This window comes from Ovis aries, chromosome 21 (assembly GCF_016772045.2).
Source record: "Ovis aries strain OAR_USU_Benz2616 breed Rambouillet chromosome 21, ARS-UI_Ramb_v3.0, whole genome shotgun sequence".
Lineage (NCBI taxonomy): Eukaryota > Metazoa > Chordata > Mammalia > Artiodactyla > Bovidae > Ovis > Ovis aries.
In genome coordinates this window covers 5,834,183-6,068,221 of record NC_056074.1, presented here as the reverse complement: position 1 = coordinate 6,068,221, position 234,039 = coordinate 5,834,183, and the positions used below count along the sequence as shown (strand labels likewise).

The 234,039-nt window shown below is 39.0% G+C and overlaps 2 protein-coding genes across 2 annotated transcripts; one reads left to right on the top strand and one right to left on the bottom strand.

Moving 5' to 3' along the window:
• Positions 1-13,544: 13,544 nt before the first annotated feature.
• On the bottom strand, positions 13,545-15,269 carry LOC114110050 (poly(A) RNA polymerase GLD2). The gene has a single exon (XM_042237713.1). The coding sequence runs from the start codon at positions 15,027-15,029 to the stop codon at positions 13,587-13,589; it is 1,443 nt and encodes a 480-aa protein (XP_042093647.1). The 5' UTR covers positions 15,030-15,269; the 3' UTR covers positions 13,545-13,586.
• Positions 15,270-107,028: 91,759 nt separating this feature from the next.
• On the top strand, positions 107,029-223,388 carry TYR (tyrosinase). The gene is given in 5 exon segments (NM_001130027.1): positions 107,029-107,872; positions 117,798-118,014; positions 158,245-158,392; positions 209,360-209,541; positions 223,140-223,388. Coding segments are annotated over 5 exon segments (1,593 nt in total). The 5' UTR covers positions 107,029-107,053; the 3' UTR covers positions 223,367-223,388.
• The last annotated feature ends 10,651 nt before the right edge of the window (positions 223,389-234,039 follow it).

Below are 234,039 nucleotides of genomic sequence, written 5' to 3'. Positions count from 1 at the left end.
TTACTATATACCTGAAACTAGGACAATATTGTAAATCAACTATACTTCAATAAATAAAATATAAAATTTACTTTTTTTGATTTTTTGTGAAATGGGGATATTTCAGTATATTTTCTTTGTGCACTTTGTTTTAAACTAATTGGTTTTGGAAAATTAACTTTCAGCTTAGTACATTCTCTTATCCTTTGTAAGTACCTTTTTAGACAGCATTAGAGTTTAATGTGCTCAGTCATGCCCGCCAGGCTCCTCTGTCTATGGGATTTTCCAGGCAAGAATACTGCAGTAGTTTACCATTTCCTCTTCCAGGGGATATTCCCAACCCAGGGATAGAACCCTTGTGAGTACCTTTATTTGACTTTAAAAATTTCTGAAAAAGTGATTAGTTTTTATAGTAAACAATCATACGAAGTACAAAGAATAAGAATTTTATATACTTCTTAATGTGTATGACTTTTTCCATTCTTTGTCCGATTGCACTGTTCAGGACTCACAAACGATGCTACATAATAGTGGCAGTAAAGTGAAGTCGCTCAGTCGCATCCAACTCGTTGTGACCCCATGGTCCGTAGCCCACCAGGCTCCCCCTGTCCATGGGATTTTTCAGGCAAGAATACTGGAGTGGGTTGCCATTTCCTTCTCCAGGGGATCTTCCAAACCCAGGGATCAAACCCGGGTCTCTCACATTGCGGGCAGATGCTTTACCGTCTGAGCCACCTGGTTTTAGTAAGACTACTCTTTTCTAATACACACGACACAACTCTATCTATCGCTACTTTGTGAGAAACAGATGCTTAACTCTGATCCTTTTTGTAACATTTTTGGAGATTTGTCACTTACCAAATAATCTTGATAAAATTATGAATAGATTACCCAATAATAAAATATTCTTTCATTCTGGACTAGGTTTCATTTGATGATAGTTTATCATGCTTTAATTATCTAATTAGATTATATTTATTAATTGTTTATTTAAAATTTTTGCATCAATACTATATTGTATTTGAGCAAACACTTTAAACTATTATATTATCAACTGTAGAATCACTTTTTGTATTGTGACAAATATATATAACATAAAATGCATTATTTTAACCACTCTAAAGTTAGTTGGCATTAAGTATTAGGTAAGCATTTTAATCCCACAACTCATAATTTTGATGTAATCCTCAAAGTTATCTATTGCTAATTTAAAAAATAATTATGTGGAGGCTTTTCTTCTTCCTTTTATGTTTTCTTCTGTTCTTCTTAACTTTGTTCTTTCATTAAAACAATCTCATGAACCATTGCTAAGTTCTCGTATTTGTACATTGAAATAACTGGGAGGGTGGAAAAGAATGTCGCAAATATAGCATGTGTCCTTCACCTTGTATTTCATCCCTCTTCATATCTCTTTCATGTTAATTTTCTTATTTGAATCTCAAAACAGTCCCTATACAGGTAGGATGCCTGTTGTAAACACTGGTTCATTTTTGTCAATGTGATATAATGGTTACAATGCATATGGTCATATTTGGACAATGTGAAATTAAAATGAAACTTAACTGTTTAAAATTTTTTAAAAACTGAATTCATCTACTTAACTTGAAGACAAGCACAGCAGAGCCAAAAAAGTGTAGTGCTGACGTGGACATTGCTATGTTCTCCCTTATATTCACTAGAAAAAGGACTGAACATGTAATCACACGTAGTCTGGTTGAAAGCTCTTTGGAAAGAATAAGATATTTAGAATCCTTACGTTATGTTCCTGCATAGTATTCTAGTTTTCATCCCTGGCTTTTTAAATTAAAAACTTTTTTAAGTTAAAAACTATCTGATGCCCTACAGAGGTTTATAAAAAAATGTAAATGAAAGCAAATAATTTGAATCGCATTTAGCAATTTGGTCATTAATACTGAAGCCAAGTAAAATAATTTCTGACTCACTTCTATTCACCCTTCAGGTCTCAACTTAAAGAATTACTTCAGCAGGGAAACCATTCATAACTCTTCCAGCCAGGTCAGGCACCCCTATTATATACTCTGTATGCTCTATTCATTACTTTTAAAACCCTTTTTACAAAGAAACTAAATAAGCTTTTGTTTTGTTATCTATTTATGTGTGTTTCTCCTGCTAGAGTAAACTCCATGAGGACAAATAGTGTGACTCCAGTTAATACATTGTGCTATGTATTATTATATAGCTGCATTATTAGTTGTATATATTATTAGTACATAATCCTTATTCTAGATCTAGTACAGAAATTAAATAAGTGAAGTGTCCACAGTCCATAAGCTCCCAGCCCAAGGCAGTGCGACAAGACAAGACAAGGTACACAGATACAGCTTTTAGTGTGCAGTCTTCACAATCAGGGATGTAGAAGACGTTCCTGTGAAGCAGATTTGAAGTCACTCAATAAGCATGTATTACACATATTCTGAACAACACTACCATCTCGGTTCTGTGAGAAAGGCAGAAGCATTCAAATGGTACAGAGATAAAGTGAATCTTAGAGAAATGGTATAGAGAGCCAGTGAATACAACAGAGTGACATGATATTTTTCAAAAATACTTTTACCTTCTGAAGGAGCGGCAAAATGTGACTTGGAAAGGACAGGGTGATAATGGGATGTGTATAAGGGAAGAAGCAACAAATTCTTTGAAGCAGAAGGAAAAAATATCACTTGGCTGGCTCAGTTTCCCTAGTAGGAAAAATGAGAAATGGAATTAGTCAGCTTTGCTCCTTCAACAATGTGTGTGATTTTTAACAAGAATGGAAAAAGAGCTCTGGAGAATTTAAATAAAAACAGAAAAAACTTGATCTTATTATATTTCCATGACATATATCACATACAACACAAACACACCTAAACTGCCTTAAAGTCTGGGGAATGAGCATATTATAGAATCTTCAAGGGTTCCTTTGCTTCTCAGAACCATAAATGATTATGAAAGTTTGCAGGCTTCATCTAGCTTTACCAGGATCAATCAACTACAACTATAGGTGTAGTTCCTGGAAGCAAGGTTTTTTTTTTTTTTTTTTAATAATCTAAAAGGTAACCCTGAGGAGCAGTGGTAGGCACCACAGATGACAAGGGATGAGTAATAAGGGCTTATTAACCTCGTGCTTTAGCCAGGACATGGAAACAACCTAGATGTCCATCAGCAGATGAATGGATAAGAAAGCTGTGGTACATATACACAATGGAGTATTACTCAGCCATTAAAAAGAATTCATTTGAATCAGTTCTGATGAGATGGATGAAACTGGAGCCGATTATACAGAGTGAAGTAAGCCAGAAAGAAAAACACCAATACAGTATACTAACACATATATATGGAATTTAGGAAGATGGCAATGACGACCCTGTATGCAAGACAGGGAAAGAGACACAGATGTGTATAACGGACCTTTGGACTCAGAGGGAGAGGAGAGGGTGGGATGATTTGGGAGAATGACATTCTAACATGTATACTATCATGTAAGAATTGAATCACCAGTCTATGTCTGACGCAGGATGCAGCATGCTTGGGGCTGGTGCATGGGGATGACCCACAGAGATGTTATGGGGAGGGAGGTGGGAGGCGGGTCATGTTTGGGAACGCATGTAAGAATTAAAGATATTAAAATTTAAAAAATAAAAACTAAAAAAAAAATCTAATAGGCGATTCTTTGTAGTGTTTTCCACAAGTATGCTTGTTACGCTAGCTAAAACAGAAAACAGACCTTTAAATAGCTCAAACCCCAATAACTAAGAAAGTGTCCACAAAATTAAACACACAAATATATGATACAAAACTACTATATACATGACTCCATGCTGACCAGTCAGTTTGTGAGTTAGAGAGAGATAGTGTTAGCAGAGACATTACTTTGCCAACATAAGTCTGTGTAGTCAAAGCTACAGTTTCCAGTTCAGTTCAGTCGCTCAGTCGTGTCTGACTCTTTGCGACCCCATGAATTGCAGCACACCAGGGCTCCCTGTCCATCACCAACTACTGGAGTTCACCCAGACCTACGTCCTTTGAGTTGGTGATGCCATCCAGCCATCTCATCCTCTGTCGTCCGCTTTTCCTCCTGCCCCCAATCCTTCCCAGCATCAGAGTCTTTTCCAATGAGTCAACTCTTTGCATGAGGTGGCCCAAGTACTGGAGCTTCAGCTTTAGTGTCATTCCTTCCAATGAACACCCAGGACTGATCTCCTTTAGGATGGAGTGGTTGGATCTCCTTGCAATCCATGGGACTCTCAAGAGTCTTCTCCAACATCACAGTTCAAAAGCATCAATTCTTCGGTGCTCAGCTGTCTTCACAGTCCAACTCTCACATCCATACATGACCACTGGAAAAACCATAGCCTTGAGTAGATGGACCTTTGTTGGCAAAGTAATGCTTCTGCTTTTGAATATGCTCTCCAGGTTGATAATAACTTTCCTTCCAAGGAGTAAGCGTCTTTTAATTTCATGGTATGTACAGACGTGAGAATTGTACCATAAAGAAGGCTAAGTACTGAAGAATTAATGCTTTTGAACTGTGGTGCTGAAGAAGGCTCTTGAGAGTCCCTTGGGCTGCAAGGTGATCAAATCAGTTAATCCTAAAGAAAATCAACCATGAATATTCATTGCAAGGACTGATGCTGAAGCTCCAATGCTTTGGCCACCTGATGCGAAGAACTGACTCACTGGAAAAGACCCTGATACAGGGAAAGACTGAAGGCGGGAGAAGGGGATGCCAGAAGACAAGACGGCTAGATGGCATCACCAGCTCAATGGAGAGCAGTTTAAGCAAACTCCAGGAGATGGTGAAGGACAGGGAAGCCTGGTGGTCTGGAGTCCATGGGGTCACAAAGAATCAGACACAACTGAGTGACTGAACAACAACAGCAAACGTTGGCATAGAGTGGAAAATTAAAAAGAAAAAGACAACAACAACGACAAAAACCTCCTGCCTTCTAGACGCTACTAATCTAAAGCGCAGGAAAACCTTTCCTATATCTCAAGAATTCCTATCTCACAGTGACTTTTGCAAAACCAAGGAATTATCATTGAGAACAGTAACAAGGGAGAAAATGCAAGCTCCCTAAACACTGAGAAAATTTTTGTTTCATTGTGCTGTGTAGAAATGTTACAGTGTTAGTGTCATATCTTACTAGCATCATAATTTATACACTACAAGATCTGAACTATAAGATTTCCTGTCTAACAATGTCACTGTCCTGAAAACGACCAAGCATCCATAGGCAAGTTAACAGAAAAGTCCTTAAACTTCAAAAAGACTTGTTGGTTGCTTATGTTAGCTGTGACAGCAAGACATTTGGGGATTGATTTCTTTTCTGCTGGAAATGGTGTCTTTTCTGCTACACATTAATTTAGGACCCAAATTACTTTCTAATTGTGCCACTTACTTTCAATATATAATCTCCAAATATCTATGAGGTTGAAAGGGGGAAGGTGAGGGTTTTATGATCAGATCTGAATGTGTTCTCAATTCTACCTTCAATTCGTTCACCAGAATTAAGTCAAATGGACCGGCTTAATTATAAGGGAATTTGGAGTTCCCTCCTTCATACCCAGGAGGAAAATGAAATGAATGGTTGAACAGCTCTCAGGGAATCTCTATCTAACCCACAAGGAAAGAGAAGGATCTGAGCGTGCATACATGCTCGGTCACTGTCGTGTCCGACTCTTTTCGACTCCATCGACTGTAGCCCGTCCGGCTCCTCTGTCCACGGGATTTCCCAGGCAAAAATACTGGAGTGTGTTACCATTTCCTTCTCCAGAGGATGTTCCTGACCCAGGGATTGAACCCGCGTCCCCTGCACTGCAGATGGACTCTTAACCACTGCGCCACCGGGGAAGCCCTGGGTCACTGTGTACCTGCCCTAATTGTCCCAAGACCAGGTATCAGACAACCAGGGGCAGCGCCTATGACTGAAAGTCAGCTGAAATTATTCAAAGTAGCTAATCCTAAACTTGCTTACCCATGGAAACCACAGCAAAGACACCAAGCCCCGCTCCCCGCTCTCCTGCCTCATGACGGACCCAGGGGCTTCCCCTGAGTGGCGCTGGGTGTCACGCTGCGTTCCCCTCAGGGGACTGTGAGTGACGGAATTATAAACCACGCTCTGGCTTCCCTCTCTTGATCAGTGGCTGACCACACTATACCTCGCCCACAGTAATGTGGTTAAAACACTGTTAAAAGGATATATAAATGTTTGATCCATTTCCACAAAAGCATATTCTGTTTCAGAGCCTAATCAGCTGACACCTCTCAGAGCATCATATTGTCAATACTGAGCTAATAGTCTGGATCCAAACTGACAAAGGAAACAAAAACATTCTCATCTGTTAGCCAAGGGAGAGAGCTGGAAACACTGAACCAGGTGAACGTCTCCATCCAAGCCAGCCCATAAATGAACCCAATGCAATGTCATCAGCCTACAGGAGGACTGCACTCAACTCTGGAAAAGAGAGGAAAATGTGTTTTTAACTGACGAGAACATTTATGTTTTGTTTGTTTGAAAAATACACCAAGAAGACTTCCCTGACATTTGTTGTAAGCTATTCCCTCTAAAATGTGTGAGTATAAGTGTGTCAAAATAAGAAAATCTATGACAGAGAATGAGGTGGTTGGATGGCATCACCAACTCGATGGACATGAGTTTCAGCAAGCTCCAGAAGTTGGTGATAAACAGGGAAGCCTGGCGTGCTGCAGTCTATGAGGTCGCAAGGAGTCGGACACGACTGAGTGAGTGAACTGAATACAAGTTAAATGAAATAAAAGTTTTGCAGTTTATAAAACTAGCTGAAGGTTGGGTGCCAGTTCATTGAATGGGTTCATTTGTGTCTTATTTCAATGCACTCTTTTCTGAGGTTTATTTTTGAAGTGACTTAAGATGAGGGAATAAAAAGGGACAGGATGTGTTTCTATCCCAGAGTTTGCCATTAACCTATTCTGTAGCAGTTGTGTTTCTAAGGCATCTGTATGAACCCAGGGAGGTTTCAGGTTTGATATAATAACACTATGAATTACTGTGAAATATACTTATTATTGTGTAATTAACCTAGTTTTAAAGAATGTTCTCTGGTGGGAAAGTACTACCAAAATAATTTATAATTTTGATTTGTATCCTACTTGTAGCCTGGAGTATTAGGTAGTGTGTACTGACTCACTACTCTACTAGATAAGCCGTACATGATTTGTCTAGGACCATTTTGTTAAATATTATTTAGCTAGTTCTAATTTATGAAAACGCCCTATCAATTTTCCTAGAAAAAGGACAAAAGAAAGGGCCTGTAGGTTAGTGTGCAGCTGGACATCAAGGAGCTGACCTGAGACTGAATTCTAGAAACTAGACTTAAACAGATCTTGCAAGCTTGATCTGATCACTTAAAATCTCTGAGCATCTCTTTCATGCCTTTAAAGTATTAACAGTGATATGCTTATTCTCTAGGAGTGTCAGAGTTTAAAGAGTTAATGCATACAAAATATTTCTTGTAAAGTCTTCTAGATAGGAGGTCTAAATAGTTGGACGAATTGGGATGAAATGCATCCAGACTCCAAATCTTTCTATCTTAATGTCAATTTAAGTCGAAAAGGACAGATTTGCCTTGCCAGTCTGTCGATGCCTAGAGCCAAACATATCATACCATCTCAGATACAATGCAGGCCATGTTTCTGGATGCTTTTAACACTCGAGTGCTTGCCCAAGTTTTTCGCTTGGAAACAATTGTTTTTAGTTTAACAAGATGAAAAATGACAATGTCTACATTTACTGAGCGTATGCGTCTAGTCCCATGAAGAACCTTTTGTTTTAATCTTCAAAACAATCCCATAGATATGCATTAGTAAGGTCTCCCTCTCTCCCCAACTCCTTGTCCTTCTCTCTGCTTTCTTCTGTTCTTCCTTCTGTCCTTACACCCTACCCCACCGGTATCTGCCACGTAGTGTTTACACAGAAAAGGACACCCGGCCCTTGTGCATGCGTTAGAACTTGATCAGAGTTTAGCTGCTTAATTTAATAAGCCATGTCTGCTAAAGCATTTGGTTGTTGATTGTTCCTTTAAAAAGTGAGCACATTAGGATAGTAAATAGTAAATTTTACCATTTAAGACACTTTTGGAGGAAAACTATGTATTTTCCATGAAATTGTTTCCTAGGAAACAGTGATTTCATCTTATTTTTGGCATAGAACTGTAGGTGTCTAAAAGCTCTGAATCAGTCTGCACACAGCACGAACGCTGATATTTATGAAGCCAGCAAGACAATAAGGGCATTTCTACCTTGAGGTCTCCAAAGATGAAATTTTGTCTAAGAATTTTCTGAGTGATCAGCTGGATGAGAACATCCCTTCAAGTTACCAGGAGAAGGTAAGAAGGACTGAAGTAGCTATTTCTTTAAAGGAGATATAAAAATGGCCATCAAATATATTAAAGGTACCACGAGGAGCTGGGGTGAAGGCAGTCACAGAGGCATCACCAGAGTCGGGATTCAGTATGTTGTTCCAACTGAGTGCTGGACCCCCAGTAGGCTGAAAGACATTAAAAACATTTTTTAATGCTCAGCATCACTAATCATCAGAGAAATGCAAATCAAAACCATAATGAAATATTGCACAATGCCAGTTTGGTTAGCCACTACAAAAAAAAAATAAATAAATGACAGCAGCATAAAATAACAAATGCTGGCAAAGATGTGGAGAAATCAGAACCCTTGTGCACTATTGATGGGAGTGTAAAATGGTGCAGATGGTCTAGAAACCACTATATAAAGTACTTTAAAAATTAAAAATAACCATATAATTCAGTAATCCCACTTCTGGGCATCCAGAAGAATAAAAATAAAATGAATTCTCAAAGAGATATTTGCATATCCGTGTCTGTTGCAGCATTATTTAAAATAGCCAAGACATGGAAACATCCTAAGTGTCTATAAATTGATGAATGAATAAAGAAAATATAATGTAATAAATATATATATATACATACACACATACACACATATATATGAACACACACATACACAATGGAATACTATTCAGCTTTCAAAAGGGAAATCCTGTCATACCACAACACAGATGAACCTTAAGGACATTATGGTGAGTTACATAATCCCATGGCTAAAAGACAAAAATTTCATGATTCCATTATATGAGATACCTAAATTAGTCAGCAATCAATGCAAAGAAATAGAGGAAAACAATAGAATGGGAAAGACTAGAGATCTCTTCAAGAAAATTAGAGATACCTGGGGAACATTTCATGCAAAGACGGGCTCAATAAAAAACAGAAATGGTATGGACCTAACAGAAGCAGAAGATATTAGGAAGAGGTGGCAAGAATACACAGAAGAACTGTACAAAAAAGATCTGGATGACCCACATAGTCATGATGATGTGATCACTCACCTAGAGCCAGACATCCTGGAATGTGAAGTCAAGTGGGCCTTAGAAAGCATCACTATGAACAAAGCTAGTGGAGGTGATGGAAATCCAGTTGAGCTATTCCAAATCCTGATAGATGATGCTGTGAAAGTGCTGCACTCAATATGCCAGCAAATTTGGAAATCTCAGCAGTGGCCACAGGACTGGCAAAGATCAGTTTTCCTTCCAATCCCAAAGAAAGGCAACTCCAAAGAATGCTCAAACTACCGCACAATTGCACTCATCTCACATGCTGGCAAAGTAATGCTCAAAATTCTCCAAGCCAGGCTTCAGCAATACATGAACCATGAACTTCCAGATGTTCAAGCTGGTTTTAGAAAAGGCAGAGGAACCAGAGATCAAATTTCCAACATCTGCTGGATCATCAAAAAAGCAAGAGTTCCAGAAAAACATCTATTTCTGCTTTATTGACTATGCCAAAGCCTTTGACTGTGTGGATCACAATAAACTGTGGAAAACTCTGAAAGAGATAGGAATACCAGACCACCTGACCTGCCTCTTGGGAAACCTATATGCAGGTCAGGAAGCAACAGGTAGAACTGGACATGGAACAACAGACTGGTTCCAAATAGGAAAACGAGTACATCAAGGCTGTGTATTGTCACCCTGCTTATTTAACTTCTATGCAGAGTACATCATGAGAAACACTGGCTGGAGGAAGCACAAGCTGGAATCAAGATTGCCGGGAGAAATATCAATAACCTCAGATATGCAGATGACCCCACCCTTATGGCAGAAAGTGAAGAGGAACTAAAAAGCCTCTTGATGAAAGTGAAAGTGGAGAGTGAAAAAGTTGGCTTAAAGCTCAACATTCAGAAAACGAAGATCACGGCATCTGGTCCCATCACTTCATGGGAAATAGATGGGGAAACAGGGGAAACGTGTCAGAATTTATTTTGGGGGGCTCCAAAATCACTGCAGATGGTGATTGCAGCCATGAAATTAAAAGACGCTTACCCCTTGGAAGAGAAATTATGACCAACCTAGATAGCATATTCAAAAGCAGAGACATTACTTTCCAACAAATGCCCTTTTAGTCAAGGCTATGATTTTTCCAGTGGTCATGTACGGATGTGAGAGTTGGACTGTGAAGAAAGCTGAGCACCGAAAAACTGATGCTTTTGAACTGTGGTGTTGGAGAAGACTCTTGAGAGTCCCTTGGACTGCAAGGAGATCCAACCAGTCCATTCTAAAAATCAGTCCTGGGTGTTCATTGGAAGGAATGATGCTAAAGCTGAAACTCCAGTACTTTTGCCACCTCATGCAAAGAGTTGACTCATTGGAAAAGACTCTGATGCTGGGAGGGATTGGGGGCAGGAGGAAAAGGGGATGACAGAGGATGAGATGGCTGGATGGCATCACCGACTCCATGGACATGAGTTTGAGTGAATTCCGGGAGTTGGTGATGGACAGGAAGGCCTGGCGTGCTGCGATTCATGGGGTCGCAAAGAGTCAGACACGACTGAGTGACTGAACTGAACTGAAATTAGTCACACTCAGAAACAGAAAATAGAAAGGTGGTTGCCAGTGAGGGGAGAAGGGGAATAATTGCAGAATGGTGCCAGGGCATCTTCTGGGGTGGTGGTCAGATTCTATATCTTGACTGTAGCAGGGTTTACACAACTGCATGTGTGCTTGTGTGCTAAGTCGCTTCAACCCTCTCCTACTCTGTGTGACCCCATGGACTGTGTATAGCCTGCCAGGCTCCTATGTGCACGGGATTCTCTAGTTGAGGACCCTGGGGTGGGTTGCCGTGCCCTCCTCCAGGGGATCTTCCTGACCCAGGGATCAAACCTGCATCTCTTGCATCTCCTGCATTGGCAGGTGGGTGCTTTTCTTCTAGCACCACCTGGGAAGCCCACACAACTATACAGAGTTGGCCAGACTGTATAAGTGCTGCAAGATGATCACTGTGAATACCAGATTAGTCTAACAGCAGCAAAAGGGCCATAGCTGGTGAATTCAAGAATTCTTTTATCCAAGTCAAAGGTCACCTCTTTCCTATCAATGTGACCACAGGGTCTTATATCATGTGTAGTTCTAGTGTTTCTCACCTGTAAAATGATGGTCGTAATATTTTCCTCTGTGTAAAGCTCTTTTGTAACAGTACCTGACATCAGCAAGTATTTTTTTTTTCAAATTGCCCTTTTCTTCCTTTCATCCCAGTATTTTTCAAAGTATGACTTTTGGACTCCTAGCATCAAAATCACCACTGAATATTAAAATGCAACTCTTGAGAATAAGATCTCAGAAAGCACATTTTAGCAAGGGCTAAAATCAAGCTTGCAGTGATGCTCTGATACACTCAGGCCCCATTGATCCCCAGTCTCCATCACCATTTTATTCCATAAGCAAAATTCCCACTTGAATGATCTTCCTCAATGTCTACTGCCGCCGCTGCTGCTAAGTCGCTTCAGTCATGTCCGACTCTGCAACCCCCTAGAAGGCAGTCCACCAGGCTCCCCCGTCCCTGGGATTCTCCAGGCGAGAACACTGGAGTGGGTTGCCATTTCCTTCTCCAATGCATGAAAGTGAAAAGTGAAAGTGAAGTCGCTCAGTCGTGTTCAACTCTTAGCGACCCAGGACTGCAGCCCACCAGGCTCCTCCATCCATGGGATTTTCCAGGCAAGGGTACTGGAGTAGAGTGCCATTGCCTTCTCCGCCTCAATCTCTAAGAATGACTTTAATCTTGAATCATGAGACTCACTTTTATGTTTTGGTTTTTTTTGTTGTTTGTTTCCATTTAAATGTCATGAATGGACTTCCTGCATTAGAATATCTTGGTGGTGCTTGTTTATTTATTTATTATTTTTTTTTTTCATATATAAACTTTATTCCATTTGATCATACAAAATTTTAAACTTAAAGAAAAAAATGAAAATATGCACCTTTTACAAGTCAAAAAGCAAGTCTTAGCATTTGAATTGGTCTGCAAAAAATCCAAATACATTAGAGGTAACAAACTGTGCCACAGCAGGTCTAAAAAAAGTTGTACACAGTCCTTTTGAAAAAGTTAGAACTGTTTTTTAAGATTATTTATATTTAAATTTACAGGCACTGACCAATTTACAAATATTTACACCAAAAACAACCTTAATAAACACTGTAGCTTTTTTAGCAGCCACCACTATTTCTTCTTGTGGAAAAGAAATACTAAAAAAGAAACCTTTACAAATGCTATGCTTTTATTTATAATAATTTTATGTCTTATCTAGAACATTTTATAGTGGCTTACTACTAAAACTTCCAGTTTAGATTACAATCCTATAATTATACACAGATAAAACTCTGAATCTATCAATAGGATATAATCTCAATTTTGATCTTTCAGTTTCTGTTGCTTCATATCAGAGGAAAAATAAAAGCAGGAAAATGGGAAGTAAAGCAAAGGGCATATTGCACTAAGCTATCATAAAGCACAGACAACTTAATCTTTTGAAATGTCTACACTGAACCAATTCTTCAAAACAATTCCTAACTGCTGTATAATACAGAGTTAGCGCTCATATTACTAGTGCAAAATGTACTGTTGCTCAACACAAAATTTAAAGCAATCTTGAGTCCACCAAAGGCATGTGAGGTACTAATGAAATACTATTATGTACACAACCAGAGCCTCAGTCTTTCCTGATCAGTCAAGTGAGGGCTTAGGGCAACTGTCCAGTATTTCCTGCCTCTGTAGTTCTTTCAGTGAAATCAGAGATGTCATTTTGCTTCAAGTAACTGAATAATTGACTCAAACCTTCACTTCACTAGAACAGACTTAGGCAACAAACCATCTACTGAAGGTCCTACTTTAAGGATGTAGGAATCAGACCCTTTCCAAAAAAGTCCACATGTCTCTTCAGTGTTAGCATGTGGTACAATTAATTAAAGTTATAGCAAAAACCTTTTATTTGTTCAGATAATTCCCCAAAAAATATTTTATCTGATCTCCTGAAAATTCATGCCATAATATTACTAATCATCAATGTAAACATTTTCAAAAATACATCTTTAAATCAAAGGGTTTTATTAGGAAACATCATAATAAAATATGTACTCTTTATATAAGTATGTCTTCTTAAGAATAAAACATGAAAACAAGAACAATTAAAAAGAAACCACGATGAAGGTAGACAAAACGTATTATGATGTTACTACTGTTCTTTATTAAGAAATAGAGGCCAGTTATCTTTTCAGTATAGCAGCTCTTAAAGGTAGTATACTGTTCAAATCTTTTCTGTTTTTCAATCTGTGCCATGACTTTAAAAACTGATCCTTGATCATATCAAACTTCTGTTTTTCATGCACAGCTCTTGCTGTATTTGTTCCATCAAAAGGTTCTTCTACACAGATGTATTTATTTCTCCATTCAATACCATCAGGCCTGGGAATGGCTTTGGCTTCACGAACTGAAATCATCTGACTATTCCAGTCAAATTCTGTAGCATAATACTTAAGAAAGCCCAGTAAGAGGTCCCCAAGGTTTGAGTCATTCTTTGAGAGGTAAGGAGGAACATTACATGGCGCTTGATGTACAAGGTGCAACTGTATAGAAGGACTGAAAGATTCTGGGTAAATTTTTTGGATGGATGGAAGGATGGGTTCAGGTAAGGTTTGTAAATAGTGCAAAACCATCAGTACAAGACTATAGCTGCTTAAAGTACCTCGACTGGCGTCATTTATATCATGGTGACTGGCCCACTTCTTAATCACCAGTACTAACGGACGAACTCGATTTTCAAGGTATGCATAAGTTCTAAGAAGGAATGTGTTTCTTATTCCAACAATATTGTTTACATTCAAGTCGAACTCCACACAACTGACTTTATCCCTGAACTTCACAATTGGCACTTTTGCTTGAATCAACTGAGGTCTCTCAATGTAACCAGAAAGTCTAGTACAGAAGTGTTTGTGGACTAAGGTGAGTATATGCCGTGCTTCAGTCTTCTGATTTACTGGTTCCTCTTTAACAACTAGACATAAGTCACCATCACTGCTCCGAGTACCAAATCCATTTAAAGAAGACCCAACTAGAAAAAGTCTGCTTTGTGGAAATAACAGTTGAATTTCTCTCTGCAGCTCTGTTCGACAGAGTTCTTTCTTCTTTAAATCACTTACTTGCTGCTGACATGCTTCAAATAACTCCAGTATCTGCTGACTCAACTTATCTTTGGCCTCAGGCAGTGTGATTTCTCTAGGTTCTAAAATTGATATTTCTCGAAAAGGTGGAACACATCTGACTATATCTGGTACATAGTGTGTATGAAACAATGGTGATATTGAGTATCTTCTTTCATCTGATAAAGGCACTATGTGGTTAACTATAGTTGGCTCTTGGTGGGGTGAATGAAAACGCTGCCGTTTACCATCAAGAGGAAGATTCTTTTCATCGCTTAATCTCTTCCTTCCTCGAAATAATGGGGAAGTTGAGGTCTGTATTGGACTGACATTTCCATATGTCAACTGCTGTAATGACACAGCTCTAGACAAGTCTGCATTGTGAAAGCTGAACTGTGCATCTATAAGCTGCTGGTGTGAATAAAGACTTGGTGACAAGGCAAAGAAGTTATTATGTTGTTGATGGTTTGGAGTGAAAGGCGGACGACCCAAAATTGAGTTTGGGAACATGCTCTTGTTCACTAAAAGACCACATGTATTCTTCTACCTTAGCTCTTCACCACCCTTTGAAGCCCCATGCAGAGTCTCGAGACACTCTTCCTCGTTTGGTCCTAGACTTGAGGACGGGACGCGAGGAAGACAAATGAGTGAAGAACGTCACAGTTCCTAAGATTCTTCAGCAAGTACGGGGGCAGCCCAGACCTCTGGGATATTGAGGAGATACCGCCGGAACCTCCCACACAAAACACTAGTTTTCGAAAAAGTTTCCGGCGCGCCGCGGCGCCCCGCCCCGCGCCCCCCAAACGGGCCTACACGGAGGCTCCCCTCTCTTAAACCCGCTAACTCACAAGCCGGTGCTTGTTTAAAATCCGAATGTTTTAACCACAATCCAATCCCTCTGAATTATAATTTCTAGGGTTGGGATTCAGGAATCTATATTTAAACAAGCCTTCTGGGTAATTCTTACAAACTTTGAGAATGATAGCCAAACCCACCAATCACACTAACTGAAAGTGAGACTAATCTTGGGCCTAATTTTGATAATTCAGTTCATATCTACAGTCCTTACCTGGTTCTCACTTCTAAGCAGCAGGAATGAAGGATTTCATTGCATTTGTAATGGAAGATTCTGGTCCCAACCTATAATCTAGTGATCAGATTCTGATTCCTAGTGATATTTCTTTATTCTGAAAGTGTTTACGGAGCAAATAATAGGTGTTGGACCCCAATCTAAGTGTTACAGATAGAACAGTGACACACACACAAAAGGCCATGACCTCCTGTTTTTCTAGCAGCATATACAGACAATTAATAAAACTAATCTATTAAATATAATCTGTTAGATAACTAAATGTTATAGAGAAAAATTAAACATGAAAAGAAATAGAAATGGGAAGATTATCATTTTAAATCAAATGACCAGGAAAGGTATCATGGAAGATGCTTCCTAACATGATCTAATGGAAAATAATCTTTTGTTCCTCATGTACTGTCTACCCTCTTGAGGGGAGCACGCCAGTAATGGAATGGGTCACTGTATGACTGTTTGTCTGAGCCCACCACCTGAAGTCTCTCACCATCGCCTTCAGATGTCAAATTCTCGGGTTGGGCTCTTTTTCCTAAATCCTGGAGCTGGATCTGGCTATGAAGTCCTGCCCTATGTCATTTTCCCCAATTTGGCCCTTACCAACCACACCTAGAGATGACAGACTGGCCCGGATTTAAGGGCTAGTCGCAGTGATAGACTCTCACCAGAAGAGGGTAGCAGAGGGTTGCAGAGTAAACGCGGCTGCGGGCGTAGGTCTTCCCCCAAGGAGATCAGTTCAAACACAGCATTAAGGTAGTCCAAGAGGTGAGTCCACTGGGGAAAGGGTTGGCCTCAGCAACAGCTTTTATAAGAGCTGGGACTAGTATGGAATTGACATGCCCTGGAAGGAAGGGAGAGTGTAGCATATTGAAGTGACAATTTGAGAGCATTTTTCTAATAAACTCTCTTGTTGTTTAGTTGCTAAGTCGTGTCTGACTCTTTTGTGATCCCATGGACTAGAGCCCGCCAGGCTCCTCTGTCCATGGGATTTCCCAGTCAAGGACACTGTCGTCAGTTGCCATTGCTTCTCGAGGGGATCTTCCTTACTCAGGGATTGAACGCTGTCTCCTGCTCTGCAAATGGATCCTTCACCACTGAGCCACCTGAGAAGCCCCACAAAGCTCCCTTACCTATTAACAAGCAGCCCATTTCTTGCTAAATAACATGACAAGTGTCTATGACTACGGTGGCCCCTCTTTACTCTATCCCTGTGAAATTCCACCCCGTTAGCAACACAATGGCTCCTGAGTGTTCTGAGAGACCTTAAGACCCAAACCTTTTATTTTTCCTTCTCTGGTAAACATTTGTTCATCTTTAGTCCCCAGCTTAAGCTGAGCCTATACAGAATTAAAACTTGAGTCTCAGAGCCTCCCCTAATTTGAGAACTACATGAAGGCAGGAACAAGATCACCGTGTGGAATTTTTCTCTGCAATCCCAGCAACGAGCCCAGTGCCTGGTACCTTATAGATACTCATTGCCATTTATTGTAAGACTTCATATTATCGCAAAAAGCATTTAACCCAGATGGTAATTTTTAAAGTTCGTCTTCCTAAAAAGGGGCAGTGGTGTGACAAATTTCGTTTCTATCTTATGCTCAGCAGAAACCAGACATAACTCTTCCTTTGTCAGCAGCGCCAAGAAGGAAGCCTCTCAGCTACTAATCTCTTAAGGCAGCAAGCTGACAGTGACACCAGATGAATGAAGCCAAACTGCATTAAAGGAAAGCAGAATGGCCTTAAGGTGGTCATCCCCCGACCCGCAGTCCAAACAAGGCCTAAAGTCTGTACTCTCTACTGTGCTTTTCATGGACAGGATCCTGCTGCCTGTCAGCCACAGCTCATTTACCATTCTGTCTCCCTCAAGCAGAGCTAACAGAATTCTGGGCAAGAAGAAAGATAATATTCTTGACTCCCAGAGCCAAATATATGAGAAAGGAGTACAAATAGAATTAATTGAGTCTATTGTTTTCATGCTGTTAAAAAAAAAGAAAGAAACTAATTCAAAGCTTTGTTTCTGTTAATTTTTAAAACAGATCTGTAGAAAAGTATTATTATTTTCTTCTTTTTCAGGAAAAATGACAAACTTAGATGTGTATTAAAAAGCAGAGACATCACTTTACAGACAAAGATCTGTACAGTCAAAGCCATGGTTTTTCCAGTAGTCATGTATGGATGTGAGAGTTGGACCATAAAGAAGGCTGAGCACCAAAGAATTGATGCTTTGAACTGTGGTGTTGGAGAAGACTCTTGAGAGTCCCTTGGACAGCAAGGAGGTCAAACCAGACAATCATAGAGGAAATCAACCCTGGATATTCATTGGTAGGACTGATGTTGAAGCTGAAGCTCCAGTACTTTGGCCACCTGATGAGAAGAGCCGACTCACTGGGAAAGATCCTGATGTTGGGAAAGCTCCTGATGCTGGGAAAGATTTAGGGCAGGAGGAGAAGGGGACGACAGAAGAGGAGACGGTTGGATGGCATCACCAACTCAATGGACATGAATCTGAGCAAACTCAGGGAGATAGCAGAAGACAGAGGTGCCTTGCATGCTATAGTCCATGGGGTCACAAAGAGTCATACAGGACTTAGCAACTGAACAACAACAGCAATGTTTTTAGGAGTCAGTGAAGTAAAAGTCAGGTCAAAAGATTCATTTAAGGTCACTTAACAGGTCTATTAATGTTAGGGTCCATGTTTTGTTTATTGTGCCATGTTTCAATTCAGTTTTGCCCATGTATTATATTTTAAATTTTGCGAAATATATCAATACTGATTTTCTAATTTACTCATCACAAGCACCATATTGCACAGATAAAATATTAGTTCTCTCTTCAGACAGATGAGGATATTAAGGCCAGAATGACAGTATATACACTTTGCAAATAAATCCTATCTTCCTTTAAAAAATGGCCTGCCCTTGTAAAGTAGGTCAGGCTGTTCAACTTAAAACTAAGATCAAACAGGCGGTCAAGACAAGATGTGTCCTTTCAGTCTTAGATGGATTCTTAAGAGCAACTCAAGTTGCCCATTCATTAGGTAATTAAAAACATACAGAACTACATTTCCTTTACTCAAAATGCTGAAAAGACATAAAAAACAAACAAAATAATCCTGTGTGTGGCAAGGATGGGGAGGTAAGTGGCGGTGACATAAATACTCTCAGATGGGAAAGTGAGAAAGAGAAACTGAGGGCTGAGGCAGTCCAGTTGTTTGGCAGAGTACATTAATGGATGTTTAGTGGTATGATTATACAAACCCGAGGTATAGAGCAGAGTGTGGCAGTAGGGTCTAGTAAGAACTAAAGTTTTACAGAAGAAAATCAGGAGGATGTGCTTTGCTTTGTTTGAATTGACACTGAACAGCAACAAAGAGAAAATCCTGAAACTCACACAGAGAACAGTATTGAACAGAAATGAAGGCCAAGATGAAATGTGACTGTGAGAACTGACCTGCCTCAGGATTTCAGAAATACTGGAGAGAAAATATGGTATGCAACAGGGCCACTCAAGCTGATCCAACCCAAGTATCGAGAAGAAAGGAGAGTCTGATGTCTAGATTATACCTGTAATCCGTGGGTGACTTTCAGTGCATTTTTCCATACATGGTTTTATCCAATTCTCACAACTCTATTCAGTGAATATAATGATCATTAGCATTTTACAAATGAACAGTGAGGCTTGGAGATACTACTTAATTTTTCTCAAAATCCCATGGGAAATAGAATTGGTATAGGATCAGATAGGTCACTTGAAGTTTTTAAGGTGTCTCTGACCTTAAAAACTGTTCTACTCCATAATTTCAAGAACTTGCAAATATAATTGTAGTTAGAGCAGAAACTTTTTATCTCTAAATTATTCACTAATTTAGATTCAACCCTGTCACATAGCGCTAACATGACTTCCAAGAAATATGCTAATAGAGCCATTAGTTAGGATGCTTCCTTATTATCACCATTTAAAACATAATCAAAATGAGCTATTCTAATGAAACTCTCACACAGTTTGCAAACTTCTCTTCATTATGCCCAGGAAGTAAATATATATTTCAAAGAAAATCTTAGGTTCCTATTTAACTTTTAGAAATTTTAACCTTCAAGGATAATTAGTATGATATAATCACTTAACAAAAACTCCAAGGAGTCTTGCATTTATATCATGAGAGCAGCCTCAAATATGTAAAGGAATAGTGATGCTTTTGTGAAAGAAAAAGTGATAGTCGTGTCTCTTTGTGACCCCATGGACTGTAGCCTACCAGGCCACTCCATCCATGAAATTATCCAAGCAAGAATAGTGGAGCGGGTAGCGATTCCCTTCTACAGGGCATCTTCTTGACTTAGGGATTGAACCTGGGTCTCTTGCCCTGCAGGCGGATTCTTTACCATATACCTAAAGGTACTTTGGAAATGTTCAGTTCAATAAACTGGCCTTTAAGCTGGGCTCTGACTGGTTGGCAGGTAGGATTGGGGATAAGAGAAACAGATCAAAAATAAGAATAGTTGGGATATGGACCAGGAGGAATTTATAATGATACTTCAAATTAGGAGCCTAGTTGCTTACATATTACATACTTGGGGAATTTTTCAAGAAAATCCATTAGGAAATGATAATATGATGCTATGAAAACATAAATAACTACAAGTTGATGATGATTTCTATTGCCAGGAACTATGGAAGAAAACTTTCATATGTTATTGTATCTATTCCTCATGACAGCTTGATAAAGTCTTCATTATTTATTTCCATTCTGCCAATGAGGAAACTCAGATTCTGACATGGGCACAGAGATAATGTGAAGAGGAAGGAAGGGCCTGCGGTCTGAATCCAGGAGGCAGCGGTCCTCTTTTACTCCCAACCTGGAATCTAGTGAGACTTTGTACGATAGTACTGCTTTTTAGAACAAAGGGGCCTACTTTCACCTACCAGCATCATCACGCTATGTAGTGTCTCCCATATCGTAATCATTCTAGAAGGGCTTTGCTGGATGGTTAATAGATCAGCCAGCAGTGTTTGGGGATACAAACAAAATTTATTAACTAGTGACTTAAAATACATGAATTACGACTCTCCTATAACAAGCACCTTACAATAAGACGCTGATGTTGGGGACTTCGCTGCTGGCTCAGTAGTAAAGAATACACCTGGCAGTGTAGAAGATGCGGGTTCGATCCCTGGGTTGGGAGGATCCCGTACACTGCAGAGGAGCTAAGCCTGTGAGCCACAGCTTCTGAACCTGTGCTCGAGAGCCCAGGAGCCACGAGGACTGAAGCCCACGTGCCTGGAGCCCTGGTCCACGGCAAGAGAAGCCACCGCAGTGAGGAGCAGATGCCTCACAGTTAGAGAGCTACCCGGCTCTCCACAGCCAGAGGAAAGCCCATGGGGCAACCAAGGCCCAGTACAGTCAGAAATAAATACATAAAACAAAGATGCCAATGGCATGATCCAAAGGCCCAATGAAAACAGTGTCAACATTTCTACCGCTGTATCATGCTCTTGACCTTTTCTCATCATCACATGGAGATTGCTCCAACTTCAGGCATCATATCAGCATCCATCACAGCAGTATGAAGGAGAAAGGGACAAGCTCACCTTTGTGGCTCTCCAGGTAGCTACAAAACTAATAATATTAATATTAATAGCTATAATAAGAGCAGTAAAAATTATTTTAGTGTGTTTGTAACTGCACATATGCTAGGTTGTATAATTTTTTTTTCTATAGATTGCCTTACATAATCTTTCTGACTATTCTAGGTACAGTTATATTTATCCTCATTTTACATGCAATAAAGTGGAGACCCAGAAAGGTAAGTTCGTATATTCAATGTCATATAATTAGCAAGAAGGAAAAGCACAATTTCAGATCTGTTCTCTCTGGCTCTCCCTGTGATGCTCTCAATCCTTTGTTGTGCTGTTTCTTAGAATCACTGAGTGAGTGACAGAACATACTGGTGTGTGACTATACTTCAGAACCTCTTTCGGATCCACATTCTCCATCATGCCCTTTTAGATCCACCATTCTTTCAACATTCCTGTCCCCTCTTTTCAATTTCTGTTTGTTTCATCTCTTATGGTGTCTTATCCATCATTCTATGAGTCATTTGCCACATTTCCTTATTTTTTGTATTCTGTTGTAAGAAGTTAATGGGCAGGGTCCATGCCCACTCTTAAGCTCAAGCATGTGCTAGGTGTTTAAACATGTCCCTAGGTCAACGGAAAACTCTCTCACTAACCCTATGGCCTGCTGTTTTATAAAGGGTGCTGGAATCTGCGGTTCAATTTGACCGAATCCAATTGCTTGGCATCTCTTTTACCGTTGCTAGATGTGCCAGTCTTGAAACATAATTTATGATCTCTGGGAATATAAGCTGGATATAGCTGTTTTATGTGCTTCCCAGGTGGTGCAGTGGTAAAGAATCTGCCTGCCGATGCAGGAGAGACAACAGACTCAGGTTTGATCCCTGGGTTGGGAAGATCCCCTTGGAGAAGGAAACAGCGATCCATTCCAGTATTTGCACCTGGAAAATTCCATGAACAGAGGAGCCTGATAGGCTATAGCCCATGGGGTTGCAAAGAGTCAGACATGACTGTGTGTGCACACACATAGAGTTTTATAACTATCATATTCAACTAGTCCAGTCATTCATCTCCAGAGTAGAAAACACAGCTTTTTTTCCTACAAGAATTAAAATTCGCTTCTTTATTAAATCAAGGTATTTGTCTTGGTGATATGTTAGATATTTCTATTTTAAAGTAAAAATACATGTAGGAACACTAAATAAAATTGTCACTTCTTAATTGCATATTACATCTCTTTATTCTAGAACTTAAGTTTATTTTTTATTTTGTATTTCCTATTCAACAGGTCTCCTGAGAGTGATTTCTCATCTTTTCATTCTTTCCTTAAGCAAGGGAATATTTGTTAATAACACCTATTTCATGTATGGCACTCTAAGAAGCACTGGAAATAAAGAGATATTGTAGTATTATAGACATCAGCAAGAATTATATTCAAGGTGCATTAACAGGCAAAAGAATGAGCCAATTTTCTTTAAAGCATTATGGAAGGCATTACAGAAAAGGACATACTTGAGGAGGGATGAGAAGGAGTTTGTTAGCTGGACAAGAAGACAATAGGACAAAGGGAAAATCCGATACAAGTATATAAAAAAATACGACACACTGGGGAAATATAAGTCATTCTGTGTGGGTGAAGTATGGGCTGTAACACAAGAGTGATGGAAACAGAGCTGACTTACCAAGTGGGCAATACATCGCAGTACATCTCGCTTACTCTGTTAAGGTTCCTGCAATCCTATCAGGAATAACTGAGTACAAACCATACAGAAAAGCCATGTTTCGCTCTACGGTTGCTCAGTGGTTATAATGGAACCCGCCGTCTTCTGCTTTATTTTTTATCTGGTGAAATAATAAAACAGCTTGATGCTCAGACCAGCTGTCCTGCACATCATTGTTCTGCATAAGTGGTGTATTATTTATCTCTGTCTAATAAAGTACTCCCAAGTTATCCACCTAAATCAACATTGTTTTTTACCTGAAGTTTCTGAGAAGCACAGATCCTGGAGCAGGTTAAGTGAATATTTTTGATCCATGGTGTGTCATGAGATTCAGTCAAGCTATCAGGTAGGACTGCAGTCATGTAGAGGCTTGGCATGGACTAGAGAATCTCATTCAAATACCGATTCCATAGCGTTGCTCATAACATCATAGGTGGTTTCCCATAGTGGAAACAGAGAAAGAGAGAGAGGGGAAGGAAGAGAGAGAATACATAGTCAATTTTTCTGACCTATAGTGTCCAGAGTTTCACAGTCCCTCTTCTGTTGTATTCTATTGTACACACAGAGTATCCACAATATAAAGTAGGTATGGAATAAACAAGGACATGAGTACTAGGAGGCGGGGATCAGTAAAGGCTATGTTATAAATATGTTTCTGTCTGGATCCAGTGATTCATATCACTCCTATATCAAAACACACGTACATATTCAAGGTCCCTCAAAGCTTCATTCCATTATAGTGTCTGCTTTAAGTACATAATCTGGTCATCTAACTGAAGTCCAGTTGTCAATAAGGATCCTCAGATATAATTTCATGTTAAAATCCTGAAGTTTAGTTCCTTTCCATTTGAAGTCATAAACTGATGAAACTAGTTATCTGCCCTCATACAGCCAACACAAACATACAGGATTGTCTACCTATACTGCTGCTGCTGCTAAGTCGCTTCAGTCGTGTCCGACTCTGTGCGACCCCATAGACGGCACCCCACCAGGCTCCCTCATCCCTGGGATTCTCCAGGCAAGAACGCTGGAGTGGGTTACCATTTCCTTCTCCAATGTATGAAAGGGAAAAGTGAAAGTGAAGTCACTCAGTCATGTCCGACTCTTCACAACCCCATGGACTGCAGCTTACCAGGCTCCTCCATCCATGGGATTTTCCAGGCAAGAGTACTGGAGTGGGTTCTACCTATACCTTATATCCTTTTTCAAAAAGGAAGACATGAGTGGCACATAGGAGTCATGGTTCCTGGAAGCTCCCAGATGCTGCTGAGAAAATATTGAAAGTTTTTTTTTTTTTTTTTTAGTATAAATCAGTCAGTCCTGCTCCTCTTCAGGAGTTATATTCCATGGCTTTTGCGTTTGCCTTCCAGGCTCTTGGTTACACCAAACCACTCTTCCTTTTCCATGAGAAACAGTGCGTATTAACTAGGTAAGCTGTCTTATCAGCCTATTTCCTCCTAGTGGAGTCTGAGAATACGAAGGTGTTTCACTTTGTCCTCTTTCTGTCCCTTTTGCTCCAAGCTGACATTGTTTCTACTGATATAATTCTCTTAGAAACTTTTTGGGTCCCCTGTGAATCTTCATGGAGTTCATTAGACAAAATCTACAGTAACAAATGCCTTTGTTATAAACCTTTCTCTTCGGTGGGTCTCTGTCCAATGCTGGGTGATGCTGATGTACAGCACCCTTAATTATCCAGAAACCCTATCTCTCTGGAGAGTTTTCTGCCTCCAGATATACATGGAGGCATCACCTTCAATCTATCTGAAATCTTATCAAAATATTTTTCAGTTACAGTATTTGTTACATCTTTTTCTTGGAAGTAGCCTGGATTGCTTAATATCTTTTAAAGGTTTTCTTTCGTGTGGACCAGTTTTAAAGTCTTTATTGAATTTTTTTATGTTTTATGTTTTGGTTTATTGGCTGCCAGGCATGTGGGATCTCAGCTCCTTGACCAAAGATGGAACCTGTACCCCCTGCATTGGAAGGTGAAGACCTAAGCAATGGACCCCGAGGGAAATCCCAAGGAATGTTTAATTTTTTAATTAAGAAATAACTTCTTAATTTTAACATCCATTGCTATCTTCAGAGGCTTAATAATCTTAAAACAATCAAATCCTAGCCTTTTCACATATAACAGTTTTTGCTTTTGTTTACCACTTTTTTTTTTTCATTTACTATAAGCAACAAGGAGAAAAACATCTTGTCCAAGAATCTCCCTACTGGGTCATTTAGTTCAATAAGCATGTTTACTACTTTTCACATTCAGTTTGGTTCAGTTCAGTCATTCAGTCATGTCCAGCTCTTTGCGACCCCATGGACTGCAGCACGCCAGGCTTCCCTGTCTATCACCAACTCCTGGAGCTTACTCAAACCCATGTCCATTGAGTTGGTGATACCATCCAGCCATCTCATCCTCTGTTGTCCCCTTCTCCTCCTGCCTTCAATCTTTCCCAACATCTGGGTCTTTTCCAGTGCATCAGTTCTTCACATCAGGTGGCCATAGTATTGGAGTTTCAGCTTCATCATCAGTCCTTTCAATGGATATTCAGGACATTACTGTAGATGAAAATTTTGCTAATTTTTTTAGCTACCACATAACTAGGATCTTCCTTTCTGTTTTCCAGTACTATCCTCATGCCCCTTTATCCCATCATAGGAAGCCTTCTCAAAATCCATGATGTCTGGCAGACAGTGTCCTCACTAAAACGCTTCATATCATTCCAGCTTCTAACATTTCCTGGTTCCAAAGCCACTACCAATTTTTTAGATATTTATTACAGCACTCCCACATCCAAATACCAACATCAATATTAGTTGTTCAGTCTGTATAAAAAATTACTCCAAAACTTGGCAACTTAAAACATTAAACATTTAATATCTAGCACAATTTCTGGAGATCAGGACTCCAGGAGCAGGCTACCTGGGTGGTTCTAGTTTAGGAGCACTTGTGAGGTTTCAATCAAGTTTTTGCTGAAGTTGCAGTCATCTGGAAACCTCACTGGGGCAGAAGGCTTCACTTCCAAGTCACTCATATAGCTGTTGGCAGGAGGTCCCTGTGACAGGGACCTCTCCATATGACTTCTCAAACAGTTGTAGGTGACTTCCCTCCAGAGTGAATAATTTGAGAAAGAGAGTGAGCAAGAAAGCAGGAAACTTCAGTGGCTTTTTTGATCTATGGTCTTCAGAGTCAGAAGCTGTCATTTCTTTATTTCTGTTGTATTCCATTTGGCATGCAGACCGTACCTGATATATTGCTGGAGGCAGGTAAACAAGGTTTTCAGTATCTGGAGGGAGGATCCTTGGGGTCCATCTTAGAGACTGGCTACTACATAGTCTTGTCTTCCCCGGTGGCTCAGTGGTAAAGAATCTGCGTGTCAGTGCAGAAGGTGTAATAGACACGAGTTCCATCCCTGGGTTGGGAAGATCCCTTGGAGTAGGAAAAGGCAACCTGCTCTAGTATTCTTGCCTGGGAAATCCCATGGAGGAGTCTGGCAGGCTACAGTTCATGGGGTCCCAAAGAGTCAGACACACCTGAGCACACAGACATGCACACACATACTACATAGTCACAAAGCTCTCTATGTGAAAGCAGCCCATTTACTTGTGACGTATAGAGTGTAGATAAGCAATTAGCCACTTTCATTCTGTTTAATCTCTGTGCAGCGTGGGGAGAAGGGTGGAAGCTGTGAGTCTAATCCAGCAAAGCACAGTGGGAAGTATGTCTTACTGCTATACTTTTAAGAAAACGCTTGTAAGCAGGTGAATTGTCATCTAGCCATTCCTTCTAAAAATACTGTTACCCCGTTGACTAAAGTGCAAACTCAAATTAGCCTCATTTATTCTTGAGTAAGGAGAAAGAATAAAGGACAGAAAGTAACATTTGGTAACCCCTTGATGGGTAGGGACATTATACCTTATCTATATCATGGTCAATCTCATTCAGTCATCACAAAACCCCAGTCAGGTAATGATAATACCCTTTATTTCACACTTGCAGCTGCAATTTTGGAGGCAGGTACCAGAACAAGGAAAGCTGCCCGGAGTGGAAGAAACTACATAGAGAGGCGAAAAATCCCTTTGCAGAGGGCTTCCTCCGAATCTTTGGCTGAGTGCAGAACTGTGCGTGAGAGTGAGACACTACTCACGGCCAAGGCAAGGACCGTCAAACAGGGGCACATGGAAGACTCTGGCTAGAAACAGTTTTCCTTCCCACTAGCCAGAGTGGAAAACATTATGTGTTATGACGCATCAGGTCGAGGACTCAGGTTATTAATGTTACCTGAATATTATGGGAAAACTTTACCTTGCTCTAGACCAACATTACAAAGCTAAAAAGCAAGCCTCAGAGGTTGTAACATGTATACTATCATGTAAGAATTGAATCGCCAGTCTATGTCTGACGCAGGATGCAGCATGCTTGTGGCTGGTGCATGGGGATGACCCAGAGAGATGTTATGGGGAGGGAGATGGGAGGGGGGTTCATGTTTGGGAACGAATGTAAGAATTAAAGATTTTAAAATTTAAAAAATAAAAAACTAAAAAAAAAAAAAGAAAATAAACTGCACCACAGATTAAAAACTCAGGAATATTTAAAGAATCTATTATCCAGTACTCAACAAGGTAAAATACACCATATCTGCCATTTAATTAAAAAAAAAATTAGCAAGTATACAAGAAGCAGGAAAATATAGCCTCTAATAAGAAGGAAAATTGAGTAATGGAAATGAAAAAGGCACGGATAACAGCACAAGTAAATAAGGACATAACAGAGAGTATATCTCATATGTTCAAGAAAGTAGGCAAAACCATGACCATGTTAAGGAGAGACATTAAAAATAGAAATATGCAAAACTGAATTTCTAGGGATAAAAAATATGTATTATCTGAAGTGAAAACTGTATTACATTATATTTGGTTAAGAGAAGAGTACACACTTGGGTTGGGGCAGAATATTAGTGAATTAAGGCACAGAAAAGAAACAATCCAAAATTTAACCAAAAGGAGAGGCCAAGTGGTTTGGCCTTCTCACTTTATATACTTACAGGACTAAAGTAGTTCAAGGAAGATAAAGATGCATAATATGAACACTAAAAGAACCACTGAATATTCAAATAAATAGGTAAAACTAGTAAGTTAGCAAAGAAGATAAAATGGAATAATGACTAAAAATATTCAGTTAATCCAAAATAAATAAATTACGGGAAAATGTGATAACCACAAAGAGGATCAATTGAAACAGAAAACAAGACAGGAGATTTAATCCAAACCATATCAATAATTCTGTTGAATGTAAATTATGTAAACAAGAATTCAAAAAGTATAAAAGGCATACTGAATTTTATAAAAAGATCCAGCTATATGTTGACTAAAAGAAATTCACTTTAATTGTAAGAATATACATCAGATGAAAGGATGAAAAAAGACATGTCAGGTTAATGTGATCAAAAGGAAGGTAGAATGGCAAATTTAATATCGGAAAATGTGTATTTCAGAGTAAAGATTATAACCATGAATAAAATGTTCATTTTATAATGATAAAGGAGCTAAATCATCAAGAAGACATAGCAGTTTAAAATGCTTCTGCACTGAATAATAAAACTTCAAAACACACGAAGCATAGACTTATACAAATAAAGAAGTCCACAAATTTGGTTGAGGATATCTCAGTATTTTAGAGAACAAGGAGACAGCAAGTCAGTAGAGATATAGATTTTCACTTCATTATCAACTAACATGACCTGTTTGACATTTACATAACATCCCATCCAAAAATATCAGAATACATACATTTTATAAGTGCACATGAAATATTACTAAGATAGACTATCTTCTGGTTCATAAAACAAGTCTTATAAATATGTTTGATCACAATTAAATTTCAATAAAAATCAATAAAAATAGTGGAAAGATATCTAGAAAATCACCAAATATTTGGAAACTAAATGTCACACTTGAAAATGGTTCAAAGAAGACATCAAAATAGAAAACATTTTAAACTGAATGGAAGTGAAAACGTGGCATATTAAAATTTGTGGATGCACCTAATGCAATAATCAGAGTAAAATTAGAGCATAAAAGCCTATGTTAGATAAGAAGGAAGGTCTCAGATAACGACTTTAACTTTTCACTTTAAGACACTTGGAAAGGTTGAGCAAATCAAATCCAAGATAAACAGAGGAAAGGAAATAGAAAATAATTGATTGTACCATTTACGTTTCTGTCAGCGGTGTCTTAGAGTTCCAGTTGCTCACCTACACTTGGCATGTTCATCTCTAAAGTTGTAAGCATTACAGCAGCTCTGTAGTGTTGACTCATTGTGGTTTAAATTTGCATTTTCCTTACAATTGATATTAAGGGTCTTGTTTTGGATTTTTTTTTATTGGAAGGTAATTACTTATAATATTGTGTTGCTCTCTGCCATATATCAACACGGTTCAGCCGAAAGTTTACGCACGTCCCCTCCTTCCTGAACCTCCCTGCTCATCCCCTCTACCCCTCTAGGTGGTCACAGGGCACTAGGTTGAACTTCCTGTGTCACACAGCAAATTCCTGCTTGCTATCTATTTTACATACGGTAATTTACATGTTTCCATGCTATTCTCTCAATTTGTCCCACCCTCTCCTTCCGCCACTGTGTCCAAAAGTCTGTTCTCTATGTCTGCGTCTCCACTGCTGCCCTGCCAATAGGTTCATCAGGACCATTCTCTTATTTTCCATCTTTTATGAAGTGTCTATTAGAATCTTTTGCCTATTTGAAAATTGGTTTGTTTATTATTGAGTTGAAATGTTGTTTATATATTCTATATACATATTTCTTTTGTCAAATCAATGTTTTGCAAATATTTTCTCCCAGCCATAGCTTAATTTTTTTCATTTATCAATGAGTCTTCTAAAGAGTAAAACTTCTCAATTTTGATAAAGTTGAATTCATCCTTTGATATCTCATTTCCTTTTGTACTATTAAAATATCTGAATTCAAGACCTTCTATGTTTTCTTCTAGATATTAGTTTTTAGCTCTTAAATTTCAGGTCTGTAATCCATTTTGAGTTAATTTTTACACGTGGTAAAAAGATTTATTCTTCTAGTACTAGTTTGGTCTGATTTTGCTCTAATACTGCTTAACTCATTTAGACATTTTTGTGTGTAGGGTAAAGGATTGGTCATAGTTTATACTTTTTTTTTTCAAATGGTTCACCAATTGCTCCAACATTTATTGAAAAGCTTATCTGTGACAGATTTGAGATGCCACTTTTATCATTCCACATTATTCAGGATCTACTTTTCCTTTTGTTATATTTCACAGTCCTCTCTATTCTTGTTCCACTACCACACATTCTGTCAGTTTACATTAATGCACGATTTTATGCTTCATATATGAAAAAATTGACCTTTTTTCCCCTGACCTATGAAAATGTCTTTACTGAGTTTGCTGCTATAAAATTAAATCCAAAATTTAACACTTTAATTGTTCCCTTTCCTTTCTTTTCCAAGTGAGTCACTGAAATACCAAAAAAAAAAAAAAAAAAGACAATCCAATTATTTCACTACTTTACAGTAAAACCACTTAACACAGAAGGAATTCTTTTCTCAGGTGAGGTGGTCCTGTTACCATTTAAGTGTCTCCTGGATACTGTTCTCTTCTCAGCGTCATTGCATAGCTCTCGGTGGTTCATCTTTTATCCGGCAAGGATTTCTAGCACATGAAATTCAGGGCTAGTGGTTTGATTCTGAAATGAAATTTGGAGTGGTGACCTCATCAATTTTCTCTTTTGAGTTGTACAAATGTAAAGGGTCTGAAAATCTGGACACTTAACTCAAAATGACTTTTTTTCACTTATTCTTTGATAGGTGATGCAACTACTTCTTCAGTTGTTAGCAAGCAAAAAGGGAGTAACCAGTTTAGCAAGACATTAAGCAACAGAGAAAATCTAGATGTACATTCCCTTCTGCATTCTTGGTTGGCTTCATAAGTACCATGGAAGACACAGAGATTGTTTAGATAAGGTGTTAAGTATTTTTTATTTTGTTCTTCCGTGTCTAAGAACACACACATTAATTCAATGTCAGGAAAAATATTTGTTCTTTCCAAGACTAGATGCATTATATATAAACAGATTACTTCACAAGCTATATCAAAAGTTTTTGGAGGGGTGGGGAGCAGGGAATATGGCATATAAAACAACAAACCAAATAGACAAATGCATAATCATATGCTATTTGGAAACAGGAAAGTACTTCCTTATTTAACACTAATCACTGAGGGGAGTAGAATGGTAGCAGATTAAGGACAGATACCTTTCAAGAGAAAATTAAAGAGACCATGAAAGGTAAAATTAAGCAAATTGATTATTCAGATAAGACAAAAGTCAAACATATCCAAAAGACAACATCACTGTGTAAGAAAAATTTTCTCATAAAACAAACTTGCTTTAGGTTTTGAATACACTGGCAAAGAATTAGTCAAAATATTAAATGATAAGTATATTAAATTTCTTGTCTCTGCTCCCCACATAGCAGAGGACAGATTTTTCAGACTGTTGTATACTGTATGAAGATTATTAAAAGCACATGAACTCAAATGAGTGATTATGTAGACTTGCTACTTTAGGACTAGATATATCACTTGATAATTAAAGTGTCAATGAAATCGAGATTTCAAAGTCTTATGTGATGAAATTATTACCTGAGAGTTGTTGATTTTCCATGTAAATGGTGTCTCAAAAATGACGTGTGCAATTGCCACATATGACCACACTCATGCTTACACTCTCAGTATGCTGGATGACTTCAGGATTAAACCTTTAAAACAGAGAAGATGGACACTTTAAGAAATGTTACATTACCCTGTCAAAAACAGGGGGGGAAAAACTCCAAGATTCTAGCATCACATATCTTTTTCCCTATCCCCTTTACCTGGGAAAGCTCATACACTTAATATTATGTCTATCCTATTTTCCAAAGAGATATATTTAGCCTTCATATTTTTGTGAACTATCAACACCAACTTTTAGCTGTCTGATGGATAGCTTCACTTGTGTACAAAGCAAGGCCATCAGATTTCACTAAGGCAACTTCCAGTTTCTGATCTAGTATGTAAGGAGCTTGGAAATGGTCACTTCATCGTAACAACATATAAAAAGCTGAACAAACTGAAAACCTATAACTCCTTTTATATCCATAAGAAAAGTGAGGTCATAGGGAAAACTGCTGTCCCCAGACCTGGAGAGACAGACAATCACAACTTACCCGAGCAGAAACCTAAGAGCAGGAACCTCTGAGGGAACAAGCACTGGGGTAGGAAAACCTACTGTCATTGGTGAATTATCGGAGTCTCAGTGTGAGAGAGTTTGAGGGCTGAAAACTCCAGGAGCACCAGCCACGGAGAAGGGGGACGGTCTACTCTTTTATAAACTCAGGAGCTCAACCAGGTTTTCACAGTAAACATGGGAGAGAAATCCCCTACCCCTTTCTGTAGAGGAAGGGGAACAAGTGCCAATCTAAACACTCTGTTTTTCTTAGCACATTCTGCCCTCAGTTCAGTTCAGTCACTCAGTTGTGTTTGACTCTGCGACCCCATGAATTGCAGCACGCCAGGCCTCCCTGTCCATCACCAGCCCCCAGAGTTTACCCAAACTCATGTCCTTTGAATCTGTGATGCCATCCAACCATCTCATCCTCTGTCATCCCCCTCTCCCCTAGTAGAACCTATTTAACTAGAGACTAATGTGCTGGGGTTTTCCCCAGAGCCAAGCCTAACAGACCTGGAAAAAAAGAAATACCCAACTCCAGAAGTTCTAGCTTCCACAGGAAGGACATTCGATTCTTCCACGTGGGAGACAGGAACTATCCACTTCCAACCCACTTTGGCAATCTTTTCCCATCTGAGAGCAGGGAGAACTCAGAAGTGCTTGTGAAATCAACACTCCAGAGGCACAGACTCATTAAAAGCTCAAGATCTGGTCATAGGACCCTAGACTGTTTCCCATCCCCTGACACCTCATCACCACGGTGTGGCTGTTGTTCAGTCACTGAGTCATGTCTGATTTTTTGTGACCCCATGGACTGAAGCACGCCAAGCTCCTCTGTCCTTCACTAACTACCAGAGTTTGCTCAAATTCATGTCCATTCATGTCCATTCTATCTATCACCACATTACACAGAAGTTCTCTAACCCAATACATTGCGTCCAGGTAACCAGAAAAAAATATAAAACATACAAAAGGGTGGAAAATACAGTTTTAATTTTAAGAGACCAAGTAAGCAACACAACCAGATTCTGATACAGCTGGTATGTTAGAATGATCAGACTGTGAAAATTCAAAACAACTATGATTAATATAAACTCCAATATGATTATAAACTCCAATACGATTATAAACTCCAATAAAGTAGACAGTGTACAAGAAGAGATGGGATTTGTAAAATAGATAGCTAATGGGAAATTGCTATATTTCACAGGGAACTCAACCTGGTCCTCTATGATGACCTAGGGGGGTGGGGGGGGGTGGGAAGTGGGAGGTAGATTTCAGAGGGAGAGAACACATGTGTCCTTAGGGCTGATTCATGCTTTTGTAAGGCAGAAAGCAACATGTCACTGTGAAGCAGTGATCCTCCAATTAAAAACAAGTTTAAAAGAAAAGCATAGATGGGGTAATGTAAGCAGAGAGATGGAAATTCGAAGTAACAATAAAAAAGACATGCTAGAGATGGAAACAAACTACAGAATGTCTTTAATGGGCTAACACAGTGGACCCCTCAAGAAAGAATCTCTGAGCCTGAGGACATCTAAACAGAAACCTGAAAAGCAAAAAGAAAAGAAGACTGAAACAAGAAACAAACCCAGAATAACCAGAAATGTGGGACAGTTATAAAAGATGCAACAGGGACTTTCTTGGTTGTCCAGTGGTTAAGACTCTATGCTCCCAATACAGGGGACCCAGGTTCAACCCCCAGTCAGGGAACTATATCCCACATCCCACAGTTAAGATCCAACTCAGCCAAATAAATAAAGGTGCAACATACTTGTAATGGGGAATATCAGAAGGAGAAGAAAGCTAAAAAGGAATATTAAAAATATTTGAGGCAATAATGACTGAGAATTTCCCCAGTCTAATGTCAGACATCAAATCACAGATCCAGAAACTCAGAGAACATCAAATAGGATAAATGCCAAAAAAAAAAAAAATCATCTCTACAGCCATATATAAATTGCAGAAAAGTCACAGATGAAAAGAAGTCCCTAAAGAAGCCAGAAAAAAGACGATTACATCGAACTTCTCCTCAGAAACTAGGCAAGCAAGAAGAAAATAGAGTGAATAAAGTGTTGAGGGACAAAAATGACTAACTTAGAACTCTTTACCCTGCAAATGATCCTTGAAAAACAGACTCTTGTTTCGCTCAGCAGGATGAGTAAGGCAGAGAACAGTGAGAGACAATGCTAGTGAGGTGAATAAAATGCAGACTAAAGGCTGTTAGGTGAGTCAGGTGAAAAATTAATCAAGCCTATAGTCAACAGTAACAGCCAGTATTTACTGAATGTTTACCATTTTCTGAACACTGTGGTATTTTTAACATATTTAATTGACTATGCTAAAGCCTTTGACTGTGTGGATCACAACAAACTGTGGAAAATTCAGAAAGAGACGGGAATACCGGACCACGTTACCTTACCTGCCTCCTGAGAAACCTGTATGCAAATCAAGAAGCAAGTTAGAACCAGACATGAAATAATGGACTGTTTCCAAATCAGGAAAGGAGTATGTCAAGGCTGTATATTGTCACCTTGCTTAGTTAACTCATATACAGAGTACATCACGCAAAATACTAGGTTGGATGAAACATGAGCTTCCAGGAGAAATATCAATAACCTCAGATATGCAGATGACTTAAAACTCAACATTCAAAACACTATGATCATGGTATCCAGCCCCATCCTTCATGGCAAATAACTTGGGGAAACAATGGACAGATTCTATTTTCTTGGGCTCCAAAATCACTGCAGTTGGGAACTGCAGCCATAAGATTAAAAGACACTTGCTCCTTGGAAGTAAGGCTATGACAAACTGACATAGCATATTAAAAAGCAGAGAGATTACTTTGCCACCAAAGATCTGTACAGTCAGAGCTATGGTTTTTCCAGCAGTCATGTATGGATGTGAGAGTTGGACTGTGAAGAAAGCTGAGTGCCAAAAAATTGAAGCATTTGAACTGTGGTGTTGGAGAAGACTCTTGAGAGTCCCTCAGACAGCAAGGAGATGAAACCAATCAATCCTAAAGGAAATCAACCCTCAATATTGATTGGAAGGACTGATGCTGAAGCTGAAGCTCCAGTACTTTGGCCACCTGATGCAAAGAACTGACCCACTGAAAAAGACCCTGAGTGAAGGCAGTAGAAGAGGGTGACAGTGGATGAGACGGTTGGATGGTATCACCGACTCAACAGACATGAGTTTGAGCAAACTCTGGGAGTTGGTGACAGACAGGGAAGCCCGGCGTGCTACAGTCCATGGGGTCACAAAGAGTTGGACATGACTGAACTGAACCGAATTGAATCTTACTTAAATCCTCACAACAACCCAAGTAAGAAAATTGGGATAGAGAGAAATTAAACAATTTTTAAACTACAATGCTATATCATAATGGGGAGTCATTGAAAGTTTTTAAGCAAGAAAATGATGCTTCTGTGTAAATATTATTTGTCTTCTATTACTGACTGCTTACTAGGTTCAAGCTGAAATGGACCTTGGAGACCACCTAGCTCAACTATTTTAATTTACACACTAAGGAACTGAAGCTCAGAGAGGACCATCAAGCTCATCAGGCTATAGAGATTTGGTGGTAGGGTACAATTAGAATCTAGAACTCCAGACTCATTCTACACTTTCATGTTGTATTCCTTTTGCAAACAGTTTCTTCCTAGGTTTTTCAGTCAGTTCAGTTCAGTTCAGTCACTCTATCATGTCTGACTCTTTGCAAATGAATCACAGCACGCCAGGCCTCCCTGTCCATTACCAACTCCCAGAGTTCACGCAAACTCATGTCCATCGAGTCGGTGATGTCATCCAGCCATCTCATCCTCTGTCATCCCCTTCTCCTCCTGCCCCCAATCCTTCCCAGCATCAGTCTTTTCCAATGAGTCAACTCTTCACCTGGGTTTTTATTATTATTATTATTTTTTTTTTACTTAAAAAAATTTTACTTTGTTTTACTTTACAATACTGTATTGGTTTTGCCATACATCAACATGAATCCACCACGGGTGTACATGTGTTCCCAATCCTGAAACCCCTCCCACCTCCCTCCCCATACCATCTCTCTGAGTCATCCCAGTGCACCAGCCCCAAACATCCTGTATCCAGCCTAGACTGGCAATTCGTTTCTTACATGATAGTATACATGTTTCAATGCCATTCTCCCAAATCATCCCCCGCTCTCCCTCTCCCACAGAGTCCAAAAGTCTGTTCTATACATCTGTGTCTCTTTTGCTGTCTCACATACAGGGTTATCATTGCCATCTTTCTAAATTCCATATATATGTGTTAGTATACTGTATTGGTGTTTTTCTTTCTGGCTTACTTCACTCTGTATAATCAGCTCCAATTTCATCCACCTCGTTAGAACTGATTCAAATGTAGTCTTTTTAATGGCTGAGTAATACTCCATTGTGTATATGTACACAGCTTTCTTATCCGTTCATGTGCTGATGGACATCTAGGTTGCTTCCACGTCCTGGCTATTATAAACAGTGCTGCGATGAACATTGGGGTATACGTGTCTCTTTCAATTCTGATTTCCTCAGTGTGTATGCCCAGAAGTGGGATTGCTGGGTCATAAGGCAATTCTATTTCCAGTTTTTTAAGGAATCTCCACACTGTTCTCCATAGTGGCTGTACTAGTTTGCATTCCCACCAACAGTGGAAGAGGGTTCCCTTTTCTCCACACCTCTCCAGCATTTATTGCTTGTAGACTTTTGGATTGCAGCCATTCTGACTGGTGTGAAATGGTACCTCATTGTGGTCTTGATTTGCATTTCTCTGATAATGAGTGATGTTGAGCATCTTTTCATGTGTTTGTTAGCCATCTGTATGTCTTCTTTGGAGAAATGTCTCTTTAGTTCTTTGGCCCATTTTTTGATTGGGTCGTTTATTTTTCTGGAATTGAGCTGCATGAGTTGCTTATATATTTTTGAGATTAGTTGTTTGTCAGTTGCTTCATTTGCTATTATTTTCTCCCATTCTGAAGACTGTCTTTTCACCTTAAGAAATCAAAATATGCATAGAAATGAATGAAAATTAAAACACAACAACCCAAAACCTGTGGGACACTATAAAAGGAGTGCTAAGGGGAAAGTTCAGAGCAATACAGGCATACCTCAAGAAACAAGAAAAAAGTCAAATAAATAACCTAACTCTACACCTAAAGCAATAGAAAAGGAAGAAATGGAGAACCCCAGGGTTAGTAGAAGGAAAGAAATCTTAAAAAGTAGGGCATAAATAAATGCAAAAGAAACAAAAGAGAGAAACCATAGCAAAAATCAACAAAGCCAAAAGCTGGTTCTTTGAAAGGATAAATAAAATTGACAAACCATTAGCCAGACTCATCAAGAAACAAAGGGAGAAAAATCAAATCAATAAAATTAGAAATGAAAATGGAGAGATCACAACAGACAACACAGAAATACAAAGGATCATAAGAGACTACTATCAGCAATTATATGCCAATAAAATGGACAACGTGGAAGAAATGGACAAATTCTTAGAAAAGTACAACTTTCCAAAACTGAACCAGGAAGAAATAGAAAATCTTAACAGACCCATCACAAGCACGGAAATTGAAACTGCAATCAGAAATCTTCCAGCAAACAAAAGCCCAGGTCCAGACAGCTTCACAGCTGAATTCTACCAAAAATTTTGAGAAGAGCTAACACCTATCCTACTCAAACTCTTCCAGAAAATTGCAGAGGAAGGTAAACTTCCAAACTCATTCTATGAGGCCACCATCACCCTAATACCAAAACCTGACAAAGATGCCACAAAAAAAGAAAACTACAGGCCAATATCACTGATGAACATAGATGCAAAAATCCACAACAAAATTCTAGCAATCAGAATCCAACAACATATTAAAAAGATCATACACCATGACCAAGTGGGCGTTATCCCAGGGATGCAAGGATTCTTCAATATCCGCAAATCACCTGGATCTTTAAAAATCATCAGCTCAAGCCAGTAGCAATCAGTGTAATTCTATCCCTAATGACATCACCTTCTGCCCTTCTTTATCCACATTTATCATATCTGACATCCAGTGTGAGACAGAAAAGAAGTAGACATTGGTTTTTAATTATGTGGAATTAGAATAGTTGACATTCTTTAATGCTCATTTAGCCATTTCAAACAAAATTGCTTTTATCCTATTAGAGCTTTTAGGCTAAACTCTTGATAATCACCTCATTAAATTTCACTCTTCCAACAAGCCCCTTGCAAATTGTTGAGAAGTCATCTCTGAGATGACATTGGAAAAAGATTGAGGGCTTATGATCTCAATCCACTACTTATAAGTCAAGTGATCTTGGACCAATTACTTACATATTTTGATGAATTAGTGACAAATTAATACCAACCTTGCCAAACTGTTTTGAGGATTAATCTCCTCTCATGATAAATAGGCATATTTTTTATGTTCAACAAATGTTTTCAAGTAATCTGTTAATTTTTTGTTGTTCATTAACTTGTTGAAAGAGAAGTGATAGTATAAGTAGATACTGAGAAAGTTTAAGGCCTTGATTTATTTTACTACTAATAATTAACATATATCTGGGTGACTGGTAATACAAAATTTTTTAAATTATATTTAAGTGAGAGAATTTGCCATTTTAAAAATCGATTTCCTTCCAAAAGCTATTATTTATGCAGAATATAACTTTAGAGTAATTAAGATAAAATGATTCAAAATATAGAAATAGCACAAAAAGATTATTTCATATTTTTAAATGTCACATTGTCTAACAGATCCAGCCAAGAATTCAAAGAGTATTTGAGAAGTGAAGATTCAGTAGGGAAAAGTAAAGATTCAGTAAGGAAAAGAGTGCAGAAATAAGTTTGCTAAATTAGACACAAAACCCATGATTATCTTATTTCCTAGGTGAATGTATATTTGACTTACTATTTACTGTTGATTAGGGCACTTTTCTGGAGAAGGAAATGACAATCTACTGCATTTCCTTGGCAAGTATTCTACTTTTCCAGGCAAGATACTTGCCTGGGAAATCCCATGGACAGAGGAGCCTGGAGGGCTGTAGTACAAAGGGTGGCAAAGAGTTGGACACGACTGGGCAACTAAGCACACAGGCATCTGTTCATAGATTCTGTAAAATACTGTAAAGTAGAGTTGCAAACTTTTTAAACCTTCAGAAATTTCCTAAATTGAAAATATTTTAGTCCATGTAAATATAAAATAACTGTTGCCCAATAGAAAAGATAGCCCCAAACATTATAGTATTATTTACATGTAGGCTATCAGACAGGTTTTTTTAAATCTAATTTAGCAAATGCATTTACACATTTATCTTTTAGCTTAATAAATAAATGTGTTCCACAAATTTTCTTTGTTTTTGGGGGATAGGAATGTTAAGAATAAGTGTCAGTTCAATGAATTTTCAAAAATTGAACTCGCCCAATGTAACTCATGGGGTTGCAAAGAGTCGGGCAAGACTGAGCGACTGAACTGAACTGAACTGAATGTAACCAGCACTCAAATCAGGATGCAGACTGTGGCAATCATCAGAGAAGCCTCTACAAACTCAGTTTGTACACAAAGTGATAGCCACCACTTGACTTCTAGTCATGATTATTTTTGCATCATACATAAAATGAATATATATGTACACATATAAAGTACAAGTTATATGTATGCAAAGCTTCTCTATATCACATATATCATATATCATTATTTTACATATATATATAGTCATAAAGGATGTGCTCTTTCCTATCTGACTGCTTCAATTCAACGTTAAATTTGTGAAATTCACCCAAGTTATGTCTTTCCTCATTGCTCTAAGGGAATCCATTGTATGAATCTTTTTTATTGAGGTATAATTGACATATAACATATAAATATTAGTTTTATATGTACAACATAATGATTAAATATTTGTATACATTGTGAAATGATCACTATATTAATGTATCCATCACCATACATAGTTACAGTTCTTTTCTTGTGATGAGAACTTTTAAGAACTATTCTCTTAGCAACATTCAAATATGTTGCTGCTGCTGCTGCTAAGTCATTTCAGTCGTGTCCGACTCTGTGCAACCCCATAGAGGGCAGCCCACCAGGCTCCCCCGTCCCTGGGATTCTCCAGGCAAGAACACTGGAGTGGTTTGCCATTTCCCTCTCCAATGCATGAAAGTGAAAAGTGAAAGTGAAGTCACTCAGTCGTGCCGGACTCTTAGCGACCCTGTGGACTGCAGCCTACCAGGCTCCTCCATCCGTGGGAGTTTCCAGGCAAGAGTACTGGAGTGGGGTGCCATCACCTTCTCTGTCAAATATGCAGTAGAGTATTATTAAATATAGTTGCTTTGCTACTGGTTATATTGTTATGACTTACTTTTCTACAACTGGAAGTTTGTTCCTTTTGATCTCCCTCACCCATTTCAACCACCCTGCACCCTTTACTTATGGCAACAACCAATCTATTGTTTGTGTCTATGAGATGTAAAGAACAAATGTATTTTGAACCAGATTTACCACTCTATTGGCTCCCTCAAAGAATTAAATTTTTGAAATGTGTTTGATACATATTTGTATAAGAATTACTAACTTTTGACTTAAAAACATTTATTTTGACAGAGTGGGCCTTTCTGATGTCATTGTTGCTATAGGAATAATTTCTTAAATTTTCTCTTCTAGCTAAGATCACAAAAGGGAAAATCACTCTAACTAAAAAAAGTGGACTAAGTCATTACTGGTAAGTTGTGGTTTAACTGATAACATCTATTTCATATCACTGATAAATGGGTTAAAAAATATCTACATAGAGGCAAGGAGCCTCAGAGAGAAAAACGTAAGCTAGAGTTTATACTCAATCCCTCTCCTTCCTTAGGCTCAGTTTTATTAAAATTTCTCTGGTCTCATGGCATGAAATCAACCAGGTTGGGAATGCTGGGTGAAAGGAAATCAAGGTCATCCAAGGGCTACTCACTCGGAATTGTCCAGGCAAGTGAATCAGGCTCACTTCCAAGACTGAGTGTTTATGGGAGAAAAGGATGTCACAAAGAAAAAAAAAAATATGGATAAGGCTGAAAACCTTCCACTCCCACCCCTGACATCCCAAATACTTTGGTCCAGAGGGAGTACTGGCACTCAGCATACCAGGTCAAATAAAAACCAGTAATTCTGGAGACCACAAGGCAGACTGATTCTGGCTGTTCTCCAACTAAGAGTCACTACAGACTGTAAAGGGATCTACATCCTCCTGGGTTATTCAAGCACAGTCAGCCTGACAGCCCCAGCTGTCCATATGGCCATAACTGCCAAGCGTAATACCATTTCTTTCCCATCTTATAGCTTTAGAAACTCCCGTCTGACCAGTGAAGGAGCCACTGGAGTAGTGGGTGACTGAGAACATCCTTACTATCTGGGGTCTCCCTAAAACAGTGACATCAGGTGTCAGCGAAAGAACAAAGGCAGGGGGGCAGGGGGGGGGGGACACTGCTACACTGATCAAAACCTTTAAGTTTCTTGCAGTGAATACTTTCCAACAGACTGGCTCCCAGGACTGAATAAATTGTGGGATTATTAAACAATGTAACTCAAGGGAGGAAGCTACACTAAAAGAGATCATATATTTTCTACTAACATAGGAAAGGTAAAAGCAAAATGAATTACTGAAGAGATGTGATCTTTATGTATCTTTAAATAAAGTTTTAAATATGGACCTATTCTAGTTATGGGTTGACCCATAACCCTCAGAAAGTCTTATGTTGAAGACCTAACCCCTAATAATTTGGAGATAGGATTTTACAGAGATGATGAAGTTAGGTCATTGGGTGAAGCTTAATCCAATATAACTGGTGTCATAAAAAGGAAATATTGGGGCATAAACATGTATATAGAGAGAATTCCACATGAATATGAAGGCCACCTACAAGCCAAAGCATCTAATACTCTTACTTCTCTGGTTATAAACCAGCCACTCTATTGCAAGCACAAAGGTGGACATATGCCAAGGCTTGCCAATTATATTATCCTCTGAACCTAGCCATTCTGATTCATCTGGTCATGGAATATTTTCAAAGATAAATGCTCCCATTGCTTCCTAAGAAATCGTTCTTCCACCTATTTTATTAATTTATTTAAAAATGTTTCTTTATTTGCAAAAAAAATTACAAGTTTCCATCAATAGGTTCCTTTAAAGATTTTTCTCCCAAGTTAATACTCTTAATGGCTAAATTTAGATTATAAATCTTAGATATTTTTTGAAGTGGGTCATTTGGCCTTATAGAATTGGAAATTTGGATGACTTACCTATAATTGCACAGTTAGGAGATGAATCAGAATTAGAATCTAGGTCTCATAATTGATAAAATAACAAATTAATGAGTTTTGGAGCTGAAAGGAGCAGTAAAACTCACCTATTCTAATTCCCAATGTAACACTTGAATGCTTTTGATAAAATCCCTAACATATATCAAATTAATGTTTCATGATTATAGTTATTGGGAATTGTTTTTCATAATTATCGAGAATAATAAATCATATTTAATTCTCTGTATATTAAATAACTCAACATTCAAAAAACTAAGATCATGGCATCCAGTCCCAACACTTCATGGTAAATAGATGGTGAAACAATGGAAACAGTGACAGACTTTATTTCCTTGGGCTCCAAAATCACTGCAGATGGTGACTGCAGCCATGAAATTAAAAGACACTTGCTCCTTGGAAGAAAAGGTAGGATAAACCTAGACAGTGTATTAAAAAGCAGAGACATTACTTTGCCAACAAAGGACTATCTATTCAAAGCTATGGTTTTTTCAGTAGTCATGTATGGATGTGACAGTTGGACCATAAGGAAGGCTGAATGCCAAAAAAATGATGCTTTCGAACTGTGGTTTTGGAGAAGACTCTTGCAAGTCACATGGACAGCAAGGAGATCAAACCAGTCCACCCTAAAGGAAACCAACCCTGAACATTCATTGGAAGGACTGATGCTGAAACTGAAGCTCCAATACTTTGGCCACCTGATGCAAAGAGCCAACTTATTAGAAAAGACCATGATACTGGGAAAGACTGAAGGGAGGAGGAGAAGGGGACAACAGAGGATGAGATGGTTCCATGACATCACCGACTCAATGGACAGGAGTTTGAGCAATCTCTGAGAGATGGTGATGGACAGAGAAGCCTGGCATGCTGTGGTCCATGGGGTCACAAGAGTTGGACACAACTGAGCAACCGGACAACAACAAATACTAAATAAGGGAATAGTAATGTTATTTGATGTCAAACATATGGTATTATAGTTTATAAAGTAATGGGTCTGATTAGTTATCAGTTCAGTTCAGTTCAGTTCAGTCACTCAGTCATGTCCGACTCTTTGACACCCCATGAATCGAGCACACCAGGCCTCCCTGTCCATCACCATCTCCTGGAGTTCACCCAGACTCACGTCCATCGATTCCGTGATGCCATCCAGCCATCTCTTCCTCTGTCATCCCCTTCTCGTTCTGCCCCTAATCCCTCCCAGCATCAGAGGCTTTTCTAATGAGTCAACTCTTCGCATGAGGTGGCCAAAGGACTGGAGCTTCAGCTTTAGCATCATTCCTTCCAAAGAAATCCCAGGGTTGATCTCCTTCAGAATGGACTGGTTGGATCTCCTTGCAGTCCAAGGGACTCTCAAGAGTCTTATTCAACACCACAGTTCAAAAGCATCAATCCTTCGGCGCTCAGCCTTCTTCACAGTCCAACTCTCACATCCATACATGACCACAGGAAAAACCATAGCCTTGACTAGACGGACCTTAGCCGGCAAAGTAATGTCTCTGCTTTTGAATATACTAACTTTTCTTCCAAGGAGTAAGTGTCTTTTAATTTCATGGCTGCAATCACCATCTGCAGTGATTTTGGAGCCCCAAAAAATAAAGTCTGACACTGTTTCTACTGTTTCCCCATCTATTTCCCATGAAGTGATGGGACCGGATGCTATAATCTTCGTTTTCTGAATGTTGAGCTTCAAGCCAACTTTTTCACTCTCCTCTTTCGCTTTCATCAAGAGGCTTTTTAGTTCCTCTTCACTTTCTGCCAGAAGGGTGGTGTCATCTGCATATCTGAGGTTATTGATATTTCTCCCAGCAATCTTGATTCCAGCTTGTGTTTCTTCCCGTCCAGCATTTCTCATGATATACTCTGCATAGAAGTTAAATAAGCAGGGTGACAATATACAGCCTTGACGTACTCCTTTTCCTATTCGGAACCAGTCTGTTGTTCCATGTCCAGGTTCAAACTGTTGCTTCCTGACCTGCACACAGATTTCTCAAGAGGCAGGTTAGGTGGTCTGGTATTCCCATCTCTCGAAGAATGTTCCACAGTTTATTGTGATCCACACAGTCAAAGGCTTTGGCATAGTCAATAAAGCAGAAATAGATGTTTTTCTGGAACTCTCTTGCTTTTTTCATGATCCAGCGGATGTTGGCAATTTGATCTCTGGTTCCTCTGCCTTTTCTAAAACCAGCTTGAACATCAGGGAGTTCACGGTTCACGTATTGCTGAAGTCTGGCTTGGAGAATTTTGAGCATTACTTTACTAGCATTTAAGATGAGTGCAATTGTGTGGTAGTTTGAGCATTCTTTGGCATTGCCTTTCTTTGGGATTGGAAGGAAAACTGACCTTTTCCAGTCCTGTGGCCACTGCTGAGTTTTCCAAATCTGTTGGCATATTGAGTGCAGCATTTTCACAGCATCGTCTATCAGGATTTGAAAGAGCTCAACTGGAATTCCATCACCTCCACTAGCTTTGTTCGTAGTGATGCTTTCTAAGGCCCACTTGACTTCACATTCCAAGATGTCTGGCTCTAGATTAGTGATCACATCATCATGATTATCCGTGTCATGAAGATCTCTTTTATACAATTCTTCCGTGTATTCTTGTCACCTCTTCTTAATATCTTCTGCTTCTGTTAGGTCCATACCTTTTCCGTCCTTTATCAAGCCCATCTTTGCATGAAATGTTCCCTTGGTGTCTCTAATTTTGTTGAAGAGATCTCTAGTCTTTCCCATTCTGTTGTTTTCCTCTATTTCTTTGCATTGATCGCTGAAGAAGGCTTTCTTATCTCTTCTTGCTATTCTTTGGAACTCTGCATTCAAATGCTTATATCTTTCCTTTTCTCCTCTGCTTTTCACTTCTCTTCTTTTCACAGCAATTTATAAGGCCTCCCCAGACAGCCATTTTGCTTTTTCGCATTTCTTTTCCATGGGGATGGTCTTGATCCCTGTCTCCTGTACAATGTCACGAACCTCATTCCATAGTTCATCAGACACTCTATCTATCAGATGTAGGCCCTTAAATCTATTTCTCACTTCCACTGTATAATCATAAGGGATTAGATTTAGGTCATACCTGAATGGTCTAGGAGTTTTCCCTACTTTCTTCAATTTGAGTCTGAATTTGGCAATAAGGAGTTCATGATCTGAGTCACAGTCAGCTCCTGGTCTTGTTTTGTTGACTGTATAGAGCTTCTCCATCTTTGGCTGGTAAGAATATAATCAATCTGATTTTGGTGTTGACCATCTGGTGATGTCCATGTGTAGAGTCTTCTCTTGTGTTGTTGGAAGAGGGTGTTTGCTATGACCAGTGCATTTTCTTGGCAAAACTCTATTAGTCTTTGCCCTGCTTCATTCCAAATTTGCCTGCTACTCCAGGTGTTTCTTAACTTCCTACTTTTGCATTCCAGTCCCCTATAATGAAAAGGACATCTTTATTGGGTGTTAGTTCCAAAAGATATTGTAGGTCTTCATAAAACCGTTCAACTTCAGTTTCTTCAGCGTTACTGGTTGGGGCATAGACTTGGATAACTGTGATACTGAATGGTTTGCCTTGGAGACGAACAGAGATCATTCTGTCATTTTTAGATTGCATCCAAGTACTGCATTTTGGACTCTTTTGTTGACCATGATGGCTACTCCATTTCTTCTGAGGGATTCCTGCCTTTAGTAGTAGATATAATGGTCATCTGAGTTCAATTCACCCATTCCAGTCCATTTTAGTTCGCTGATTCCTAGAATGTCGATGTTCACCCTTGCCATCTCTTGTTTGACCACTTCCAATTTGCCTTGATTCATGGACCTGACATTCCAGGGGCCTATGTAATATTGCTCTTTACAGCATCTGACCTTGCTTCTATCACCAGTCACATCCACAAGTGGGTATTGTTCTTGCTTTGGCTCCATCCCTTCATTCTTTCTGGAGTTATTTCTCCACTGATCTCCAGTAGCATATTGGGCACCTACTGACCTGGGGAGTTCCTCTTTTGGTATCCTATCATTTTGCCTTTTCATACTGTTCATGGGGTTCTCAAGGCAAGAATACTGAAGTGGTTTGCCATTCCCTTCTCCAGTGGACCACATTCTCTCAGACCTCTCCACCATGACCGCCTGTCTTGGTTTGCCCCGCAGGCATGGCTTGGTTTCATTGAGTTAGACAAGGCTGTGGTCCTAGTGTGATTAGATTGACTAGTTTTCTGTGAGTATGGTTTCAATGTGTCTGCCCTCTGATGCTCTCTTGCCACATCTATCATCTTACTTGGGTCTCTCTTACCTTGGACAAGGGGTATCTCCTTACCGCCGCCATTCCTGACCTCGGACGCGGGGTGTCTCCTCTTGGCTGCTGCCCCTGACCTCAGACGTGGGGTACCTCCTCCCGGCCACCACTGATCTCGGATGCAGGGTAGCTCCTCTCAGCCACTGCCCCTGACCTCCAATGCAGGGTAGCTCCTCTCAGCTGCGCTTAAGTGTGCCGGCTCGCAGCCACCTGCGCTCACTTAAGTGCACCAGCTCGCAGCCGCCTGCGCTGACATTCAGAATCTCCAAAGATGTGCCATCTTCTTGATTAATCATCAAGCTCCTCATGGAGAAATAATTTTAATATCAGTAATGATGATGATAATAATAATACTTACATAATAATTTTATAAGATAGTTTAGAAATATATATATATATATATATATATATATATATGCCATATATCTTGTTTGAGATATACAAAGTTGTATTTCTTCAGTCTGGAGAAATTAAAAAAAAAAATTAATCCTGACTCTTGCATCAAATAAAACAATGTGGTTGGCATAAAATAATCCTGTAGAGCCATTATTTCTTTAGTGCAAGTCTAGAATATCTATTTCCATGTAGCAGAGGATAAACAATATCTAGGGCTGAAGCCTCACACCTGACAGAATGCTTTTCAATGATCGCAAACTGAAGTTAGCACTCTGGAATTCTGTCAATGAGCAAGTCCTCTTGTGCATTGCTAGAACTGTGGAAGAAACAGTTTTGGATCCCACTGTAGTAGATCGTTCTTACTAAGGCAGAATTCAATAAATTATATATAAGATGAAAAAGGCAATACTACTTGGAATAATTTATAAATCATATTACCTTGACTCTTCTGCTTCTACTTTCTCTCCGTCCTGGATAAGACAGAACTCTTCAAAAGAATCCATGATTAAAAGAACTATATTTATTTATTACACATTTTTTGTGTACCAAGTATCATTCTAAGCATGAACAGTGTATGGTTATGTCAGAGACTACTGATTCTACCTAGTAACCACTCTCTTCCTCCTTTAAGGTAACAGAATATTTAATATTTGCCTAGATACATGCAACCCAAAATGCGGACTTCAAGTTTTAATTAATAGGGTACTTATTGAAAACATGCTACAATTTTCAGGTTTAGTTTTAAAGGGAAGATGTCTCTTTATTGGCTCAAACTCTAATCTATTTATGATCATCTGGAAATAAATATAGAATGGTGGAACAAAGGATGAAAGGATCCTGGGTCTTTGACCATTTCAAAATGTAATGTCACCATATCAGCCTGGAATTTTAAGTGAGGAAGAAATACATTTCTGTCATATTAAGATTTCAAAACATTCTTTCTTTCTCATATTCAGCCTTACAAACATCCTATGAACCAGTATAATCTAGCTTGCTTCTATGGAATTATAGACCCTCTCTACAGAAAAGTGTATATCCATGGGAATTTTGCTCAGATTTTAGGTATTCTTGGATAAGCTGAAGTCTGTCCATCTGCACTTGGATCTCAGGTTATGGATTATTGGGATAATGAATGAATTTCCTTTTAACCAAATATTTCCTGAAAAAAAAAAATAATCCTGACTACCCTTAGCTTTCAAGACTGGATAGTTGATACTGAAAGAAGTAGGTCATTAAAACAAACTGTTTTCAAATAAATTAATTAAATTGCTTTGTTAGTGATGGTGCCAAAAATAGTTTGTGGAGGGCTTTAGTACTCGCACTTAAATAATCTCCAGAAACACCCAAATCACAACACCAAAAACTAATTTATAAAGACAATGGATATTTCCTCAACTTTATGTAAAACTGAAAAACATCATTTTTAGAAAGTGTATGTACCCTTTTTGTATATTTGCATATATATTTTGGCCACCTGATGCAAAGAGCTGACTCATTTGAAAAGACCCTGATGTTGGAGAACATTGAAGGCAGGAGGAGAAGGGGACAACAGAGGATGAGATGATTGGATGGCATCACCAACTCAGTGGACATGAGTTTGGGTAAACTCCAGGAGTTGGTGATGGACAGGGAAGCCTAGTGTGCTGTGGTTCATGGGGTCACAAAGAGTCAGACATGACTGAGCAACTGAAATGAACTGAATACAATATTTATACAAATAATATTTGTAAATAAAAACTGTGTGCATTCCATGTCCATGCAGATTTAAGACCACCTTGGTGCACACTTCCACTGTATTGCTGCTCCAAAAACCAAGCTGTGTGGGAATTTTGAGCTGCTGCTAGGGAGAGCCTGGTAAAATTTATCAAAGCAAAGACAAGTTGGCAGGAGTAATATGAATTCTTGGCATAGTGGAAGTCTAAATTCTATTTCCTTTCCTTTTCTGTCTGTTTTCTTAGTGCAGAATACAGAGAAAGTAACAGTTCTCTGAGGGCAGTGGGGCAGAAAAGTGAATTAAACCCTCCCGTATCAGGCCAGACAACTCAGGATGGGTGGACAGAGCCTGTGGCCAAGTCAGAGAATACCTGACTGCTTCAAAGATAAGTGGCTCTGGCCCTTTGATGTTCAGCAAGAGCTTCCAGCTCTGAAATTCTAAAATTCTTTCATAAAACCAAAGGTTAAAGTCAAACCAATCAAAAAGATTCCAATCAAAGACTCAGAGTAAGATGAGAAATAAAAAGTGAAAATGCATGAGAATAACAAACTTTTAAAATACTCAGTACTATTTTTTTAAGTGCTCTTATGATGATGGTTGATTTAAGGCATACTTTAGATTACATATGTTTCATAATAAATCATCCTATAATAAGATGAGGTGTATATAGTATATATAGTATAATATATTATCTATATACAATTCCTGAAAATAAAAATGTATATATATGTCAGAGAAGGCAATGGCACCCCACTCCAGTACTCTGGCCTGAAAAATCCCATGGATGGAGGAGCCTGGTGGGCCACAGTCCATGGGGTCACTAAGAGTCAGACACAACTGAGCATCTTCACTTTCACTTTTCACTTTCATGCATTGGAGAAGGAAATGCAGCCCACTCCACTGTTCTTGCCTGGAGAATCCCAGGGACGGGGGAGCCTGGTGGGCTGCCGTCTATGAGGCCGCACAAAGTTGGACACGACTGAAGCGACTTAGCAGCGGTAGCAGCATATACACTTAGACACATATAAACACTCAATGCACATACACATACAGATATATACTCTATCAATTATGTTTGAGTTGAAAACTATGCACAAAGACTCTAAATAGCATATGACTTATATTGTAAACCATTTCCTAAACTATAATCTGATTATATATATCAGTCAGTTCAGTTGCTCAGTCGTGTCAGACTCTTTGCGACCCCATGAATCGCAGCACGCCAGGCCTCCCTATCCATCACCAACTCCCGGAGTTCACTCAGACTCACGTCCATTGAGTCCATGATGCCATCCAGCCATCTCATCCTCTGTCATCCCCTTCTCCTCCTGCCCCCAATTCCTCCCAGCATCAGAGTCTTTTCCAATAAGTCAACTCTTCACATGAGGTGGCCAAAGTACTGGAGCTTCAGCTTCAGCATCATTCCTTCCAAAGAAATCCCAGGGTTGATCTCCTTCAGAATGGATTGGTTGGATTTCCTTGCAGTCCAAGGGACTCTCAAGAGTCTTATTCAACACCACAGATCAAAAGCATCAATTCTTCAGCACTCAGCCTTCTTCACAGTCCAACTCTCACATCCATACATGACTACTGGAAAACCATAGCCTTGACTAGATGGATCTTAGTCTCTGCTTTTTAATATGCTATCTAGGTTGGTCATAACTTTTCTTCCAAGGAGTAAGCGTCTTTTAATTTCATGGCTGCAATCACCATCTGCAGTGATTTTGGAGCCCGCCAAAATAAAGTCTGATACTGTTTCTACTGTTTCCCCATCTATTTCCCATGAAGTGATGGGACCAGATGCCATGATCTTCGTTTTCTGAATGTTGAGCTTTAAGCCAACTTTTTCACTCTCCTATTTCACTTTCATCAACAGGCTTTTTAGTTCCTCTTCACTTTCTGCCATAAGGGTGGTGTCATCTGCATATCTGAGGTTATTGATATTTCTCCCGGCAATCTTGATTCCAGCTTGTGTTTCTTCCAGTCCAGCGTTTCTCATGATGTACTCTGCATAGAAGTTAAATAAGCAGGGTGACAATATACAGCCTTGACGTACTCCTTTTCCTATTTGGAACCAGTCTGTTGTTCCATGTCCAGTTCTAACTGTTGCTTCCTGACCTGCATACAGATTTCTCAAGAGACAGGTCAGGTGGCCTGGTATTCCCATCTCATACATACATGCACACACACATTATAAAATCTGTTGAAAGTTAGAGTTAGTGCTGTCAGTAATTACTAGTAACTGAAACTCTTAGCATTACCTATTTAAGGTCCTTGAACACATTCTCAACTCAAGCCTGATTGGTTATATGTGCATGTGTGCATTTGGTAAGGAGCAGCGGCTGTGCTTGGCTGGAGCAGCCGTGAAGAGATACTCCATGTCCAAGGTAAGAGAAACCCAAGTAAAATGGTAGGTGTTGCGAGAGGGCACCAGAGGGCAGACACGCTGAAACCATAATCACAGAAAACTAGCCAGTCTGAACACATGGACCACAGCCTTATCTAACTCAGTGAAACTAACACATGCCATGTGGGGCTTCCCAAGACGGAAGGCTCATGGTGGAGAGGTCAGACAGAATGTGGTCCACTGGAGAAGGGAATGGCAAACCACTTCAGTATTCTTGCCTTGAGAACCCCATGAACAGGATGAAAAGGCAAAATGATAGGATACTGAAAGGAACTCCCCAGGTCAGTAGGTGCCCAATATGCTACTGGAGACCAGTGGAGAAATAACTCCAGAAAGAATGAAGGGATGGAGCCAAAGCAAGAACAATACCCACTTGTGGATGTAACTGGTGATAGAGGCAAGGTCTGATGTGGTAAAGAGCAATATCGCGTAGGAACCTGGAATGTCAGGTCCATGAATCAGGGCAAATTGGAAGTGGTCAAACAAGAGATGGCAAGGGTGAATGTCGACATTCTAGGAATCAGCGAACTAAAAGGGACTGGAATGGGTGAATTTAACTCAGATGACCATTATATCTACTACTGCGGGCAGATATCCCTTAGAAGAAATCGGTTAGCCATCATGGTCGACAAAAGAGTCTAAAATGCAGTACTCGATGCGATCTCATAAATGACAGAATGATCTCTGTTCATTTCCAAGCAAACCATTCAGTATCAAGGTGATCCAAGCCTATGCCCCAACCATTAACACTAAAGAAGCTGAAGTTTAACAGTTCTATGAAGACCTACAAGACCTTTTAGAACTAACACCCCCAAAAGATGTCCTTTTCATTATAGGGGACTGGAATGAAAAAGTAGGAAGTCAAGAAACACCTGCAGTAACAGGTAGATTTGGCCTTGGAATATGGAATGAAGCAGGGTAAAGGCTAATAGAGTTTTGCTAAGAGAGCTTACTGGTAATAGCAAACAGCCTCTTCCAACAACACAAGAGAAGACTCTACACATGGACATCACCAGATGGTCAACACCAAAATCAGATTGATTATATTCTTTGCAGCCAAAGATTGAGAAGCTCTATACAGTTAGCAAAAACGAGACTGGGAGCTGACTGTGGCTCAGATCTTGAACACCTTATTGCCAAATTCAGACTCAAATTGAAGAAAGGAGGGAAAACGATTAGACCATTCAGGTATGACCTAAATCAATTCCCTTATGATTATACAGTGGAAGTGAGAAATAAATGTAAGGGACTAGATCTGATAGACAGAGTGCCTGATGAACTATGGATGGAGGTTCGTGACACTGTACAGGAGAATGGGATCAATAACATCCCCATGGAAAAGAAATGAAAAAAGCAAAATGGCTGTCTGAGGAGGGCTTACAAATAGCTATGATAAGAAGAGAAGTGAAAGCAAAAGAGAAAAGGAAAGATATTCCCATTTGAATACAGAGTTCCAAAGAATAGCAAGGAGAGATAAGAAAGCATTCCTTGGCCATCAATGCAAAGAAATAGAGGAAAACAACAGAATGGGAAAGACTAGAGATCTCTTCAAGAAAATTAGAGACACCAAGAGAACATTTGATGCAAAGATGGGCTCGATAAAGGACAGAACTGGTATGGACCTAACAGAAGCAGAAGATATTAACAAGAGGTGGCAAGAATACACAGAAGAACTGTACCAAAAAGATCTTCATGACCCAGATAATCACGATGGTGTGATCACTCACCTCGAGCCAGACATTCTGGAATGTGAAGTCAAGTGGGCCTTAGAAAGCATCACTATGAACAAAGCTAGTGGAGGTGATGGAATTCCAATGGAGCTCTTTCAAATCCTGATAGACGATGCTGTGAAAATGCTGCACTCAATATGCCAGCAAATTCGGAAAAGTCAACAGTGGCCACAGGACTGGAAAAGGTCAGTTTTCATTCTAATCCCAAAGAAAGGCAATTCCAAAGAATGCTCAAACTACTGCATAATAACACTTATCTCACACGCTGGTAAAGCAGTGCTCAAAATTCTCCAAGCCAGGCTTCAGCAATACGTGAATCGAGAAATTCCAGATGTTCATGCTGGATTTTGAAAAGGCAGAGGAACCAGAAATCAAATTGCCAACATCTGCTGGATCACCGAAAAAGCAAGAGAGTTCCAGAAAGACATCTATTTCTGCTTTATTGACTATGCCAAAGCCTTTGACTGTGTGGATCACAATAAACTGTGGAAAATTTTGAAAGAGATGGGAATACCATACCACCTGATCTGCCTCTTGAAAAACCTATATGTAGGTCAGGAAGCAACAGTTAGAACTGGACATGGAATAACAGAATGATTCCAAATAGGAAAAGGAGTACATCAAGGCTGTATATTGTCACCCTGCTTATTTAACTTATATGCAGAGTACATTGTGAGAAATGCTGAGCTGGAAGAAGCACAAGCTAGAATCAAGATTGCTGGGAGAAATATCAATGACCCCAGATATACAGATGACATCACCCTTATGGCAGAAAGTGAAGAGGAGCTAAAAAGCCTCTTGATGAAAGCGAAAGTGGAGAGTGAAAAAGTTGGCTTAAAGCTCAACATTCAGAAAATGAAGATCATGGTATCTGGTCCCATCACTTCATGGGAAATAGATGGGGAAACAATGGAAACAGTGTCAGATTTCATTTTGGGGGGCTCCAAAATCACTGCAGATGGTGATTGAAGCCATGAAATTAAAAGATACTTACTCCTTAGAAGGAAAGTTATGACCAACCTAGATAGCATATTCAAAAGCAGAGACATTACTTTGCCAACAAAGATCCTTCTAGTCAAGTCTATGGTTTTTCCAGTAGTCATGTATGGATATGAGAGTTGGACTGTGAAGAAAGCTGAGTGCTGAAGAATTGATGCTTTTGAACTGTGGTGTTGGAGAAGACTCTTGAGAGTCCCTTGGACTGCAAGGAGATGCAACCAGTCCATTTTAAAGGAGATCAGTCCTGGGTGTTCACTGGAAGGACTGATGCTGAGGCTGAAACTCCAGTAATTTGGCCACCTTGTGCAGAGAGTTGACTCATTGGAAAAGTCTCTGATTCTGAAAGGGATTGGGGGCAGGAGGAGAAGGGGACGACAGAGAATGAGATGGCTGGATGTCAATATCGACTCGATGCACGAGTTTGGGTGAACTCTGGAAGTTTGTGGTGGACAAGGAGGCCTGGCGTGCTGCGATTCATGGGGTTGCAAAGAGTCGGACACGACTGAGAGACTGAACTGAACTGACTGATGTGTGTGTAAAGGAAATGAACCCTGAGTATTCATTGAAAACACCAATGCTGAAGCTCCAATACGTTGGCAGCCTGATGTGAAGAGCTACCTCTTTAGGAAAGCCCCTGCTGCTGGTAAAGATTGAGAGCAGGAGAAGAAGGGAATTAGAGGATGAGATGGTCGGATGGCATCACCAACTCAGTGCACGTGAGTTTCAGCAAACTCCAGGAGATAGTGAAGAACAGGAGGCCTGGTGTGCACGGCCCATGGGGTCACAGAGAGTAGGACGCTACTTAGTGACTAAACACCAGCACTGTATGTGTATGATAATTTCTTTTCAGGTATTACCTATTACATAATTATATACCTTTTGTTGCGAGCAAAATGACTCAAAGACAAAACGCACGAGACACACAAGAGGCAGACAATACACACTCCGGCCGGAGGAACAGAACTGCACAAACAATTTGCGGCTTATTATTATAAAGCCCCCTAGGCAGAATTCCAGACTGCATGAATAAGCCTTTTCAGTACAGCGCAGGTGCATACATGTTATCGTACAGCAAGGGGAGTGAAATCCCTGTCTACTGCAGAGTCCGTCCAGGGCCCTTTTTTTCCTTCTTATCACAAGAAGGGAATGCTCCCTTGTTTGCAAGGGACCATTAAACTCAAGGCTGTGTCCAGACTCCTTGGCAGAACGCCTCGTTGGCAAGCACGTTCAGCCCGGGCAGAGAGACCCATTTGCAGGCACATCTTCGCTACCCTGTTGTGGCTGTATTAACCTTTCACCTTTAGTATAAATTTACTTATATAATATTTTATAGAGTTAAATTGCAACAAAAATTAAGGAAAATGTCACAACATGGTTATACAAAATTGACTAATTAATCAAAGTTAGAACAAAAGAAGAGGCCAAAGCAAGACAAACATGTGAATTTAGACAGTATTGTCAGATGAAGGTATTCTGAAAAGGGGACCTTTGAACAGAGAACAGAATGAAAAAATTGATTAAGTTGAGTAGCTATCTAGGACACAAGCATTTCAGAGAGAGAGAACAAGAGCTGTCTTCAGTCCTCCTTTTATCCAACTTTCAAGTAATAGAGGAATGATAGAAATAATAAACATAGAGGCAGTCTAAATGAAAACCAAAGAACACAATTATTAACAGAGAAGTTCAGTCAGTTCAATTCAGTTGCTCAGTCGTGTCCAATTCTTATGACCCCATAGACTGCAGCACACCAGGCTTCCTTGTCTGTCACCAACTCCTGGAGCTTGCTCAAACTCATGTCCATTGAGTGGGTGATGCCATCCAATCAAATCATCCTCTATTATCCCCTTTTCCTCCCACCTTCAATCTTTCTTACCATCAGAGTCTTTTCCAAAGAGTCAGTTCCTTGCATCAGGTGGCCAAAGTATTGGAGTTTCAGCTGCAGCATCAGTCCTTCAGATGAATATTCAGGACTGATTTCCTTTAGGATTGACTGGTTGTATCTCCTTGCAGTCCAAGGGACTCTCAAGAGTCTTCTCCAACACCACAGTTCAAAAGCATCAATTCTTAAGTGCTCAGCTTTCTTTTTGGTACAACTCTCACATCCATACATGACTACTGGAAAAACCATAGCTCTGACTATACAGACCTTTGTCGGCAAAGTAAGAACTTTGCTTTTTAATATGCTCTGCTTTTTAATAGGTTTGTCGTAACTTTTTTCCCAAGGAACAAGTGTCTTTTAATCTCATGGCTGCAGTCACCATTTGCAGTGATTTTGGAGCCCAAGAAAATAAAGTGTGTCAGTGTTTCCATTGTTTCCTCATCTATCTGCCATGAAGCGATGGGACTGGAGCCCATGGTCTGTTTTTGAATGTTGAGTTTTGAGCCAGCATTTTCACTCTCCTCTTGTACTTTCATCAAGAGGCTCTTTAGTTCCTCTTCACTTTCTGCCATAAGGGTGGTGTCACCTTCCTGTCTGAGGTTATTGATATTTCTTCCGGCAGTCTTGATTCCCAGCAGAGATGTTAATGTTCAGCTATTCTCAGATGTAGGATTTCTGGAATACTGGGTCAGAGTGTATGGATTTAAATTGGTATTATAATGGGCCAGCTCACCACCTCCTGGAAACTAAACCTCGGGGCACAGTGATGAGAATCAGATTTGTAGCGCAAGCTTTATCCACTTTGTGTGACATTTGCTCTTGTATCAAATTGCCTGCAAAAGCAGAAAGTGAAAGAATGGCTGGCCAAATTCTACAGGACAAATATTAAAATCAGGAGATGGATCTGCCCTTGTCTGATTGAGTGGAAACAGTGTGTGTTTGAGAAGAAATGGGAATACAGTTCAGTTCAGTTGCTCAGTCGTGTCCGACTCTTTGCGACCTCATGAATCAAGTGCCCACCAAATAACAGACCATTGCTTACATGGGAAGTGAATTTGAATGCAGAGCACCAACTTATAGAGGAGAATATAGCTTATTGAAGGAAAAATTCTCACCAGTCCAATTACATTTTCTTATTGATACTGGTAAGAATGAGTGTGAAGGAAAGGAGGTGGGGTTATAAGACAGAATTTTTCCTACAGCACTTCTCCAATAAGGCTAAAGTAGAATATCAAAGAAAGAAAGGTTTCCCTCCACATTCTTCAGATTTTGTTTTTTTTATCCAGATAGTCAATAGTGTTATCTGTGGTCAACCAGTAGTATTTGTAAGCCATCAAAAAAAAAGACAAGTGATAAATCACGCTTGGTCTGCACTCACCTTCCTCATGTTTTTTTCCTAATCTCTGCTCTCCTAGAACAAGTTGCCTGTGGTCCAGTGTTTATATATTCAGAAGACTCTAAAATGGATGAAAAATTTTATATTAATTACATTTTATTCCAATGTAATTTCGATCTTAAGTTTTCCTTGTCATGTAGTCAAGTGGGTCTCACAGGACATGTTAGACAGTGAGTACTGTGAGCCAACATATTTGAAATAATACAGTTGTTGCCATATAAAAAATTCATGTTTGAAGATTATTAATTCTCTCCTCTTAGGAAGAAAACTTAAATCCAAAAAGTAAAATCACCCACGCTTTCTGGCTTAAAGAAATTCAAATCAGAAATTTCCAACAACTTGATATCTTAATACATTCAGTCTCAATTCAAAGAATTTCTCTCAAATAATATCTGGGTTCCTCAGCATAGCTGTAACTCTTCCAGCATCTTTGGAATTATATTAATCCTACTCTATGTCTCTTGTAAGTTCCACTTTTCAAAAGACTTGAGAAAAGGCAATAGGACTCAAAGAATATCACATAATCAGCTCTACAACTAGACATGCATTTTCTCTCTGAAACATTGCAAAGACAATATAGCACTTTAAAAAATTATACTGGGCAAAATTTTGCTTCTAGCAACTAAGACTAAGAACAGTTTAGACTGTCATTACAAAAAAAATAACAAAGATATATAAGCGATATTTGGGGAGTTGCAAATTTGAAAGGAAAACCATTTGAGGAATCTTAAATGCTCTTGTACTCTTTCAAAACTTAAAAATGTTGCAATAGTGTCATATTTAGACACCAAACATCTTACTGAATCGACCCTATGGTGTCTTCCTACATCAAGTCCAAATGTGTTCCAGCATCAGTATCTTAGTTTTCCTAGTCTTATCTAAGGAGGTCTTATTTAAATGGAACATGGTTTCCTTTATAACAGTTACCTTCTGAAAACCCAACTTTGCTTATTTATTATGCAATTTCAAAGAATCAGGATTAATTTAGCCACCATAGAGTAACTGCCACCCTCTTTCCCAGAACTCCCTATGACCAATACACCAACATGCTGGAGATCAAGTGGGGCTGGGGGTGGGGTTTTCCATAAGTTCTATCAGGGAAATTGAAACAAGACTCAAGAAAATCAGACCAAGTGAAAACTTTTAATCAGTCAAGCAATGTCTCTGATAGCCCCAGAGAACAAGTCTCTCAAAAGTATACTAAAGAAACTGGCTTAGGTATAAGTCAAATTGGGTCTTTTCATAATCTACCCTTATTAATAGCCTGGAACACCCACCTATGTTATGGGCTTCCCAGGTGGCTCAGTGGTAAAAAATCTGCTTGTCAATGCAGGAGATGCAAGAGATGCTGATTTGATCTCAGGGTTGGGAAGATCTCCTGGAGAAGGAAATGGCAACCCACTCCAGTGTTCTTGCCTGGAAAATTCCATGGACAGATGAACCTGGCCAGCTACTGTCCAGTGGGGTTGCAGAGTCAGACACGACTGTGCAGGTACATACACATACAAGCATGTGCACACAGACACAAACACACACACACGCATAACTAAGGCAAGGAGTTCACTTTACCAGCTTCAGATAATTCAGGCCTTTCACAATTAAGAGTCAGGGAAAAGAGGGAGGAAGACATAGAGACAGAGAATACACAAAAACAGGCAAGGAGAAAGAGGAGGCAATGAGAGTCACACACACACACACACACACACAAAGATGAAGACAGACAGAGACTAAGGCTACTCCTTCAGAAGGCAGTTTTAAGACTCTGACCCTAGATTGTTACCGCATGGAGTAAACTTATTCCATGGAGCTTCCTTCTCATCTGTGAGACAAGCAGTGCAAAGGAAAGCAAAGAGTCTTTCCTAAGGGTCTTTCCTAATATGTAGGCAAAGGACTCCTAACAGCTAGTAGAACAGTGTTGCTCATTATGAGCCAGAGTCTCACATAGTAGGTAAACTACTCTTTCTCTTCTGAGCGAGACAAGTACGGCCATTCACAGATGATGGAAGCTGCCATCTCAGCGTGATGTCAGAGGACACGTGATCTATGGGAGTGCCCTCCTCTAACAGCCCAGACTGGAATGAGGGGAAGGAAAAAAGATATTTCCTACTTTGGGGGAGCTTCTAACCTAAACCGCCCGCCCACTTGTGCCATGAATGATAATAAGTGCTTGTTTGAGCAAGTGCTTATCGCAACAGCAAGTTGCGATAAGAAACACTGTGCCACTGTGGATAACTAACGTGGAGAATTCAGGAGGGGCCACCAGCCCATAATATGCCTTGCCAACCTCTCAGAAATAGTCATGCTGGAATCCATCTTGGCTGGGAGATGCACATACCACTAGGAAGGGCTCTGAGTCAGACCAGAAATGGGGACAAGGAAGATGGAGACAGAGACAACCTGGAAAAACTAACCTCATTGCCATAAAACCCGACCGTGAGTCACATGGCAAAGATGTTCTCCTGGGTTCCCTTAGGCTGCTATACTCTGCTAGAGTGCCCCTTCCCAATAAAGTCCTTTGCTTTGTCAGTACATGTGTCTCCTCAGAAAATTTCTTTTCTGAGTGATAGACAAGAGCTCACTCTTGGGCCCTGAAATGAGTCCACCTTCTGGCAACAAGGCAATATCCACCATGTATTATAATTCCATGTGGATCACTGCCATGAGTGGTATGAGTCTGAAGCCATGAGCAGAAAGAAATGACTGGTCCATATTAGTGCTGCAGATTTTTTTTTTTTTTTTTTTTGCAGAGGAGATACAATCTGACATTTGACATTTCAAAGATGAGATTTTTATTAGACTGTCAAGTTGAAAAAGGCATTCCAAGTCACAGGAGCAAAAGCTTAGCAATGTAGAGTATATGTCATTTGGCAAATAGTAAAAATTCAGTCAGAAAAGGCTCAAATTACTGGAATTGGCTCAGTGGTAAAGAATCCATCTGCCAATGCAGGAACCGTGGGAGACATAGGTTCAATACACATGGGTCAGGAAGATCCCTTGGAATAGGAAAGGGCAACCCACTCCAGTATTCTTGCCTGGAAAGTCCCACAGACAGAGGGGACTAGGTGATTACAGTCCATGGAATTGCAAAGAGTTAGACATGAGTTAGCGAATGAGCATGTGCACATTGGAACTGACAGAGAAGTGGAGAGGGAGAGAGGGTGTGTGGGTGTATGGGTGTGTATGAATATGCGTGAAAAAGGCAACTTATTCACATATTATGGCACTTTTTTAAATGTCACACTAAGGATCTAGATTTTTATCTTTAGCAAATGGAAACCAATAAAGTATCTTTAAGTAGAATGACACAATCTGATTAGTGATTTAGGAAAAAAAAAATATTTGGAAGTTAAGGATGGATGGCTAGAGATGATGTGATCGCAGCATAACTGTGATCAGGCCCAGGTAATGCCATTGGCATCGTTGTTGTAATGTTCCCCATCAGCTGTAAACTTTTGTGATCTTTTCATAGGGCAAAACCTCTCTGAGAAACCTGAGCCTCTATAGCTTTTGGAAATGCTCTGAGGACTCAAAATTCTAGATATGGTGCTAGCAGGGATCACTGATTTACATAATGGATCAAAACAAAGACAAGAAAGATATGGATCAATGCTAACAAGACTCAGAGATCTGCAGTGAGAATAACTCCCAACTGATGGACTTAACCTCCTCTATTCTTTGGGACTAATGACCAACTAGCTATATGATAGCTCTAAACTTGGGGTTAATACCACATCCCTGAGAGTGACTGGCAATTTATTGGGATATTTTAAATTACCAAAATCACTAGGGCATGCTGCTGACTGTTAGCGAACATGTTAATGCAAGCTCATGTGCGCTATGCACAGTGAGGCCAAACAATCCGAAACACAGGAGGTTGGAGCAGAGAAAGGATCATGCAAGTTGATGAGGTGGCACATGTCTCTAAAATCCTCAAGTTTCCTGAAGGGTTTCAGCAAAGCATTTTAAAATGCCAGATAAGGGAGAGGGTATCAGACGGTATGTGGTCAGATCATGCTGTTGTTGTTCAGTCTCTAAGTCCTGCCCAACTCTTTGTGACCCCATGAACTGCAGCACGCCAGGCTTCCTTGTCCTTCACTATCTCCCGAAGTTTGCTTAAACTCATGTCCATCGAGTTGGTGACGCCATCCAAACATCTCATCCTCTGCCATCCCCTTCTCCTCCTGCTCTCAGTCTTCTCCAGCATAAAGGTATTTTCCAGTGAGTTGGTTCTTCATATCAGGTGGCCAAAGTATTGGAGCTTCAGCTTCAACATCAGTCCTTTCCATGAATATTCAGGGTTAATTTACTTTAGGATGGACTGATTTGACCTCCTTGCATCCATGAGACTCTCAAGAGTCATCTCCAACACCACAATTCAAAAGCATCAATTTCTTCACCACTCAGCCTTCTTTAGGGCCAACTCTCATAACCGTACATTACTAATGGAAAAACCATAGCTTTGACTATATGGGTCTTTGTCCTTATAGAACATGCACAGTTCTCCGAGTGATGATGAAGGAACAGGGTGATGTCATAGGGGTTAACTTAATCAGTCCTTAGGCTCCAGGATGCCTGAGGTTATGTGTTCAGGGTCATCAAGTAGTTAACACTTCCATTTGGTGGGGAGAGGGGGTCTTCATATCTGCCAAACAATTCAGGAAATGTGGATTGAATCCTATTATCTACGTACTTCAGAGAGGAGCTAAAGCAGAGGATATGGGGGGAAACAGGGATCAGGGAGGCAAAATCTTCTGAAATATGTCAGACAGGCCTTTAATAATAACTGCCATTATAACTATACCACCAAAAGTACAGTAGTTCTCCATCAGAAGCATTGCTATACCAATATTTGCTAAAGTGTCTCGGGCTCCAAAATCAAACTGCAGCCATGAAATTAAAAGATGCTTGTTCCTTGGAAGAAAAGCTATGATAAAACCTAGACAGTGTACTAAAAAAGCAGAGACATCACTTTGCCAACAAAGATTCCTATAGTCAAAGCTATGGTTTTTCCATTAGTCATGTATGCATGTGAAAGTTGGACCATAAAGAAGGCTGAGTGCCAAAGAATTGATGCTTTCTAATTTCAGTGTTGGAGATGACTCTCAAGAATCCTGGAACAGCAAATGGATCAAACCTGTCAATCCTAAAGGAAATCAACCCTGAATATTCATTGAAAGGACTGATGCTGAAGCTGAAGCTCCAAAACTTTGACCCCCTGATACAAAGAACCGACTCATGAAAAAAGACTCTGATGCTGGGAAAGATTGAAGGCAGGAGAAGGGGACGACAGAAGATGAAATGATTGGATGGCATCACCAACTCAATGGACATATGTTTGAGCAAACTTCGGGAGATAGTGAAGGATAAGGAAGCCTGGTATGCTGCAGTTCATGGGGTCACAAATAATCGTGAATGACTTAGCGATTAAACAACAACAACGAAGTGTCTTCTTTGGAATATTTTGGTCTGAGGAAACTCTATGAAAAACAATGCCTAAAACAAAATAATAGTGTTCTGTAATAAGTTTGTTTGTTTTGTTTAGTTCTGTAGTGTTTGTTTAGTTCTAAACAACATATCATTTCTTAAAGAGGCATTTCATATATTTGGATATTAAGAATAATAAACAGTTCTGTTTAATTTTGTATAATTCAATTTCAAATATATTTCTCTGTAACGTCCCCTGACCACTTTCAGAAATTACTTCAGAAATACAGAATCACAGACCATAGTACAGATTTTGCATGCCTCACTAGCTCTGAGGGTAACTGAAACCAAGCAGGACCCTGTGGGGCCTCCTACAAATTCTATCCACGTCCCTGTTTCTTATTTGTAGGATAAACTGGCATGGTGGTAAAGAACCTGCCTATCAATTCAGGAGATTCAGGAGCCACAGGTACAATCTCTGGGTCAGGAAAATCCCCTTGAGTAGGAAATGGCAACCCACTCCAGTATTCTTCCCTGGAAAAATCCATGGATAGGGGAGTCTGGTGGGTTAAACCCTCTGGTGGGTTACAATCCATGGGATTGCAAAGAGTTGGACAGGACTGAGTGACTTAGCATGCACACACAGACTTGACTCGGCCTCCTAGACCTTCCCTGAGTTCCAAAGGGCAGATTCAAACAGGTGCTAATCAAGAAAGTGAGGGAATGAAGACACAAAAGAGGAGCAGTCAAGAAACAATAGTGTCACAATGGTGCAAAGTCCTGGTTCCTTCTGACAAAATGTGCATACGAAACATTGTGAGTTCTTCTGCTGAACTAAGGCCCCCACCCAGGTGGAGGAGGGTAACTTCAAGCTGAGCACAAGATTTCTGGAGCAGTCCTCTTACCCCACCACAAATCAATCTGAAGAAAATTACACACTCTGAAGTCCTCATCCCAAATTTTGCCTCTAAAAACTTCTCTCCCCAAACTATTGGGAGTTTGAGCCACCCATTCTCTTTGCTTGCTACTGCTAAGTCACTTCAGTCGTGTCCAACTCTGTGCGACCCCATGGACGGCAGCCCACCAGGCTCCCCCGTCCCTGGGATTCTCCAGGCAAGAACACTGGAGTGGGTTGCCATTTCCTTCTCCAATGCATGAAAATGAAAAGTCAAAGTGAAGTCGCTCAGTCGTGTCTGACTCTTCGCGATCCCATGGACTGTGGCCTCCCAGGCTCCTCCGTCCATGGGATTTTCCAGGCAAGAGTACTGGAGTGGGGTGCCATTGCTTTTTAATAACCCTTTATTTGCTCTAAATTCCAGCATTTGATTTGTTTGGCTTCATTGGGGATTGGACAAAGGAACTTGCATTTGGTAACATTACTACTGGTGAAAGAATCACTTTAACTCACAAAGGATACTGTTGATTCTCAACCTTGTCTGTGATTAGAATCAACTGGGAGTCTTAGAATACCTGTCTGTGTGTGTGTGTGTGTGTGTGTGTGTGTGTGTGAACAAATGCACACTCCCCACCTCTGAAGATTCTGGTGAGGCTTATGTATCAACAGTAAGAAAACAAGCTTCCTAGGTGATTTTAATATCCAGCCAGATGGACATCCATTTTTTAAAATGATTACTGCTTCTTATTTAACGAGTAACCCACTTATAATATCATGACAAATACCAATGCGATTTACTCTTTTTTTTTTTTTGCGTGTGTTTATTTATTTAGAAGCGGTCTGAGTTTGAATAAGAATAACTGATCAGCATTTTAGAAAAAAAATTGAAATCTGTATTATAATCATGAGGCAGGAAGTAGGTGGGCCCCTCAGTAAAGCAACTGGAGCTTCATTCCCTACAGACCAAAATCTAAGACAAGAATAGCAGGACAATTAAGAGAGAAGCCTGGGCCCTGTGCAGACCACATATTTCTTGTTCTAAAAGTCAGGAGACCTCCCTGACCACACATGTGCAGAAAAGGCTCCTTGGAGGTCAAAGAGGAAGGTATGTTAATGGATTTTCTCTACCTATATGCCTTTTTGGTAAAATCCTTCTTGGCTAAGAGATGTGTGTGCACACATGGGCAGTCCTGAGGTACACTAAATGTAGACTGTGAACCAGGCAAATCAAAATGACTCACCAAAGGAAACCTGGAACAAATACCCCACAAAAGTAATTCAAACTGCCACGAGGGCATGACTCAGTGACTCTCTCTCCCTGAATCTGCCCGAGTGTCTATCCACATGCACTGTACTTTTTCCTCTTCAGTTCAGTTCAGTCGCTTAGTCATGTCCAACTCTTTGCGACCCCATGAATTGCAGCATGCCAGGTCTCCCTGCCATCACCAACTCCTGGAGTTCACTCAGACTCACATCCATCGAGTCGGTGATGCCATCCAGCCATCTCATCCTCTGTCGTCCCCTTCTCCTCCTGCCCCCAATCCCTCCCAGCATCAGAGTCTTTTCCAATGAGTCAACACTTCACATGAGGTGGCCAAAGTACTGAAGTTTCAGCTTTAGCATCATTCCTTCCAAAGAACACCCAGGGCTGATCTCCTTTAGAATGGACTGTTTGCATCTCCTTGCAGTCCAAGGGACTCTCAAGAGTCTTCTCCAACACCACAGCTTAAAAGCATCAATTTTTCGGCACTCAGTTGTCTTCACAGTCCAACCCTCACATCCATACATGAATAAATACTTCACTTGTGTACTACCTTTTGTCTTTGTGAGAATTCTTTTCTGCAAAGTCAAAGAGCCAGGGCCCTTGACACTGACCACTGGTCTAGTGTCTAAGATCTAGTGTTCTCACTGCCAAGATCCAATCTCAATCTCCAGATTGGAACCCAACCTCCACTCCAACTAATTTCAGGCTGAGACCACCCAAGATCAATTATATTTTCTGATCTATTTTCAGATCTCAGAGCAACCTCAGGCTTGTATCTGTGAATTTTCTTTTTTTTCCCCCCATTGGAGAAATGACAAAATAAGCAGGCACTGATTTATCACATTATGATAATAATTGAAAGAGAAATAAACTTTACATTTGTTTGCTGGAGCATACTATTAAGAGCCACTGCCAAAACTCTACAAGTAAAAACAGACAGGTTTAGGCATATTTTTAGGGAGAATACTCTAGCAAAGTATCGGCTAGAGAAACAGACGCAGGATCAGAAAGTAAAGGTGTGGAGAAGAGTTGGGTGATGGTTTCACATGTCCAGACAAGAAATGATGACTTTTTAAAGAGGAAGCAGTGCACTCAGGATGAAGGAAATGAGTCAAGGAGTAGTATTTTTGAGGTAGCATCTTGATTAGATGTTGTAAGAGAGGAAAAGTAGCCTTCCCTTCTAGTTCTTGGATAAGACAATCTCTTCCCTCACTCCCCATAATACAAAGATTAACAGGAAAAAAGAAAAAGAGCAGCGGTTTAATAACATGAATACTTCCTGTATGCATGAGAGATACCCAGGAAAACTAAGTAACTGAAATGGCCCAGTTCAGTTCAGTTCAGTTCAGTCACTCAGTCATGCCTGACTCTGTGACCCCATGGACTGCAGCACGCCAGGCTTCCCAGTCCATCACCAACTCCTTGAGTTTACTCAAACTCATGTCCATTGAGTTGGTGATGCCATTCAGCCATCTCATCCTCTGTCATCCCCTTCTCCTCCTGCCTTCAGTCTTTCCCAGCATCAGGGTCTTTTCCAACGAGTCAGTTTTTCGCATCAGGTGGCCAAATTCTCTCCCATTAGGGAGTTTCCATAAGCTTCTTATCTTTCTCCATCAGAGGGCAGACAAACTGAAAACCACAATCACAGAAAACTAACCAATCTGATCACATGGACCACAGTCTTCTCTAACTCAATGAAACTATGAGCCATGCCATGTAGGGCCACCTAAGACAGATGGGTCATGGTGGAGAGTTCTGATAAAACGTGGTCCACTGCAGAAGGGAATGGCAAACCACTTCAGTATTCTTGCCTTGAGAACCCCATGAACCGTATGAAATGGCCCAAGTCACCACCTTAAACACAATCTCCAGTTAAACACAAAAAAGGATTTTGAGGGGTCGGGAAGAGTGAGTTATGGAGGGCTGTCAGGAAAATCCAGTTAACAAGGGTATGGTTACTAATGTAGGTTTAATTCCTTCCCTTTGCCATCACCATCGATAAGAGTTTCTAGGTAATTTGTCACCCTCCTCCCTCCAGAGACAGTCGTCCTTAAGATGGAGATTTCCCTTATAACATGTGTCTTTTACAAAAGGATAACTTCTACTTGGTTTTCAGAGCTTTTCTGTATCTGCTATTTCAAAAAGTAATAATAATAACCAGCTTAAGACAATCTTTATGCACAGAGGCATATTTTGGGGGTGGCAAGTTCTGCTCCCCTTCATGGCTTATTGGTCTAAATAGAAAGATAAAAAAAAAAATTCTACAAGTAGCTGCTAGATTTTTCTGCTTAGGAAGTTAAAATACAAGAGACAATTTAGGAGTTATAGATTTGGAAATACTTTTTAAAAGAATATTTAAAACTATTCAAGTTAAGATAGGACTTCCCTGGTGGCTCAGAGGTTAAAGTGTCTGCCTCCAATGCAGGAAATCTGGGTTCAATCCCTGGGTCAGGAAGATCCCCTGGAGAAGGAAATGGTAACCCACTCCGGTATTCTTGCCTGGAGAATCCCATGGGCGGAGAAGCCTGGTAGCCTTCAGTCCATGGGGTCACGAGAGTCAGACATGACTGAGCGACTTCACCTTCACCTTCCTTCAAGTTAAGATATCCTCCCAGGGAAAGAAAATAAGTATATTAAAGAGAGTGAGAATAGAACCTTGAGAAATCTATTCATAAGTGACAATAATAGGAAGAAAAGCAAGTGAAGGAGCAGGTAGAATGATCAGGGAAGGAAGAAACTATGGATAAACAAAGTGGGGAGATTTTCAGTAGAGAGGAGGAAGACAAGAACTAAATGCAACTCATTGCTGCAGCTCTAGGGATCTGCCACTGACCGGTGAAAGAGGTATCTAGTACCTTGAAGGAAACTGTCGTCAGATTAGAAGATGAAGGGAAGGAGGCAGTGAAATGAAGGCAGGGAAAAGCCATCCTGAGAGAGCCAAGAGAAAGTTTTTCTTTGAAACTCATCAAGCTAGGAAAAAAGATTTGATTTGATGAGTTCAGGGCAGAAATCAAAGTCTGTCACAGCATTACAATATAGGCATGGGGGCAGGACTTGAGAAGAGGTACAAAAGAGCAAAAGTGCATGGTGCAAGAGAAATGAAAGGATGGGATGGGACTTCCTTGGTGGTCCAGTGGTTAAGAATCTGCCTTGCAATGTGGGAGATGCAGGTTTGACCCCTAGTCAAGGAACTAAGATCCTTCATGTCCTACATGTTGTGGAGCAACTAAGCTCTCTTGCTATAACTACTGAGCCCACAACTAGAGAGTCTCTGCACCACAGGAAAGATCCCATGTGACACAACAATCTTGCATGCCACAACCAAGATCCAACAGAACCAAATAAACACTGAAAAAAGAAAAAAAAGAATAAATGAAATAATGGAAAGAAGGGTACAAATGCTTCTTCCTCTGAAAAAGGGATAAATTTTCTACCTAAGGTAAAAGATCAGGTCCTCTCCCAGGAAGAGTGTGTGTGTGTGTGTGTTTAAAGTTTGGAGTATTTGTAGGAAAGATAAAAAGGTGCGCTCAAGGTCCAGTTGAAGTTAAATAAATTTAATTTGTATTTGACTGGAGAGTCACAGAACTGTGATTTTTTTCCCTAATGATGTCACTCTGGGAATCTAGGAGAAAACATTATTAATGAAACTTACTGGATTTTGAGTAGAAAAAGATAGGGAGGAAGTGTAAGGTACAGTTCGGGCCAAGGCAGAAAGAGGAAATATGACCTCAACAGAAGTAGGTTACCTTTATTCAGGCAAGGAGGGGCGACAGTTGGCCTAATGACCAGGCTGAGCACAGAGAGGGATCAGGGAGGCTCCATATTTGTAGGGAGGCTTGTGGAAGTGATAAGGGAAACGTTAATTAGGAGGGATGTTTTGGGTATTTTTTAGTTGGGATGGCATTTGTATTTGGGCAGGGGGTGATATATCTTCTGGGCAGGTGTAGGGGGTGGAAGGTTTCTGGACAGGGGATGATAAGTCCCAGATAAATGGAACCAGCCTGGAGCATCAGGGCGGGACCTAAAGTTCTATTTTGTTTTCTCCGAAGTTGGATGATTCAGCAAGGGCCTTTGAGACTGTGGTTTTCTTTTCTAGGCCCAAAAGACTCCTTCAGAAATTACTTAGGAGATTAATAAGAATGCTTTCTCTATGTATTAAAAGATATGAAAAAAATCACATCAGTGCTTTCAGCACTCCGCCTTCTTCATGATCACAAATCAGATGGCAAGAAATAATCATAAGCATTTGATTGGAATTGGATCATTAGTTCAGTAACCATTCTAAAATTGGTGTGAGTGTGAAAGTTCTCACCTCAGGGGAAAAATAATCCCTGTCATCAATTTGCTTTAAAAGTGATTTTGACACCTCCTCAAATACAAGTAATTATTCAGGGTGATTTATTATCTATCATAACAGATTCAGGCTCAAACTCTGGATACACCTTACTCAATGTCAATCTGATCTGTAGAAGATAAACAGGGCTCTCGAGGTTTCATGGTCAGGGAGGGAGAAAATCAGGAAGGGGGGAGTTAACTGTAAATATTGCAAAATTTATTTCTCATTGCTCCAGTGCCTACTGCCATAGCATGCTTGAATAGAAGTTCAGAAAGTAGTATGACTAAGAGCATCACAGTAAGTGAGGGAAAAAAATACATACACAGGGTCCTCTCTGACAGATTTGGGGCACATCAGTCTTTAAACTCTCCGAGATTTCATTCTGAAATCTTTAGAAGCTTACTTCTTTCACCTGATGAGGCTTTACTAAAAATAAGATGAAGAATTAAAGTTGATTCTAAGAATATTGATGCCTATAGTGACCCTAGAGTGGTTACAGAAATAATCACCTGTTTTTCCCACTAACTAGGAACCAAGAGTGTTCTGTTACAAGTATCCACTCCATCAGTTCCCTTTTTTTTGTAGATATAGCCCTTTTGAGGGGAAGGGGACATTTTAAAATGGGAAAATAATCTAGAAAGAAATGAAAGTCATTTGCCTGGCAGATCTTCGGGATTTTTCCTGATATGTGGCCTTGCTTAATTAGGCTAAGCCTATTTGAGAAAGAGGGGATTTTACAAGGGCTTCCCTGGTGGCTCAGGTGGTAAAGAATCTGTCTGCAATCCAGGAGATTCAAGTACAAAGATTTTGTATGTTAAAATAGCTAAAGAATACCACCAGAATCCCCCTCTTCAATTCTTTCATTGTCTCATTATTATAGAAATCCATATAATGCAAAGGATTAAGAGCAAAGATTTGCAATCTTAACTTTTCCAATGGCCTCCCCTCATCTTTCCAAGACTTACTCCAGCTCAGTTCAATTCAGTCGCTCAGTCATCTTCGACTCTTTGTAACCCATGGACTGCAGCATGCCAGGCCTCCCTGTCCATTACCAATACCCAGAGTTTACTCAAACTCATGCCCATTGAGTCGGTGATGCCATCCAACCATCTCATCCTCTGTCGTCCCCTTCTCCTCCTGCCTTCAATCTTTCCCAGCATCAGGGTCTTTTCCAATGAGTCAGTTCTTCAGATCAGGTGGCCAAAGTATTGGAGTTTCAGCTTCAACATCAGTCCTTTCAATGAACACTCAGGACTGATCTCGTGTTTCTTTAATATTCTTTAAAATGTATTTGGAAAACATGGAGAAAACACAAAAAGTGAAAATATATTATGATCACAACATGTAAATTTTAGTTCTATAGAGACATTAAGAATTTCCAATACTTTATAGCCAGCTTCAATCACAATTAACACGCCAAAGTGTTAGTAAGAACATAGGAAGAAGGTTAACACTGATTCAAATTTAGAAATGTTATATTCCAAATGCTAGCTATATTAGAGTTCAGTCCCCTAATTACTAATGAAACTAATAAATTGTAAGCACTTGAGCTTATATCACCTTTTCTCAGATTTCAGCTACTTTATCTGAAAAATGAAAAACTATTCCTCCACAGGGTTATTTTGAAAGTCTTATGAAATAATGCTTATGAGAGAAATATTAAAGTGTACATGTATGATAAAAGCAAGAGATTTATATTAATATTGTTTAGATGAACAGTGATGGCTTAGAATGAATAAGATCCCATATTCTCAGCCAGAATTTAGCTTAGAACTTGTTATTCTTATTTTATAACATTTAACCCATGAACTCTACTATCATATTTATATAACAAGAATGCAAAGATTCCCAAAAAAATATAAGTATATCAACACAGTAACATATAAACAGTAAAATACATTAAGTGGAATTTATCCCAGGAATATGAGGTTTAATCAGTACAGCAAGTGAAGGAGATAAAAACACAGATTGGAAAAGAAGGCATAAAAGCTGTTGCTTTTTCCACAAGTGATATGACTGAATATACAGAAAATCTCAAAGAGGCACCAAGATATTTATTGAATATTTATATAGTAGCAATAACTATTTGAAAAAAATGAAATTAGATAAATAGTACCAGTTACAATTGTATCAAAATGCATAAAATACTCATGGATAAATCCAACAGAATATGTGCAATGATGTGCGAAAGTTGTGTGCCCCAAACTGCAAAATACTGTTGAGCTTAATCAAATCTGGCTTCATATTAGCATATTCTGGGGATGTTTAAACTTTAATCTTAACTTCAAAATTAAAGTTTCCTGACTTCTGCCTGGTTCTCTTGAATGAATGGAGCCTGGGAATCTTCATTTTGCCGGAGTTTGCAGGTGATCCTCCTGCAGTCAGGTCTGTATTCAGATACTGCATTCAGGTACATTTCTGAACTAAGGTGAAGTTATTTTTTCTACGAGATTGAAAGAGGCTTTTACTTCCTCTTTCTTCTCATGAAGTACCTCTTCAATATGCTTCTTATTCTCCAAAGCATCTAGCAGACACCTTTATCCAATAAGTAAATATTGATTTGAACAGAATGTTTCCACAGTAAGCACCAGTGAAAGGGTAGGAACTAAGAGAGTATTTGGAAGATCCTGGTTTTCAATAGGGCTATATTTTTTTATCATGCTAAAATTATACTCTGGAGTGAATCCGAGTCTCACAAACTTGTTGGGAGTGGCAATGTGAAAGCTACTGTACATAGCATCAGATTGTTACCAGACCAGCCTCTGGTGGTGACTAGAGGGGTGTCTGGGAATAGGTAAAATACTGCATGCATGGCAGTCTCACCGAGTTAATCATCATTAATGGTTTGAGGGAAGAATAAACGGGAGTGGGAGAAAAGTCTCACAGTGGAAAGGGCTCTGAAGGGGCCTCGTAAGAAAACACACATGGGAAACCTGCTTTTGGTTTATAGATATGGTAGACAGACAATTTTCAAAGGCTTAATATCTTTTTTTTTTTTGGTTTTTATTTTTTTAATTTTAAAATCTTTAATTCTTACATGTCTTTCAAGTTTGTCACAACAGGTAGGGATGAAGGGTTTAAAGGGCATTAAAAAAGGGTCAAGAAAACGACTCTATTCCTTGTTCTGCTCCTATCTGATTGTAATTTTGACTATTTTATTACATCTATTTCCCCCTTATTTTCCTGCTCTAGAGAATGAATGGAATTATTAACACATCATCTTTAAGTTCCTTTATTTCCACCACTGCCCCCCACACACACACACATACACAAACCTATGCTTCAAAAAATTGGTACATGAAACAGATTCAGGTGAATAAGAAATGTGTCACTAAGTTTTAGAAAATGGACACCAAACTCTTAAGGAATTCTTTTAACTTCAATAAGCATAAACATTTCTGAGAGGGAGAGAGAGAAACAGAGAGAATACACAGAAAGACAAAGGGCACAGAAGGGGTGAAGGGAGAAAGGGAGAGAGAGGACAGAGCCCAAGAGAGAAAGATGCCAAGTGAGACAAAATTCAACTCTGGATCATGTGCCAAAAATGATCTACCATAATACTGATGGCATCATCATGGTAGCAATTATCTGTACTGTGGCACCAAGAAAGACATCAGTTCAGTTCAATTCAGTTCAGTCACTCATTCGTTTTCAACTCTTTGCGACCCCATGAATCACAGCACACCAGGGCTCCTTGTCCATCAGCATCTCACGGAGTTCACTCAGACTCACGTCCATCGAGTCAGTGATGCCATCCAGCAATCTCATCCTCTGTCATCCCCTTCTCCTGCCCCCAATCCCTCTCAGCATCAGAGTCTTTTCCAATGAGTCAACTCTTTGCATGAGGGGGCCAAAGGACTGGAGTTTCAGCTTTAGCATCATTCCTTCCAAAGAAATCCCAGGGCTAATCTCCTTCAGAATGGACTGGTTGGATCTCCTTGCAGTCCAAGGGACTCTCAAGAGTCTTCTCCAACACCACAGTTCAAAAGCATCAATTCTTTGACGCTCAGCCTTTGTCACAGTCCAACTCTCACATCCATACATGACCACAAGAAAAACCATAGCCTTGACTAGACGGACCTTAGTCAGCAAAGTAATGTCTCTACTTTTGAATATGTTATCTAGGTTGGTCATAACTTTTCTTCCAAGGAGTAAGTGTCTTTTAATTTCATGGCTGCAATCACCATCTGCAGTGATTTTGGGGCCCCCCATAATAAAGTCTGATACTGTTTCCACTGTTTCCCCATCTATCTCCCATGAAGTGATGGGACCAGATGCCGTGATCTTCATTTTCTGAATGTTGAGCTTTAAGCCAACTTTTTCACTCTCCTCTTTCACTTTCATCAAGAGGCTTTTTAGTTCCTCTTCACTTTCTGCCATAAGGGTGGTGTCATCTGCATATCTGGGGTCATTGATATTTTTCCCAGCAATCTTGATTCCAGCTTGTGTTTCTTCCAGTCCAGCGTTTCTCATGATGTACTCTGCATAGAAGTTAAATAAGCATGATGACAATATACAGCCTTGACATACTCCTTTTCCTATTTGGAACCAGTCTGTTGTTTCATGTCCAGTTCTAACTGTTGCTTCCTGACCTGCATACAGATTTCTCAAGAGGCAGGTCAGGTGGTCTGTATTCCCATCTCTTTCAGAATTTTCCACAGTTTCTTGTGATCCACACAGTCAAAGGCTTTGGCATAGTCAATAAAGCAGAAATAGATGTTTTTCTGCAACTCTCTTCCTTTTTTAATGATCCAGCAGATGTTGGCAATTTGATCTCTGCTTCCTCTGCCTTTTCTAAAACCAGCTTGAACATCAGGCAGTTCATGGTTCACGTATTGCTGAAGCCTGACTTGGAGAATTTTGAGCGTTACTTTACTAGCGTGTGAGATGAGTGCAGTTGTGCGGTAGTTTGAGCATTCTTTGGCATTGCCTTTCTTTGGGATTGGAATGAAAACTGACCTTTCCCAGTCCTGTGGCCACTGCTGAGTTTTCCAAATTTGCTGGCATATTGAGTACAGCACTTTCACAGCATCATCTTTCAGGATTTGAAATAGCTCCACTGGAATTCCATCACCTCCACTAGCATTCTATCACCTCCACTAGCTTTGTTCATAGAGTTGCTTTCTAAGGCCCATTTGACTTCACATTCCAGGATGTCTGGCTCTAGATGAGTGATCACACAATCATGATTATCTGCGTCCTGAAGATCTTTTTTGCACAGTTCTGTGTATTCTTGCCACTTCTTCTTAATATCTTCTGCTTCTGTTAGGTCCATAAGGTAAACTTTGAAAAGCTTGAAAATTAAAACAGACAATTGAACAAGAAGGGGGAATTTGTTGTTGTTCACATTGCACTGACTGATGTATTTATTCTCTTTTCTGTATCTCTTTTAGTTTGCATATTGGGACCTGTATCTTGGTGTCAAAGAGATCCCAAAGAAAGAGGCAGACCACTCCAGACTGGTAGGAATCTTTTAATAAGCAAGGAAACTTACATATGAAGCTTGCCTTGGTGAGTCTGAGATGAGTACATTTCCATACCTACCTGACAGTTTCTCATATACATACGTAAGTTTATATAGAGGCCCTATTGTGAATAATTAATCACACATACCATCCAGAAGGTCTCAAAAACACAATGTTCTCTCAGAGCCATGTCCTTGAAAATGGCTCCTATTGTGGGAATAGTGGGCGGATGTGCATTCCAAGGACAGGGGAGGGGTGAGGACCCTCTGATTGCCTGGGGCTGGCTCAAGGTCAATCAACAGTCTAGTCCTCTCCATGACCTTCTCCAGGGATCCTCACAGTGGCTCTCCCGATCTCGGGGGGAGGATTGGTGTTCAGCAAGTTCAAACAAAGAGACTTTTTCCTTTCTTCTATTATATCAAATGTTGCTGTCTTTTAGCGTTGCTTATTTCTCTCCGTTAACCTTTATTTTTCAGTTTTTCCTGATATTTCTCTTCAATCTGGTAAATTTGTGAATGACAAAATAATCTGAGTCAAACCCAGTTGCATAGCCTTCAATTTTCTCAGAGAGCCTATGATCTTAGAGACTTGGAAGAAGATTTTAGACTGAGACTGAGAGAATATGCCTTGTGGACAATGCAATTCAAGTTAATAGGAATTGGTGATGATTGCAGTCCTAATTTGTTTTAGACCCCTCATCCTCGCTGTCGCAGAACACAGGTATAGAAGCATTGACGTGGGCTATTCCTTCTTATGACTGGGTAACATTCCGCTGTAAATGTGCACTGCATTTTGTTTACCCATTCATTCATTCATTCATTCATTCATAGACACTCGGTATGTTTCCACTTTTTTTTGGCTGTTTTGAATAATGCTGCCATAAACATTCAAATACACATTTTTATGTGAACATATGTTTTCATTTCTCTTGCATATAAACCTAGGATTAAAATTGCTGGGTCATATGGTAATTCCATGTTTAGTGAAACATTATGCAAAGTGGAAGCAGCCAGTAACAAAGACTACATCCTATGAAAGTACAAAATAAAGAAATCTATAGGAAGAAAAGTTATGACCAACCTAGAGAGCATATTCAAAAGCAGAGACATTACTTTGCCAACAAAGGTCTGTCTAGTCAAGGCTATGGTTTTTCAAGTGGTCATGTGTGGATGCGAGAGTTGTACTGTGAAGAAAGCTGAGTGCTGAAGAATTGATGCTTTTGAACTGTGGTGTTGGAGAAGACTCTTGAGAGTCCCTTGGACTGCAAGGAGATCCAACCAGCCCATTCTGAAGGAGATCAGCCCTGGGATTTCTCTGGAAGGAATGATGCTAAAGCTGAAACTCCAGTACTTTGGCCACCTCATGCGAAGGGTTGACTTATTGGAAAAGGGGGAGGGATTGGGGGCAGGAGGAAAACGGGAGGACAGAGGATGAGATGGCTGGATGGCATCACTGACTCGATGGACGTGAGTCTGAGTGAACTCCGGGAGTTGGTGATGGACAGGGAGGCCTGGTGTGCTGCAGTTCATGGAGTTGCAGAGTCGGACATGTCTGAGTGACTGAACTGAACTGAACTGATAGAAAGTATAGTAATGATGGCAGAAGGCTGAAATTAGAGGGGAGAACATAGGGGATAAAGGCTAAAGAGTGTGGGGTTTCTTGCTGAAGTGATGAAAATGTTCTAAAACTGACTGTGCTGATGGCTACACATGTCTTTGAATATATTAAAAATCAATACCCATGTAAACTAGATAGCTAGTGAGAACCTGCTGTATAATATAGGAAGCTCAGCTCAGGGCTCTGTGATGACCTAAAGGGGGTGGATGGGGTTGGGGTGGGAGGGACGCCCGAGGGAGGGGAATACATGCATAGATATGATTGATTCACTTCATTGTACAGCAGAAATTAACACAATATTGAAAAGCAATTATATTCCAATTAAAAAAGGAAACAGCAATGATAAAGGAAACTAAATACAAACAGCAACAACAACAAAAAACCCAAAGCCAACACATTGTACACTTTAAGTGAATTGCATGGTATATGAATTATATCTCAATGAAGATAATAATTAATTGGAAAAATATTTTCATCAAACTAAAAAAAAATTATGTGGGAGCCTTTTGTTCTACTCTGAACCCTCTATTGGTGTTTAACTCTGGTTATTTCTTCCAAGAATCCTCCCTGATTGCCTAGGTTGGTGTGTATGATGCTACCGTTGTGCTGATCGTTATCATAGCTCTTTCCACTTGCACTGAATTTCATGGTTTCATGGCTGTCTTCACATTAGATTGTTCTCCCATTGGGAGATGGAGTAATACCATATTAATGATTATTTCCCTAGGAAAATCCCATGGATGGAGGAGCCTGGTAGGCTGAAGTCCATGGGGTCGCTAAGAGTCGGACTCGACTGAGTGACTTCACTTTCACTTTCATGCATTGGAGAAGGAAATGGCAACCCACTCCAGTGTTCTTGCCTGGAGTATCCCAGGTGGGATTCCCTGGTAGGCTTCCGTCTGTGGGGGGTCGCAGAGAGTCAGACATGACTGAAGCGATTTAGCAGCAGCAGCAGCAGCAGCAGGATCAAACACAGAGTTCAGGACATAGTGATAAAAAATAAACAGTTTCTATGGATGAATATTTCAAATCATTTTTTCTCACTGGAGAGTCAGTTTTAGTTAAGAAGCTAAATGTTTAACTTAGCATGTTTAATATGGAACTGCCTATTCAATTAAATGACGACTCCTACTTCTTTAAAGTGGTACTTAACTAGCAAACTCCATATACAGCCTCTTAAACTTACATCGAAGTACTTTTAGGGACGTAGACACAGACATTTATGCATACCATCATTTAATGAACACCGCCAGCTTAAACCTTAAGAATTTCCACTAATTATAAAACTGATACAACTGGGTAAGATAAACCAATTCACAAATAAATATCATTGTGTCCTATTCCTGAATCATCTCTTGATGGACAATCCTACACATCTGAAGAAGTTAGGGAGGTAATTTCTGTCTCACTCCTATCGATTTAAAATTCTTCCATTTAGCACCCCAGGTTTTTGTCAGAGGACAATGAGCAACTATCTCTTGTTAAATACTATGTCTGATATGTGAGATTATCATTCTTCTCCTCATGCCCCCAGACATGAAAATACCATAAAGATTTAACAATTCTAAGGAAACCTTAAAGAAATCATTGGCACTTACCCTGTTACCCAAATATAACTGGGACAATATGTGGACAATCTTAGAGACATGGTATGCCATCAAAAAGAACTAAACATTGATGTCACACTCTCAAAAAATTATGTATATTTAGTGAAGTATTTTAAAGAGGCAACAAAAGGAAAACTACATTTCAAGACTTCATAATAATCTTCTTTATCAAAAATTTCCTGAAGACCTTTTAGCAGGTACTCAATGACATTTCTTCTTTCCCTCTCTATAAAATCTTTACAAAATTCTGATCTTTTCTATGAAAATGAAAAGAATCTTATAAGAATCCAAGTAGATAAAATAAGTTATCTGTAAAGAAATAAAAAGGAGGTTGGCCTCATACTTCTCTGTAAAAGCTAATGTCTGAAGTTCATGTATATTCATCTTTATATTCTGATGGAGAAATCTGACATTAGGTGCTTCTGGAGGACAAAATAAAATCTTGTATCAGTTAGTTTAGGGTCACAGTTACTGTCACCTCTTTGCTTTTGTCTCTTTCACATAAAAGCTTTCTTTGGGTATTGTGTGATCTTTGCTCACACTTCAAGTTGAATTAAAAAAAAAAAAAAGCTAATTAGAAAACATGAGCCACCAGGAGGAGGGGCTTGTACCCTGTAAGATTAATCACAGGGAGTCAAGTAGCTTTCAGAAAGCTTTTCAGAAACACTGAGTTCTTAGGGCTGGTAATGTTTTTCAAATAATATTACCAATCTCTTCTCTAGAATTAGAAAAAAAAATACTGTTCAAAATCTACAACCCTAGGAGAGGATGAAGATTGAAGTTTGAGGGCTCCTTTTCAAAAACTGGATGGGCTTTTCCCTATTTCCTCTGTTTTTAACACAGTACACCACCCTCAATTGTGCACTTTCTGCCCTTCTCAGAGAAGAAATCTTCTGACTTCTGTTGGCAAGACAGTGGAGGGCAGAGGGGACAGTTTCTCACAATTGGGGTTAAAGATCTTAGAATTCAACTGCATCTTCAAAAGACTTTCAAATAATCAAGTTGTTTCCAGGTTACCCTCCAAACCCACTTCCAGGCCTGCACTGTGCTGTCAATTGCTGAGCCCTTTGGTATTTCTATGTGCTTCCCTGATAGCTCAGCTGGTAAAGAATCTGCCTGCAATGCAGGAGACCTGGGTTTAATCCCTGGGTTGGGAAGATTCCCCTGGAGAAGGGAACAGCTACCCACTCCAGTATTCTGGCCTGGTGAATTCCATGGACTGTATAGTCCATGGGGTCGCAAAGAGTCAGACAGGAAGTGACTTTCACTTTCACTTTGGAATTTCTACAGTCCATATTCTGTAGCTTTGTTGATCTCCTTTCTTCTGGCTCAGGTTCAATTTCATAGGCGTTTGTGCTCAACCTTTATGTCTCTCCCTTCCGTGATGTGTCACTGTTTCTCCTTTGAGTCATGTCCTTGTGAATTTATTCATGTAAGAATCCCTTTTATCATGTATTTGTGTTAATGTTAGCAGTAAGTGAAATTAAGTATGCTTTAATGAAACCTAGTCGGAGAAGGCAATGGTGACCCACTCCAGTACTCCTGCCTGGAAAATCCCATGGACAGAGGAGCCTGGTAGGCTGCAGTCCATAGGGTGGCTAAGAGTCAGATATGACTGGGTGACTTCACTTTGACTTTTCACTTTCCTGCATTGGAGAAGGAAATGGCAACCCACTCCAGTGTTCTTGCCTGGAGAATTCCAGGGACGGAGGAGCCTGGTGGGCTGCCGTCTGTGGGGTCGCACAGAGTCGGACACGACTGAAGCGACTTAGCAGCAGCAGCAGTAATGAATTTATAGTTTGAAATTATCTTCTAATACTAAGTCCTAGTTTGTCATAACATGTTGTTTTTTGATTACTTTGCTAATTTTCTCTGCTAAAATTGAACTTTTTTCATGATTTCCATAAATGCTAGTCCTCTACTGTCTTCCTGTCTCATATTATCTTGGTTTAGTTTTGAAATAACCTGAACTAGACTCATAAAATAAGTTACAACATCGTTTCCCATTTTTATTATTTATAATATAATACAAGGGATATGTGTTCCTGGATGTTTTAATTAAACAATTATAAGACCAACGGGAAAACTTGCTTTACTGAAAATACATAGATATATTATTACTGACTAAATTTATTTAATGGCTTTAGAGTATATTTATATTTTCTATTTCTTATCAAGTCAGTTTTGTCTATTGTATTTTCCCTTAGATGTATACACTCCATTTTGATCATAAACATTTAAACTTAAGAATTTTGATCATAAATGCTTATATAATTCTTAAGATTTTGTTTAATTCTCTCTGGATTTATAGTTATGCTTTTTTTACAATTTAATAGAGTTAACTTATGATTTCACTGGAGTTTCCTATCGATCTTAGAAATTTACCTACTTTACTAGTTCTCAAGAAAAATATGTTTTTATTGTTTCATTGTCTAAAAAATCACTAATTTAATTGTATTTATTTTGTTCTACTTTCTTTGGTTCTTTTTTTTTTCCCTTTAATTTCTTCAACTGAACACTTAAATCATTAATTCTCAGTGGGACCTGTATTGAAATATATGCATTTTGAACTATAAATTTCTTTCTAAGAAACATTTTTTCCTGCATCCTCCAGGTTTTGTTACATATAACTTGTGTGTTAACTCCTAAATATATGTTAACATCTTTTTAAATTTCTTCTATAATTTGCACATTTATAAATATATGTTTTGTAGCTTTGCCTTTTTGATATCTAATTACTTTATTGTAATATGGTCAGAAAAGTCATCTCTGTGATTTTATTTACTTAGTATTTTTGATATTTAATTTTTGGCCTGGTTGATGGTCAATTATTGAAATGTTTAATATTTTACTAAAATGATGAACTTTGGGGTAATAGTTTCTGAAAGATCCCTGCTATGATTTTAAACATTTCAATATCAATGTTCAATTTGGTCAGTGTTCACTCTATAAATTTGGGGAAATATAAAAGTACAGAGAATTTGTGTATTGCTGATGCAAAACTATAAAATATTTTAAATTATACAATAAAAACAATATAATTAAATGTTTATTATACACAGAAGATACTATTAAATGTAAATTAATAATCTTGAATTCATATGTAAGAAATTATTCCTTTTATTGTCAACAATAACTTTTTTTATCCTTAATAAATCTTTTATCTATTCTATCTGATAAGGCTACCACAGATTTTGGTTAATAATTTCCTAGTTTTCTTCTTTTCTTTGTATTTCATCCTTTTGGTAACTTCACTTTTGGGATTTGGGTTTGAGCAATAAACAGGTGTATTCAAATTGAGAACATTTTTACTTTTCTGGTAAATAAATTGATTCTGGCATCTTTAAGAAATGACTATTTATCCTTTATAAAGCTCTTAGTTTAAAGTCTGTACTGTTTGTTAATTAATCTTAGAGTTCTACCTTATTTTTATATCACTCAAATTATTTAATATTGTGATTGATTTTATGGTCAGTGTATTTATAACTTGGAAACCATTGCATCTTTCTCAGTTTTTCCCTTCAAGTGACATCCATTCATTTGCTTACTCATTCTTTCCCTGAAAAGCTGTGATGACAAATATTCTTAGAATTTCCCCCAAAATGGCTTTTTTTTCTTATAGTAAATTAAACTCTGAAATTCTATGTTGTGAGACTATTTTCTCTTAGTACTTTGCATATATCTTTTTATTATTTTCTGTACTTTATAATTGTCTCAGTATTCTTTTATTAAAAGTAATGTGTTTTTTATAAAATTCTTTTTCAGAATTTACGTTTTGCTTTGATTTTCTTTTACTTTACCGTAACATTTTTAGAAGTCTATTATTTGTTCAGTTTTCAGCTCGATGTGCTTCTTTAAGCTGAGGACTCATGTTCTAGAGTTCTGTAAAATTTCAGTCATTTGTAATCGTTAGTCATCTTTGCAATTTCCATGTGCTGGTAAGTGTGATGTTCTGTCCAACCTCTCCTCCCTGAGGGGCAGCCTTTTCCCATTGCCAACTCTGTGCAAGGTTTTTCAGTTCATTGCTCCTCTTTTATAGGTCAGAGACCAAATTTCATGTCCTACTTAGGTGTTGAAACCTTACCTCCTACCATTAAGTCCATATCTATATTATTAATCAAGTATTTCCCTTTCTGCGTTCTCTCCATCCATCTTTTCTTCCTCTTTGCCTTTCTTTCTGAGGGAGAGCAAAATGCACTACCCCTAATTATGCCACTTTGCCACATTGACTATTTTGAATTAAAGTTACTTAAGAAATAGCCAATGCAAGAAGGATATTCTAACCTTCCCTTATCCTTTGAAAGCATGAAATAAGTCTCCCATGTGAAGGTATTCTCCCTACCCCTTATCACCAGACAGGAAATTCAAGGACAAGAACACTGTACAAAAGAACTTTATTACTTCATTAATTTGCTACTCCAAGCCCCAATCCCTTTGTCAACTCTTCACAAATAATTGATTCTTTGTCTAAAATGCATGAAAGCTGCCTGCTTTGGTCACTTCTCTGAGGCTCATATTTTTATGACCTTCTGTATTTACAACAGTAAACTTGTTTTCTCCTGTTAATCTGCCTCAGATCAGTTATTAGACCAGCCTAAGAAACTAGACTCCTTGGAAAAGACCTTGATGCTGGGAAAGATTGAAGGCAGGAGGAAAAGGGGAAGATAGAGGATGAGATGGTTGGATGGCATCACTGACTCGATGGACATGAGCTTGAGCAAACTCCGGGAGCTGGCGATGGACAGGGGAGCCTGGCGTGCTGCAGTCCATGGGGTCACAAAGAGTCAGACACGACTCAGAGACTGAACTGAACTGAACTGAACTGAAAAAACTAGAAAAGAAGATGGGAAATGTTTTCCCAACCTACATTTCTTTCTTCCCTGCCACCTCCTTCCCTTCCATTTTTCCTTTTTCCTTCCTCCCTCTTTCCACCTTCTTTTTTTTCTTTTCTTTTCTTACTTTTTTTTTTACTTCAACCTTGTAAGGTTTCCCTGGTGGCTCAGACAGACAGTAAAGAATCTGCCTGCAATGCAGGAGACCCAGGTTCAATCCCTGAGTCAAGAAGATCCCCTGGAAAAGAGAATGGCAACTTACTCCAGTATTCTTGCCTGGAAATCCCATGGGCAGACAAGCCTGGCAGGCTAAGTCCATGGGGTTGCAAAGAGTCAGACACGCACGAGGAACTAACACTCATGTAATATATTTTTCAGTATCTTTTTTCAAAATTTAAATTTCTTTTAAAGCACCTGAGTGTCTGCATCAGTATTTTACTTCATGTTTCTATAAATATATATGTGTATAAGCTGGAAGAAAATGAAATTAACAATCACATGTTTCCCTAGGAGTTTAATAACAAAAGGCTTATGTCTGACATAGTCTCTTATTTCTTCACCTGATATACTGAAAATCGTATGACTTTCACTAGGGAGATAAGTCTATTAGGCCAGCTCTTGGCTAGAAATATTCTAAGCCACTAAATAGCACCGTAGACAAGGTAACTGAGTTTGAAGTAGGGCCTAGGCTGTCAGATCAAAGGGAAATTGCCTTTTCTTCAGTTGTTCTGACACAGTCCTGATGTCCCTCGCTTGGCCTTTGTCGAGTGTGCCCTTTCGGCTTTGCATTTAACCATTATTCCTCAATGAAGTGAAACTGCGTCATATAGTTGGCATGAAAGTTGGTCTGAAAGCTGTCAGTCCTCTGTATGTTCCTAGCTGATAGTAAACTATCTTCTCTACAGGGTGAAAGGAAGCAGGTTGGTTTACAGTCAAGCCAGTGGGAAGACACACTTGAAGTGAAGTGTAGGTGAAAGTTCCTGATTTTATGGAAAGCTTGCCGATTTTCCTGGAGTTTCTCTTTCCTCAGAACTAGTTCATAACATGAACTGAGTGTGAGGCATTTGCCTCATTTCCAGCTTATTCCAGGCTAAGTTAAAGCCAAAAAAGTTGAGGCTGCATCAGAATTGCTTGCCTGTGGCATAAAGCATGCTTTCTATTTCATTCCTTTGATCATATGATGTAAATATGCCTTTGTGTACAGTAGTGATTTTCATATGATTCTATCAAAGGGATTTAAAAATATCAGATCCATGAGGAGTAAAATGATCAGAAAGAATGAGGGATTCTATGCCTGGGAATTTAGTTACAACTATGAAGTATGCAAAGGATCAGAGAAAAGTTTCTTGATATCTTAGATTGTCTGATTCTCTAGCTTATAAAACAGGAATAGTGTGATGTATAATCTTAGTAGTATAAAAATATATTTGTCATTAAGCTCAGTTATTAATAAATTCAGTTAATGTGAGATTAAAGAGAAGTTGATAATTTAAAATTTTATATAATTCTTTCATGTTCATTGCCTAACAATCTTTTAGAATTGCTTAATTAAAGGAACAAACTGAATGTACATGGTTTCTACAATTTAAAACAACACCCGTCTTTTAAAAAGTCAAAAAATGGCATGCCCTCCGGAAAAGAAGTATATAGAATACATGAGGAAAAGTTATGGAACATTTTAGCGTTGAGGGATTGAAGTCTTCTGTTTTAAAAACACTGCCTAATTTAGTTCTCACAGTAATTCTGTGAACTGATTTTATTACCCTTATTTTACCATAAACAAATAAGCCAGGACTCTAAATGAGGCAAATATTGTATGAGACAAAACTTTGGTTTTGTGTGATGGACTCACTTGTTTCAAAGCCTATTTTTGTTTATATGTTGGATTTTTACATACATCATGATTGACTCTACATAATAGGCTATATCATTAGCCACTGGATAAAAGGGAAATGTTTGACAAAAATAACAGAGTTTATATCTAAGTGGTGTGGGCACCAAGCTATAACAAATGTGCTGTTTTAGAACTTTGGAACCAGAAGTCTTATTAATCTCCTCATAGACCTAGCATTATTGATTCATTTTTTCACATATGTAATATTTTAATGGGATTAGGTCTGTCAGTCACATTAACAGCACAAATTATTATACTCTGGGAAGTAGTGAAAATTATAAATTTTATCATGGTGAAACTTCTAGAAAATGATGGTCTCATCCTTGAGAGTGATGAATAAGGAATGGTAAAAGAGTCAGGTTTCAGTAATGAGGAAGCAAGTTGTGTCACTGGTCGTGATGATGACCTTTTTATATATCTCCTTTGCTCTTATTTTCATTGAAAATAATCCTATGCATTTGTCCAGATGAACTCCAATATCTATATGCCATGAAGTAATAGTATCCAGTTTTTTTCTTTAATTTATTGGGGTATAGTTGCTCCACAATATTGTGTTAGCTTCCACTGCACAACAAAATGAATGAGCCACACACCTACATATCTCCCCTCCCTCCTTTAGCCCCCTCCCACCCACTCCCACCCTACCCTTCTAGGTCACCAAAGAGCACCAAGCTGGGCTCCCTGAGCTCTACAGCTGGTTCCCACTGGCTATCTATTTAAAACACGGTACTGTATATATGTCGATCCTAAACTACTAATTCGCCCCACCCTCAACCATGCCCAGGCATCCATTTTCACTTTTGCATCTCTATTCCTGCTCTGCAAATAGGTTCATCTGTACCGTTTTTCCACATATGTTAAAGCATCCAGTCTTTAACTCACCTAAAATGCCCTAAATACTAAATTCTATCAGTTTTTCACACTGCTTGAATAGAAATTATATTTTTGTTTCTGCTTTGTCTGTTCCAACCATAATCAATTAATTGCATCTGTGATCTCTGAATCTTGCTGCTCCCTATACCTACACCGCACTTTCTTCCCTTCATCTGTTCACTTAGACCAGTGTTCCTTCAAAGTTAAGTTCAGGCATCGTCTTTCCCCAGGAAGTTGTTCCTGACAATCTTGTCTCTGCAGGCCTTTTCACAGGATAGTATGGGTTATGTGTCTCTACTGTGTTCCCATGATTCCCTGCACATAAATCCCAACAGATAGACTTGGTGAAAAGGACAGAGACAGTGTATTAAGCCCTGGATTTGTCAGTTATTAGTTGCATACTCTCAGATAAGTCATCTATAATTTCTGTACCTCATTTTTTTGTCTGCTGAATTAGAATAACCACTTCATTCAGGATTGTTGTAAAGATGCATAACACTATGTGAAAATCACAAAACTGGCATTTCTGCTGAATATCATTCCTTTGGTCTCCCAGGTCCATTTTTTTTTTTGCCTTCTCCACCCTGTCTGGGCCCCAAGTAATACATAACCAACTTATAAGATCTGGATTAGTGGTCTCCTTGCTCCTCTAGCTTAAGCTTGGCTTCATCCATAGAGGTGCACAGACAGAAAAATCAGAAAGCAGAAAGCAAGTGGAGTCAGGGGTCAGTGTATTTAATCTTCCAATCCTTCTTTGCCATGTAGCAAGGGGTTGCCTGCACCCTTCTACAAGGCCACAGCTCCTGCCAGCTGGCTCAGTCAACACAGTAAACTTCTCTGTCTTCCAGTAATTGTTCCCTCCCCTTGCCCTGCATGCCCAGGGTACAGCATTAGCCCATGTTCCTTTCCTTTAACCCTGTTGCCAAAATTGTAAATAGTTCCTTTATTAAATTCTCCTCAAAGAGTCAACTTGAGTGTGTCAGCTGTTTCCTGCAAGTGCCCTGACAGATACCACATTCACTATTATTAACAATATGCACTTAACAAACTGTTCCATAATTGTCTCTTGATTTCTCTGAATTCCCTTGCCAAACTGTGAACTACTTTAGAGCAGGGACCATGGCTCATTAGTCACTGTTATCTTCCATTGTCACATACATTGCTGGGCAAAATACAAGCCTTAATAAATGTATGTTGGTTGATTAAATGAAAAAATAAGGCACTGCCCTTTATTCTTCTGAGTACAAGCTTCACAGTGAATAATATAAATAAATATTTGCTGCAATTAATGTGAGTTTGCCCAGAAATAAGAGCATAATATGATTAAAAGGAATATTTCTGGGCAAATTGATCTTGGGAACAGTCAAAAGGCTATCAGGTTAAGCGTCATAAAAAAAAATAGCTTAAAAGGATAGTCAGGACTCACTGAATGCTATAGAGAGGGTACAATAGTTGAGATTAGGTGAATATGTTCATAAACCCATACTTAATTTTAGTAATTTATGCAGCTATTTGGAGAAAAGTGAAGTGGGAAAGAAAAAATTCTGTAGATTATTTAGGTAACATTTTTTCAACTGTCATCTTGCATAGAATATTATTCTGCTGCATCCATTTGGAAATATATCACCTCAAGCATAATCACTAGGTTAATTTTTTTCTATTCACCATAAAAGATATGCTAATGATGTTAACTTAGCTTGCTAAGACCTCTGTTGGGAATTACATTTTTTATTTATTGAACGGATCACAGGATACCCAGGAACAAGAGGAGCTGCTCAGGAAAAGACAATTGATTTAAAATGGCCAATCAGAAATTGTGAGCTGTAACGAGTGCTCAGATTTTGGATGAAACAGTGTAAACTTTAAGAGACAAGAAATCGAGTTTTTGTTATCTAAAGCTATATATTAAAAAAAAGAAGAAGAAGATGAAGAAAGCAGTGGCACATTAGCAACCTTTGGAAGCAGATAAGACAGGCTGCCACCACTGCCCTAGCCAGCCAGTCATGTGCAGCCCGGGCCAGTGGACTTCCTGCCCTGAGGCCCCTGGGCTGCCCACATGGCCCAGAGAACCGCCCCCGCCCCCCCCAATGCCCAGGTCTGTCTGCAGTTTGCCTCGCTGGCTGTCCCAGTCCTCATAGGCAGCAGGCAGCCATGCATTGGGTCCCCCAGTTTGTGGTGCCAAAGAGCAGGCAGGTTTCCTAGTCAGAGGTGTCTACCATTAATGTGAGGCAGTATAAATTGACAGGCAGATCTTAAAATTCATACAGCAAGGCAAAAGACTCAGAATAGCCAAAAGAATCCTCGGCGGGGGGGGGGGGGGGGGGGGGTTGAAGCAAACATTCCTCCTGATTTCAAAACTGACTACAAAACTACAATAATCAAGGGATTTACCCTAAATAGGCACCTCAACAAATATTGGAATCCCCAGGGAATCTGACATTGAAGGGCAAAGAGATTTGATTACAGAACTTCCACAGGAAGTTCTGGGGGAAACAGAGAAATTTGGGAGGCACAAACAAAACCTTGTGTGCACCAGGACCCAGGGGAAACGAGCAGTGACCCCACAAGAGACTGAACCAGACTTGCATGTGAGGGTTTGGGGGGGGCTCTTCTGCAGAGGTGTGGGTCTACAGTGGCCTGAGGTGGGGTCAGAGGCATTGGTAGCAGCAGTCCTGGGAGGCATGATGTGTTGGCATGAGTCCTCTTGAAGGAGGTCACTGTTTACCTTACCATAGAGCCTATAGCCATACAATAGAGACTGCAGACTCTAGGACTGCAGACATTAGGCCAAACAACTAACAGAGAGGGAGCACAGCATCACCCACTAGCAGAAAATTGGATTAACGATTTATTGAGCATGACTCTGCCCACCAGAGCAGGACTCAGTTTTCCCCACAGCTAGTTCCTCCCATCAAGGCACAAGTCTCTTAGCCTCATCCAACAGAGGGCAGACAGAAGAAGAAAGAAAAAACTACAATCCCTGGCCTCCAGAATGAAAACTACAATCAGAAAATGAACCAAATTTATCACATGGATCACAGCCTTGTGTAACTCAGTGAAGCTATGAGCCATGCATACAGTGACATGCAAGACTGATGGATCATGGTAAAGAATTTGGACAAAATGTGGTCCAATGGAGAAGGGAATGGCAAACTACTTATTCACTATTCTTAGCTTGAGAACCCCATGAAAAGTAGGAACAGGTAAAAAGGTATGACACTGGAAGATGAGCACCCCCTCAACAGGTCAGTAAGTGTCCAATAGACTATTGAGGAAGAGCGAAAATATAGCTCCAGAAAGAACGAAGAGGCTGAGCCAAAGCAGAAACAACATCCAGCTGTGGACACATCTGTTGGGGAAAGTAAAGTCCAATGCAGTATTACATAGGAACCTGGAATGTTAGGTCCATGAATCAGGGTAAACTGGACGTGGTCAAACGGGAGATGACAAGAGTGAATATTGATATTTTAGGAATCAGTAAACTAAAATGGATGGAAATGGGCAAATTTAATTCAGATCACTATCATATCTACTACTGTGGGCAAGAATCCCTTAGAAGAAATGCAGTGGTGTTTATATTCAACAAAAGAATCCAAAATGTAGTACTTGGGTGCAATCTCAAAAATGACAGAATGATCTCAGTTCACTTCCAAAGCAAAACATTCAACATCACAGTAATCCAAGTCTATGTCCCAATTACTAATGCTGAAGAAGATGAAGTTGAATGGTTCTTCTATGAAGACCTATAAGATCTTCTAGAACTAATGCTAAAAAAAAAAAAAAAAAAAAAAAAAAAAAACCAAAACCCAGATGGGCTTTTCATTATAGGGGATTGGAATACAAAAGTAGGAAGTCAGGAGATACCTGGAATAACGAGCAAGTTAGGCCTTGGAGTACAAAATGAAACAGGTCAAAGGCTAACAGAGTTTTGTCAAGAGAACACATTGGTCATAGCAAACACCCTCTAGCAACATACAAGAGATGACTCTACGCATAGATATCACCAGATGGTTAATACTAAAATCAGACTGATTATATTTTTTGCAGGTGAAGATGGAGCTCTATTCAGTTTAATTGCTCAGTCATGTCTGATTCTTTGTGACCCTATGGACTGCAGTATACCAGGCTTCCCTGTCCATCACCAACTCCCAGCTCCTGCTCAAACTCAAGTCTATTGAATCAGTGATGCTATCCAACCATCTCATCCTCTGTTGTCCCCTTCTTCTTCTGCCAGAGCTCTATAAAGTCAGCAAAGACAAGATCTGGAACTGACTGTGGCTCAGATCATGAACTCCTTATTGCCAAATTCAGACTTAATTTGGACAAAGTAGGGAAAACCACTAGGCCATTCAGGTATGACCTAAATCAAATCCCCTATGATTACACGGTAGAAAGGGCAAATAGATTCAAGGGATTAGAACTGATAAACAGAATGCTGGAAGAACTATAGACAGAGGTTTATAACATTGTAGAGGAGGTGGTGACCAAAACCATTCCAAAGAAAAAGATAAGCAAGAAGAAAAAATGGTTGTCTGAGAAGGCCTAAAAATATCTGGAAAAAAAAAAAAAAAGAAGCAAAAAGCAAAGGAGAAAGGGAAAAGATATTCCCAACTGAATGTAGAGATTCAAAGAATAGCAAGAAGAGACAAGAAAGCCTTCTTAAGTGAACAGTGCAAAGAAATAGAGGAAAACAATAGAATGGGAAAGACTAGAGATCTCTTCAAGAAAACGAGATACCAAGGAATATTTTATGCAAACATGGACACAATAAAGGACAGAAACTGCAAAAACCCAACAGAAGCAGAAGAGATTGAGAAGAGGTGTAAAGAATACACAGAAGAGCTATACAAATAAAGATCTTAATGACCTAGATATAACCATAATGGTGTGACCACTCACCTAGAGTCAGATATCCTGGAGTATGAAGTCTAGTGGACCATAGGAAGCAATATTATGAACAAAACTAGTGGAGGTGATGGAATTCCAATTGAGCTATTTCAAATCCTGAAAGATGATGCTGTGAAAGTACTGCCCTCAATATACCAGAAAATTTGGGAAATTTAGCAGTAGCCACAGGACTGGAAAAGATCAGTTTTCATCCTAATCTCAAAGGAGGGCAATGCCAAAGAATGTTCAAACTACCGCATAGTTGCACCCATTTCTTATGCTAGCATGGTAATGCTCAAAATCCTTCAAGCTGTGCTTGAACTTATGCTAGTACTATGCTAGTACGTGAACCAAGAACTTCCAGATGTACAAGCTGGATTTAGAAAAGGTATAGAGAGGAACCAGAGATTAAATTGTCAAATCCATTGGATCACAGAAAAAGCAAGGGAATTCCAGAAAAATATCTACTTCTGCTTCATTGATTATGCTAAAGCCTTTGTCTCTGTGGATCACAACAAACTATGGAAAATTCTTAAAGAGATGGGAATTCCAGACCACTTGACCTGCCTCCTGAGAAATCTGTATGCAGGTCAAGAAGCAACAGTTAAAACCAGACCTGGAAAAACAGACTGGTTCAAAATTCAGAAAGGAGTGCATAAAGGCTGTATATTGTCACTCTGCTTATTTAATTTATATGAAGAGTACACTATGCGAAATTCTGGGCTGGATGAAGCTCAAGCTGGAATCAAGATTACTGGGAGAAATATTCTCAGATATGCAGATAATACCACCCTAATAGCAGAAAGTAAAGAGGAACTAAAGAGCCTCCTGATGAAGGTGAAGAGGAGAGTGAAAAACTGGCCTAAAACTCAGCACTGAAAAAAACTAAATCATGGCATCTTGTCCCATCACTTCATGGCAAATAGATGGAGAAAAAATAGAAACAGTAGACAATTTCATATCCTTGGGCTGCATAATCTCTGCAGATGGTGACTGTGGCCATAAAATTAAAAGACACTTGCTCCTTATAAGAAAGACTATGAAAAACCTAACAAGCATATTAAAAAGCAAATTTTGTTGGCATCACTTTGTTGACAAAGGTCCATATAGTCAAAGCTATGGCTTTTTCAGTAGTCACACACGGATGTGAGAGTAAAGTCACACAGTCAGTAAAGAAGACTGACCACTGAAGAATTGATACTTTCGAACTTTGGTGCTGCAAAGGACTCCTGAGAGTTCCTTGGACAGCCAGGAGATCAAACCACTCAATCCTAAAGGTAACCAACTCTGAAGAACAGATGCTGAAGCTGAAACTTCAATACTTTGGCCACCTGATGTGAAGATTTGTCCCCTTGGAAAAGACCCTGATGCTGGGAAAGATTAAGGGCAGGAGGAGAAGGGGTCGACAGAGGATGAGATGGTTGGATGGCATCACTAACTCAAAGGACACGAGTTTAAGCAAACTCTGGGAGATAGTGAAGGACAGGGAAGCGTGGTGTGCTGCAGTCCATGGCACTGCCAAGAGTCTGACATGACTAGCAACTGAACAACAACAAAGGCAGGCACTATGACTTTTAACTGAAGAAGTTTAAAATCAGAGAGTTTAGGTGCTTTGCCCAAAGTCACACAGAACATGGTGACACCCAAGTTAATTTGAACTATTCTGAATCCCATTGCTTTCTATCTTATCATGATGACTCTTCTAATCCAGTGCTGAATGAGATGAGCTCAATGACAAAGGTGATCCCATGGTTCAGTGAGAAAATAGAGGAAAGTCCCACAGCACATCCTTGAAGGAGGTTTGTATGTTAGCAAAGTCTTCCTTAATATCTGAGCTTACTCTTTCATTGTAACAAGACAGTAAAAGTGAAACAAAAAAGGAAGGATTTTTATTGGGGAAGGAGCCTGTGCTAAGTTCAGAGTACTGAGGAAGCATGATTTCTCAGTATAATGACAAAAGTTTAGTATCTTAGAAAATAAGGATTTAATTGGAGAGAAAGGGCAAGTGAGGTTGCTGGGAAGAGAAAAAGGGGCCAATTTATAAGAATGGTATTTAATTATATCTAATAAAATGGCTATTTCCTAACTCTTTACACTGAAAAGATATAGAACTAATGAGAACCCTGTACCAATGAACACTATCCATACCCAATTTTTGGTCTTTAATAATAACAGTTTCAACATTTATTGAGTACTTAATAGGTGTCAGATCTTGTGTTGAGTGTTTAACATGTATTATACCATTTAAGACTCAAGAGAGCCCTATTTAGTATGGCTGAATACACTGAAGCTGCAACAAATGATATTACTGAACAAGATGTAACTATATGCTTATTCCCTCCTTCCTTTTCTCTTGCCATGGGGCCTATGAATTGATAATTCATAGACCTTAGATTAAAAAAAAAAAAGTCTGACTTCAGGGCATCAAATCCAGGGGCAGCTGAAGCCTGTGACTTATACAGCTTTGCATTTTCTTCAGTATTTAGTACAGGGTCAGAGGCATGGTAGATGCTCAATATTTACTGAATAAATTTAATGAGTTTAAACTTAGAATGTATAGGGTTAGTGGTTACAATTTTCCCCTTTCAGTTCTTCACTAGCATAGACCTAACACAGTCATAAAAATCAATGTCTAACATATCATAATGTAGTTTGGCTAATGGCCACTAATAAACTGAATATTGAGCAAAGATGCATCAATTTTTACATCTAAAGGAAACACATCAAATACATAAAACTCCAAAAGTCTTCATGAGAGTTAAAACAAAAATATAGGTTCTGTTTAGAGGTTGTTAAGGCATCAAATCATTATTCTGAAAATCAGTAAATCAGGGGTAAGAATTGAACATTTCCCCACCTTTCTTGTACTGAACATATTTCAGAGTAGCCAAATAGTTGGCAAGAAAAGTTATTTTTTAACAAAAGAATCACAATTAATAAATACTAGTGGAGACATAGAACTACAAAATTAGCTATTCTTGTAATCTTTAGTTGAAATTCTGGATGTAAGAAACAATTAGTGAATGATGAAGCCATGAGGTAAAAGTTCGTTAGTTCAGTTCAGTCCCTCAGCCATGTCTGACTCTGCAACCCCATGGACTGCAGTATGCCAGGCTTCCCTGTCCATCACCAACTCCTGGAGTTTACTCAAACTTATGTCCACTGAGTTGGTGATGCCTTCCAACCATCTTATCCTCTGTCATCCCCTTCTCCTGCCTTCAATCTTTCCCAGCATCAGGGTCTTTTCAAATGAGTCAGCTTTTCGCATCAAGTGGCCAAAGTATTGGAGTTTCAGCTTCAGCATCAGTCCTTCCAATGAATATTCAGGACTGAATTCCTTTAGGATGGGCTGGTTGAATCTCCTTGCAGTCCAAGGGACATGCAAGGGTCTTTTCCAACACCACAGTTCAAAAGCACCCATTCTTCAGCGCTCAGCTTTCTTTATAGTTCAACTCTCATGCCTATACATGGCTGCTAGAAAAACCATAGCTTTGACTAGATGGCTCTTCATTGGCAAAGTAATGTCTCTGCTTTTAAAAACTATATAATAAAGAAGACCATCTGACATCACCTCAAACCACTGCTGCTGCTACTAAGTCACTTCAGTCGTGTCTGACTCTGTGCAACTCCACAGACGGCAGCCCATCAGGCTCCCCGATCCCTGAGATTCTCCAGGCAAGAATACTGGAGTGGATTGCCATTTCCTTCTCCAATGCATGAAAGTGAAAAGTGAAAGTGAAGTGAAGTCACTCAGTTGTGTCCAACTCTTACCGACCCCATGGACTGTAGCCCACTAGGCTCCTCCATCCATGGGATTTTCCAGGCAAGAGTACTGGAGTGGGGTGCCATTGCCTTCTCCACGGATCAATTTAAAAACTAACAGTGCAGATAGCAGAGAAGATGGTGGAGGAATAGGATGGGGAGACCACTTTCTCCCCCACAAATTCATTGAACACTGAGTAAATTCCACAAAACCACTTCTGAATGCCGGCAGAGGATATGAGGCACCCAGAAAAGTAGCCCATTGTCTTCGAAAGGAGGTAGGAAAAATATAAAAGATAAAAAGAGAGACAAAGAGGTAGGGACAGAGCTCCGTTCCGGGAAGGGAGTCTTAAAACAGAGAGAAGTTTCCAAACACCAGGAAACACTGTCACTGCCGAGTCTGTGGTGAGCCTTGGAACCACAGAGGGCAACATAACCAGGAGGAAAAATAAATAAATAATTAAAACCCACAGATTACGTGGCCAATGGTAACTCCCAGCGGAGAAGCAGTGCAGACGCCTGCATCTGCCACTAGCAAGAAGGGGCAGGGCAGGGAGGTGCGGGATGCATTGCTTAGAGTAAGGACCAGGCCTGAATGCCCCAAGGGCAATCAGAGGGAACTAACTTGGGATAGCAAACCAGACTGTGGGATAGCTACCATGTGTAAAGCCCTAACCTAAGACACCACCAGGCCCGCTCACAGAACAAAGGACTGAGCAGAGCTAGCCGGCTGCAGACCGTCCCATCCCGCCCCTCCAGTGACAGGCAGGCGAGGGCAGCCAGAGCCGGAAGGGGTCAGTTGCAGTCCCAGAGAGGCATCATCTACCAAACTGCAAGCAGGCTTTGTTGCTAACCAAGATTTCTTGGGATTCTGGACGGTCAACATCCACCTGAGAAGGTGCACCAGTTATACACCCAGAAAAACAAGCAGCAGGGGCGGGAGAGGCGATAAGTCGCAGCGACCTCACTCACCAAATACCTCGTCATCTGAGCTGCTCAGTCTGCGCCTCTGAGGACCACCTGAGTACCTGAACCTGAGCAGCTTAGACCTGGGAAGTGCATACAACCCAGAGCTGGCCTCAGACAGTTCCCGGCAGAGCAACCTAGAGCCTAAGCAGGGTAGACAGGGAGAGCACACATGCCGTGAGAGATGGAAAACCCAGTGTGGCTGAGACACTGCAAGCACACGCCAGTGTTTGTTTACAGTGTTACAGTGTTTGTTACAGTGTTTGTTTGTCCCTCCCTCCCCACAGCACAACTGAACAAGTGAGCCTAAAAAAGTGTCCACCCCCGTCCCCTTGTGCCAGGGTGGAAATTAGACACCGAAGAGACCAGCAAACAGAAGAAGCTAAAACAGAGGGAACCTCCTTGGAAGTGACAGGTACAATAGATTAAAACCCTGTAGTTAGTACCAACTACATAGGAAGGGGCCTATAGATCTTGAGAAATATAACCCAGATCAAGGAACTATCCAAAAATGAACTGACCCCACACTGCCTACAACAACACCAGAGAAAGTCCTAGATATATTTTTACTACCATTCTTTATTTTTTTTTAAATTTTTAAGTCCTCTATTACTCCTTTAATTTTCATTCTTATAACCTACTATTACTTTGAAAAAAAAAGACACCCTATTTTTTAAAGGAAACTTCATATATACATACATATTTTAAAATTTTTGTGACAGTGTTTTTTTTTTCTTTAATATTGTATTTTTGAAAATCCAACCTCTACTCTAGATTTTTAATCTTTGCTTTTTGGTATTTGTTATCAATTTTGTACCTCTAAGAACCCAATCTTCAGTACCCATTTTTACTTGAGAGCGAGATTACTGGCTTGACTGCTCTCTCCCCATTTGGACTCTCCTTTTTCTCCACTAGGTCACCTCTACTCCTCCCTCCCCCTTCTCTTCTCTACCCAACTCTGTGAATCTCTTTGTGTGTTCTGGAAGGTGGAGAAGACAGGGAACTGAGTACTGACTGGATCTGCCTCTCTCCTTTTGATTCCCCCCCTTTATCCTCCTGGCCACCTCTGTCTTCTTCCTCTGTCTTATCTTCTCCATGTAACTCTGTGAACCACTCTGGGTGTCCCTCACTGTGGAGAAACTTTTCATCTTTAACCTAGATGTTTCATCAACAGTGCTGTATAGATGGAGAAGTCTTGAGGTTACTGTAAAAATAAGATTGAAAACTAGAAGCAGGAGGCTTAAGTCCAAATTCTGAGAACACCAGAGAACTCATGACTCCAGGGAACATTAATCGACAGGAGCTCGTCAAATGCCTCCATACCTACACTGAAACTAAGCACCACCCAAGGGCCAACTAGTCCCAGAGAAAGACATACCATGCAAATTCTCCAGCAACACAGGAACACAGCCCTGAGCTTCAATATACAGGCTGCCCAAAGTCACTCCAAACCCACTGAATCTCATAATTCATTACTGGACACTTCATTGCACTCTAGAGAGAAGAAATCCAGCCCCACTCACCAGAACACCGACACAAGCTTCCCTAACCAGGAAACCTTGACATGCCACCCATACAACCCCCACCCACAGTGAGGAAACTCTACAATAAAGAGAACTCCACAAACTGCCAGAATACAGAAAGGCCACCCCAAACACAGCAATATAAACAAGATGAAGAGACAGAGAAATACCCAACAGGTAAAGGAACAGGATACATGCCCACCAAACCAAACCAAAGAGGAAGAGATAGGGAATCTACCTGATAAAGAATTCTGAATAATGATAGTGAAAATGATCCAAACTCTTGAAAACAAAATAGAATCACAGATAAATAGCCTGGAGACAATGATTGAGAAGATGAAAGAAAGGTTTAACAAAGACCTAGAAGTAATAAAAAAGAGTCAATATATAATGAATAATGCAATAAATGTGATCAAAAACACTCTGGAGGCAATAGTAGAATACAGGATGCCTGGGTCTGGTGCACTGGGATGACCCAGAGGGATGGTATGGGGAGGGTTCAGGATGGGGAACATGTGTACACCTGTGGCAGATCCATGTTGATGTATGGCAAAACCAATACAATATTGTAAAGTAATTAGCCTCCAATTAAAATAAATAAATTTATATTAAAAAAATAAAATATTTTGACCAGGGATTTAAAAATATGCTGGAATTTTAAAATAAAACTCTACATTAAAAAAGTCTAATGTTCCTTGTTCAATGATACCACAAGTGTAGTTAATAAATATTGATAACAAATTCAAAAAAAAACCTAACAGTGCAAAAATAAGACAACAACTTCCTCTGATGTCTTTAAATAAACAGTACACAGAAACACATATGAAGTCATTCTAAACAAAATAAACGCAAAATTGCATTTAACAAACACATGAAAAGATGTTCAACATCACTCATTATCAGAGAAATGCAAATCAAGACCACAATGAGGTACCATTTCACACCAGTCAGAATGGCTGTGATCCAAAAGTCTACAAGCAATAAATGCTGGAGAGGGTGTGGAGAAAAGGGAACTCTCCTACACTGTTGGTGGGAATGCAAACTAGTACAGCCACTAGGGAGAACAGTGTGGAGACTCCTTAAAAATTGCAAATAGAGCTGCCTTATGACCCAGCAATCCCACTGCTGGGCATACACACTGAGGAAACCAGAATTGAAAGAGACACATGTACCCCAATGTTCATCGCAGCACTGTTTATAATAGCCAGGACATGGAAGCAACCTAGATGTCCATCAGCAGATGAATAGATAAGAAAGCTGTGGTACATATACACAATGGAGTATTACTCAGCCATTAAAAAGAATACATTTGAATCAGTTATAATGAGATGGATGAAACTGGAGCCGATTATACAGAGTGAAGCAAGCCAGAAAGAAAAACACCAATACAGTATACTGACACATATATACAGAATTTAGAAAGATGGTAATGATGACCCTGTATGTGATACAGCAAAAGAGACACAGATGTATAGAACAGACTTTTGGACTCTGAGGGAGAGGGAGAGGGTGGAATAATTTGGGAGAATGGCATTGAAACATGTATACTATAATGTAAGAAACGAAGTGCCAGTCTATGTTCAATACAGGATGCAGGATGCTTGGGGCTGGTGCATGGGGATGATCCAGAGAGATGATATGGGGTGGGAGGTGGGAGGGGGATTCAGGATTGGGAGCTCGTATACGCCCGCAGTGGATTCATGTCAATGTATGGCAAAACCAATACAGTATTGTAGAGCAAGATAAAGTAAAAATAAAATTTAAAAAAAAAGAATAAGGTTAATAAAGAGTTAAAATGCATATGTAAAGAAAAAAAACATATATATATATATATATACATATATATATATATATATATATATATATATATGTATCTCCTGTTAAATGCAGTAGCTATCATGGTCAACAAAAGAGTCTGAAATGCAGTACTTGGATGCAATCTCAAAAACGACAGAATGATCTCTGTTCATCTCCAAGGCAAACCATTCAGTATCACAGTTATCCAAGTCTATGCTCCAAGCAGTAATGCTGAAGAAACTGAAGTTGAATGGTTTTATGAAGATCTACAAGACCTTTTAGAACTAATACCCAATAAAGATGTTCTTTTCATTATAGGGGACTGGAATGCAAAAGTAGGAAGTCAAGAAATACCTGGAGTAACAGGAAAATTTGGCTTTGGAATGCGGAATGAAGCAGGGCAAAGACTAATAGAGTTTTGCCAAGAGAATGCACTGGTCATAGCAAACACCCTCTTCCAACAACACAAGAAAAGACTCTACACATGGACATCACCAGATGGTCAACACCAAAATCAGATTGATTATATTCTTTGCAGCCAAAGATGGAGAAGCTCTATACAGTCAACAAAAACAAGACCAGGAGCTTACTGTGGCTCAGATCATGAACTCCTTATTCAGACTCAAATTGAAGAAAGTAGGGAAAACCTCTAGACCATTTAGGTATGACCTAAATCAAATCCCTTATGATTATACAGTGGAAATGAGAAATAGATTTAAGGGTCTAGATCTGATAGATAGAGTGCCTGATGAACTATGGAATGAGGTTCGTGACATTGTACAGGAGACAGGGATCAAGACCATCCCCATGGAAAAGAAATGCAAAAAAGCAAAATGGCTGTCTGGGGAGGCCTTACAAATAGCTGTGAAGAGAGGTGAAAAGCAAAGGAGAAAAGGAAAGATATAAGCATCTGAATGCAGAGTTCCAAAGAATAGCAAGAAGAGATAAGAAAGCCTTCTTCAGCAATCAATGCAAAGAAATAGAGGGAAAGAATGGAATGGGAAAGACTAGAGATCTCTTCAAGAAAATTAGAGATACTAAGGGAACATTTCATGCAAAGATGGGCTCGATAAAGGACAGTAATGGTCTGGACCTAACAGAAGAGGAAGATATTAAGAAGAGGTGGCAAGAATACACAGAAGAACTGTACAAAAAAGATCTTCATAACCCTTATAATCATGATGATGTGATCACTAACCTAGAGCCAGACATCTTGGAATGTGAAGTCAAATGGGCCTTAGAAAGCATCACTACGAACAAAGCTAGTGGAGGTGATGGAATTCCAGTTGAGCTCTTTCAAATCCTGATAGATGATGCTGTGAAAGTGCTGCACTCAATATGCCAGCAAGTTTGGAAAACTCAGCAGTGGCCACAGGACTGGAAAAGGTCAGTTTTCATTCCAATTCCAGAGAAAGGCAATGCAAAAGAATGCTCAAACTACCACACAATTGCACTCATCTCACATGCTAGTAAAGTAATGCTCAAAATTCTCCAAGCCAGACTTCAGCAATACGTGAACCGTGAACTCCCTGATGTTCAAGCTGGTTTTAGAAAAGGCAGAGGAAGCAGAGATCAAATTGCCAACATCCGCTGGATCATTAAAAAAGCAAGAGAGTTCCAGAAAAACATCTATTTCTGCTTTATTGACTATGCCAAAGCCTTTGACTGTGTGGATCACAAGAAACTGTGGAAAATTCTGAAAGAGATGGGAATCCCAGACCACCTAACCTGCCTCTTGAGAAATCTGTATGCAGGTCAGGAAGCAACCGTCAGAACTGGACATGGAACAACAGACTGGTTCCAAATAGGAAAAGGAGTATGTCAAGGCTGTATATTGTCACCCTGCTTATTTAACTTACATGCAGAGTACATCATGAGAAAGCTGGAATCAAGATTGCCGGGAGAAATATCAATAACCTCAGATATGCAGATGACACCACCCTTATGGCAGAAAATGAAGAGGAGCTAAAAATCTTCTTGATGAAAGTGAAAGAGGAGAGTGAAAAAGTTGGCTTAAAGCTCAACATTCAGAAAACAAAACCAAAGATCATAGCATCCGGTCCCATCACTTCATGGGAAATAGATGGGGAAACAGTGGAAACAGTGTCAGACTTTATTTTTGGGGATTCCAAAATTACTGCAGATGGTGATTGCAGCCATGAAATTAAAAGATGCTTACTCCTTGGAAGGAAAGTTATGACCAACCTAGACAGCATATTAAAAAGCAGAGACATTACTTTGCCAACAAAAGTCTGTCTAGTCAAGGCTATGGTTTTTCCAGTAGTCATGTATGGATGTGAGAGTTGGACTATGAAAAAAGCTGAGTGCTGAAGAACTGATGCTTTTGAACTGTGGTATTGGAGAAGACTCTTGAGAGTCCCTTGGATTGTAAGAAGATCCAATCAGTCCATTCTGAAGGAGATCAGTCCTGGGTGTTCATTGAAAGGACTGATGCTGAGGCTTAAACTCCAATACTTTGGCCACCTCATGTGAAGAGTTGACTCATTGGAAAAGATCCTGATGCTGGGAGGAACTGGGGGCAAGAGGAGAAGGGGACGACATAGGATGAGATGGCTGGATGGCATCACCAACTCGATGGACATGAATTTGGGTGAACTCCGGGAGTTGGTGATGGACAGGGAGGCCTGGCGTGCTGCGATTCATGGGGTTGCAAAGAGTCGGGCACGACTGAGAGACAGAACTGAAGTGATTCATGAAGTGATAGGAAATATGGGATAAAGAAACATTGAATGCAGCCACAGGATAAAATTAGGCAACCTCAAAATGTGGAGAATTCTATAGAAGAGAATCTAGTTTCTTCCTTAAGTATTTTATCTGGAAGAAAAAAAGAAGAGAAACATGATTAAAAAGAAAGCCTAAGATATATGTCAACCAAAAGCAATGTATAGGCCTTATTTGGATCTTGGGGAAAAAATACTTTTAATACAATTTAATTAAATTGAGCATAAACTTAAAATTAAATGATATTAAAGAGTTATTGTTCTCTCTTTTTGTCTGAGATGTTGTACTACTTCTCTGTTTGTATTTTCAAGTCCTTAATTGTGAACTATCTTCACAGGCAATATATGCTATCTGAGAGTTGTTTTAAAACACTAAAGAATTTTTTGCTTTTTTTGTCGGTAGGACTGAAGAAACAGTACCTAGAGAAAGATGATGGTTGAAGAAGCTTGATGATGGGGACACACTAATTCATTATATTATTTTTCCTAACTTGAGTGTATTTAACTATTTGCATCAGTTCAGTTCAGTTCAGTTCAGTTCAGTTGCTCAGTCATGTCCAACTCTTTGCAACTCCATGGACTACAGCACATCAGGCCTCCCTGTCCATCACCAACACGTGGAGTTTACTCAAGCTCATGTCCATTGAGTCGGTGATGCCTTCCAACCATCTCATCCTTTGTCGTCCCCTTCTCCTCCTGCCTTCAATCTTTCCCAACGTCGGGATCTTTTCAAATGAGTCAGTTCTTCACATCAGGTGGCCAAAGTATTGGAGCTTCAGCTTCAGCATCAGTCCTTCCAATGAACACCCAGGACTGATCTCCTTTAGGATGGGCTCCTTGCAGTCCAAGGGACTCTCAAGAGTCTTCTCCAGCACCGCAGTTCAAAAGCATCAATTCTTTGGCGCTCAGCTTTCTTTATGGTTCAGTTCTCACATCCATACATGACTACTGGAAAAACCATAGCCTTTTCTAGACAGACCTTTGTTGGCAAAATAATGTCTCTGCTCTTTAATATGCATAGTTACATTTATTTTAAAAATGGTAACTACTCAAACTGAACTAATTATGTTACTTATATTCAATAAATGTTAGCTATTGTTAAAATTTAGAGAAGGGGTCTAAAAATGCTGGAGAAGAAGGTTCAAGTCATCATCAAATAAAGAAGCAAAGGCAAGTGGTCAGAGTGAAGGAATGATCAAAGTTGGCTAGGTTACAACTTGTGAGTAGCTGAATTACCAATGCAAACAGCAGAAAAGAGAGGACAGTTGTTTGTGGTTAGACTAAACTTAAACACTCAAATTCAGTATGTGTAAAATTGAAACCATTTTCAATTACCACAAACATTTTACCCTCTACAAACCAGTAACCTAGAAGTCAACTCCAGATCCCCTTTCTCTTCTCCTCTCATGCCTCTTGAATTCATCACTTGTGTGTGTCTTAAATTCCTTCACTTCTCTTTATCACAGGGATCATCACTCTGGTCCAAGCCACATAATTTATTGCCTGGGTTACTCTAATAAACTCTAAAGAATTATTTCTACATTGACTCTTGCTTCCACCCTACATCTGTTTTCATGTCAGCAGCTTGAGTTTTATGTTTAAATGTTTTAAACGTGCACATGATTACACCAAAACTCTGCTTCAAATCCTTCAAGTACTATGACCCCATCCACACATACCTTCTATACATATATCACATATCTTTGGGGGTTATAGCCACTTCACCTGCTTAGGATCCTTGAACATGCCATGCCGTTTCCAAGTTGGAACTTCTGCATATTGTGCTTCCTCGGTCTAGAAAGGTTACACTCCTATTATTCTCTTCACCAAACAGACTTCTACTAATCTTTCAGATGTCTCTTGAAATATGCTGTGCTGTGCTGTTCTTGGTCTCTCAGTCATGTCCAACTCTTTGTGACCCTATGGACTGCAGCCCTCCAGGCTCCTCCGTTCTTGGGATTCTTCAGGCAAGAATGATGGAGTAGGTTGCCATTCCCTTCCCCAATAAATATTATTAAAATTAAGACATTATTTTAATAGGCTATATGTTTCATGAGGGTAGAAACCTCTCATATGAGAAACCAAACTTTTCATTGTGCTTCCCACAGTACCCCTTCCTCATAGCATGCCTGATAATTGATGCTCCATAAATAACTGCAGAATATTTACAGAGGCCCTAATTCTGACTAATATAGTCTCACATTAGCTAAGGTGTTAACTTATACAATAATCTCCCAGGGTAAGACAGAACACTTTCAAAGTCTGTAAACTGGAGACACTTAGTAAATGTATATCTAGAGCTCAAGGAAGAAGCAATCTAGATGGGGTTTGACAAAAATTTTGCACTTTTTAAAAATTAAAATATAATTGATTTATGATGTTGTGTTAGTTTCAGGCACATAGCAAAGTGATTCAGATATATATATATATATATATATATATATATATACACATATATATATATAATTTTCAGATTCTTTTCCCTTATAAGTTATAACAAAATATTATTTTCTCTGTACTATACAGCAGATCCTTGTTATCTATCTATTTCTTGTATAGTAATGTGTATATGTTAATCCCGAGCTCCTAATTTATCTCTCCACCTCTTTTCCCCTTTGGTAATCATCTCTTTGTTTTCTATGTCTGTGAGTTTATTTCTGTTTTTTTAATGTAAGCTCACTTGTATCATTTTTTAATTTTTAGATTCTACGTATAAATGATATCAGATTATATTTGTCTTTCTCTGTCTGACTTAGTATGACAATCTCTAGGTCCATGCATGTTGCTGCAAAACGCATTATTTCATTCTCTTTTATCACTGAGTAATAGTCCATTGTATATATGAAGCACTTCCTCTTTATCCATTTATCTGTTGATCGATTTTTATATTGCTCCCATGTCTTGGCTATAGTAAATTGGGCTGCAATGAACACAGGGGTGCATGCATCTTTTAGAATTATGATTTTCTGTTAATATATGCCCAGGAGTGGACTTGCTAAATCATATAGTAGCTCTATTTTCAGTTTTTAAAGCAACCTACATGCTGTTCTCCATAGTGACTGTACCAATAGACATTTCTCCAAAGAATTTTGTAATAGCAATAAGACTGTTTTACAAATAGGCCAGAGGAGATAATGTCCTATATTTGAGACTAATAAAGAAGTCTACCGATTTAAGGTTATTAGTTTTGCAAATGAAATTAAATGGACAAAGTACATCAGGAATTCCTCTAAGCATGCTCTGAAGAGTATGAAAAAGAGACTTGGGAGAACAGACACAGAAGCCCAGTGATGTGATGGAGGCTTTCTCAGTTATTCACTGGGAAGCCTGATGTGGGGGCTGGTGGGGGGGGGGATATAAAGCAAAATTTCTAATTAAATTGAACATGAGAAGTTAAGTTCTGTCTGTAAGTAGATGGAACAGAATTATAAAAGGCCACATATGCTTATAAGTAACATAGAAGCAAGACTTGCAGGGACAAGAAGCCTTGTGTTAGTCTCTCTGTGGCTCTGAAAGCAAGAAGAAAAAAGATTAAGCCTCCTTGTGGAGATCATGTGATGACTTTCTGATCCAGCCAGAGGCAGCATTTCCATGGAAACTTCTCTTGTCTTCCTCTCATGCACACACTGCTTCCTTTCACCTAAAACAGCTACTTGAGTCTCAAAAGAGTTGTAGGGCGGCCTTGATATTTTTTCTAAATAGCAAGACAAACTCAAGCAGAATGGGAAGAGAACAGAAAGGCTGACATTCCAGCATCACATGTAGTGATGACCTTTTCTGCATCCCTGCTGCTTTTTAAGTTTTCACCTTCTTGCCTTGTTCTGCAAGTTCAAGGGGCCACTAGCTTTAAGTATGAAACAGGATAAGGGGAAAAAAAGCCTCACAGGGACAACTTTGACTTGACTCTCTTATCTTCTAGCTCTTCAACTCACTTTAGTTCAAACCACTTAGTTTTTAAGCCCCTCCGTGGATTGGGTCCCTGGTGCCTCAGATGGTAAAGACCACCACCTGCAATGCAGGAGACCTGGGTTCGCTCCCTGGGTTGGGAAGATCCCCTGGAGGAGGGCATAGCAACCCACTCCAGTATTCTTGCTTGGAGAATCCCCATGGACAGAGGAGCCTGGCGGTCTACAGTCCCTGGGGTCACAAAGAGTCAGACACGACTGAGGAACTAAGCACAGCACATGGATTGGGCCCAGGTTTAAACCCTTATGGTGTGGGTGCATACATGAAGCTCACGCTCCTACTCAGCAGGTGAAAAATACAGCTCTCATCTCTCTACAGTTTCTCCTGCCTGAAGTATTGTCTCCATTCTCATTTGTCTTTCCAACTTATGCCTATCCTTTAAAGCTTGACTCAGAGGATACATCTATTGAAAAACTCATGCATTATTATTTCAAACTATTCAATCATTTCTATATCCTCAGTTCTCAAAGATGTCTCTCCATTAATAGTCTGATGTTCTGATTTTCTATACTACTCATTTAAAAACTAGTGTAGTGGCAAAATGATATTTCTATCCACTCATTTCAGTTTATCTAGCTCACTATACACACAGAGACAAAAAAGTCTTGAAAGAATTTGCATGATCAATAAAAATTTGTTGAATAAATATATCAGACCTTATTCACTCACTCACTACAATGAGAACTCCTTTGCAAGATCAAATTGCAAACAAAACTTCAAATGAATTACTAATTTCTAGAACTTATGGGTGAAACAAGGTGGTGAAAGCATAAAATGAGAAAAGTACAAACTATTATATATATAATACTATATATAAATAAGCAGAAATACATATTGTGTATATATATGTAATTGTGTATATATATTAATATAACCAATTGGTAATATAACCAATATTTTATAATAACTTTAGTATAACACTAAAATATTGAATCACTATGTTGTATACCTGAAACTAATAAAATATTGACAACCACCTACACTTCAATGAAAAAGTTTCCTTTCTAATGTGTGCTGTGTTTTCAATCGCCAAGTCATGTCTGTCTCTTTGTGACCCCATGGACTATAGCCCACCAGCTCCTCTGTCCATGGGATTTTCCAGGCAAAAATACTGGAATGGGTTGCCATTTCCTCCTCCAGAGGATATTCCCAAGCCAAGGACTGAACCTATGTCTCTTGATTCTCCTGCATTGGCAGACAGATTCTTTACCACTGAGCCACCTGGGAAGATTTCTTTCAAATATTCACCAGACAACGTTTCCAAAGTAAAGTTGACGACCCAGCTATCAAAGTGATCTATCCTTAGCAATATTCAGAAAATGAGCAATTAGACAGCAAGCAGCAGCTGGCATCAAGATAATCTGGAAGCGTATCAGAAAAAGTTTTAATCTTCTGATACTTTGTATAAAATAAATAAGCTTCAGATATAAGAAATAATCTCCAGGCTGTGAAAAACGTCTCTTCCTGAAAAGCCAAATCCTACCAATGCCTTGGCCTATTTATTATTTATGGTCTTTGAGAAACAAACCATCTTACATCCAAAATCTCTAACACTACCTGACTTATCTTAATAAAGAGGCTCTTTCCTGACATGACTTCTTATTTTCAAATTGAAATATCACTAGTTATATAGTAAATTAACTGAGTTTATGTAGATCAGATGGTATTATTAGTATTATTCTAACCATAAGACTTAAACTGTTAATGGTGAATAGTGTTTCTCACTTTAACATAGGCCTATCCCACTGATGGGATATATGCCAACTCCAGAGAAAAGTTAGTCATGTGGTTTTCAGAAGATGAAAGCTTAGATAAAGGCTGAGAGGGTTTAATGCTGGAGGTGGGAGTGGTATTATATAGATCTTAGCCAAAACATGTGACAGTCACTGAGTGGGGAGCTGGGAAGGGAAGAGTGTGGCTCCATTAACCAGCTCAGGCAGACCGTGTGAGGACCGGAGGAAAAATGCTCCTGGCTGCCCTGTACTGCCTGCTATGGAGTTTCCGGACCTCTGCGGGCCACTTCCCTCGAGCCTGTGCCTCCTCCAAGAGCCTGATGGAGAAGGAGTGCTGCCCGCCCTGGGCGGGCGACGGGAGCCCCTGTGGCCGGCTCTCGGGCAGGGGCTCCTGCCAGGACGTCATTCTGTCCACGGCACCACTGGGACCTCAGTTCCCCTTCACGGGGGTGGACGACCGCGAGTCTTGGCCCTCCATCTTTTATAACAGAACCTGCCAGTGCTTTGGCAACTTCATGGGATTCAATTGCGGAAGTTGTAAGTTTGGATTTCGGGGACCCCGCTGCACAGAAAGGCGACTGCTGGTGAGAAGAAACATCTTTGATTTGAGTGTCCCAGAGAAGAACAAATTTCTTGCCTATCTCACTTTGGCAAAACATACCACCAGCCCAGACTACGTCATCCCCACGGGCACCTATGGCCAAATGAATCACGGAACAACGCCCCTGTTTAATGACGTCAGCGTTTATGACCTCTTTGTCTGGATGCATTATTATGTGTCAAGGGACACGCTGCTTGGGGACTCTGAAGTCTGGAGAGACATTGATTTTGCTCATGAAGCCCCAGGTTTCTTGCCTTGGCATAGACTCTTTTTGCTGCTGTGGGAACAGGAAATCCAGAAGCTCACTGGGGATGAGAACTTCACGATTCCATACTGGGACTGGAGAGATGCAGAAAACTGTGAGGTTTGCACAGATGAGTACATGGGAGGTCGCAACCCTGCAAACCCTAATCTGCTCAGCCCAGCATCCTTCTTCTCCTCTTGGCAGGTAAGGTGTGCAGGACATACAATATCAAAACTTAAAAGAACCTTAGCCATCACTTCTGGCAGGTCTTCAGAAACCTCCTTTCCCATCTGTTCTTCTCCTGCCAAGCCTAGAAAATGTCCCCTGTCAAGAGCTCTCAACATACTTTGTAATTTTGCTTTATAGCACACTTCACAATTGCAGTTCCATAGAGATTTGTGTGGTTCTTTGTCCAATATCCTGTACTTGGGTCCTAAAATCTAATCAATAAAAAAGTGCTTGGTTCATCACTCTATCTCCTAGCACATAACACGATGCCAGGCAAATTGTAAGAGCTCATGAAGTATTTGTTGAACCAATGGATAAATGAGTATTTAGATGATTAAGTAAAAAAAAAAATGATTTAGGTCAGTATTTCTGAAATTTTATTCCCAATAAAATTCAGTGTATAAATTGAAAATACAAATCTCTGGCAATATCCCAGGAATCCTATTGATAAGAATATTCAAAGGAGGATCCTGGGAAGACATCACTTAGTAAATGTCTATAGTGATTATTACCATTAGGAATTTAGGGGAATATTACTTAGATTAAATCTTCTTTTAAAAAATATGAATACTCAGGCTTAAACAGGTAAATAATGAAAATAGCTAATATTCATTGATCGATTAACAAGTGTGAGGCCCTGTTCTGAGTGGTTTTGTGCATTAATTCATTTAATAATCTTACTAACCTTCCCCATGTTAAAGATTTAAAAAAAAAAAACTGAGGTTTAGAGATATTACATAACTTGTACAGGATATCAAAGCTAGTAAGTAGTAGAGACAAAATTTGTTCTCAGGCAGCCTGGTTGTATAACCACTCTATAATATTTCCAAGGACATATCTGCGATGATATCTGTAGCCAAAGGATCTGACCCATCCTGATTCACTTTTTAAATAGGATGCAGAAGAAACGAGCATTTTCCCTAAACATGTGTAAACTTTTGAGGTATAGGCTAAGAGATCACTATTTTGAAATTTAATTTCTATTTTTCCTATTCTGATTTTTTCACTTTGGATTAGGGGCAAAAGGTAGCCAAAGAAATATGCTTTTAATTATTTATTTTTTTAAAACTATAAGGTAGAAGGAATATTGTCTGCCTGTGTCCCAACCATTTCTAACACAGCACTTCTGACTAGCTGTGCTTTATGGAAATAAGCTCAATATTTAAATTAGATGGGAAGAATCTTGCCTTCTCACCTGGAACTCTGCAATTTTGAAATGTGAACTGCTTCCCAAACACCCCCCTCCCCCACCCCCCACCCCTAAACCCCACACTAAGTTCCTACAACTTCCAAATGAACCTATTGAAACTCATTGAAAATGGCCACTGTAATATCTGGTGTCACTAATGTCAGCTGTTTACCAAGAGCAAGGAGTGTATTTGTGCAGGAAAGCCTGGAAAAATGTGCTTCAAAAAAATCTATTTCAATAAGCCTTCAGACCTCCTGCCTTAATCTATATAGTGCAAAACTCATCTAACTCTCACATCCTCTGTTACTGCTTAAAATACTGTTAAGCTTGAACATGGGATTTTTCAATTAGTTATAATGCTTTCCTTAACTGTACAGCTTTTCTTGAGCTAGAAAAACCGGTGGATTATCTAAATTACCAAAACTTTACAACATCCACACTGAAGCTTCATAGACAAATACTAATTGATATTTAATTACGTGTGTGTGTGTGTGTGTGTGTGTGTGTGTGTGCTCTGTTGTGCACAACTCTCTGTGACCCCATGGACTGTAGCTTGCCAGCATCCTCTGTCCATGAAATTTTTAAGGCAAAAATACTGGCGTGGGTTGTCATTTCCTCCTTCAAGAGATCATCCTGACCTAGGGACTGAACCCATGCCTCCTGCATCTCCTGTACTGGCTGGCAGATTCTTTACCACTGAGCCATCTGGGAAGCCACTTAATTACATGAGAAGTAGCAAATTATGTTAACTTTTTCGATTCATTTATTGATTATTGAGTGGAATTTTTCTCTTTTTTCTTTATGATTGTATTCAACTTTACTTCTAAATAATTTTATTTGTGTCTAGTATGTAAACACTGGGTTAAAATAGTTGCAGCATTAGATTTAACATCATTCTATGATTAAACCACTGTGGAGTAACTGGTGTTAAAAATAAAATTAGGAAATACAGAGGACAAAGACCACTGAAGAAAAGTCAGCAAACAATAATTTAAGTAAGGAAGGTGAAAAGAGTGAACATTTATGTCCACCTGCTGTGAGCAGTGTTGCTATGTGTGGTTACAGTCAAACTCAGTTCTAGCTGGCTATTTCCATTCCTTTGCACATTTCTGGTTAAAGTCCTTTAAAAATGAAGATCAGTTATTTATATCGATTTAATGCAATTAAATCAATGCAACTGACCTAACTCCGAGAGATGGGGAAGGACAGGGAAGCCTGCATGCTACAGCCCATGGGGTCGCAAAGAGTGGGACATGACTCTGCAGCTGAACAACAGCAACAACGCAGCGGTTCTCAGTATCTTCTAAATCACTCACTTAAGAACTTAAAACTTTTTATGTGCTCCACCATCTACCTTCTGCCAGAAAATCATATTCAGGAGGTCCACTGTGAAGTTCAAGCACCTGTATTTTTAAAACCTTCTACTGTAATTCTAATGCAGAGCCAGCCCTAAGAATGACTGATTTAATTAATACGGAAATTGTTTTGGTATCTCTTTCACTTTACAAACTTAGGTTCTATAATAAACATATCACTGATTGAAATGCTTTTGCCTGAATTGAACACTCAAATAAAAAAACTAGACTGTGTGAGATGGTGAGACTAAATAGCTTCCACACTTGGTGAATTCATTAATATTTTCCTAAGTAGTTATACTCAGCCCCTTTGGTAAAAAAAAAAAAAAAAAAAAAAAAAAGCCTTCTTCTTTTTCTTGATTTCAAATATCTTTGAAATATCCTTGAAATATCTTTCAAATATCACACACAAAAAATGGAGTTTTCAGAAATTCATAGAATTTATTAACTCTTAGCTGAGAGACTGCCGTTAGTCTGCAGTGTTGGACCTACATTTTGTAAGACATAGTGAGGCCCCCAAAGGTACAATAATTTGCCTAAGGTGACACAGCTGAGGACCAAAAACACCAGTGCTTCCGACTCCAGTGCTATTTCAAGTCGACCATGCAGGTTCCTATTTATAAAGGGCCATTTAGGCTGAGAAAGGATCAAACGAGCCACTAATTCACGGATGTAAATTCTAACTTGTAGTCACTTTAACTCTCAAAGTCACTTGCACAGACGACTGCAGCAGATATTCTGAAGTAGTCCTTTTCATTCACGTTATAGTGAAAATATTCCATTAGGTGTTTATTCACAGCCCTTATTCAAGTAGAATTGACCTTCCCTCTTGTGTATTATCATTACACTTTGTACAGATTCTATAACATAGTACCTATAATTCTTCAGGTTTTCAGACCTGTCTTTATCTAATAGACTGCCAGCTGTTCCAATGTAGAAACCATTTATAATTTATCTTTATATCCACAGAACCCAGGAACATAATCTATACATAGAATGGGCTTTATCAGTATATGCTAAATTGAACAAAATTGAAAACCATAGAAACATTAGCTCCAGTGCTAACACATGTAAAACTAGACTCTGTATAGACATAGCTAGATTTCTAGAACGTTAAACCATAACCATAACCTTAACTACTGGATAACCAAGGCCAAGAAAACAATGATGCCAAAAATAAGCAGCAATTTATAACCTAGAATAAAACATTTTTTGTAGCTTTCTCTAGGTGTGTGTATGTGTTTGTGTGTGTGCAAAAAAAGAAAGCACACATAGAGAAGATCAAGCATGTTATAACCCAATCTGAGTTTTAAGTGAGACTAATAATATTTACTGACAAGGTTTATTATTAAATAAAGTAACACATTAAAAAGCATTACTTAATTACTAAATGTTACCTTTTATAGAAAGCTTATTTTCAGTATTCATATCTCCTTTGTATATTTGTTCATTTATTTATTTATTTATTTGGTTTGTTTAATTCCGAAAGCTTTTAAACTAGAAGCATGTTTAAAGTGCTCCTGAATTAAAGCAGTTCACTGATTTTAGAGGTTGTTGGGGGGTGGGGGAGGGGCGGCGAGCTATGCTCAACACAATTAGATCCAATGTTATGCAAGCAGCAGATGAGCTAGCTGTAAGAAGAAAAGGTATTTCAAGAATAGCTATTATGATGGATCAAAATAAAGAGAAAAAATCATTTCCAAGATGATGGACATGAGTGAAGTATGGCCAGGGAATTCACTCATCAGGTGAAAAGCACATCACATGGAAGCAAACAGTAGGAAGAAAAAAGTTACAATTCAGCAGAGAGTCATGGGTTTTAGGTAACCATGGCAACAGTTAGGTGAAATAACAGCTTCTCTTTTTTCTTTATGAAAAAGATTCTGTGGAATGTCATATGTTTTACATTCTTTTAGATAAACCTCTAATGCCATAATAGAATTTTTGCTTCTAAAGCTTTTAATAACTGGGCTTTTTTTTCCTGCTCTTTCTTTAAAGTTAAGAGAACACTAAGCTCACCTTCTCCATTAATACATCCATTTCTTCTTCTTCTTTTTCATTTGACTTGGGACACTTGATTTTTCTCTACATTATATAAGTCACCCTTGTTGAAATAGAAAAAAAAAACAAATTCCTCATCAGAAGACTTTTGTCACCAGATTCTACCTCTGCCAATTATCTGATGATATTGGACAAGTTATTTGTAATCTTTGACTTTTGGCTTCTTTTCTCAACAGAAAAAAATGGGGTGCAATTAAGATATATGTGTGCTTTCTGTACTAATGAAAATACTAAGCTGAATGGAAAGCAAATTAATGAAGTGGAAAGGGATAGTCTTTTGAGCCATAAAAACATGACTTTTGTAACTCACTTAGCTACTGGAGAAGTTACTTAATTATGTGAGAACTTTTCCCCCTGAAAATTAGAATAATATATTTTAAAGCATTATTCTGAAGGGATTCAATGAAAACTGTTAATGTAAAATGACTAGTTTAGTATCTGACATATTCTTTGAATTTTAAGTATGGAATTATTATCACAATATATCCTCATATGATATATTGATGATAGCTATTATAATAATGATTATTCATCTTGTGTAATAGAGTCAGGGTTAACAATTTGGTGGCCTGCCTAATAGTCTTGTATGCAATAATATAATAGCTGTCATTATTAAACAGTCTCTACTTGGCATTATATACTAAGTGCTTTACATAGGTAAAATTATTTGATCCTTCATAAAAAGTTGTTATAGTCCCCATTTACAGATGAAAAACCTTGATAGTAGGAGTTTATGTAATTTGCTCACTTTGGAAACCATATCTAATTGCAATCTCCATGATGATAGCTAATGCTAATGCTTTCTCCTACCCTGCCTCCCCTTCTATATCAAATATAAGAACAATAATTTAAGATTTATTTCAAATTATTTCTGGAACTGGGGTAGATTTACTCATTGTTACTAATACATTTAGCCATGTGAACATTTAATCTCTTGGCAGTTGTGATTTAAGCAAATTAGCTTCATTCAAACCTCTAATTTAACTGAGTCTACTGCAGGAGTCTTCTAGGCAGTAGGATTTTTTAGATCTTTTAAAAATATCTGGGTATGATTTATTTTTCAAATAGGAATGAAAATGCTTCCATCTATATACATGCTGCGATGGGTAGTTAATTAACACTATAAAGGGATCCAATATATTACGTTTAATGCAAAAACTGTTGTTCCATCCCTAAGTTGTATCTGACTATTTGCTATCCCATGGACTCCATACATCAGGCTTCCCTGTCCTTCAGTATCCCCCAAAGCAAAGTAATGTTTCTGCTTTTCAATATGCTGTCTAGGTTTGTCAGAGCTTTTCTGCCAAGGAGCAAGTGTCTTTTAACATCATGGCTGCAGTCACCATCTGCAGTGATTTTAGACCCCAAGAAAATAAAGTCTGTCACTGGTTCCACTGTTTTGCTGTGAAGTGATGGGACTGGATGCCATGATCTTAGTTTTCTGAATGTTGACTTTTAAGTAAGCTTTTTCACTCTCTTCTTTCACCTTTATCAAGAAGCTCTTTAGTTCACTTTCTGCCATAAGGGTGGTATCGTTTGTATATCTGAGGTTATTGATTTTTCACATGATATACTCTGATACAAGTTAAATAAGCAAGATGACTATACAGCCTTGATGTACTCCTTTCCCAATTTTGAACTAGTCTGTTATATATATTTAATGCATATTTAAATATAAATAATGTGTTTAAGTATATTTTAAAAATAAACACATGTAAACATGATATATAGTAACATTATATTTATTATTTCATATTACATTTGAAGAAATTGAGACTTAGCAAGCCTAAATAATATATTCATCGACACATTGCTAATAAGTCGCTGAACCAGAATTGAAGCCCACACCAATGTGAATCTGGAACCTAATTTTTTTTCTAACACACAACCCTTGAATTAATAAGTGATATCTTTGTGACTGGAAATTAAAAGCTTCTCTAAGTGTCTGTTGTGTAACATAGCAGCACCCATTCCTGGGGAGCAAGGCTCATTCAGTTCTATTTGATGGTGGTTTTACTTGATGGTATTTGTGGTAAAGAACCTGCCTGCCAATGCAGGAGACATAAGATGTAGGTGTGATCCCTAGGTCAGAAAGATTCCCTAGGGGAGGGCATGGCAACCCACTCCAATATTCTTGCCTGGAGAATGGACAGAGGAGCCTGGTGGGCTATAGTCCATGACATTGCAGAGTTGGACATGACTGAAGCGACTGAGCACAACATAACTTGATTTTACGTTCTTATAGATTGCCAACTCACTGGAGTAGGACACTGATAGGATTGCCTTGATTATTCTTAACAGTGATATAAACAGATGGCAATGACGATCCTGTATGCAAGACAGGGAAAGAGACACAGATGTGTATAACGGACCTTTGGACTCAGAGGGAGAGGGAGAGGGTGGGATGATTTGGGAGAATGACATTCTAACATGTATACTATCATGTAAGAATTGAATCGCCAGTCTATGTCTGACGCAGGATGCAGCATGCTTGGGGCTGGTGCATGGGGATGACCCAGAGAGATGTTATGGGGAGGGAGGTGGGAGGGGGGTTCATGTTTGGGAACGCATGTAAGAATTAAAGATATTAAAATTTAAAAAATAAAAAACTAAAAAAAAAAACAGCTAAGCAAGAAGACTCACTTTAAAAATATTGTTTAATGTACCTTGCCTGTTGCCATAAATTAATCATGATACAGGGCTTTAGATCCTACCAGCCTTTTACACTCTTCCACACTCAGTTTCCTTATCATTAAAATAGGAATAAAATGATATCAACCTACAAGATGATTTGTGAATTTTAGAAAGTATACACAAAGATACCCTTCCTGTTGAGAGTGAGGACTCAATATATGTTTAACACAAATGATACATTTTTGAAAATATCTTTTAGGGCCAATGTTGGTACCAATAACAGAACTAGGAAAAAATGGTGTTCAACACATGTTGGTAGTTGAAGAGTCACTGATTCTTCCATTGATTTTTTTTAAAAATTATTCTATCAAATATTTATAGAGTCTCTATTCTAGATTCTGGGGATGAACAAAAATGAAAAAAAAAAAAAGAAAGTTATCTTCATGGAGATATTACTTTTTTAAAAAAAGGAGGTGCTACTGACTATCAAGGGAGATTAAAATGAGTCAAGTTTGAGTTTGACAAACAACCCTATTATCTTACTCAGTGGGCACAGGCCACTTATGGATTAAGTGCTATTGTGAATAGTCACAAATGGCAAGGTGAGCTCTCCTGTACTTTATGCTTCAATTTAAGTTTGGTATCTTGCTACCTGTTTAATTGCCCTCATGGAACTTAAGGCATCTATGATTTTCAGTTGAGGAATTAACTTACATACCACTGAGAAAAAAAAATCTGCTAATTAAATTATAATGTGATATTTTTAATCTTAGCATTTTTATGTTGTATTTATTGGAAGAACTCCTTTTGACTTATCAAATATTTTGATCATAGTTTATTCTTCTGCCAGCATGTAAGTGAGGTAACTCAGCTGGTAAAGAATCCACCTGTAATGCAGGAGACCTCGGTTCGATTCCTAGGTCAGGAAGATCCCTTGGAGAAGGGATAGGCTGCCCACTCCAGTATTTTTGGGCTTTCCTGGTGGCTCAGACAGTAAAGAATCCTCCTGCAATGTTGGAGACCTGGATTCAATCCCTGGGTTGGGAAGATACCCTGGAGAAAGGAATAGCTACCCACCCCAGTACTCTGGCCTGGGGAATTCCACGGACAGAGGAGCCTGGCAGGCTGCAGCCCATGGGGTCACAAACAGTCAGAGATGACTGAGTGACTTTCACATATAAACAAAATTGTAAGCAAAATAATTTGGCGAAGGATCTCTAACTTCTTCAGATTTTAGAGTCAGACAATTCTGAATTACTTTTTAAGTCACAGTTGACTTTTTAATTTTTTTTTTTCAAAATATTGGTTTAACCTTGAAGACTAAGTAGAATATCAGATAAACGGTAAGGAATGGATGTGCTTAGGCAGAAATGAAGGCATGGATGGAGAAGCGCAGGTGAGGCACAGAGAAGAGTAGCCAGTCCGACTTCCTCAGTTGGATCATAGAATTTGTAAACAAATAGAGATTCAAGATGTATTCTGGAGGTAGAATTGACAAGTTTGGCTGATGATTTCAATGTGAAAAATAAAGGGGAACAAAATACAGATGATAACAGTCTTTGGTTACAAAATGAAGATTTATGGACGTCTGGTTTAAGTTTCAGGATAGTTGATGTGACTGGAAGTATAGGGAGACAATTTTTTAACCTTGTTTTAATTTCAAGGTTTTTTTCATTTTTTAACTTCTTTTTAAATTTAATTTTTATAGTAAAGTGGCTCGGTGGTAAAGAACACACTTGCCAGTGCAGGAGACACAGGTTTAATCCCTGGGTCAGGAAGATCCCCTGGAGAAGGAAATGACAACCCACTCCAGTATCCTTTGGTGGGAAATCCCATGGACAGAGGAGCCTGGTGGGCTAAAGTCCATGGGGTCAAAAGACTCAAACACAGCTTAGCAACTCAACAATAATAACATAGTCGATTTACAAGGCTGTGCTAGTTTCAGGTGTACCCCTAAGGGATTCAGTTATACGTGCATATATATCTTATTTCAGATTTTTCCCCTTATTAGCTATTAGGAAGGAACACATTTTTTTTAAATACTACATTTTAAATGCTTGTGATGTAACACTGAAATATGAAGTCAGAGATGGATATATAGGATTAGAGCTCAGAAGAGAGCTTTTGAACTTGAGATAGCAATCAGAAAGTTCTTATCATGCAGTGGCATGTAAGCCATGAAACTGGTTATTATAGCCAAGGAGGCAGATAGAGACAGAATTAAAAGAAGAGGGTACAGACCTGAACTCTGGGCCATGGCTAGCTTCACAGGCATATGCCCAGTGAAGTTACACAATGGATGTTTAGCAAATGTTTGTCAAATTAATTTTCCTAACAAATATCTGACAACAATTATATGAAGTAATTATTATTATTTGTTCAATGAGATCTATGGAATTCATTTTCTTAAGTGGTAGAAAATTATTTTCTTTTCCTATTTCCTCCTAGTCTTAAGTGGCAAGACTAGAACTGCGGTCTGAGCTGTAACTTTCGTGGGTTACAGTTACTCTGCAGGTGTCAGAAAGCTGCTTCCTTCAGCAATTTAAGACATGAATCTCCTGATGATTAGACATCCAAACACCCAACATCCAAATAAGGAATCCCAACCTCCCTGCCTTCCCCCTTTTACAACACTCATTTAACACAAAGGCGTTCTGTGCAGATCATCTGCAGCAGACTGGAGGAGTACAACAGTCGCCAGGCTTTATGCAACGGGACGTCTGAGGGACCATTACTGCGCAATCCTGGAAACCACGACAAAGCCAGGACCCCGAGGCTCCCCTCCTCGGCTGATGTGGAGTTTTGCCTGAGTTTGACCCAGTATGAATCAGGTTCCATGGATAAAGCTGCCAACTTCAGCTTTAGAAATACCCTGGAAGGTAAACACTTTATCTTTTTTTTTTTTTCCACTCATTTAAATTTTCTGTTTTTCTGAGTTTATGTTTATAAACTCTTATCCAAAACCCTGGGCCCAGAAGTGTTTGAGAATATGATAATATAAATATAACCAATCACTCTAGCAGAACGTGGGTGGCACACATATTCCAAAACATGAATAAATCTTCAGCAAATTGTATGACTGTACCTACTGTGGCAGGAATCAGGAACAACAGGCAGCCGACTGGAGAATAAAGTCCGGTTTCACCACTAAAATATATGGATGCCAAACGAAACAACACATTGTTAGAATTTTTGTATTTTGGAATCATAGATAGAGGACTGTGGACCTATCACATTTTTCTACCTTTTAGTATTTTTATCTAGTTTAAAATATTCTGAACACAAGCTGCTTTGAGACAAGTCCATGTTCTTAACTATAATAAGGATAAAATCCAGATGTCAGGTTAAGGTCCCATCCTGTTATCCCTCAAGTTTTCTGTGCTTTATCAGAGATCCCCTCTCACAGCCTCTTCTAAGGCCTACTTACTTCTCCTGCAAAGCTCTCAACCTTGGTTGCACCTTCCCTTAAGTACCTGCTCATCCTTCTCGGCTCGGCGCCATCTCAGTCTTGAGAACGCATCTCTGCCACCTCAATTTTCACTGTGGAAACAAACCTACAAACAAAGGAAAACAGGAACATTCACTCAAGTTACAGATTTAATTTGAGTTCCAGGAAGTCACAGGCTGCCAATTCGTGGTAAGGCAGATACTCAAAATTTACCACTGGATATTTTACCTCTTTGGCACCTTGTCATGCAGATGAAACTTTCTCTTTTCCTATTTCCTCCTAAACCTCCTTAACTTTATGTTTGATTCTCGACACTGTGGTTTCTGCTGTGTCCTCTAACTTCTGTTGCTGAGCTACGCAGAATAGTTTCATTGTCTCTTTCATTTTCCTGTATTCTTTTAATCCCGAACACCTTAGAGCCTTGCTTTTTCCCAGAAGAATTTAAATAAGGAGAGTATCACCCTAAAGAGAACATGGTGCAGCTATTAAAATAAAAATTTTGTTTATTTTCCTTAAATAGTGTTAGTAATTAATGTTTTCCAGTAAATCACCATGTGCAAGGCACCATGCCAAAGATTCTGTGTAGCGCTCTGTCTCAATTCTTACAACCATCCTCCGAGGAAGTAGCATTGTTATTTCCCATTTAAAGAGAGGAAACAAGATTAGAGATATTAAGTACTTTGGCTACCATCCATTTGATAAGTGGCAGAGCTAAGTATGTTCCTAGATTTGCCAAGTGCCAAAATCCAAGAGTCCTTTCTATTGCACTCTGCTGACCCTGAGTGAGTTGAACATTTCTTGAAGGCTGAATATCAAGCTGGTCCTACAATAGTATAACATGAGAAAACAATGTATGGTGCGCAAGAGTCTGAACCTACAAGCTAAGAGAAAGGAACACAGACAAGCTGGCGGTCACCGCATGGGAGGACTGGGCACACTGTTGGTATTTGTAGGGGTTAATAGCTAGATTCCAGATGTTGACTTAAAGACATTATAAAGCAGGGCTTGATTCTCAAGGGAATTATAGTCCATTACAGGTTCAGTCAGTTCAGTTGCTAAGTTGTGTTTGACTCTCTGCGACCTCCTGGACTGCAGCACGCCAGGCCTCCCTGTCCATCACCAATATCTGGAGTTTACTTTTGAGTCAGTGATGGTGATGAATCCAGACATCTCATTCTCTGTCGTCCCCTTCTCCTCCTGCCTTCAATCTTTCCCAGCATCAGGGTCTTTTCCAGCTTGATTCCAGCTTGATTCCAGCTTGTGGTTCGTCCAGCCCAGTGTTTCTCATAATGTACTCTGCATATAAGTAAAATAAGCAAGGTGACAACATACAGCCTTGATGTACTGCTTTCCCTATTTGGACCAGTGAACTGAAATGGACTGGAATGGGTGATTTTAACTCAGATGACCATTATATCTACTACTTTGGGAAAGAATTCCTTAGAAGAAATGGACTAGTCATCATAGTCAACAAAAGATTCTGAAATGCAGTTCAGTTCAGTTCAGTTCAGTCGCTCAGTCATGTCTGACTCTTTGAGACCCCATGAACTACAGCACACGAGGCTTCCCTGTCCATCACCAACTCCCAGATCCTACACAAACTCATGTCTATTGAGTGGGTGATGCCATCCAACCATCTCATCATTTGTCATCCCCTTGTTCTCCTGCCCTCAATCTTTCCCAGCATCAGGGTCTTTTCCAATGAGTCAACTCTTTGTGTGAGGTGGGCAAAGTATTGGAGTTTCAGCTTCAACATCAAACCTTCCAATGAACACTCAGGACTGATCTCCTTTAGGATGGACTGGTTGGATCTCCTTGCAGCCTAAGGAACTCTCAAGAGCCTACTAAGCACCGCACTTCAAAAGCATCAATTCAGCTTTCTTTATAGTCCAACACTCACATCCATACCTGACTACTAGAAAAACCATAGGCTTGACTAGACGGACCTTTGTTGGTAAAGTATGTCTCTGCTTTTTAATATGCTCTCTAGGTTGGTCATAACTTTCCTTCCAAGGAGTAAGCATCTTTTAATTTCATGGATACAGTCACCATCTGCAGTGATTTTGGAGCCCCCCAAAATAAAGTCAGTCACTGTTTCCACTGTTTCCCCATATATTTGCTAAGAAGTGATGGGACCGAATGCCATGATCTTAGTTTTCTGAATGTTGAGCTTTAAGCCAACTTTTTCACTCTCCTCTTTCACTTTCATCAAGGCTCTTTAGTTCTTCTTCACTTTCTGCCATAAGGGTGGTGTTATCTGTATATCTGAGGTTTTTGATATTTCTCCCAGCAATCTTGATTTCAGCTTGTGCTTCATCTAGTCCAGCGTTTTTCACAATATACTCTGCATAGAAGTTAAATAAGCGGGGTGACAATATACAGCTTTGATGTGCTCCTTTTCCTATTTGGAACCAGTCTTTTGTTCCATGTCCAGTCTGAAATGCAGTACTTGGATGCAATCTCAAAACGACAGAATGATCTCTGTTCATTTCCAAGGCAAACCATCGGATATCACAGTAATCCAAATCAATGCCCCGATCAGTAATGCTGAAAAAGCTGAAGTTGAATGGTTCTATGAAGACCTACAAGACCTTCTAGAACTAGCACCAAAAAAAGATGTCCTTTTCACTATAGGGGACTGGATTGCAAAAGTAGGAAGTCAAGAAATACCTGGAGTAACAGGCAAATTTGGCCTTGGAGTACAGAATGAAGCAGGGCAAAGGCTAACAGAGTTTTGCTAAGAGAACACACTGGTCATAGCAAACACCCTCTTCCAACAACACAGGAGAAGACTCCACACATGGACATCACCGGATGGTCAATACCAAAATCAGATTGATTATATCCTTTGCAGCCAAAGATGGAGAAGCTTTATACAGTCAGCAAAAACAAGACTGGGAACTGACTGTGGCACAGACCAGGAACTCCTTATTGCCAAATTCAGACTCAAATTGAAGAAAGTCAGGAAAACCACTAGACCATTCAGGTATGACCTAAATCAAATCCCTTATGATTATACAGTGGAAGTGACAAATAGATTCAAGGGATTAGATCTGATAGAGTGCCTGAAGAACTATGGACAGAGGTTTGTGACATTATACAGGAGGCAGGGATCAAGACCTTTACAGGTTATTCAGACATATTTTCTAACAGTGAGAAAGCATGAACTTTGTTATTTGGGAAATTAGGCTTATCTTAAAAATAACGTAGGGATCCTCATTTCTCTGGATCTCAAGTCAAAAAAGAAAAGTGACTTGAGTCATGTCAACAGAGCCAGTGGCTTTCAAATAAGTTTCTAATGTGCAGAATCAGTAGAGGACATCAGGCTTATTGTAAATAATTTGTTAATACTAATGTTATGTTTGTAAATTATTTTCTCCTGTAAAGCATTCTTATGTACACACAATCTAGTATTCTTTCTTGAGGAGAGAAAGGACATTATAGAACATAATATTAATAAGTATTCAATGTGTGTTTGATGGTGAAAACATAAATATTATCTAAAACTCTTCCAATTGCACCTAACCCAATACTTAGTTTGTCTATACCAGTTTTATGAAGCTTATTTACTGGTAGCAAGATGTCAGAAAACATTGATCTCAGCCACCAGCAAGAGCTTTTCTTTACAAGGGACACATTTATTTATTCTTATCTTTAAACCTTTGCTAAGAAATAATGTTAAGCTTAAACAGAAAAATTACAACAATAAAATCTGTAAAAAACCACACATATGCTTTCTATTCAGATTCACTTACTGTTTACATTTTAAGTTTTCTTTCTCTCATTCACACATATACTTTCTACTCATATTTGCTTACTGTTTATATTTTATCTTTTTTTTTCCTTTCTTATTCTGAACCATCTGAGGATAAATTGCATAGATACATTGCAAGGGTAAAATATGCTTTACCCTTGGATATTTCACTGTATCATTCTCTTATATAAGCACAGAACAGTTAACAACTTCAGTAAATTCTGTATAGGTGTAATGCTTTAATTTGCTGTTTATATTGTAATATTTTTAATTCACTAATAATATCCTTTATATCATTTTTTCTTCTCTGTAACAGGCTTTAGTCTAGGGTCAGGTGACATTTAGTTGTTCTGTCTCTTTGAGTTTCTTTTAATCTGAAATATTGTCACAACCTTTTCTTAAAGGAGATTCACAACTTTTAGAGAATATAGTCTTCCAATTTTTAATAAAATGTTCCTACTTTTAGTGGGTGGGCCTCCCAGATGACTCAGTGGTAAAACACCTACCTGCCAGTGCAGGAGACTCTGGAGATGTGGGTTCAGTCCCTGGATCGGGAAGATCCTTTGGTGTAGGAAGTGGCAACCAGTCCAGTATTCTTGCTTGGAAAACTCCATGGACAGAGGAACCCTGGTGGTTGTAGTCCATGGAGTTGCAAAGAGTTGGACATGACCGAGCATGCACATAACACATTTTAAATAGAATTTTTAACAGAATGGATCCAGGTAGTGTATTATTAGCCAGAATTTTATAGAAGTGGTTTTGTGTCTTTCTAAGAGAGTATGATAGCTGAAGGTAGATGGTGAATATCTGTCTCACTTAGGAGATATTAATTTGATCACCTGCTCTAGGTGTGGCCCAGATTCCCCACTGCACAATAACCATCCCAGATATCACCACTGAACATACCTTTAAGCTTATTTTTGTGACTCTGTGTCTCTGTTTCATGACCTATCATTTTTAGCTTTTTTTCTTTCTGGTGCAAAAAAAAATATTCTAGATTCATCTTGTGCCTACACTGCCCAAAGTCTGGAATCAGCCATATCTCCAAGAAACAGTGGTTCCTTTCAGTGGGGAAGGACAAAGACAAAGATCAAGATCGAGAGAATAGTTTGCTCACTGGAGAGACAGAGTTCATCTCAAAACCAGGATAGGATCTAAGGATGAGAGGTGTCTTGGACTTCAGAGAGTGCCCAAGTGGGTGCAGCTGCCAGGAAGCCAAGGCTGGAGAAGCAGGAGCACAGGCAAACACTGCTCTCCGCCCCCTCACTTAATGCAGGTGGAGCTGAACTGTGGGTTTTGATTGAACTTCACCATTATTGCTGCCTTTTCTTTTTTCATTTGGGTCTTGTTAGAGGTATGTAATGTACTCCCCATAAAACAGATTCCCACGGTCAGTCCTGGGATGGAGGAACTGCAGCTTTCCTCTTGGATTTAAATGCTGAAGTAAAGATTGAAGATGTGCGATTTATGAATTGCATGAAAGATACCCGGAAAGCAAGGAAAAATTAGCATGCATTATAAAAGGTAGTCTTCTGATTAGGTGGTCCCTGTGGAGTATGGGCTATGGATTCAAAGAAGAATCTTCTCACGTGCAAATCTCTGATACCCATGGTGTGTTGCATTGCACACTTTATAATAATGTTAATGCAAACTTCATACTGGAGTGTATATTGGAGGATGAGTATGAGTTGGCAGTTTAGCAAAGTAGTTAAAGGCAATCTAGGTGACTGGGATTTGATTTAAATTCTACCACTTCCTACATCTGTTACCTTTAGTAAGCTATTTAACTTCTTAGGGCTTTAATGTCATCATCTGGAAAATGTAGATAAGAATAATAACTTACAGCATTCATATAAGGATTTAATAATATAATACATGTAAGGAACATATAAGATTTCTGCAATAAATGGCAGCTATTATTATGTTAAACTGGAATTAGTTTTTGACAACTTGGTTATCAGTCATTAATTTTCTGACAATTAGCTTAGAAGCAAAGTATAGACTGAATCCTGAGAAAGCAGATTATGATGTGTGAAGCATAGAGAAAAACAGAGAGGAGCAAGGACAGAAAAGAAAATTTCTTGAGATAGACTCAGGGAAGGAGCATTTCTGGAGATAAAAGCTATTGCTTTTCAGGGTGAATTCCCAGAATCAAGGAGAAAAGAGCAAAAGTGGCTTCTGTTACCTAAAATAGAAGAAGGTACAGGAACAAGGAACTACTCTAAATGAATGGTATATTTCAGCCTCAAGCACATTGCAACATAGAACCATGGGACTTATAGTTTGAAGACTCTTCTCAACATATTTGTTTCATCATCTCGCACTTTGCTGACATGTCCACCCTAATGGTATGTCTATGTGGCCATTTAAGGATACAGATCAACCTGTCTCATTAGGGAAAAAAAGGAAGTTCTTTATGTTAAGATGAAATCTAATTGCATTCAGCTTAAAGAGTCCTTCATGAACCTGGTACTATGGGAAATTATGAAAGTTCAAAGACATACAAAGATGACTCTTACACACTTTCTGACCTTGAGAAGATCACTGTCTAGTGAGAAAACATCACACAAATCCACAAGGAAAACGCAATATGATGGTCAATATAAAATGAGATAGGAACCCAGAGCTAAACCAGAACTATCTCCCAAGCTGGTGCAACTGGACCTGAAAGTTGAAATATCAGTAATTTCTCACCAAGAAAAGAAAGGCAGGAAAAGCATTTCTATTGAGGAAACAACTTACGCAGTGAAATAGAAGTACGAAAACATAAGTGTAGATAAAAAAAGGAGAAAATATATATGGCTAGAATAGTGTTTATAGTGAAAGTGAAATTAACTCAGTCGTGTCTAGCTATTTGCAAAACCATGGACTGTACAGTCCATGGAATTCTCCAGGCCAGAATACTGGAGTGGGTAGCCTTTCCCTTCTCCAGAAGATCTTCCCAATCCAGGGACTGAAGCCAGATTGCCCATGTTGCAGGTGGATTCTTTACAAGCTGAGCATAACGGAAGCCCAAGGATACTGGAGTGGGTAGCTTATCCCATCTCCAGCGGATCGTCCTGAACCAGGAATCGAACTGGGGTCTCCTGCATTGCAGATGGATTCTTTATCAACTGAGCTATGAGGGAAGCCCGTGTTTATAGTGAGAAATAGCAAAGGCGGATATAGAAAAAGAAGGCGGATCATAGAAAAAGCTAAGGAATTCCAAAAAAATCTACTTCTGCCTCATTGACTATGCTGAAGCCCTTGATTGGATCACAGAATCTATGGAATCTTCTTAATGAGATGGAATACCAGACCACGTTACCTGTCTCCTGAGAAACCTGTATGCAGGACAAGAAGCAACAGTTAGAACTGAACATAGAATATGGGACTGGTTCAATATTAGGAAAGGAGTACATCAAGGCTCTATATTGTCACCCTGTTTATTTAACTTATATGCAGAGAATACCGTGCAAAATGCTGGTCTGAGTGAAGCACAGTTGGACTCAAGATTGCTGGAAGAAATATCAACAACCTCAGATATGCAGAGGACGCCATTAAACTGGCAAAAAGTGATGAGAACTAAAGAGCCTCTAGATGAATGTGAAAGAGAGTGAAAAAGCTGGCTTAAAACTCAGCATTCATAAAACTAAGATCATGGCATCCAGTCCTATCACTTCACGGCAAATTGATGGGGAAAATACGGAAACAGTGTCAGATTCATTTTCTTGGGCTCCAAAATCACTGCAGATGGTGACTGCAGCCATGAAATGAAAAGATGCTTGCTCCTTGGAAGAAAAGCTATGACAAACCTAGAAAGTGAAAGTGAAGTCGCTCAGTCGTGTCTGACCCTTTGCAACCCCATGGACTGTAGCCTACCAGGCTTCTCCGTCCATGGGATTCTCCAGGCAAGAATACTGGAGTGGGTTGCCATTTCCTTCTCCAGGGGATCTTCCCGCCCCAGGGATCGAACCCGGATCTCCCGCATTGGAGGCAGACGCTTTAACCTCTGAGCCACCAGGGAAGCCCTGACAAACTTAGACAGTGTATTAAAAAGCAGAGATATCACTTTCCTGGCAAAGGCCCATATAGTCAAAGCTATGGTTTTTCCAGTAGTCATGTATGGATGTGAGATTTGGACCATAAAGAAGGCTGAGCACTGAAAAACTGATGCTTTTGAACTGTGGTGTTGGAGAAGACTCTTGAGAGTCCCTTGGACAGCCAGGAGATCAAAACAGTCAATCTTAAAGGAAATCAACCTTGAATATTCATTGGAAGGACTAATGTTGAAGTTGAAGCTCCAATACTCTGGCCACCTAATGCGAAGAGTTGACTCATTCAAAAAGACCCTGATGCTGGGAAAGACTGAGGGTAAGAGGAGAAAGGGGTGACAGAGGATGAAATGCTTGAATGGCATCACTAACTCAATGGACATGAGTTTGAGCAAACTCAGGGATAGTGAAGGACAGAGAAGCCTGACGTGCTGCATTCCATGGGGTAGCAAAGCATTGGATATGACTTAACAACTGAGCAAAAACAACAATAGAAGGTGTAGAATATACTAATCAATAAGCTGTGGGAGGATGATGAATGGTGAGGACTTTATCCAAGGTAAGATGAAGGAGATGAAGATGAGTTGGTTGGAGTATGGAAACTCTTGTAGACTCTAGAATACAGAGTATCATAAACACTTGGTGGCTATTTTAGGAGGCAGAAAGGTAAGCATCAGATTGAGAATTATGAAACTTTTGCCACTGACTTCTAATAATTAGTACTTGTTTTGTCCTCTTAAGCTGTGCAACACTAAAACACTTAGTTTATGTAGCAGCTCTTCTTAAAAAATCCCTTCTATTATGATTCTCTGGAATCTTTGTTTTTTCAGGCAGTCTATCCACCCTTTCTATTTTATTGTGACTACCTGGAAAGTATCTTACCTTTTCATTTGCCAGAATTTTTTGAGGAGCAGTCTGGTGGTAGTTTAGTTGTTCAGTCATGTCCAACTCCTGTGACCCCAGGGACTGTAGCCCACCAGACTCCTCTGTCCATGGGATTTCCCAAGTGAGAATACTGGAGTGGGTTGCCATTTCCTTCTCCAGAGGATCTTCCTGAGCCAGGGATCAAACCTGAGTCTCCTGTGTTGTAAGCGGCCTCCTGCATTACAGGTGGATTCTTTACCACTGAGCTGCCAGGGAAGCCAGTCTAGGAAATGGTAAGTCAGTTCTGGGTTTTCATGAAAGATAATGGGAATGAGGTAACAGCGTTCATACCAGAAGAGAAAGGTCAGTGACAGGTCACAATGATGTCTCAAAGGATGTTCTAGTTTCCAGTCTCCCTGCCTGAGAAATGGACTTTCTTAGTATATCCAGAAATGGTCACACAAACTCAAAATATAAATTAAACTGAGAACTACTGTGTAAACCAGAATGCCAAGGAGATTGGTTAAGTGTGATGAGCCATTCTAGTGATGGCAAGGCTCAAGCTCTTCCTTACCCATCTTCTTTACCAGTGCTGCTGCTGCTGCTAAGTCGCTTCAGTTGTGTCCAACTCTGTGTGACCCCATAGACGGCAGCCCACCAGGCTCCCCCGTCCCTGTGATTCTCCAGGCAAGAACACTGGAGTGGGTTGCCATTTCCTTCTCCAATGCAGGAAAGTGAAAAGTGAAAGTGAAGTCGCTCAGTCATGTCCGACTCTTAGTGACCCCATGGACTGCAGCCTACCAGGCTCCTCCATCCATGGGATTTTCCAGGGAAGAGTACTGGAGTGGGGTGCCGTCGAAATCAAAAAACTAAGTAGGTTGTATAGATTGGTGTACTCTGACTTAGAATGAGGTGGAAGGTTTTGAGAAAGAGTTCATGCAGACCAGGAAAATTTTTCTTTGCCTGGATTACTTAACCCCAGAATTATCACCTTGCCAACCTTGTTGATATTCTGAACAGGCAATGATCCTGATCATAATAATAATAAAATCCGCTTTGTGCCAGACTTCTCATTTCCCACATGGTATATCACTTAATCCTTGCAACACTATTGCAATATTTAATATTCACAAATTAAGCTGAAGCACCATCTTCAGTGAAGTAATTATTCCAATGAGTTTAGGAGACATCCTGTCTCCTTCTAGTTGAATGAGCTGATTCAACTAATTTGACCCAAAGAATATTCTTTTTTCTCTTTACTTCAAACTCTCAGTGCAAATAGGATCCTTTCTATTATATGTAAGAAATTTAAATAAGTATCCTGGATATTATTGTCTGAGTGAGTTTGCTTTGAATTGGGATTCTTTTTATTAGGAGGTAATGTTACCTTTTTAGAAAGCCTGAAATAATATGGAGTGCTACATTAGAGAAAGTACTGTCACTTCAGTTGTGTCCAACCCTTTGCGACCCCATGGACTGCAGCCTGCCAGGCACTTCTGTTCATGGGATACTCCAGGCAAGAATACTGGAGTGAGTTGCCATTTCTTTCTCCAGGGGATCTCCCCGACCCAGGGATCAAATACAGTCTCTTACTGTCTCCTGCATTGGTAGGTGAGTTCTTTACCACTAGAGCCATCTGGGAAGTTCAGAAGAAAAATATCTCATATTGAGACAGGGCCATTTAAAAGGGATTAAAGTACTAATTTTGAAGGCATGTAGCAATATACTTGAGCATCAATTCTAACATTATGAGTGTCTTCTCCCTCATTTAAAAGTGTATTTAATAATTACATATCGAGGCTATTGTGAGGATGTACACATCCGTACCTCCAACTGTGTATGCAGGACATGTTTCCTTTCCCCCCAGCACCTGTCTTCTTTGCAATCTCATTAGTCATCCCAACTTCCCTTATAATTAAGCATAGGTTACTAGTTTAATGATATGTATTTACTAATAATAGTATTTATTTAGATTTTTTACCTTTTGAAGGTAAAAAATGGCAAATAGCCATTTTCCACAGGATAAGATTTTTTTTCCAATAAATATTTCAACTTAAGGGCCTAGATCTTTAAGGAGAAAGTTAACAATGTGTCTTTTCTAAGTGTAGAGTCAGGCATTTGGTCTGTGGAGATTTCACTTCCTTGGGACAAATCTTGGGAAAAATGCCACCACTCATTAGCAATAAAAACACTGCAAAGAAAAATTAGAATTCTATTTTATGCATTTGTTCACTTAAAAATTATGCATTGGGAGATTTGAGGAACCAAATACAATTTGGCTATGCCTCATGTATTTGTACGACTGCTTTATAATCTTCTACAACGACTGATCTAAAATCCTATATTTTGGTTTCAATATCTACTAACATCTACATACATCTTTTAATGTATGGAGAACTCCAAAAAGCTTTTTTTTAATGTGGGTTAGGTTGATAGCTACTTGCCATTTTTAAAACTAAAACATAAGATTTGAAAATATTTATAAAGTAATATTAGTCATTCCATGCTAGTATAAATAACATAATTGCAATATATTTTCAAAAAAGTAGTGAGTGGCATGACACTGATTTATATATTTGCCAAAAAAAGCCCAAACATCTGGATTCTATGTCTGCTTCCACACTCAACATATTATGACAAGATATTTAATTGAAGACCTTGAAGAAAATCCATCTTCACACATATAAAACTGGAATAGGAACAGTAAAATATTTTTTTGATAATTCTGGATCTTCTTTATCTTTCTCTACCAAAACTTAACTAGTATAATTTCTTAAATGTTCAGTTTTACTGTCAAAGCTGAAAGCAGATCAATAAGCTTTTTGTATTTGTTATATTAAAATTTGTTGATCTATCTTACATTATGAATGATTTTTATCATAATTAGTTTGTAATATCACATATGGATCATTTGCAAAATACAGGTTCACTGCAATATGTAGATCTTTCAAATGCTGACATTTCTCATTGTACAGTACTAAATGTCAAATTTATTAATATCACCAACAATCTCATGAGGAATGTCTTTAAATACTGAGAATCTGGCAAAATTATAGTTATGGAATTAAACATTCCAAAATTCTTATTTTTGCTTGAAAGCTAAAACTTTCTCATTGCAAAAAATATTATCAGTTGTATTAAGTAACATACTTACTTTGAATAAATTGTCTACCAAACTGCCTAATTCTGAATAATCATAGTTAATTTCTCAATTGTGCCTTCAGGTAAAAATGGCATTCCTTGGAAAGTACTGTATATGGTTACTTCAGTTTTCAGCACAAGCACAAGTGCTTTTTCTCTAGGTGACCACCATATTTCAAAATGCAGCAGAAATATTACATATGTAAAATATTACATGTGTATCCCATTCTGGCTTCCCTAAGTTGGCAGAGCAGAACTTAGAGCTCTGATACACTTCTAATCCTGCATCTGTTTCATGGTCCAGCACTAATCACTCTACTCTACGTGGGAATCCTAGAAGAATTTCTTTTGTGAAAACATTGGACATTTTAGATGCCCCAAAATATAGAAGAATCATAGTCAACACACTAATAAAAGTATACATTTCCACTTCTGAGAAAGTAGATTAGATGTATGTTTCCCTATTCCTCTTTGTTCTCTGACATGAGTCTCAACGATATATTTCTGAATGTGTCTCCTCAGATAAAGGAAACAAAAGCAGAAATAAAAAATGAGACTATCTCAAGCTAAAAATCTTCCTCACAGTTAAAATAAGTAAAATGAAATGACAGTCTACTGAATGGAAGGAGATACTTGCAAATCATATATTTGATAAGGGGTTAATATCCCAATTATACAAAATTCATACAACTCAGGAGAAGGAAATGGCAACCCACTCCAGTATTCTTGCCTAGAGAATCCTGTGGACAGAGGAGCCTGGTGGGCCATTGTCCATAGGATCACACAAAGTCGGACACGACTGAAGTGACTTAGCATGCATGCATGCTTTGGAGAAGGAAATGGCAACCTACTCCAGTGTTCTTGCCTGGAGAATCCCAGGGACAGAGGCACCTTCTTGGCTGCGTCTATGGGGTCACACAGAGTTGGACATACTGAAGCGACTTAGCAGCAGCAGCATACAACTCAACAACAGCAAAAAGAAAACAAAAAACACAGAACCTAATTTAAAAATGTACCGAGGAGTTGGATAGACATTTTTTCAACGATGATCAAGAGGCAGATGAAAAAATGTTCAATATCAGTAATTATTAGGGAAATGCAAATCAAAACCACAATGAGATATCATCTCATACCGGTTAGAATGGCTTTTATCAAAAAGGCAAGAAATAAAAAGTACTGGACATGGGTTCAATTTCAGGTTAGGGAACTGAGATGCTGCAAATACTGTGACTTGGCCAAAAAAGAGTGTTGAAGAAGATGGGGAGAAAAAAAGTACCCTCTACAACTGCCGGTGGGAATGCAAGTTTGTACAGCCACTGTGGAAAACAATATGAAGATTCCTCAAAACAATTAAGAATAGAATTACTATATGAACCAGCTATTCCACTTCTGCATACTTATCTGAAGAATAAGAAAATATCAATTTGAAAAAATATATCCCCTGAATCTGCCTTCTATGCAGGAGACCTGGGTTCATTCGCTGGGTTGGGAAGATCCCCTGGAGAATGAAATGGCAACCCACTCCAGTATTCAGGCCTGGAAAATTCTATGGACAGGCTACAGTCTATGGGGTTGCAGAGTCGGACGCGACTGAGCAACTAACACTACTTATGTTCATATATTCATTACAGCATTATTTATAAGATATGAAAACAACCAAAATGTCCATCAGTGGATGAGAAGTAAAGATAAGATAAACACAGACACACATACACACACACACACACACACACACACACACACACACACACACAATGGTATATAACTCACCCTTAAAAATTAGAAAATTTTGCTATTTACAAAAACATGGATGAACCTTGAGGGTAATAGGGTACATGAAATAAGTCAGACAAAGACAGATATTCTATTATTTTACTAAAAAAAAAACAAAACCAAATACATAAACAAAAGGAAAATAAATAGATACAGTGAACAGAATAGTGGTTACCAGAAGGGAAGGGGTTGAGAGAGAGCAGAAAGGGCAAATGGAGTCAGTTGTATGATGACAGATGGAACTAAACTTTTGCTATATTGTGTACAGAAGTTGAATATATTGTGTACAGAAGTTGAATATAATGTTGAACACATGAAACATATAACATCACAAACCAATGTTACTTCAAAAAAATTTTTTTAATAAACTTTTGACTTTTAAATTTCAAGAAACTTACTTAGGAAAATCTGGTCTTTTAAAATATCACAGCTATAAATGCCAAGGGTTAACTCTAGTCTCCATCTTTTTAGAGCCAATCAATTTCATGCCAGAGACTATGAATAATTATCCTTTCAAAAGTGAAATTTAAGAGGGTGAAAGTGATTATTTATTTACTTAGGTCAATTTCAGCAGAAATTTATATCACAGCTTTAGCCAGATCCAAGGGAATACATGTGAAATAGGAGCTTATCTTTTATGCTGAGTGTGTGGTGAGATACCACTTTCCTCAAGATAAAAGCTATTCAATTGTTTAAAAAAAAATTTCATTAAGGTTACTACATTGTACAACTCTAGGGGCAATATCCAAATTTTATTGTATTGTGCTAGGGAATGAAATTATCATAAAATACAACATAAATGGTACTCCCTAGGGTTTCATATTTTTATTGTCCTATAAATTTATTGTCTCAAAAATTAAAACTCAGAAAAAAACAGCTAACATTTATTGAGAGGTTACTACTAAATAAGGTATTTTAGTATACAATTTATCTGTCTGGTATCAGCCTTGATTTCTATTTATTATCCCCATTTCATAGATTTAAAAAAAAGCATGCTGGAAGCCATCTGCTTGCAGCACATAAATCATAAGAGCTGAAATCCAAACGTAAATCATAGAACCTTGAATACAAATGCTGAATTCTGAGCTCATAATCTCATTGGGAAATGCTTAGATTATTATAAAGATACTCAGATCCTTGAAAAATAACTGTTACTCACCTCAAGTCCCTGTGCCCAGTGCATAGTGAGGCCAAATGATACCAAAACATCAGAGTTTGGAGGAGAAAGAGGTTTATCGCAGAAGAGGGGTGGTTCACCCCTCTTCTGCAATTAAAAAAAAAAAAAAAAAACAAAACAAGAAAACAAAACCCAAACTCCCAGAAGCCTTTTAGCAAAGTCCTTTTAAAGGCTAGGTGACCGAGGGGTGTGGTTAATTGTTCCATACTTCTTGTTCTTGCAGCTGACCATGTGGGTCAGGTCACGATGTTCCTGTAAACCTCCAAAACAACAAATACTATTATCTGTTCCGCAAAATTTTATCTAAAAGTATGAAGTGAAGTGAAGTGAAGTTGCTCAGTCGTGTCCGACTCTTTGCCACCCCGCGGACTGTAGCCCACCAGGCTCCTCCCTCCCTGAGATTCTCCAGGCAGGAATACTGGAGTGGGGTGCCATTTCCTTCTCCAGGAGATCTTCCCAACCCAGGGAAGATAAAATTTAATACTCTAAAAGTATAGTATACTATACTTTTAGAGCATTAAGTTTTAATACTTTCAAAATTATATATACTTTTACAGTATAATTTTAGTATCATACTCTAAAAGTATAATAAAAGTTTAACAACCAGAGAAGGGGCTCACGGAGCCTCCCTCAGATGTCAGAACAGGCTCCTTTCGCACCTGCGGGGCAGCTGGTTGAGGCCAGGCAGGAGGTCACCTTCGCCATCGGCAGTCCTCACAGCAGCCCACAGGCCGCCACTCCCGCGTGGATGCTCGCCGGCTGTCACTGAGGGCGCCGCTGTTTCGCAGTTTTTACAAGCCAAACACAGGGCCCCTGCCCTGCCCGGTGTCAGCGCTGGCAGGCAACTGGGCCAGGTTCCACAGACTGCCACCCTGGGGGACCGCTGCCGTGGGGACCACCGTGACTCTGACCGTTGGTGGAGGGGACGGCTAGCGACCAGTCTCGCAATAATAGTCGCACACTGACAGCTGCTCCTGTTACGCGCTGTCTTGAGCTCAAGACTTGAGACCTTGTGTAAGTCAATGAAGTTCACAGAGCACATCTTTTTCGTTTATAAAGTGGAGATAATATTTCTGTATTATCTCTGAATGTCCATGTATCAAATAAGATTATTGCTATTTAGTCAGTAAGTTGTATCCAGTTCTTTCGTGACCCCATGGACTGTTGATTGCCAGGCTCTTCTGTCCATGGAATTTCCCAGGCAAGAATACTGGAGTGCGTCGCCATTTCCTCCTCCAGTCAAATACGATAATGTTTGTTAAATGTTAAATATTACAATGAAGAAAGTACTGTTTAGGATTTATTCAAAGTTTTAGAATTGTTACCTTTGGTCATTAATTTTAACCTTATCTGTATTTTTCTTTTCCATACTAGAATAAATTCAGAATCTTGTGACAGTGACTTCACAGTAGGTGACTTGAAAATAAAAGCTTTGAAAGCTTGTGAACTTGAAATTATAACTTTGGTGTTTAAAAAGGTAGAAAAGAATACATTAATAAAAAGGATCAGTTGTAATAAATACTTGAAGCATGGTAATTAATCAGGATAAGAAGCCCCATTTGTATATACACCAACAGCAACTGTGATTTTAAGTATCCTTTCTGAGATTCCTTCCATATGCCATGAGTTTCATAGGACATTGCTGAGTCTATTTCTCCTCTGTTAAAACATTGTAAGAAAATAATAATGTGGCTCTGAAAAAGTGGTTGTTTATTTTGCTCTGATGAAACAATGCAGAGGTAGATGATCTAGAACTGGTAGTACAGTTCTATGGTCCTTGATGCTCAACTTCCACCTCTAGAAAGCATTCTAATGCCTTCACTCTAATCAGTAGGAAGCACACAAAATGGGGAAAGGAGCACATGCCCATTCCTCTTTAAAGACCTACACTGGAAGAGTTTTTTATCAATTCTATTTTATCCCCATGGTCACACAGACATGGCCACACTTAGCTCTAAGTATAGTCATTATTTGGAAAAGAAAGGAATTAGTATTGGTAAAAAAAAAAAAAAAAAAAAAGTAGCAGCTTCTGTCACAGTGCCTTTTCCTAGTATTCATTGAAGTGCATAAAATTAAAATCATATGCCTTTACCACAATATTATGTCCGGGTTTTGTTTAAAACAAAACCAATTCTCTACAGGTAAATGAAGTGTCAAAATATTCTTTTACTCCAGACTTTTCAAGTTATTAAACTTATGACCCTTTGTTTTACGAAAGGAAATTAGAATGTATAAGAGAAACATGCTAGGATATTATAGACTGAATGTGTTCTCTCCAAATTCTTGTGTTGAAACCTAATCTCCTCCCCAGTGTGATGGTATTAGTAGTTGGACCTTTGGGGTTTAATTGGGATTAGATGAGGTCATGTGGGTGGAGCCCTCATGAATAGGATTAGTGCCATTGTAAGTGACACAATTTGCTTCCCTTCTCTGCTGTCTGCCATGTGAGGGTATACCAGAATGTAGCAGTTTGCAACCTGAAAGTGCTATCATCAAAACTTGATCATGCCAGCACCCTAATCTCAGACTTTCAGCCTCCAGAACTCTGAGAAATAAATTTATGTTGTTTATAACAGTCAGTCTATTGTGCTTTGTTATGGTAGTCCAAACTGACAAGTCGTAGAAGCTGTAACAAACAAACCCAGTGGCCTAACCTAATAAAAATTGGTTGATTTCTTGCTCATGCCAAGTCCAGTGTGGATGTTAATGATTGGTGAGCAGTCTTTCACATGACCATTTTAATAGCTTCTCTAAACCCCATCTCCCTGGTGGTCTTCTGCATCTTCTGGGAGATAAGGGAAAAGCGTATTTGGAGGATCCTAGAAGAGGAATATATGGGCCAAACCTGGAAGTGATCTACCTGCCTACTGCCCACATTCTACTGTCCACAATTCATTGACAAGGCCACAACTGAGTATGAGTTTGGTTGTGAGTAGGAGTTTGAGGAAATGGATTTAGTGAACATATTAACAGATGTGTGTTAGGTCTTTCTGTTTGAGCCTTTTCAGTTTTTTACACTTTAGGATCTAGTAATTGCTTGGAATTTTAGTTTTGGTCTAGGATGCCTCACCAACCTAGATAGTATATTCAAAAGCAGAGACATTACTTTGCTGACTAAGGTCCGCCTAGTCAAGGCTATGGTTTTTCCTGTGGTGTCATGTATGGATGTGAGAGTTGGACTGTGAAGAAGGCTGAGTGCCGAAGAATTGATGCATTTCAACTGTGGTGTTGGAGAAGACTCTTGAAGGTCCCTTGAACTGCAAGGAGATCCAACCAGTCCATTCTGAAGGAGATCAACCCTGGGATTTCTTTGGAAGGAATGATGCTAAAGCTGAAGCTCCAGTACTTTGGCCACCTCATGAGAAGAGTTGACTCATTGGAAAAGACTCTGATGCTGGGAGAGATTGAGGGCAGGAAGAGAAGGGGACGACCCAGGTTGAGATGGCTGGATGGCATCATGGACTCGATGGACGTGAGCCTGAGTGAACTCCAGGAGATGGTGATGGACAGGGAGGCCTGGCGTGCTGCGATTCATGGGGTCACAAAGAGTCGGACACGACTGAGCGACTGAACTGAACTGAACTGAAGGATGCCTCCCTTATGTTGAAACCTCAATTCTTGACTGAGAAAAAGTAAATTGTTTTCTCTCACGTGCCATTATTTACTTTTCTCCATTTTCTATAAAATTTTCCCACTTAAGCTCATTTTCCAACAAGTATAAAAAGGCCATGAAATTCTGTTTTCCTTAGCCATTCCATGTCCTTTTTTCCTATGGAACTTCCCAAAATATATTCCATTATTTATGGGTGAATAATTATTTATATTAATATGGTTTGTTTGAGAAAAGAACTGCCTATCTCTCCTCTCCTAACATCTATTATCATCTACACGCTGAGCAACACTGTACTTATTTTTCAGACAAGCTCAGGGTCTTCTCTATATGTAATGAATGATTCCATCAGGAGAATATTGATAGGATCGCCTATTAAATAAAAGCATAAGAGCCATTTCAGAGCCAAGATCCATTTTACTCAATCATAAACCTTGGGATACTAAAGGCATGTTCCAGAAATTACAGCTTAACTGATTTTATAATTATGCTGTTGTACTTGAAAATTGTTTGTAAAAATAAATCAAGAACTTAAATTTAAAATAAGGTCAAATAAAATTATGCCATCAACTGGAGTTACATGGTTTTAGAAAGAAAAATATTCCATATTTATTCAACAAACTTTTATAAAGTATCCACTCTGTGCAGGCACTTTGCTATATGCTAGGAATTATTGCTGTTGAGTTGCTCAGTTGTATCTGACTCTGCGACCTCATGGACTGCAGGATGCAAGGCTTCCCTGTCTTTCACCATCTCCTGGAGCTTGCTCAAACTCATGTCCATTGAGTTAATGATGCCATCCAACAATCCCATCCTCTGTTGCCCCTTCTCCTGCCTTAAATCTTTCCAAGCATCAGGATCTTTTCTGATGAGTTGGCTCTTCAGGTGGCCAAAGTCTTGGGACTTCAGCTTCAGCATCAGTCCTTCCAATGAATGTTCAAGGTTGATTTCCTTTAGGATGGGCTGGTTTGATCTCCTTGCAGTCCAAGGGCCTCTCAAGAGTCTTCTCTAATACCATAGTTCAAAAGCATCAGTTCTTTGGCGCTCAGCCTTCTTTATGGCCCATCTCTCACATCCATACATGATTACTGGAAAAACCACAGCTTTGACCTCATCCATCAGAAGGTGAAGGTGAAGGTGAAGTCGCTCAGTCATGTCCGACTCTTTGCGACCCCGTGGACTGTAGCCGACCAGGCTCCTCCGTCCATGGGATTCTCCAGGCAAGAATACTGGAGTGGGTTGCCATTTCCTTCTCCAGGGGGTCCTCCCGACCCAGGGGATCTTCCCAACCCAGGGATCGAACCCAGGTCTCCCGCATTGGAGGCAGATGCTTTAACCTCTGAGCCACCAGGGAAGAGTCGCCATCCATCAGAGGGCAAATGGAATGAAAACCACTAGCACAGAAAACTAATCGAACTGATCACAGGGATCACAGCCTTGTCTAACTCAATGAAACTATGGCCCATGTAGGGCCACTGAAAGCAGATGTGTTATAATGCAGAGTTCTAACAAAACACGGTACGCTGGAGAAGGGAATGGCAAACAACTTCAGCAGTCTTGCCTTGAGAACCTCATGAACAGTATGAAAAGGCAAAAAGATATGACACTAGGAATAACTAGCGAATATGATGCAGATGTTTCTGTCTTGGAATTTACAGTGTAAGAACTGAGCCGTGAATAACTAACTGTAATCTAAAGAAAATAAATGACTAAAATGGGGGAATTATGAGTGTTATTAAATAGAGGGGACCTAAACAAGTGTTTATTGTCAGAGAAACTCTGAGGATCTGATATCCTCAAAGATGAGCTGGAACGTCAGGTAAAGTTCAAAGGAAAAAAAGGGAAAAAACACAAATTTTTTCAGTCTGCTAAAAAATAGTCTCGCAAATTCCTAGAGTCCCTTGTAATTAAAAACCACTGCTGACATCAATGTAGCCCTACATTTTCAGTTCCTAACAGCCTTTCACATCCATTATCTTAATTACTCCTTTCAAATGACTAATACCGTATTCATTATTACACTCATAGATGAAGGACTGAGATTCAGAGAATTTAACTTGACAAGGTTATGCAGCTAATAGGTAGTAAAGTTAGACCATCACCAGGGTAGGTCATATCCCCAAGTCTTCCAAATAGAGTTTAATAGGAAACATAAAGTTGTGGTTAACAGATTTGTTGTTGTTGTTTAGTCACTAAGTTGTATCCAACACTTAGAGGACCAGGCTCCTCTGTCCATGGGATTTCCCAGGCAAGAATACTGGAGTGGGTTGCCATTTCCTGCATTGGCAGGCAAATTCTTTACCACTCAACCACTGGGGAAACCTGGTTAACAGATTGCTGCTGCTAAGTCGCTTCAGTCGTGTCCGACTCTGTGTGCCCCCATAGACGGCAGCCCACCAGGCTCCCCTGTCCCTGGGATTCTCCAGGCAAGAACACTGGAGTGGGCTGCCATTTCCTTCTCCAGTGGTTAACAGATTACCTGGGTTAAAATCCTAATACTATTACTTACTAATTAGTTGACCTTTGGTCATTGTCTTGACTTGAATTCCTTCATTTACAAAGTAAGGAAAATCACAATACCTACCTCATACATCGTTGTAAAATTTACATGATCTTTACAGGTATCTGTAAATGGTTATCTATTAATGGAAAAATTTCATTAAGTGATAAAGTCACTGCTTAGTCTATTTTTTAACTCCATTTAGAAAGTAAATTCTAAACAATGGAATAGACCAATATTTGAGACCTCCAGTGGACAAAAAATGTTTCAAAAACATTATATATTATATATTTCAGAAACATTATATATAAGATCTAAGCTGAGCTGATATCCAACTTGGAGCAAAATGATAGTACTTTCTACTTAGAAAGAGTCATAAAAGCCATCTTTGAGATGGAGTTATATCTCTAGAAACTTTTAAAAAATGAAATACCAAAAATTTAAATAAAGACAGATTCAGTATTACTGATTTTTCTTTTCACCTTGCACTCTGATATGGCTTTGCATGGTATTGATGCTGTTTGACAGCCCTCTATAATAAGAACTAGGATCCTGCATGGCTAAAAAGAAAAGCAGAAAGGAAAAGAGCAAATGTCTAGGAAGCTGATGGATGGCGTGGGGTGATGGAAGAGGAATTGACAACAGCAGCAAGTGACAATGAATACTAAGGGAAAAGGAGGAAAAATATAGTCTACAAACGTTTGACATTCAGTAAGGGAATTGCATTTGACAGAGCCAAACACTGGATAAACATCTGACCTTGTAGATTGGTGGCATTACCAAATAATTTCAAACTTATCTGTGTTTTGTGACAAGAATATGATTGATTCAACTGACTAGATGCCTTTGAAGTTCTATGATACAAAGCTTTTAAGGTACTCATCGAAAAGAGAGTGGGAATATCCATAATATCAAGGGCTTTCTCTATGCTGAAAGAGTATTTTATAGAAAACTGGGCTGGATACGATACCCTGTGTTTTTTGGTTTGTTTTTTAAGATTTTTTTTTTAACGTGGGACATTTCTAAAGTCGGTATTGAATGTGTTACAATATTGCTTCTGTTTTCTGTTTTGGTTTTTTGGCTGCGAGGCATGTGGTATCTTAGCTCCCTTACCAGGGGTCGAATACAACACCTGCATCGGAAGGTGAAGACCAAAGCAACTGGACCCCCAGGGAAGTCCTTGATGCTTTGTGTTTTTTTTTTTTTCCCAACTTTTTTCATAAACAGAATTAAGGGAATTCCTTTAGAAGAATTAAGCGTATTATTTTAACTAGAAAAAAAGATCTGTTGTCATCTTAATGTATTTATGCTGCTGCTGCTGCTGCTGCTAAGTCGCTTCAGTTGTGTCCAACTCTGTGCAACCCCATAGATGGCAGCAATGTATTTATATTTCAATACAATTAATAAATCTACACCAAGTAAGGAAGTATAACAGAATGAGAGCAGAAATCTGATAGATCACTAGCCCAAATTCTGGCTTCACCACTTACCAGTTGAATGACCTTGGATAAACCAGTGAACCTTTCTAAGCATTAGTTTCACCACCTGAAAGTTGCTTCAATTGTATCCTCTTTACAGAGTTACTGTGAGGATTGTTTCATAAGTATGTAATAAAACAGTCTACTACACAGTAGTTGAGAGCATAGTCAAAGCAATAATCTGTTGCCAAGTGGTAATTAAGTCATAACAAAGATATGAATTATATTTCCATTTATAATTAAACTATGAAGATGAGGCTTTGTAATTTGTTAGCCTAGGGAAGACTCTATTTTAAATTGAAGGTTGATGAATGCAAGTACACCTATGAAAAAATTCAAACATTTTCAAGTGATTTTAATCAGAGCATCTTAAAAATAATTACCCTTAATATAAATAGAATCTTTACTAATTATTCTTCCCTGTGGCTAACTTTGTGTGCTAAGTTGCTTCAGTCATATCTGACTCTTGTGCAACCTCACGGGCTGTAGCCCACCAGCCTCTTCTCTCCATGGTATTCTCCAGGCAAGAATCCTGGAGTGGGTTGCCATTTCCTTCTCCGGGGTATTTTCCAACCTAGAAATTGAACCCATGTCTCGTCTCTTACGTCTCCTGCATTGGCAAGTGGGTTCTTTACCACTAGCGGCACCTAACTATATTTGATGTTAATTTTTTTTCATCTGTGCATATGTATCTCTTACACATTCATAGCAATAACTCTTATATACAAGTTAGATATATACAAGATAGATACAAAAGAGAAGAAAAACAGAATGATATAAGGGGAAGACATGGGATTTGAAATGAGATGATTGATACAATTTTGGAATTAGCTGTTCAGAAGACATGCGACTTTTAATGTGTCATCTAGATTTTCAATCTCATTAAATTTATTTGTAAAATAAGCAAATGCTTATTTTACTGAGCTTTACTCTACTTTATGTGAGGAACATACAAGGGTGTGCTAATTCATATCTGCTTTGAAAATTGACAATATCTTTTCCCAACCCTTTACTCAATGAGACCCAGTTGGTACTTTGAAAGAAACAATCATGGGACTGTTCACATTATGGAAATTGACAGACAGTACAAGTCTATATATTCTTCACTACCACCCTCATTTTTCCTCTGAGATCAGGTTAATATTTTTCTAGTACATTACTGGGAATGTCAAGTGAAAAAAATATGCTTTATGAACTCTAACATGTTATGCAAATATGTTATACAGAAAATTATAAATAGAATGACAATCTGTGACTTGCATATGAAAGTATCATTAAATGATCTTATCTAATTAAAAAGCAAAGACATAAATGAACTTGTAGGATACATTTAAATGATTTAATAGACTTCTGTATGATAGAAATGCCCTATCAAATCAAGCTGATGAAGGAATATTATATATAGAAATTTTGCAGTGTGACTAACCATCCTTGTTTGCCCAAGACTATGGGGTTTTCCAGAATTAAAATGAGCTATATAATTTCCAGAATATATCACAAAATAAAAACATGAAGCAGTTCATTCCAAAATTATTGAAAATTTCAAGATAGCAACCGCAAAGCATTAAACCAGATATGGATAGGTTTGGGTGAGGAACACTCAGTTGCATGCCTATAAATCTGGCTCTACATAGGACCCAGGACTTTCAGTGCTAAAATCAGAATAGACTGTGAGAAACAGAGACTAAGATGGTTGGGACTCGACCTTTGCTTCAAAAATAGTTAGCATTTACATTAATGTATATAAAAGACTTATCACACCTAATGAAGTGTACCAGCTGTAGGAGGTACTACCAATTCAGTTATAAGTAAGAACAAGGAAGAGAAGGCAGCTTGAATAACACTTTGCCTATAAGATGTTTGCTTGATTCAGTCTGTGCCATTTAGTGAGTTTTCCTGAATACACAAGACTAAGAATATGGAATGTCATTTATTTTTTTTAAATTTTTTTTATTTTTAGTTTTTTATTTTTTTAATTTTAAAATCTTTAATTCTTACATGAGTTCCCAAACATGAACCCCCCTCCCACCTCCCTCCCCATAACATCTCTGTGGGTCATCCCCATGCACCAGCCCCAAGCATGCTGTATCCTGCGTCAGACATAGACTGGCGATTCAATTCTTACATGATAGTATACATGTTGGAATGCCATTCTCCCAAATCATCCCACCCTCTCCCTCTCCCTCTGAGTCCAAAAGTCCATTATACACATCTGTGTCTTTTTTCCTATCTTGCATACAGGGTCGTCATTGCCATCTTTCTAAATTCCATATATATGTGTTAGTATACTGTATTGGTGTTTTTCTTTCTGGCTTACTTCACTCTGTATAATCGGCTCCAGTTTCAGCCATCTCATCAGAACTGATTCAAATGAATTCTTTTCAACGGCTGAGTAATACTCCATTGTGTATATGTACCACAGCTTTCTTATCCATTCATCTGCTGATGGACATCTAGGTTGTTTCCATGTCCTGGCTATTATAAACAGTGCTGCGATGAACATTGGGGTACATGTGTCTCTTTCAATTTTGGTTTCCTCGGTGTGTATGCCCAGCAGTGGGATTGCTGGGTCATACGGTAGTTCTATTTGCAATTTTTTAAGGAATCTCCACACTGTTCTCCATAGTGGCTGTACTAGTTTGCATTCCCACCAACAGTGTAGGAGGGTTCCCTTTCTCCACACCCTTTCCAGCATTTATTGCTTGCAGATTTTTGGATCGCAGCCATTCTGACTGGTGTGAAGTGGTACCTCATTGTGGTTTTAATTTGCATTTCTCTGATAATGAGTGATGTTGAGCATCTTTTCATGTGTTTGTTAGCCATACATACGTCTTCTTTGGAGAAATGTCTATTTTCTGGAATTGAGCTGCATAAGTTGCTTGTATATTTTTGAGATTAGTTGTTTGTCAGTTGCTTCATTTGCTATTATTTTCTCCCATTCAGAAGGCTGTCTTTTCACCTTGCTTATAGTTTTCCTTTGTTGTGCAGAAGCTTTTAATTTTAATTAGATCCCATTTGTTTATTTTTGCTTTTATTTCCAGAATTCTGGGAGGTGGATCATAGAGGATCCTGCTGTGATTTATGTCTGAGAGTGTTTTGCCTATGTTCTCCTCTAGGAGTTTTATAGTTTCTGGTCTTACATTTAGATCTTTAATCCATTTTGAGTTTATTTTTGTGTGCAGTGTTAGAAAGTGATCTAGTTTCATTCTTTTACAAGTGGTTGACCAATTTTCCCAGCACCACTTGTTAAAGAGATTGTCTTTACTCCATTGTATATTCTTGCCTCCTTTGTCAAAGATAAGGTGTCCATATGTGTGTGGATTTATCTCTGGGCTTTCTATGTTGTTCCATTGATCTATATGTCTGTCTTTGTGCCAGTACCATACTGTTTTGATGACTGTGGCTTTGTAGTAGAGCCTGAAGTCAGGCAAGTTGATTCCTCCAGTTCCATTCTTCTTTCTCAAGATTGCTTTGGCAATTCAAGGTGTTCTGTATTTCCATACAAATCTTGAAATTATTTGTTCTAGGTCTGTGAAAAATATGGCTGGTAGCTTGATAGGGATTGCATTGAATTTGTAAATTGCTTTGGGTAGTATACTCATTTTCACTATATTGATTCTTCCGATCCATGAACATGGTATATTTCTCCATCTATTAATGTCCTCTTTGATTTCTTTCATCAGTGTTTTATAGTTTTCTATATATAGGTCTTTAGTTTCTTTAGGTAGATATATTCCTAAGTATTTTATTCTTTTCGTTGCAGTGGTGAATGGAATTGTTTCCTTAATTTCTTTTCTACTTTCTCATTATTCGTGTATAGGAATGCAGGGGATTTCTGTGTGTTGATTTTATATCCTGCAACTTTACTGTAGTTTTTGGCCACAGCAATCAGAGCAGAAAAAGAAATAAAAGGAATCCAAATTGGAAAAGAAGAAGTAAAACTCTCACTGTTTGCAGATGACATGATCCTCTACATGGAAAACCCTAAAGACTCCACCAGAAAATTACTAGAGCTAATCAATGAATACAGTAAAGTTGCAGGATATAAAATCAACACACAGAAATCCCTTGCATTCCTATACACGAATAATGGAATGCCATTTAAAATTTTACCTTAAAACAACCTTCAGACAAATTATAAATGAAGAATGAACCATTATGATTAATGTGTAAGAAAATTTTATAGATATGTTTATAAACTGGAGATAAGGTCTAAGAATTGTTGAAAAAATCACTGGATAATGTAAATCACATGTCTACTGTGTAAATATGTATATAAACAAAAGGATTCCATGTCGTTTTCTTTGCATACACACACAAGTGTATATATACACACATGAACATTGGTGTTACCAAGAGGAGAAATCAGTCTGATATTTAAAATAAACAATTTCAAGTGATAACACGGGAAATAATTCTACTTTCTTTATTGAGCTCATGGAGGTGACTATAATTTTGACTGGTTTCACCATTGTCTTTGGGCAAGTGATGAAAATTAGAGCAGCAGTTCTCTAATGCAGACTTAGTGTGCCTAAGAACCACGGGAAAGACTTTTTAACACAAATGGTGAATCCCAGTGACTTTCTGATTCACAGTTTTTGGTAGGGTTTGAGTGTTTGCATTTCTAAGAAATTTACATAATTTGTGGATCATTTGTGACCTTTTATGCTGTGTATGCTGTATCTCTCAGTCATGTCTAACTCTCTGAGACCCCATGGACTGTATATAGCCCTCCAGGCCCCTCTGTCCATGGGGATTCTCCAGGCAAGAATACTGTAGTGGGTTGCCATGCCCTCCTCCAGGGGATCTTCCCAATGCATGGATCAAACCCAGGCCTCCCCACTGCAGGCAGATTCTTTGCCGATTGAGCCGCCAGGGAAGCCCAAGAATACTGGAGTGGGTAGCCTATCCCTTCTCCAGAGGAACTTTCTGACCCAGGAATCAAACCAGGGTCTCCTGCATTGCAGGTGGATTCTGCACCATCTGAACCTTTTAACTGCCATCTAATAATTACACGGTAAATAGTCACCCACAACCGTGTTTGCTTCATTGCTTTGTTTCCCATAGTTGAAGAGACTTCCTGAGTCAAATTAAAAATATTTTCTAATAAACATAAATACTAATTAATTATATCCATGACTGTAGAGCTAGCACTTTGTGTAAGAAACCTTGAAGTTGGAATGAAAGTTAATGCTTTATTGGAACTAGGGACTTGCATAGATCCAAGGATCCTTTTTAATCTACAGTATTATATTTCTGCTGCAAGTCATCTAAATTATAAACTTTTGAAAAGTACTCAACCATGAAATACAACCTCGTAAAATCTTTGTGTGCAACCTGTGAGGCTATGTACTTCATAGTTCCAGAAGAAAGCTGCATCAGGAGAGTGAATTGGAATATAGCTGAGGGGAGGGGGGTTGCTGTCAACTGTCCCTTCTCTTTGATCTTAATATGCATCAATGTACATTTTTCTATCTTCTGTTTGGTTTTTTCCTCCAGTTATATCCCTGAAACTCTATGAAATGTTAAAATAGGTTAAAGAAGCACTTAAAATTAAATAAATTCAGTGTACTCTGTTCTAAAAATTTAACCATGTATTTTTTCACATTTTAGACTCTGACAGGCATGATAAAATGTAACATTTATAGCCCAGCTTCCTAGAAAGGAGTATGCTGAATTAGGTAATACATGTGAAAATGCCTACCTAGTGCCTGCTTTGTAGCAGTTGCTCAATTTTTTAAAACATCATTTTCATGGGTACACATTGGAGCAGTTATCAATATGAAAATATTTCAAGGTAGAAGTTCATGATGTGGACTTTTAAAGACAGAAGCAATGAACATTGGGGTACATGTGTCTCTTTCAATTCTGGTTTCCTCGGTGTGTATGCCCAGAAGTGGGATTGCTGGGTCATAAGGTAGTTCTATTTGCAATTTTTTAAGGAATCTCCACACTGTTCTCCATAGTGGCTGTACTAGTTTGCATTCCCACCAACAGTGTAGGAGGGTTCCCTTTTCTCCACACCCTCTCCAGCATTTATTGCTTGCAGATTTTTGGATCGCAGCCATTCTGACTGGTGTGAAGTGGTACCTCATTGTGGTTTTGATTTGCATTTCTCTAATAATGAGTGATGTTGAGCATCTTTTCATGTGTTTGTTAGCCATCCGTATGTCTTCTTTGGAGAAATGTCTATTTAGTTCTTTGGCCCATTTTTTGATTGGGTCGTTTATTTTTCTGGAGTTGAGCTGCATAAGTTGCTTGTATATTTTTGAGATTAGTTGTTTGTCAGTTGCTTCATTTGCTATTATTTTCTCCCATTCAGAAGGCTGTCTTTTCACCTTGCTTATATTTTCCTTTGTTGTGCAGAAGCTTTTAATTTTAATTAGATCCCATTTGTTTATTTTTGCTTTTATTTCCAGAATTCTGGGAGGTGGATCATAGAGGATCCTGCTGTGATTTATGTCTGAGAGTGTTTTGCCTATGTTCTCCTCTAGGAGTTTTATAGTTTCTGATCTTACATTTAGATCTTTAATCCATTTTGAGTTTATTTTTGTGTGCGGTGTTAGAAAGTGATCTAGTTTCATTCTACCCCAATGTTCATCGCAGCACTGTTTATAATAGCCAGGACATGGAAACAACCTAGATGTCCATCAGCAGATGAATGGATAAGAAAGCTGTGGTACATATACACAATGGAGTATTACTCAGCCGTTAAAAAGAATTCATTTGAATCAGTTCTGATGAGATGGATGAAACTGGAGCCGATTATACAGAGTGAAGTAAGCCAGAAAGAAAAACACCAATACAGTATACTAACACATATATATATGGAATTTAGGAAGATAGCAATGACGACCCTGTATGCAAGACAGGGAAAGAGACACAGATGTGTATAACGGACTTTTGGACTCAGAGGGAGAGGGAGAGGGTGGGATGATTTGGGAGAATGACATTCTAACATGTATACTATCATGTGAATTGAATCGCCAGTCTATGTCTGACGCAGGATGCAGCATGCTTGGGGCTGGTGCATGGGGATGACCCAGAAAGATGTTATGGGGAGGGAGGTGGGAGGGGGGTTCATGTTTGGGAATGCATGTAAGAATTAAAGATTTTAAAATAAAAAAAAAATAAAGACAGAAGCATTTTTAGACTGTCACAATATAGGAGCAAAATATTTTAGGTGAAGAAAATAATATATTTGGAGGTAAAGTTTTTAAAGTGTGAGTTCAAGTGTAGAGGTTAGAGAGCAATTTTGCCTAAATCATTGAATTTCAACCCTGTTTGCACATTAGAACCACCTGGGGTGTTTTAAAACTCCAAGTGCCTGAGCTCCACTCTGTACCAATTAAATCTGAACTTCCAGGGCTCAGAGATCGGCATCAATATTAAAAAACAAGCGAACAAACACAAAAACTCTCCAGAGTGCTATTGGGGAAGAAACAAAAGAGAAAGATAGATGGAGTGACAAGCTGAAATTTCCTATTGTTATCATCAGTCTGAAACTGTGTTTATTAATTTCCCATAGGAATGTAGCACGCAGAGTTGAAGGCATAACAGAGTAATTTGGGCAACTGTCACTGCCCTTCACAAAGAACTTCGAGCCATTTTGGCATTTGTGACTGCTAACAAGGTCCCTGCTGGCTTATTAGACTTTCCATCGTGAGGAACCCTTGGACAAGAGAGAGGCAATAATGCACTCTGCACCTTGCTGATGATAGTCAACGGATGAAAATAGCAAGTCACTAAATTCATCTCATAGTGCATAATAAAAGGTTTCAAGGTGTGTCAGCAAGTCAGTATGAACTCTACCCCAGTTTAGTGTGTAGAAAAGAGCATGGGATTTGAAATCAGTCAGAGCCATAGTCAATTCCTTGATTGCCTCGGTTTCTAGCTTGAATTTAAGTGTGTTTTTTAACTTCTGTTATGTCTTCCCATCTGGAAACTTGGGACAGTGATAATATTCACCCCTGGGATTCAAATGAGATCATGTACATGAAAGACATTTGAAAAGTTTGATCTATAGACTAGAATCCCTCTTGGACTCGCTCTTCCAAAAGGGAATAAAATCTTGGCAAGAGAAACTACTGATGGTGTTTTCTATTTTTTCAAGGTGATTCACCAGGCAAAAAATGAATTGTGTGAAGAACTAAAATAGAAAATAATTTATTCACATTTTATGTTATTTACATCTATGACATTCTCTTTATTTGGTCACTTAAGTAGGAGCATAGAGCTCTTTAAAGGTCCCTTGTAGATTTTATGGAGAGAAATGTTATTTTTCCTCTTCCTGATCTTTACAGGATGGTATCAGTGAAGAATTGAGAAGTATTTTTAAGACTTTAAAAAAAATTGATGTATAGTTACCATATAATATTATATAAATTACGGGTGTACAACATACTGATTCACAATTTTCAAAGGTTATCTTTCATTTATAGTTATTATAAAGTATTGGCTATATTCCCTGTCTTGTACAATATATCCTTGTAGCTTATTTTACACCTAATAGTTCATACTTATTCATCTATGCCTATACCGGCCCTGCCCCCCTTCTCTCCTCACTGATAGTTTTTAAATTCTTCTCCATATATGTGAGTCTGCTCCTTTTTTGTTATACTCACTAGTTTGGTGTATTTTTTAGATTCCACATATAAGTGATATTATACAGCATTTGGCTTTCTCTATCTGACTTATTTCACTTAGCGTAATGCTCTCCAAGTCCATCCATGTTGCTGCAAATGGCAAATGTTCTCTCATTTTGGGGGCTGGAATACTATTCCATCTGTGTGTATACAAACACACACATATATACATATATATCTGTATATATGTATACATTTTTTTGTATTTATTTTTTTATTTTTTATTTTTATTTATTTTTTTTTAGTTTTTTATTTTTAAAATTTTAAAATCTTTAATTCTTACATGCATCCCCAAACATGAACCCCCCTCCCACCTCCCTCCCCATAACATCTCTCTGGGTCATCCCCATGCACCAGCCCCAAGCATGCTGTATCCTGCGTCAGAAATGTATATATGTATACATATGTAAAATATTTCTCAACATATATATGTATATATGTATATATATGTATATGTGTATGTATATACATATATATGTATCTGCATATATATACATATATATGTTGAGAAATATTTTATATTTTCTTTTAAATACAAAGATGTGCAAGGTTCTGTTTCTGACTATGGAAAATCAAAGCAACATCTTTGGTCTCTGTTTCAGAGGACTTTCCAGTCCTATTTTAAGAGATTAGATACACATAGTCCATTTAAAATTGTTAATATAATCAGACTGTCTGTATTAACAATTTGGTATTTATCACAAAGAGGTTGGGTGTTTGTCCAACCTATACCTTTGAACTATTTCTGAGCACATAACACAATATATTCTGACAAACCCCATGTGCTTCTCATTCAAATACCCTTCATAAGAACATTGGAGACCTTCCTAGATGCATCATCTGGCAAGCTAGCAAAAGAAAGAAAGAAAGAAAGAAAGAAACTCTAGCCTAGCTGAAAACATGCTTAGAATAGCAATCTAGTTTTCAGGATCACCCTGACACATCTATTGTTGGCTGAGGGCAAGCAGGCAGGCTTTTGTAGAAAAATCGAGTTTAGGAGGGGTTTCCCAAGTGGTGCTAGTGGTAAAGAATCTTCAGCCAATGCAGGAGGTGTAAGAGACATGGGTCTCATCCCTGGGTCAGGAAGATCCCCTGGAGAAGGAAATGGCAACCCACTCCAGTACTCTTGCCTGATAAACCCCAGGGACAGAGGAGCCTGACAGGCTACAGTTCATGGGGTCGAGTCAAGAAGTGTCTGGTGCTGGTATGGATCCTTAAGGTGGAAATTTGTGGCAAAAGCAGTTTTTCTGCAGTTGGAGTGGCCCATATTCTTGGTTAGCAGCTCTCTGGATAGGCACCGGTTTATCAGATGCAGCAAACTTATAGAAATGATAGGTACTATTCAGGAAGCATTTGTCTTGTGCTAGATTCTATATTAATTGTATCACACTTGCTATAATAGTGAGAGAAATTGTTTTATAAATAGACAAATAGATGGGGAAACAATGGAAACAGTGAGAGACTTTAGTGTTTGGGCTCCAAAATCACTGCAGATGGTGAGTGCAGCCATGAAATTAAAAAACGCTTGCTCCTTGGAAGAAAAGCTATGACCAACCCAGACAGCATATTCAAAAGTAGAGACATTACTTTGCCGACAAATGTCCGTCTAGTCAAAGCTATGGTTTTTCCAGTAGTCATGTATAGATGTCAGAGTTGGAATATAAAGAAAGATGAGCACAGACCAACTGATGCTTTTTTTTTTTTTTTGCGTTTTATTTTATTTTTTTTTATTTTTTTTTTAGTTTTTATTTTTTAAATTTTAAAATCTTTAATTCTTACATGCATTCCCAAACATGAACCCCCTCCCACCTCCCTCCCCATAACATCTTTCTGGGTCATCCCCATGCACCAGCCCCAAGCATGCTGCATCCTGCGTCAGACATAGACTGGCGATTCAATTCACATGATAGTATACATGTTAGAATGTCATTCTCCCAAATCATCCCACCTCTCCCTCTCCTCTGAGTCCAAAAGTCCGTTATACACATCTGTGTCTCTTTCCCTGTCTTGCATACAGGGTCGTCATTGCCATCTTCCTAAATTCCATATATATGTGTTAGTATACTGTATTGGTGTTTTTCTTTCTGGCTTACTTCACTCTGTATAATCGGCTCCAGTTTCATCCATCTCATCAGAACTGATTCAAATGAATTCTTTTAACGGCTGAGTAATACTCCATTGTGTATATGTATCAAAGCTTTCTTATCCATTCATCTGCTGATGGACATCTAGGTTGTTTCCATGTCCTGGCTATTATAAACAGTGCTGCGATGAACATTGGGGTACATGTGTCTCTTTCAATTCTGGTTTCCTCGGTGTGTATGCCCAGAAGTGGGATTGCTGGGTCATAAGGTAGTTCTATTTGCAATTTTTAAGGAATCTCCACACTGTTTTCCATAGTGGCTGTACTAGTTTGCATTCCCACCAACAGTGTAGGAGGGTTCCTTTCTCCACACCCTCTCCAGCATTTATTGCTTGCAGATTTTTGGATCGCAGCCATTCTGACTGGTGTGAAGTGGTACCTCATTGTGGTTTTGATTTGCATTTCTCTAATAATGAGTGATGTTGAGCATCTTTTCATGTGTTTGTTAGCCATCCGTATGTCTTCTTTGGAGAAATGTCTATTTAGTTCTTTGGCCCATTTTTTGATTGGGTCGTTTATTTTCTGGAGTTGAGCTGCAGAAGTTGCTTGTATATTTTTGAGATTAGTTGTTTGTCAGTTGCTTCATTTGCTATTATTTTCTCCCATTCCGAAGGCTGTCTTTTCACCTTGCTTATATTTTCCTTTGTTGTGCAGAAGCTTTTAATTTTAATTAGATCCCATTTGTTTATTTTGCTTTTATTTCCAGAATTCTGGGAGGTGGATCATAGAGGATCCTGCTGTGATTTATGTCTGAGAGTGTTTTGCCTATGTTCTCCTCTAGGAGTTTTATAGTTTCTGATCTTACATTTAGATCTTTAATCCATTTTGAGTTTATTTTGTGTGCGGTGTTAGAAAGTGATCTAGTTTCATTCTTTTACAAGTGGTTGACCAGTTTTCCCAGCACCATTTGTTAAAGAGATTGTCTTTACTCCATTGTATATTCTTGCCTCCTTTGTCAAAGATAAGGTGTCCATATGTGTGTGGATTTATCTCTGGGCTTTCTATTTTGTTCCATTGATCTATATGTCTGTCTTTGTGCCAGTACCATACTGTCTTGATGACTGTGGCTTTGTAGTAGAGCCTGAAGTCAGGCAAGTTGATTCCTCCAGTTCCATTCTTCTTTCTCAAGATTGCTTTTGGCTATTCGAGGTTTTTGTATTTCCATACAAATCTTGAAATTATTTGTTCTAGTTCTGTGAAAATGTGGCTGGTAGCTTGATAGGGATTGCATTGAATTTGTAAATTGCTTTGGGTAGTATACTCATTTTCACTATATTGATTCTTCCAATCCATGAACATGGTATATTTCTCCATCTATTAGTGTCCTCTTTGATTTCTTTCATCAGTGTTTTATAGTTTTCTATATATAGGTCTTTAGTTTCTTTAGGTAGATATATTCCTAAGTATTTTATTCTTTTCGTTGCAATGGTGAATGGAATTGTTTCCTTAATTTCTTTTCTACTTTCTCATTATTCGTGTATAGGAATGCAAGGGATTTCTGTGTGTTGATTTTATATCCTGCAACTTTACTATATTCATTGATGAGCTCTAGTAATTTTCTGGTGGAGTCTTTAGGGTTTTCCATGTAGAGGATCATGTCATCTGCAAACAGTGAGTTTTACTTCTTTTCCAATTTGGATTCCTTTTATTTCTTTTTCTGCTCTGATTGCTGTGGCCAAAACTTCCAGAACTATGTTGAATAGTAGCGGTGAAAGTGGACACCCTTGTCTTGTTCCTGACTTTAGGGAAATGCTTTCAATTTTTCACCATTGAGGATAATGTTTGCTGTGGGTTTGTCATAGATAGCTTTTATTATGTTGAGGTATGTTCCTTCTATTCCTGCTTTCTGGAGAGTTTTTATCATAAATGGATGTTGAATTTTGTCAAAGGCCTTCTCTGCATCTATTGAGATAATCATATGGCTTTTATTTTTCAATTTGTTAATGTGGTGAATTACATTGATTGATTTGCAGATATTGAAGAATCCTTGCATCCCTGGGATAAAGCCCACTTGGTCATGGTGTATGATCTTTTTAATGTGTTGTTGGATTCTGATTGCTAGAATTTTGTTGAGGATTTTTGCATCTATGTTCATCAGAGATATTGGCCTGTAGTTTTCTTTTTTGTGACATCTTTGTCAGGTTTTGGTATTAGGGTGATGGTGGCCTCATAGAATGAGTTTGGAAGTTTACCTTCCTCTGCAATTTCTGGAAGAGTTTGAGTAGGATAGGTGTTAGCTCTTCTCGAAATTTTTGGTAGAATTCAGCTGTGAAGCCATCTGGACCTGGGCTTTTGTTTGCTGGAAGATTTCTGATTACTTGACAAACCATTAGCCAGACTCATCAAGAAGCAAAGAGAAAAATCAAATCAATAAAATTAGAAATGAAAATGGAGAGATCACAACAGACAACACAGAAATACAAAGGATCATAAGAGACTACTATCAGCAGTTGTATGCCAATAAAATGGACAACATGGAAGAAATGGACAAATTCTTAGAAAAGTACAATTTTCCAAAACTGAACCAGGAAGAAATCGAAAATCTTAACAGACCCATCACAAGCACGGAAATTGATACTGTAATCAGAAATCTTCCAGCAAACAACTGATGCTTTTGAACTATGGTATTGGAGAAGACTCCTGAGAGTCCCTTGGACTGCAAGGAGATCCAACCAGTCCATCCTAAAAGAAATCAGTCCTGAATATTCATTGGAAGGACTGATACTAAAGCTGAAACTCCAATACTTTGGCCACCTGATGCGAAGAACTGACTCACTGGAAAAGACCTTGATGCTGGGAAAGACTACAGGCGTGAGAAGAAGGGGACGACAGAGGATAAGATGGTTGGATGGCATCACTGACTCAATGGACATGAATTTGAGTAAACTCCAGGTGTTGGTGATGGCCAGGGAGGCCTGGTGTGCTGCAGTCCATGGGGTCGCAAAGAGTCAGACAGGACTTAGTGGCTGAACTGACTGACTAAGGGTATGAGATGAGTATTAATTATTCCCTCTTTTACCAATGAAGAAAACAAGCCTCACAAAACATAGCTTGAGACAAGTAATACTTTCAGAAAAAAAACGTAGAATTAAAACTCAGTTAGCTCTTCTCTAAAAGTCTTTTCTCTACAAACAGTATCTTCAAATTGCTAAAAAACACCACTACAGGTTCACTGAGACACTTTAAAGGGTACCTGGCACAGAGAGTTTTAAGAAAATTTATTTCCAGATCTTTTTCCCAAATATACTTTACTAAAATGAATCTGAGTGAGAAATCTCCTGAGATTCTTCTTTACCACCTACCCTTGCATAATCTCCCTTCAACTTTTCAGAAGAAAGGCATACCTCTAGCCTATATCCATACTTATCACCCAGAAGGGGTAAAATCATACGAGGTACTAAACCAGCAAAGAACTCAGAATATTGGTGCCAGCATTGCTGGAATAAATGGCTCTAACAAAAAGTAGTGAGTATCTTGAAAGTTAAGTGCTTTATAAATAAAAGCATTTATAGCTACTTTCATCAAAGAATTTTTGTTTGAGTTGTCACCGATGGATTAGATTATTTTGATGCTGAATCAGCTATGTCACTTTTGACATATACTAGAAAAAGACTATGTAATTAAGTGAAACTCCTATAAAAATCTTTTTATTATTAATTATTTTTTATTTTATTTAACTAGTTTCTTATGAGAATAAAGTTTTCAGGACTAATGATTTTTTTTTTTAATTTAGAATTGAATACGCTGAGCCTTATTCTTTCTAGCAACGACTATTGCAGTGTATTGTAAATATCTGCAATAATTTTTAACTAATGGATGTTAGTCACTCAGTTGTGTCTGACTCTTTACAACCCCGTGGACTGCACCCCACCAGGCTCCTCTGTCAATGGGATTCTCCAGACAAGAATACAGGAGTGGGTAGCCATCCCTTTTCCAGAGGATCTTCCCAACCCAGGGATCGAGCCTGGTCTCCTGCATTGTGGGCAGATTCTGTACTGTCTGAGCCACCAGGGAAGCCCTTTTTAATAACAATCTTTCATAAATATTGTTAATAAATGAATTTTCAATAAAATTTTAATAACTTATTTTATAAAATATTTAGTCTTACATCATTCTAATAAAATATGTATTACTAAAATTTTTAATGACAATCTAGATTATATTGTCACATGAAGTTTTTAAAAGGTAATTTTAACTTTTATACCTAGTTTTGTTTAAAAAAAGTATGATAGGCTGATGAATTTTTAAAAAATATTTCGAGCATAATATATAACATTTTGGCACACTCCTGTGGGAAAACAGAACAAGAACATGAGATCTAGTGAAAAAAAGGAAATCCTATAAAATTTCAGATTATAATAGAAGAGCCTATTTAGGTACTTTTGATATGGATGATGGCAAATATCAAATCATTACACTGGAAACATTTTTTATAAATCGATTAAAAATTTTTATTTTAAAATTTATACTATTTGCAATATCTACCCCTGAATTTTTCCTCTAAAACTGTTTGCAATTATAATTAAAGCAATTTAGAAACTACTTAAAATATGTGAGAGCATGCATAAAAGATGGTTTTAAAGCTTTCATTTTGTTCTACTCAAAAGCTTAAAGACCATTGCTCTACAGAAATTCCCCCCATGATATATGACTTATTACTAATAGGAAAAGCAATAAACCAAAGCATTTAAGAGCTTAAGTTCTGGAATAAAACAGGTTTGTGGCCCCAACCTTAGCTTCTGTTATTTGCTTTTTAATCTTAGACAGTTTGCCTAATCTCTCTAAACTGCTTTATCCAAATGTACATAACAGAGATTATGAAGATATCTAATTTGCAGAATCATTCTGAAGGTTACATGAAAATAATCATGTTAAGCTTTCAGAAAAATCCCTGCACATATTAAGAACCGTGTATATACAATCTTGGGCTTCTCAGGTGGCGCTCGTGGTAAAGAATCCGCCTGCCAATGCAGGACAAGCAAGAAATGTGGATTCGATCCCTGGGTCAGGAAGATTCCCTGGAGAAGAAACGGCAACGCACTCCAGTACTCTTTCCTGGAAAAGCCCATGGACAGAGGAGCCTGGTGGGCTACAGTCCATGGGTCTCAAAGAGTCAGACATGACTGAGCAACTGAGCGCACACACACATACACAATCACAAAAGTTGTCATACACAAGCGATGCCAGAGGGGAGAGAGAAGTGTGTGGTCTTGGGCTAAGCTTCCGGAGGTAGCTGGGCTCGATATTATCTCTGAGAATAAGTGTAAAACTCAAAAGGAGGAGACAAAAACATCAGCTGAGGAGGCAGAGATACTGTCAGCCTCAGCGGCAGGAGAACGCAAAGCATTGAATTCAAAAGTAAAGAGCTACACTTTAAAAATGGAGCTGACAACAAAATAATCCCAATTGTTTGAAAGGAAACTAGTTCCCCTCTGCCTCCTATTGTCTGCACTGTTTCTATCCTACCTTTTAAAATAAAATTATAACCTCACAGTTTCTGTTTTCCTGATAATGCTAAATTTTGAAATTCAATATGTCCTTGGCATTTTCCTTTAGCTTGGTTCTGATTTACAGTTTAACTCTGTTCCTCCCACTTTGTTTGATTTTAAATCTGAGTTCTACTTTTCTTTCGTGTTTTCCCTGAATGGACACTGAACTGATATCATACTTCACCTGTTCCCTGGTAATGTATGGGAGAGAACACAGAATATCAAGAGCTGAGATGTTGCCGTCGAACTGATATGGGTTAAAATACTGACTCTGCTACTACCTGTGCAAGCTTGGAAAACTCAGGACTTTTCTGAGCTTCATTTTTCTCTTCTTTCCAGTGGAGATAATTTCTAATCAGTAGAGCTGCTGCAAAGACTGAAGGACTTATGTCACAGAAAGCATTTAGCTCAATTAACATACAGAAAAAAAATAACTCTTATCATAATTATTATTCCTGGTGCAATGAATAGAGCCATTTAATGGAGTCCTAATTAACTTTGAAATATTTTGCAAAATGAAACACATTACCCGAAGTCCTCCAGACTGTCAAAGATGAATTGTAATGTCAGTGGTCACAAGTTTTAATTTTTCTCTGGAATCAGAAATAAAAATTAAAAGTAACGACCAGAACTGGAAAGTAAGAGGACACATAACAGCTGGAAACAGCTGTTTTTAAGTCATGGTACAGGATGAAGTGAGAGTGACTATGCTGATTATTGCAAAAAGGTCTTATTACTTTTTAGGATCTAAAGGAGGAATAGTAGGCAGAAGCAAAAGGATGGAACACAGACTGGCTTAGCCAATTCCATCTGGCTAATCAGTCCATTGTGACCAGATTAACACCATTCAACTCTACAAAGATTTAGTAAATGCTCACTGGGTATCTAGAATGTGAACAATCCCAATACAGAATGCATTTTATGATTCACTTTGTTGTTTTGAATCAAGCAATTATTTTTCAAGTGCAGTTGTAAACCAAATGAGAAACTCACTTAGATTTTCAATCATTAAAACAAACTATTTTTTTTTTCCAATTTTCTTTTTGCCAACAGGATTTGCTAGTCCGCTTACTGGGATAGCAGATGCCTCTCAAAGCAGTATGCACAATGCCTTGCACATTTACATGAACGGAACGATGTCCCAGGTACCAGGATCTGCCAATGATCCCATCTTCCTTCTTCATCACTCGTTTGTTGACAGGTTGGTTGGCACTTCATAAATTACATGCTTGTTGGTTTTAAATGTAGTGGATGTCAAGAAGATGTACAAAAAGCCAACAGGTCCATAAAAAGACACTCAGCATTAGAAAGACACTAGTCATTAGAAAAATGCGAAATTAAAACCAAAATGAAACAGTACTTCTTGCTTGTTAGAATGGCCATCAACAAAAAGATGAGAGATAGATGCTGGCCTGGATGTGGAGATAGGGGAATCCCTGCGCAGTGTTGGTGAAATTTGTAAACTGATATAGCCATTATGGAAAATGCTATGGAGGATTAAAAATACAACCGGCATATGATCCAGAAGTCCCAATTCTGGGAATGTATCCAAAGAAAACAAAATACTTAACTCAAAAAGGGCACTCCTACCTTCATAGCGGCATTATTTCCCATAACCAGGATGTGGGCACAACATAAGGGTCCATCAATGGATGAGTGGTTGAAGAAGCTGTCACCATCTCTACCTCCCTCATGTTCCCAAGAACATGGATATGGTATCAAAGAAGTGAGTGGAAGATTATTAAGCAGATTTTATTGCTTTCTTGGCAACTTTAATATTATAAGAATTAAGTAATATCCCATATCAAGTTTTATTCAGAGATCAGTTTTCAAGAAAGTATGTAAGTACCAAAATTATGATAGCAAATAACATCAAAACCACCAAACCTAGACATCAAGGCAGAAGGAATAGTGTTGGGGAAATATCCTACCAAAACGGATTAAACTCTGCTATTGTTCAGTCACTCAGTCTTGTGTGACTCTTTGCGACCCGATGGGCTGCAGCATGCCAGGCTTCCTTGTCCTTCACTGTCTCCAGTAGTCTGCTCAAACTCATGTCCATTGAGTCAGTGATGTCTCGCACCATCTCATCCTGTTTATTGAGTCATTTTTATGTCATATTATCTTTGTGAATTTTGGGCATTTTTTTGATCTTTGGTGCCATCCCATGAACTTTAAAGAAACCTAAATTTCCTAGATCTCTTGATGCCCCAGGCAAGAAACATGCAAACTATGGCTTTTAGGCTGTATCTGTCCCTTACCTTACTTGTAAATAAGATGCAATTGGAACACAACCACAATCGTTCATCCACATATTGTCTATGGCTGTTTTTGTGCTAAAATGGCAGAGTTGAAACAAGACCATATGGCCCACAAAATAGAAAACATCTAGTTTCTGGTCCTTTACGAAAAACATTTCTTGACTCCTGCCAACCACCAAATTCCATATTTATAAGCCAGGTGAGAGAAAATGGTTGACCTTTATCTAGCCCTCCTTGATCTATATAGAAAATGCTATAATTTAATTCAATATTTGGAGGCATTTTTAATGGAGGTAAAGCTATTATGAAGATATACAACGTTTAGAAGCCTCTCCCACCTTTGAAAACTAAAATTTTCTTCTTTCTTAGAATTATTTGTTAATGCTATCTTATGGCTGCTCAGCTGTGTCCAGCTCTTTGTGACCCCATGGACTGCAGTATGCCAGGCATCCCTGTCCTTCCCCATCTCCTACAATTTGCTCAAACTCATGTCCATTGAGTCAGTGGTGTCATCCAATCATCTCCTCTGCAAAGCATCTTTATGAAGAAAGAGACCTGTGAATTGCTGCAACATCTGAGCTGTCCTCTTAGCTCTCAGTGTACAGAGATGCATTTTCCAATCAGATGGTTTATTTACTACTGTTCAGTTATTTATAAACATATTTTTTGAATACCTACTGTGTGCTGAGTTACATTTGCCTGAATGTTCCACACTCATTACTGCTGCTATGCATTGCTTTTACCAGTCTCCAAATCTGGAATGTATTTTCCATGACTAATCTAATTTCTAACAATCTTCAAGACTATTTTCAATCTGTAGCTCTTCCATGATGAATGACCAGACCATGACTGTCGAAAACCATTTCTCCCATCCAAAGGCATTTTGGAGCCAGCCCCAAATCACTAGCAAGGTTGAATTATGTACATATTTTCACAATTTTGCATTTGGTGATCTCAAGCATAGCTAGAATCCAGTATTGGTAGGAGTATTTACATCAGGAAACTGGCAAAAGCTACAAATCAAGGCTTTCACTCTGAGAGAGCTGGTTGTTAAAATAATGGCCAGCATAATCCTGTTCCTATCTGTTAACTCACATCACTTTCTCTACTTTTTTGAATACATCATTTATATCATTCTTATTGATTGTGTGCTTTTCTTATTGATTGTGCTTTGTCTCTACCACTAATCTCTGAGCTACTTTGGCAGGACCCATGTCTTGAATTATATCTGTTTCCCCCCACACACAACATTTTATCTACTTTGTAATTAGAAGATCTGTAATAAATTTGCATAAAATAAATAAATAATTGAAAAAATCTTAGCAAATTACTTTCATCATAGCTACAAAGGAAACTATAGAGAAGTCATTTTAGCTAAAAAATATTTTTTTGTAAGTCTGGTAAATCACAAATCATTCAAAGCTATAAACTTGCTTCAAGATTTAGCATGTTTCTAGACCATTAGACCTTGTTCTTGGCATTGGCTAAACAGAATAATGAGATAAGGTCACTGGCTTAGCAAAGCTTAATCTAGTAGGAAATACAAATAAGTAAACAACTGTAGTATATTATAATTCATGCGATCATTACAGCCATTCTTGGAAAACTACATAAAAAGGATGAAACACGAATGGAACTCTGAAGAGCAGCAGGCCTACAAGACAAGAAGGATATTCAGAATCAGAAAAATAACTCTTACCTCATGGAAACCAGGCACAAGCTAGAAACATGAACTGAAGAAGACAATGGAAGCTTAGGGTCCAAAATAAGGACATATGCCTCAAGGCACATGTGTCGAGAAAGTGAGAAGATTCCAGTAACAAATTAGGTTACCACCAAAATGTACCATTGTTGGGCAAATAAAGACATCAGTTCAGTTCAGTTCAGTTGCTCAGTCGTGTCTGACTCTTTGCGACCCCATGGACTGCAGCACACCAGGCCTCCTTGTCCATCACTAACTCCCGCAACTTACTCAAACTCATGTCCATTGAGTCAGTGGTGCCATCCAACCATCTCATCCTCTGTCGTCCCCTTCTCCTCCACCTTCAGTCTTTCCCAGCATCAGGGTCTTTTCCAGTGAGTCAGTTCTTGAGATCAGGTGGCCAAAGTATTGGAGTTTCATCTTCAATATCAGTCCTTCCGATGAATATTCAGGACTGACTTCCCTTAGGATGAACTGGTTGGATCTCCTTGCAGTCCAAGGGACTCTCAAGACATAGAGTAATTCCAATTCTTTCAACCACTTTAAGTTAAAAAAAAAGAGAGAGAGAGAAAAGAAAAGAAAATCAGAGAATGAGACTCCTGTAGTGGTCCAGTGTTTAAGAATCCACCCTGCCAATGTAGTTGACACATCCCCAGTCAGAGAAGATCCCACATGCCACAGGGCAATTAAGCTGGTGAGCCACAACTGGTGAGCCCTTGAGCTATAACTACTGAAGCCCTTGCACGCTAGAGCCTGTGCTCCCCTGCAATGAGAAGTCCATGCACAGCAATGAGAGCATCATCCCTCCTTGCTGCAACTAGAGAAAGTCCACAAGAAGCCACAAAGATCCAGCTCAGCCAAAATTTTTAAAAGTAATGAATTAATATTTTTTTTCTTAAAAAAATAAGAGAATGGATCTAATACAGTAATTCTGAAGGAAAATATGCATTTAGTTTTTACTATGTGCTAGGCACTGTTCCCAGGTGGCTCCGTCAAAAAGAATCTGGCTGCCTATGCATGAGACTTGGGAGACGCAGGTTTGATTCCTGGATCAGGAATATCCCCTGGAGGAGGAAATGGCAACCCACTCCAGTATTCTTGTCTGGAAAATTCCGTAGACAGAAGGGCCTGGTGGGCTACAGTCCACGGAATTGCAAATTGTCCACGACTTCCGACTGAGCATGCGCGCACGCAGGCTCGACTCTAAACTCTTCACAAGTTTTATTTCACTTAATCCACAAGTCTGCAATGTTCTATTATTATCTTTACTTTATATTTTAAAAAAGAAAGTTGGAGAAGTTCTGTAATTGTCCCAAGATATATAGCTAATCAGAGAGCAGAACTGAGAGTTAAACAATGCAGTCTTACTAAAGAGCCATGTTCTTAACCACATTGGAGAATTCTCGGAAAGTCCAAAGATGAGTTTTCCTTTTGACTACTCTTCAGTTCAGTTCAGTTCGGTCTCTCATTCATGTCCGACTCTGCGACACCATGGACTACAGCAGGCCAGGACTCCCTGTCCATCACCAACTCCTGGAGTTTACTCAAATTCATGTCCATCGAGTCGGGGATGCCATCCAACCATCTCATCCTCTGTCGTCCCCTTCTCTTCCTGCCTTCAATCTTTCCCAGCATCGGGGTCTTTTGCAATGAGTCAATTCTTCGCAACATGTGGTCGAAGTATTGGAATTTCATCTTAAACATCAGTCTTTCCAATGAATATTCAGGACTGATTTCCTTTGGGATGGGCTGGTTGGATCTCCTTGCAGTCCAAGGGACTCTCAAAAGTCTTCTCCAATACCACAATTCAAAAGCATCAATTCTTCAGCACTCAGCTTTCTTTATAGTCCAACTCTCACATCCATACATGACTACTGGAAAAACCAGAGCCTTGACTAGATTTGGCTTGACTTGACTACTCTTAGATTGAGGACAAATCATTTTCCTTAAAAATGCATTCATTCATTAAGCATTTTAAGTTTTTACTATATTCTAGATACTATGCCAGCTACTGTGCCTTTTTATCTATTGGTATGAATAAAAAGGCCTGACCTCCAGATGCTTTGATGTTGTTTAGCAGTCAAGTTGTTCAAACTCCTTTCAATCCCATGGACTGCAGCATGCCAGGCTTTCTTGTCCTTCACTATCTCCCGGAGTTTACTCAAACTCATATCCATTGAGTCACTGATGCTATCCAACTATCTCATCCTCTGTTGCCCCCTTCTCCTCCTTCTCTCAATCATTCCCATCAGCAGATCTTTTCCAATGAGTTGGCTCTTTGCATCAGGTGGCCAAAATATTGGAGCTTCAACTTGGGCATAAGTCCTTTCAATGAATACTCAGCATTGGTTTTTTTAAGATTGACTGGTTTGATCTCCTTGCTGTCCAAGAGACTCTCAAGACTGTTCTCCTGTACCACAGTTTGAAAGCATCAGTTCTTTGGCTCTCAACCTTCTTTATAAACCTTCAAAAAGACAAGAGACAAAAATACATAGCAATATAACATTGTCACCTGCATCTCCTGCATTGCAAGCAAATTCTTTATGGCTGAACTGCCCGGAAAGCCCATGAAAAAAATGTGAGAGGTATGTGAATCCAGAGAAGGAAGAACTTAACTTTGTCCTGAAAATTAAATGCTTTCTAAAGAAGACTATGCTTCAGTTCAGTTCATTTCAGTTCAGTCGCTCAGTCGTGTCCGACTCTTTGCAACCCCATGAATCGCAGCACACCAGGCCTCCCTGTCCATCACCAACCCCCAGAGTTCACTCAGACTCAGGTCCATCAAGTCGGTGATGCCATCCAGCCATCTCATCCTCTGTTGTCCCCTTCTCCTCCTGCCCCCAATCCCTCCCAGCATCAGAGTCTTTTCCAGTGAGTCAACTCTTCTCATGAGGTGGCCAAAGTACTGGAGTTTCAGCTTCAGCATCATTCCCTCCAAAGAAATCCCAGGACTGATCTCCTTCAGAATGGGCTGGTTGGATCTCTTTGCAGTCCAAGGGACTCTCAAGAGTCTTCTCCAACTCCACAGTTCAAAAGCATCAATTCTTCAGTGCTCAGCTTTCTTCACAGTCCAACTCTCACATCCATACGTGACCATAGGAAAAACCATAGCCTTGACTAGACGGACCTTTGTTGGCAAAGTAATGTCTCTGCTTTTGAATATGCTATCTAGGTTGGTCATAACTTTCCTTCCAAGGAGTAAGCGTCTTTTAATTTCATGGCTGCAGTCACCATCTGCAGTGATTTTGAAGCCCCCAAAAATAAAGTCTGACACTGTTTCCACTGTTTCCACTGTTTCCCCATCTATTTCCCAAATGGGACCGGATGTCATGATCTTCATTTTCTGAATGTTGAGCTTTAAACCAACTTTTTCGCTCTCCTCTTTCACTTTCACCAAGAGGCTTTTTAGCTCCTCTTCACTTTCTGCCGTAAAGGTGGTGTTATCTGCATATCTGAGGTTATTGATATTTCTCCCGGCAATCTTGATTCCAGCTTGTGTTTCTTCCAGTCCAGCATTTCTCATGATATACTCTGCATATAATTTAAATAAGCAGGGAGACAATATACAGCCTTGACGTACTCCGTTTCCTATTTGGAACCAGTCTGTTGTTCCATGTCCAGTTCTAACTGTTGCCTGGAATGTCAGGTCCATGAATCAAGGCAAATTGGAAGTGGTCAAACAGGAGATGGCAAGAGTGAAAGTCGACATTGTAGGAACCAGCAAACTAAAATGGACTGGAATGGGTGAATTTAACTCAGATGACCATTGTATCTACTACTGCAGGCAGGAATCCCTCAGAAGAAATGGAGTAGCCGTCATGGTCAATGAAAGAGTCCAAAATGCAGCACTTGGATGCAATCTCAAAAACGACAGAATGATCTCATGTCCAAGGCAAACCATTCAATATCACAGTAATCCAAGTCTAAGCCCCAAACAGTAACACTGAAGAAGCTGAAGTTGAATGGTTCTATGAAGACCTACAAGACCTTTTAGAACTAACACCCCAAAAGATACCTTTTTCATTATAGGCGACTGGAATGCAAAAGTAGGAAGTCAAGAAACACCTGGAGTAACAGGCAAATTTGGCCTTGGAATACAGAATGAAGCAGGGCAAAGGCTAATAGAGTTTTGCCAAGAAAATGCACTGGTCATAGCAAACTCCCTCTTCCAACAGCACAATAGAAGACTCTATACATGGACATCACCAGATGGTCAACACCAAAATCAGACTATGCTTAGATTGATTCTTAAAGATGAGGAGAAATTACAGACATGACAGGAAGGTAAGGAAGTGTATGTCATACTAAGGAAACTAAATAGATAAATTGTAAGATAGAGGAAAGCAAACTGAGGTATTTGGCCAGGCTGGCTGGAGAATAGTTTTCCATGAGTGAAAACTGAGAAAGCTAGGGTCAAATTTGCGGAAACTGGCATGTTCTTGATTTCTTTGAAGGACTTCCTTTAAAATTCTATTAAAATATGTTATTTTTTCCTTAATTTTAAATTAAATCACACGTACAACCTGAGGAATAAGCAAATTGAGGAAAATTGCCTAAAGTCTATACTACCATCTAAGTAGAATAAATAAATTTTAAATGTTTAGAAAATTTTTAAAAGTAGAGAAAGAAACAAATTAACAAAATAATAGAAGTTTCACATTACCATTTTCCTTTGGTATTTCTAGAAAGAAAAATATTTGTTTTATACGCACAAAGTTGTCTTGATTCTGTACTTTTCCTTCTATTTAATATTCTGTATCAGGTATATTTCTGTATCAGTACATACAGATCTATCTCTTTCCTTTTAAAGACTTCATAGAATTTCATTGTAAGCCACAGATTGGAAGGAAACATTTGTAAAACACATATGGTAAAAACAGTTATCTAAAATGCACAAAGAATTCTTAAAACTCAGCAATAAGAAAATGGTCCCAAGTAAAAAATGGGTCAAAGTCTTAGCAGACACTTCACCAAAGAAGATATACAATGGCATACAAACACATAAAAAAGTGTTCCATGTTATATGTCATTGGAGAAATGTAAATTATAACACAGAGGTACTACTATACACTTATAAGAACTGGGAGCATCTGACAATACCAAATGCTGGTGAGGATATGGAGCTGTGAGAACTCTCAGTCATTGCTGGTGGAAATGCAAAATTATGCAAGCCACTTTGGAAGACGGTCTGGCAGCTTCTCATAAACTAAAAATACTCTTACCATAGGATCGAATAAACATGCTTCTTGGTATTTATATGAAGAGGTTGAAAACCTATGTGTACATAAAATCCTGAACATAAATATGTATAGCAACTTCCAACTTCCAAACTTGGAGGCAAACAGAATGTCTTTCAATAGGTGAATGGATAAATAAATGCAGACAATAATATATTATTCAGTGCTAAAAAGAAATGAGCTATCAAGGCATGAAAAGACATAAAGAAATGTAAATGCATATTGCTAAGCAAAAGAAGCCAACCTGAAAAGGCTATGTATTGTATGATTCCAACTATAGAACATTCTCAAAAAAGCAATACAGTGGAGATTATGAAATGATCAGTTGTTGTCAGGGTTAAGAGCAGCAGAAATGAACACAAGTATAACACAGAGGATTTGTAGGGCAGTAAAATTCGTATGATAGCATAATGATGGTTACATCATTATACATTTGTCCAAACCCATAGAACGTACGAGGCCAAGAGTGAACCGTAAAGTAACCTATGGACTTTGCTTGCCTGTGGCATGACTTTGTAGGTTCATCAGTTATAGCAAATGCACCACTCTAGTGGGGAATGTTGATGAGGGGGAGGTTATGTGTGTGTGGTGGAGGTAGGGGTATCTGGAAATCACTGTCTTCCTTTAATTTTGTTGTAAGGCTAAAACTTCTCTTTCAAAAAAAGTCTTTAAAAAGAAGTATGGTTGTAGCCAACTTAGCACTTTAAATAACTGAAAGTATGGCTGGTCACAATATACTGTTGTTGCCTAATATCAAGCAGTACACCATCAAGACTCTGATAATCAGAAATGTGACATGGACAGTGAGGCATGGATGAATCTCTGGGAAACTGTCATAAAGCCCAGAAGTTCGAAAAAGTTAATGGCAATGACTTATACCAATTTAACCTAGGTAGCCTGAGCCGGAGAAGGAAATAGCAACCCACTCCAGTATTCTTGCCTAGAGAATATTGTGGACAGAGGAGACTGGTGGGCGGCTGTCCATAGGGTCGCATAGAGTCGGACACGACTGAAGCAACTTAGCATGCATGCATGCATTGGAGAAGGAAATGGCAGCCCACTCCAGTGTTCTTGCCTGGAGAATCTCAAGGATGGAGGAGTCTGGTGGGCTGCCGTCTATGGGGTCACACAGAGTCAGACACGACTGAAGTGACTTAGCAGCAGCAGCAGCTTGAATAGCTTCTTATTTGAGAATGTTTCTCATGCAATTCATCAAACGTAACTAATGAATGAACCTAAATATTTCTAGCATCTCTCTTCTTGTATGGTGAAGCAACAAAACTTTGTTATTTTCTGAGAACCCTCTAAGAAATCACGAAGGTAATTTAAAAGATATTCTACAAGATTTATTTCACAGTTTCTATACGGAGCATCTGATTTGAGCAAGGCAAAAATCGAAAGAGGAATTGTGGGCATGAGTAAGTAGGATTATGAATGGCTGAGAAATAATATTTCATTATAGTTTTAATCAAAGTGTCAATAAAACATTTAAAAAATGTAAAAAGATGGTAACAGGATTGTAAAGAATCTTCATTCTTTTATAAGTGAGGAACAAGAAACATTTGCTTTTTTTCCTCTCTTAAACAATCAAGATTATAGTAAAGGCTACATAAATCTCGGGAAATTCTTCTAGTTAGATACAAAATATCTGCTATCTAGAAAGGTTTTTTTTTTTAATACTTTATATTGTAGGCAAAGGTTGTAAGCAGTAAGCCAGTGAGTAAATAAATAAGTAAATAAGTCTGTCAATAAGTAAGCCAAGTCAAAATTGAGACCATTTTAAGGTTTTTAGAAATTTTATAACTTATTTTTCAAACTTAGGTATTACAAATAAAATTCACTTTCCAAAATTTATCCTTCATTAACTCCTTCATATCCGGGAACACAATGGCACTTTAAGACAGATTCTAGGGACTCCACAAGGTCAGCACTAACTTCATTATGATATTAAGATGTCATGGCTGATTCATGTCAATGTATGGCAAAAACCACTACAATATTGTAAAGTAATTAGCCTCCAATTAAAATAAATAAATAAAAATCTTAAAAGAGATTATTATCATGCAGTGTTAATCTAGTCACTGTTTAAGTGATTTAATCAAATATTTTTTAAAAAATAGAATTTCATTGTATTGGTTGCAACTTTCTTTAGTAATCAAATTCAATCCCGGGGTCAGGAAGATCCCCTGGAGAAGGAAAAGACAACCCACTCCAGTACTCTTGCCTAGGAATTCCTGGGAAATCTTCTGGAGAGAGAATCCTGGTGGGCTATAGCCCATGAGGTTGCAAATGTGTCAGATGCGACTTAGTGACTAAACACAACAACAATCACTTATTAACAGGCATTTTGATTGTTTCTTTTTTCTATCTTTTTTTGGTAAAATAATATACCAAATATAGTATTTATTTATAGTATTTAATAGTATTTATAGTATTTAATATAGTATTTATTTATAAAAATTTAAATCATGTATATATGATTTTGGACATTTGTGAGTATAGCTAAAGAATAGATTTTTCATATTGGAATTGAAAGTTGAGAAGTTAAATATATTTAAAATTTGCCAATATTTTTAAATTGCCGTTCAAAACTGGTTGTTCTAGCTATTTACACATTTCCACAAATAAAGTGTGTTGGCCAACCTGTACTCTCACTTGCACTAGCTAGTCTCAAAGTTAATATTCTTTTGACTCAAGTGGGAAAATATTTATCTGTGTTTTCTATTTCCTATGTGCGTCTATTTACATTTTTTGCTATGTTATATTAGGTTAACTTGTCATTTTATTGTTGAATTGTACAGGCTCCTCATAATTTCTCAGTTGGTCTTTTTTGTCATTAACCTTACGAATATTTTCTGCAGTTGTTAATTGTCATTTAAATATTAATGGCATGTTTCTTGGTATTCAGAAGTTAATATATGACCTTTTATATAATTTTTCATATTCAATGTTTATAGCTTCAGAGTCTTTAACTGTTTGTTCTTCAGTATTCTTGTCAAAAGAATGGACTGATCTCAAACTCCTTGGTTCTTTCTCGACTTTATAGTCCTCTGGATAATGTGCTTTTGATGAGATGACAGTAGAATGCATTAGGACAATTACAGGGCTTTAGCGGGTTTCTTAGTGACATTGTAATCATGCTTTTAGTTATGATTAATAGGTAACTGGCAAATAGATAAGTCCAGTTTATACTATAAATTATTTTTCTCTGCTATAAAGATTAAGGTCTGACAAGGGACTCTACGCTGTTCTCAGATCTGCAAAAGACTTTCTCAAAAGAAGAAAGGATTGAAGAGTGATTCCCTCAAAAAAGTGAATAGTTTGGAATGTTGTTTATTCTTTTTCTCTAAGAAAATCAGATTTTGGGTATGCTAAAGACAGAGACATTTGGAACTTTAAAGCAACCTAAGACTACAGCACCCATCAAGCTAAGCTGATGTTTTTAGCTATGGAATCTGGAATGTTTATGCCCATAAATTCCTCCGGAAGGAAGATGAACATTGATGCCTGAGGGTACTCTATGGATAACTGTCAGAGAAACAGAGAGAGAGCTTTAGAAATACATCCTTTCCCTTAATACCTCATTGCTTAGGAGGGCTCAAGTGGACAAAAACAAGCACATCTCTGCATGAATGCATTCATTCAGCTGTTAATTCAACAAACAATAAGTCCTCTTTCTGCTTTGTGTGTGATATAATATATTAATATATGATATTATTATTATTATGATATATGTAATATATTAAGAATACTGGAGTGGGCTGCATTTCCTTCTCCAGGGGATCTTCCTAACCCAGGGATCGAACCTGTGTCTCTTGCAATAGCCGGTGATTCTTTACCACTGAGCCACCAAGGAAGCCCATACTACACACACACACACACACACACACACACACACACGCACACGCACACACACACACACACACACACACACACACACACACACACGCACACACACACACACACACGCACACACACACACACACACGCACACACACACGCACACACACACATGCACACACACACACACACACACACACACACACGCACACACACACACACGCACACACACACGCACACACACACGCACGCACACACACACACACACACACACACACGCACACACACACACACACACGCACACACACGCACACACACACACACACACACACACACACACACACGCACACACACACACACACACGCACACACACACATGCACACACACACACACACACACACACGCACACACACACACACACACACACACACGCACACGCACACACACACACACACACACACACACACATGCACACACACACACACACACACACACATGCACACACACATATATAGTACAGAAGTCTGCAACCGCATTAGCTTTTGCCCAAAATAGAATAACTTATCCTTAACTTTGCAAAGGTTTCCAATGTAGGCTCCAAATTATTCAAACATCCCTTGGACATACCCTGTGGCATATCATGTAATATATTTTGATGATATTCCACACATCTAAGATGTCATTTTATATGTCATATGTCTCATATATATATATATTCATACAAATACATATATATATAAACACTTATTCTTTATGCATTCATCTTAAACCCTCCTCTGATGTGGGTAGGTTTCATCTTTGCTGAGCAGGCAGCAGGCACTGACTCAGGAAGTAAGTGCGGCAAAGTTGGAGAAGGCAGGAAGGGACGCCCAACCTCTAGAATCTCCTAGCACAGTTTCTAGACTCTAAGCGTGGGTGAGAAGTCCTCTAGCAGAAGGACCACGAGACCTGGGAGCAGAAGGCCTGTGAGCGCGTCCTGGCTCTGCTTTGAGATATAAGTAAAACCCTGGGAAGGTGGCTGAACCTCTCCCCACCTCTGTTTCCTGACTCACAGTGTGGTAATATTATTCCTTTTCTCATAGGAAAGTGACATTACAGTTTATAATGCATTATACAAGAACTGGGGCTTCGCTGGTGGCTCAGCGGTGAAGAATCTGCCGGCAGTGCAAGAGACACAAGGAGACTCGAGTTCAATCCCTGGGTCGGGAAGATCCCCTGAAGGGAGGGCAGAGCAACTCGCTCCAGTATTCTTTCCTGGAGGATCCCATGGGCAGAGAAGCCTAGTGGGCTACAGTCCATGGGGTCGCAGAGAGTCAGACACAACTGAAGCAACTGAGCACACACATATGACAACTAGTTCTCGTAAAGAGAGTAGAGTATAAGGCACTTTTATGAAGCATATGTACTACTTCTGTTCTTTACTCTATTTTCAAGGGCTCTCTAGGATCAACAACACTTCCTCAGTTCTCCTGTAGTCTGTCTCTTGAGGGCAAGGGAATCCCAGCTAGGTACTAACCTGAAACAAAACATTCCAGGGATGCCAAGCCTTCCTCACTCCTCAGCTACAGATTAACCATATCTTTTGGAGTGACTTCTCAGCTGTGATTGCTGATGAAGCTTCCTTCCCATTCTATTCCTCAAGCCCCTCCTGGGTCATCTTGCTAAGAAGGTTGCCCTGACCCACATGCCTGCAAACCAAATGCCTTGCCAACGTGGCAGCTCAGAAATAGTCTAAGCAGAAGGCAGGTTCCTGGAGCTTCAGGAATGAACAGCAGATTGCCTGCCTGCTGGTGATTGCAAGGCTGAAGCTTGCTTAGAAAGACAGAAATCCCAGGGTTAGGGAAGGAGGTGAACTCAGAAACCAGAGGAGTGTCTGAAATTCTGCTCTAGGAATCAGATCAGATGGTAGAGGAGGACCTCCCTGTTTCTTGGTTTCTTTTTATACTTTTGGATTCTACCAGCTTTAAAGATGCTCCCTGGACTTAAATCCCTAGAACAAATAGTAGTTATACCATTCTAGTCATGCTTATCCATACTTCCACAACTGATTTTCTTGTTGCAGTTATCATTGGATTTAACTCTGATATCAGTTGCTTTGACTAGACATATCATAGGTTTGTCTGTATCTCCCACTCAATTTTGAACTCCTTTAAGGCCACATCTGGGCTTCCCCAGTGGCTCAGTGGTAAAGAATCCACCTGCAATGCTGGAGACGTGGGTTCAATTCCTGGTTCAGGAAGATTCCCTGGAGGAGGGCATGGTAGCGGATTTCAGTATTCTTGCCTGGAGAATTCCATGGACAGAGGAGCCTGGCAGGCTACAATCCATGGGATTGCAAAGAGTTGGACATGACTGAAGTGACTGAGCATGCACACACATGGTTACAACTATGCACTGATCATCTGTAGCATCTCAACACACACCAAACACCTAACAAAGACCCTAGCACATAGGAGACATTCATGAAATACTTATTAAAGCATTGTTGTACTTGATTAATTGATGAAGAGGCCATGTGCTACAACTAAATCCGTAAAGAATGGCCCTCCTACGATGTGGGGAATCTCCCAACTCTTTGTAGGATTAGTATGTCTTAGTAGTAGGGAAATTAAATTGCTGAAGTTAAAATCATGATAACTTAAAATACCAAATGAAAGACAAAGAATCATGAGTTGTGACTATTATTGCTGAACTTTTAAATCTGAAAGAGAGTGTTAAGAAATTGAGGCCCAGAGAGTGTAACTTACCCAAGGACACACTGTTTTGCAAAGTAAAGGGAAGAGTGTTTCAAGGTCTTGTGGGGCAGGGTAAGAATGGAATATCTAACATGACAGGGGAGATTTAACCAAAGAAGGCAGAAGTAGTGTGACTATAAGAAGGTACTCACCATAATCATATAGATATCCAAAGCTTAGGCCTGCTGAAAGAGCACCAAATATCAGATTCAAAGGATGAACAGGACTGCAAAATTTATCAAAAGGTCAGAAATCAGGAGACTCGGAGGCAATAAATCATGTGATTAAAGTCACAGATTTTAGCATCAGGCATGTGACGTTTTGAATCGCCAGGCTGCTGCATCTAGCTACGTCATCTCTGGCAAGCTATTTATTCTCCTCTAAGTCTTACTTTCCTCAGCCATTAAATTCTGCTAATATCGGTAGCAATCTGAAGTTGTAGCTTTAATAGTTATTATTGTATTTTTTAGAAATGCATATTCAAGTTGCTAGCACACCATTACAAAATAGACAAGGTCTTTGACATTAAGATGCTTACATTCTAATTTTCTCACAATTTTGGAGGCTAGAAGTTTGAGATCACTGTACTGGCAGGTTTAGTTTCTGTCTCCTTGGCTTGTATATGGCTGTCTTCTCTCAATATTTCCACAGGGTCTTCTCTCTGTACACGTCCATGTCCTAATTTTTCTCTTCTTATATGGGCACAAGTCAGATTGGCTAGAAGACCACTCTAACGGCCTCATCTTAACTTAATTACTTCTTCAAAGACCCTATCTCTATATAGTTACATTCTATGATTCAGCCAAAGAATGCCCAAACTACTGAACAATTGCACTCATCTCACATCCTTGCAAAGTAATACTCAAAATTCTCCAAGCCAAGCTTCAACAGAACCTGAATTGTAAATTTCCATTGTCCAAGCTGGATTTAGAAAAGACAGAGGAAGTAGAGATCAAATTGCCAACATCTGTTGGATCATAGAAAAAGCAAGAGAGTTCCAGAAAAACATCTACTTCTGCTTTATTGACTATGCCAAAGCCTTTAACTGTGTAGATCACAACAAACTGGAAAATTCATAAAGAGATGGGAACACCAGACCACCTGACCTGCCTCCTGAGAAATCTGCATGCAGATCAAGAAGCAAGAGTTAGAACTGGACATGGAACAACAGATTGGTTCCAAATAGGAAAGGAGTACATCATGTATATTGTCACCATGTTTATTTAGCTTATACGTAGAGTACATTATGAGAAACACTGGGCAGGATGAAGCACAAGCTGGAATCAAGATTGCCAGGAGAAATATCAATAATCTCAGATAGGCAGATGATGCCACTGTTATGACAGAAAGCAAAGAAGAACTAAATAGCCTCTGGATGAAAGTGAAAGAAGAGAGTGAGAAAGTTGGCTTAAAACTCAACATTCAGAAAACTGAGATCATGGCATCTGGTCCCATCACTTCATTGCAAATAGGTGAGGAAACAATGGAAACAGTGAGAGACTAATTTTTTGGACTCCAAAATCACTGCAGGTGGTGAGTTCGGCCATGAAATTAAAAGACGCTTACTCCTTGGAAGAAAAGTTATGACCAACCTAGACAGCATTTTAAAAAGCAGAGGCATTGCTTTACCAACAAAGGTACGTCTAGTCAAAGCTATGGTTTTTCCAGTAGTCAGGTATGGATGTAAGAGTTGGACTGTGAAGAAAGCTGAGTGGCGAAGAATTGATGCTTTTGAACTGTGGTGTTGGAGAAGACTCTTGAGAATCCCTTGGACTGAAAGGAGATCAAACCAGTCCATCCTAAATGAAAGCAGTCCTGTATATTCCCTGTAAGGATTGATGCTGAAGCTGAAACTCCAATACTTTGACCACCTGATGTGAAGAAATGACACATTTGAAAAGACCCTGATCCTGGGAAAGACTGAAGGCAGGAGGAGAAGGGGACAACATAGGATGAGATGGCTGGATGGCATCAGCGACTTGATGGACATGAGTTTGAGCAAGCTCTGGGAGTTGGTGATGGACAGGGAAGCCAGGCGTGCTGCAGTCCATGGGGTTGGAAAGAGTCAGACACGACTGAGCGACTGAACTGAACTGAACTGAAGGTTCTGTAAATGCAAACTTTGACATATGAATTTGGGTTAAGGGAGCATAATTTTAATCATAACAAGTGGTGAGTCGAGTCTGAAAGTCTAACTGTAGTAGAATGAAAACAGAAAAGGAATTGAAAATGTCAAATTAGGTCAAAATTTTTTAAATGTGGTAACAAACTAAAAAAGAAAGGACAGCATATTTTTTGAGGAGAAGAATTAAGAAAAAGATCTTTTTGGAATGGCTTTTCTTTCCTTTAACAAACAGTAAGAGATACATGCCTGAATTTATAATTTAAGTGAAATATTGCTAAGGAAAAAAAGGGGGAAAAAAGCATTGAAATGAAACACATTGAAATGCTTTAAAAAATAAAGAAAAAAGATAGATGGTTTCAATTCTAAAAGATAGTCATCTAGAGGAGATTATCCCATATTTTTCCCAAAGAAAAAATTAATCAAAGAATGATAACTAATGTGCAAACTATCCATAAGAAATGCTATATTCAGAACCTCATTTGTCAAATTATTCATAAAATGTCTTTTTATCATATGCATTTGTTTTACTAAGGTGATTTAGATGATATGAAGATTTCTGGAAATATAAAAACAAAGTTTTTGCATGTAGGATTGGCAACGCTGAGAACAGAGAAAACCAAGGATGTACGACACAAATGTTATTTCCATCCTGAAGTCAACAAGGCCCAAGATAACTATTGTCAAGCACAAAATGTCACAATAGTCTAGAAATAGCAGTGAGGATGAGAATCTGTTGGAATCTCAGGAGAGACATGTTACTAGACTCACAATGTCAAAAATCGCAGTAATGGAAAGAGTTTTCTATAGCTGTATCCTTAAACAGAGGAGTTTATCTGGAGAAAGAGAAGTATTTACCAAAAGAAAAATCGTTTCAAAAAAAGGTATCATTTCCTCAAAAACGGAAGCAGCAAAGTCCCTTTTATTTTAGGGGGGAAGAGAAATCAGAACAAGTTTCCAGATTTGTGTTGTGTGGGTGTGCTAATATCAGTTATAGCATGGAGTCTGGTGGCAGAATTCTTAGCTCTCTCCCACAGGCAGTTAATTTTTGTCTGATGACAGGAGTGGAGGTGAAATGCTTCCCCCTGCTGAAGGAGGTCATCGAGAAGATGTGACTACTGTGGTCTTCTTTAGAGCTGAAACCAGGCAATCAGAGGCTCCTAATCTACTTGCCAGTATTAGGAATGGACAGTCTGCCTACCATTCATTGACAGTGGGAGCTATGCCCAAGACCTAGGCTTGAGATAGTTAGTTAGTTCAGTCACTTAGTTTGTCCGACTCTTTGTGACCCCATGGACTGCAGCACACCAGGCCTCCCTGTCCATCGCCAACTCCCAGAGTTTACACAAACTCATGTCCATTGAGTCGGTGATGCCATCTAACCATCATCCTCAGGCAGCCTCTTCTCCTCCTGCCTTCAGTCTTTTCCAGCATCAGGGTCTTTTCAAAAGAGTCAGTTCTTCACATCAGGTGGCCAAAGTATTGGAGTTTTAGCTTCAGCATCAGTCTTTCCAATGTATATTCAGGACTGATTTCCTTTAGGATGGACTGGTTGGATCTTCATGCAGTCCAAGGGACTCTCAAGAGTCTTCTCAAACACCACAGTTCAAAATCATCAATTCTTCAGTGCTCAGCTTTCTTTCTCATCCATCTCTCACATCCATACATGACTACTGGAAAAACCATAGCTTTGACTAGATGGACCTTTGTTGGTAAAGCAATGTCTCTACTTTTTCATATGCTGTCTAGGTTGATCATAGCTATTCTTCCAAGGAGCAAACGTCTTTTAATTTCATGGCTATACTCACCACCTGCAGTAATTTTGGAGCCCCCCAAAATAAAGTCTTTCACTATTTCCATTGTTTCCCCATCTACTTGCCATGAAATGATGGGATTGGAAGCTGTGATTGATCTTAGTTTTCTGAAAATTGAATTTTAAGCCAACTTTTTCACTCTCCTCTTTCATAAAGAGGCTCTTTAGTTCTTCTTTGCTTTCTGCCATAAGGGTGGTGTCATCTGCATATCTGAGATTATTGATATTTCTCCTGGCAATCTTGATTCCAGTTTATACTTCATCCAGTCTGGCAATTCTCATGATGTACTCTGCATATAAGTTAAATAAGCAGGGTGACAATCTATAGTCTTGATGTACTCCTTTCCCTATTTGGATGCAGTCTGTTGTTCCATGTCCGGTTACTTCCTGGCCTGCATACAGATTCCTCAAGAGACAGGTCAGGTGGTCAGGTATTCTCATTTCTTTAAGAATTTTCCACAGTTTGTTGTGATCCACACAGTCAAAGGCTTTGGCATAGTCAATAAAGCAGAAGTAGATGTTTTTCTGTAACTCTCTTGCTTTTTTTAAGATACAGCAGCTGTTGGCAATTTGATCTCTGGTTCCTCTGCCTTTTCTTAATCCAGCTTGAACATCTGGAAGTTCATGATACACATACTGTTGAAGCCCAGCTTGAAGAATCTTGAGCATTACTTTGCTAGTGTATGAGATGAGTGCAATTGTGCAGTAGTTTGAACATCCTTTGGCATTGCCTTTCTTTGGGGTTGGAATGAAAACCTACCTTTTCCAGTCCTGTGGCCACTGTTGACTTTTCCAGATCTCTTGGCATCTTGAGTACAGCACTTTCACAGCATCATCTTTTAGGATTTAAAATAGCTCAACTGGAATTCCATCATCTCCACTACCTTTGTTCATAGTGATGACTCCTAAGGACCACTTGACTTCGTATTCCAAGATGTCTGGCTTTAGGTGAGTGATCACACCATCGTGGTTATCTGGGTCATGAAGATCTTTTTTATAGTTCTCTGTGTATTCTTGCCACCTCTTCTTAATATCTTCTGCTTCTGTTAGGTCCATATCCTTTCTGTCCTTTATTGTGCTCATCTTTGAGTGAAATATTCCCTTGGTATCTCTAATTTTCTTGAAAAGATCTCTAGTCTTTCTCATTGTATTGCTTTCCTTTATTTCCTTGCATTAATCAGTGAGGAAGACTTTCTTATCTCTCCTTGCTATTCTTTGGAACTCTGCATTCAAATGGGTTTATCTTTCCTTTTCTCCTTTGCCTTTTGTTTCTCTTCTTTTCTCAGCTATTTGTAATGCTCATTTGTAATGCTGAGCAACTTCCACAAAACAACTTCTGAACACTGGCAGAGAACACCAGGCATCCAGAAAGGCAGCCCATTCTCCTCGAAAGGAGGTAGGACAAAATATAGAAGACAAAAAGAAAGACCAAAGAGTTAGGGACAGAGACATGTCATGGGGAGGGAGTCGTGAAGGAGGAGAAGTTTCCGCACAGTAGGAAACCCTCTCACAGGTGAGTCTGTGGGGACTTTTGGAACCTCAGAGGGCAACATAACCAGGAGAGAAAAAAAGAAAAAACCTACAGAATATAGACCTAACCATAACTGCAGAAAGGCAGTTCCGATTCCCAAGAAAGGCAACCTAACAACCTAGTGCACAGCCTGGCCTGCTCACAGAACAAAGAATTGAGCAAATACAAAGGAGAGCTAGCAGGCTTTTCATTACCTCCACCATAGTTTGGCCTCAGGTCCAAGCCACAGGGAGGAAACACAGCCCCACCCTTCAACAGAAAATTGGCTTAAAGATTTACTGAGCATGGTCCCACCCATCAGTACAAGACCCAGTTTCCCCCTCAGTCTCTCCAGTCAGGAAGCTTCCATTAGCCTCTTATCCTTTTCCATCAGAGGGCAGACAAAATGAAAACCACAATCACAGAAAACTAACCAACCTGATCACATGGACCACGGCCTTGTCTAACTCAATGAAACTATGAACCATGCCATATAGGGCCATCCAAGATGGATGGATCATGGCAGAGAGTTCTGAGAAAAAGTGGTCCACTGGAGAAGGGAATGGCAAACCACTTTAGTATTCTTACCTTGAGAAAACCCCATGAACAGTCACTGAATGATGAATTCCCCAGGTCGGTAAGTGTCCGATATGCTAGTGGAGAAGAATGGAGAAATAACACTAGAAAGAATGAAGAGACTCAGTTGTGGATGTGACTGATGATGGAAGTAATGTCTGATGTTGTAAAGAGTAATATTGCATTGGAACCTGGAATGTTAGGTCCATGAATCAAGGCAAATTGGAAGTAGTCAAACAGGAGATGGCAAGAGTGAACACTGACATTGTAGGAATCAGTGAACTAAAATGGACTGGAATGGGTGAATTTAACTCAGATGACCATTGTATCTACTACTGTGGGCAGGAATCCCTTAGAAGAAATGGAGTAGCCACTATAATCAAAAAAAGAGTCTGAAATGCAGTACTTAGATGCAATCTCAAAAACAACAGAATGATCTCTGTTCGGTTCCAAGGCAAACTATTCCATATCACAGTAATCCAAGTCTGTGCCCCAACCAGTAATACTGAAGGAGCTGAAGTTGAACGGTTCTATGAAGACCTACAAGACCTTCTAGAACTGACACCCGAAAAAAGATGTCCTTTCCATCATAGGAGACTGGAATGCAAAAGTAGGAAGTCAAGAAACACCTGGAGTAACAGGCAAATTTGGCCTTGGAATACAGAATGAAGCAGGGCAAAGGCTTAGAGTTTTGCCAAGAGAACACAATGGTCATGGCAAACACCCTCTCCCAACAACACAAGAGAAGACTCTACACATGGACATCACCAGACTGTCAGCACCAACCAAAATCAGACTGATCATATTCTTTGCAGCCAAAGATGGAGAAGCTCTATACAGTCAGCAAAAACAAGACCAGGAGCTGACTGTGGCTCAGATCATGAACTTCTTATTGCCAAATTCAGACTTAAATTGAAGAATATAGGCAAAACCACTATATCATTCAGGTACGACCTAAATCAAGTCCTTTACAATTAAACAGTGGAAGTGAGAAATAGATTCCAGGGATTAGATCTGATAGACAGAATGCCTGATGAGCTATGGATCATGACATTGTACAGGAGGCAGTGATCAAGACCAACCCCAAGAAAAAGAAATGCAAAAAGGCTTGAGATAGTGAGGTGCTATTGAGAACATCTGGAAAACATATGTGACAGAATTCAGTTGTCCAGTTACACTACCATATATGAAATAGACAACCAATAAGGACCAACTGTATAGCTCAGGGAGCTCTACTGAATACTCTGTAATAATCTATATGGGAAAAGAATCTATAAGAGTGGATATATATATATATATATATATAGTATTTCACTATCTTTCTATGTGTTTATATATGAACACACACATATACATAGACACACATACATATACACGCATGGGATTCCCTTGTGTCTCAGCTGGTAAAGAATCCGCCTCCAATGCTAGAGACCTGGGTTCGATCCCTGAGTTGGGAAGAACCCCTGAAGAAAGAAAAGGTTACTCACTCCAGTATTCTGGCCTGGAGAATTTCATGGACTCTATAGTCCATGGGGTTGCAAAGAGTTGGACACAGCTGAGCGACTTCCCATACAGTATGTACAGTGGTTGGAAATATTGTATTTTTTGATCTTCCCTTGTAGCTCAGTTGGTAAAGAATCTGCCTGCAATGCAGGAGACCCAGGTTCGATTCTGACATCCCCTAGAGAATGAAATGGCATCCCAGTATTCTTGCCTGGAGAATCCCATGGACAGAGGAGCCTGATAGCCTACAATCAGTGGGGTCGCAAGAGTTGGACGCGACTTAGAGACTAAACTATTACTAAATGTATAGTATATAACCGATATAACTGATTTACTTTGCTATACACCTGAAACTAACACTACATTGTAAATTAACTATATACCAATAAAAATAATTTTTTAATGCCTCTCTGTAAACTTTTAAGATTCTGGTGGGAAATGCAGAGATGTACTCATCTTGCAGCTGCCCAAGACAAGACCGCATGCATGTGTGCTAAGCTGCTTCAGTCTTGTCTGACTCTTTGCTACCCTCTGGACTGTAGCCTGCCAGGAGGCTCTGTCCATAGGATTCTCCAGATAAGAATACTGGTGTGGGTTGCTATACCCTCTTCCAGGGGATCTTCCTGACTCAGGGATCAAATGGAGTCTCCTGAGGTCTTGCATTGCAGGCAGATTCTTTAATGCTAAGCCACCTGGAAGCCCCCAAGACCAGCCTCTGTGATGTAGATCCCTTGAGTATTAAACCCTCCACCTACCAATCAGAAGTGGTCTGCCTCTTGCTTCTGGCTGTCCCAGCCCTCTGTTATTCGGGTGAGTTTCAGATTACAAGGGGGAAAGTTCCCAAGGTGGTTTGTAAACCAGCATCTTCCATTTCCCAGTAGCTTTCTTCATATGAAAGAAAGATCTGGGGTCTGAGCACAGTCAGTTACACCTTCACCCCTGAGCACAGTGGGCCCTCCAGGTGCATCTCCTTCATCTTCAGAACACAGGCAGGCTTCCCAGTCTTTCCATAGGCGTCCAGGAGAGTCCTGGAGAAAAGGACTGGCAAGCGGTTGTGTATTCCTCTGCCTGGGATTCCCAGGACTCCTAAACTGTTCCATAGCCCACATGTAGCTTAATCAATTTGTTACAATTTCAGTGGTTTCCCTCTTGCCCAGGTTAATGTCTTTTATTCTGCCAAGGGTGAAACAGTTCACATATCCTGTCTCCTCTCAGCATTTTTTATCACCCGCCGTAATCAGTTTGCTGGTTTCATTGTGACTCTAGCTCTTGGATGAGACAAACATATGTTTGTTTGTTTTTTTAATTATGATTTTTTCTTATTGTTAAATTAGGAGCTACAACCTCTTGCAACATTTTACCTCTTAAGCAGAAACAGAACTGATTACTGACAAGTATTAATTTTGTCTTCTCAGTTACAAGTAAAGGCAATACTAGTGTCAGTGGTGACTGTAAATATGGAAGCAATCAAACAAAGACCGTGGGACAGAGAATAGGGAGTGAGGAATCCTGAGAGATCAATGAATAGCTAAGACATAAAAGCGTGTTCAGAGGCAGAGACAGAATTGATGTCAGAGGAACTGCTGAAGCAGAGTGGTGTAAACTCAGGAAGCAAAGTTCATGAGTAAGTACCAAAGCTCAGAAACAAAAACAAAAAGAAAAAAAAAAGAGTCAAGTGCTGCAGTAGCCCCATTTTCCACCCAAAATATTTCTCATGGTGCACTGTTATTATGATGGGATTGACGTGAGAGAGCTCTGTTCCCCAACTCTGTCAGTCTTGTGGGCACATGTAAAATTAGAAAAAAGATGGAAAATGGAAATATCATTGAATAGTGTTATTTTATTTGCATTCTGATCTTTGGCATCCTACGACTGCCACATACAGTTCAGATGGTAAAGCGTCTGCCTACAATGTGGGAGACCTGGGTTCGATCCCTGGGTCGGGAAGATCCTTTGGAGAAGGAAATGGCAACCCACTCCAGTACTCTTGCCTGGAAACTCCCATGGCAGGCTACAGTCTGTGGGGTTGCAAAGAGTCGGACACAAATGAGCGACTTCACCTTACCTTAACTTTACCTTATATCATTGTAGTCTAATATAAGTAAGAAGGCTAATGATCTAGGTCTGCAAATGTGACTGCTGAGCACTGGAAATTTCACTAGTGCAACTCAAGATGTGATTTTTAATTTTAATTCAAAAATGGATGTGTGCATTTGTTATTAAAAAACTTGTATGCTTGGAACAATTTGAGTATGTGAATATACTTTTTCACCTGTAAAATATATGAAATCTGGAATACATCTCAAATATGTGTGGTACTGTCCTATGCCTTGTATCTTCAAAATATGCTCTATGATTACTGACTGGGTTTTTCTTAACTTTGTATGAAAAAAAAATTAACCCATGATCATTTAGCCAATAAGAACTTAATTTTCTGTAGTTTATAATGAAAAATGATAAGGATTTGTGTGTGTGTTTCATATCAGATTGAGTGAAGTGAAAGTGAAGTCACTCAGTCGTGTCCAACCCTTAGCGACCCCTTAGACCGCAGCCTACCAGGCTCCTCCATCCATGGGATTTTCCAGGCAAGAGTACTGGAGTGGGGTGCCATTGCCTTCTCCGTTCATATCAGATTAGAGAATTAAAAAGTGAACAAAGAAATTGAAAGAATACATCCAGGGAAAGGAAGTAGAGGAAGCAGTAGCCCTTCCAAGGCTGAGGGGAGATATGGGGATGGTGAGAGAAAAGTGGCATTTGGAGGAAGTGGGCTACAGTCTATGGGGTCGCAAAAGGGTCAGACACAGCTTGGTGACTAAACAACAAAACACAGAAACGGACTCAGACTTCTGACAGAAGGTATTGTTCAGCTAGGATAGGTACTTCGTGGTGTTTAGACATTGGAAGAGGGGCCTCATAGAGCAGGAATTCAAATGTTTCATTGGGGGCTCTAGTCAGCTGGTCTTCAGCATTTTACAGAACTAGATATCAGACTTCGGTGGGGGGTTCTAGCCCAACAATGTTGAAACTTCTTAGAGGGAACGGTGATGATGACTCGGAGTTTAGATAAAAAAGCTGGAGGCTGGACTCTACTTCCCTTCTCTTTAAAAAAAGAAATTTATTGGATTATAGTTGTTTTACAATGTTGGGTTAGTTTCTGCTGTACAGCAAAGTGAATCAGCTATGCCATATATATATGCCCCCTCTTTTTTGGATTTCCTTCCCATGTAAGTCACTAGAGAGCATTGAGTAGAATTCCCTGTTCTATATGGCGGGTTCTCATTAGTGATCTATTCTGTACATGGTATCATTAGCGTTTATGTATGTCAAGCCCAATGTCTCAATGCATCCTACCCCTCCTTTCCACCTTATCCATACATTTGTTCTCTATATTCCGCTGCCCTTCTGAGGGTAACGAGCAGTTGCTGAAATAAACAAGGATGAGCAAGTCCCTTTTCTTCTTCCATTCTACTGGCAGTGTCTGTCAAGGATCCGGTTGGCAAAGGAGGTGTGCCGATTACTCAGTCTCATTCCCAGTAGAAGCAGAATAAGGTATCTTTGGGACTGAGAAACAGTAGCTAATAACAAGCGGAGCCCATCCATTGACTAATATCGAACTTTTATTCCTAGAGAACCTGAATTTTAAGTTGTTTTACCTTTCTCTGGTTACAATAGTCTTCCACTAATTCATTAGTATTTAATGTAGAAACATTAAAAACGCCCCAGAGAATTCCCTGAATATCTTACATAGTGCTTCCTGCACTGCTGTATGGAAGAAACTCAAATATACCTTAATAATCAGGATCATTTAACATAGAATCATTAACGAATATAGTAATCCTCTTTCATATGCGTACACTCAGTATCACGAGGCATCTAAAATATTTTTCAATTAAATTTCCAATTCAATGCAATATTTCTATGTACCCATGTGGAAACAGTTCTTCTATTTCAGAAAATTAATACCTAAAAACCAGACAATTTCAAAACTATAGTGACAGGAAAAACATTTGTAAGTGTGTTATAAGAATTTATTGTGAAAGGAACCATTCCATTTCCATTCTTATTTCTAGCGCCTGTAGAGAATATACACAGGAGAATTTCAAAGCATATACTGTCTTTCAACAGTATATAATTTCAGATCTTCCCTTGTAGCTCAGTTGGTAAAGAAGCTGCCTGCAATGGCGGAGACCTGGGTTCGATTCCTAGATTGGGAAGATCTGCTGGAGAAGGACATGGCAACCCACTCCAGTATTCTTGCCTGGAGAGTCCCATGGACAGAGGAGCCTGGCAGGTACAGTCCAGGGATTGCAAGAGTCAGACATGACATAGTGACTAAACCACCACCACTGTCTTTCACAGCATTTACTGTCTTTATAAAACAGAGGGCCTCAGCTCGTTAGGATGTGATTCCTCACTGGCACCTAACTGAATCTTCGGTGGCCAATTCATCATTTTATCAGGCTGGTTGCTTTTAGATAGGAATACATGGTAAAACTAGTGAGTTCCATAGGAAATAGCTGCGTTGCATTGGTTTTGCTGTGAGATGGATTCTGTAGTCAGAAGTAATGTTGAGTGGGAGAATGCAGCAATAAAGGAACATTTCGTGGGTCTACGGGTGGTGGTAGTTGCAGAAGAAGTACAGAGAAAGTACAGTTCAGTTCAGTTCAGTTCAGTCACTCAGTCATGTCCGACTCTTTGCGACCCCATGAATCGCAGCATGCCAGGCCTCCCTGTCCATCACCAGCTCCCAGAGTTCACTCAACTCACATCCATCGAGTCAGTGATGCCATCCAGCCATCTCATCCTCTGTCGTCCCCTTCTCCTCTTGCCCCCAATCCCTCCCAGCATCAGAGTCTTTTCCAATGAGTCAACTCTTCGCATGAGGTGGCCAAAGTACTGGAATTTCAGCTTTAGCATCAGTCCTTCCAAAGAACATCCAGGACTGATCTCCTTTAGAATGGACTGGTTGGATCTCCTTGCAGTCCAAGGGACTCTCAAGAGTCTTCTCCAACAACACAGTTCAAAAGCATCAGTTGTACGCAAATTTTCATCTGTGCTGGTGAAAGCAGTTGTGGTATACTTTATGATGATAGGAATCCAGTATAATCAACATATCAGGTAGTAAGTTATGCTCTGCTTGCAAGGGTTGTTACTTGATCAGAACCTTGTAATAGATCTCTGGTGTTAGCAGATTTGGCACTCAGTGGTGGTAGCTAGGTCAGCCTTCCTGAGAAGGAAAACTGTATGAGCTATATGGTTGAACCCATTTCCTGGCCTCCATCTCTGCCACTATGCCTACTCTGCACATGAATGTATTGAGCAAACAGTGTTGCAACTTGACAAAGAGGATGAATGACCTCAACAGAATATATTGATTTGTCCACCTTATTATTGATAGTGGTAAGGTATATTTGGGTCTGTAAAGCAATAGTATAATAACTATCACAGGATCTGAATATAAAATACTCTTCCATAGCATCTAACCCCCTCAATAAAAATTCCCTCAGAGACTCCTCCCTTGAGAATTATTTCTATGGAGAAAAGGAAATAAAGCATTCTTCAAAGTGTCTTTCACTTCCTCTTAGACTGACAAACCCCAAAGATTTTATGTCATGATGAATCATGAAGCTTCTTCCTATTTGCATACAGGCATCTAACTTCAGAGAATGGCAGTACACAACCTTTGTGGAGAGAATGAAAAGTAGATACCTTAACTCAGGGCACCAAGAGTTGAAGGCAAAGTATACGCTCCAGCTCCTTAAGATATCACCACGTAGAATTGTCACAAATGTACCCCGCTCCATGGAGCCTTTGTGCAAACTGGAATCTCTTCCTTGAAATGCTCCACCAGCTTCTTGGTCTTCATTTATCACCTGGTCTTCTAGCAGCCTTTTGATCTTCAGCTCAAACACTGTTACTTTCTATTTCCTTTCTTTCAATAGAAGCTGATCACTTCCTCCTTTTTACTGTCTTTTACTTGTCTCTTTGCACTGCCATCTATGGGGTCACACAGAGTTGAACACGACTGAAGTGACTTAGCAGCAGCAGCATCCTAGTGTGCATTAAAATAGCATATTCATGTATCTGTCTTCTTCTCCAGACTGTGTGGCTTTTAAGTACAGGAAATATATTTTTAAGATTTTTATGTGCAAGAATCATAGTAGCCACTCAGAAATATTTGCTGCATTTTCAGGAGGTATTTGAATTTGGGAATTAACAAATACTAACTCTTAATTGCGGAAGGAGAATGTGCTGAATATTCTATTCTATTCTTGGCAGGGGATGGACAGATAACATTGTATTAGCTGCAGTTGAAAGGGACAGTCTGTTTAGAAAAGAAAATTGCTTACTCAAGTAGATTCAATTTGGGGCAAGACACCCAATTGTCATGGAAAGTTTTGTTTAGATAGGTGGAGACTCAATTCTAGAGGCACTTCACAAATAAGTTAATAAGATAGTAGCCAGATCCAGGAAACATGGCAGAAAAGTAGCAGAGTTATTGGAATAGATATATCAACAGACAGTCAGGGTTAGTCTACGGTGGGACTTAAAAAGTTCTATTGTAGTGACGTCCCAGGTCTTCCTGGGCTTCCCTGGTGGCCCAGGGTAAGGAATCCACATGGCCATGCAGGAGACACAGGAGTTGGGAAGATCCCCTGGTGAAGGAAATGGCAACCTACACCAGTATTCTTGCCTGGGAGATCCCGTGGACAAGGAGCCCGGTGGGCTACAGTCAATGCTGTCGCAAAGAGTTGAACACAACTTAGCAACTGAACCACAACAACAATAACCAGTTCTTCCTACTGAGATCAAGATCAGTCCTCAAAACTGGGACAGCCCTGAACTCCGGGCAGAAATTAGCAAGATATGCGTGAAAGGCGCCTGTTGGGGCTGGAAAAATAGGTCAGCATTTATTTACTTTGCAATGACCTTCCTAATGATTATTTCGTGGGCAATAAAAACACTCCATTTTTTCTCAAATCCATGCAATATCTACCTGTGTTTTGCTTTTGTTTATCGATTTATTCACTCTTCCAATCATAATTTCATGAGATTTTCCCCCAAATACTGTCTGTGATGCACATCATCAAAGGTACCAAAAGAGGTGACCCTTAAATCCTCATTTCTCTAGTCTAATATCTAAATAGAAAATCTTTTCACTTTTCACACTGAATAAGCAGCATCCCCATTTTACACATTTTACTTTGGCCAGATGTTGGCAAATATGTGATGGAAATTTTTCCTTATTTTCTTTAAAACAGGTTACTCTATCCACCAGACTTCTAGCAAAAAAGTCAATTTTCTTTTTATTCTTGCTTGATTTGATACAGACAGCTAATATGAAAATGCAATTTTTCTTCTTCATTGCCTTCAAGATATAAAGTGTCATGATTCTTCAAGTTATAATAGTAAAATAAACAAAGACAGAAAACACAACTATTTTTCATCTGTGTTCAGGGAGAGACCATCTGAGAAGATTTTTACCTTTCACCACAGTAATCAGTATGCATCCCACTGTCACAATGCCACTCTTTCAAAATGAATCAAAAGACATAAAAATAAATATTGTGGAAGCAATTAGAGCAATCTCTTGGGATTTTGTTTTTACCAAAACACAATTACACATTTTCAATTTTATGGGAACTGTGAATGGCTTATTTTTTTTTTTTAATCAATTAGTAGCTTTGCAGCTCCACTCAGCTTGAGATACCTAATGTTCTGTTCAGTGTCTGTCTCATTCATTTTATAAATCAAACCTAACAAAACAGGTTATTTACTATAAAAGTGGTTCTCAATCCTTGCTTCTTAAATCCATGGGATACTTTTATTTAAAATACCCAGATACAGACCCCAGACATAGAACTTCTTAGTTAATAAATGTGGAAGCTTGGGCATCAGAATTTTAATGCTCTCAGAACCATTATGTTCATGCTCTTGATGAATAGGTTAGAATTAGCACCGGTTCCATTACCACAGATTTGGCAAAAGTTAATTTTACGAACACAGATATCCACGAACATACAGCATTCTATTAACCTCTTCTCTGTACACCTAGACTTCTTTCTTTCAAGCTTGTTGTTTAGTCCCTCAGTCTTGTCTGCTTCTTTTCCAACCCCATGGTCCACCAGTGTCTTCTGTTCATGGGATTCTCCAGGCAAGAATTCTGGAGTGGGTAGCCATCTCCTTCTCCAGGGGATCTTCTTGATCCGAGGATCAAACCTAAGTCCCCTGCGTTGCAAGTGGATTCTTTACTGCTGAGGCACAGGAGAAACTCTTCATATTGGAAATCAAATTCTTCCTTGTTGTGAAGGATATTTGGCTAGGATGCTAATATCTTACCTGACTCTTCTTAGCCTCTTTTTCAAGAAAGTTGATGCTATTTAAACTTCTACCACAGATTTAAACTGCTATTTAAATCTGCTTGATTTTAAAAATGTCAAGCAGACAGACTGCCTACAACTATAAGCTTAGTACTCATCTGCCCCTGACCCATGGAAATTAAATTTGATCTTGCAAAAAGAAAAATTTGTAAATAGTACCAAATATGACTTTACTTAAGTATCTAATGTAGCTAAGTTTGGGGGGGAGATATCATTCATATGAAGAACTGGAAGAAATAGGAGGACCCAGGAATGACTTTTCAATACCCGTGAATTTGCGTAAGTCAAAGTCAAACCAGAGTCCATCATATGCCTTTGAATGCTTCTGTTTGGATCCCTGAATTCCCCGTTTAGGGTTTACATACCAAAAGCCGGGGCAGTGTTGAAATTTCATTTACTTGTGACTATATTCTTTTGTTCCAAGCTGAAATTCAATTTTCCAAATGTATTCGTTGACCTAACATCAGTAAGTAATAACAGAAACATTTGGAACTTTTTATATGCTACTATTGTTGTACTGAATTTCTTCTAATGCTAATTAAAAACTATTCTCATATTTAATCCTATTATTCTCTTTAGTTAGGAGATCATGAGTGAACTCCATTAATTGATTTTGGGATGTTAAACCAACCTTGAATTCCTAGGATAAATCCCACTTGGTTACTCTGTATAATTCTTTTTATGAATTTGGTTTGGTAGTATGTTGTTGAGTATTTAAAAATTATATTCATAGTAAATGAAAAGAAAAATAGTGTATCCCATACTCAAGGAAGAAGAAACAGTCTATGGAAACTGTGATGATGGGAATCTAGATGTTTGACTTTCTAGGAATATACTTCAATAAATTATTTTAAATATGTGCAGGGAGCTAAGGGATACCATATATAACGAATTAAGGGAAAATATAAGAATGGCAACTTACCAAGCAGAGTATATTAATAAAAGATAAATCTTACTAAGAGGAAATTTTAAAGTTGAAAAATGATAGGTACACAATATATACAAATGTAGTTTGGGACATACCCGCGTAAAGATGAGGAAGTGTTCCATAGGAGCATTCCAGGTTGGGGGACAGATCACTGACCTTTGTAAGAACTTTATTCATCAGTTTTTCTCAGGTTGAATAGGAGAGTAGAGGAGTAGGAAAGGAAAGATTAGGACATATTCATAGATGCAGATTTCAGCTGCAGAAAAAAAAAAAGTGACTAAATGGGTATATAACTACTATTTTAAAGAAAACCACACAGAAAATAATCTCTTCTTCAGTCGTTGACCTGTGTTTTCCTGGGCTCTTTCCTTCCAGCAGTCAGAATCATTAGTTGTGATTAAGATGTCAGGTTCTCAGCTCCAGATGAATTTGCTTTCTAAAGGATGTTTTACACTGTCTTCTTTGTTCATTATGCTAGTCTTGAAAACATTGTATATTTTTTCATCTAAATGGCTAATGATACTAGTGTTATTACTTTATAAATTATTTATGCATTTGTGTTGCATATGTTTCTATAATTGTACAACATCATAAATACTCTTAGGCGTGCATGGAATATTTGCTGTTCATTGAAATGCAGTACTTGAGCTCAGAATGATTTTTTTCCCTCTGCCAGATGACATCCTTGGTGTTCAAACATTTGTGATCTTCTTTGCTCCCTTATCTCATTTACACACATTACCTTTGATTTTTCTTACATTTTTAGTAGAGGCTGTAAGATACTTAACTACCTAGAAGTATGTGTTGGTTTCTTGCCTCTAATCTCTCCAACCAAAAAATCCTCTAATTCCCTCCAACTAAAAAAAGTATGACACTTTCATATAAATCCTTTTATGCATAAGTTTTTTTCATGTCATTCACCCTCTCAAATGGTAACAGAGACTCATTACATGTGGAGAAGTGCAAAGGCCTTAAGCTGACAATCATAGATTTTTGTCCTTTCAGCTCACTTTCCTCATTACTCCCTTTTAAAATCCATATGTACCGAATTAACCTATTCAGTTTTCTCATTATATGTTCTGGAAAAGAGACGGAGACCAGGAAATGTGCAGGCCAGGTATGGATATTGATAAATTGACAAATATCCTATTAGTGAGCCAAGATGAAAAATAAGGATCTTAGTAATTTCTATTAACATGGACTCTTAAAGCCAGCAAGGGAAATAAAATTGATTTTATAGTCTTTGTTTAACTATGAAGGCATGTATCTCTAGGTTGTGATGTAGGCTATTAGGTGAAGGAATAATTCCATAACTTCTCTGAATTCCTATCAAACCAGTATCAATTTCATGAGAGGCTGAAATTGTACAAGCTGTGTCTGAAGGGCACTGTGCTAAAATGGTAGCAATACCCTTTTGTCTGAAGGAAGGAGTTCTCTTTCCAAATGAAGGCGTTCTCCATCTATACAGGTAATACAGTTGGATGGACTTTCCACCGTGACCGTCAGAATGAGGTGAATCCTACCATAATCAGTAAAGCCATTAACATCATACTGAAAGTGATGCTTATATAAGCATGCGTTTGTGCTAGGTCACTTCAGTCGTGTCTGACTCTTCACGGCCCCAAGGACTGTAGCCCGCCAGGCCCCTCTGTCCGTGGGATCCTCCAGGCAGGAATACTGGAGTGGGCTGCCATCTCTTCCTCCAGGGGATCTTCCCGACAGAGGAATCGAATCCACAGCTGGTACATCTCCTGCATTGGCAGATGGGTTCTTTACCACTAGCGCCACCTGGGAAGCCCCTATGACAGAGGTAATGGTCTTAAAAACATAATTCACAGGGAAAGTTGGAAACCACAGAGCATTGTCTGGTGTCCATGAAAGGGATGTTAGGTGGATGAAACTGTGTACTAATTATGCCCACCTTGAACACATTGTTACTACCACGAAGAATGACTTAAGTATCGATACCTAAAAAGGCTTTTCACATCATATACAGGTCCTAGAGCCTTGACTAAAGGAAAGATACAAAAAATATGTGTAAATGGTATAAATCCTTCCTAAATATTGCTTATGGGAAGGACTCTGCCTTTTGTAGCCTTTTATCTTCCACACTACCATGTATACTGCCTGACTTGCCTGCATGCGGAGATGCTCAATAAACCCCCATTTAGTGAATAAATATTCACTAAATATCTGAAGAAGGAAATGGCTACCCACTCCAGTATTCTTGCCTGGGAAATCTCATGGACAGAGGAGCCTGGTGGGCTGCAGTTCATGGGTCGCAAGAGATGGGCACAACTTAAATACTAAACCACCACCACCATTCACTGACTATGTACAATATATTCTCCATATCCTTCTGGGATAGTTATTTATCCAACATTTATTGAGTGCCAACTGTGTACAGATGCTATTCTAAGTTCTATGATTATAGCAGTGAACAGACTGAGCTTTTATTTCTAATACTCAGTCATGGAAAATCTCTGAGACTCAAAATCTCTTTTCCAACATTCTTTTTCTTTTCCTGACTAAATTGGAAAATGTGCAAGTCACACAGGTCTACTCTGTGTGTGTGTGTGTGTGTGTGCGTGTTTGCAAAACACACAACTGGAAGCATTTATGGGAAGCGCTGAGTGCAGCAAACCTGAGTTGGAGTCCTGCTGCTACATTTATTAACTAAATAAACTGAGGAAAGTTATTTAAACTCCTGCTTTTTGTTTGCGTGTTTGTTTTTCTGTATTTTAATGTGAATACCACCATGAGGCCATACTTTGCTAAGGCTAAGAGCTGGTACTGAGATCAGACTGCCTAGATTTGAATCCTGCCACTCCTGCATTTGAATCCTGCCAAATCCTGGATTTGAATCCAAGCTATGTGACCTTGGGCCATTGTCTGAACCATTCTGTGGTTCAGTTTTCTCATGTGCAAAATAGGGATAACAACAAAACATTCCTTATGGAAGTATTTTGGGGATTAATTGAGTTCCGATATAGGAATACCTAGAATGGTACCTGATATATAGTGAGTGTTATATGAGCTAAAGTCTCACTACTGCTACTGTTACTAATACCTCTCTTGTAGTCTTGGTGGAGAAATAATATGATGATATATGTCAAAATCCCAAGCCTACTACTAGATACATGACTACCTAATAAATGGGAATCATTACTGAATTGATTTATTGTTTACAAGCATCACTCTGATGATAAAAAGAAGAAAGTGAAGGAAAGTTTAAGAGAAGAGAGATTTTTTTTGAAAGAGAGGCATTGTAACTACCTGCAGAAAACTAATAATTGTCTGCATATGTGTCACTATTGGCCCACTCTCACAATGTGCGATCTTCAATAGACAGAAGTAATAGATGTTGATTTATTGTTATTTAATCATATCCACTATAATTGCATTTACAAAATTGAAGTTCAGTCATGTTCACTCCTTATCTAATGTACTTAGATGGCAAATTAACTCTGAGGATGGAGTTAAAACTACTTCCCCATCCCTACAACCTTCCATCTCCTTGGTGGACAGATGATTTTTTACAGTCTGACTCATCTCACCTTTCTTGTCTCACTTCCTGTTGATCCTACACAACTCTATATTCCATTCTGACACACCAAGCCACTTTCATTTTTCAGTAGCATGAGTGCCCAGGATCCCTGTTGGTTTGTGCAATGCCTTCCCCATAACCTATCCATCCAGTTTAAATATCATCCCTACTGTGAAACTGTCCTTGACTCCAGCAGTTAGCTGCTTCTTCTGTAATCCCATAGGTTTTATACACATGCCCCCTCCAAAGTCATTTACATTGCTTTGAAATTTTATTTATCTTTTTATCATGGTATGGAGTGAGATCCATGAGAATCGGAACACTTCTTTTCCATCCTTGGAACTTAACATGTAGTGGGTTCAAAATACAGCGTTTAATGAATTATAAAATGGGCATCATAGTGAAAGGAACAAGGTAAGGTTTATTGGCACAACTTCCCAGGTAAGAGCACAGAGACTCTGAAGGTCAATCAGTAGTGTCTACTGAGCCACATGAATAGCCTTCCTCTCACTTACACTGAGCATCAGCTGAGAGGGCTGGCCCTTTAGGATACTTTTTTCACAAATTCACTCTGACTAGCTCTGGTCTGTGAGTGCAGCTTGGCTCATTTGATTTCAACTTTTGTCTAATGCAGTGTCTGTCAACTCTGGGTGCGTGTTATCATCACTTGGGAAGCACTATGGCTTGCTTTTTTTCATGTTTTTAAAAATATTTATTTATTTTTAACTGAAGGACAATTTCTTCACAATATTGCTTTGGTTTCTGCCATTCATCAGCATGAATTAGCTATAGGTGTACATGTGTCCCCTCCCTCTTAAAGCTCCCTCCCACTTCCCACCCTTTCCCATCCCTCTAGGTTGTTACAGAGCCTTGGTTTTAGTTCCTTGAGTCATGCAGCAAACTTCCATTGGCTGTCTATTTTACATATGGTGGTGTGCATGGTCCTTAGTAGTATACCTTGCCACTTAATGATACCAGTAAGTATTTATGGGAAAAGAAAAAACAGTAACTTCTGAAACTGCCTTTTTCTCCCCTTAGACTTTTAGTTTGCTGGGTTTTTTTTTTTTTTTTCCAGTTTGCTATCATTGATATTTTGGTTTGTACCCTAAGTTCCTTCAAGTTTTATCGTTAGCTTAAATGATTTTAATCTGGTTTTCACTCAGCATCCATATCCCAAAGACTTCTTTGCCCTTTCCTCAACTAAGCTAAGAAATTGTGGAGTAGAGTATACATTTGGAATTATAGTCAACTGAGGCTGAATTTCTTAGCAGGCTTTTCATTTGCAGCTACTCATTCCTAACAATTTATGCTCTTAAAGTGTCCATTTCTTTTAAAAAGTATTGCTTTTCAGTAAAAATTTCCAAATACTCCTTAAATGAGTTCTAGAATATCATTAGCCAGCAACATGAAGAAGAGGAATTATTGGGACACTGTTATTTCAAATCCGAAGAAAGGCTCCGAGTTTTTCCAGTGGTCTCAGCAGAAGAGGAAGGAGGTGGTAGGAGAAGGGGACAGCAGAGGATGAGATGGTTGGATGGCATCACTGACTTGATGGACATGAGTTTGAGATGGACAGGGAGGCCAGGTATGGGGTCACAAAGTTTTGGATGTGACTAAGCAACTGAAAAACAACAACAACAACAATGCTTATTGCATGCCAGACACTTTGCTAACTGGTGTGGGTCAGAGAGTAACTCCACTTTTAGAGATAACCAACTTAAATCATCAGCATCTCTTGGATTTCTCCTTCTATCAGTTCTAATAGTTAACCACTAAGTAAATGATTCTTTAATATTTAGTTCATACTCTTTCAGAATTTGATAAAATGTGGGCTCTCTCCCAAAAATACTACAAAATTCTCAAATTTTGCATATTTTTGACCTACATGAATCTAGCCCTCTTGTTAATGAGAAGGCACTCTGATGGACATTTGGTCTGCAGTGACCAATAAGACGAAGCAATTCCTCTTCCTGGATCCCCCATACACTGTTGGAGAATTACACATAATCAAATAATTACAATCTAGCATGACATATATAATGATCAAAGAAGGGAAGCAGTAAATCTGGTTGGTGTTTTTATGCCCTAAGCCTTAAAGAAGCAAAAGATACAGTGGTAAATAAAAGTTTAAGGAAATCAAAAGAAAAGGGGTTTCCCTGGTGGCTTCATGGTAAAGAATCCACTTGCAATGCAGGAGTCATGGGTTCAATCCTTGCATTTGGAAGATCCCCTGGAGAAGAAAATGGCAACCCACTCCAGTATTCTTGTCTGGGAAATCCCATGGACAGAAACATCTTGGTGGGCCGCAGTTCTTGGGACTGAGAAAGTGTTGGACATGACTTAGCAACTAAACAGCAACAACGAAGGAAGAAGAACTCCAAAACAGACTCAAAACTCAAGAACACACCAAGAAAATGGCCATGTGGACACAGTAGGGGAAGGGGAGGGATGAACTGGGAGATTAGCACTGACAGGTATTCACTACCGTGTGTAAAATAAACGGCTAGTGGGAGCCTGCTGCATTGCACAAGGGGCTCATTTCAGTGCTTTGCGATGACCTGGGGCGTAGAAAGGAATGGGGCAGGAGGGAGGCCTAAGAGGGAGGGGTGTATGTATACCTAGAGCTGGTTCAGTTTGTTCCACAGCAGAAGCTAACACAAGATGGTAAAGCAATTATGCTCCAATAAGAAACTTAAAAACAAAGTAGCTATACTTTTAATAAAAGTAACAGCATTCTGTATTCTATTATATGTATTATTCTAAGTAATTTTACATATATTTATTTACTAAATACTTGCAAGAAACCCTTCAGATAATGTGCTGTTGTGTATTAATCCATTATGGCTACCATGACATAGTACCGTAGACTTGGTGGCTTAAACAACAGAAATTTATTTTCTTGCAATCCTGGAGACTAGAAATTTCAAGATCAAGGTATGGGCAAAACTGGTGACTTTTGAGACCTCACTTCATGATTTCTTCTTGACTCTCTTTTCCCTGTGTCTTCACAGACTCTTCCTTCTGTTATACCTGTCTATATCCAAATTTCTCCTCCTTATAAGGGCACCAGACATAATGGATTATAACCAACCCCAAGGATCTCATATTCACTTAATTAGCTCTTTAAAGACCCTATCTCTAAATATAACCACTTTCTGAAAACCAGCGCATGAATTTTGGGGAGGCACAATTCAACCCATATTGTAGCTGTCATTTTACTCGGAAGGAAACTGAAGCACACAGAGGTGAAGTAGTTTGCCCAAGTTTGCACAGCTTCTGAGTATCACAACCAAAATCTGAATCTGAGCAATCCAGTTTCAGCATCTGTGAAGTTAACTTCTATAATTAATTCACTCTCTGTTCATATAATTTCTTTAAAACAAGAAATAAAATTCACTGACGTATTTGTTTTTTAAGCTAACTCCATCCTTCTTGTGATACACCAAAATTCCCAAGGAATAGAAATATAAAACCTCTATTCTAAGGGAATTCAAACTGGCTCCTTATATTAAACTGCAGAAATGATGCCTTCTGATGGGTGTAAGAATAACAGCAACAATTACCCACTGTTGAGTACTTACTGTGTGTTGGCCCTGTTCTGGGTGCACTGTACACCTAATTTCAGTTATATCTCATTGCCAGGGTCCAGCCCCGGTAGATCCAGGGAATTTGAAGGTGGGGACAGTGTTGGTGTCCTAAGAAATAACTTATTTAATTACAGATAGAGAGGGATTAGAAAATTAGCAGAGAAAAAGAGGCTGAATAACTTGGTTCACATGGAGTACGAATCACCACCTACATAGGCCACAGGCGTCTTCCCGTTCTCCCAAAGGAGAGGAGGCACTGAGCCCCACCCCCCCACACACACACCCGCAAGTCCGATCTTAGAAACCCAGGCAAAATTAATAGGCTTGGTGGGTACCCATGCACCAGATGGGAATTCAGCCAGAAAACAGTAGGAGAGAAAAGGAGACTGAATAACTTGGTTTACGTGGGATACCAATAAAATTCCAAGACAAGGAATTTGCACCATCTATGTTGGGCCACCGGTGCCACTTGAATATCAGAAGGTGCCCCTCCTTGGGCTCCTTCTTGCGTGGGCTTGAAAACTGGGGCAGGTAAGTAGATGTGGCGAGCACCCACGCTCCAGATGGGAATTCAGCCAGAAAAACGGGGAGTGGAAAAGAACGATATGAGGGAATCAGTCTTTCCAGAAACTGATCCAATTTCTTTATTTTTGGGTTTGCTTATATACTTTTTGTTACACATAACAAAGGATGAATACAGAGTCATGCGGGGGTCAGCAGTCCTGACTTTTATCAAAATCAGGTGCTTCACATAAAAAGGTCTTGGGGATTTTACATCATCTTATGGCCGTGAGACCTGCTGACATTTTATGATCCTTTCTTTTGATAACCAAAAAACGTAATTCTTCCAAGGGTGTTTTTTCTTAAACCAGGCACCACCCTCCAAATAAAGTTACATTCCTATAGGGTGAGGGTACAGTGAGTTACAATCAAGAAAGGAATTTATTTAACCCAAGGTTAACATGATTAATCTTAAAGATTAATACTTATTTCTCCTATATGCTTAAAGGTTAATACTTGTTTCTCCTATATGCTAGTTATATTCATTATAAGGGCAGGGAACATGGAGATTTAGCAGCAAACATCAGCCCAACAAATGAAAATCCTTTCACCAATGTTCCCCTTAAGATCTATTTAGTCTTAAGATAGTGATAAAGTTACATTTTTACGTAGCAAGGACACAGTGATTTATAACAAAGTACAGTGATCTATTACAAAACAGAAAATTCATTAACTCAAAAGGTCTAGTATTGCTAACCTTAAAAAATACTATATTTCCTTTGCTATATTCCAAATACATTGATTAATATATTCCCAGGTGCCGAAGGATATGGAGGCCTGGTGGCAATCATTGACTCAACAATGAGAAAAGCCCTATGCTAATTAAGACTTTCAAAATACTCCAAAACTCTCTGTGCTGTTTATGGTTGAGAGGTAGTAAACAATCATGTGCATAGTGGCAGGAGTATGGATAATCCTGTCACAAAAGCTAGTCTGTCAGCAGAGAGGTTTGACCTGAGACACCCTTGTCACACCCAGGGCAGGGAATTAGCACCAATTATTGGCACAACAAATGAAAAACCCTTCACCAATATAATTCCTAACCAACCCACTATACTAATAATTTCCAACTCCCCAAAAGAATTTGCCTTTAGTAAGTCTAAAACATCCCGTGCCTCTCAGATTAGGAGGCTATAAACAATCACATGTGGCTGGATGAACCTATACAGGCGGGCTAGATAACCTTCAGAGGAGTCCGTAAGCTGAAACACTCTTGTCACGCCCAGGAATTTTTATTGCCTTGGAGCTGCACATTTACTCCTTCTCCAGGAGAAACAGTTATGGGGGAGAGCCCTCTGTAAAGTCAGAGGTGTAGGTGAGAGCATAAAACAGACTCTGGTTTTGGGGGTAGATGCTCGGGAACAGGGGGTTTCCTGAGGCTTGATCACGCCTTTGCATATGCCAAGCCTCCTTCCTCATGACCTTTGTCATGGGCGGAGTTCCTCACTCTGGCCCCTGGCATCTCATGACATTTTGAAGTTTATTATCCACATTTTACAGATGAGTAAACTGAGGCTAACAAAGATTATCCTCTCTCCCTTCACAAAACCAATACCAAAAATCTGATTCAAGGTCTCAGGAAATTTTATGGTTTTGGCTTCTTTTGGGGCCCCCAAATCCCAGCGTCAAAATTAGGACTTTTTATTGAAACTTTGGGCTTCCCAGATGGCGCTAGTAGTAAAGAACCCACCTGCCAATGCAGGAGACATAAGAGGTGAGGGTTCAATCCCTGGGTCGGGAAGGTCCCTTGAAGGAGGACATGCAACCCACTCCAGTATTCTGGCCTGGAGAATCCCACGGACAGAGGAGCCTGGAGGGCTACAGTCCATGAGGTCTCCACCAGTCCGACATGACTGAGCGACGTAGCACGCACTCAAGCATTGAACCTTTGCTTATAAACGGTTGGAGCTGGATTTCTGCCCTTTTGTCCGCACATCCTGCAGGGCTCCCCTGTGTTCACAGCATGCGCTTCACCTCTTCCCTTAGCTCCTCTTTCTCCCACGTGGCTGCAGTGAGCGTCAGCTTCTAGATAAGACTCAGCACTTCCAGAGTCATTTCACGGCTGCTCACTGGCCTCCCTTGGGAGGAGCTCTAAGTTGGTCCTCAAGGACAGGTCAATGCACAGACCCAGAATCCGTGCCAAGGCCGTTCTCTTTGGCCCCCTTCTCTGTCACCACTTTGTGACCTACTAAGCTGGTGTTGGTCTATGGGTTCTCATGGCCTTTGGGAGGAAGTAAAAAGGGTCTTAGTTCCACAAAGAAAAATCACAAGTCTTTAGACTATCGATGTTAATATTTCACAACTCTTCTCTGCACTGTTGAGACACTTTGTAATAAAATGTTCATTTCTCAGGTAAAGTAAAATGACAAAGGATACCTAGTTCTAATTTCTGTGCACAGTTCTAAAGCACTTAGTGGGTGCTAAGTCACTTCAATCGTGTCCGACTCTATGCAATGCTATGGACCGTAGCCTCCCAGCCTCCTCTGTCCATGGGATTCTCCAGGCAAGAATACTGGCATTGTTGCCATGCTCCTTTCAAGGGCATCTTCCCAACCCAGGGACCGAACCCGCATCTCAAGTTCCTGCATTGGCAGATGGGTTCTTTACCATTAGCACCACCTGAAGCAAAGCATTAATGCTCTGCCCATCTTTCTGCTTTAAATAGTAATCACTAACATTTCGCTTGTTAGTGGAAGGCTGTTTAACTTGGAATAGAACACCTGGGCTCTGGCCACAGCTCAGCAAGTTGAGTATAGTTGTAAAGCTAACATAAATCTGACATGAAACACTGGATTCTCTGCCACAGTCTTGTTGGGTCAGCATTGGCAGAGTTTCAACCCTTTGAGTCAATGCTCTCTTCTGTAAAATGGGATCAATATAACAGTTACTTCCTTGATTTGTTGAGGCTTAAGTCAGTAAGCAACATACACCGAGAGGTTGTACTAATAGAAATGGCTTTATTAAGAACTCATTCTCCTGGGTGAGATTATAAACTCAGGAGGGCAGCAACAATGATCATGTAAATATTGAACACCTACTATGTGTTAGGCACAGAGAAAAGGAAGATTAAAAAGGTGAGGTTTTGTAGCTAGAGATAGCACTGATATTTTCCAGCATACTTTTGCTTGCTCTGAAAACAATGTCTCTAGGTTTGTTCCTCCCACAGGGAAAGAAAATAGGATGACTATAGACTATAGTTGATGACTATAGACTATTTTCTTTTTTCAGAGATAACTTCTGAAGTGGAGTCTTTAACTCATATTCTAGCATCTATTTTTCTGTACGTTTCCAGTCCTGTTGCCAAACCCTGCCTGCCCCCAAATGCAAGGCTTAGTCAGTGACAGAAGTAATTCAGGATCCACTCGGGGAGAATAAGGAAGAAAAAAAACAAGTCCCCAGCAGGGGTGACTAGAGTGTCAGAGGAAGAAGCGGCCCAGGTATATCAGCCCAAAGACCTGGGTTTTTATCTGCCTCCAGGGCCTTACCGAATTTGTCCAGTTTCCTTTTTTCTGCTTCTGTTTTGATAGTGAGTCCCCTTTAACCAGAAAATGTGGAGTCTTCTGTGATGCCTCACTCCTGATCTGTACCACTTGGAAAGCTACATATCATTTTTTTAATGTAGATACATTTTATTGCTGATTTCCACATCCCTTGTTCCCTGCACATCAGTTCTGACTATCCTCCAGTTCTTTCTTCACAGTGCAATCTTTATAAATTTTATACTTATTATAAAATTATCTATTCATGTTATCTCTCCCCACTGCAGAGACAAACAGTGACTTCCTGTTCCTCTTAGGAGAAATTGAAAATATTTCTTGCGTGTCCTCAACTGCCCTTCTTGATTTTGCCCCCAATTCCTCTCTAGCTTCATCTCAAACTGTTCTCTCCATAGATACATCGGTCTTTTACATATTCTGGCTGGACAGATATTTTTATTCCCAAAGTTACAAATCAATGGAGAAGGGTAGCATAAGGAAGAGATGTTAATATGATTTTTGAAGATTCTGTGTGCTGTGCTTTAAGATTCTTTTGAGATATTTCAATGAGGGTGCCAGTTGGGCAGCTGGAAATTTGGGCTGAGATTTCAGACCAAGATTTACTCTGTAAATATAAATTGAGAAGTCATCAGCTATAGAAAATAAGTGAAGCTATGGGAGGAGTGAGACAGATAAGAGAATGTAGCATCCCATTGAAGGTTCTTGCAAATTCTGTTCTCTTTTTCAGAAACATTCACATATCACTTCTCTAAATAGTCATTCTTTAACACCATCAGAGACTTTCCCAAAGGAGGCAGAATCAATCAGACCTCTTCACTAAATTGTATTACCATCTTGCTTTTGTATTTGCCAGTCTGTAATTAAAGATACATTTCTGAAATTACTGGTTAGTATTCATCTCCATCACTAGATCTAAGTACTACAAGGACACAGAACTACATCAATACCTGACAAAGAATCAGTTTACAGATGTATATATGTATTCAACTATTTATGAAATGGTTGAATAAGTCAATGAAAAAGAATTCTATTGTATTTATACAATTTTGTTGTACCAGTGAATGTGCTAAAGCAAATCAGTTCCCTAATATCCAATCACATTAGGTTTCTTTGTTGTTCTATTTTTGAAAAGGAAATTTAAGAATAATTTTCTCTGTACATACCTGAGTTTGCATATATCTCACATCCAGTTTCCCCTATTCTTAATTTACATCAGTATGGAAGTTTTGTCACAATTCATGAAACAATTTCAATACATTATTATTAACTACAGTCTATTAAGATTACTTGAGTGAGTGAGTGAAGTCACTCAGTCGTGTCCGACTCTTTGCGACCCCATAGACTGTAGCCTTCCAGGCTCCTCTGTCCATGGGATTTTCCAAGCAATAGTACTGGAGTGGGTTGCCATTTCCTTCTCCAGAGGATCTTCCCAACCCAGGGCTTGAACCCTGGTCTCCTGCATTGTAGGCAGATGCTCTACTGTCTGAGCCACCATTAAGATTACTTAGTTGTTATCTAATATCTTTTTGTGTTTCAAGATCCCATCCAGGATCTCATATTACATTTAGTGATCATGTCTCCTCCCTCCTTCTTGACTGTGGCTATTTTTGGAGCTTTGCTCATTTTTGATGACCTTGACAGTTTTGAGGAGTACTGCTCAGGTGTTTTACAGAATGCCCCTCGACTAGAATTTTGTAGACTGGAGTTACTTGAGGAGGAAGAGGACCGAGGGGAAAGCAGTCTTCTCTCCCCATCATATCAAGGGCACACACTGTCAACATGGCTGACCATGGGCAGTGTTAGCTTTGGTCACTTGGCAGATACCATATTCACCAGTTTTCTCAAACCTAAGGGCATCCCTGGTGGCTCTGATGGTAAAGAATCTGCGACCTGAGTTTGATCCCTGGGTCGGGAAAATCCCCTCCAGTATTCTGGCCTGGAGAATTCCATGGACTGAGAAGCCTGGTGGGCTGTAGTCCATAGGGTTGGCAAAGAGTCGGACATGACTGAGCGACTAACACTTTCACTTTCCAACTCCTCAATGGTTCCACTGCCCTTCCATACTGTACTTTATGGGGGAAAGTTACTACAGACAGCCCACATATAAGGAGTGGGAGTTGTGCACAGCTCCTTTATGTACTCAAAGTGTCTACATAATTATTTGGAATTCTTCCACGTGGTAGATGTATGTAGGTATGCATATGAGTTTGCATTCATCTATCTTTATTTTATACTTTTGCTTATAATCATTTATGCTGTGGCTCAAATTGATACTATTCCACAGAGACTATTATTTTACACTTTGCTTATAATCAAACATTTATTCTATGACTCGAAGTGATACTATTCCTCAGAAACTATTTGTCTCACAGATCTTTTAGTTATAATTCACTTTTATCGTACTAGAACTCTGTTGGTACCATGGTAAAGTACAGAAGAGGGAAAGTGTTCTATAGTATTCTGATTAAATTTCAATATTTTAGTTGTCCAGTGTCTTGGGTCTGTGACTGTCATGAGTGTTTCTGCAGTGGTATAGCTTCTTGATTTTTCCACCTCTGATCTCCCTTTTTAGTTGTCATATTCCCAATCTGTTTCCTAGAAGCCCTGACCCATGTGGCATTGAATGAGACAGGAAGGCTGAAAGAGGCTGGACTGAGAGGAGTTCCCTTCCTCCTACTGGTATAATACTTTGGTGGTTATTTTCTCTGAATTGAAGGGCTTTGGTGTGGAGAAGACCTCTGGGCATATTTCACAATGGATACTCTCTCCCTCCCTCAACACAGCCAGGAGAGGATCTTTCTCAGATCTTTATTGTGAAAATTGGACAGAGTTCCTGGAGGTAAAAGCCAGGGAATGCGTGGGAATTCCAGGAGTTCTCTATGGGTTCCAGGAGTGTCTCTCATCACTAGCTGTCCATCTCATGACTAGCTTCTCTCATCGCATCTCCAGGCATTTATCAAAGTGTTTGGGTTTATGGATCCAGCTTCTCCTCCTGAAAAGGGAATAGCAGTTGAGTTCCTCTGCTTGCACTTATCTCTGCAGTTTGGGGAGAAGTAGTCTGCTCTGTGACCTCAGTTCTCTCATGAGTCCAATAAAAGTTATTGATTTTCCACTTATCTAGCTTTGTCTTATTATAAGAATGGAAGTGACCTGACATCCGTGCTATTTTTATACATAAAACACATTCCTCCTTGTTTTTGTCTGTGATCAGCTTAACCTTTTCCTAAACCCTCTCTTGTGCATTTCACTGTTGCTCAGGCTTCTAGAAAACCATCTAGATGCAGGTTAAATAAATCTTTGGTAAGAAGATAATTTGCTTCCCAAAATGTCAGTGTGCTTATCCAAGTTAAACATTAGTATTCTGATGTGAGCCATTCTAGACATAGTTTGATGAAATTAGCTGAAGATGAGATCTACTGATGAAGAATTTAAACAGGATTAATACTTTCATTTTAAAAGGTGGATAAGGTGGGTGAGCACATTAATGGTTTCATCCATTATATCTCTTGGTGCTAAGAATTGATGTCCTTGTCCTATTTAGGTAAAGAATTTTTATTTCTTGGCAGAAGTAAGATTATATATAAACTGAACTATAAGAGTAATTTTTCTCAATTGACAAAAGGCACAATGTCTGCCTGAAGCTCTTATCTAATAGCTCATTGTATATTGGACTGTTTCTAAATCAGCCAAAGTTTAATAGGGATGGGGAGAGATTAATTATCGAAGGGCCTCCTTCTCATTAAAAAATAGGTTTACCACGTGAAAACTGCTGAATATTGTTTAAACATGCTTAAATATAACTTCAACATTTAGTACTAATAAGAAGTCTTATAAAATAGTGTCTATGTTATAATTCTTTTTGTTAACATATGTATATAGTATTAAATTTGCATATTTAAAAAACTAACAGAAATATTGAGCAAGTATGTGTGTTTTTTAAAATTTTCTCCTTTTTCCATGTTTCTATTTTCTGAATTTTGTGTAATGAACAAGTAATGTTTTCATGAAAAGAAGAAAACCATAGACATCAAAATAAGAAGAATCATTCATAAAATACATACATTCATAAAATACTTGAAAAGAATTTGGGATTATTTGTTAAGCCAGTTCCTAATTTCTTCAGTTGAGGAAATAGAGGTACACACCAAAAAAAAAAAAAAAAAAAACAATCCTCTTGAATACTGTTTCCCCATTTCTGCTTAAAGAATAATAACCATTTTAAAAGAGCTAGTCCAAATATGCACAGCTTTGGCATTTCTATGATAGCATGTCTCACATCTCTCACCAGCTAACGTTCTTCCAGTATAACATGAATCATGAAGAAGAGAAAGACGCTATGGGGGAGGACAGCTTCTTCTCACCGTCTGTCCAACGCTTAGCCATACATCTCAGTTTTTGCTGCTCAGTCACTAAGCTGTATTCAACTCTGAGACCCCGTGGACTGCAGCACATCAGGCTCTCCAGTCCTTCACCATCTCCCAAAGTTTGTTCACATTCAGGTCCATTGAGTCAGTGATGCAATCTAACTATTTCATCCTCTGCTGCCCCCTTCTCAGATTTCAGTCTTTACCAGGATCTGTTCCAGTATCTTACTTATGCTATTTTAATTAACCCTTTAATCTTTTCAATTAATTAATTTTTATTGACATAGAGTTGACTTACAATGTTTCAGGCGTACAGCAAATTGATTAGTTTATATTGTACATATATATGTACATACATTGTTGTTATTTAGTCACTGAGTCATGTCCAACTCTTCTGCAATCCCATGGACTGTAGCCCACCAGGATCCTCTGTCCGTGGGATTTCCCAAGCAAGAATACTGATGTGGGTTGCCATTTCCTTTTCCTAGTGACCTTCCTGACCCAGGGATTGAACCCGCATCTCCTGACTTGGCAGATTCTTTACCACTGAGCCACCAGGAATGCCCATGTGTATATATAGTTTTCAGATAATTTTCCATTATGGGTTATTATAAGACACTGAATACAGTTCCTGTTAGAGGTTATTATAAGACATTGAATACAGTAGGTCCTTGTTTATCTATTTTATGTATAGTAGTGTATATGTGTTAATCCCAAATTCCTATTTTACTGTTCTACTCCCTTCCCCTTTAGCAACCATAAGTTTTTCCTATGTCTGTGAGTCTATTTCTGTTTTATAAATAAGTTCATTTGTATCCTATTTTAGATTCATTTATATTATATTCACATATTACATATTATAATTACATATTATATTACATATAAGGGAATATAATATGATATTTGTCTTTATCTACCTATTTAATTCATTTAGCATGGTAATTTCTAGGTCCATCCATGTTATTGAAAATGGCATTATATCATTCTTTTTTATGGGCTGAGCAATATTCCATTGTGTGTGTATATATACATATACATACATACATACATATATATATATATATATACCACAACTTCTTTATCCATTCATCTGTCAATAGACATTTAGGTTGCTTAATTAATCCTTGCAATACCTTCATGACTTAAATATTACTCTCATTATTCAGATGAATAAAAGGAAAATTAAACAGGTTAAAACATTTTAGAGTCTTAAAGTTGTCTCAACATTAAGACAACTTTGTCAAAACCCACAGAACTTGAGCTTTACATAGGTTCATATTTCTTCAAAACTTAACATAAGTAAATACTCAGAAAATGTATTTAATAACCGAGGTATTTATCAGCAGCTTACTGATCCTTCAATTAATTCACAATGAAAACAACTTTGACCACAACTAGCATTTGAAGTCCGGATTTTTTAAACAAATAGAGTTCTTTTTCATCACCAAAAAGCAATCATCACTGCTGCCATCTGGCTTCCTTGTTCTCGTCTTTATCGTACTTCAAAAAAAAAATTTTTTTTTAACTTCTCTGTTTGCTTGAAACATCACTCTCTTTTTTTTTAATTTTTATTTTTTTAATTTTAAAATCTTTAATTCTTACATGCGTTCCCAAACATGACCCCCCCTCCCACCTCCCTCCCCACAACATCTCTCTGGGTCATCCCCATGCACCAGCCCCAAGCATGCTGCACCCTACGTCAGACATGGACTGGCGATTCAATTCTTACATGATAGTATACATGTTAGAATTCCCATTCTCCCAAATCATCCCACCCTCTCCCTCTCCCTCTGAGTCCAAAAGTCCATTATACACATCTGTGTCTTTTTTCCTGTCTTGCATACAGGGTTGTCATTGCCATCTTCCTAAATTCCATATATATGTGTTAGTATACTGTATTGGTGTTTTTCTTTCTGGCTTACTTCACTCTGTATAATTGGCTCCAGTTTCATCCATCTCATCAGAACTGATTCAAATGAATTCTTTTTAACGGCTGAGTAATACTCCATTGTGTATATGTACCACAGCTTTCTTATCCATTCATCTGCTGATGGACATCTAGGTTGTTTCCATGTCCTGGCTATTATAAACATGAAAAGATGCTCAACATCACTCATTATTAGAGAAATGCAAATCAAAACCACAATGAGGTACCACTTCACACCAGTCAGAATGGCTGCGATCCAAAAATCTGCAAGCAATAAATGCTGGAGAGGGTGTGGAGAAAAGGGAACCCTCCTACACTGTTGGTGGGAATGCAAACTAGTCCAGCCACTATGGAGAACAGTGTGGAGATTCCTTAAAAATTGCAAATAGAACTACCTTATGACCCAGCAATCCCACTGCTGGGCATACACACCGAGGAAACCAGAATTGAAAGAGACACATGTACCCCAATGTTCATCACAGCACTCTCTTTTTTAGACACCAGCTTCTTGCACAAAACTTTTGCCTCTGAGCTTAAATTCTAGAGCTAAATAACAATAGCTTATCTATTTAGCACTTTCCTAAAAACTACCACACTGGATAATTTGTTTGGAAACAGATGGGATAGATATTATTACTTTCATTTTAAGGATGTGAAGGCTAAGCCTTCAAGAGTTTCTGTGATTTGCTTATGAGCTTATACAATGTATACAGCTCTTAAATCACACATCTAGGACCCAAGGGGAGTTTTCTGACCCCAGGTCTAGTGTTCTTCCCTCTATGTTATGTGGTTTGATCCTACAGAGGCGTTCTCTTTGTCACCCTTTTAATTATCCACTACATGTTCTGTTATACTTGGTTTCACTTCCATCCTTACTGGACAGTTTTGATCTCTTAGTTTTTAGCTTTTGTTTCTGTCAGGGTTTTTAATTGCTTGCAACGGAAACTCACTCTGGCTGAATTAAACAGGGAACAAATTTGCTGAAAAAATAATGGATAATTCAGGAGATCGTGGAAATGCAGGTTGAGAAACAGGTAAGAACAAGAGAGGAGGACAGCAGCCAAATCATCTGCCAAAGCTGTGCTCTCGAACACAGGGCACCTCTGGGCAGTGCTTACCTTTACTGATACCTCTGATCTCATGTTTATAAACAGGATATTGTTAGCACCACTTCCCTTGCCCACTGCTAGAATGCTTCTCCATTGTCTTTGCTTCTTTGTGTCAGTATCTCCTGTTTCAAAGTCTTGAATGGGTATGTCTGATTGACTGAGTATTGATCATGTGGTCATACGCTAGCTTCCTGGGAAGCTGGGAAATGCTAAGTGCTAAGTATGTTTGACTTCTGTCATGGAAGGTGAGCTCTTTCTCTCAACAAGACTCATCAAGTAGTTGTGCATGCGTGCTAAGTCACTTCAGTTGTGTCCAACTCTTGGTGACCACATGGACTGTGGCCCACCAGGCTCCTCTGTCCCTGAGTTGCAAGAATATTGGAGGAGGTTGCCATGCCCTTCTCCAGGGGACCTTCCCAACCCAGGGACTGATGCAGTGCAGGCAGATTCTTTACTGCCGAACCAACAGGGGCAGCCCTCATTAAACATATCCTTCTCTAAATATAACAAGGAGGTTGAAATAAAGTCCCCAACCATGACCAAAAAATAGCCAACTTCTAATACTGATTCCAATTTAGTTTTGCATGTTCTTTCTTTGGGTGAACTTTCTTTGAGATAAGAGACATATATTATTTATGACTATGTCTCGGCTGTCACTCAGCCAATAATTACACTTGCTCTGTGGCATTCTGAAGGGTTTTAACTTGTCATTTAACTTTCACTTATCATCTAAGAAATTCCTTTTCTAAAATTATCCTCTAATATTTCTCTCAAATGAGTGGATTTCATCAGGGCCTGACAGCATGAACTGTGGCTTTACAAAATCTTTTCAAAGCATGAAAACTATGTTTGGTATATTTCCATGGTGTTAGATTTTAAGATATGCCTTGTTATTTTACTTTAAGAACTCCAGATATTTCTTCAACAACAATATGTTTCTGATTCTGAATAATCCTTTCCTCTGCAGTATTTTTGAACAGTGGCTTCGAAAGTATCATCCTCTTCAAGATGTTTATCCAGAAGCTAATGCACCCATTGGGCACAACCGGGAATCCTACATGGTTCCTTTCATCCCTCTCTACAGAAACGGTGATTTCTTTATTTCATCCAAAGATCTAGGCTATGACTATAGCTACCTACAAGATTCAGGTAAAGCTCAGTTTCTTTCATATGAATTGCTCAGTCTGAAGTGACCAATCTTTTTGAGAGTGTGCAAAACCTTATGACTTTAAAGTGTTATCCCCCAATGCTTTAACTTGGAAAGTGCATTATAATCCTTCATTCATCACTGATTTATTATTACATGGCCCAAGCTGCAAGAATCTTTAAGCTCTTATCCATTGTGCTTAATATAAGGCATTCTGTGTGTGGCAACCTGGGAAGAGCACAAGAATTAAAATCAGAAAACAATGAGTGTGAGACCTGATGCTTTAAACAGACTTTGGTGTGACCTTGGGAATTCTGACTTCCATTCCCTGAATTTCAGCTTCTTAACCTAAGATATTGGGAATATAATACCGCAAAGAGATATTGTGATAATTAAGGGCACTAAGAACCTAGTGCAGTCTGCACAAGAAAAATATCTACCAGTTGTAGAATCGTCTTTGGGAACTTCCTGCTAGGGTTATCAAGAAAACTTGTGAACATTTTGATATTAAATCCTATTAATAATAATAATGCTAATAGATATAATAATAATTGCTATGACTATGATTAAGGTAGTGCTATAAAAGCCTAGGATTGGAACTATACTTAGGCTTTAAATAATCTTCCTTAGTTTAAGTATGCGTATATTTTCTTGATAAATGAGGAACAGATAGCAATGTTCCCCCACAATCTGAGAGTCTACTCCATACTCTACATGCATTGTTAGTCGGAATATATTAGGTAAGTCTTATTATCCCTAGAATGAGGTGAAGACATTGATGCTACAACAATCTCAGTGACTTTCTCAGTATCAAATACCAGCATACGTAAGAGCCAGATTTCAATTCTACAGGGTCCTCTCCACTTAACAGAAGATGGTCAAAAGCAATAAAACAACACAGAGCTTGTGGATAAGAGGTATTCAACAAGCACTGATGTTTCATTATAGTCGTGGATAATTCAAGAAAAAGTGAATAAATTAGTAAAATTAAATGAACAGATAAATGACATTTATCAACTTCCTACCTTTTGTTACACCTTAGTGACACGTGCATTAATGACATACCTCTAGCCTCAAGGAGCTCTAAATTCGGTGTACAGGTCAGACCACTGGCAAAGAAACCATGAAACATCAGGCTGTGTTAAGTGCAGCAAAGGAGCCGTAAACATAATACTACAAGAGCACAGAGGAGAAAACAATGACTTCAGAATAGTTAGACTAGAGAAACAAGATTAGGCCGTGAAGGGAGAGCGGGCAGGTAGCAGATGGAAAAGAGTAGGGAATATTCTAAACTAAAAGAATAACAAAATAGAGGTATAAAGTGTACTATGCATTTCTGGAATGCTAAAGTGTCCAATTTGAGAAGCATGAGCAATGGAAACTTACACAGATGAGAAAAACTGAGTCACTTCATAATAGCCAACACATTATGAATCTTTTTAGGTGTCATGAACTCTTCTAGAGGTGCTGTACGCATTATTTGCTTTAACCTTCATAACTATCCTTATGAAGATACTATTATTTCTTTTTCCAGACCATAGATGAGAAAACAGAGGCGTAAAGCATGTGAATAACTTGTCCCAGGCCATATAGCTAGTATGTGGCATAGCAGAACCACATTTTAAGGTCAACGGGAGAATCTGTATTTTATCAATATTCTCTTGCCCTTTGGGGAGCCATTAGTTGGACAGATATGGGTTTGATTGACCTGTTCTGTTTTATCTGAAGATCATAGCCAATGGAAGGAGGACTAAAATGGCTGGTGGAGGAGATCAGTTCTTTGAAAACCTTAAGATCACTGTGAACAGGGTAAAGATGTGATAAGGGTAGAGAAGTGATAAAGGGGGTAAATTCCTGTGAGTCAAAAAGAAGGGTCATCTCCAGTGACATGTTTTCCCTTCCTTCTAGAAACACCCATAGTGTGTAAAGAAAGGAACATGTTGATAACAATTTTTCAAAGATTCACCATCAGGATGTTATGATTTCCATTTCCAGAACATAATAGACTCTTTCATGGGCTCATGCTTTTGATCACACTATTCTCTCTAGCTAAAGTCTGATCCTCTTCATCTATTTGTCAAACTTTCAAATATGAACTAATTATATATACATATATACACATAGTCATGTTTAATCACTCCTTTGTTAGAACTGCATGCTAGTTTTTCTACATGTGATTTGTTCCCCTCTCCACCTTGGCTGTTGTAAAAGGAAATGGCAACCCACTCCAGTATTCTTGCCTGGAAAATCCCATGGACAGAAGAGCCTGTTGGGCCACAGTCCATAGGATTGCAAAGAGTCAGACAGAATTGAGCGATGTCACTTCCTTTCTTTCTACCTTGGCTGTAAGCCCTACAAAATCAGAATTGATATCTTGCAAGCTTCTCTAGTCTAAATACCAAAGAATATCTGGTATAGGGTAAAATCAATGAATTAAATTGAACACAAGTGATATTTATCATGAAGAATAAATGCATGTAAGTATGCCTTACATGTAATTACACACAAATAAAGTATACTTAACCCACTTCAGTATTCTTGCCTGGGAAATCCCATAAACACAAGAGCCTGGTGGGCTACAGTTAATGGGGTCACAGAGATGGGCACGACTGAGGGCCTAACACTTTCTTATGTATAGTACAATACATATAAATAAAGCTTGCTAAAAAAAAATCACACCTCTTAATATTCAGCTCATTTTTAGATATTTTTAATGTATTTCAAGCCTTCTATTGCACTAGGTATTTTTTAGGTGATTTTATTGGTTTATTTATTCTTTTTACATACATATGTTTAGTAACTGTCTTGTACAAGGCATTCTTTGAGACACTACAGATACGATGGCAAACAACATAGTCTCTTCCTAGTGAAAGAAAAAGACCTTAAACCACTATTTACCTAATGACTCATTTATTTAGAGATGTGCCTATCTCTAGGAGTCAATAAAGTGACATTTCAGGGAATATCCATGACAGGAGGAATTCATTAGTTAAAAAGGGAGTCTTGATTATGAATTTGGGCCATATTGCTAGGATAACAGATTCATTAATGAATTTTAAACAAATTAGGATCGAATCTGAGTTTTCATAAGATTACGTTTGCTGCAGTTTGTAGGAAGTTTTATGGCAGTTGCAAAGCACATTCAGGGAGGCTGATGAAAATGATATTACGAGTATCCAGGGGAGAGCTGAAGGAAATTTGAATTGCAGCAGCGGTGATAGGAGGCGAGTTAGAGAGGACAAAAGAATTTGAAGTTATTTTGAAAGCAAAATTTATGGAACTTGGAAAATGATTTATGTAAGAGGTGAGAAAGAAGGAAATATTAGAGATGACTTCAAGCTTTCTGGCCTATGATAAATGGTGATTGACTTCATTAAGGCAGTAACAATAGGAGCAGGGCCAGACATGGAGAGAATCTCAAGGTGGTATCAGTTACATAGTGAAATGGGGTGAATGGCACATCAGAGTAAAGATGTCTCTGAGGTAGCTAGATGGCCTTGAACCTCAGAAGAGGTTGTGGCCTGCAGATACTGATGTGGGAGACATCAGCATATAAACTTCCAGTCTTTACAGTCCTTTACGATCACAATGTGGTAGTGACTTTCATGTTCCACCTCATTGTATGCATGCATGTGTTCATGCTCAGCTATGTCCAACTCTTTGCAACCCCGTGGACTGCAGCCCACCAGGCTCCACCTCATTGTTCCTTCCCTAACGTCCAAATGGGTACTTTTTACCAAAAAGGCAACAAAAAGTATTGGAGAAGAAAAGGGAAAAGAGTATCACTTTAAGGGATTAATGGTATTTATTATTTATTGTTAGATTTTTTAAAATAACATTGACTTTAAATGTTTTATGTATTTAGAGCATTTTCATCAGCTGTTTGCTGATTTGCATAAGTTTTAGAGAAGTTTTGCTTTAAAATAAACAATAGTTGCCTATTTTCCATTTTATGAATTATTCTATTGCTCCTATAGTACTTTCAAGGAGTTTAAATTTTATCTCTATTCATTGCTAAACTTAAACCACCTTACTAAAAATGTCTTAAAATTTTTCAATATAATTTAGTTAAGGCAGTTCATTATTGATCATTTAGGCAGTCTTGTTTATAATTACTCAAGTGTTTTCCACAGAAGGCTGCTGATGACTTCTTGCTTTAGTCAAACATTTTCTCTTATAATTGAACTTAGCGATGCTTTAAAAAATTGAGAAGCAGGTCATTTTGTCATGTGCATAACTTGTTAAAAGATGAAACCGAATGTACTCCTGCTTTCTATATGGTGCTACTTTGCTAAGAGCGTCGTTCTTCTAATATATTCCAAAAGACTTGACATTTGATTTTAACAATGAGAGGAGGATGCACGTGTAACTTTCAATTCTGGTTTCCTCGGTATGTATGCCCAGCAGTGGGATTGCTGGGTTATATGGCAGTTCTAGTTCCAGTTTTTCTAAGGAATCTCCACACTGTTCTCTGTAGTGGCTGGACTACTTTGCAGTGCCACCAACAGTGTTAAGAGGGTTCCCTTTTCTACACACCCTCTCCACCACTTATTGTTTGTAGACTTTTTGACAGCAGCCATTCTGACTGGCATGAGATGGTACCTTATTGTGGTTTTGATTTGCATTTCTCTGATAATGGGAGATGTTGAGCATCTTTTCGTGTGTTTGTTAGTCATCTGTATGTCTTCTTTGGAGAAGTATCTGTTTAGTTCTTTGGCCCGTTTTTTGATTGGGGAGTTTATTTTTCTGGTATTGAGCTGCATGAGCTGCTTGTATATTTTAGAGATTAACTCTTTGTCAGTTGCCTTGTTTGCTATTATATTCTCCCATTCTGAAGGCTGTTTTTACACCTTGCTTATAGTTTCCTTTGTTGTACAAAAGCTTTTAAGTTTGATTAGGTCTCATTTGTTTATTTTGGCTTTTATTTCCATTACTCTGAGAGATGGGTCATAGAGGATCTTGCTGTGATTTATGTCAGAGTGTTTTGCTTATGATTTATAGGAGTTTTATAGTTTCTGGTCTAGTTTTGTAGTTTCTGGTCTTACATTTAGATCTTTAACCCATTTTGAATTTATTTTTGTGTATGGTGTTAAAAGTGTTCTAGTTCCATTCTTTTACAGGTGGTTGTCCAGTTTCCCCAGCACCACTTTTTAAAGAGATTGTCTTTTCTCCATTGTATATTTTTGCTTCTTTTGTCAAAAATAAGGTGTCCATAGGTGCATGGATTTATCTCTGGGATTTCTATTTTGTTCCATTGATGTATATTTCTGTCTTTGCGCCAGTACCATACTGTCTTGATGACTGTCAGTCAATCAGTTCAATCGCTCAGTCGTGCCCGACTCTGTGACCCCATGAATCGCAGCACGCCAGGCCTCCCTATCCATCCCCAACTCCCAGAGTTCCTCCAAACTCATGTGCATTGAGTCGGTGCTGCCATCCAGCCATCTCATCCTATATCGTCCCCTTCTCTTCCTGCCCCCAACCCCTCCCAGCATCAGGGTCTTTTCCAATGAATCAACTGTTCGCATGAGGTGGCCAAAGTATTGGAGTTTCAGCTTCAGCATCAGTCCTTCCTATGAACACCCAGGACTGATCTCCTTTAGGATGGACTGGTTGGATCTCCTTGCAGAGAGAGTCCCTTGGACTCTCAAGAGTCTTCTCCAGCACCACAGTTCAAAAGCATCAATTCTGTGGCACTCAACTTTCTTCACAGTCCAACTCTCACATCCGTACTTGATAACTGTAGCTTTGTGATATAGTCTGAAGTCAGGCAGGTTGATTCCTCCAGTTCCATTTTTCTTTCTCAAGATGCCTTGGCTATTTGAGTTTTTTTTGTATTTCCATACAAATTGTGAAATTATTTGTTCTAGTTCTGTGAAAAATACCATTGGTAGCTTGATAGAGATTGCATTGAATCTATAGATTGCTTTGGGTAGTATACTCATTTTCACTATATTGATTCTTCTGACCCATGAACATGGTATATTTCTCCATCTATTTGTGTCATCTTTGATTTCTTTCATCAGTGTTTTATAGTTTTCTATACATAGGTCTTTTTTTTTTTTAAGGTAGATTTATTCCTAAGGATAAATGGCTAAGCTGGTTAAGCGTCTGCCTACAATGCAGGAGACCAGAGTTCAATCCCTGGGTTGGGAAGATCTCCTGGAGAAGGAAATGGCAACCCGCTCCAGTACTCTTGCCTGGAAAATCCCATGGATGGAGAAACCTGGTAGGCTACAGTCCATGGGGGTCGCAAAGAGTGGGACACGGCTGAGCAACTTCACTGTCACTTTTTATTCCTAAGGATTTTATTCATTTCATCACAATGGTGAATGGGATTGTTTTATTGCACTGTTTGCAATAGCTAGGACATGGACAATCCTAGATGTCCATTGGCAGATGAATGGATAAGAAAGCTGTGGTACATATACACAATGGAATATTACTCAGCTATTAAAAAGAACACATTTGAATCAGTGCTAATAAAGTGGATGAAACTTGAGCCTATTATACAGAGTGAAGTAAGTCAGAAAGAAAAACACTAATACAATATATAAATGCATATATATGGAATTTAGAAAGATGGTACTGATGACCCAATATGTGAGACAGCAATAGGGACACATTTTTTTTTTTGGACTCTGTGGGAGAAGGCCAAAGTAGGATGACTGGAGAGAATAGCACTGAAACATGTATATTACCATATGTGAAATAGATCATCAGTCCAAGTTCAATGCATGAAACAGGGCACTCAAAACCAGTGTACTGGGACAACCCTGAGGGATGGGATGGGGAGGGAGGTGGGAGCGGGGTTCAGGATGGGGAACACATATACACCCATGGCTGATGCATATCAATGTATGACAAAACCCACCACAGTATTATAAAGGAATTAACCTCCAATTAAAATGAGTAAATTATTTTTAAAAATGAGAGGAGGAAGCATGCACAGCAATTGGAATATTTCATTCTGCACACAGGATTTGATGAAGGCTCTGCTGTTCATGGATTTGTTCACTTATGTTTGCCTATGTGTATGCAAAGGTGTATCCTGTTCCTTCTGCCAGGGATGGCTTGCTATCAGCATCCTACATTCAAGTCCTGATTCATTTTTCTACTCAGAGGGATAGTCTCCTGGGATGCTTCTCTGACTCCCCAGACAGATAGAGGAGGTCTTTTCCCTATGATCCCATTATATCTTTTACATACTTTCATTAGAACAGCATTGTTCTTAAAACAAATTGTTTACTTGTCAGTCTCCTCTTCCAGTTGTTGTTTCCTTCAGGCAAGGGGCTCTGATCCTTTCACATGTGTGAACAACCATGTGGCATATATTGTGTCTCAGTAAATGAATAAAATAATGAAAAGAAGAATGAAAGATAAGTAAAAGATACACTACTTGCTATCAAGAGTCTGTGATCAAGTTTGAAAAGTAAGACACATATATAACTAACTATAACACATAGATAATTGTGCCAAGTGTCACTAAGGAGCATAGAAGGAAACAATCTGGGAATCCAGAAGAGAAAATTGAACAAAATCAGTGACTGAAACAAGTTTGAAAAAGAAACTTTTCTTGCAAGCTGATTCATTTGAAATATTGATGGAACTACTTTGGAATAAGAATTCAGTTCAGTTCAGTTCAGTCGCTCAGTCGTGTCTGACTCTTTGTGACCCAATGAACTGCAGCATGGCAGGCCTCCCTGTCAATCACCAACTCCTGGAGTTTACCCAAACTCATGTCCATTGAGTCGGTGATGCCATCCAGCCATCTCATCCTCTGTCGTCCCCTTCTCCTCCTGCCCTCAGTATTTCCCAGCATCAGGGTCTTTTCAGATGAGTCAGCTCTTCACATCAGGTGGCCAAAGTATTGGAGTTTTGGCTTCAACATCAGTCCTTCCAGTGAACACCCAGGACTGATCTCCTTTAGGATGGATAGGTTGGATCTACCTGCAGACCAAGGGACTCTTAAGAGTCTTCTCCAACACCACAGTTCAAAAGCATCAATTCTTTGGCACTCAGCTTTCTTTATAGTCCAACTCTCACATCCATATATGACTACTGGAAAACCATAGCCTTGACTATGGACCTTTGCTGACAAAGTAATGCTTCTGCTGTCTAGGTTGGTCATAACTTTTCTTTCAAGGAGTAAGTGTCTTTTAATTTCATGGCTGCAGTCACCATCTGCAGTGATTTTGGAGCCCAAAAAATAAAGTCAGTCACTGTCTCCACTGCTTCCCCATCTATTTGCCATGAAGTGACGGGACTGGAGGCCATGATCTTAGTTTTCTGAGTGTTGAGTTTTAAGCCAACTTTTTCACTCTCCTCTTTCACTTTCATCAAGATGCTCTTTAGTTCTTCTTCACTTTCTGCCATAAGGGCGTTGTCATCTGCATATCTGAGGTTATTGATATTTCTCCCAGCAATCTTGATTCCAGCTTGTGCTTCCTCCAGCCCAGCGATTCTCATGATGTATTCTGCATATAAATTAAATAAGCATAATGACAGTATACAGCCTTGATGTACTCCTTTACCTATTTGAAACCAGTCTGATTTTCCATGCCCAGTTCTAACTGTTGCTTCCTTACCTGCATACAGGTTTCTCAAGAGGCAAGTCAGGTGGTCTGGTATTCCCATCTCTTTCAGAATTTTACACAGTTTATTATGATTCACACAGTCAAAGGCTTTGGCATAGTCAATAAAGCAGAAATAGATGTTTTTCTGGAACTCTCTTGCTTTTTCGATGATCCAGCAGATGTTGGCAATTTGATCTCTGGTTCCTCTGCCTTTTCTAAAACCAGCTTTAACATCTGGAAATTCACAAATTTTTGAAGTCTGGCCTGGAGAACTTTGAGCATTACTTTACTAGTGTATGAGATGAGTGCAATTGTGTGGTAGTTTGAGCATTCTCTGGCATTGCCTTTCTTTGGATTTGGAATGAAAACTGAGCTTTTCCAGTCCTGTGGGCACTGCTGAGTTTTCCACATTTGCTGGCATATTGAGTGCAGCACTTTCACAGCATCATCTTTTAGGATTTGAAAGAGCTCAACTGGAATTCCCTCACCTCCACTTGCTTTGTTCATAGTGATGCTTCTTAAGGCCCACTTGACTTCACATTGCAGGATGTCTGGCTCTAGGTGAGTGAGCACACCAACATGATTATCTGGGTCATGAAGATCTTAAGATCTTTTTTATACAGTTCTTCTGTGTATTCTTTTCACCTCTTCTAAACATCTTCTGCTTCTGTTAGGTCCATACCATTTCTGTCCTTTATTGAGCCCATCTTTGCATGAAATATTCCCTTGGTATCCCTAATTTTCTTGAAGAAATCTCTAGTCTTTCCCATTCTATTGTTTTTCTCTGTTTCTTTGCATTGATCCCTGAGGAAGACTTTCTTATCTCTCCTTGCTAGTCTCTGTAACTCCGCTTTCAAATGGATATATCTTTCCTTTTCTCCTTTGCTTTTCACTTCTCTTCTGTTCACAGCTATTTGTAAGGCCTCTTCCAACAGCCATTTTGCTTTCTTGAATTTCTTTTTCTTGGGGATTGTCTTGATCCCTGTCTCCTGTACAATGTCACAAACCTCTGTCCATAATTCAGCAGGCACTCTGTCTATCAGATCTAGTTCCTTAAACCTATTTCTCACTTCCCGTGTATAATCATAAGGGATTCGTTTTAGGTCATACCTGAATGGTCTAGTGGTTTTCCCCACTTCCTTCAATTTAAGTCTGAATTTGGCAATAAGATGTTCATGGGTCACAGTCAGAAGTCTTGTTTTTGCTGACTGATAGAGCTTCTCCATCTTTGCTGCAAAGAATATAATCAATCTGATTTCAGTGTTGGCCATCTGGTGATGTCCCTGTTTAGAGTCTTCTGTTATGTTGTTGAAAGAGGGTATTTGCTATGACCAGTGTGTTCTCTTGGCAAAACTGTATTAGCCTTTGCCTGCTTCATTATGTACTCCAAGGCCAAATTTGCCTGTTACTTAAGGCATTTCTTGACTTCCTACTTTTGCATTCTAGTCCCCTATAATGAAAAGGACATCTTTTTTGTGTATTAATTCTAGAAGGTCTTGTAGGTCTTCATAGAACCATTCAACTTCAGCTTCTTCAGCGTTACTGGTTGGGGCATAGGCTTGAATTAACATGATATTGAATGGCTTGCCTTGGAAACAAACAGAGATCATTCTGTCGTTTTTGAGATTGCATCCAAGTACTGCATTTCGGACTCTTTTGTTGACTATGACTCCATTTCTTCCAAGGGATTCCTGCTCCCAGTAGTAGATATAATGGTAATCTGAGTTAAATTCACCCATTCCAGTCCATTTTAGTTCGCTGATTCCTAGAATGTTGAAGTTCACTCTTGCCATCTCTTGTTTGACAACTTCCAATTTGCCTTGATTCATGGACCTAACATTCCAGGTTCCTATGCAATATTTTTCTTTATAGCATCAGACCTTGCTTCTCTCATCAGTCACATCCACAGCTGGGTGTTTTTGCTTTGGCTGCATCCCTTCATTCTTTCTGGAGTTATTCCTCCATTGATCTCCAGTAGCATATGGGGCACCTACTGACCTGGGGAGTTCATCTTTCAGTGTCCTAACTTTTTGCCTTTTCATCACCACAATCACAGAATACTAGCCAATCTGATCACATGGACCTCAGCCTTGTATAACTCAATGAAACTAAGGCATGTCATGCAGGGCCACCCAAGATGGCCAGGTCATGGTGGAGAGGTCTGACAGAATGTGGTCCACAGGTTAAGGGAATGGCGAACCACTTCAGTATTCTTGCCTTGAGAACCCCATGAACAGTATAGAATAATAATAATAAATAAGAGGTATCCATTACTTTTGCTGTGAAAGGCATCATACCTAAGTTTACATATGCATTAAAGAGTTTAAATATTATAGGCAAATTTTCTAAGTTGCAGATTAGGAATTCATTAAATTAAGATAATGACTCCTAACTACCTCATGCATTTCTTGTATAGATAAATGGGCATGTGAATATGCTTTGGAAATGACAGAGCACCAAACAAATAGAAAACAATATGATTATTCTATAGAGAATAGGTAACAAGAAAAATGAAATTTTAAGTAGGTAAAAATAATAGGAAACTTTTTATATTAAGAAATAATTCAAAGGAGCACTATTGAGGCTGAAAAACAAATAACTGAGAAGGAAAAGTCAAAAGTTTAGATTGAAGTCATTAAGAAATACAGGTTGTTTCAAAGATAGTCCACTGGTGATAGTAAAATTTAAAACTGCTTGAAATGAACCAAAGTAGAGAAATAATAAAATAAGCTGGAAAGCAGAAGGACAAATAAAGACATAGTATTTGAAAATTTTGAAAGCATTTGAGCTGAGCAGCAAGCAATAAAGAAAATCATAATTATTATGTAACCTCTATGTATCTGCCTTTTGTCACAGTCAAAATGCATGATATATTGAAGTGATTAATAGCAATGCAAGCTAAGCATTTGTAGTCTCATTTTCAATATGACTTTTAAATGTATTAAAACTAACTTTTATGCTTGATGAAAATATTTTTCACATTTTAAAATTTATTTTAGTTCTGTTAGCTTTTGGTTTAAATTAATATTAATCCAAAGTTATAAATTTTATTATTATTTATTTTATAATGTTAATTCTTTGCAGCTTATTGCCCCTTCATGATGAAGAGAAACAGTAATTGGCTATATTTTTCAAATTGTGCTTAATGGAGCCTAAGAATGTTAGAAGTATCTTAGTGAAAGCTGGCAAAAGGCAGTGGGAAGGACAGGAACTCAGAAAGTAACAGGGGAAACAGACAGGGTCTGAGCTCTGTAGTCCCACTTAAGTCAGGGAAATGCCACTTTTTTCTCCTTTGAATGAAGATTGAAATATAATATAAAATTAATTTTTAACAAATTCTCTTGTTTTAATTGTTCTGAGTTCTTGAGTTTATGGTGAACATTGAGAATCTCATTTTACATTCACAACAGGTTGCTACCCATTCTTTCCTAGTTATTTTATTTAAAAAAATACTCATTTTCTTTTTATTTGGTTGATGTAATTTTTTATGATAATGTAGCTTTCATATAACTGTAATTTCAGAGTATCTTAAGGTACTTACTCCATCTTTTATTATTGCAGGCATCTAATTAACCTTTAAATATAATTAGGACTTTTTGAAGTGCAAATGTCAGAAACTCCATAGAAACAAGATTACATAAAAAGATAGTTTATTGGTTTACAAAACCCAAGGAAGGAATGAACGCTAGAAATGTAAAAAAGACAAAAATGTAGCTGAGATTGAGGAACAGTAGGAACCAGGAAACAAGCAGTGTAAAGATTCATCTTCTCTCTCTTGCCCTTTCTCATTTTCCCCTCCCCACCCCTTCTCTAGCGCTAAGACTATTACCGGCTCCTGAGTCACTGGGCTCAATTCTGCACAATGAATTCTGAGTAATGGCCAATTCTGATTGGCCCATCTTGAGTCAGAGGTTCACTCAGAACTAATCAATCGTAGCCATCAAAATAGGTTATAAAAAAAGCTGTTACAATTCCCACATCAGTGGAAAGGTAAGGTTGGGGAGCAGATATAGGCTCAAATATCCATGGCCTAGATAAGTTAGTTTATTTATTGCTCAAATAGCAGTCTTGGTATATAGTCAAATACATGCTCCATAATTTCAGGGACCAGAGCTGCTGCTTTCTTGTAGTTCTATAAGACCTAGGGTGTACCCTTGATCGCATGACCTGTACTGGCTCACCAACATGCTATTTGCATTAGTTGGAAGGAGAAGAGGGAAAAAGAGAAGGCATTCTTTTTCTTTTTAAGGGACCAACCCCAAAGTTACATGCATTACTTTTGCTTAAGACTTGAGTCACATAAAGTCATATTTTTTTGCAAGGTCAACCCAAGATACACTCTCTTCTTTCCTTTGTATCACAAAACGGACATTTTAGAGTGTCTTGTAAATAGTGATGGTTCCTTTAAAATCAAGCGAATATATATATATAGTATATATAATAAATCATTAACTCCAAGAGGAAAATGATGTGAGAAAGAAAATATAATCATAATGTAATCATAGAATACTATTAGGTTCAATTTTGAATCAAATTTAAATACTATAAATAATGAAAGTCCTAGATGTGGATTTGGCCCCAAATCATGATGTTATTATATTGAAAAGATGGAGAAAAGGGAAGTTGTGAGAGAGCTAAAATTATTGCTTATGCATGACAAACTCCAGAGATAAACTTGAGAAATTAAGAGATAGTAGTATTTGCCTATTATTTAGAAATATAGAGTCAAATAACAATAAATAGCTAGAGGAGTTAGAGTAGCTGGCAGGGAGCAGTCACTATACAATTTACAGGTCAGATATTATCTATGAAGTTTGAAACATCCAAACAAGGTGGTATTGTTTTCCTATTTTCCTGTTGAAGACACTGAAGCCTTGGGGTATTAGGTGTAACTTTCCCAAGCTCTTATAGCTAGTAAGTAGCAGAGCTGACATTCAGACTTAAGCCTCTGACTCCAAAGTATGGAGCAAGTATGATAGTGATGATGATGATAGTAAAAACATTGGGATGTCTTTCTATTTCAGAACCGGACATTTTTCAAGATTACATTAAGCCCTACTTAGAACAAGCACGTCGAATCTGGCCGTGGCTCACTGGCGCAGCTGTGGTTGGGTCTGTCCTTACTGCTGTGCTGGGAGGACTTACTAGCCTGTTATGTCGTCGAAAGAGAAACCAGCTTCCAGAAGAAAAGCAGCCCCTGCTCATGGAAAAAGAGGATTACCACAATGTGTTGTATCAGAGCCATTTATGAAAGGTTTAGGCAATAGAGTTGGGGCAAAAAACCTGACCTCACTATAACTTAAATGATGTTGAAGTCCCCGGGGGATGTCCCAGCGGAAATCCCTGGCATGTGTCTCTGGAGCCCCTTATCAGAACTGTTATCAATACAAAATGTACCCCTCCTCCTACTCAGGTAGAAGCCACCTGTGCTTGCTTTGCTGGAGTTTGATCATTCCCTGGAGAGTTCTTCTCAAGCTCATATTTCCATGGAAAGGATGCCATTTGATAATAAGTAACTGCTAGTTGTATCTGAATGAAAGTGCTCTTGTAAAATATGGGAACTATTGTGATTCTTTTCCTCTTGATTGTGGAATGACTTGTCTCTTTTATTATCACCTTTCTTTGATTTTAATAAAATAGCAACAAATTTACACTAATTGACTCCTTTGAGCTTGATAAATACATTCCAATTATCTTAAGAAAGCATAACATTCCCCTTATATTTTACATTCTTGCTCCAAAATATGTTATGGACTTCAAGTGGAAAATAGTCTTCAGACCTTTCCTGCCATAATTTTGACTGTACATTTGAGGGTCACTGACATCAAGGACCTTCTCCTGCAAAGAATCAAGCTAAGTACCTGTCTCAAGATGTCCTCACTAAATAAAGATAATCATCTTATTATAGCACTTTAAAAATATCTTCTAAAAAGGACTTTTTTTTTATTAGAGAATGTTTAAAATGCTGTGAAACATTTTTCAGTAGAAAACAATTACATGAATATTAGCCTGTCTGTAGTTTTAGTAAAATAACTTATTTCTATTTTTCCTGGCAATTAAGACCCTAAATTAAGATGTCCAGATAATCTTGTTTCTTGAATTTTTGGTCCAGTTGAATTTCTAAAAATAATCCAATTGATATTCCATTCCTTCTATTGATATGTACAGCATAAAAGACTAGTGGGTGGAAGTTATCAGGGACCCATTTGGGTATAATAAAAGGAAAAACTGTCCAATATTCAGTTTTCCAAAACCAAAATGGACATTTTTGGAAAATAATAAGTGTTTGCCACTAGAGTTCTTCACATAGAGGTTGGATGACAAATGTGACTTGAATTCTAGAAATAGAATTTAAGTATTGAGTCTACAGTCATACTTATTTACACGGGCTCAGGGCTTATAACAACTCCTCATTCAGAAATGAGGCCAAACATGCTCTAGAAAAAGACCCTCTGACTCTGCCACAGTATTTCAGCGTGTTTCACTAAGTTTCTTCTTCCACCATCTCATCCAGACTCAACAACTCTGTGCTTGAATTCCTAGTCTCTTTTAGTTCCCTTTTGTCTAGTTTGCATTTAATTGCTCAGCATTTTTAGGTATGTATCTCCATTTGACTGCTTGACTTATACTTCCAGCCTTATCCCTAAACACTGTCTTTTCACTCTCTCTCTCTCTTGAGATGGCCATGCTTTTAAAACAGAATTATCCAATCCAAGCTCCAGAAATCCACCTCAGTCTGACACCTAAACCTCTACATCTCTGGAATGGTATTTAAGAGAGGATCCATTGACCTGTATAGTACCTTTCAATTAAAATATCCTACAATTCCTATAAGGCATGCCATGTAGTGTTAGACTGTTTATGAGTGCACTTAGAAATTCAGAGAAAAGTAAAAATCATCTTGCTATATATATTGGCCAAATGATTTTGGCTAATTTTCATCTAGAACAAATGTACAATTATTGAAGTAATGCCATCAATTCTTAGAGATTCAATTCAGTTCAGTTGCTCAGTCGTGTCCGACTCTTTGTGACCCCATGAACTGCAGCACGCCAGGCCTCTCTGTCCATCATCAACTCCTGGAGTTCACTCAGACTCACATCCATTGAGTCGGTGATGCCATCCAGCCATCTCATCCTCTGTCATCCCCTTCTCCTCCTGCCCCCAATTCTACCCAGCATCAGGGTCTTTTCAAATGAGTCAACTCTTCACATCAAGTGGCCAAAGTACTGGAGTTTCAGCTTTAGCATCAGTCCTTCCAAAGAAATCCCAGGGCTGATCTCCTTCAGAATGGACTGGTTGGATCTCCTTGCAGTCCAAGGGACTCTCAAGAGTCTTCTCCAACACCACAGTTCAAAAGCATCAATTCTTCGGTGCTCAGCTTTGTTCACAGTCCAACTCTCATATCCATACATGACCACAGGAAAAACCATAGCCTTGACTAGACGGACCTTTGTTGCCAAAGTAATGTCTCTTCTTTTCAATATGCTGTCTAGGTTGGTCATAACTTTTCTTCCAAGGAGTAAGCGTCTTTTAATTTCATGGCTGCAATCACCATCTGCACTGATTTTGGAGCCCAAAAAATAAAGTCTGACACTGTTTCCACTGTTTCCCCATCAATTTCCCATGAAGTGATGGGACCAGATGCCATGATCTTCGTTTTCTGAATGTTGAGCTTTAAGCCAACTTTTTCACTCTCCACGTTCACTTTCATCAAGAGGCTTTTTAGTTCCCCTTCACTTTCTGCCATAAGGGTGGTGTCATCTGCATATCTGAGGCTATTGATATTTCTCCTGGCAATCTTGATTCCAGCTTGTGTTTCTTTCAGCCCAGCATTTCTCATGATGTACTCTGCATATAAGTTAAATAAGCATAATGACAGTATACAGCCTTGACATACTCCTTTTCCTATTTGGAACCAGTCTGTTGTTCCATGTCCAGTTCTAACTGTTGCTTCCTGACCTGCATACAGATTTCTCAAGAGGCAGGTCAGGTGGTCTGTATTCCCATCTCTTTCAGAATTTTCCACAGTTTATTGTGATCCACATAGTCAAAGGCTTTGGCATAGTCAATAAACTCAGTTTATATAGCAAGATTCATCTTCTAACTCACTTTAGCTGTCAGTCATCATTTGCTGGCTTATCTAATTTCTGATGCCCAGAGGAGAAAATCAGGCCAGGGATGGGTAGCAGCATGTTTATCAACACAGAGGATGGTCTGTGGAACTATAGGGCAAATACTACGGTTTATGTCCTCCTCTTGGTACAAAACCAGAACTACAAGATTTAAAATAATTAGCAATAACATTTGAGGACTGGATTCAATTTAGTAAGGAATTTTGTTGTTCTTGTTGCTGAGTTGCTAATCTGTGTCCAACTCTTTGTGACCCCATGAACTGCAGCACGCCAGGCTCCCCTGTCCTTCTCCATCTCCGGAAGGTGCTCAAACTCGTGTCCATTGAGTCTGTGATGCCATCCAACCATCTCATTCTCTGTCGTCCCCTTCTCTTCCTGCCTTCAATCTTCCCCAGCATCAGGCTTTTTTCCAGTGAGTCAGCTGTTCACATCAGGTGGCCAAAGTATTGGAGTTTCAGCTTCAGTATCAGTCCTTCCAATGAGTATTAAGAACTGATTTCCTTTACGATGGACTGGTTGGATCCCCTTGCTGTCCATGGGACTCTCAAGAATCTTCTAAAGCACCAAAATTTGAAAGAACAGAAACAAGTAAAACAGGGCAAAGAGTGGCAAAATAAATTTTGATGAGGTCTGAAGAAAATTCTCAAGAAACAGGAATAGTGATTGTGGTTGCCTTTAGTCTGATCTCAGAATGCGAAATAATTATTTAGCTAAGTTTGATTTGAAAGAAATTTTCAGTCCAGGTGACATTTTTAATCATTTTTACAAAGCATCTTGAATCAAAATCTACCAAGGAATTTTCATTGCTGCTGATAGGATCTGTATGAAGTCATTCTCTTCCTTCTCACAAAGCAATTCCCTCTTTTATCACTGAACTTCAACATAGAATTATCATTTTGTTTCTCTAGAGGCTCAGGTTATCCACTTTGAGTAGCAACAACATCTGTGATAAAACCACCACTACACTGACTCCGTGGTTTTCTCAATAAGATACCAAAATTACATAACTGATATTTTAAGATACTTGGCAGTTTCATGAAATGCTAATCAGCATCATATTCTGCGGCATTATTTTATAGTGTGGATTTTATAAATTGCTTCATCTGGGGCTCTGCTGTTTTTCTATTACTACGTTAGAAGTCACATTTTGTTACAGAGAAAGAAATAAGTAGCTTCCTCTCTTTTTGTTCCTTTCTCTGTGCTTTAGTTTTTTAAAGACTATTTTTAGCACCCAACCTTTCCAACAAGTCAAATGTATAATTCTCCATCTGTAGAAATAAATATGTGATGGATACAAGTCATTTCAACAATGTCTCTTGCTGGCTGACACCTGGCTTTGATTGTGAATGTTTTAAAATAGCCTTTCCCTTGTTTATATGGGCTTTGATTTGTAGGAACAGCTTTCTTTGTCATTATGAAAAAAAGGCCTCATTGGGGCCACCTATTGTGAGCTTCTGTTTTGGAGGGAATGTCAGTAAAACAGAGGTCCACTGGCCTTCTGATTAGACTCCTTTTGAAAGCTGCTAAAATGCAAGTATGAGTTTTTTAACTTTGTGTTGCTTATTTTCAAAAGCATTTGCCAGTTTGTACAATATAATGAATATAAAATTCCCTTTGGCAACCACTGGAGGCTTTAAGCGCTCTCAAATCCTTTAGCTATTTAAAATTGTAAGGTATCTTTTAAAGTATTTTCTTTTAAATCAAAACCTTATTAAAACTCTCGATAGCCTACGTTTATCTAATTGCTTCATGAGTTCTTTTCTTAATAGCGATATTCTTGTAACTTCATGTTAATCTGCCAATTCTTGTATGTTTTTTAATCATTTTTATGATGACTTCTAATTTCTTCTTTTAAAATGAATAGCTAAGATGTTAATGCAGTGAGTGGTTATGATGTTCCAAGAACTGTGATAAACACAGCATATTAACATATGTTAATTCATCTAATCTTCATGTTTTCATTATAAGAATATTATTCATATTTTTAAATGAGGAGATTGTGGCTTAAATAGGAGATTTGCCTTCCTTATTTACATATGTGTTCAGTAGTTTAGGTATTTATCTGGGATTTGAATCCCGTTCTTCATGATTATAAATTTCATTATTTGTTATTCAATTTTGTTAACATGCCGTACTTTATCAACTGTCTTTCCTGAATATTTAGATTTCATCTAGCTGTAAATTATTGCTATAATGAATATCCTGGTACATTTTGCATCTTATTTCACTTCATTTGTTTTCCAGGAGTAGAATCTCTGGGTCAAAGCATTTGAATACTTTCATGGTTTTTGTAATGAATTGTCATATGCTTTTGAAAAGGGTTGCATTGATCAAAAAATGCAAACAGATGGAGTCTAAAAATAAGAGATCAAAAGGAGTGAAGAAAATGCTAAGGTGAAGAACTTAGAAGAAGAAAGAACTGTTGCAAGTCTCTCTGAGACGAACTGAAGACATAATTGCCACTTCACTTGGTGCTTCTTCTCATGAAACTTTTTCAAATTATGACATTTATGTAATGAGCATTTTCTTTCATTAAAATCAAGAAAATACAGACTGAGGCCATTTCAGAAAGGTAGGGAGAAACATGCATGTAAATTGGTTCTCAGGTAAGATATTTTTAGAAATGAGTACGTCTTGGCTAGGTAGAAATATGTGTGTACATTTCAGAATCATATAGGAATGAAAACAGCAAAACCAGGAATCCATACTTGGAAGAATAAGCCCAGGTCATCAAAATAGTTTGAATCAAAGCAGAGTCAGGGTCAATGATTAGGATAGACAGGAGATCATGTGACAGGGTAGGGAAGGCTGGAAAGGACCTGAAAACCAAGCCCAAGACAAGTTTGAACCACTTGTTTTTACTGCTTTTTGAGAAAGTTCTGCATTCTTCCTTGAATTTGGTCATGCATGCTAGGTTGCTTCAGCCACGTCTGACTCTTTGTGACCCCCACAGACTGTAGCCTGCCCGACTCCTCTGCCCATGGAATTCTCCAGGAAAGAATACTGGAGTGGGTTGCCAGGCCCTCCTCCAGGGGATCTTCCCAACCTGACCCAGGGATCGAACCCCAGTGTCTTATGTCTCCTGCATTGATAAGAAGCTTCTTTACCACTAGCGCCACCTGAATTTGGTCACTCTTCCTTATCAAATCATGTCATTTTAAAACATTCTTGCCAGAGGAATTATAAAGATAGATGTGTCTGTGTGAGTGTTCACATATGTGTGGAGAGAAAGGGGGAGAGAGGGAGACAGAAAATACAGAAAGAATGAAAACATTTCTCCTCTCTCTAGTACTGGAGAGAACTTTGTTGCTGATTATATGCTTTCTATTGCTACTGCAGGGGGCTCCCTGGTGGCTCAGTGGTAAAGAACCCACTTGCCAATGAAGGAGACATGGTTTGATCCCTGGATCGGGAAGATCCCCTGGAGAAAGAAATGGCAACTCCAATATTCTTGCCTCAGAAATCCCATGGACAGAGGAGCCTGGCAGGCTGCAGTCCATAGGTTGCAAATTCAGATATGACTTAGCAATTGAACAGCAACATTGTTAGTGCAGTAAATAACCACAAACACAGTGGCTTAAAATGCCGCAGGTTTGTTATCCTGTAATTCAGTAGACCAGAGTTGCAGGTTCTACTGTTACAGGTTTCAAAGGGCTGAAATCAAAGTGGCAGTGAGGTTGTGTTCTTTGTGGAGACATGAGGAAATAGTTCATTTCCGTGCCTTTTTCAGCATCCTGAAGCCATCTGCCTCATCACATGGCCCCCTCCCTCCTTCTTTAAAGACAGATAGCATTGAGCATTGCCTCACTTTTATCCTTATTCTGTAATCACATCTCTCTCTCTCTCTGACTGCAGCAAGGAAAAGTTTTCTGCTTTTAAGCAATCAAAATAATTTGGGTCAACCTGGTATTCCTAGAAATTCCATTTCAAGGTCCTTCACTTTAATCATATCCCCAAAGCCTTTTTTGCTATGTTAATAGCATGTACCTAGATTCTGGGGATTAGGGTAGGGACATTTGAGGGGAGATGGGAAAAAGCATTATTCTGCCTACAATATTGACCTAAAAACTAACAAGAATTGGTAAGATGATAAATTGTTCATGTGTGATTAACATGGCATGGGCTGTGATATTCAGTACATTAAAGATACAGGAAAACCTTTAAAATGCATGGGATCTGAAGTCAGACTCTATGAATTGGAGTCCTGGCTCAGTCTCATTAACTGTATGACCTTGTATAAATTATTTTACCTCTACATTCCTTGGTTTTTGCATTTTTAAAGTGTAGATTATAATAGAATGTTCCTTAACATTGTCTGGAGAATAATACAAACATTTATTAGTGGCAGGAAAGGGATGACAAACCTAGACAGTGCGTTGAAAAGCAGAGACATTAGTCTGCTGACAAAGGTCTGTATAGTCAAGGCTATGGTTTCCCAGTGGTCACATACGGTTGTGAGGGTTGGACCGTGAAGAAGGCAGAACGCCAAAGAATTGATGCCTTCGAACTGTGGTGTGGGAAATGACTCCTGGATCAAACCAGTCGATCATAAGGGAGATAAACCCTGAATATTCACTGGAATGAATGGTGCTGAAGCTGAAGCTCCAGTATTTTGGTCATCTGATGTGAACAGAGCACTGAATGGAAAAGTCCTTGATGCTGGGAGAGATTGAGGGCAGAAGGAGAAGAGGGCTTCAAGGGATGAGATGGCTGACTGGCATCACTGATGCAATGAACATGAACCCTGGGGAAACTCCGGGAGATGGTGAGGGACAGGGAAGTCTGATGTATTGCAGTCCATGGGGTCACAAAGAGTTGGATGTGGCTGGGCAACTGAATAACAGCTTAAGTACTCAGTAAGTGTTATTTATCAAATTCTCATAGAGCACATTAACTTAGCACAAATTAACTATCTTGAAAAAAGAGAGACAAAATATAATCAAACATTTTGTTTCTGCAAAATCATTTTGCATAATATGAATATAGCAAATCTATTTAGTGAAATAATGATATACAGTCTTCCCAGGTGGCCCTAGTGGTAAAGAATCTGCCTACTAATGAAAGAGATGCAAGAGATGTGGGTTCAATCCCTGGACTGAGAAGATCCCTGGAGTAGGAAATGGCAACTGCCTGGAAGATTCTATGGACAAAGGACCTTGGCCGGCTACAGTCCACAGGACCACAAAGAGCTGAACATGACTGAGCACATACATGCATCATGATCCTTTGACTGTGGATCACAATAAACTGTGGAAAATTCTGGAAGAGATGGGAATACCAGACCACCTGACCTGCCTCTTGAGAAATCTGTATGCAGGTCAGGAAGCAACAGTTAGAACTGGACATGGAACAACAGACTGGTTCCAAATAGAAAAAGGAGTATGTCAAGGCTATATATTGTCACCCTGCTTATTTAACTTCTATGCAGAGTACATCATGAGAAACACTGGGCTGGAAGAAACACAAGCTGGAATCAAGATTGCCGGGAGAAATATCAATACCTTCAGATATGCAGATGACACCACCCTTATGGCAGAAAGTGAAGAGGAACTAAAAAGCCTCTTGATGAAAGTGAACGTGGAGAGTGAAAAAGTTGGCTTAAAGCTCAACATTCAGAAAACGAAGATCATGGCATCTGGTCCCATCACTTCATGGCAAATAGATGGGGAAACAGTGGAAACAGTGTCAGACTTTATTTTGGGGGGCTTCAAAATCACTGCAGATGGTGACTGCAGCCATGAAATTAAAAGATGCTTACTCCTTGTAAGAAAAGTTATGACCAACCTAGATAGTATATTCAAAAGCAGAGACATTACTTTGCTGACTAAGATCCATCTAGTTAAGGCTATGGTTTTTCCTGTGGTCATGTGTGGATATGAGAGTTGGACTGTGAAGAAGGCTGAGCGCCAAAAATTGCTGCTTTTGAACTGTGGTGTTGGAGAAGACTCTTGAGAGTCCCTTGGACTGCAAGGAGATCCAGCTAGTCCATTCTGAAGGAGATCAACCCTAGGATTTCTTTGGAAGGAATGATGCTAAAGCTGAAACTCCAGTACTTTGGCCACCTCATGCGAAGAGTTGACTCCCTGGAAAAGACTCTGATGCTGGGAGGGATTGGGGGCAGGGGGAGAAGGGGGCGACAGAGGATGAGATGGCTGGATGGCATCACTAACTTGATGGATGTGAGTCTGAGTGAACTCCGGGAGATGGTGATGGACAGGGAGGCCTGGCGTGCTGCGATTCATGGGGTCGCAGAGTCAGACATGACTGAGCGACTGAACTGAGCTGATACCTTAAAACAGAGAAACAGTTAAGACATAGAAATATACATCATGCCAGTAACAGGTTCACAGTCCCTAAAACACTCGTGGCTATTAAACCACCTCTCAGTGTAGTACTGAACTGCTCAACCACACCAGCAGGAAGGACTTCTGTTTGAGTTGGCAGTAATGGTTTATACTTTGCTTATTCATTCATTCAATTAACAATTGTTTGTAGGACTTCCACTCTATGTTGGTACTGTGCTAGGGATACAAAGGTTAATAAGAGTTGATCTCCATTCTCAGTGAAATCAGAATAAAATACATAAATTATTACATAATAAGTATTGCATAAGTATTGTAGGTATTTTAAGAATACTATGCTAACACCATTTGTTGTTGTCATTTAATTGCAAAGTTGTGTCTGACTCTTTTGTGACATCTTGGACCGAAGCCCACCAGTCTCCTCTGTCCATGGGATTTCCCAGGCAAGAATAATAGAGTGGGTTGCCATTTCCTTCTTCAGGGGATCTTCCTGACCCAGGGATGGAGCCTGCATCTCCTGCACTGGCAGGTTGAGTCTTCACCACCAGGGAAGAGGTACATTAATATGAACTTGGAAGACACAAAAGACTTCAACGATAAACTGATCATTGAACTGAACTCATCAACATCACTGGTGAGATGGGATGGTCGATGGTCTCAACAAACTCATGGCATGGGTAAAAGCAAGTGTGGACAAGTGATGGCGCGTGGCCTAAATCCTGCCTGCCATCTGTTTTTGTTCTTTACATTCTATTGGATCTCAGCTGCACTCATTCGCTTATGTTACGTACTGTCTATGACTTTTCATGATACAGCGATAGAATTGGAGAGTTGCACAGAAACCATATGGCCAACAGTCCTACAGTGTTTACTATCAGTCCCTTTGTTGAGAAAAGTTTGCTGTCCCTGGCCTTAAGCCAAATCAAGAAATTCAGAGTGGCTGAAGGGAAGGTAGTTATAAAATCATGAGAGTTCCCCCTTAACAATTGTGACAACAATAGTTCATTAGTGTTCTTGCTAATTTCACTCTTTTGCCAGTTTATTAAGATATAAAGTCCTTTGGTACAGATATAAATATAGACATACCTATAGACACAGGTATGTATATGATATTAATATCATACTTTCAATATTAAATTTTGTGAATAAATTATATGTAATTGTTTTTGCTGTTTGTACATGAAACTGCCAAATAGGAAATCCTCTATTCTTTTGCTAGAAACAAGATAAACATCCTATATCTCAATTTTGCTCATCTTTTTTTAACCCCTGCTCTTTCTATGTACATGTTCCTGTCCCATGTCTCTATAATCCCAACCCTCCTGAACTTCCCGGGGCCTTTGCTTCATCAGCTTTCCTCATGCTTCCCTGCATCTTCAGCTCTTCCCACTCTGTAGGATCCTTATCCCGTTCGTATTTAGATATGCTCATCTTAAGAAGAAAATTGCTCTCCACTGATATCATTTCCACTCAACTTTTCCCCTATT

Excerpts from the sequence above, each read along its gene's own strand:
- LOC114110050 (XM_042237713.1), bottom strand. The coding sequence starts at position 15,029 with ATGTTCCCAAACTCAATTTTGGGTCGTCCGCCTTTCACTCCAAACCAT.